The 281,037-nt window shown below is 55.5% G+C and overlaps 2 protein-coding genes and 1 long non-coding RNA gene across 10 annotated transcripts; 2 read left to right on the plus strand and 1 right to left on the minus strand.

Moving 5' to 3' along the window:
- Window positions 1-1,145: 1,145 nt before the first annotated feature.
- On the plus strand, window positions 1,146-241,960 carry ZMIZ1 (zinc finger MIZ-type containing 1). 8 transcript variants are annotated; one of them, XM_069572535.1, is made up of 25 exons: window positions 1,146-1,508; window positions 51,935-52,058; window positions 71,535-71,624; window positions 92,801-92,881; window positions 131,272-131,380; window positions 137,736-137,849; window positions 145,327-145,432; window positions 204,947-205,091; window positions 216,269-216,383; window positions 217,423-217,640; window positions 218,444-218,642; window positions 219,568-219,858; window positions 222,551-222,733; window positions 223,685-223,762; window positions 224,459-224,633; window positions 225,110-225,251; window positions 226,743-226,953; window positions 228,193-228,298; window positions 229,179-229,339; window positions 230,733-230,800; window positions 231,104-231,172; window positions 231,649-231,893; window positions 232,941-233,107; window positions 236,383-236,640; window positions 238,053-241,960. In XM_069572535.1, exons 5-25 carry the CDS (start codon window positions 131,321-131,323, stop codon window positions 238,158-238,160), a joined length of 3,219 nt encoding a protein of 1,072 aa, XP_069428636.1. In that variant the 5' UTR covers window positions 1,146-1,508; window positions 51,935-52,058; window positions 71,535-71,624; window positions 92,801-92,881; window positions 131,272-131,320; the 3' UTR covers window positions 238,161-241,960. The 8 variants fall into 8 exon arrangements, with proteins under 8 accessions (XP_069428636.1, XP_069428638.1, XP_069428639.1 ...); XM_069572537.1 differs by having other exon boundaries at window positions 219,586-219,858; XM_069572538.1 differs by lacking the exon at window positions 236,383-236,640.
- Window positions 241,961-259,431: 17,471 nt separating this feature from the next.
- On the minus strand, window positions 259,432-261,469 carry LOC138430369 (uncharacterized). Its single transcript, XR_011253132.1, has 2 exons — window positions 260,181-261,469; window positions 259,432-259,622 (listed from the first exon to the last, which is right to left on the minus strand). It is a non-coding gene; the product is annotated as an uncharacterized lncRNA (long non-coding RNA).
- Window positions 261,470-264,097: 2,628 nt separating this feature from the next.
- Window positions 264,098-271,161, plus strand: PPIF (peptidylprolyl isomerase F). The gene is made up of 6 exons (XM_069572551.1): window positions 264,098-264,460; window positions 265,696-265,726; window positions 266,172-266,260; window positions 267,991-268,087; window positions 268,622-268,697; window positions 270,239-271,161. Exons 1-6 carry the CDS (start codon window positions 264,263-264,265, stop codon window positions 270,372-270,374), a joined length of 627 nt encoding a protein of 208 aa, XP_069428652.1. The 5' UTR covers window positions 264,098-264,262; the 3' UTR covers window positions 270,375-271,161.
- The last annotated feature ends 9,876 nt before the right edge of the window (window positions 271,162-281,037 follow it).

Genomic DNA, 281,037 nt, shown 5'->3' on the forward strand with positions numbered 1-281,037 from the left:
GTACAGTGGTGTGTGCGCGCTTGCCATGTACACTGGCATATTTGTGAGCGCAAATGTACGTGTGTGTGGGTGCGTGTGCGTGTGGAAGCGTGTTAGTAATACTCAGTGTGGGTGCAAACGTGTGCCGTTTGGGTAGGAGTTTCCGTGTGAGGGGCAGCGGATGTGAGCTGAAGTGGGTGCACACTTAGATGCTCTCAAGGGTGGGTCTGCCTGGGGAACCCCGCGAGCGGCTGTATCCAACTACACCTTGTGAGTGTCATCATTCTCCCCGACTCCTGGGACAGTGCACAGCCCTAAGCCGGAATCCTGCGCCACCGTTCCCTTCTCGCCCGCCCGCTCCCAGCCCCCGCCGCCCACCGCCCGCGCACTTTAGGCCTGGGATGTTCCCCGCGGGGCCTTGGGGAATCCAAGCGCTTTTGGACCGCAGAGAGTGCGGGGACAGACCTTGCGCACCGCTTCTACCCGGCGCTCCAGCCTCCTCCAACATTGCCTTTGGTGGGAGGGGGCTGGCGTCCTCTGCTCCCCCTACCCGCCAGCCCCCGGGCTCTAGCCTTCCAAGAGAAGGCTTTGGCAATCTCTTTAGCAACTCGCTCAGCCCTAGTACTGGTACCTGACAGCTTTCGCAGCCCCGAGCGCACTCCTGTCGGGGGCGTGAGAGCAGAGCGGGGGACACTACGCTGAGACTGGTGATTTCAGCCTCCTTCCCAGTATGAACACATCTTAGGTTCAGCATTTCTCTCCTGCTCCAAACTTGCTGGGGCAGCTGGGGGTGAGGTCGCAGTTAGGGAGGGGGTGGGTGGGAGCTTCCAGAGAGCAGTGGAGGGAAGAGAGAGAAGGAGGTGAGTGGGAGTAGGGGAGTGGGTGACGCACGAAGCCTATCGGAGCCCTAGAGGGGAAAAAGCCTGGACAGCGCCCAGACCGAGACGCTCGGAAAAAAGGGAGAAAAAGAGGGAAAGGAAAGGGAGAGAAAGACAGGCGAAAAGAGACCGCGAGAAAGGCGAGACCGCAGAGAGCGCTAGGGAAGCCGAGCTGAGCGCTGGCGGCGGCGGCGGCGGCGGCGGCGGTGGTGGCGCTGCGCTCCGCTCCTCCCTCCTCCCCGAGTTCCGCACCGGCTTTTGCGGCCGGCCGGCGGCGCGGGGCCCTTTGGAAATAGAATAGCCAATGTAATCTGACACTTCAACTTGCTCGGCTCCGGGCGAGTTGATTCACTTACTCACCCCCTAACGCCGAGTTCCTTTTCACTGTCTGTGGACATTAAAAAAGCGAGCTGCGGCGGGCGCCCGGGAGAGCGATCGGCCAGGCGGCGGGCAGCGACCGGGCGGCAGAGCAAGCGAGCAGCGCCGGCGCAGCGCGGTGACCCCAGCCCCGGTCGGCGCGGAGCAGAAGCCGGCGCGGAGCCCATCTCGGCGCCCTCGCAGCTCCTCCCGGCCGGAGCCGGCCCTGCCGGGCAGCGGTGGCTGTGGCAGCGGCGCGTCCTCCAGCGGTAGCAGCGGCGCTCGCAGCACCGGGTAAGTTTGGGGCCAGACCCTGGCGTCCGCTGGCCCCAGGCCTTCCTCCTGCTCTCTGTGTACTCCTGGGGTGCGATCGTGGAGCGCCGGGTGCTGGAGCTTTTTCCCTTTTAGGGTCCGCCGGGACCTGGCGAGCCGGGCGAGTGCCCGGCGGCCGAGCTCCGCTGCGCTCTTCTTGGCGACCCGGGGCCGAGGCCCAGGCGACCGAGGAATGCCTGGCTGCGCGGAGCCGGCTTGGTCTGCGCGCGGGGTTCGGGGCTCTTCGGGTGTGCGGGGCGTGAGTGCAGTTGTGCGCGCGCGGACCTGGTGCCCGCCTCCTGCCGGCGCGCCTGCAACCCTGGTTCCGTACACCCGGGGGCCGGGCAGGACCAGGATTCGGGAAGAGAGGGAGAGAAGGACCGGGGTAGGATCATCTCGGTCTCCCTCCTTTCCTTTGGAAAGACGCGAAGTTGTGCGCCTGTGTGTAGGAGAGCCGCCCGGGAAGGCGCCGGATTTCGGGGCGGCAAGGGGTGGTGGTGTTAAGTTGTGCATCTGAATTTCCAGGGGAAACACACTTTTGTAAATGGGAGTGGGGGGCGCGGTTAAGTTGTTTGTGTGCGAATTGCCCGGGGAGACGCGGTGCTCCGTACTATCGGGGAACGCCAAGGGGTGTGTGAAGGGTCTTCCGGTAGATCTTTAGAAACCCGGGGAGCCTTCAGGCCAAAGCCTGGATGGGGCTGCCCCGACCAGGAGGGGAGCCCAGGGGGAAGATGAGCGTGTGTGTGCGCGCGCGCGTTGCAAATACGAAAGTAATTTCCCCGTGTTCTTTCTTCCTCTCCGTCTCCGGCGGCGGCGGCCCCGGGGGAGTGGGAGGCCGGCCGGGGCGGAGGTTGGGGGCCCGGGCCGGGGCTGGGACTGGGGCTGGAGCTGGGGTGGGGGGCGGGCTCTGGAAGCTTGATTCACATTCCTGGCGTCTAGGCTGGGGGGAAAACAGTGGGGAGCGCGGCCTCGGCGTCTAGGGCGCGGGCAGCGGGCGCGCGTCGCCCCCTCGCCAGGGACATCTGTCCAGGAAGCCAGCCGGGCGAGGAGAGGGCGCGGTGCGGAGGGCAGGCTCCCCGCCCCGGAGCAGCGGGGGCGCGGGCTAGGGGCAGCCGCCTTCCCGGCCATTGTGCGCCAGCAGATTTTCACGGGAGACTGCCCCGGAGCCGCCGGAGAAGGCCGGGAACCGGCCTCAGCCCCGGGTTTAAAAGACACTCCAGGAATGTAAACAACCCGACCGGAGGGCGGGCGGGCGGGGGCGCGCCAGGGCTGCCGGCCGGGGCCCCCCACCCCTCCCCAGGGGACAGCCGGACAGCAGGGCCGCCCAGCCCGACCCCTCTACCTACCACAAACTTTTCCTCCCTTGCCTTCCCTTCCCACCTCGCTCCTCCGGCAGGGCACTGAGGGAGGGCCTCTCCGCGGGCGAGGACCCAGGGCGCCTGGCACCCGGCGCCTGACCCCGGAGGGCTGGCGGCCGGGCCCCTGCTTGGGTGTCCAGAGCCCCGGCTGGCTGCCTGGGAGCCGCAAGCTTCCTGGGCAGGCAGTGCCGGAGTAACTGGGGCTCTGAAAGCCTGCCCGCCTGCCTCCCTCCCGCTGCTTCTTCCCCCGCTCTCCCCCTTCTCCTCCCCCCTGACTGCTTTTCCAGTGCCCTGACATGAGGGAGGAAGATTTAACTTGGCAGCCCAAACAAATGTTCTCTCAGAGGTCCTCCAAGAAGCTGGCGGCTGGGCTGGCAGGGTGAGGGCACTGCTGGGCCAGCCTTTTTCTTCCTTCTCTGCTATGGCCATTTGGAGCCCCCTGGGTGGACAGCCCAGGGCACGGGAGAGTAGGGCCCAACCTTTACTGATTTAGAAGGGCAGGGGAAAGCTGCTTCTGGAAGCCCCTGGCTTAGCGTTGGGCAGGAGCTGCCTGGAGCTGCTTCCTGGTGCCAAGGGTTTTCTGGAGGATTTTCTTGAGCAACAGTTTGTCTCCTTGCCGCAACCCCGGGAACAGGGCCTGGTAGACCAGAGGGTTAACCAGTGCCGTCTCCTCCTCCCTCGTGGGTGTGAGGACAGGCTGGTTACACAGGGCAGGGCAGGAGGCCAGAGGCTGTTCCCAGAGGTGCCTGGGTTTGCTTATTATTGTTTCTTGAAGGTAGAGATAAAGAGGCAGGCGCTGTAGCTGGAAAATGGGCAGCCTGGCTGGTGATGAATTCTGACTGGCCTTTGCTGCCATTTGTACTATGGTCCCGGGAGTTTAAAAGTTGCTCTCAGGGAAGTTTAGATGAGGGAGTAAGCCGTTAACTTTCTCTGTCCTGGCCGCTTTCTGAGGGAGTCCAGACTGGGGGAAATTCCTGGTTTCTCACTTGCCCCCTGCCTGGCCCTCGTGGCCCGGTTCGAGAATGCCCCGAGCCTTGTGCTGACCTTTCTGTCTTCAGGTTGAAGATACTGAAGCAGCGCATCAAACAAAAGACACATTGAAAGCCGCTGAGCACGTGTGACTTTGGGGCCAAGGGAAAGCATTTGGAGGGTGAGGGTGCTTTCTTCTGAGTTTAATGTTGTCGGTTGGGTTTTGCTTTACCCAACAGGACAGAAGCATCTCCTGGTCCTCAGTCACGAGGTTATGAAATGCTGTTTTCACATGTAAATCTTAGAACTTTACACTTCGGGGTTGGTTGGTGGTAGTGGTGACCGGGGTGGGATGATGCAGGGGGGCGGGGGGCAGTTGGGAGCTTTCTCAAGAGTTTTAAATGGTTTTGGGGTTGGGATTTCAGTCATTTGGGGTATGGCTCACAGAGAAGAGTTGGGAATAAGTAATTGCTGGACTTACGGGAAACTTTGATAACTAGTCCTCTCTCTGCGTAAAAGGATTGCTGGCTTCTTTATGGGGACAAAATGTCCCTTTTTCCTCCTAAGGAAAGGGAGAGGAGAAGGAGCCTCATTCCTTTCTCACCCAGGAGCAAAGAAACGTCCAGAGACTTGGGCTTTTCCTCTATCTGTCTCTCTCTCTGTTCCCCCCCTGCAGCCCCCCCAAACACACTCCCCTAGTGACAGCATTATCTCCATCCCTGGTCCCCAGAGACATGCCCCAGCCTAGGACAGGTGTCTGCCATCGATGGAAAATTGCAAAGACAAGGACCCCACTGAAAGCAGCAGACTTCACTTTTTTCCTGATTGACGGAGATGGGGGTGGGTAAAGAAGGTGGACACTTGGCAGCCTGCTGTGTTCTGAGAGTTTTGTCACAAGAGTCCCCATGTGTGTGAAGTTCTGAGTTCTCTGGCATGGGCCAGCATCCAACAGGCAGCCGTGACTCTCATCTCACGTGAGATGTTGCTATAAGGCATTCAGGCACCAACAAGTTAATTTCCGGAAGCTTCTCTGGGCACTCTGTCACAGAACCAGGAAGCAGGGCCTGCCAGGTTCTGACGGAGTCCCATACGTTTTCATTCATAACTTTGCTCCCCAGGGCTCTAGCCTGGCTCCTATCACCACCTCATCTTTATGAGGCTCCTTAGGTTTTGTGTGGACAACAAAGGCTGGGCTGCTGTAATTACCCTGAACCCTGCTGCAGCCTTGCCTGGTGACTGTTCTGACCTCACAGCAGGACAGAGTGGCCTCTGTCCACGCCCTCTGGGAGGAGGTGGGGGGCGGCTCTTTATCCCTAGAGCTCTACCCTGATGACAGGGAGAGGCAAAGCCTGCCTAGGCTAGAAGCTCCAGGGGTGATCCTGAGGTTGGACCCTGTGGCCCTTAGGGAAGATGAGAGGCTGAGAAAACCAGTGCTAAGCACAGGCTCTGAGGAAAGAGTCCAGAAACCTGTCAGGATTATGCAAACATTTCCTATCACCTGAGGAGATAGGGGAAAGGTGTCAGGAGGCTGTAGCTGGCTGGCTGCCTCAGGCTCATAGCTTTACTCAGCTGGGCCTCAGTTTCCACATCTGTAAAATGGGTCCAAAGGCAAGACCACCCCACCCCCAACTCTGATCCCACATGGTTGCTGTGAGGATGAGGCAGATATGGGTGTGAAATCCCTAGACATGTGTCCCCTGAAGGCCTGGCAGGCTGTGGGTGCAGAATGGATGGAGCACCAAGGGGTTAAATTGGAGGCGCTAGAAGCACTTGCCAGATACCGCTCTCCCATCCATGCCTCCTGGAAGCTTATTGTCCAGCTTTGGCTTGCATGCTCCCCATGACAGGGTGTTCACCACTTCTGGGTAGCTTCTGCCTTTAGTGGATAGCTCTGACTGTTGGCATACTCGGCTGCATACCTTCTGGAAATCAACCCCTCCTGACCCTCGCTGGGCTTAAGGAACTAGGGATTCTCCAGACCACAGACTCGCACTTTGCTGAATGATCCCAGATTTAATACCAGTGCCCAGGCAGGCCACACTTCCCTGGGGCAAGAGGACACCTTTCAGTTGGCTGCCTCAGCCCTTATTGGGAGCGACCTGTGGGGAGCAGAGGGGGGTCTATCTTAGGGGCTCACTGTCACTTGTCTGCGTGCCAGCCCTGCCTCCTGGCACTTGCTTTGGATCAGGTAGAAGAAGAAAGGAGATACGTAGCGGGGAGTGGGGTCAGGTCAGGACCCTAGCACCGCTGCCGAAGATATTTCCTGAGAGTCCCCAGTGTGAGGACCGTGGCCTGTGAGGGACCCTGAAATGTGTAAGACAGTTCCTATTCCTTAGGAGCTTCCAGTCCAGCAAGGGCAGGAAGATCAGTCCAAATAAATAATTAACCACCACCGGCTGGCTGCCTGCCATGGGCGCATGATGACAGTAATAACCACAGCCCCTCGCCTTTGTATGGCGCTTGGTGGATTAAGAAGTGCTGTCCAACTTTGCCTAACTCCAAGAGCTGTGGCGGAAGCTAGCTGCTATTTAGAATCAGCCCCATTAGCAGAGAAGAAAACCGAGGTTCAGGGAGGTGAAATGACCCCTGCTGCAGCCAAGACTCAGTGTCAGGCCTTACAGATGGTGAGTGTTGGTACCTTCCCAGTGTACCAACCAGGCAGGGACAAGGGTGCAGAACGCCATGTGGACCCCCAGAGTGGGGAACTGGGGACTGAGGTTAAGTAGGAGGAGGTGTGCCCAGGGAGGGTTGGGGAGGCTCACTTGCCCCCCACTTTGGCAGCACATGGCCCACGCCCTGAGCAACTGTGCCCTTTTCTTAAGGCACAGTGTCTTACAGCCAGAGCTTGCTCTGAACCCCAGACCCTGCCATGACTGCCCAGGGCACACATGTCTGTGCATGGGGCTTCACCCCCATCCCTGACCCTGGAGCAGGAAGCAGAGATGTTTCTAGGCCCCAGATCCCCATGCAGACCAAGGCTCTTCCCTGGGCTGTGATGGTTTCTATAGATACAGACATTGACTCAGCCTGCCCCTCCTCTGGCTGAGTCAGTCCCCAAGCCGTGTTGGGTAGCCGCCCTGTGGGGGCCTTGGATTCCTTCTGCCCCTTAGCACTGCCCCCCCTGCTGACCAGACCCCTGCACTGAGTTTTCTGGAGACCACCTGAGTGCCATCCCAGGACCAGGCTGCAGGTGGCGGGGGTCCAGAGCAGGGAGCAATCGGGCAGCTGAACTGGCAGCTCCCCAGGAAGCCTGGCCCAGCCTGGCACACCTGCACAGGTAATGACTGTGGCCCAGGAGGGCCCCAGGCCCCGCCTCTCAGGCCCAGCTGCTGGGGTTACTGTGGATCGTGCTGGGGGAGGCCGGGGTGTCTGAGCTAATTAGATTTCTTAGATTTCAATGCTCCCCTAATCCTGTTAGCCCGGCTGTAATTGTAACCACTCGAAGATTTCAGCCGTGGCAGGCTGTTGAGGACAGACGGTGTGGGGACTCCAGTTAGCTCCAGCCTTAGCCAGCCGGCTGGGGACTGGGGACTCCCTTCCCAGGTCTCCAGGGTGGGGGCCTGAATGATGTAGTGATGTGCTTTTCCATAGAATCTTAGCATCGTGGACTGTCAGAGCAGCTGTGGCCTTAGATATCATCTCGCTAAAAGTCTTCACTATGCCAGTAGGGAAACTGAGGCCTACAGAGGGGTAGGGACTGGCCCAGTGCCTGGATGGCTGGTAGTGTCAGAGTGGCAGGGCCTTTTGTTCTGACTGTGTAATCTTTGTACCTGTAGACTTCAGGACAGGTCTGGAATTGTCCAAGGGCTAGTAAACCCTCTGGAGAAGTCTACTTTATTTGGCACTTTTTTGTCTCAAAGCTGACTCCCTAGTTGGCATTCTCTATACACAGACACAGTGTCATTGCCTCCGCTGGCCAGGGTTTCTGCTGAAGACTCAGGCCTGCCTTTCCCAGGCTCCCAGACCACAGGGCCTTGTTCCTTCTTCTCTCATCAGTCTGTTCCAGATTCTTGATCTCTTGGAGGGTCCACCTCAGTGCAGATTATAGCTTTGCCAGAGAGTGGCAGAGTTAATCTGAATGTCAGGGAGGAGGATTATTTAAAATATGCCTCTTTGTACTTTCAATGGCTCTTCTAAAATTATTTTGGAATTATTTTGATATCTGGCTTAGACGGACACTGCACCTACTTTCTGTCCTTTCTCCTACCCTGCCCCCATTTTCCTTGCTCGACAGCTCTAGTCATTCACCCACAGAGGTTGGCACTTGCAGAAGAGGGAGCGGTGGATGGCAGCGATGCTTTCAGAACCCCTGCCCAGGAGGGTCCCCCCCAGCAGTTACACCCTGGTCTCTTCTCTCTGGAGCAGTGGGGAGAGGTGTTTGAAACCTCTTGCTACTCTGCAGTCTCCTTGCCTATGCGTTGCACCCCTCAGTATGTGTTATAGAATCGAAGGGCTGTAAGGATTACTTGGTCTGTCCTTTTTTCTGGCCCAGGAAACCCAACTATGGAAAGAAACAATTGTCTGTATCCAAGGACAACAGCGAATTAATGGCAGATCCAACCCTGGAACCCTGTCTCTCCAGCTCATTAGATCATTAAACATTTATTGAGCACCTATTGTTGGCCTGGTGCAGTCCGGCTAGCCACCCTTTGGTGCTCAGAAATGAGTGATGTTCCATCTTTGAGTTGGGAAGGGCCAGATGAACCCAAGGAGGACACTTTCTGTCTTGACCCTCAGATCCTACGCAGCTAGGGAAGGATATGGCAGTGAGCCCCAACCCAGCAGCATTTTTCTTGAAAGGTAATAATAGGTTGGTTGCATTGGATGTTTGAGAAGAGGAAAACAGAAACTCTTTAGGGAGAGTACAAGATTTCTCGTCTGCCCAGGCCTGTTTAGTCCAAGGAGATGGGTGACTTCTGCCGCCAGTCCCCCAGCCCAACCCGGCCCTCTGCAGGCCGACTTTTGTTCTTTGAAGGACTAGTGGTCTGCTCTACTGTTCCTGCTAACCCTTCCTCTGTGGATGGAGAAGCAGGGAGGGAGCCCGCTTGCTCCGCCCTGAGAGTCACCTGTGTCATCTCGGGGCGAGGAAGCAGACCCAGGTGCCTGGACCTCACAATGTGCACAGGCTCCTGTCCAAACTCCCATCCTGCTCCCTGGTAGACCGTGGCCAAAGCTGGGAAGCAGGGCACCCGGCTCGGCCCAGGCAGCACTCCGACTGAGGGACAGTTAGGGCATAGCAGCCTCTTGGGGAAGGGTCCCGAAACGTTTCGGCATTTGCAGGTGGGGAGGGCCTTCCCAGGGTCCCTGTCCCACCTTTGCGTTTTGCAGTGGGGAAACCCAAAGTCCAGAGAGGTGAGGGGGGCTGGCCGCATTTCTCACAGAGAGATGGATCTCCTGCACCAGGGTGTCTCACTGAGGGGGCTGAGTGTTCTGAGTCCGGAGGGGTGGAATTTCCTTATTGATGTCATTGTTTTGGTGCTTCTGCTGTTTACATCTTTAAAGCAACTAACCCAAGTCTTGCATAAACGTCCTAATACCCAGCATTTCCTGGGCAGCTCATTGGCTTTAGGTTCTTACGCTGCCTGGATCAACTCTCAACTCCAGCCTCTGTGACATCTGTGACTTTGGGCAGCTCCGTGTCTGCAAAGCAGATTCACTAATAGTATAAAAAAAGAACATGTGGCCTTCCCCTTAGGCTGAGAAGACGGAGCACAGGCAGGGTCTGGCACATAGTACGTGCCCAGGACGTGGTAGCCTCGGTCATTGTCTCGGCCGTTGCTCCCATGACCCTGGGCCAGCTGTTAGCAGCGCATCACCCCAGAGTGAACTACGAAGAGACTCAGAGGTGTTGCCCAAGGCCACCTGGCACCTCAGGGCCAACCAAGGCAGGCTTGGGACCCAGGTTTCCTGACACCAGGCCCCTGCTGTGGTCTGCAGTCTCCCCTCTGGAGCAGGCAGGACTGCTGGGGCATCTCAGGGAGGCCCCGGTCCATGGGGCCTCATTCACCCTAGCAGGGAAGCCTGTTCCCCTGGGAGAGGTGTTCCGAAGGTGGAGATTTATATCTGGGTTCCTGCCTCGGAACTTCGTCTTCCTCCCCTATAAATTGAGGTGAGCAATGATCGCATTTCCCCCGCAGACTCTTCCTGGGCAGGGGTGGGGAGAAAAGGAGAGGCAGGTGGGACTGAGTCTCATCTGCCGTCAACTTTGTGCAGAATTGTGCGGGACGGTCACTGACTCTGGGACCCTAGGCCAGTCACGGGCTCTGCTGAGCCTCAGTTTCCTCACCTGGAAATCGTGAGCTGAGACCACATCCAGGTTCCCAAAGTGGGTCCTCAAGGCCACCAGTCCACAAAAGGAAGGACAGATGGCAGAGCACAGCCTCCCCCAGGAAAACACCAGCCCCTTTGCCTCACCCAGGCTTTACTAAGCCATAGGGCACCCCGCTCACTTCCCTTTTTAATGCAGAATAACTTGTGAAGACCCCAGTGGAACCTCCTGGTGAGGCTAGGTAGCCCCAGCTCTGACATCTTGCAGCTCGGGCAGCGGATGGTTTCCCTGTTGAAGTCCTGCCTTCCCCAGGGGGTGTCGGTGATGGGGGGAGCATGAGGTCAGAAGCCCGCCAGTCTTCTCAGCAGTTCCACCCCAAAAAAACCTGCAGGCCTGTCACTTTTGCTGGCCTCCTTTTCTTTTATTGTTACCAGACCACAAATCCGTTTGTGGTTGGGCAGGCCCCAAAGCAAGGCCAGCTTGGCAGAGGGGTGGGACCCCTGCCGTGTCCCTAGAGATAAGCCTTGAAGACATGCTGGCTTTGTGAGAGGAGAGGCCCTTGTACCCAACCTGCAGGGGTGGTGAGCCTGCCTGCACTCCTTGGCAATTAATGTATTTTTCTGCAGAGGTGGTCCCCAGCTTTGTTCCAATCCTCGAATGAGTTTGAACAGCTGAAAGCAGTGTAAGAACCACAGCGTTCATCCGAGGGTCTAAAATTACACTGGCTCTGGACTCTCGAGAGTCCCCTGGACAACAAGGAGATCCAACCAGTCAATCCTAAAGGAAATCAGTCCTGGATATTCCTTGGAAGGACTGATGCTGAATCTGAAATTCCATACTTTGGCCACCTGATGCAAAGAGCTGACTCATTTGAAAAGACCCTGATGTTGGGAAAGATTGAAGGTGGGAGGAGAAGGGGACAATAGAGGATGAGATGGTTGGATGGCATCACCAACTCGATGGACATGAGTTTGAGTAAGCTCCAGGAGTTGGTGATGGACAGGGAAGCCTGCTGTACTGCAGTCCATGGGGTCGCAAAGAGTCGGACACGACTGAGCAACTGAACTGAACTGGACTTAGTGGACTTCCCAGGTGGTGCAGTGGTAAAGAATCCATCCACTTGCCAATGCGGGAGATGCAGGTTCGATCCCTGGGTGGGGAAGATCCCCTGGAGAAGGAAATGGCAACCCACTCCAGTATTCTTGCCTGGAGAATCCCATGGACAGAGGAGCCTGGTGGGCTGTAGTCCCTGCGGTCACTGCAGGAGAGTCTGACGCGACCGAGGGAATGAACACACACTGGAGTGATGTGACTGATGGTTTGTCTTTCCTTTCCTCTTGTGCAGACCCTCTGATTCCCCCTCATTGGTGTCTCACCTCTCTAGTCACAGAGGCATTGTATTTAAACCCCCGCTCCCAAACCAGCTTGACTGGTGAGGAATCCGAGGCCTAGGGAAGAGAATGGACCTGACCAAGATCCCTAAGAACAGTAGGTCCCCTGGGACACAAGGCCTGGCTCGGAGTGGGGCAGTGGGGTGGCCCCAGGGGGTGGCCTCTTGTGCCAGCTGCCCTTGCCGCTAAAACCATTTTGTCTCATCCTCTGTGAACACCGGGATTCAACGTTGACAGAAAGAACTAGGATTAGGGTGAAGGGAGGAAGTTCCCGCCCACTGCCTCTTCTAGGAAGGCTGAGCAGGACTGGTTTAGGGCTTACCTGCTGTGGGTCAGGAGGCCAGTTTCAGCCCTGCTGGCTGCACTGCCTGTTTATCCCGCCCTGGTTAATGTCTCCTCTTCCTGGGCTGAGGGGCCTGGCAATATTTACCTGGAGAGGAGTGCCCGGTGTCTTCTGAACGCTGGGCCGGCATCAGTCAGTTGTGAGCTGTTAGCTGGGGCGTCATGCTGCTGTTAGGGACGGGGGCGGGGGCAGCCTGGGGCCCTGGGGAGAGCCCTGGGCCCCAGCTGGTTTTCCACGCCTGCAAGCCCGCTCTGGGACTGCGTCACTTTCCCTCCCTGGCTCACACCTCTCCTGCCCTTAATTTTGTGGGTCTCTGGGGAGTGGGTGTTGTGGCTGGCAGGGGACAAGTCAGGGGGCTCCTGGGCACTCAGCCCCTCTGCCTGGTTTGCTCAGTGCCCCCGCAACTCTACCCCAAGCTCTCGGACCCCCTTGTGCTTCCGATCCTGGAAAAAGAGAGGAAACCTCAAGTGTGATTTCTTGCTTGGTGTTTGGTGATGGGGCCTGGCTGTGAAAGGAACTTCCCTGAAGCTGTGAGCTCAGCATTGATTTATTTCCTGCAAAAGGATCGCTTTGTGATTCCTCCCACGGCAGTCCAGGTTGACACTTCCATTTCTGTGTGTGCTTTGTATATACGGCTGATTTCTATAGGCAGAGGAGTGGAGCTGCTTTGGGGCTTGGAATCCACATGGGCCCCAGGATTCTCAGAGTTTTCTGCCTTGTGGATGGCTGCCCTCCTAGCCAGCTCCCTAGAGGTGTGGTTGTCCAGCCAGGGGAGATGGTCCTCCAGACCTCCCCCTCTGGGGCCTCCAAACACTACTGTTCTGGGTGTTCATGGGACCTTTGATTCTCAAGACTGCAAGGGAGCTTGGCAGCCACCTCATCTGATGTCTTGTCACACAGATGACTTCCGGTCCTTCCGTCACATCCCCACAGAGCACCGTCTGTTATAGGCTTGCATGCCTCCAGGGACAGGCTGCTCCCTGCCTCCTATCTATGAGCTTCCTCCTAGGAAGTTCCACTTTGTGTGGCGCCTGGAAGAAGGCCTCTCACTATCTCTCAGGACTGTGCAGATAGGGTGAAGTCAGTTCTTGGGAACTCCCTTCTACATCATGGGTGTTTCCCCAGAGACGTCTCCTCTCTAGCTGAGTTCAGGCTGGAGTGGGCAGAATAGGCTTCCTGGATGAGGTGGCCTTCCTCAGTTCTCCTGCTGCTGCTGCTAAGTCGCTTCAGTCGTGTCCGACTCCGTGCGACCCCAGAGACGGCAGCCCACCAGGCTCCCCCATCCCTGGGATTCTCCAGGCAAGAGCACGGGAGTGGGTTGCCATTTCCTTCTCCAGTGCATGAAAGTGAAAAGTGAAAGGGAAGTCGCTCAGTCGTGTCTGACTCCCAGCGACCCCATGGACTGCAGCCTACCAGGCTCTTCCATCCATGGGATTTCCCAGGTGAGAGTGCCGCAGTGGGGTCCCATCACCTTTTCTCCCAATTCTCCAGGCCTTCTTATTATCTCTGCTTTCTGGTAAGAGCCTGGGCAGCTTGGAGACCTCAGGCCTGACCTGAAAATGGTCTAGGACATGGAAGCAGGCTAGGGATGTCCCAACAGTGGCTCATTGGGGTCCAAGGGAGAGAAAGTGGCCTGGCACCTGCTCTTTAAGTGTCAGGCATGCCGGTGTTTTGAGAAGGACACCTTTCTAGCTTCTCCCAGCTTGCTCACCCGCTGCTGGAACTGGGGTCCCTTTCTAGGAGCACAGCCAAGGGGCTGTGAGTACTGCTCCCTCCCTGTCTGTCTCCATCTGCCTCTTCCCAAGCCTCTCTCTGCTCTGCTCTGTCCCCTGTCTCTCTGTTGGAACCTCCTGCCTAAGCGTCCCGAGGCCCCAGAGACCCGGAGAGTCTACAGAGTGCTGGATTTAGTCAGAACTTCTGGCATTGCCTGCCACCGACAGTGCCCCCCTAGGCTGTCAGAGGGGCGGGCCAGCACTCCGCATGCTGCCCAGTGTCACAGCATCGGGGAGGGTAATGTTTTATTACCATGTGCTGTGATGACAGTGTCAGCACAGAAAGGCCTTGGAGATTATCCAGGCCACCCTGTCATTTAGCTGCTGAGTCTGACCTCAGAAGAGACAGAGGCCTCCCCAAGGTCACAGAGCAAGTCCTTGGCTTGGAGAACTGGAGCTAAAACCCAGGCATCCTGACCATCAGCCTGTGCCCATCCTCCGCCTTGTCACTGGGCAGAAACCTTTAGCTGACTGAGCCTCAGAGGGAAACCCCACTGTGGCTGTGGTAGTGACACCTGGTTCACCTGGGACTCACCAGCCTCATCTCACAGAGCTCCTGGGCCTTGGCTCTCTCGCTGTACTCACAAGAACCTCTGGGCCTGGGTGTCTCCGTGACCCAGAGAGCCAGCTGGCTTCCCCAGCAGAGCTGCCCCCCATTCCCCACCCCCACCCCCCTACTGGGGCTGCTGCCCTAGAACAAGGCTCTCGCCTTCACTTCCTGACTCAGACAGGGCTGCCCTGCACTCTGCTAGCTGCCGCCTTGGCTAGAAACAGTGTCTTCAGGAGCTTACCCGAGACCCCTTGCACAGGTGTCCTGCTTAACTGGCTGCAGAATATTACCCTGGCCTGGGGCCATGGGTTGAATTTGTGACCGCTGTTTCAACCTGGTGCAGTCCCTTCCAGGTCTCTGAAGATGCAAAGATGCCCAGACTGTTGGGGCAGCTGGGACCTGGGCAACCAGCCTGTCTTATCCCTGTCTCATCCCCATTTCCCAGATTAGGAGACTGAGGCCCAGAGAGGGAAGGAAGCTGGCTGCAAAGCCAGCAAGGTACTAAATCCTCCATGTGAGCCAGCCTGGCCTCCTTCCATAGCCCGCTGCCTGAGGCTAATTCCTTGGACTGCCCAGGTCGAGTGTGTGTGGAACAGGGACACGTAACGATAGCAGCTGCTGCTTTCCCTTCAGGGCTCGTCCAGACCCTGAGGCCAGGCCCTGCTCCCCTTCCAGGCCTGGGAGCCCGTGCGCTGGGAGGGCAGCACCTGCTTCCTGCTGCCAGCCTGAGAACGAGTTTTCCTGGCCGGTCTGGAGCCTCCAGTCTTCTGTCCCTGAGGGGACAGGCCCTGGGATCTTTCTGTGCCTCCCCCTGCCCCGCTCTTTAAGAACGATGGATTACTCGATGACCTTGTATGTGAGACAGCAAAAGAGACACAGATGTAAAGAACAGACTTTTGGACTGTGTGGGAGAGGGCGAGGGTGGGATGGTTTGAGAGAATGGCATTGAAACATATATATTACCATATGTGAAACAGATCACCAATCCAGGTTCGATGCATGAGACAGGGTGCTCGGGGCTGGTGCACTGGGACGACCCTGAAGGATGGGGCGGGGAGGGAAGTGGGAGGGGGGTTCAGGATGGGGCGGGAACACATGTACACCCATGGCTGATTCATGTCAATGTATGGCAAAACCACTACAATATTGTAAAGTAATTAGCCTTCAATTAAAATAATTTTTTTTAAAAAAAGAAAGAAAAATGGATTACTTATGCAGTCAAGTTTGTTGAGCACCTACTATGTGCTTGGAGGTATAGTGGTGAACTTGACAGAGGCCAGCTACATTCTCGTAGGTGAGACAGTCAACAAGTCTACAGCTTAATGTACAATGTCATGCTGAGTTAGGGTAAGTGTTTTGAAGAAAACAGAGGATGAGGTGATACAAGGAGATGAGAGAATTGGGCTTCTTCAGATAGAGTGATCAGGAAAGACTTCTCTGAAGAGGCCTACCTTTGAGTAGATATCTCAGGGAGATAAGGGAGTGAATCCCATAAACATTTGGGAGAAAAGCAGTCTAGGCAGCAGGAACAGAGTGTGCAAAGACCCTCTGGCATGCTCTGAGAAAGGCAGGGAGGCCAGCGTAACTGGATGGAGTAGGATTAGGAGGAAGATAGGAGAGAAGTGAGCAAGGTGGTCAGGGACCAGGTCACAGAGGGCCTTATGGAGCCCAGGAAGGGCTCCTGAGCTCACACGCCGTAATTTGGAAGTCACTGGAGGATTTTAATTAAAGGACTGAGGCTATCTGGCATATCTTCTGAAAAGATCCCTCTGCCTAGTGAGCTGAGTATAGACTCTAGGAGCCAAGGGTGGAAACAAGGAGAGCAACTGAGCAGCTTTTACAGTGACCCACGTGAGGATGCTGGGGACTTTGGCCAGAGTAGTCAGTGGCCTTAGCGAGGTGGATGTTAGTAAGTGGATGTTAGTGGATGTATTTGAGTGCCTAGAAGCCCAGGGGGAATGCCTGCCTCTCTCTGCAAAGTGGGCTGAGGGGTTGGGACTGCAAAGCTGGCCCAGATCTCCAAGTCCTGTGGGTATGTGCACTTTTTCTTTTGTGCTTGTCTCCTCCCATGTAACTATAAACTGTCATAAAGCGCCCATTGAGCAGCTGGGAAAATAGAGGCATGGGGAGGTGTTTCTCACACCCTGGTCTACACTTGTCACTTACCCTCTGGCTCCCATCTTGGTTTCCTGCATTCGCCTTCTACTTTCATGTCCTCTACTCTGCACTGTCGCTTTCTAACACACCATCACCCTCAAGCCCTGGCACCTCTGCCTATGTCAGTCCTTACCCAGTTCTACCTGGTGAACTCCTCTGCGTCCCTAAGAGCCCAGCTCCAGAGCTGCCACCTCTGACCTCCCTCCCCTGACACTTTCCGACCCTAGGATTTCTTCCTCCACTGAAAATTCTCCTGTTCCTCTCTCTTCTGCCCTGTATTGCCTGTGATCCACCAGAATGGGTACTGGGTCTGTGCCTCCCCCTTTAAGCCCCCTCTTTCCACTCCGTGTCCTCACAGCCTGCCCCAAGACTGGCACAGGGGAGGGAACACAAACACTGCAGTGTATTCCTGAGCAATAGCTGGTCACTATGGAAACAAGGAAGTGTTGCAACTTCCCTGACTTTGGAGGTTGGGGTCACAGCAGGCAGCTCTGTCCGGGCCCCAAGGGGCAACCCATGATGACCGTCCTGGGATTCTTATTGATTCAAAGTCATCTTCAGCAGGTCCTTTCCCATCCCTGGGTCTCAGTTTACCTGTCAGTGGCATGGGGGCACTGGGACTGCTTGGCTCGCTAAGGTCATTTCCACCCTAATATCCCTTATCCCTGCACCTCCGATTCTGCCTTGTAACCACAGGCAGACCCTTCGCCCTCTCTAGGCCTCCATTTCTCTATTCTGTTCCTCTCTCTCCTCCAAGAGGATAACCTGCCTGAGTCAGGCCACTCCAGAATCCCAGGGTGTACATGGCCAGGAGGCCCTTGATAAGTAAACTGGGATTCGTGTGACTTACAGAGGCAGAGGAGGGACGTCCTGCCTCCCAGATGGCAACAGGGGCAGCGAGGGGTGGGTTTCACTCTGGTCTGAACCTGTGCAGGCCCCTGGGTCTCCTTCCCTGGCCTTGAAGGTGGCCTCAGCTGGTGTGTGTCAGGTGGGCCTTTTCTCTGCTGGCTGCCACTCAGCATACTGATGCTAAGCAGGGCTGGTCCTGGGCGGCCCCAGAGACTGCCTGCAGCAGGGTGAGTGGGTGGACAGTGCCTTCTCGCTATGACTCTCTTCTCTCCACTTCATTACTTAGAAGCCAAGAGTTAGCCAAACACAAAACCGCAGCCTGGCTGCTGGCACCCTTCATGGCCTTGCAGCGTCTGAGTGGGGTGGTTCCAGGGCTTGGTGACAATAAGGCAGGGCCCAGACCAGTGAGACCAAGGATCTGAGATGCCCAGTAAGGGCCTGACCCAGAGCCAGGTCCCCACCTGCCATTGGTCTCAGTGGGCAGAGGGCTTGGGCTTCCCAGGTGGCTTAGTGGTGAAAGAACCTGCCTGCCGTTGCAGGAGATGTGGGTCCAGTCTCTGGGTTGGGAAGAGCCCCTGGAGGAGGAAATGGCAACACACTCCAGTATTCTTGCGGGGAAATCCCATGGACAGAGGAGCCTGGTGGTTACAGTCTAGAAGGTCTCAAAGAGTCAGACATGAATGAGCAACTGAGCTTGCCTGCAGGCAGAGGACTCAGCCTGCACCAGTCTACCTCAGCTCCCGCCTGGCACTTAGCAGGGGGTTGGTTTTTCCCATCAGGCCCATAAGGAGGAACCTGGGATGAGAGGGCCTCTGGGCTCTCCAGGTCTGCTGGCTCATCTGTAAAATGGGTGGAGAGCACCCGCCTCCCAGGGCCGCCAGGAGGGGAGGCCGAAGAAGGTAGTTTGTACCCAATAAAAACTCTTACTGGATTGCCAACAGACTTCAGCCGGAGGGATGCCCCTGTAAACATCTTTTTCAGGAAATGAAAGCCGGAAATTTTTTAAGGTTGAGAATCTGGTGCTGTGTGGAAATACCTCCCCCTCTGTGTCTACGTGGTTTCCAGTGGTTGGGAACTCATGTAGCCAACCAGACATGCATTCCCTGCCCAGCACTGCTCTGATGTTGGGCTGACTAGCACCCTCAGGGCAGCAAGGGGCCCAGGAAGTGGCTGTGGTCAGGGTCAGGAGACCCAGGGCCCTGACTCTGCCCTAGGTTTCCCCATGTGTGCATTGAGGCCTTTCCTAGCTGGGACTCTTGAAGAAGCCTGTTTGTACCTCCTGGGTAGGCAAGGCTGTCTGTACAAGCCCTGCTACCCACCACCAAACCTGACTGTGATCGTCTCACCTCTACTCACAGAGTTCTCCCGTTTGTAGAACAGGGATCTGTCCACAGGGCTTTGGACATTGTTGTGAAGAGTGGCATAAGGTCTCTCAGCTTCTCCTTCTAGCATATCTCAGTTTTATCATTGCCTCCTCCCAGGGGTCTCTCAGGTTCCCTCCTTTACTCCCCTAGCCCTCTGCATTCTCCCTGACTGGACTGCCACCTTCGTGAGGGTACCAGCTGGGTCTCATTCCTGTATCCCCAGACAGCCTGGAGCAGCCAAGGTGTTCAGTAAAGCTCTGAAAGAAGGATAAAGAAATAGAAACCATCAGTTATCCAGATAGTTCCAGTTTTCTCAGCATATGGGTTTCACTCAGCTATGTTCAATTGCTGGTGTTTTGCTCAGGATATAGGATCCTTAAAAAAAAAAAAAAATCTGATTTTTAATAAGCTCCAGAATAAGGCCAGAATTGGGCTTTCCTGGTGGCTCAGACAGTAAAGAAACTGCCTGCCATGCAGGAAACCTGGGTTTGATCCTTGGGCTGGGTTTTGGCAAATCCTTGTCTTTCAAAACTGGTGCTTTCTGACTTGTATGCTGCTGCTGCTGCTGCTGCTGCTAAGTCGCTTCAGTTGTGTCCAACTCTGTACAACCCCATAGACGGCAGCCCACCAGGCTCCCCCATCCCTGGGATTCTCCAGGCAAGAACACTGGAGTGGGTTGCCATTTCCTTCTCCAATGCATGAAAGGAAAAGTGAAAGTGAAGATGCTCAGTCATGTTCAACTCTTCGTGACCCCATGGACTGTAGCCCACCAGGCTCCTCCGTCCATGGGATTTTCCAAGCGAGAGTACTAGAGTGGGGTGCCATCACCTTCTCCCTCTGACTTGTATTGTTGCATGTACTTACATTGTTTGAGCAGCTACTCTTTTTTGAGTTACATAGAGTAAATAATCCTATCTCTCATTTCTCATGCCAAAAAAGCAAGGAGGGTTAGTAAACATTCTGCTTTGGTTGTTCTTTGTTATGTTTCTGCCTTCATGGACTAGATTTTAGCTGCCTGTTCCTCCCTTCCGAGCTCCAGGTCTCCGACACACCATCTTTCCAGCGCTTGCTCCGTGCACTGTGTCTGTTGGGACCGTCGTGTTTGATCATACATGTTGTGCGCTACACAGCTTAGGCGCGCTCACAGTGTCGTCCCACAGATCACACATTTATTAAGTTCTGGTGCATAGTGGGGAAGTGTTTTGCAGAAGGGGAGCCTTGTTCTAGTTCTTGTAAAGCCACTGTCAGGACTAGGGACTGTCATTGGCCCATCGCCCCAGCTGAAACTCGGGAGTCATCCTTAGCTCCTCCCTAGGCCTGCTACCTACGACACTGGGTTTCCATGTCCCTGCTTCGCTGCCCAGAACTTGGCCTGTGGGAGTATGTAGGGAACTGACACCTCAGACTCCACCTTCCAAATGTTTCCAAAGCCACCTCTCCTTTCCACTCTTATGAAGCAGCCTTTCCCTCCAGTGTCTGCCTCCAGCTTCCCTTCTGCCCTCCCTCTACTTGGCCACCGGCATGACCTTAATATAAGGCTCCTCTGATGCTGTCACCTCCGCTACTCTACTTAAAACTCCTTTGGAGCTCTCTAGCACCTACAGCCCAGCACTCAGGGCCCTTCTTCGGCCCCAGCTGAACTTCCACTTGTGTGTGCTGTACATATTCTGTCCTCTGCTGTCTGCTTGGTGAACTCCTAGGCATCCTGCAAAGCTCTGCCCAAGGTGGAGCTTGCCCTCATGCACCAGCTAGATCCAGGAGGTGGGCCCCCTGCCTTTGCCCCAGTTTCCCTAGCACTGTTGTATCCCTCATCTGGCAGGATCCCAGCTACCTGCAAGGTGCCCTGTCCACGTACAGGCTCAGACTTCCTGATACTCAGCACCAAGCTTGGCATCTAGCAGACACTCCAAAATGCTTGTTAAAGAGGCAAATAAACAAATGATGGCTATACTTTACAAGGAGTTGGTAGGTTTTGTGGTTTGGAGATAAATATAAATTGTTGTTGCTGTTTTCATCTCTCAGTCATGTCCAACTCTTTGGCGACCGCATGGACTGTAACCCACCATGCTTCTCTGTCCATGGAATTCTCCAGGCAAGAATACTGGAATGGGTTGCCATTTCTTTCTCCAAGGTATCTTCCCGACCCGGGGATTGAACCCATGTCTCCTGCATTGGCAAGAAGATTCTTTGAGCCACCAGGGAAGTCTAAATATAAATGCATAAACACACAAATATATATACATACATATATTTGCATTTTAGGTGGGTACCTTAGAAGAGACTTGCATGCTTTGCTTGAGAAAGAATTGAGTAACTTCAGTCCCAGAGTCCCAGCTGCCCCGTGTACATGGTCTGACCCCTCAGTCACTTCTTCTGGGCCCCCCACTCAGCAACCCACTCCAGTACTCTTGTCTGGAAAATCCCGCGGATGGAGGAGCCTGGTAGGCTATAGTCCATGGGGTTGCAAAGAGTCAGACACAACTGAGCGACTTCACTTCTTCCTTCTTCACTCCCCCAACACTCCACTTAGAGCCAGAGGGGTAGCCAGCCTGAGTGGTTTTGCCCAGGGTTGCTGCCCTCCTCGGCTTGGCTTCCTGGGAGAATTGGCTCAGCAGCTGCCTGGCCAGGCCTCAGGGCCTCTCGGGCAAGACTCCCTGGGCAGGGCCAGGGGCTGGAGCCTCATCCATGCAGCCTACGCACCAGGCCAGTCTGCGGCCGAATGAGCTCCAGCTTGCCACGGAGCTGGGGGCGGGCAGGAGGGAGGGACATCCTCTGTTGGGTAAACACGGGTGTCCGGGCCTGCCGAGGCACATCCCAGTGCTCTATTGGTTAGAGGCACTGAGCTGGGAGTTGCCAGGTGTCAGCCAGAGAGTGACAGGGAGGGAGACTTTCCTGGGACTCAGCCCCTGCCGCAGAGTGGAGGCTGCAGGAGGTTTGGGATCCCCAGACCTGTCTGACTGCTGTCTGTCCCTTCCCTGAGGATCTTCTCACTACCTCAACTCGTGCAGCTCCTGGGGTCCCGGGGAGGCTGGGTGGGCCACGGGCAGGTGATTTCGCTAAGCCAAGACTGAGAGCAAAATTTCTCTTTAGCTATCCCCATTGCAAATATTGAGTTGGCCAAAAAAAATTATTCAGGAGAAGATATTACAGAAAAACCTGAACAAACTTTTTGGCATACCCAGTACGTTTTAATCCGTACTCAGTTGAGGCAAAGCTCATATCCTTGGAAACACCCACTGCACACCAGGCATGGTTATTTGGAACCTCACAGTTGTTACAACAACCCTCCGGAGTGGGTAGTGTTATCCCCATTTTAACCAGGCAGAAGCTGGAGTTCAAAAGGGTGAAGTTGCTTCAGGCCCCACAGCTATTAATACCAAGGCAATGCTGGTCTCTTCTCCCTACATGTGAAAGTGAAAGGGTTACTCTCAGTAGTGTCCAACTCTTTGTGACCCCATGGACTTTAGCCCACAAGGCTCTTCTGTCCGTGGAATGATCCAGACAAGAATACTGGAGTGGATTGCCATTTCCTTCTCCAGGGGATCTTCCAAACCCAGGGATCGAACCCAGGTCTCCTGCATTGCAGGCGGATTCTTTACCAGCTGAGCCACAAGGGAAGCCCAAGAATACTGGAGTGGGTAGCCTATCCCTTCTCCAGCAGATCTTCCTGACCCAGGAATCGAACTGGAGTCTCCTGCATTACAGGCAGATTCTTTGCCATCTGAATCTATTAATACCAAGGGGATGCTGGTCTCTTTCTCCCTACAGATGGCCACTTCTAGAATTTTCTTGTCAAATCCTTCCCTGCTGGGGTGAGTAACCCTGCTGAATAACCCGATGGGCATGGTTACCAGCCTCTAACTGGGGAGCCTGGGAAGGTTCCTAGGCGGGCACCTCTCTAGGGGAAGTGGACAGATGGCCAGAGAGCCTGGAGCCACTGGTAGAGTTCATTTCTAATAAGGAGAGAATCTCTGTGGCCCATGGGTGGAGCACTGGCCTGCTGGATCCTTCCCCACACAGCTGGGTGCCTGTGACCCTGCTGCAGTGGAGGAAAATGGACCCTGTGGTACCTCTGTAAGCACAGACTGAGGACCATAGCATTGTCAGGGAAACCCAGATGCTGTCCGTGAGCCCAGCACTGCAGGCGGGAGCGTCCACTCACTTTCACTCTTGAACTTGTCGAAAGTATTTCTTGATTTCCTCTTGGCTGGTCTCAGCCCAGTGCTGTTGGAGTCCTGCTCATACCAGGGGAAGCAGTGAACTCTTCTCCCTGAGCCCTGAAAACCCAGAGGACTGCAGTGTTGGATCAGATGGGGGTTAGATAGAAATCAGCAGTGCTGGGCCCCATGGGCAGTTGAGGTGCCTGCTGCATGCTCCTGAAGGTGGAACCTGCCTCAGGGCATGTCAGTTGGGTGTGTCTGCACCTGTCAGTGGGGACAACCCCCTGCCTTTGGAGACCTGCCGGGAGCATCACCTCTCTGGACTGTCCTTGGCACAGGGCACCCTCCAGCCCTTCCCAGCACAGGGACCAGAGCAGCCACCTTCTTCATCCCTCTCCCAAGTGCTTGTGTCTGTGAGTGCGCACATAGGACTTCCTGGTTTTCGGAAGGGAAGGGGGACAGGTGGCAGAGAGACAGGATGAGCCCGAGTGTAATTTTATTTCTGTGGTTCGCCTTTCAAGCTGTCACGGTAAATCTATTTTACTTGTCACTTTGTAAATCATTATGCAGGATTAAGCCTTTTACCAGCTTTCAGGGCTTCTGCAGCCATCAACATCCCCCGCCTTCCCCATCCTGCCTTCTGAACACCCCTGGCTGCTCTGGGCACTGGTCCCACCGCTGTTTCTTCAGGCGTGGTTGGTTCGAACGACAGTGGAAGCCTGGGAGACAGCTGGCCCATCGCTGACTTTAGCAGTCCCATTTCACTGACCGGAAAACAAGCTCAGGGGGAAGAGCAGGGACTCCCAGGCCCAGTGTCCAGGGTACTCAAGTGTTTCTGCTGCCCCTGAAGCAGTGGAGAGGGAAGCTGCTTGGGGTTACCTGGGACACTGCAAATGGAGGATTTTCCTCATCATCCCACCCTGGCCATGAGACCCACAGAGGGCACAAGCGCGGAAGAGGTTTTTGAAGGAAGCAGGGTCTGCTTGGAGCCAAAGAAGAAGCTTCTACCCCCTTCTGGGGTGCAGGGACTCAAGCTTGGGTGACAAGGAGCTAGACACGGGGGTGTGGTCTGAGGCCCCCACACTGGCATGTAGCATTCCATTTAGCTCTCTAGAAACCCATGCGCTTCTCCAGAGAAAGCTTCAGGGTGGGAGGACAATGCAGCCGTTCGCTGAGAGGCTCAGAGCTGCGCAGTGGCCAGGGCCCCCTAGGCCAGGAGCCAGCAGCGCGCAGTGGTGCGCTTCCCACCGCCGGCCCGTCTGGAGAGGCCTGCTCAGAAAAACAGAACCCAAAACGGCCCCACCCACAAGGCCGACATGCCTTTCGGGCGCTGAGGTTTCGGGGGCACTGGCTCTGAGCGGTGAGGGATGCGCGTGCCCCAGGAGCCCTGCCAGGTCAGGCTCGGCCCTCTCTCTCCCTGCCATTTCCATCAGGCTGGACTGGCCTCCGCACCACCACCCCCAGACCCAGGCCATGGTGCTTCCTTCCTAGCACTTGCGTCCGGCTCTTCTTCCTGCCTTTGTGCTGGGAGAGGCCCCAGCCTTGTGGGGCAGCAGTCACCCACACTTCTTCCCTCACGCCCCCACCCAGACCTCCTTTGTCTTCCTTGTAATCTGACAGGTGAATCACTCACCTGCAGTTTCGTTCCAGCAGGAGGCCCGCTGGAGCATCTCCTTAGGGTAGGGCCCTGTGCTTGGCATAGTGAGGGCTCCTGATGGGGAACAAGAACCTAAACCGGGCAGTGGGCCCATAGCTTTCTGCTTCCCTGTCACAGCACCCCCCACCCCACCCATGCTAGGTGCCAGCTGCTGGATTACGTTCCCATTTCTAGACATGCACTCCTTCTAGAAAGCCAGAACCCCATTTCCTGTATCCCCTAGCACAGTGGTCGAGGAGATGGCATGGGCAGACGGGCACAGGTGAAGGCAATATTTCTTGAGTGGAAGGATGGCCGAACAAAACTGAGACCCTGACTTCAGTGAGTTTCATGGTCTAATTGTAAACTAAGCCTTGGCTATTTGACAGAATAGGAATGATACCTACTCAAAGTACCAGAGAAATCCAAGAAGTTCCAAAGAGACCTAGGAACAAATGAGCAATGAGAATCGGCTAAAGCAGTCAGGGAGGGGCTCCTGGAGGAGGGGGCATTTAAAGGTGTTGAAAATGCAGAGAGTTTAGCTAGAACAAGGCGAGGACGACAGGGGAGAAAGGGCACTTCTGGGAGGCAGAAAGGTGTGAAGAGAGGGAGACAGGTGTGCATGCCCCAGGGGTCCAGGGTTCTGGGGGAAGCCCAGCCAGTGCCTGTGTCTTCAGGGGAGTTACTGAGGCCAGGTCTCCAGGGATGGCTGGAACCTCAGCGAGAAGGCAGTGTTGGGAGGAGACCTTTACCGCAGAGGCAAGGGAGGTCAGGGAACGGGAGTATTTGAGGAGAGTAATCGGGAGGCAGAGAACTGCTTGGGTTGGAGGGAGAGACTGGACTCTGTTTGTTAACACAGGTGGAGTCCCTCAGCTGCATCTCAGGGCCATTGCCCCTGTGCTGGGTGGGAGGGCTGGTGGGGACGGGGCCCAGGGGACTGGCTCCTCCTTCCGCTGGGCCCTCCTCGCTGAGCGGGAGAGAAGGAGGCGAAAGTAGCCGGTGTTTCTGAAGGTCTGAGTCTAGGCTTGGCCCAGCTCTCCCTTCATGGGGTGACATGGCCCCGAGCCTCTGCCCTCAACCGGCAGAGTGGGGAGATTTAACAACCCCAACCTGTCTGCCCAGCTGCTATGAGGAGCAAATGAGGTGCAGGGAGGGGAAGGTCTTTGGGAGCTGACATCGCCCATCAGGTTTCATCCCATTCGGGAAAATCGGTGGCTGCAGTGGCACGGCCATTTCACGGCTGCTGGTTTCATTACCAACAAGCTGTGTGACCTTGGGCCGGACACGGCCCTTCTCCAGGCCTCAGCTTTCTCCTCCATAAAAGGGTCCGTCCTGGTAACCCCTGTCTCCCCAGGTGCTAAACGTTGCGTTGAATGCATGCCACATGCATGGTTGCTGGTGTTCCCTGCTGGGAGACTGAGGCTTGGGGGTCCCTCTGTGGGCAGGGCCCCACGTTGCCTGCCAAACCCGTTGTCACGACAGCATCATGCCGCCTCCTTGTAACCTCCACCAAGAGCTTCCAGTTCACATCTTGATCTCTGGTGACTTGATCTAGGTGACTTGATATAGGTCCATATTGCGGAGAAGGCAGTGGCACCCCACTCCAGTACTCTTGCCTGGAAAATCCCATGGGCAGAGGAGCCTGGTAGGCTGCAGTCCATGGGGTCGCTAAGAGTCAGACATGGCTGAGCGACTTCACTTTCACTTTTCACTTTCATGCATTGGAGAAGGAAATGGCAACCCACTCCAGTGTTCTTGCCTGGAGAATCCCAGGGATGGGGGAATCTGGTGGGCTGCTGTCTCTGGGGTCGCACAGAGTCGGGCACGACTGAAGTGACTGAGCAGCAGCAGCAGCAGCAGCAGCAGCAGCAGCAGCAGCAGGTCCATAGCGCGTTCACTTGCACTTCCTGTCCAGCCCCTGGAGGCCCCTTATTAGTCTAGCAGGTAACGGGTTCTTATCAGTTCCCTCTTATCTTATCCCTCGGCAAGCCTTGCACAAGGTGTGTGCCTTTAAGTGATGCTCACGACTCTTTGGACATACTGACACAAGCTGGTCACATAGTTCGCTTTTCTATGAAACACGGAGAGGTTATTTTTTAAGAACAGATTGTGTTTTTCTGATAAAAGAGCCCTTGAGAGAGTGAAGAGATAGGGTACTGGAAAGAGCACCCCCAAAGCTGTTTGACTATGATGCAGGCAGTCGAAGGGCTGAGCGGCCACCCAACAGGAGAAAGGCTCCTGGGGCTCACTTTACAGTGGGGGAAACTGAAGATGAGAGGGCAAAAGGGGCCATCCTGAAGTCACCTAGCAAGTGTAACTAGGTGGCACTTGCAAGCTTCAGATAATAGTAATGGTTGTATTCCTCTTCACCACCACCACCACCTCATTCAGAAGATTTACCAGTGTTCAGCACTGTGCCAAGCAGCTTATATACATTATCTCATTTAATTCTCCAAAGAACCCTATAAGGGAAAGACTTTTTATCCCCACTTAACCTACACATGCGGAGAAGGCAATGGCGCCCAACTCCAGTGCTCTTGCCTGGAAAATCCCATGGATGGAGGAGCCTGGTGGGCTGCAGTCCATGGGGTCACTAAGAGTCGGACATGACTGAGCGACTTCACTTTCACTTTTCACTTTCATGCATTGGAGAAGGAAATGGCAACCCACTCCAGTGTTCTTGCCTGGAGAACCCCAGGGACAGCGGAGCCTGATGGGCTGCCGTCTATGGGGTCACACAGAGTCGGACACGACTGAAGCGACTTAGCAGCAGTCGCAACATACACGTGGGCTTCCCTGGTAGATCAGTGGTAAAGCATCTGCCTGCCAATGCAGGAGATGTGGGTTCGATCCCTGGGTCAGGAAGATTCCCCTGGAGAAGAAAAGGGCAACCCACTCCAGTATTCTTGCCTGGGGAATCCTGTGGACAGAGGAGCCTGCTGGGCTACAGTCCGTGGGGTCACAAAAGAGTCAGACACGAGTGAACAGCAACGCTACACAGGTGAGCACACAGAGAGATGGTCAGAGGGATTAAGGCCGCAGAGCTGGGAACGTGTCAGGGGCAGAGTTTGAACACAAGTCTCAGAGCCTGGAACTTTCTCTCCCACTGCTCTCATTGACCACCCCCCCTCCCCGCCCACCCTGAACGCCTCTGCACTGCCTGTCCCCGGGCCAGTCCCCTTGAAGCTGAGAGAAGACATCTTCCTCTTTCTAGGAGCTGTGGGACTTTCTGTATTGAGCAGATAAAAGAGCCCGTTTGGGATGATTTTTATCAGCTTGAGCAAGCCGGTTTGACTTACAGGAAGAAGCCAATTTGCATTTTGGGAAAGAGCTGAGTGTAAAGGCCGCGGTGAGCGCCGGGTGGATTTATAAATAAACAGTCGACGGAGAGCATGGCGTGTCCCCAGTCGCACAATGCTGGGCTCATGTTGACACCACAGACCATTCCACACGTCACAGCTGCCCTTTGGACAGAAAGGGCCTAATTGAGTAAGAGCTCACTGCTGGAAACGCCACAGAGTCCGTCCCCCGACCTGGCTTCCCCAAGCACAGGCCAGCCGGAGGAGGCGGGCTGCAGCCGGGCCTGTTTACCGAGGCTGCTGGCATCACATGCCAGGTGTAGAGCCCGCCGGCGGTGACACCGGGTGGCCCAGAAGGCTGCGAGGGTGCGGCCGGGTGGCCTAGAGGGAGGCGCGAGGGCCAGTTTCCAGGCGTTTGGTGGAGTGGCACAGGGTTACCAGACAGCCTCCCGCCTGGGTCCAGACTCTTGCTCTGCCCAGCGATCCTTTCTCTTTCTGGAGACTTAATTCTTTGGCCGTGAAATTGGTAGTACTCTCCTCCCAGGTTATTTTGAGAATTAAGTGAGGCGAGGTTCGCAGTGGATTTATCTCTTGTCTCTGCCCTACCTGGGATAACTGCATGATCTGGGGCACATCCGAGGCCTTTGGATGGGGCTTGGAGGCTGCTCGGGGGGTGGACCTTTGGTCCAGAGAGGCTGCTCCCTCCACACGGGGCCCAGGAGCTTGACTCTGTGATATACCAGGATTCGTACCCATGTCCTTCCACCGGTGGAACCTCAGGTCCAGTCTGAGCACCTCAGTTTTCCTGGATATGAGGTGGGGAGACTGGGGCTTATTAGGATGGAACATAATCTCTGGTTAGTGCTTAGTGTAGAGCTGGGCACATGGGAAATGCTCATAAATAAATTATACTGAAATATTTATCTCAGTAGAAAATCTATTTTCAAAACAGAACACTACCTGTCAAGTCAAACATTGTGATTTAATCTCAGAAAACACTAAACAACGCCAATAACCATAATACCAGTAGTTGGAAGGCCACCCCTTCAAGGACCATCCGTTGGCCCTGTCAGTGTCTAGAGCCTTCACGGTAACCCTCATTCATGGCTGAACGTAAACCAGTTCTCATCTGGCCTTCCAGCCTTCGGACGTCCAGCTTGCCTGTCTGCTCAGATAAGGATCTCTGTGTCCTTCTTAGCTGACTGCTCTGAGGGCCGCCCTGCTGCTTGCCCTGTCTTCGTATTTCACCTGTCTGTTGCCTCAGGGCTGGACTGCACCTAATAATCCTGACACGTAAACAAGGGCCCTTGGGACCTGTTCTCCAAGAGACACTGCCCAGGAACCCTGCACCCCATGAAGTACCTACTTCTTCTACAGGGTACAGGGGGTCTCTCTCCCTCAGAGTCCAGTCCTCATTGTTCCAAGCCTTTGGGGGATCCACATCTCATGGCCACCTGGGGTTCTTGCACCTCAGTCCTCGTAGTCACTTGGAACCGCTGTCATCTCCTGAGGTCCCAGGGAGGTGACTGGGCAGAACTTTATTCTGTCAGTTACATGCTCTGATTCGAACCTGGCTCCCGGCCGAACCTCCAGCCCTCAGCTTCCTACTGGCCCTGGGGTGGTGACCAGAATAGATAAGATCCCTGTCTGTGGGGAGCCAGAGGGGAAACAGGTCAAGAGGCCGACAGATGTCCCCTTTACACACGATGATAGGTGCTAAGAAGGAAACAAGTAAAGTGCTGGATGAAGACACCGAGGGCGTGGGGTAAGAGGCCTCCAGATGGGAGGGCCTTTCTGGGGAGGGCCCTGCAATGGTGGGGGTGGGGTGGAGGGAACCTGAGGGTAGAGGAGCAGCTTGTGCTAAGCAGACCCTGACTCCAGAAATGGCATGTTCTAGAATGGAGAGGAGCCTCATGTGGCGGGAGGAATCTCTCGGGTGGCCTGAGACGAGGCAGGGACCACCTCCCACCTTCCATCCTATCTTGGGTCTCCCTCCTGCCCCCAGAAAGCCAGCAGAGCAGCCAGGCCTGATGTGGACATGAGCCCGTATCTGTGTGTGGGTTCCATTCAGGGCAGCTCTCTACTCCAGCCAAGGGGCAGGTGGCCAGTAACATCAATGACTTATTTCTGCCTCCTGCCTGTTGCCTCCATCTTTGAATGGGAGACCTGACTTCAGTTCCTGATCTTGTCCCCCAGCTCTCCTCTCCATGAGGAAGCCACGCTTGGCCCTCTCTGTCACCTGTCATTTGAGTGACCCCCTGCTCTCACAGAGGAAGAAGGCAGAGGGGTGGGAGGTCCATCACCAAGCGTCCCAAGATAAGCTGAGTTTTCCCACCTGAGGTCAACCTTGGCCCACAAACCTTTCTTTATTTCCTCTGGTCTTTGCTCCAGAACTCTGGTAGCAAGCTGCCTGGAATGAAATGTGAAGAACTCGAGATAATAATAAAATCAATTGGACTGTTTCCCCAGTAATTCTAGAGGCTGATGCATCATTAATGCTGGTAATACAGTGCCTGTCAGATCACAAACTTCTCAATAAATGTGCAGCTGGCAAGCTCTGATAGAAATTGGAGGCAAGCAGAGAATGAGATTTGGGGCCTTTGATATATGGGGTGTCAGCCGTGTGGTGAAGTTTTTATCAATTTCTGTCACTTTGGGCCTTTGTGCTCACTACATATGTGGTCTTCATGGCACCTCTGTGTGAGCTGCCTGGATGCTAACTGGCCCCCGACCAGGGTGAGGAGGAACAGCTGCTGGAGGGGCCTTGACATCCAGGCCTGGAAATTACTGAGAGCTGCTCAGGTGACAAGCACAGGCTGGATGGGCAAAGCCAGAGCCCTTTGGGCCTGACCCCATGGGTCACTCAGCCACTCCACAAGCATTTATTGCGTCCTGTTGGGTCCATGACACCACTGGGCCCTGCCTTGGGGCGCTGCAGGAGCTGCTATGGAAGTCTACAGCTTGGGGAACGGGGAACGGTCAAGTGGTCATTTCTTCCTGAGATTGAGGGGCAGAAGGCAAGTGGAGGGAAGGCTTCGGTCAGTGGCAGTGTCTGCTAGTAGACAAGTGAGGAGGGGGCATGCTCAGGACCCTGGGGGTGATGAGGGAGTGAGGAGTTTGATGAGGCTGAGCCCCAGCAGCAAGGGAGAGAAGGCTGGAACCTTCCTGGGGACAGCATCGCATGGCGATTAGTGCGTGTTCTCCAGAGTCAGCCTTCTGGGGTTGTATCTTAGCTCCCCTTTACCACGGGGAAACTGCAGAGAAGAGACTCCTCACGGGGTTACAGTGGGCGATATAGTAGCAGAACCACCCAGCTGGAGGGATCTTGGGAGCATAATGAGTTAATCCCAGTACAGAGCCTCGAACAGGGCCTGGTTCCTTGTTTGCACCTGACCAGCACTGGCATTACTTCTGCTCAGTTATCAGTTAACCCTTGGGTGACTGAGAGCCTGACAGCTGAGATTCAGAGGCAGAGCAGGGCATCCCAGCTCACAGAGCTGATGGGAGCAGAGCTGCTGCTGAAGCTGGGAGGGGGTAGCGTGAGGACAGGGCCTGGGAGGTCGCTAGGTAACCACCTGGGGGTTAGCTTGCAGGTGGGCTGTGGGTGGGCTCAGGTCTCGCTTGCTAGTGGCCTCGGGGGCCTGGGGAGATTCTGAGTGGCCTCTGGGACCTGAAGGTGGAGCTTTGGAGTCTGGCTGGGGAAGGGCTGCCGCTTCTGTCAGACGAGCCCCTTTGTTTGCACATCCCAGCAGCGGGTTGGGATCCAGATGCTTCTGGGTGCCCCTTGCCAGGGGTCAGGCCCTGAGAGCCAATGGCCTCCCTGACACCCAGCCCAGAGCCACGGCCTTGGAAACCAGAGTGAGAGCCACTCTGGGAAAAAGCAGTGGGAAGGCTTCGGGGGGCGTTCTGATGCTGCCACAGGCCTGTTAGGGACCCACACTGGAGGCCTGGGAGTTGGGTGTGTCTGTGCTCCCTAGAGGCTAGTGCTCTCCGAGGCCCCCTGGGCTCAGGACCCCTCACTCCACTGAACCGGGGCCCCCCAGTCTGCCTTTGCCATGCTCCTCCCTCGCGGCTTCACGGGCACCCCAGGACTTACTCACTGGTTCTGCATTGTTTGCTTTGAGAGGAAGGCAAGGTGGTGAGGTCTCCTGGGGCCTCAGGAAAGAGGAAGCAGTCTTGTTCGATGGGAGCGTGCAGATGGCCCAGGGGCCTGTACCACACTACAGGCGAGGAGAGGTGGCAGCTGGGCCCAGGCCTGCCCCAGACCCCCTGCCCCTGCCGGAGCCTCCATGACCCCTGTGGGTCGTCCTGTTGCTGAGCCGGGGGTACTGGCGCTTGTCTGGTTGGGGAGGAAGGCTGGCTCTGCATTTAGCAGGTGACTTGCCTAGAAAAATCCTTCTCCATAACTCTCCCCGCCCCCCTGCCTGTGGCTTGGCTTTAGAGGAAGTGTCCCCTTGTGGGAGTGGGAGTGGGAGCTGGGGGTGGGGTGGTTGGGGAAGGCTGAGGGGAAGCTGTAAGGTGCAGTAGCTATAAGTGTTTTAGAAGGAGCAGGTGGCCCTCTTTTCACTACCTGGAGGGCCTAGTCCCAGAAGAGCACGGGTGCTGGCTGGTGCCCCCGGTCGAGTCCCACCACTACTGCTTATACGGCCTTTACAGCCCCTCTGAGCCCCACTCAGCTCCTCTGAGCATCAGTTTCCTTATCACCAAAATGGGGTCCTCCTGCCCACCTGATTGGAGGTGTGGTGGGCATGCATGTGATGCTCAGAACCTCTTCGTTCCTGAGTGCCAACCTTGTCCCAAACTCTGGGTGACCTGGCCTGGCCTGACCCCAGGAGCTCAGAGCCTCACTAGAGAACAAGACAGGCCTGTTCCTACAGGAGGAAGGCCCCGTGGCCACCATGAGGGGCCTGCCGTGGGGAGTGGCTCAGGTCAGGCTGCAGGGGAAGGGCATTCAGTAAGGCTTCCCATAGGAGGTGACCTTTGAGCTGCACCCTAAAGAATGAGCCAGGGAATGTTCAGCAGAAAAGGAGCAGCGGAGACATGGGGCCTTGGTGGGTGGGAAGCAAGGCTAGGTTGCTCACCGGGGATCTGATCACACCCTGGAGGGCTTTAAACGCCCTCCATGCCTTAGAGTTTACCCTTGGAGCAGGGCCAGTGAGAAAAGATTTGGGGGGTGAAGAGTGATGGAGCCAGACCTGACTGATCGAATGATCACCATGGGGGCTGGCTGGAGGGTGTCCTCACAGGGGCCCTGAGGAGGTCTGGCTGCCTAGGGAAGGGGGTGCCTGGTGCTGGCTGGGCCTGGCTACAGCAGTGCTGTATGAAGGCTGGATGGTGGTTGGTGGTGGTATTCAAGGGGAGTGAATTCCAAGCCCCAAGGGACGGGGGAGGGGTGCCCTTGGTCCTTGGGGCTTCTGCACACAGAACCCTCAGGCACTTGCTTAACTGTGCAGCTGCCGGGCCTCACCCTAGCATTTGGAAACCGGGTTGAGAACTGCAGGTCTGATGAGGAGCACAGAGGCAGGGTGTCTGAGGGGGTCCCAATAGGACAGAAGCCTCTGAAGGGAAAGAGTGGAGCTGATTGCAGATTCTTGAAAGGATACAGGGAGGAGCTGCATGGGGTGGAGTGGGCTGGGCAGAGGCAAGAAGAAGAGTCAATTCAGCAAACAGGTACAGAGTGCCCTTCCTATGCCAGCCCTGTAGGTGACAGGGATGGGCAGCCCTCCTGACTTTCCAACCAAGGCAGGCACACAGCACTGGCTACGTACTGAGCTCACACTACTGGAGAAGGAGGCAACTGACTCAGTCGTCCAGGATGAGTGGGAAATTCCCAGGTCAGGAAGTGAGGGAAGAGCATCTAAGGCATAGGGAACAGAACTTGCAAAGACTCAGAGTACCAGAGCAATGCTGTCAGAGGAACACAGCCCTCAAGTTCAGGCTAGTGGGCCTGGACTAAGTTTCCATCTAGAGACAGCAAGTCAGCCAACTCCCTAAGTCAGAGAAGAAAGGCCTGAGTCTATGAGATCTTGGGAGGCCTGAGGTCCTTATCCTGGTGGGTGTTTGAGGGTGAGGGGGAGTCATCAGTGGTTGCTGGGCTCTCCCTGCCTGAGAAGGGTAACAGAACAATGTGCCAGCCCTCTGACAGCCTGTGTGTTTCTTTCTGGCATGACCACATTCATGGGAGCTGGGGAGTCAGAGAAGGGCCTGTTTGTCCAGAGGGAGAGGCTGCCTCTAGGCAGGTGACTGGCACCTGCCCCTCCAGTGCCAAAGTCCATCTGAGTGAACCAGGGCAGGGAGGGAGGGTGGCCAGGTGATAGCCTTCTTGGCAGGCGTGCCCTGTCATCCTGCATGGAAACAAACCAGGGGGCCCCAGGGGCCAGCACTGTCCCCACACTGCCCCCTCCTCCCAAAGACACACATACACATACACACTCTGAAGATGCACCGTCCGCCCTCCCCACTCTGAGGACATGAGGTGAGGAACCAGGAAGGTGTCAATTACTGACTGCCAGTTGCCACAGCATACAGAGGTCACTGAGGACCAGAGAGGGGAGGTGACCCCCTCCAGGTCACACAGCAAGTTAGACCACCAGTCTAACTTGACACCAGTCTCCCCATGACACCATGGCCCCAAAGCTTTGGGAGGAACTGATTGGACCCCCCACATGGCTCAGGATCTGGCCACCTTCTTTTTAGCTCCTGCATTAGCTGTGTCTCCAAGCCCCGGGAAGAGGGATTGTCTGCCAACAGTAAGCACTCTCCTGATGGAATCAGCTTGTGCTCCTTCTTTATTCCCCACAACCTAAAACAACCCAGGGAAATAAACCCAGAAAAGCTCCGATCCTTGTGTGTGCTGGGCCAGAGTTCCCCAGCCCGAGTGTAAGACGTACAATGGGAAACGTGGACCTAGTAGAGTCCTGAACCCCTCCTGACAGGGAGGCAGAAATCCCAGTTCTGGAAGCGTGTAAACAGGGTTATTTTTAGCCTTGGGAGGGCTGTGGGTGCAGCAGCGTGACCTGCATTTGGCTCAGCCCCCTCCTCCTGCCCCACCCAGCAGAAGGGGCCTTCTTTGCCCCTCTTCCCTCCCTCCCACCAGCCTCAGGGCTGGGCCAGTGAATTCTAGGGTCCACCAAGAGACTGAGCTGAATGGGGGAGTCTCAGGGAGGCTGCCCACAGCCAGGAGCTGAGGCCAAGACCAGCTCACAAGGGGGCAGGATGTGGTTTGCAGAGAGGCGACATTTCACGTTACAAGAGAGATACTGGAGCCACACAATTTCATGCTTTTTTCCATGGGTTCTTAGTCCCTAATCCTTGTCCCTTCCCCAGTCTGGGCGTCGGGAGGCTTGGTCCCAAAAGAATGTGCTGGCACTTTCACCACGGTGTGCTCTGATGAGTGTGACAGCTCTCAACATCTCATCCACACCCTCATCCTTGAAGTGGGATCGTTCCCTACCTGGAGCTGAGCGTGAGCTTAACAAGGTCGTGGCTGGTCACTCATTCATTCAGCAAACACTCAGCACTGATTTTGCGCCAGACATTCTTCTGGCCACTGGATATAAAACAAGGAGCCAAGCTGATACGGTACTGACCCTCCTGGAGCTAACATCATCAGGGTCGGGGCCAGAGACAGATAATAAACAAGCAGTTGCATAAACAATAATCTGCTTACAATGTGCAATATAGGAGTAATACAGAGTGATGTGTTAAGGAGTGATTGAGGTGAGGGAGGTGGGCTTCCCGGGTGGCGCTTAGTGGTCAAGAGCCTGCCTGCCAGTGCAGGACATGGGTTCAATCCCTGGGTCAGGAAGATCCCCTGGGGAAGGGCATGGCAACCCAATTCAATATTCTTGCCTGGAGAATCCCATGGACAGAGGAGATTGGCAGGCCATGGGGTCACAAAGAGGCAGACATGACTGAAGTGATTTAGCATGCACACGCACATGGGGTGAGGGAAGGGGGCACATATTTAAACAAAAGCAATTAGAAAGGAACCCCTGAGAAACAAATAAAACAGAGCCAGTCACAGTGGAGAGAGAAGGTGGTTAGAGGGGAAAACAGGTGCAAAGGCTCTGGGGCAGGGAAAAGTGGCTGGAGGGCAACAGTATACTTGGTGAAATGGACAGGGGCCAGATGAACAGGGTCTGTGGTCCATGGGAAAGCCTTGGAGAGGACTAAAAACAGGAAAAGATTTGCTTTACAGCTATAGGGAAAGGAAGGAAGGAAGTGAGAATGGGAAGTCAGCGAGGGGCTGGTGCCCTCGCCCAGGCAAAGGAGCTGGCGAGCGGTGGGCGGATTCGAGCACAGGAAAGGTCAACCACGGAGGGGACAGATGGTTCTGAGAGGGAGCCTCAGAATCAAGGATGGCTCCTTGACTTGGGATCTGATGGCTGGACTGTGGGGAGGCGAGGGCAGTTGGTCAGAAGGGGCTGGTGCCCGGAGAGTGGAGGGAGAGGAGGACCTGGGGGAGGGGAGAGGTCTGCAGACAGTGCCCTGGGGACACCTGTTCAAGCTCGAGTGTGGAGAGGGTCACTTGGGCAAGGGGGCGCCCCAGGCCCCAGGCTGGCACAGCTCTCCTCCCCAGGAGCTCTCTGCCAGCCTCCAGCCAGGCTGTGTGGGCGGGTGCTCCCTTGGGGCCTGGCCTGGGGTTTCATCTCAGTGCCTCATGGACAAAGCCCTTCTAGCTGACTGGTTTGGGTGGGGGTGGGCGGCTCCTGCACTCGGTGCAGAGAGGCCTAAAGGCTCAGCCCCAAAGCCTCGGCTGGACGGACCAGAAGGAGCCCTTCTGGGGCACGTTGGCATACCTTTGCCTTTGGCTGAGCCCTGGGTGTCACTACCACGCCTCGTGCCCAGCTGGACTGGCTTCTTATTGTGAAGTAGCAGTGGCCCCCTATGTATCTGGATCAGGATGTCCCGGACAGTGGAAGTAGCAACATGCTTAGGATTTCTCACAGCAAACTCAGTTCCCCTTCCTTTTGTCACGTCAGCTGTGTGACCCCAAACACGCCCCCTTCCCTCCCCTCTCTGGGCCTCGGAATTCCCATCTGAGACACCAGGATGGAACAGGAGGTCCTCAGGCTCCTATAGCAACAATGCCTCCAGCTTTGATTGCAGAGGTTTGGTATTGAGGGTCGTGGTGTGAGCAAAGGTCTGGTGGCTGCACTGTGGAAACACTTTACAGGGACCTGGGGAGTAGACGAGTGTGGCATAGAGGCCCCCAGAAGCCAGAACCCCCAAGTGCCTGTGGAGGGTCGAAGGGCCCAGCTTACCATACCAGTGGCTGCGCCTGCAGGAAGCTCTCTAGACTTTTTAAAGCCTTGGTTTTGCCATCTGCCAAATGGGAGTGATAAACATCACTGACCTCAGAGGGATGAATAACTGCTGCCGTACCATGAGGAGGCCTCGGCTCAGCCCTTGCTCATGGAAGAGCTTCAGTTTCTGGTGGCTGCCCTCTCCCTGGCCCTCTCCGGTTTGCAGCCAGCATCCACATTTCGGGGGCGGGCACTTTTGCTGTTGGGGCTTCCTGTGAGAGCCACAATCGTGGGCCTGGGAGTCCGGCCAGACCCAACTGTGGAGGCAGGGAAGCTCGCTGTGGCCTTGAGGACCAAGCCGCTGGCCGTGGCTTTCTCAGCGCCAGGAGAGGCATGCTGGGGCTTTAACCCAAGGTGGGGAGAAGTTCTGAAATCACTCCAGTTTTGTGTTTATTTCTCAAAGAAGAGATGGGTTTTGATTTCCTATCAGCATTGATGTGGTTGCTGTTGTTGTGTTGTGTGTGTGTGTGTGTGTGTGTTTTAACTGCTCCGGGTTTTAGAGCTGTGGTAGAAAGTGAGGAAAATAGCAGATGCTGTATCCATTTGCCACCAAACTGTCTTGAAATGCTATAAATATTTTCTAAAAAGACTAGCTTCCCGAGCCCGATGTGTTAGTTATCTCCTCCCCGAAAAACTGATTCCCCGAAAATTAAGACAAATCACCTCTTAAATCACTGTTGTTAACCTCAGGTGTAAAGACCGTTACCAAGCCAGCCGCGGGCCAGGCCGACTCCACGCTGCCTAAGCGACTCCACGTGCACTGAGGCCGCGGTGGCGGCAGAAGGGGAAGACCCTTGTGCTCAGTCGGGAGGCCTGGCTCGGCCACTCACTGCCGGGTGACCTCAGGCTGGTGGGCTCACCTCTCGGAGCCTCTTGTGTCCTTATCTGTGTCACGGAGACATATCACCCACCACCTCTGAGAGCTGGTGCCGCTGCTCCTCAGACGTACCCACTGGTGACCGTCAGGATTCAGCTGTGGCATCCATCACAGCTTGAGAAAACCCCTCAGCGCCCGGCCCCGTCCAGGCCCCTGGCCGTGTGGAGGGCAGCCTCCAAGTCCCAGGCCCCTTGCTGCTCTCTCTCTCTCTCTCCCACAGAGAGAGCTGGTGAGGCTTGCAGCCTCTAGCAGGCAGGCAGCAAAGTCATGCCAGTGTTTCCTCTCTCTGCGTTTGTTTTTCTGTCTAACTTCTGTTTGTGGTGAGTGAGGCTAATTTCATACTTAATCTTACAAAGTTGTTTTTTTTTTAAGAAATGTATTTTTGCAAAAACTGGGAGTGGATTTCAAGACAAATATTAAGCGAATGGCAGGCTAGACGGCAGAAGGAAATGACAGAAGCCAGAGAGACATTAGGAAGTGTGGTGGGGCAGGGGGGCGGGTCTGCACCCAGGGTGTCCCTTTTCTTTCCTGTTCACCTGTGTGAACTTTTTATCTCCGTTACCTTTATGTCTCCTCATAGAGGAGTGGCAGGGTGCTGGGAGAACTTTGGATGAGATCTCTTGGCGACGGCACAGTATTTGGAGGTGACCGCTAACTCCACAACGCAGTCCTCCTCTCCTGGGATCCAGGCCTTAACCTCCACCAGGTGTGGACAAGCCCCAGCAGGTATCGTGGCCCCTCCCCTCACAGAGATGTCAGTTACTCTAGGTCTTGTGTGACTGTTCATCTGATAGTTCATCTGCTTTAAACTATCTCTGTGAGTGGAAGGCAAAATGGCCAGAAAATACGTGTCATGGGTTCAGACTAGGTCTCTGAATTATAGGCTGTGTGACTGCAAGCGAACTCTGGGCCTCGATTTCCTCACCTGTGAAGTGGTGGTAATTGGGACTGCCTCATCTGCTGGCCAGCTCTGAAGGCGATGGTAGAGAGTTCTGAGGCTCATGACAGGACATGACCGTGATGTGTGCCTGGGTGCCTCCCACACTTCCCCCCCATCGTGACCAGCCCAGGGCTGCACACAGGAAGTGCCTTGACCAGACCCAGAGATCCATGTGCTGCCAAGGTTTTGGATCCCTTGTCCATTGTTCTTGGGGTTCCTAACAGAACATGTATACAGGTTTCTGGTTTGGAATCCTGGCTACTGTGTATTCAGCAGAGAGACAGGCTGGAGGGCTGTTTGGAAAAGTCACTCTGGGGTCACATTTGAGCTCTGAAGGGGAGTGTGGGGCTTCGTTGGAAAGGCCGCCCTGGGTGTGAGAATGAGTCTTTGCTGCGCCTGCTTTTCTGTCACTCAGGAGCTCCGACTCCAATCCTGCAACTAGATTCTGCCCGCATCGCACCACCAGCACCAGTCATGGACATCAGCCAGGAGCGGGGCCACAGGCTCTTGCTGGAACCAAGCAGCTACTTCTTAGATGACCCGTGCCCATTCTGCAGGGGGCATCTCCCCACCAAGCCCCAGGTCCTGGAGTGTCTTTCCCCGACCCTGCTCATGGGGCCCGTGTGCCTCCCGCACTCTCATCCCATCACGGCAGCATAGGGCTGCACACAGCGTAGGTGCCCAGGAAGTGCCTTGACCAGACCCAGAGATCCAGGTGCTGCCAAGGTTTCGGGTCCCTTTCTTCTTGGGTTTCCTAACAGAACGTGTATACAGGTTTCTGGTTTGGAATCCTGGCTGCTGTGTATTCAAATATTACAGTCGTGTCCTGTCATGAGCCTCAGAATTCTCACTCTACCATCGCCTTCAGAGCTGGCCAGCAGATGAGGCAGTCCCATTTACCACCACTTCACAGGTGAGGAAATCGAGGCCCAGAGTTAGCAAGTGGCTCGCTTGCAGTCACACAGCCTGTAATTCAGAGACCTAGTCTGAACCCGTGACACGTATTTTCTGGCCATTTTGCCTTCCACTCACAGAGATTGTTCAAAAATCTTTATGTATCCTGCTGTTTAAATTTCATCCATTCATTCATTCATTTGGAATCTTTGCAGCCTGGTAGATAAGACCTCTGAAGCCAAATGGTCTGCTTTGCATTTCAACTGCTTCCTGGCCATATGCCCTTTGGCAGATTCCTCCCTTTGGCTTCCACTGTGGCTCAGATGGTAAAGAATCTGCCTGCAATGTGGGAGACCCGGGTTTGATCCCTGGGTCAGGAAGATCCCCTGGAGAAGGAAATGGCAACTCACTTCAGTATTCTTGCCTGGAGAATTCCATGGACAGAGTAGCCTGGTGGGCTCCAATTCACGGGTCACAGAGTCGGACACAACTGAGTGACTAACACTCATTTTGTTTGTGCCTCAGTTTTGTCCTCTAGGAAATGGACGTAAATGTCACATGGGGCTGTTGTGACAATTAACGGGTTAGCAGTGCCTGGCTCAGGGTGAGTTTCTCGAGGGTGAGCTGACCATGCTCACCCCTTTGGGCAGTGCACGAGCTCCCCTGCTGCGCTGGGCACTGAGGAATCGTCGAGTCCTCTTGGCTCTGCTGCAGGCTGAGCTTAAGGTTGAGGAGAGACGGAAAGACCAAGTGGTCTGTCCTAGCGGTAGGCAGACAGAGTCCTGCCCAGAGCCTTGGCGCAAGGTAATTGTCTACTGTTCATCAGCTGGTGAGCCAACTCCCCACCGTCTGTCTGCCTGCCTGCCTGTATGTCTCTCCTCTTCGTATCCGCCTGTGCAGTGCAGTATAAACAGCCCCTCCCCGACATATAGCCACCAAGGCTCTGCTTGCAGGCCTAGGCGGGACACCCTAGCCCACCTGGAAACCCATGTATTCTGCTGCTGGGGCATGGAGCCCAGGTTTAATCATCCGCACTCCACCACTAGATACAGATGGTTGTATTATTAATAGTCATAATTAATCAGCATCCACGGAGGCTCTTTTCCCTGGGCTTCAGATCCTCAGGGCAGGCAGCCCCAGGAGGTCTCTCCCCAGTCAGTCCTCACTTTACAGATTGGAAAGTGGAGCACGTGAGGCCAGGAAGAAGGAGGTAGCTCTGGGGAATACAGCTGGGAGTGCCCCTGGGCTCACAGCCCAGGTCTGGTGCAGCACCCCAGTGTTCCTGCCCAGAAGTGGGCTTTCCACAGCCCCCAGCCCCAGCCCTCCGAGGTCCTAAAGCATTAGACACTGCGAGAAGCCTTTAGTGCTCGGAGTGGGAGGGCAGCACTCAACCCAGGGGGTGAACTCAGGAGTCAGGGGCCAGGAGCAGAGGAAGAAATGGGAGGAAAGGCCAGGGAGAGGCAGGGATCGAGTGGGAGAGGAGGTCTGACTGCGAGACGAATGAGCCCCTGCCCTTAGGACAAGACGGGCAGACACAGGCCAGGAGGGGGTGGCGGCACAGGGTGGAGGGGGTGCCACATACCATGTCCCCTCCAGCCCCCACCCCAGCGGTGGGCCTGGGCCTGATGCCAGCTGCTTCTCTGTTCTAAGCACCATGTCCTAGAGGTAGTGATTTAGCGCTGGCTGCAGGCTGCTTCCTGATTTATGGGCCTTCTCTGGACAGGCCCAATCCCATGAGCGCAGCGGCCGCCACGGCTTCCTGCGTGGTTCCGCAGATGGCCACCTGCCCACCTGTTCCCCGCCCCCGCTCTCGTGGGCCCCAGAGCTGCAGGGGCCCTGCCTGTGCATCAGAGCTGTCCACGCCCCTGCTCGGGCCCCCCAGATGCCCCGAGCACAGCTGTGTGCTGTCCTGGGTATGAGTCTGTACACTGAGGAACACATGTGCCTGGGTGCCTGCAGACACTAGCAAGGGAAGTGTACATGCACACGTGTGGCTTGTCTCAGGGTGTGATAGGGCATGCCTATGGACTTGCAGCTACCGCCTTATCCTGTTTTCCTCAGATGGATGCCATCCACCCTTAACACCTGTAGATGCTGACCCGTGTGGCTGGCGGAGATGTCTCAGCCTGATCACTAGACTCATCAGTAAGACTCCACCATGGTAAACAAGTCCAGAGTGCCTCCGCCCAGGAGTCCTGCGGGGAAATGGAGGTGGGATCTTCCTCAGAGCAGCTCGTCCTTCTGCCATCCCCGCAGTGTGAGGCTGGGACAGAGGGACACAGCCCGCATCCCCAGGCCCCCACGTCCTGCTCCTCCGTCCCCTCTCTCCACCGTGCTCACAAGCCTACACTTACTCAGGCCCAAGCCCTGGGGACAGCCCTATGTCATGGGTCAAGCAGATCAGGGCACAAGCCCGGGCTCCGACCCCAGCATGTGGGACACGCTCCCTCTGCCTCTCTCATTCTGAGCATTTTCCCATCTGCAAAATGGCTTTAACAGCAGCCACCTAGTGGAGTTGTTGTGAGGATTAAAGGGGTGTAAAAGCTGATAAAGTCAAGGCCTTGCCCCGTGAAGCCTCAGTTTCTCCATCTCTGGTGGCTCAGATGGAAAAGAATCTGCCTGCAGTGCGGGAAGCCTGGGCTCAGTCCCTGGGTCGGGAAGATCCCCTGGAGAAGGGAATGGCTACTCACTCCCAAGGACAGAGGAGCCTGGCAGGCTATAGTCCATGGGGTCACACAGAGTTGGACATGACTGAGCGACTATCACACACACACACACACACACACACACACAATGGCAATAATAACCCTCACTGGCCATCTCATAGGGCTACTTTTAGGATCAGATGAGAAAAGGACTTTATGAAGAGAGTGGGGTGGTGACCACAGGGCACCATGGTGTCTTCCATCTCTGAGCGCAAGACAAGGGGCCCAGGGTCCTTGGGGTTAGGTGCTGTGTGGGGATCCAGGTCAGATGCTCCATCTGAATCCCCAGCTGCCACACTCCAGCCTTGGGACGTGGGCACATCACCCCATCTTCATCCACATCTCTAGGAGCCATGCTTGCTCCTCTTTCAAGCAGTCATATTAATATTAATAGTGGGTGCCTTGTGGTGGGATGGAAGGACTCATGAGAAATGTGTGTCGAGCTCAGCACAGAGCTTAACGCAAAGTAAATGCTCGAGTCAGCAATATCTGTTCCTGTTTTTGCCAGCTTTATGCCACGCAGGTGGACACTATGTTCAGAAACACAGGGGAATGATGTATTGGCATCATATTACAATAGAATCTGTGTTTCGAGACTTTGTCTCCATCAGTCCCTACCCAAGAAGAGTTCGGGCGCCTCTTTAGGGCAGTCTGGAGGGGCTGTGATGGAACTGCACCCTAGCCTGCAGGATGGTGCCCTAAGGTGGAAGGTGGTCAGTGCTGACCTCTGCTGCCTCCTGGGAATCAGGGTGCCAGGGCCCCCCACAACTCCCTGGCTCTCCAGTGGGAGTCCAGCAGACATGTCTAGACCTGCCTGAACTGCACCCTCACTGGCCAGAAGCCCGGAAAAGAGGCCTGCAGCAGGGCTTGATGTTGTCGCTGAGCCGGGTGAGGACTGAAGACCCCACTGCCAGCCAGGTGCTCACCCTGCTGGCTGCAGATTGAGCCCATGGGCAACCCCATCACACATGGGCTCCCTGACCTGTGCTCCGCCTCGTACCGGCTGACGGGGTCCAGGAGAGGGGCCAAGTCCCCATCACACTGAACGAATGAGCCCCTGCTCCCAGGCCAGGGTGGGCAGGCACAGCCAAGGCAACAGGCGCTCAGAGGTGGTGGGCCACAGTGGGCCCAGATAGGCAGGGCGGAGAGGAGGCAGGCCAGACTGGAGCCAGACCTTGAAGGACGAGGAGACTTAGCTCAGTGAAGGGACAGCACTCAGAAGGACAGAAGTGTGTGGCAAAGCTCTGGAGTCATTCCTGGGGAAAGGCGTGCCCTCTCCCATAAGACATCTGGGCCGCTCCGGTCCAGATGGCCTCGCCTGTCAGTGACCAGTGGCCATGGGGTGAAGCAGATGGCCAGCGAGGGGGGGCCACCCTCAGGCCTGAGCCAAGAGAGGCCAAGTGGCCCACACAGGCCAGAGCCCGAGACCTTGGCACCGGCCACTCGGAGCTCTCGACTCGAGAGTTAATGATTCATTTGTGGCCAATTTCTGCTGGCCTTTGCCTGGAAATTCCCAAGCCTGCCCCTTCCCTTGGCTCCGGGAGCTCCAAGAGTACAGTCTCATTTACACTTGGCGGAGGACATCACCCCCACTATCCAGGGAATGGCTTTTACAATTACAGCAGTAGTGATGCTGGCTAGCCCTTAGGAAGAACTGATTCTGACCTACACGCTGGGGCTGGGGTGCTTGTTGAACTGTAGTGATGTTAGGGGCCCCTCTCCGACCCCCTGGGCAAGGTGCTGATGGAAGGAGCCCCGTTTGCGTTCACGGTGCTCCACATTGAGGGCAGAGCCAATGCAAACAGAAGCCAGTCTGGTGTCATGTGAAAAGTGTGACAGCAGCTACAAAGGGAGGCATGGGGCTTGACCTGGGGAGGACTTGGCTGTAGGAGAGAGAGCAGTGACATGTACAAAGGCCCAGGGCGCGAATGGACAGGGGAGACTGAGTCGCTCTTCTCTGGCTGGAGCAAAGAGGCCGTAAGAAACATCTGGAAGTTCAGACACAACTCCCAGGTGAAGGACTCAGCAGACTTGGGGGTTTGGCAGTGGGAGGTGCTGGCAGTGGGGAGTCCGGGCTGCTGCCTGAATAGGGATAGGTGTGCTTGATTGGAATTTGGGGGGTTCACTTGCCCATATGTGTCTTGTTTCTGCCAGTCAGCAAACCTCCCTTGACAGCCTGCTCTGTGCCCACTCAGGCCCAAGCCCTACACAGGTGTGGTGGTAGATGAGAGGGAACAGATCACGTGCAGCACTCCAGGTGGGGTGGCAGGGACCCAGCAGAGCCGCGTGCCGCTGGCAGATGTACGGGTCTGTGCAGAGGCCAGGCGATGACTGCTGTCGTTTTCAGACTCGCTGAGCCCCGTTGTCCCGAGTCTTCAAGTGAGCGTGGTGGCCTGTTCAGGTCGTCTTAAGGAACTGCATGTTCCTGGCAGACTGGAGAGACAGCCTGGAGGTTAACCCTGTCCCCTCAGACCACATGGTCTTCCCGAAGGTCGAATGGGTATCTGTCTCTCTGCACATGCACAGACTGAGGCCCAGAGAGGCCAAGGCCGATGACCGCGCTCAGGGCCCCGGTCTCCCAGTCCTTAGCTGGCTGTATGCATGTCACCCCCCGCATCCTCTTCCACCCCTGCTGCAAATTTAAGAATATTTCCCCAAACCAGGCCAAATATAGAGCAGCCTGGTCCTCCAGGTTGAAAAGTCCCAGGCTTGGGGAGGGGGCTTCCGTTACATGTCTTTGCAACTTTGCACATTTAGTTTCTTCTGATTATTTCTTGACAGTCCCAGGCGTTGGTGGTAAACAGCCACTCTCCCCAGAATGTTTCCCTGCGACAGCAGCTTTCTCTGGAGAGGGTGCTATCAACACTTGGCAGGGCCTCCTCCCAGCTCCCAGCTCGGGCTCCTGAGCAAGGAGAGCTCCTGAAAGCCGTTCAAGAATGCCCTGCTCTCCTGGGGGGCTGGGACTGCAGGGTCCTGGCGGGCGTGGGCCTGGCCTCTTTGTTCCCTGCAGCAGCCAGCAGCCTGGCCTGGCCTCAGAGCCTCAGATGGCCCCTGGTTGTGGATGGTCCCCGAGCGGAGAGGTGGGGAGGTATCGGGTGTCTGCTGGCTCCCACAGCCCTGGTGCCCTGGTCCTTGGCACGGATCAGCGACAGGAGGGAGCCCGAGGACGGCTCTGCCAGGCCTGTCTGTGGCCGGGAGAGCAGTGGTGCTACGGCCCTGCAGCCTCCGTGGTCTGCGTCACGTGCTGGCTTAGGTGTCCTGAGTCAGAGCCAGGAAATGGATCTGCCATGCGGGGGTGGAGGTGCCGCTGCCCCGGGCAGCTGGGGTGAACCCCAACCTCCTGCCTGTCAGCGTTCAGTGGCGGCCTGGCCTCATGCATCACTCCCCTGGCCTGGCCTGGATTTGACCAGGGCCTGGAAGAGAGGCTGAGGTGACGGCCGGCTCCCTGCTCCACACGGTGTGGCCAAGCCCCTAAGCCCACACGGGCAGTACCTGCAGGGCTGTTGACAGGATGGAATGCTCGACTTAGGCTCAGCGAGGCTGCGGACCTCTGCTGGGGCTGTACAGCTTTCCTGGGATGCCCTTCCCAGGCTTGCGCTCTGGGTGAGACTTTACCCAAGAATGACTTCGGTGGCAAAGCCTTCCTTAACAGCCCCGCTGCAGCCAAAGTGGTTCCCTTTTCCTTGGAGCCACCCTCGGAGTTGACCTCCACGGTAGCTCCTATCACAATGCAGTGTAACCACGTTTTCCTTCAAAGGGCTCTCTCCCACCTTTGCCTGCGTGAGTGCTTTGAGGCTGATTTATCTGTGCACCTTGCATGCCTGGTGTATACTAGACGCTCAATAAAAGCAGGCTGGATTTAATAAAGGGGGTTCCTGAAAGCGGTATCAGAGTATCCCTTTGTCAATAAGGTGGTAAAAATGGTGGGGGGCAGTCAATTGGGAGGCTGACCACCCCCCACCCCCCACCAGACCCCCTTCGCAGCCTCTGCCTGCCTGGGTAGTAGCTGGGGGCTGCGGCAGCCCCCTCCCCGCTTCCACGCAGCCAGAGTCTTCCTTGCCAGCAGGAGTCGGCTCCCTGGGCTGCCCGTGTGATCACTCTCCAGAAAACACCCCAGTGGAAACTGCATGAATGATTGATAAGAGCTGAGAGCTGTTTAATTTTTCCCCCTGTTTAATGGCTATCAATAATTTAATACGCTCTCTGTATGTTTTTAAGAAATAGCACCCATTTCACCGTCTCCGGTTTAGCGGGCTAAATGATTTAAGTGTTGGAAATGTGCTCTGAGGATGGAGGTTTGAGAGGCAGAGGAATCTGGGGGCTGGTGGGGCTGGGGGAAGGTGGGTTCAGAGCCAGCCAGCAGCATCTCGGCCTGGGGGTGTGTGTGTCTGTGTGTGTGTGTGCGTGCGTGTGTGTGTGTGTGTGTATGTATGTGTGTGTGTGTGAAGGTGGGAGGGAGGGGGCGGGTAAAAGCCAGCGCCTTTCTGCTAAGAGCAAGATAATTGCTTTTCCGGGTCTCGCTGAGCAGCAGCTGAACAGCTGTCAACTCACCCCCTCCCCAGTGCTGAGCTTTTCTGGATAACTCTGGGGGGCCGAGGGGGCGCTAGGAGGGAGCGGCTGCCGGTACCACCATGGGCTAGAACCGCCCTCCCCCTGACATCTCTGCCCCTCCTAAAGCTGTTAAATCATTTTTATTTTAATGGTGCAGTTAGTCTCCTGGCAGCCGCATCTTCCAGATAGGGTAGGGGAGGTGTGGAGTGCGAGGCTCAGAATCACTCATCTCAAGGCCCAAAGGGACCTGGAAGGTCATCTGCCGGTGTTCCCCTCAAACTTTCCAGATGCGCAGGATCACCTGGGAGGACTTGTTAAAAATTTAAATTTCTGGGCTGCGTTCCAGACCCACAGACTTCCATTCTCAGGGGAGAGGCCTGGGAGGCTGTGGGTTTAACGAGCGGCCCCGGTGATTCTTATCATCAGAGGAGTTTGGGAAATACAGAGCTCAGCGCCAGTTCCGATGCTTCCTGCGCACCCTCAGCACCACTTGGTCACTGCGTCCGCTTGCACGCCTCTGTGGACAAGGCCCTCGCCACTCTGAGACGGCACACCCGCTTGGGGAAGATGTGCCCCGATCCAGAGCTCCTTCTCTCATTAGTCTGGACCTACCCAGCTGCCCTCACAGGCTCCTCACGCCAAGTTACCTCTGCCATAGGACAGACCAAAGCTGCCCAGCAAATAGCCGGGTCTCCTGGAACCTTGTGTCTCTCCATCTCCCATCCTGAATGCTCTGGCTTCTCTGTGCCTCCTTGTTGGGCAAGGAACATCCTTTCTTAGTGAAAAATCTGGGTACCAGGGAAAGCATGAGGGTGGAGATGGACTCTCCCCTCCAGGCCTGAGCACCCCCTTCCCAGGGGCAGGTGGGTGGCAAGGTACTGTGGCCTGCTATCGATGGCCTGCAGTGGCCATACCAGCCTGCTTGTGGCAGGCACCATCGCTGGCACAGTAGGGCCTCTGAGGAGGCAGAAAGATTCCCCGGCCTTTCAGTGGCCAGCCCTCCCACAAGAAAGAAAAATGTGACTCATCAGAGGCAGTTGACTCAGCCGATCTCTGGGATAAGAGCGGAGGGGGCTAAGGCCGGAGGGGGCTACCCGAGGGCCACACATCCATTGAGGACAATGCTGGAATTGCAGAAATGGAATAGGAAGCCCAGAGAAGGGCGTCCAGGACCGAGGCCCTGGTGCTCACCTGAGTCACAGTCATGGAGTCAGTGTATGGAAGGATTTTAGCAGAGCTGATGCCCACGTGTCTGACATTACAACTCTTCCATTGTTTGGGCAGAGATGCGGTGCTGACTGCCAGTCAGCCCTGCTGTGTACTTTATTTCACTAGATAATTAAGAGGGAAGGAGTAGTACCCTTTCACAGGTGTCACCATCTGGCTACAAAATGGGTGGCTGCTTAAGTCCTTTCTCTCTTTGTAAACCCTCTTTGTACCCCTAAATTTAGCCATGCCCTTGGTCTACCTGGGAGAAACCAGATTCCCAGGAGATGGTGACATATGACCCTTCTTATGATCACCAGTTCTCCCTGTTCCCCTTCACCCCCAAAGCCTGGTTGATCATCACAGCTCCACTGCAGAGGTTGTGACCCTAGGGGAATAAATAGGAAAAGGGGTGCCCCCTAACCCTGACAGGGCTCCCACTTGGAGAGTTCCAAGAGCTGGGGAGACTGCAGGGACAGACTTAAATCTGTGCTCAGGAAATTCCAGCTCCAGAGAGAGAGTTGTGTGAATACGGATACTTGGGCAAGGCCAAGGGCAGTCAGGGAAGGCTTCCAGGAGGAGGTGCTTCCTGCCCTCAAGCTTGAAGCTGGGCAGGAAGGGAGGGGCCTCCCCAGCACAGAGGTGTAAGGTGGCACTGTGAATGTGCAGAGGAGAGTGAGGTGAGGCCAGCAGGCCAGGGCGGGGCTGGGTCTTGGCTCCCTGGGCAGAAAGCCATGGAAGGTTGGTTTGTTTTTAGCTTCAGCTGAGGTATTACATCCATGCTGAAAAAGTGTGTGTATGCTGAGCATAGCTCAACAGATTCTCACAAAATGAATACCCTCATGTGACCACCATATAGACCAAGAAACAGAACATTCCAGATCCCCTAGAAGCCCCCCCACATACCCCCTTCCAGTCACTGCTCTCCCTCAGGGATAATGACTACTCTACCCTTACAATATCAACAGCATGCTATCAGTTATCTATTTCTGCCCCAAAACCACCCCGAAACTTAGTGGCTTAAACAACTGCCATTTATTATGTCTCATAATTCTGTGGTTTGCCTGAGCAGTCCCTCTGCCAGTTGCCCTTGGGCCTATGTGACTCCAGTCACCTGAAAGGCCGGCTGGACAGGATGGTCAAAGGTGGCCTCAGTCACATCTGGCAGGTTGTGCTGGCTGTTGGCTGGGCAGCCTCACTTCTCCTCCATCCTCCAATAAGGTAGACTGGCTTCCTTCCCTGGCCAGGCCACATTCCAAGAGGGCCCCAACCAGAAATAGCAGGATTTCTTGAGACCTAGTCTCTGTAAGTTATAAAATACTACTTTCACCAAGTTGTATGGGTCAAAACAAGTCTCGTGGTCAGCCTGGATTCAGGGATAGAGGCTAGGCTCCACCTCTTTTTAAAAATATTTATTTGTATTTATTTATTTGGCTGCACGAGGCCTTTGTTGTGGGACACGGGATCTTCGATTGCCATTGCGGTACACGGGATCTCTTAGTTGCAGCATGTGGGGTCTAGTTTCCTGACCCAGGATTGAACCCAGGCTCCCTGCATCGGGGTTGCAGAATCTTAGCCACCAGACCACCAGGGAAGTCCTTAGACTTCACCTTTTGATAGGAGGAGCTGCAGAGAGTCTGTGGCCATGAGTCTTCAGTCTACCACAAGCTAGAGTAGTTTTGTCTGTTCTTCTTGTTCAGTCACTAAGTCATGTCTGACTCTGCAACCCCATGGACTGCAGCACGCCAGGCTCCTCTGTCCTACACTTGTCCCGGAGTTTGCTCAGATTCTTGCCCATTGCATTGGTGATGTTATCTAACTATCTCATCCTCTGTCGTCCCCTTCTCCTATTGCCTTCAATTTTTCCCAACATCAGCGTCTTTTCCAATGAGTCACCTCTTCGCATCAGGCGATCTTTAAATAAATGGACTCCTTAAGTATATTCTCGGTGCTTGCCTGTTAGTGTAGTGGTAAAGAAATCAGGAGACACGGGAGACACAGGTTCGAGCCCTGGGTCGGGAAGATCTCCTGGAGGAGGGCATGGCAACCCACTCTGATGCTCTCGCCAGGAAGATCCCATGGACAGAGGAGCCTGGAGGACTATATAGTCCACAGGGTTGCAGAGAGTCAGACAAGACTGAGGTGACTGAGTACGCAATATATTACCCATTGTGTCTGGCCCTTTTGGTCAACACTGTGTTCATAATACTCGCCTGTACTGTTGGATATAGTTGGAGATTATTTGTCCTCGTTGCTGTGTTGTATTTCATTGTGTGGAGACACTGATTTATCCATTCTACAGTTGATGACCATTTGGGAAGTTTTCATCCTTGGGCCGTTTTGACTAGCACTGCTGTGAACATTCTAGTATGCATCTCTGGGTGACCACATGCACAGCTTTCTGTGGAGTTGAAAATGCTGGGTTGATGATAGACCACAGGCTAGGGGATGCGTGCAAACTGTTCAAGGTGGTGACCATTACATGCCCCACCAACCCGTGTTTGGGAGGCCCAAAAGACCTCTGTGGAGGAGAGGGAAGTGGTTAGTGGGGGTTTTAGAGAGGCCCCCCAGCTGAATATGGGCTGGAGCGGTGTCTCTAACCCCAGGGTTCCCTGTAAGGTGCCCTCTCTGGCCTGCCCCTGGCTTTAGGCCTCCTGGCTGGGAAAGGAGGACCATCAGACCAGATGGCTCTTTTCTGAATTTGATCTTCATTGCTGCGCTTTTTCCTGTCCCACAGCCCTCCTACTGCCCTCCCTCTTTTACCCTCCTTCTACAGCTAGCCTCATCCCCCGATAATCAGGGAAGCTAGGTGCCTGCGTGAACTGACACACGTGGATGCAGGAGGTGGAAGGGACTGCCGTGGCTGCCTCCAGGCAGTGGACAAGACAAGCAGACTTGGGCTTAATTTCTGGCCTTGCTCTCTCTTGCAATGGGACCTTGGGAACCCTGCAATGGGAACCCTTCCCTTATCGGGACCTCAGTTTCCTCGTATGGGAATTGGCAGAGAAAGGAGTCAACCTCCCCAAGTCTCTGCTCTCTCCAACCTGAACTCTGGGTTCTGGAATCTAACAGGGGCAAGGGTGTGAGGAGGCCCGTGGAAAGCTCGGCAGGCTTCTGGACTTTAGGGCACATGTCAATTGGCCCATTTTGTTCAGCTTATTCACTGACCATCTTCACTGCCCCACTCATCCATCCACCCATCCATCCCTCCCTTTATCCATCCAGCAGTCTCTGTGGCCTTGTGAGCCTCAGAGGACAGACGTAAACAAGACCTCATTCCTGATGACCGGGAGTTCTGCTCACGGGGGAACCCGGCCAATAGGAAGCTGGGGCGGGGGCTGCAGGGAACGTGGTCAGCTGGACCCAAGCCCCTGCAGGATGAACAAAGAAAGGAGAGCAGGCCAGCGAGGGCTCCCTGGGGACTTCTGAGCAGAGCGGGGCTTTGAAAGACAGAGACACACGGAAAAGGGCTCCAGACAGAGTACCCGGCTTATCCAAAGGATGGGGTTCCTGGGGGGCTAGGCCGACTGCCACACAGTGGTGGGTGTCCCAGCATGGCTATGGCTGCAGTACAGGGTACAGAGGAGCTGACCTTGGTGCTGGGGCCAGTTCTGGACCTCTGACCTTTACTTGGAGTGGAGGAGGAGGACAGCATCCGGTTTCTAGGGCGGCTCCACTTCTATGGGCCTGCTCAACTCTCCAGGAGATGGCCAGAGGGGCCTGGGCAGGCAGGACCTAGAGGTGGGTGAAGAGGGTCAGGGCCCTCAGGCTCGGGCTTGGAGCTCACTGCACCCTCCCCTCTCTTCCACAGGACCTGCATCAGCTCTGCTCAGCCAGGTTGGACTGCTGGGGCCACAGCCTCCTTCCCCTGCGACTGCCTTTTCCTGACGCCCTTAGCAGCCTCCAGTCCCAGTGGTCAGCAGAGACCTTGGCAGGTAAGCAGAATGAGCTGGGCCCTGACCCTGGGTATCTGCAGGTGTGGGACTCAGCCCAAGCGGCTGGTGCTGTTTCAGGGCCTAGAGAAGCGGGAGCTGGGCTGTCATCAGTGAGGAAGGGGAAGGGGTTTATTTCTTAATTTTCACTTCTCCTTGGCCTCCTCCTCTCAGAGGGAGCCAGAGAGTGGAGGGTTGCGGGGAGGGATATACCCTAGCCTGGCACTTGAACTTCAGGTTTTATCCAGTTGCCAACTCCCAGTGTAGTGTTGGGTAGCCCTGTCCCTTCGCTCTTGAGAGTCTCAGTTCTCTCATCTAGCTCATAGAAGTAATAATAATATCCTCTAACATTCTGAGCATTTAACTGTATGCCAGGCACTATGCTAAGTATTGTGCAGTTATTAACTCTTTTCATCTTCATCACAGCCCCGTGAGGTGGGGGCTGTCATCCTCCCCATTGTACAGGCGAGAAAACTGAGGTTTGTGGTCTGAAAGGAGTGTGCCCAAGGCCACACGCGTGGCTGAGCCCTCATGGGACTCACTTCCAGGTCTGTGTGGCTCCAATGTGCCAGTTCCTGACATCTGGTTCATTCTGCCCCTGGCCTTGTGCCCTCTCTGCTGGTCTTTTCTTGTGGGTGGGCATCAAGAGATCATGGGTGTCCTCAGTTGGCTGGTGGGAAGTATGAGGTTAGGAAGGCTGCCATGCTGTGGGATGAGAAATAACATTGGCGTTTCATATGAGTATGGGGAGGCCGAAATCTTCTTGGAGGAGGTGGCCCAGGTTATGATCCAGAATGTCTCTGAGAGGACTAAGATTTTCCTGAGGAAGAAGATCCTTTATAGTTACATGTGAACATGAGGTTTTCATTTGGAAGTATAAATACACATGCAAGTCCCAGAGGGTTCTTCTACCCCATAGTCATACCTGTGTCCATGCACACGTGTACACGCATACACTACACAGACAACGTGTGCTTGTAAACCTGTCCTTGCATGCTAAGGGGCTACAGACATGCATACACACACAGCCGTGAATGGTTGTGTTTGCACAGATACATGCAGGATCCTGCAGAGGCACGCTCCCTCTCACGCATATACACACAGACATCACTCGTTTATGCTATAGACATACACGCGCACAATCAGACTTGCTGCACACACACGCTTACACAGATGCACAGACACAGGTTCTCACGACGCATGGTGCCTCCACATACACACAGGGGTGTACTCACATGCACACACAGGGAAGGATGTGTTCCAAGGAGAAGGGACCATGGCGCAGGGGGCATGAGTTCTGACTGGTGTGTTCTCTGGTGAGGGAAGAGCTCTGGGAAGAACCCCCAGGAGGCGACAAGTGAGCTGAGCATTGGAAGGCAGGGAGAAGTTTGCTAGGTTGATATAAAGAAGAAAAGAGAAACCCAAGCGGAAGGTCCAGCTCTTGCAAAGTCCCAGAGAAATGAACGTCTGTGGCTGATTCATGTTGACGTATGGCAGAAACCATCGCTATTCTGTAATTATCCTCTAATTAAAGAAAAAAAGTTCATTTACTGGCCCTCTGCTTCCTCTCCCAACATGTCCACCAAAAAGAATCTCCTAGAATCAAGTCTGGCTACATAATTTTCAGGGCCTGGTTCAGAACAAAATTGTGGAGCCTGTCACTCAAAAATTATTAAGGATTTCACAATGGTGGTCATAGAACATCAAACCAAGAGTGGGTCCTTCTGAGCCTGGGGCCCTGGGCACCTGCCCGTGAAGCCAGCGCTGCCCAGAACAAGTGAAGCACGGACTTCACATGCAGGCTCCACCAGTCGCTGACAGCCCCAGTGACCTTGGGCAGGTCCCGCATCAGCCTATGAGACTCATCGGTCCAAGGGAGAGATGTTGCCCTCTCCACCAGCTGCAGAAGCCCCGGTGGAGCCAGCATCCAGCTCATCTCAAGCATCTGGGGACAGTGGCTTCAGTGAGGGTGGGATGACAGCCCCACCCCCCGGCAGGCAGTGGTGTCCAGGGGGTTCCCGGTGTGCACTCTCTGCCTTTGAGCCCTGTCCCTACCCACTTTGGAAACCCGGTGTTTGTGTGCCTTGCCTAATCCACAGGGGCAGAGGGGGTTGGGGGCTGCTCTGTGTTTTATTTGCAGAATCTTCTGCCTCATTGCCCCTTGCCTGCCCTTCTGTGTTTGGCAAACTCACTTCTGTGGGCCAGATGCTGTGGAGCCTTCTCTGACCCCAGGCCTGCCCTCCTGACCTCTGCCCTGTGACCCCCTCCAGTAGCTACAATGACCTCTTGTTACTGTAGAGTTCTTTACAGTGTGCAAGCTCTTTCACACCCCATCAGGCCATTGAGAAAGCCCTTGAGAGGTCCTATGCCCTTTGCTAGACTGGAAAACAGAGGCCCAGAGTTGCAGTCCCTAGCCTAGCTCCCGGGCTGAGGTCAGGCCCGCCTCAGGAAGGGGTGTAGACAGTGGCCACAGAGGGTGGCACCTAGGCTCTGCTCTGAGGCAGCTTCCCATTTCAGCATTTTGGAAGACAGGCTCTCCCAGCCCCTTACCTAGGAGAGGCCCCGCAGGTGCTACGGCTGTTGGAGAGGACCCAGCGGGCTGGAGGTCTGTTCAGCTGAGCACACAAGCCCCCGGCCCTACCCACCCCTGTGAGTGGCTTGGCCCGCTTCCCTCAGCCTGGCAAACTGGAGCCAGGTCTGGGTCATGACAGACAACCCAGCTGGACACGAAGGATATCTAGTCGGGGCCATGACAGCTGCCCCCCTGGCTGGCACTTCATTAAAGGTACTCAGCACACCTTTGGTGGATGACTGCAGGGGGCATGGATGTGGTGAAGGCTATGGCCTCCGAGCCTCGGCGCTGGAGTGTTCCAGACTCTTCACACTCCTCTCTTTGTAACTTCAGATGAGTGGCTTAATCTCTCTGTGCCTCATTGCTTCATCTGTAAAATAGGGATAATAATAGAACTGACCCCACTGAGTTGTGAGGAATTCAATAAAGTCATCCACATAAGCCCTTGCTGCAGTGCCTGGGATGAGGTTAGCGCTCCAGGGCATTGATGGTAGGCAAGCAGGTGGGGCTGAGTGATGGGGCTGATCCCCAGGGCTGTGGGCACACAGGGAGAGACGTGGCTGGATTGTCATTTCAGAGAGGCTGTAGGGGGACAGCGGGGGTTGGGGTTTCATATGAGGCAGTTCCAAACAGCTGTGGATGAGAGCTCTGTAGGCAGGGACCTGGGTTGACAGCTCCTCTAGCCCTGAGTTTCTGGCTTCACATTGACAGCATGAACACCGTCAGCTGTCAGTCAACAGGTTTCCAGGGCTACACGGCACAAGGCAATTTGGGGCTGCTTCGACGACGTTGAGTGCCAAGCCCAGCTCATGGCGGGCCTGGCCGTGGCCACGCAGAGCTTGGATTCCGGGGTCCCCATGTGGCATGCATGTCAGCCTCCAGCGCCAGCTGGGAATGCACAGACTCCTTTCCCTCCTTGGAATTTACTGCCAGCAGTCCGGGCCTGTCCACTCCCAGCCTCTGCAGCCAGCACTGACCCTGCAACCCCTCACCCAACCTGGGTCTGGAAATACAGTCCACAGCCCACTGGTCATTCCTCCCCGAGGTGGGGGACCCTCTGGGTCAGCAAGGAGGGCCATTGTCCTCACAGGCCCTTCGAGCAAAGTTTTTGTTCAAGCCTCAGTCTTGCTGCAGACCTGCTGTGTGACATCAGACAAGTCACCGTCCCTCTCTGAGCAGCGGTTCATTGGTCTGTAAAACCAGAGACTCTGCTGAGACAGGTCAGGGTTCACAACCTGCAATGTTCTCAAACATCTCAACAACCCAGGGACACTCGAATTATCCCACACTAGATGAAGAAGCTCAAAGCTCAGTCGTGTCCGACTCTTTGCGACCCCGTGGAATTCTCCAGGCCAGAATACTGGAGTGGGTAGCCTATCCCTTCTCCAGCGGATCTTCCCGATCCAGAAATTGAACCGGGGTCTCCTGCATTGCAGGCGGATACTTTACCAACCGAGCTATGACAGAGGCCCCAAAGCACGGAGAGTTTAGAAATATACACAGGGTCACAGTGCTGCCTGCGGGTATTCAGCCCAGTCTTACCTGACACCGTAGTATGTGTTTTCCCCACTACCTCTGCCTCTGGTAGCCACATGTATGTTTGCTGGTGAACCATTCATTCCATCAGCCATAGTGAACACTTACTAGGCTCCGGCACTGGGCTAGGAGCTGGCATCCACAAGTGTCACTTTGAGTGCTAACTTGAGTGGAGGTCAACAGAATCTACAGAGCAGTGTGTGCTAGGTGGAGCCTCTCAGCAGGTGAAGGCAGTAGGAAATGGGAGGGACAGCTCTTCCCTGGTGCGAGAGGAGGCAGGCAGGGGAGACTGCCTGGAGGAGGGGTCTAGATCCCTACACAGAGGAGTGAGGGAACAGGGTCTTCCTGGGATCTCTGCACAAGTTGGTGGAATAGGTGAGGAGTCTAGCTGGGAGAGGACACTTCATTCAGCCACACCTGGGAGCAGGTACTGAGGCAGCTCCCAGGGGCCGTCGAGTTTGACCTTGATCTTGCAGATTGCAGGGAGCCAAAAGGGGCTGTGGAGCAGTGGCAGCTCCTCTGTGAAGGCCAGGAGCGGGGACTGGCCTCGGCCTGGAAGCAGAGGCTCACAGCTCACCCAGAGACAGTGGCAGAGGGGAGGGGCAGAGCTGGGGGATTGTGTACCCCAGCTGGCTGGACTTCCAGCACACCGAGTCCTCTTCAGCAACCCAGGCACCTTGGGACCTCTCCTGGGCCAGCAGCTGGGCCTCTTTCCCAGAGGGATGCTAGTCTGCCCAAATGCTGAAATGGGAAGCTGTCCCGGAGCAGAGCCCAGGGGCCACCTTCTATAGCCACAGTCTGCACCCCTTCCTGATACAGACCTGACGTTAGCCCATAGGTGGGGCTGGAAGGGAGCCATGAACAAATCTGTCCAATGACATGGTAGACACAGAGAGACCCACAGCCCAACCCAGAGTCACACAGCATCATCATGGCGGTTGCAGGAGGCTGACGGCCTAGACAGGAGGTGAAAGGATGGTCCCCTGGTTCTCCCAGAGTCTGGTGGGAGCCTGCTGCTGCCTGTGGTGTGTGGGGCTGCCCTTGTACCCCAGGGACCACTGACCTCGGCCACCAGCAGGGCTCTCTGAGGACAAGCAGGGATTTGGTGAACTACACCAAGAAGGATTCCTTGGGTGTTACTCACAGCGGGTGCTTTTCCCTCCCTGTGGTGTTTGCTCACCACCCCTCTCTGAGCCCTAGAGTTTGTTTTCCTCTGGTCCGGGAGCCACATACTCAGGGTGAGGGCAGCCACACCCATGCCCTGTGTCCCAGGTCCAAGCCTCTGTGACCTTGCGGGCAGGGAGCAGACATTGGGTGGGGCTGTGAGGGTGGCCTCTTTATTTGAATCATAGCATCTCCGCCGCGTGGGGGAGGAATAGCCTTAGGAAATCACCTGGCCCAACCCCTCGTGGTACCGATGGGGAAACTGAGGCTCAGAGAATGGAGGGTACACCCCAAAGTAGCCCAGCATGGCCCTGCAGGCTTTCAGCTGAGCTCACTGCCACCCTAAACTGTGTGGCGGCTGTGGACGCCAGCAGGGCCCAAGTCCTACAGCTAATGTGACCCATCTGTGGGGTGTGGTGCTTGCAGAAAGGCAGGACCCACCCCTGAGCGGCTGGGGCTGCAGAGTGGGGGTCCTGGGAAGTTCTGGAGATGTGGAGAGCAGAGCAGGGCACCCTCAGACCTGGCTCTGTGAAGGCCTTGTTTGTCCTCCGCCTCCTGTCATCACCAGCTCCTGCTAAGGCCTGCGATTCTTAGTTTTCTCCTCCCTTCTGTTTACGCCGAGACCCAGTGGGGTCTGGGGGTTCTAGGCCCGGAGGCCAGGGCAGAGAGAATGCTCCAGAGTCAGGCTCCGATCAGAAAGCTGACAGGATGCAAGGGGGTGAGGAAGGAAAGTGGACTCTGGAAACCTGAGGCCGCCTGTGCCCCCTGTCAGCCCCCTTCGCCGAGCCGCAGCCGGGAGCCCAGAGACCGGTCTGCAGAGGCTGCCGGATCTGCAGTTGTTAGGATGAGTTCTCAGGGTCCCCAAGGAGGGTTCCAAGTCAGGGAGGGCTTCTTGGAGGAGGTGGAGTTCTAGCTGGTTCCTGAAGAATGGACATTATTGTGATCTGAAAGCATTCCAAACACAGGGACCAGCTGGGTCAAGGCTTTGAGGCAGGCACTCTGGGGGCAGATCGGTCGTGCCAAGAGTGGGCAGTGAAGGAAATAAGGTTGGAGATGCCCCCTACAGGCCAGATGGCAGAAGAAGGAGGAAGTTTGTACTTGTTTCTAACTTGCTAAACATCCTTGAGAGATTCCCTGCTCCACTTCTGTGCCTGTTTGCCTCAGATCTCCTATGAGTTCCAGGCGGTCCACACAGCAGGCCAGGGCTGCAGTGGAAGAGCCTACCTTTGGGGAGGTTGTGAGCAAGTGTCAGGGTCCTAGGCTTCCCCTGGGAGCTGGTGGGCAACTGGCCAAGGATTCCAGGGGACCCAGGCTTTGCCAGAAGCCAGGGAGGACGGGGAACTCAGCCTTTAGGGCACTCTCCTGCTTGCTAAGAATCCAACTCCCAGAGTAGACTACGAAGCTGAGAGTCTGATGGGGAGGTGGGCTGAGCAATGGGCTTCCTCTCCTTCCTGTGACCAGTTGCCTCTTTACTTCTTCTCAGGAAGGTGTGTGGGGCAAGGTGGGAGTAGATGACCCTGCCCTAGACATTGGGCTGGCTCGGAGCCTGACGGAGAAGGGGCAGCCCTCTGAGCCACATGTGCCTGTGGCCTGCTGCAGGAGCTGTGGGTGCAGGACGCCCCCTTGGGTGCAACCCCTCCCATAGCCAAGGGCTCAGCCCAGGTTGTGTTCGCGACCCACAGCAGCCTCGCTCTCACCTTGCCTATCAGCAGAGCAGCACCTAGGGGCCCTTGGCCTCTTGGTACCCAGGATTTCACACATCCCCCCAGTACCCTGCACAGTAGCTGCTCAAGCTTCATCAGCCTGGGGCTGGTTCGGGGTCCTGCTCAGGAAGCCTAGAATTCATTTCCTGAAATAATACAACAGCCCTTCCACACCAGGAAGGGCGAGCTGGCCTCATAGCAAAGCTTCCCCAGGAGCCCTGGCTCCTGGACCCTCAGAACATCAGGTGGGATTCTCAGGGGCCCATTTTCCAGGGGAGGATTAGAAGCAGAGAAGAGAAGGCATGAGACTCGGCCAGGGTCATGGGGCCAAGGCAGAACTCACCTTGGATTCCAGGTGGTAGTCAAACTCCTTTTGGGATGGAGCCAGGGTTTTCTGCTCAGGCTTACGGCAGGTGGGCCAGGGCTCGGGAAGAGGGGGTGGAGGAGGAGCGCTTCTGGGGGGCGAGGAGCTCAAGGGAGAGGCCCCGAGTCACTGTCTCTCCTCCTTGGCTCCAGTTACTCTAATTGGTGGATCTGCCAGTGGTGCTGACATTTACCTGGTAGGGAGGCAGGCCTCCTCCCTCTCGAATCAAGATGCTAAAAATAACTGGGTCCAGCTTCCCAGGGCCCCTGCCCAGCTATCGCCTGCTTGCCTGCCTCGGCGACCTTTCTCCTGGGTGCTAGAAGCTAATTGCTTCACGAGACTACAGTTTCTCGTGCTGAGGACTTCCTAGGGGTCTGAGCAGGGATGGCATTGCTCCTGAAACTGAAGAGGGCTCTCTGCAGGGCCTCCCTACCCCCCAGTATTGGGGTGATGGGCCCCTGCCCAGACCCTAGCACCCACCCCGTTTTCTCCCCGGGTGCAGTATCCTGCCAGACTGGCCACTCCAGCCCTGGAAGCTTAAGCCCCTTCCTTGAGCTGCTGGAGTTTATGCCGGTGCCCCTCCTCCTCCGAGTTATCCAGTGCTCACCTTGAGACCTGTGCCATGTCCAACACAGCTGTCCAAAGTGCGGCTTCCTGCCTTCATGCCGCATGTTCACCCTGCAGGCAAGAGGAGCCCAGACTGGAGGGCTGGACATGTTTAAATCCAGCTGTGAAACCTTAGCTCGTTTCTGAGCCTCTGTGCTCTCATCTCTGAAATGGGTATCATGACTGACTTTATAATGTTGTTGCAAGAATGAAATGAGGTAACATGGAGAAGGTCTCAGGTCAAGAGAGCTGCTCCCTTCTGACCCCCGGCCCCACCCCGCCCTGCCTGCCCCAGACCAGGGGGAGGCCTGAGCACTTCTGGGGGTTTTCCTTTCTCTTGCTCTGTAAATCAGCCCTGGAAGCCCCCATACATTTGGTTGATGTATATGGACTGGAAGAGGAAGGTCTTAAAAGACCCAGGCTGAAAACTAGGGACTGGTACCCCTCAAAAGCAGGGGTCTCTTGCCCATTCCTGTGCACGTTCCAAGTGCCCTGCCACACCCGTCCCACCTGTGTATTTTTGTCCAGTTCTTGCCCTTGGTCAGTGTGATCAGATGTGTTGACATTGGCCTACATGTCCCTGGCTGTGGGGTGAGCCCCATAGAAATGGAAGTGGTTTTCTGGGCTCTCTTCTCACCCACTGCGAGAACCTGAACTGGTGGCTTAGCCCCTCCACGCCTCAGTGTCCTCTGAAAATGGGATAATAATGGCTCCTCTGCCATCAACACTGAGATTAAACCAGCAGTGTTGGTATGGTGCTTAGGACAGGGCCTGGCGCGGGGGGAGCCCTTCGTGCTTGTTCTCTTGTCCTCTTAGCGCTCACATTAGTTGTAACCGTCCATGGTAATAATAGCAGCCCCCACCCGTGGTTGAATGATTCGTATCAGAGGCTGTGTCAGAGGCTAAGCACTTAACAGTCATTATTTAACTCAATCTCCGTGACAGCCCTACACAAGGTACTCCTATAATCTCTACATTCCAAAGGCCCAGAGAGGCCACTCACTGTCTGAAAGTGGTAGCACTGAAAACCGGAATTCAGGTTCAGCCCTGCTGGGGGAATCAGCCGTCCGACTTTGCCTGGGACTGTCAGGTCTTAGCACTGAAAGTTTCACATCTCGGAAACCTCTTAGTTTTCAACCCACAGGGACAGTGGATGAGCTAGTCCCTGCTAATCCTCTGCTTCATAACTGTACCCACAGCCTCCCCCGACCCCTTCCTGACTTTGGGGCACAGCCCTGCTCTGCCCCTGCCCCCTTCCCACACCTCACTGGTCCCTCTTCTCACCAGATATCCTTGCCCGTCCCCCGTGCCCTGACCCAGCCTCCCCGCCTCTCCACCCTCCCCACTGCCAGCTGGAGGGCTGGGGGTCACCCCGAGGGGCTCTCTGTGCCCAGGGCTGTGCCTGCAGTTGGTTGCTGGGTCCTGAGCCGCCTCTCTCAGGCCTCAGGCTCCCCATCCGCACTGAGGGCTTAGGCTCCTCTGCACCCAGCCTTCCAGAGAGGCTTCGGAAACCTCTTCCTTAAGAGAGGGAAGACGCAGTGGGCCCCCGCCCCCAGCCCTGGCCCCAGGCAGCCGGGAGAGATTGCACTGGCCCTTCCGGTGCATTGATGGAGAGCACTGCTGACAAAGAAGAAAGGCCAGCCGTGGGACAGAGCGGGCTTGGTGTCGGCCTGCCGGCTAGCAGCACCCTCCCCCAAGTCAGGGCTTCCTGGGGGGAGGGGCCCAGGGCTCCTTGGGGTCCTGGTCAATTCATATTGACTCAGGCGGCCGCTGCTTCAGCAACGCTGGGCATCGAAGCCCCCAGAGGGCTGCAGGAGATGCCTGGGTCGTCCTTGGCACCTCCCTCTTCCTCTCCCCTGTGGTCGATTAAATCCTCTGAGCCATCTCTGGATTTGGGTCCCCCCTCAGCACCCCTAAGCCTCTGCTAGCTCAGATCTTACTGTCTTCCTTGATCTCAATTACTGAGCTCTTCCCAGTTCGCCCCTGCCTGCCCTGGCTTCCCACTGTCACCAGGAATAAAGTCCAAATTCCGAGACTGACATAAAGGTTCTTTTTGAGCTCAGTGAGGCTGCCCAGTGCTGCTGGTCCTTCCCTGAGGACTTGAGATTGCCGTCCCCACCCTCAGATGAGCATCTCCCAGCCCTGGGTCGGGTGGAGGAGGCCATCTTCCTCCCAGACATGCCTTTCAGGAACTCAGTCCATGACTTTCCCTCCCCCAGGACTCCCACCCTCTGGGAGAGGTTGGAAGAGGTGTGCAACGGATCAGGGCACCTGAGTGCCAGGCCAGCTCTGCACCCGGTGCTCCAGCCTCACCCTTCTAGTAGGGTTGAGCCTCAGCAGGGTTTGTGACTAGGGCCCCAGCCCAGTGCATGAGCCCACCCACACCATGCCTCAGACTCCCACCTTGAACTGCTCCGTGCATCGCTTGCCCCAGGTCTTGGAGGCCAGGCGCCACCGGCTCCCCAGCTCATATGAAGGACAAGCCCCTGTGAGGGCAGGAGGTGCAGTGGTTAGGGCACAGGCTCTGGGGTCTGACCCCAGCTCCATCACTTACTAGCTGTGTGACCTCAGGCAGTTACTTCCCTCAGAGCCTCAGTGGTGTCATTTGTGAAATGTGGGCAATAATAGTTCCTTCTCCACAGGATGGTGAGATTCATTGAAATGACACATGTTTGCGGGATCAATAAAGTCACCTTTTATCATCATCAACTCCATCGTCATCAGGCCAGCGGGTACCATATCCATGAGATGAGGGCCCGCTCCTCCTGGTTATTTGAATGCACCTTCCACTTCTGCTCCTCACTGTGCCCCTTTTGACCTTTTTCCCCCAGCACTTCTTTCCCACATTTCCTAAAATTCCAGGAAGCCCAGCCCTCCCTGGTCTTGAGTTGTCATTTGCATAGCTGCCTTATGAACCTTGTCCTTCAGAGCTGAGCCCAGGATTTAATCTCTTATTTACCCCACAACCCCTTACAGGGTCCTCAAATACAGTAGGTGCCCGATAAAAAAGTTTGTTCTGTTAAATAGACATTCAGGGAGCCTAAGTCACCTCCAGGAGCAACGCAGCAGTGACCAGTCAGGTCCCTGGGCGCATCCTCATGCTGATGAAGGGCCCGTCTGAGACCAAGCCTGAGCCACCTCCCACCAGGTCACCGCTTGTGCCCATTCTGGGCTCCTCCGTGCAGGGCTTGGGGGAGACAGGGTGGTGGGTTTGGGCCACTGCATTGGAAGGTTTTTCAGAGCTGGTTCCTCTGTGGTCCTCTGCGCTATCCCTGTGTTTTGTTTGCCTGGGTCCTTTCCCCACCCCCTTGGTTCTCTGTTAAATCGTGTTATTATATTTAAACAAATCAATTCCATTGCAGAGTTTTTCCTGTCCTAATGATGAGTTTGCAGCACAAATGCCATTGATTTCTCACAGCCCTGAAAACCAGTTGATGAATAGCACCGGGCTTGTCTTTGGAGAGGCACTTAGAGCAGCTCTGGGCAGCCCCCCTACTCCTTGCCTGCACTGCCCCCCTTCGCCACCCCACCCCCACCCCCACACTTCTTCACGTTGGGCTGAGGCTGGGTGATAAAGCAGGACCCTCAGCCTCCTCCGCCGGTGCGGGGGTGGGGATGTCATCACAAGGGGCCTGGCCCCTCACGATGGTGAAGCCATCGTAGTGGAGAACTGTATTGATTTTGGCCAAAGGCAGGAGCGCAACTTACAGAGCAGAGAGGCCATGCGGTGTGATCTTTGTCTTCCCTTACAAGTTCAGAGCACAGTCCTGAGTGGCAGCAGATAATGGCTTAGGCAAAGCTCAGGTTTCCAGACCTCCATGGGACTGCTGTGTTTTAAAGGGGAGGTTCAGAGGTGAGGGGGAGAAGGAAATGGCAACCCACTCCAGCATTCTTGCCTGGAGAATCCCATGGACAGTGGAGCCTGGCAGGCTACAGTCCATGGGGTCGCAATGAGTCGGCTGCGACTGAGCGCTCACTCACTCACTCAGAGGTGAGGGAGCTGTCCCCACCGGGGAGCTAGAAACCTCTCTTTGTGAAATCCTCCCCAACCTCCAGCGTCAGGGTCAGACTGCCCCTTCAGATCACTGACTTTTTTAAGTTTAGGAGGGCCGCCAGGGCTTGGGTGGACACGAATGATTCTTCCCACCTCTGAGCTGGGCAGCCTGCTTGATGGGCAGTCCCTGGAGAGGGAGGTTCAGCCGCCACAGGAGCCTGAGTTGGGCGGGGGTAAAACGGGAGGGCGCAGAGGAACTGGGGCACACTGGAGAGCATGCCTCACTGAAACCCCTCACCAACCCCTAGGAGTCATGACTAACTCTTTGCGACCCCCTGGACTGTACAGTCCATGGAACTCTCCAGGCCAGAATACGGGAGTGAGTAGCCTTTTCCTTCTCCAGGGGATCTTCCCAACCCAAGGATCAAACCCAGGTCTCCTGCATTGCAGGCGAAAAACTCTCAAAGTTACCCCTAAAACTATCCTGGATGGGGCTGTGAGCTGGATTGCCCACTGCTTCTCCTGGAGTCTAATTCAAGCCTTTGTTTTAGACAAGAATGCGGCCTGGAGTTGGGAGGGCTGTGTCAAGGTCACAGCACAGGGCAGTGGAGGGGCTGGGGTTTGAGCTCTGGATGGGGGCAAGGCCCCTCTGGCAGTGCTGGTGCACCTCCCCCCAGCTGTCAGGGTTGGGGGCAGGGCAGAGGCTCCGTTGCAGGGAAGACAGACCCCTCACTCAGGAGATCCCCGCCTTCCTTGGCCCTCAGAGCCAGTCACACTCCCCTCCTCCCTCCCTGCAGACAAACCTCCTGTCCCTCCTAATCAGGTTAGCCTCCTGCTCCATGCTCACTCTGCTGAGCTGGGCCAGCTGCCTCTAATGGCCTGTCGACCTGGCCCTCCCCCTGGCTCCGGGGTGGGGGAGGGGAAGCTCAGAAAAGAACTGTGAGTGGGAAGGGGCTGCCCAACTCCCTGGATTCAGACCTTCCCACAGCTTCCAGGCTTAGGTCCAAACCCTTAGCCTGGCATCCAAGACGTGTCAAAATGAGGCCCCACTTCTTTCCCCATCTCCACAGCCCTGATGGACTCTTCACTGCGGTGTGTGCGCACTGAGTCACTCAGTTGTGCCTGACTCTTTGTTAACGCCATGGACTGTAGCCTGCCAGGTTTCTCTGTCCATGGGATTTCCCAGGCAAGAGTGCTGGAGTCAGTTGCCATTTTCTTCTCCAGGGGGATCTTTCTGACCCCAAGATCGAACCCACATCTCCAGCTGGCAAGCCAACAGGGAAACCCCTTTACTGTGACCACAGGAGGCTATTTCTTACCTCCCTGCCTTTGCACATGCAGGTCCTTTTGCTACTTCCAACGTCTCTGGAAACTCCTACACATCCTTCAAAACCCAATTCTGGTCTCTTCCTCTGGGCTGCCTCCTCTCAAGACTCTCCTGCCTCTGTCTCCCACTGGATGCTCCACTGGTACGGAATTCAGTACTACTGTGTTTGGTTGCATTATTCTGAGACCCACTTCCCCTCGAGTTTCTGGAGGAAAGGGAGAACATTGTATTAGAATATGCCTCATGGTGCAGCAATGAAGGAATTGGGCCAGCAAAAAAGAGAGAAGTGGGGGCCGAGGAAAGAGACAGACAGGAGTGCACAGAACAGCTGCTCCCAGCCCCTCCACAACACTCTAGCTTGCTTCCTGCCAGGGAGGCCATTCCCAGTGACACATGTGGGGCCTGAAATAGACGTGTGGGGGCCTTGATGGTGCACTTGGACAGCCCAGTGCTAAGAACCACCACCACCCATTCCTTGGGCACAGAAGCTCCCCGGTCCTCCCGGGGCCGTGTCCCTGCAGCCAAGACCCCTCCCCCAGCAGTACCCAGGCCTTGCCCCTCTGTTCCTGCTAACTTTGTTTTATAAATAAACTATATAAATAGGCTCCTCTGATTCCTCGGAGCAGGCAGCATTTAAGGACTGGGGCACTGCTGCAAGCATAATTGTACTACCGAATCCATCAGCTGCCTAATTACCATTCATTTTGCATTTATTTCTGCTAATTAAAAAGAGAGAAACTCCTAACAACTTTTACGTAAATACTATATTTGTTCTATGTAAAGATGGGATGCTAATTTGCTGGTGATTAGCTGATTATCTAATTTTATAGCTGTCACACAGGCTTGCCCTGTCTCCCCTTTGAACCCCAGATGCCACTCGAGGCCCCTGATCAGGTGTGGGAGGAAAAGGCCCAGGGAGGTCTGCGTGCATGTTTAGAGGGTCTATCTGAGGCCCAGGGGTCCTCTGGATCACCACATGTCACCAGGGCTCAAGGGGGCTGCAGTCTGACCCAGGGACCTGGGAGGAACCATTGACTCATCCACTGTTTTTGCACAGATGGAGACACTGAGGCCCGGACAGGTCCAGCATCCCTAAGTCATTCCCTAACCCAGGACTCTGTTACTGGGTCCAGTAACAGAGATGAACCCAGGCATTTGGGCTCCCCCTCCCATGCTCCCTCTGTGTAGAGGTATTATCTGGAGGAATTTGCAGCCTCTGTTTGCAATTGGAACAATATCTGGACCAAACTCCAGCCCAAGTGGAGGAAAGACATAGTCTGGTCTGAGCCCATGGCCCAAACCAGACCCTCCATATGCCCTTCTGTAAACCCCTGCCTGCTCGCACTTTCCCATCCAGCCAGGGCTCGGATCCTCCTGACATCACTTACTGAGGCTCGTCTTGTCTCCCAGTCTGGGCCTTGCACACCGTGGACTGCTAGAACCTGTGTGAGGGTCTGAATCTCAAATCTCAACATGATGCATTTATTTGTGTGACTTCAGAACAAATATAATTAATACATCAAACTTGTGATTTCACAGACAGTATTGCTTTAGATGAGTTTAAATAAAAAGAATGCATTGGTTCAAAGTGATTTAGAGAACAATATGTAAATGATTTAGGTGAAACCTGACATGGTTTAAAATTTCTAGTAACTAGAGTTGGGAACACACTGGCGGAGGGTCTGGGAACACAGATCAGGGGCCAGGTAGCGAGTCCCGGGTCAGCAGCAAGGACGCGAGGGCAGGCTTGGCCAGTCCCTGGCCTGCAGGCCGCCGCTGCCTCATCCCATGGCTGGGCCGACGGCACCCCTGCATCATGCCCTTCTCCCAGCCCGAAGGCCAATGGAGTTAGCCCCCGGCACAGGAAACCTCTGCCCTCAGAGGCACTTTATCCGGACTCTGTTTCTGTCTCAGAGTGGCCAGGAAGTAGAGCGGGTGACTTCTTGGGCTCCCTGGCCAGCCCGGCTTCCCTGCATTCGTGGGTGAGAGCCTGCCCGACCCTCTACTCTGTCTTCCTCGATCCCGAAAGTCTGAAAATGGCTGGTTCTAGATGGCAAGGGAGAACAGCTTTGACCAGGTCAGGGCCAGGGTCAGCTTGGCCCGTTGGAAATCCCCGAGATGAGGGTTCCGGTCCTGACCGCTGCTTTCTGCAGCCTCATACTCCTCCTCTGTAGATCGTGAGGTCACCGTGCCTTCCTCCCAGGGTTGCCAAAGGGATTCTAAGAGCCACGTGCAAAACTCCTCAGAGGAGCGCTCGTGCAGCTGGTGGTGAGCCCGAGTCCTGGCCTGGGGGCCAGGGGTGGGGGGCCCCTCTGCCTCCTACCCGCCGCCACCATGTCTGTGTGAGGTGACTCGCTGCTGCCAGGGATCTCCCGCTCATCTGCCCTTTTATCGCCCTGTTCACAATCAGGGGAAGCCTGGAAGGCGGCGGGGGCGCAGGCAGATGGAAAACAAAGAGAGAACAAAGGCGCTGCTTCGAAGAGGCCAAAAGGCAGGGGGCCTCCTTCCCCCAGCGGTCCTGGCCAGCCTGTCCCCACCAGCGCCAGGCCTGTGCCACCCCAGGCTGCAGGCCACCTGGCCTGCCCCTCCAGAGACTAGCCCTAGCCTCACAGGGGCTCCCCACTTGCTGGGTGACCCTCAGAAAGTCATTCTGATCCAAGCCACCTTTTTCTTATCTGTAAATGAGGAAGTGGGACGGCTTGCAGAGTGCTCTCCAGCAGACCCCACCCCTCTCACCTCTGCTGGAGTCTCTTTGAGGCCAGTGCGTTTCTTCCCACCTTCCGGTCGCAGAGGGTCAAGTTGGGTGCCCACTTCTACCCATAGAGAGGACCTCAGAGTTCCCTGGGCCAAGTGAGGCAAACAGGAAGCCTGTGTTCACAGCATCTTGGTGCTGGGTGTAAGCATTTGCCTGGAATGAATGAATGACTTAATCAGATGGAGGCTTAACTGTCAGCCCTGTGGTCACTGCTGCTGTTGGAGCCTCTAAGGGAAGGGGAAACCCCTGGACCCTCCAGAGCAGTTACAAAGAGGAATGGTTGAGGGCTCATAAGAGCCCCAACGCCAAGCTGTCTGGATTCATATCCCAGCTGTGTGCCCTTGGGCTGCTTTCTTAAACCTTTCTGTGACTGTGTCCTCATGTGCTAAAATAGGTATAGTACCTACCTCATAAGCTGTGTTGAACTTACAGGACTTAACTCACATAAAGGACTTAGAAGAATACAGACCGAATAAGATCCATTAATGCTGGGTGTTATTATTATCACCAGTCCTAGCACTGTTGTTGTTTAGAGGAAAGCTCGTGCGCCTTCAGCCTCCTGACCCCACCCCTGTACTGCCTGGATGAAGCTGGGGTTTTGCTGGCAGCTGGGGAGGGGCAGCAGGTTGCCATCACGAGCATTTCTGTGTAAGCATTTCTGGTAAATTGTTTAAAGGGGCCTGACTTCCTATGGTTCTAGGAATTTGTTATTTCTTTTCTCATTCCAAATGTGTATGTTTCAGGGATGCCCTGGCAGTCCAGTGGTTGGGACTCGGTGCTTTTACTTCCCCAGGGGCGCAGGTTCAATCCCTGGTCGAGGAACTAACATCCCTTGGCAAAATAAAGAAGGAAAAAAGAAAAAAGTGTAATTGAGCTTGTATTTCTAAAGAGGACCTCCAAAATAGTTTAAGCTTCAGGTCTTGCAAACCTGGACTGTCCCCTGCTTATTCCTGTTACCTTGATTGCATTTCTGGGACCTGGCCACCTCAGGAGGATGGCTGAAGCTTCGGAGCTGGCGGAACCTAACTTTTTACCCTGTGCAGCTGTGTGTGCACCCCAGACTTCAGTCTCTACCCTGCACTGCAGGTCAAGGGAGCCCCAGAAAGGGCAGGCAGGGAGAGTGGGACCCTCTCTTGATGGAGACCCTGGATGTGCAGAGTCTAGGGGACAGGTGGGTCTGAGTGCCCCTGCACTGCAGGCTGATGTCATACCCCCAACCTCCGCCCCCTCCACCCTGGGTGGGCTGGATGGGCAGGCACAAGGGGCGCTCGGGGCCGTGGGAAGCAGGTTGTTGAGCAGGAACCGTTGCCCCAGAGGCTGTCACCGGTGGGGCTGGCTGTGCGCCAGTCCCTGGGTTTTGTGTCAGGTAGGTGGGGACTCAGCATGGCCCTGCCCTGGGAGAGCTCTCAAGGTCGCTGGGGCCACAAGGTTTGCACCTGGAGGGGTAGGGAGTGGGCACAGTTAGGCCCTGTCGCGTGAGGCGTCTCAGGGCGGGAGTTGAGAGAGCCCAGAGGTCAGGAGTGCTGGACACTTGTGGGGAGCGGAGGAGCCTCCTGGGTGATGGGCCCTTGCCTGGGGAGGCCCCCAGAGCAGTGGGTGCCTGGGGCCTTGGCGCCTCCGCCAGCAGCGGGGCCTCTCAGCCCAGGCTCTGACAGGGACATTTATAACTCACAGCTGTGCGGTCCTGGGCCCAACTGACTGTGGTAAACCGATCAGGCTTCAGGAAGTCGAGTCCTGAGGCCACTCCCCACCCCGACCCCACACTCTCCTTCACCTCCTGACACCCACATCCTGTTCTGGGTAGGAGGGGCGGACAGCTGGGGCACTGGGAGGTGGAGGGGGGCAGCCGGGGGTCTCTAACCTGTGGGCAGAGCTGGAGGGGATGGAGAAGTTCAGTGAAACCCCAGAGCTGCACGGCAGGGCCTCTGGGATCACCAGGATCTCCCCCTCAGGACACACACGGGGAAACCCAGGCCCAGGGAGTGCCAGGGGCCGCCCAAGAGCCCACGGGAGCCAAGGAGCAAGAGATCAGGCAGCAGGGCTTGGGGGTGCGTTCTGTGCTTCCATATCTAACTGGAGAGGGGATTAAGTGTCTAGCCCCTACTGACCAACACCAGCCCTGCAGGAGCCCAGTGGAAGAGGGCAGAGGTGAACCAGAGCCTTAGAGGATCCTGGGTAAAGGCACAGAGGATGCTCAGACCCTGGGGCTCTGCGCAGCCTGCAGCCCTCAGTGGGAACATCCCATCCTGAGACCAAGTTCCGCATCAGGCCTTATGTCCACCCAGCTAAATTCTCACAGCAAAATTCACTGGAAGGAACGGTCATGCCTGGTTCTGGGAAGAACAGTACCAAGAGCTTCCAGCATACCGTGATTTTGACCCCTTTACCCCCTTTGGCCCTGTTGGCTAGCCAGTTCTTGGGCTTGCTTGACCAACCACCCCTCCCCCCGACCTCTTTCTCCTCCCTTATAAGAAGAGGGATGATAAACAATAGAGTTTGCCAAAGCTGGGCCACGTAACTCTGTGACACGATTCTAGAATGAGTACCTGAAAGAACATGTATTTTTGTTCGTTACTTATATCCTTATTCAGGTATATAGAAATGTATAACTAGCTTAGCAAACCAATGGTTTCATAGATATGATCCCTTTGGACAAGGCCAGATTCATTAGAGCTAAAAATAATAGTAATAATGAGTGAGTTGAAGTAGAGGCGAATATTAATTAAGTTGTCATACAGATAGCACTCAGCTCGGACTGGGAGAGTCATCAAGTACATAGGAGAAGGCCTAAAGTTTGGGGAGCACCAAGGCTCTTCTCTTCTTTAAACCCTGGTTCTTGACCTCCTCCAGAACTGTACCCCCACAGGCAGGAGGGGACGAGGAGGGAGTAGGCTGGTTTTCCAAGGAGGTGGACACGCAGAATGACTCCCAAGTGTTGGGATCTGGTGAACAATTCATAATGAGGAAAGAATTCAGGCAGGGGTCAAAGAGTGGCTTTGGAAGTGGCTGCCGGCTGGCTAGGCGTATGAGATAATTCCCCGAAGCCAGGCACAGCTCAAAGAGTACACCACGGGCTTAGAGGCCCAGCTAAAAATACCCCCCGACAGCTTCTCCCTGTCACCCTGCCTGGGGCCGCACAGGAAGGCCCTGGCTCTCTGCCTGTCTCACCAGGAAGAAAAAGACAACAACATAAAGCCACCGAGCCCAGAAAAAACAAAACTTACATAGATTTCACATTTTGTTAAGACTCCCACCAGGAGGAGTTGGCTTGCTGGCTGGAGCACCACGGGGCAGGGAAGGTAGCCAGCTCTGATAAACCAGGCATCCCGGGGCTTGCTTACAGGGCCCAAGAGGCCACCAAGATTAGACCACTGGTGGGGACAGAAGTGGGGAGAGTGGGCTGCCACCTGCGTCCCTGGCTGCTCACACGGGTCCTGTCTCTCTCCCCGCGTACTCAGGACGAGAAGGAGGAGGCCCGTTGGACCAATGCTGCGAGGGGTGTGAGGATTAGAGCTGCCGTCCATCATTCCCCCGCCAGAGCGAGAAAGGTAACACCAGATCCCCGACGCCCTGATGCCCAGACTGCACTGCCTCTTTCACCTAAAACCTGGCCTGGGGTGAGGTCGGGCAGTGCGTGGTGATGAGGCCGGAGTTATCAGCCTTTTCACCCAGCTCTTCTTGCCCAGACTTCTGAGCTTCTCTACTAATGCCTTGTGTGTGTTCCATACCAAATGCTTCTGGGCTTCAGTTTGTCCATCTCTAAAATGGGTCCCCTACTGACTCCAGTTCTTAAGGATTCTGTGAATCACTTGCACCTCCTTGTTATTTGGAGTTAAGCCATCTTCTCAGCCTAGTTCAGTTTGAACCCTGGGAGCAGAGCCAAGAGTCCCAGCCCTTGCGGGTGTAGTATTAAAATCATAGGGTCTGCAGGGCCAGACAAGGCTTGAGAAGAAAGGATTTTCTAGGGCAGCCCTGACTGGAGATGTGGCTGTGGTCTCCTTTGTGGCAGGATTTGAAACTCCAAAGTGATCTCCCTGGCAGCTCTGGGCAAGAATTGCCATCTGCATTTTTAGACTGTGGGACCAAGGCACAGGCAAGTTGTTGTGCCTGCTGCGTCACACAGCAAGCTCTGGCCACATTGTAGCAACTCTGCTTTACCCTAATTGCTATATCAGTCTCTGTACGTCTGCTGAACTGCAGGTCTGGCCAGAGAAGTCTGGCTGTTGAGCCCAGTAAACCCCCCGTCTTTTCTGTGTGCCCACGGTGGGGCCCACCCACTCATCTACCCGTCATCCATCCACTCACCTGTCCATTTGTACAGCCTCCTCCTCAACCTCCCTCCTACCCATCCATCCATCCATCCGTCCATCCATCCGTCCGCCCACCATCCTCCCACCCCAGTCATCCTTCCATTCACTCACCGTTCACTCATCTCTTTATCCACCCGTTCTTCCGACCATGTATTTACTCATGAATTCACACATCAAACACACACTGACTCATATCAGGCCAGCCCTGCGCTAAGGGTTGGGTTTTGAAGATAGATCAGCTCCAGCCCTGCCCTGGAGATGGTGTGCTCTGTGATAGAGGCTGATCCATGATCTCAGAGCCCGGCTCTGTTCCATAAGTTCACTGTTTAAGGCCCCTGTGGTGTCTGAGACTCTATGAGGAAGGGAGGAGCAGCCACTTGCTGGTTCTGCAGGCAGGCATTCAGGGAGTGCTTTCCAGGGGAGGTGGCATTGCTCATTTATCAGTGCTCCAGTTGTTTATTGAGAAAGTCTCTGTGCTGAGAACTGCTTGATGTTTTGGAGACCTGGCAAGGAATAAGACTGACAAAACTCCCTTTCCTCGTGGCGTGTACATTCTCATGAGGAGACGTGGACAATAAATACTTAAAATAAGATTATGTCATGTCAGATGATGCTAAGTTTTAGGAAGAGAAATTAGCTGAGTGAAGGAACAGAGCCTACAGGATGGGTAAAGTGTTCTTAGACAAAGGATGATCAAGGAAGGCCTCTGACAAGGTGACATTTGAACATTGACATGAGTGGGGGAGTGAACTGGGGCACACTTGGCATGTTCAAGGAAATGGCAGGGATACATGTGGAAGAAGGGAAGTGAGAGGTAGGAGGGGCAACCAGAGAGGTCCTGGGGGGCCACTCACCTAAGCACACACAACTAGGGCAGGGAGATGGCTGAGAAGCTGTTGCCCACATCCAGGTGGAAGGTGGTGCTAGCTTGGGCTAGGGTTGCAGGGGAAATGGTGGGAAGTGTCAAAGTCTGTATTTCAAAGATCTGCAGACTGGCTTGTGGGTGGCTTAGAAGTGGAAGACGGGGGAAGAGGGGACAGTCCAGGAAGGCTCTTGGGTTTGGGAAAGAAGCCACTGGGAGAACAGAGGTGGCTGTTTTCCTCAGCAGGGGATGATGGCAGGGAGGGCCGAGTGTGGCCAAGAAGCTGTGTTTTAGACTCATTAGGTTTGAGATGCCTTTGAGACATCCAAGGGGAAAGGTTGAGAAGGCAGTTGGATATATGAGTCTGGGAGGCAGAGAGAGTCCCGACTAGAGATATGAATGTGGGAGCTGTCATGTATAGATGGTGTTGCAAGCTGATGAGGTCATCTTGGGAGTGAGTGCAGATAGAGCGCATCGGACGCCTGCATCTGAGTCATGGGGCATCCAGTCCTTAGAGGGAGGGAAGGTGGGGTGGAGGCCGTGAAGGAGACGGAGAAGGTACAGCCAGGGAGGGGGGAGGGGGCAGGCTCTTCATGGGTCAAGAAGGTTTTGCTGGCAAATCAGGGCAAGGACTCTCCAGGTAGAGGGAACAGCATTACAAAGGCTCAGAGACCTCAATAACAGAGCCGTGTCTGGAGAGGAGCAGCGGAGAGGGACAGGGGACCAAAGCTGCTCCCCACTCCACACCTGGCCACACAGAGGCCAGGGCCCATGGGATGTCTGGCTGAGCTGTGAACAAGTTCTTGTTCCAGGGACCCTCCCTGTCAACCTGGTTGGCACTCCCTGGTCTCAGCTGATGTCTTATACTTTGCACTTTCTTTTAAGAACCTTTGCCAACCTCTCCCAACCTCCCACCACCCCTCTGGGTCTCTTGGGCCCCTGAGACCTCCCCCTTGGCTGGAGCACTTGTCTGAAAACACAGGGCTCAAGGTAGCAGCTCAGGAACTGTGTGCAGGGCAAGGACACCCGACAGCTTCCTACTGAATCTCTAAGCACTGCCTGGATCCTGTATCTTAAAGGAAACTGTGGAAACTTCCTGGACTGTGAGCTGCCCGCTCATGCTCAGCCAGCAGAGGTGCTCACTGCCTCTGGTGGGCCAGCGTATGCATGTTTGGGTGGGTAAGGGTCAGCCTTGGTGCACCTGCAGTATTTCATACCCAGCACTCAGCTCATGGTAGAGAGAGGGACCAGGCTTATTCAGGGAAGGCTGCAGAGAGGAAGGCTAGGCAAGGGTTCCACCGGGCGTGAGATGGGTTGGGAGGTGCAGGGAGGGCAAGTGGTGGGGCAGCAGCGCAGGCCAGCTCCTCTGACTCAGCAAACACAGCCTGCTGTGCCTGGGAAGACCCGCTGGAGAAGGGATAGGCTACCCACTCTAGTATTCTTGGGCTCCCTCGTGGCTCAGCTGGTAAAGAATCTGCCTGCAATGCAGGAGACCTGGGTTCAATCCCTGGGTTGGGAAGATCCCCTGGAGAAGAGAATGGCAACCCACTCCAGTATCCTGGCCTGAAGAATTCCATGGACTTTATAATTCCTGGGGTCGCAAAGAGTTGGACACGACTGATGTGCAAAGGCCCAGGAGACTTCTCCATACAGAGGACACGATGGAGCCAGGTGGGGACTTGGTGACCCACCAGGCCCCTAGGGAGGTGTGCCTCTGACTCCAGAATGGGGACCAGGGGATCCGTGGGAAGCCGCCTTGATGCTGCGTGGCTCGGTGGCAGGCTGGTGGCAGGAGGCTGTGGGTAATCTAATTAGCGTGCCAGGCGGATGGGCCAAGTAATCCTGTGCCGTTAGACTCACTTTTCTTTAAGCCTGCCCCCGCCCAATCTCTTGATAAATCCTTCCACTGTCTGGGTGACATCGAGTGGCAGTGGATTTATCTCCATTGAACAGATGGGTAAACCAGGGCCCGAGAGGAAGAGGCTTGCATGATGCCACAGCTCACAGCTGGCAGGATGGAGCTCTGAACCGGTCCATCTGAACCCCAACCCTGCCTTCTACCATCTCCTGGACTCTCCTAGAATATCCAGACTCGTAAGCACCTTCATGAAAACCACCTTTCCAACATTCTCATTTTGTCAATGAGGAAACAAAGGCCCAGAGAAGGCGAGACTCTCACCTAGGACTACACAGCAAGCCCAGGGCAGAACCTGTACCAGAATCTGATCTGGCCCACTGTGCCCACCCGGCTCCACCCCACCATCCACAGGCCAGGGCGCCCCACCCTGGACCCTGCCAGCTTCCTCTTGGAGCATCCACTGCCTTCCTGCTCTCCAGCAGCCTTTGGCATTCCCTCGGGTTGAAGGCACCAAGTTCCTCATCAGAAGGCTCCATTGTGCCTATTGTTTAAATATAGATTACTAATGAAATGCCTTTTCATTGCCTTCCCAGTGAATAGTTTCCGTGTAAAGTTAATTTGCAGTGTTATGTAAATTCTGTTTAACTTCAATCAAGTTTCTAATTATGTTTTTACCGCAGTAATTCCCATTTGATCTGTCATCTCCTGTTAGGTATTTAATGTTCGGGTGGGCGGGTTTGCTTTCCCCTCTGTCTCTCGGTTTTCCAAGGCCTGCTCCCTCCCTGACCCCGTCTGTCTTTCCTCCTTTGTTCCCGCTCCCTCCATCCCCTGCCCCTTCCCTGTGACTCATTCCACCTCCTCTCCTTCTTCGCTTCTTCCTCTTGTAACTGCTCCTCCTTCCTTCCCAGTTCCTCTCTGCTCTTTCTGGCGTCGAGTCTCCCTCCCTCCACGTCCCCTGCTCCCGCCTGTCCTTGCCACCTCCCGCATCTTCCTTCTCTTTCCATTTCTCCATCGTTCTTTCTCGCTCGCGCGCTCTTCCTCCCTCTGCGTTGCTTCTGTATCTTCCTCCACCCTCTCCCACCCCCGACTCTAGCCCCCCTCTCCTGCTCTGCACCCCCTGTTTCCCCTTCCCCAACTTTTCTCCTCCCTCACCCCTCCACCCTCTTCTTCTTCTAACCTGTAGACGCTCACAGAAGCTGTGTGTAGGGGTGGCTTCCGTGTGTGCCTGGGACAGACGGAGGATGAGAGGCGGGCTGGCTGGTGTTCCTCCCTGTTAAGCCCAGGGTCTGGACTCAGAAGCCTTGTGAGGGTCCCTGTAGAGGAAGGACCTCGCCCAGTGCTGGGGGCCCAGCCCTGGTTCGGTGGGAGCTGGCCAAGAGTGTGGAGGCTAAATGTAGTCTCTCTGGGTACAGGTTCTGATCCGCCCCTTATTAACAATGTGACCTTCAGGCTGCTGTCTGTAAAGTGGGGTGACAACGTTACCTATCTTGTAAGGTCATGAGTATTCAGTAAGATAATGTATGAAGAAGGGCTTAGCTCAGCCAGGGAGACTGACCCGAACTGGCTTTCATTTGAGAACTCTCAGCCACACCCCTCGTTTCTCTGCGGCCTTCCTGAGGTGCCTCTGCAATGGGCGTCCATGCTGCTGTGGTGGTGGAGGTCAGCCTTGAGGTCAGGGCAGGCGGGTAGCCAGCCACAGACCCCCACAGCTGGCGGCCGTCCCCCGGGAGCCAGGTCTCAACCCTGCCTGTCAAGAGATGTGACTTCCTTCTCCCTTAGATGGCTGGTCTTGGGGCTGTGAACAGGGGCGGGCTTGCTGCTCTGGGAGAGCTTCTGAGAGGCACAGACCCTCAAAGCCAGAGAGCCTGAAGACCCTGAGTCCCAGACCTTTCCCCAGCAACAGACCAGAGGCAAAGCTGCTCCGCCAGGTTGGATAGATGCCCCCTTTCCCCACTCTCTCATGTCTGTGTGTGACCCCAGATGCCCCTTGGGCTGCGCCACGGCCTCGTGGCTGCAGAATCACTGTGGTGGGTACTGGGCCCCGACAGGCCCGTCACTGACTCACGTGAAGACTTCCCTCTGAGCCCCAGTTTCCCTGCTGCCCCACATCCAGCACTGGGCTTTAGGGTTCTCCCCACCATTCACGGCTAGGTGGCCGCAGTTTCCCAGCAGGCATCTGCCCTCTGGGTGGGGAGGGCGGAAGGAAAACACCAGACACAGCCTCTGCTGGGAGCTGCTCCTCCCCCCTCCCCTTTCCCCCTCCTCCCCACTCCTCCCCCTCCGCTCTCTTCCCATCCAGCACGTCCCTGGTGTGTCCAGGAAGCAGAAAACAAGTGTTTGGAGAAGGCATTCTTCTGGGTGAAGAAAGGCAGGCTCGGTCCCTTGTCCTTCAGACACAGAAACCCCAGTTGGCCCTTCCCTGCCTGCTGGGCTCCGTGACCACCTGACCCGCTGCAAGTGGCTATGTGTGTGTGTGTCTGTGTGTGTCCCTGGTCCAGGAAACCTTAGCTGGTCACGTGGCTGCCTTCCCTGTTTGTCTAAGTAAGCAGTTCAGGCCGGCTGCAGCCAGGAGGCTGAGACAGGCAGCTAGGGGCAGGGGGCCACACTGGGGAGGGTGGGGGAGGTGGTGGTGGATAGAGGGCAGCCCTGAGCCAGGTCCTGGATTTCCTTGGGCTCTCGATTTGGTGTGGGGAGGCCTGGCCTAGGGAATAGCCCTGCTTCTGATCCCCAACCCTTCCTGGACCTCCCCCACCTCCATCTGTTAAGAAAAGATATTGGGCTTGCTCTCTAGAGAACACACCCAGCCCTGAGCCAGAGAGGGAGGGCACCCTCCTTCCAGGAGCAGCTCAGAAAGGCCAGAAAGGGCACGTGGACACGGCCATCCCTATGGTGTCCCTGGAGCGTGCTGCTGAATCCTGGACCCTCAGCAGCAGAGCCCAGGTCAACACGTGGTCACGCATCCAGCATGCCATTGATTAATCCAGCTACTGTGTGCCAGGACCTGAACTGAGCCAAGGGTAGAGCTGTCAGCACACAGGACTTCCAGAAGCTCTGTAGACCCCCACACCTGTGACATGTTTTCTTCCTGTGGGATGAGTAGGATCACCTTTCGCTGGAAAGACCCTGTGCTTCCATCACGAGGCAGCCATGTCCCACCCCACTGCCACTCTGGAAGGATGAAACCTCAGCATTGGGCAGGGGACTCCAGGAGGGGTTAAGAGACATCACTGAATCCCTCATAGACCAAGCAGTGGGGGCGAGGGTCTCCATCCTCCAGAGAGGTTGACATCAGAGCCAGACTTCCAGAGCAGAAGTGGGTTGAGTGCAGAGGCTGAGCTCAGACACCTGGGGTCCTTCTTCGAGCCCACCCGGACAGCAGAGTCCAGGGGAATCCTCTGAGTAGGGCCTTCCTTGGTCTTCTGTGTTACCTGACCTGCACACTATGTCTTAGCTATAGAGGGCACAGTCCCCCCAGGTCCTGGAGGAGGAAGAGAAGCGTTGTGGCGGCCTGGGGAGCTTCACTTCTGAGTGCCTGCCTGGGTTCCAGGGTCTGTTTATCCCCCATCCTCCCTGCTCTTCTTTCTCTCCTTCCTTTGACAAACATTTCCTGGTGACCAAGTCTGTGCCAGGTCTGTGCTCAACCCTAACCCTGGAGTTACTCACTGCCAAGCTGATGTCAGCAACATCTCAGGGTGAGCTGAGGGTCCCGGGAGGGCTGAGGCCCAGGGAGAGGCAGTCACTGGTGGGCATCAGGCTGTGGCTGACCCCCCAGGCTGCCCTGGATTCAGGGGAGACATAGGCATGCTTTCTGGATGGGCCCAGCCCGACTCTACCAGGCTCTCAGGTTGAGGGGCGCAGAGAGCTTGCCTCAGGGTCACACAGAGCATACCTAGGCCTCATATCTGTTGTGACATGATTTGGGGGTGTTCAGCCTTAAGGGTCCCACAAGCTCATGAGCTCAAGGCTGTTCTGATACAGCTGGAAAACATCAATCCAGAAAAGGAATGGAGGTGGGGTGGCCAGTAATTGAGTTGGTGACATGGGCCAGTCATCCTTCCACCCATGATTGAATATGGATTCTGGCCAGGGTAATTCTAAAGTCTGTGTATCTCTAGCCTTGGCTTGCATGCCCCAGGGTCAGGAGGCTCACTACTGCCCCATGGCTATCTGAGTAACTCTCCATGGTAACTTAGGCCTGGCTGCCCACCAGGCTGAAGTCTGGTTCTGTCTTCCACCCTGCCCACCTCAGGCCTATAGACTTGAGGTTTTAGCCCCCCTAACCTAATCTTCCCCAAACGTCAGTGCTTCCAGGAAGATCATCAGGCTGGGCCCCCAGAGAGCCCCATCTGGGCCTGTTTCTTTGGACTAGCGTGGACATGTCACCAGTGTCCCGCCCTGGGCAGCTGAGGTGAAGCCCAAGTGAGCCCCTGGCCAAGTGAGCAAGCCCGTCTTCCCAGCATGGCTCCTTGATCCTAGCTCCATCCCCGTCATCCTTGCCCCCGGGGTGATCTCAGGCAAGGACCAGCCCCATTCAGCCCAAGCCGCCTCCCATTAGCGCTCCTCCCCAACTCTGAGCTACAAGAGGCCTTTGTCCGTGGTGGGCCCCGTGGCAGCCGCTGAAAGAGTCCTCTGCCCTCTTTGGGCTGTTTGCTTTCTGAGTCGCCTGTTTGCCCAGGAGCCCTGAGAGAGACCTGGGGTGCTTCTCCCATAGCCTGTGCCCTAGCCTGAGGGCCTGTGTTCAAACCTCTCCCCCCTCCCACTGGGCCAGTCCACTAACTGCTCCGCTCCCACCACATCTCCACCTGTGGACAGGGGAACCCCCAGCTCCTGAGGCACATGGAATGGGTTTGGCTCACTGGAGATGATGGGTCTAGCCCCTAGGCCGAGTTCCCATCCCACCCAGACAACTGACACTTTTAGGGATTCAGGCATCCCAAACTTGGGGAGAAGGGGCAGTGGGGATGAAGGCATCTCTCTCTGGGTGCTGTTCCCAGGGATTGGCATCACATTGTCCTTGGTGTGGGGGCTTCCCTGCTCAGTGGGGATGCCACACCCACCTTCTGCGGAAGTGTCCCTCATCTTTGCCCCCCTGAGAATCTGTCCTTGAGGCCTGAGATCCATCCTTCTTCAGCATCTCTCCTTGTCCCGGTCCCTTCAGCACGGCTCCTTGGAAGTGACGCTGCCCAGAGTGGGGCAGACAGTGACCGATCGCAGGGAGAGGCCGGTCCCTGCAGTCCCTGCTCAGCTGTGCCTGGAGTCCCAGGAATAAAACCCAGTGGATCTTTTGTCAAAGCCTCTTGCTGGAAAACAGAGAGCTGGAGGTCTGGAGGTCAGAGGCCAAAGGCCACCGAGGAGGCCAGTGCAGCTGCCCCTTCCTGCCCTAGAAAAGTTGATGCTCCTCAGGAAGCCTCCACGGGGCCCTGCTCTCTCCTGGGCGGGGAGGGGCCAGTAGGACAGGAAGCCAGGCCAGGCCTGGAGGATGGGACTCAGGGTGGCCTGGGCCAGAGCCAGGGATGAGGCGAGACCCAGCCCTGGCCTGGCCCCAGGACCACAGGCGCACAGGTCACCCACCCAACAGGAAACCCTGCCCGGCACCCCCTTTGTCCCACCCCGTGTTTCCCGCGGGTGGCGCTTTTACTGTTTCCCGTGGGAGCTGCTGCCAGGAATCGTGCCCTCTTGAGAAAGGAAGCTGGACCTCAGGCTCGCAGGCTGCCCTCTCTCTGACCTGTTCCAGCCCCCTCCCAGGGCTTCCCGTGGGTGGAAGTTCTGGGTCCACACCCGTCCCTCAGCCGCACATGCTGGTGACTTATCTTCTCCTAGACGATCAGTCACCTCTAGGAGCCTGGCGAGAGAAACCTCATAGTGGGGCCAGGCCTGGGAGCCCAGAGACAGGGGTTTTTTTTTCGTTTGGGATCCATCACTAGCTTGCTGGTGCATGTGGGTTAGTCACTCGACCACTCTGTAGAAAGAGGAGAGGAAGAAGCTTTGCCAGCTATGAGCATCTCATGAGATAAAGGGTTTGGAGGTAGGGTGAATCTCTACCCTGTAAGGACAGCCATGTTTGCGGTTAACTGGCCCAGACCTCGCTGCCCTCACGCCACTGCATCTCAGATATCTCTGTATCCAGCTCAGGTGGGGCACAGTGTCTGTGATGGCCCCTAAGCGGGGAGAGAGATGTGGGTGCTGCCAATGTCCTCATGGGGAATGGAAGTAATGACGCTGGCGTTACCCCTCTCTGGGTCATCCCATTGACCACACAGGAGCCAACTGAGCATCACTGCCTGGACAGGAGCCCCCCCGCCTCCCTTCTACCTCTCCCCTCCCGCCCTCCTCCTCCCCATCACCTCCTCCCCTCTTCCCCATCCTCCCTTCTCCTTGCTCCCTGCTCCCTGCTCCCTCCTCCTTCCTCCCTCCTCCCAGAAGCTGAGGTGTAATATGCCAAGCTCTCTCTGCTCTGCTCAGCCCTGCTCAGGCAGATGGGCCGGGGTAGCAGCCTATGGGCCAGAAGCTGGGGAGGGGTCAGTGCTGAGAGCGGATTCTCCTGCCCCTCCCCAGTCCTCTTCCTCCCTCCTGGTTGGTGCTCTGAGGCCTTTGGTTTCCCTTTGGTTGTGATGTTGAGCTTAAGGTGCAGGGAGGAACAGGGCGACAATGTTAAGAACTCCAGACCTCTCTAGAGCAGTCTTCAGAGCTGCTGCTCTGATCTTCATCTATAGAAATTGGTGTTTAGCATCTCTGTGAGCTCACTGCTCTTATCGTCCCCATTGCCAGGTGAGGCCCAGCCAGGTGAATTGACCTGCTCAGGTGGTTACGCTGGGGTTGAACCGGGCAGCTGGTCCCAGAGTCTGTGCTCTTGGCCACAATGCCCCATAGCTTCTCAGACCTACCTCCCCCAGCCGGCTGCCCCAGTCTAAGCCCAGCTCAGTATCCGAGAGTGCAGCCTGTTCCCCACGGTGGGTGGAGGGAGGGTCAGGATCCCAAGGTGAGCAGACACCAGTCGCCACGGCACTGGGTGAACTGATAGACTCGGGGCCACCTGCGCTTGTGGATCAGCTGAGAGCTTGTTAGCAACAGGAAAGACCTTAGGTCCAAGCAGCCCGGGCCCCTGCCCTGTGTGGTGACAGCCCAGCCTCCAGCCTTCTTGGACACATGACCACTCTGAGCCTCAGCCTCTACGTCTGTCAAATGGGCCTTTGAGAACCAGAGATATAGGAAGCTGTAAGAAGTCTTTGAGGTTCTGGGAACATAGCTTCTGACCTCCATGGCTCCTTGGGAGCAGAGGGAGGGTTGTGAATTTCCTTCCCGGTGCGTCAGGCCACAGGGACAGGGACATTCCTGGCAGCGGGATTAATGTGGGCAGGGTACAGAGGTGTGAGCCCAGACACTCCAGGTCAGAGTCCATCTGGGGCCTCATGGACAATGGGGAGCCACTGAGGGTTCTTGGCCAGAGGAGCAATGCCTCCTCCTGGGGAGGTTCTGGCAGCAGGAAAACCTAACTTGCTCGTCCAGGTGTGCGGCCCTGATGCGAAGGGAGTCACGCGGCTGCGGAAGCTGGCCCCGGTGGGCGTCAGTACCAGTGCTCCTCCTGGGTGCGAGGTCCACTGGGCGCTGGCCTGCCCCAGTGGGAGTGTGGGGTGGGAGTGTGGGTGCTGCAGGGCAGGACAGGGCAGTCTCAGGCCTCTTCCTCCGTGTGTCCCGAAGTCCCCGCGGCTTGGGTTGTCTGGGCTCCCCACCCAGCCCTGGGTGGGGCCCCCGCCGCTGCTTCCTCCCTCTGTGGCTTTCTGGTCCTAAATGGGAGGGGACTCCAGAGGCTGCAGCAGGCTGTGGAGTGTGAGCCAGGGTGGGGACACCGGCGGTGGGTGGAGTCACGGGATGGGTGGCTGTGAGTCAGGAATTGCTGGGCCTGTGTGTCATCCAGCTGCCTGCTGCGCGGCCTCCCTGCGTCTGTCTGCCTCATCTCTCCCGCCCGCGGCTGCGCCTGTGGACTGCTCTACTGGGGCCACAGTGCTGTTTCTAAGAGCTCCAAGCCCACGACGGAGAAGTCAGAGGAGCTGGACTCCGGGTCCCAGGCTCTCCCAACACCCAGGGTGACCTTGGACACGTCCTCTCCCTCCCTAAGCCACGGTTTCTCTGATTGGAGAGTGAGGATGGAGTTGGGCAGGGGTTCTCAGCTCCTGCTGTCCATGAGATCCCGGGCAGCTTTGCAAGACAGCGTACCCTAGACCACTTAAATCCCTGGGGCAGGGCCTGGAGCCTGGGCAGTAACCTTTGGTCTGGACAGCCTCGGATGAGCTGCTGTCTCCACCTTCCCCACAGCCCCCAGGCAGCACTGTGGGCCAGCACGTGGATCCTGGAGCCCGGGGCCTACACCAAATGTACTTCTGCCACTTTCTGACACTGTGGGCAAGTGACTTCATTCCCTGAGCCTCAGTTTCCTCATCTGTGAAATGAGGAGGACTCTACCACTTTATAGAATCACTGTGGGGACCAATGGGTTAACCAGCATAGCCAGTGTCTATTGGAGCCAGACTTAGAATGGATATGGTGAGCACCATGAAAGTGTCAGCTGCTGTGTTCTCTGATCTAAATCTGTTTTCACACCACCCCTCCCATCACTGCTCATTCATCCATCCAGCTAACATTCTGGGGGCAAGCCCTGTGCTGCGTGCTATGAGTGAAGGAAGAAGACACCCACTGTGGCGGATGGCCTTGGCCCATCCAGAGATCCAGTCCCAGAGGCTGGGTTCTGTCAGTCCAAAGGATTGGTGGGCAGGTAGGGGCTGGCTCCCCTTAGAATCCCACCGAGGTGCTGAGCTGAAGGAGCCCTTCTTTCTTAAAGAACGAAAAACGGACTTACCTGGTGGCCAGTGGTTAAGACCCTGTACCTCCATTGAGTGCATACAGGTTTGATCCCTGGTCAGGGAACTAAGTAAGATCCCACATGCCACGTGGCACAGCCAAAAAGAGAGTGCAGAGACCCTGGACTGAAAAGAGAAGGAGGGGCATCATAGGCTAGTCCTCAGCTAGGAGGCACCCAAGGGGTCCTCAGTGCCTCCTGGCACACGCTCTGGGTGTGTGATGGCGCAAACAGGCCTGGGCCCTGGGGCTGCCCAGCGAGGCAGGAGCAGCCAAGGTGGGCAGGGTGTGGAACAAAACCTGACCCCATCCTCCATCTCCTAGAGTCCTCTCAGCAACCAAGGGTGTTAGACAAGCCTCATTTCTCCCACTTTCAGGTGGCAGATGGAGACCTACGGGATTGGATTGTCAGGGCTGGAGGCCACCTGTGTGTAAACAAGATCTGATGGGAGGCTTCTCTGGGCTGCTGCATTGGTGGAGCATCTTGGGACAGGCTGGATGACTAACACATCCTACGGTCCTTTGCTTCCCCAGCCTTCCCAGCAGCAAGCTTGCAGACCACCACTGGGCTGCCCTGTCAGGGAAGGCCGTCATCCCTACAAGCAGCCAGAGTTCCCATGGCCGGCCTCCTCTGAGGGCCAGGGGCTGGGCCACACACCTCCCCCAGTTCAGCCTTCTCCCTCCCCACTGCACCGTCGAGTAAGCTGAGGTGGGCAGAGGTGCAGGGACTTGGCTGAGGCCACGTGGCTTGCAAGCAGTAGAACCAGGATTTCATCCAGGCCCAGGTGACGTTCGTGCCCGTGCTCTGACCCGCCACCTCCCGCAAGCAAGAACACTGCTCTCCTTTGTCTGGCATCTGTAAACCTGGGCCTCGGCCATCGCTTCAGACCAGCCTGGCCCACGTGTGACCAGAATCCCAGAGGGACGGCTGTTTGGAGAGTGTGGCTGCCGGGGGCTGGCCCCTGGCCCGGGAAGGGGATCGCTGGGAACACTTAGTCCTAGACGTCTTCCTGTGTGCCATCCAGACCGTGCCCTTCAGCCTCTCGACCTTCCCGCCTGCCCTGGGCCTGGAGTCCAGGCTGCCAGTCCTGTACCAACCACGGGTGTCGTGTCAGCTCGGCTGATCCTCCAGCCAGGAGCCTCCCATGTGAGCCCTCAGCTCCTCCATCTAACCTCCAACCAGAGCTGGCCTGGCTTCTCACCCTGTCCCTGTCCGGACTTCAGTCCCCTGCTCTGCAAGGTGGGAGGCAGAGACCAAGGGCCTCCACTGCCTCTTTTGAGAGCCTCTGCTTAGGCCCCATGTATGCTGTAGGGGACTGGGGGTCAGTGGCATCACTGGGGTGGGGATGAGGCTCCTCCAGGGCTGAGCTCAGATGGGCAGTGCAGAGCCAGACCACCCCAAGCAGAGTGAGCAGGTGCAAGAGACAAGGCCCCTAAGAGGGGCCACTGGCTGAACATTCATTTCAGTCATCAACATTGGGAGTGGCGAGTACCCAGGTGTGTGGCAGGGGCCCTACTGTGGCCAGCCCCAGTCAGATACCTCTCTGGACAAGACCCTAATCCCTGGGAAGCATAAGGTCATGCCCACCCATGGCGTCTGATGACGTGGTGAGTGTGGAAGAGAGCCCCTGGCATGGCGTTTGCATCTAGAGAATGCTCGGCACCTTTGGCCATTCTGTGGGGAGTGACTGGAGGCCCCCGCTCCTGGGTGCAGGCCATCTCTGGGAAGCAGATCCACTGGAGTGACTCTTGAATTGGCCTCAGAGAGGCTCTGAAGCCAGGATTCATCTTCTCAGGATCTTTCTCCATCTTTTTGGTAAGAGACCCAGTGCCTCCATCCCCAGCAAGATCCCAGCTCTGTACTTGACAGCTAACCTGAGCCAGTGAGAACAATGACCATCCCTATTTACCGAGCCCTTCCTGTCAAGTGCAGCGTGGGCGTAATCTAGTTAAATCCTCACAGCCCTGTGAGAGGAGTGACTCAGTATCCCCATTTTACAGATGAGGAAACTGAGGCCCGAAGAAGCCAAGTTTCTTGCCCAGCTTCACAGGTCAGTGAATAGCAGAGCTGTTCTGTACGTGCATTCTGCTGTGTCAAACCTAGAGCCACATTATGCACTCTTAGTCCATGTGAGGACCCCTTGATTAGAGGAGAAATTGTTCATTTGATGGCTTGGGGAAAAGGGAGCCACTCTCCTCTTCCTCTACTGGGAGCAAGCCACGCATCACAGCCAAGCTCTGTCTGGTCTCAGTTGGCCCCTTCGCACAAGCCTGACACCAAAAGGCTAGGTGGTTTGGCCTTGCACCGCGCATCGTGAGCTAGAGTGCCTCTGAGAGTCAGGATGGATGAATGCTGCTCTTTAGGGCCTGCGTGATGCTCAGTGGAGGCAGTGAGGGCTTTCCCTCTGACAGGGCCCTCCCGAGGGGTGCCTCTCTATCCTGGCCTTGAAAACGCAGCAGATCAGGCTTGGGCTCTGGGTGAAGCTTCGGAGGGGCCCTCACGGATGTGTGTGCAAGTGCCCTTGAATGCAGCTGTCCCTGCTCCTGATTTCATCTGTCGTTGTCTCCTCAGTCTGAGGCTTTTCTCCTGACAAGACTGTGGGCCTTTGCCTGGAAGTGGTGTCCTCCTGCCTGAGAGACTCTGCCCAAGACCTTGATGCCCCGACCCCCCATTTTGCTACTCTCCAGCACTCTGTCCTAGCGTTATTCTGTGTCTTGCCCACCTTGATTAGACAGTGTGCAAACACCCTTGGGAAGTATCCAGGCTGGCAATGTTGACCCTGTCCTCCTCTGCCCACCGTCCACCCCTACTCTTTCCTCTTCCTCTTCTTCCTCCAGCACATGGTGGGCAGTGTCATTATTGTCAGGAGAAGGAAATGAATAGATGGAATAAACAAACACGGAGGAACATCCCCTAGAAGTCCGTTTATAGCCCCCATTTTCCAAGTGTTGGGAAATGTCTCAGAGATGTTAAGTGGGTTGGGAGGTTCTGGGAGCCTCTTACTTTCCGCAGCACCCCCTATTTGGGTCCCCACTGTGCCAAGGTGTGGACCCAGGTTGGCACTGGGCATCTCCAGCTCCTCCCACTTAGAGGCATCCCTGAGGGCCCAGCAACAGACTTGCCAGGCCTGCGCTTCCTTCAGCAGAACCTGCCGGTCTGCCCTGCCCCAGTCACTTGCGAAGTTTCCCTGCAGGAACGGGAGGCAGGAAAGCAAGGGGCATGCAGAGAGGCGCGCGCAGTGAGGACCTGCAGGGCAGGGCCAGACCCGACGTGCTGGGTATGGGCAGGCTGTAAGGACAGCTCGAACTATTCTCAGGGAAAGTCAAGACAGACGGGATCATTGAACCAAGTTTGTGAGTCTCAGGCAGACCAGGCCAGGAGTTTGCCCAGATCCCAACCAACCAGCTTCCCAGGTCTGTTTACTTATCTTTTCTTTGAGACCAAATGCAGCTACTGCCCTTTGGGGAAAAGACTCAGGAGTTCAGGCCTCTCCTGAACACTCAGGGCTTGCTGAGTCTCTGAGCTCAACCCCACTGTGCATGGAGTGAGTGCAAGGGTCTCACAACAGGAGATAACCAGACACCCAATTTTAATCATGCCAGGAGAAAGAAAGAAATACTGTCCACATATCTGGAAGTTCAGGGCAGGGAAAGCTCACTTGAGGGGACTTTTAGGGAAGGCAGCATGGTGGAGGCGGTCCTTGGGGCATCAGAGGATGGACAGGGTTCCGATGGGCAGAGCTGGGACTGCAGAACTGTTGAAAGTGTGGTTTGAGGTAAGACAGGGCATATTCTTCCACTTCTCAGCTGCATGACCACTGGTGTCTGCTGCGAAGTTTCTTCATCTGTAAAATGGGCTTACGGTTCCCTGGTGACAGGATTGTGCTGAGGATGGGGTGAGGCACTGAGAGCTTCTGGGGTGTTGAGGAAGGGCTCTGGCAGGCAGCAAACGCGCCAGGTTTCTGGCAGCCTGAGTCCCTCACATCTTGAGCACGATGGGTGTGCACAGGCACGTGTGTTATTGGCAGCAGGTGTGAGGCCCTGAGGCCTAGTGACAGCCCTGAACTGCAGGCCGAGAGCTGGCATTGGTGCAGCCCCCCGCCCACCGTGCCAAACGGGGTGGTCCAGCCCCCTCCCCCCAGGGGCTTATGGGAAGCTCTGTGCTCTGGCCAATGCCCCGCTCTACAAGGCCAGCAGGGGCCTCCCCTAGTGGGTGAGTAGCTGGAGAGACAACCCGAAGCCACCTTTTCCCTCCTGATCAGCAGGCCTTGGCTTCCACGAGGCCCTGGACCCTCGGTCTGTCTCGTCCACGTCTGGATTCCTCCCCCTCCCCCAGCTTGGTGAGGTCAGGGAACATGTATTCCAGGAATGCGGGAGGCGGGGCGGCTGGCCCGGCTTGGATAACCATCGGGGTAAATATTTGCCTTGCTCCGGGAGCCAGCACTGGCCGCCGGGGGAGGACGAGGGGGCCTGCTCCCAGGGTCATGTAAGGGGATGCGTCCCTGGGTGGGTCTTTGAGGTGAAGGAACCCATGTCTCCCCGGCGACCCTGGGAGTTGGGTCTGAGGCCACCTTCCCAAACAGGGCCCCTGGCCCGCAGTAGCAGAAGCTGCTCGGCCCACCGGTAAAGGGAGGGTGGGAAGAGCTGCCTGGCCCGACTGAGACGAGGAGGGTCAGGCCCACGTGGGAACCAGTGCTGGTCAGTCCAGCCAGTGGAACAGCAGGCTGGACCCAGTATGGGTGGGTGCCCACGTGACCGTGTTCTGGCTTGCACTTGGCCACCTGTGACCTTGACAGTCATCATTCACTGACCTGTTCCTGACCCGTCTGTAGGTGCACTTGCGTCTGTGTTCCCGTGTCTTGTGAGGCTCTCACAGCCACCAGAACATGAGGGGCATGTGTGTGTGATTAGCAGCAGTTGACAAGAGTCCAGAACTTCAGCTCAGCACAGTCACTGGTGTGGTCCCACGCCCTAGAGACCACAGCGGGGTAGCCCGAGCCCCTCTCCCAGAAGCCTGTGGGTAGGGCAGTGCTCTGGCCAATGTCAGGCTCTGCAAGGTCAATGTGAAGCTTGTCTTGGCAGGTGAGTAGCTGAAGGAGTGATTAGTCCCTTTTTAGAGAGGAGATGGGGGCTCAGAGATACCAAGTGACTTGCTCGAGGTCACCCAGCATTAAAGGGCAGAATAGGGATTCAAACTCAGCTCCACCCACCCTTGCCCTGGACGTTACCTCTGAGGACAAGGCCAGGCTCCGGTCCAGAATCTGGGCTCCCAACCCTTGGTGGCTTAGAGCACACTGGTCACTTAGCCACGGGCCTCTGGCCACTGTCACAGAGCGGTCACAGAGCCCCACATCCCGGATGCACCATGGCGTGGGCACCTCTGTCCTCCCAGAACCCCAGTCGGCCCTGCATGTCTCTGGCCAGCCCCGGCCCCAGTCCACTTGGCCTGGTGCCTGCACTCAAGCCCACACCCAGGTGGGTCCTTCCTCCCAGGGGATCCCTAGAGGAGGAAGGGATGGGAAGGGGGTGGGGCTGGGAGAATCCATCTGGGTCCTGGGACAGTCCCCACCCCCAAGTGACCTCTGCCAAGTCCCAGACCCAACCTCACCGCTTTCCAGCCATTACACCCCTGGCAACTCTACCCTCCCTCGGAGCTCACTGTCCTGCTCTGCAAAGAGGGAGCTCGTTCTCACCCTGCCCTGCTCTCGGGAGCGCCAGATGTGAGATGACAGTGGAAGTACATTTCAACCTGTGGTCTGCACACCTCCCCTTCTACCCTCTCCTGCCCTTGCAGCCAGACGCAGCCTTGTAGTCGGGGCGTTCCCCTCATCCAATCCAGAGGGAGAGTCCTGAGCTCAGCAGAGCCCTCTCTCTGGGCATTGGGGAACCCATCCCTTGCAGAGCCTGGGTGGGCCCCACCACCCCTCTCAGCCCTGAGTCTCAGGCTGCCCTCCGCTCCGTGGCACTGATGGCCTTTTAAGCAGCGCACACTCACCTGGGTGAATCTGTATCCTTCATGGCTGTGGTCTAGCCAGGCTGGGAGCAGACATGGGATGCCTCCCCCGGTCTCCCCAGGTGGCCAGAGCCCTGCAGGCTGTGAGGCTCACCTACGGGCACCCAGGGGGCCAGGGATGAGGGCGGGTGACTTCATCTGTAATTTCACAGCCCCTCCCGGGCCTGAGTTCCCTCACCTCCACCCCTGAGTGGGGCCCAGTGCACAGACAAGGGAGCCCGGGTGTCCAGTTGGACATCTTGAACAAGGTGAGTCCGTGTGGACAGACCACGCACTCATGCCCGGCCCTGTTCTTATTACTTTTCGCTCTGTATTACCTGCATGACCTTAGGAAGCTGTAGAAGCTCTCTAGACCTCATGTGTAAATTGAGGGTGCTATTTAGGTTCTACTTCATAGCATTTCACTGAGGGCTAAAGAAGCATCATAGGAATAGCCCCCAATGTAGACCCAGTTCAGGCAAGCTTCTGGTCCTTTCTCCTTCCCAGATGAGGGTCCAGTGCAGGCTCATAGGGAAGGGGGTCAGTCCCTAATCAGGGCCTGAGTGCATATCCTGGTGACCCCTCTGTGTGATACCCTTTCTGTGTGACCTTGGACAGGTCTCTTTCCCTCTCTGGTCTATTTGCCTCTTTGCACAAGTCCAACAGCAAAGAACCAAGGATGGTTGGGGCAGAGAGACACGTATGTGTGCGCCGTGAGCCGGAGCACCTCTGCAAGGCAGGATGGGCGGGCGTCATTCCTCGGGGCCGGGACATTGCTCACCGAGTGAGCGAGGACTTTCCGGCTCTGGCTTCTGTCTCAGCTGCCAAAATAATTATTTTCTCTTTGTCAGCGGGTCTGCGGCCAGCTTGCCTTTGGGAAAGGACTGAGCTGTGGCTGGTAGGGAAGCAGGAGGCTGATTCCTGTTCTGCCCCAGCCTCTGACTTGCTGCATGACCCCGGGACGGAGGCAGGTGCTGCCCTCTCCAGGCCTCTGCTGTCCTCCTCCGTGAAATGGGAGAGTTGGAGTCAAGGGCCATTTGTGTCCCCACAGTGAGCAGAGTTTGGGGACTGCCAGAGTCAGAGAGTCAGGCCCCAGAGATATTCTCTCACCCATGTGGAGTGGGGGTGCTGAGCCGGGCTGTGGGAGCCTGAGGTTTAGGGGCCCAGTGCTCCATGGAGCCCAGCACCAGCTCCTGGAAGTAGTTTCATCTTACCTAACACGGCTGGAAAGCGACCTGTGTGTCCGGCACTCAAATGCATTACCTTATACTGTCTGTACCACTTCTTGAGAGTGGACCCCTCCTTATCGCGTTATCACCTCCTACAGATGAGGAAACTAGGGGCCAGAAAAGTTTAAGAAATTGCCTAAAGCCACATGGTAAGGGGATGAACCCAGGACTTGAACCAGATGGTTTTTATTACAGTACTGAGCCCACTTCTTAAATACCAGGCCCTGGTGCCCCTTGCTGAAGCCATAGGCACACACTTGGCTCCCTGGGAACCCTCCGCCAGTCCCCAGCACACGTGGGAACCCAGCCTTCCTGTGGCCTGTGCACACCCACTCCCGTGGTAGCCACGGGCCTCATCCCAAGAGGCACTCAGCCCTGCTGGCAGGTTTCCCATTTCTTAGAGGAGGGCACAATGTGCCCCGAGCATGGCGACCACCCAGAGCCACCCAGCAGGGTGCTTTGGTAGCTGGGATTCCAACTCGGGGCTCTGTGGCTCCCACGCCATAGCCAGGACTCCAGAGAAGCTGCCCTGCCAGGGTCTGGGTCTGGATCTGGCCCCTCTGGATTCCCGAGGGGCCCTGTGGGTGGGGAGGAGAGGGCAGTATGGCTGGCCCACTATGGAGACGGGGCACGTGAACCCACTGCCCTGGGGGGACAGGGTCTGGGGTCCTCATCCGCCCAGTGCCCCAGAGCATCCTTCCACTTCTGCCTTCTGCTCCCTCCACTCTGAACACCACTGTCTCTGGCCCAGACTCTAGGGGCAGCCTCCCCACTGGTTTCCCTGCCTCTTCCTGTCCCTTCTAAGCCCTTCTTCCTGGCATGTTTGGGGGATCTTCTCGAACTAGACCCAGGCTCACGCGGCTCAGCTGCTAAGACCCTCCCACCCACCCTTGCGATGGTCAGCCCTGCCTTCTGGCCCTCTTACCTCCCCACCTCCCTCCTCCACCACACCACCTACTCTCAAGTACTCTGCTGAGCCAGGGTTTTCCCCCTGTTTGGAGCCTTCACATATACTGTTCCCCATGCCTGGAACGCTGTTCCATGCATCTTGGCCTGCCTCTCTCTGGCTCATCCTTCATCTTTACTTCCCCAAAGAGACAGCCCTGAACCTTGAGTCTATGCTGTTCATCCTTGTACTTGTTCTTTCTAGCAGATCCCACTTTTAATTATGTGTTGTTTGATTCTTTGCCTATTATAAGTCCCCACAAGGGCTGATCCATGATCCTGTTTACAGCTCAGGGTGTTCGCCAAATGTTTCTTGAGTGAATGAATGAATGTCAAGTGCTTTTGTCAACACAGGCCCTTAGATCCTCCCAGAAACCCTCGGAGAGATCATTGTGATTCCATTTGACAGGTGAGGAAACTGAAACCTGGGGCGGCCAGGAGCTTACCCACAGTCACGCGGCCAGTAACTGGCAGCTGTGGGGTGTCGGGGGCCTGTTAGGGCCCCTTGGCATTAGGCCCCTTTTCCTCTCCATCCTTCAGATTCCCCATCTGTCCAGTGGGAATGGTTTGATTTAGCCGACAGTGAACTTTCCAGCAGGTGGGCGGGGTCTGTGGCCGCAGGTCAGTTCTGGGGTCCCTGCTGGGAGTGGCCCCTGACCACCCTTCTCATTGCAGGAGAATGGAGCTGGAGTGAGGCGGAGGAACCGCCAGCTGTTGACCGGCACGTGGGACGCTGGTGATTCACGGGTCACTGAGGTAGGTGGGCAGCCGGACTGGTGGGGACGGCTTGGCCTGGATGCTCGGGGAAGGGGCAGGAGGCGTGTCCTGAGTGGAGGAGGTGCTGGCCCCAGCGCCCTGTGCCTTTGACTGCAGCACAGCCCCCACTGAGATCTCATTGGTCCTCTAAAGGACTTCTTGGGGCCTCTTAGGCCTGGCCTGTGTCTACAGTGGCTGCCTGGCAGCGGTGGGAGATGCACGCAGGAAGAGGGACAGTCTGACGTCCCCAGCCTTGGCTCAGCAGCCCTGTCTGTACCACTCAACCTCGTGGCCAGGGGCCTCATGTGCCAAGCAACATGGCAGCCACATGGGAAGAGGTGGGATGGGCAGAGAAGCCTGTTCACCGAGATGGGGGCCATGGCTGCCCCACCCTCTCTCTCCCACAGTCCCCTGAGCACCCACAAGTCTGGGGTCTAAGAGCCTGCATGCAAATCCTGGCCCTGCCTCTCATCCACCATGACCCTGTGTGGTTCCTTTGTGCCTCAGTTTACCTGTCTATCAGTTTAGCAGAGGGCTGGGCACCACACCCCTGACCCCACATGTGCACCAGCACAGCTGGACACAGCAAACGCTCAGGATCTGGCATTTCCCTTGCTTCTTGCACACCTCTGTTCCCACCATCCCTCCTCCCTGGGGCTCAACCATGCCAGGATGGACACCAAGTGATCATTCAGCCTGATGAGGCAGCTTGGGCCCCCAGGGAGCTCACGGAAGCAGCTGGAGCCCGAGGGTCCCAAGCTGAGCCTCCCAGACCTGCCTCAGGCCCCGACACCAGCATGTCTCATCACAGAGTGGCTTTTCAGGGTTGATGACACTTGGCCCTGTGCCAGAGGGCCCCCCGTGTAATCCCTCTTAATTCGGAGATGAGAGGCTGTCCCAGAAATGCTGACTTGGGCCAGGGCCCGTTGTCCCAAGGCTCTGGGACCCAGCCAGGGGAGCCCGAGTCTTCGTCTTGGTGGGAGGCCCCGCCCAGTGGTCTCCCCGCTGCTCTCAGCATCTCTCCTGAGACCCCGGTGCTCCCAGGTACCCACACTCAGGGCCAGGCCAGCCCTGGGGATCCTCTGTGCTTTACTCAGGCGCTGGAACCAGGGAGCAGACTCTGATCTCCCTTCCTGCCATAGGAAATCCTGGCTTCCTCCTATCCTCCTCATGACCTTGGGCGAGTCCTTTCACTTCCGTGAGAGTTCTCATCCGAACGAGGATAATTATACCAACATTGCTGAGAGGGCTGTTAGGAGGATGCTTAGAAACCTGGAATATTCCAAGTGTTACAGCTGGGTGAGGGCCGGCTGTGTACCAGGCACTGCGCTCCGTAAATGCGTATCTCCCCACACAGTAATCCCATGTGCAGGTGTGTTTAACACCTCATTCTCCGGAGGCTCAGAGTGGTTAAGAAACCTGCAGAGCTATAAGTGGTGGAGTGGGGACTGGAACTAGGAGAGACACCTTAGAATTAAGCAGCCCACGATGCCTTAGAGATCAGGAGCAGAGCCCCAGGCAGGCCCAAGGTGGGTGCTCAGAAAACAACCCCCATTTCTGCCGGGTGGCCTTTGTCCAGCCCTCCGAGGCTGGTGGCCCTCAGGAGCCAGTGGGTGGCCCCTGAAGGCTGGTGGCCTGTCCCTCCCCAGAGGACCTCCTGGCAACTCGATCAGGCTAGGGGAACCCATTGCTAATTGTGAGGTAACCTTTGAAATTCTCCTTCACGGTGGGTTCTCTTTTCGGATGTTTTTCAAGGTAATTCATTCCCTTTCCAGAAATTGCTGGTGGAGGAGCATTAGGCAGCTGGTAATTAATCATAGGAGCGGCTTGGAGTTTATTCTTTAAAAAAAAAAAAAAAAGGAGGATAGAAAGCCTTGGTGGGAAAAAAAAAAAAGAAAAGGAAAGAAAACCGCTCCAAGGCGAGGGTGGTAATCAATACCTCGGTGTCCTAGAAACGGCTGGGGATGGGGGTGGCAGACGTGCGGCCTTCTCCCTTCCTTCCTGGGGCTGGCAGATGGTCAGTGCCTGCAGCGTCACCAGTGAGGCTCTGCCTTTGACCATCAGCCCCCAGTGTGACTCTGAGCAAGTCTCTGCTTCTCCCTGGTCTCACCTTTGACCTATAAAATGGGTGAAAGCCAAGTTATCAGACTAGGAAGACATTTTGAACGATCCGGGGCATATCCGAGAGCCCCAGCACATGGTCACTGCCTGGCTGATGGTTTATCAATTGAGTGCGTAAATGAATGAATGGTTTTCTTGGGTCTTTGTTAGCAGTCATCAGGCAAGGAGGGGATCCTGTAGGACACGGATTCTCTGGTTTTGTTATAATGTAGAGTGAAAGCCACGGCGATTGGCTGGCTGTGTTACTTTCCAAGCCAGTGATGAAAGGACAGTCTTGACTGACAGACTCTGGCAACAGAGCTCAGGCCCCTTGGCAGCCACCTCGCTGAGGCGTCCTCAAGTTCAACTTTCCAAGAGTGTGACCTGTCTAGAGACTTTAAAAAAAAAAAAAAAAAAACCTGCTTTCTGGGGAGGTAGTGAGTTCCTCGTCACTAGAGACTATGCAAGCTGTGGCACTCAGGCAGCAGACTGGGGCTCAGAGCTTTCCTGAGTTTGGGGGAGAGCATGAGGCTCCCCAGGATGGATACCGAGGAAGCTGTACTGGCAGAGAGGAAAGCCTCTCCCCTGGAGCTCCTTCCCAGGGCCCCCAGGGGAGACTGAGAAAGGGGCTTGTCCATGCAGGACTCCGATGCTTTGGAGCCTGTCCCCTGGAGGGAAGGAAGGTGTGCGTGCCAGTGTGTGCCCCTGAACAGGTGTGAGGCGATGTGTGTGTGATTAGCTAGGCTATGGATGAGGCTGTGAGTGTGAGTGTGCAAGAAAAGGAGAGCGCCCCCCATGTGTGAGTGCCCCCACGCACGTGTGCAGCTCCCAGCAAGACCTCGGCACCCTAGGCCATCCCCATACATGAGGCCTGGCTTCAGCCGCACATTCAGGCTGGCCAGATGGGCCCTGCTGACCACGGCAATGCCTGAGTCTAGTCCTAAGAGTGGGTGGATGCAGCCAGGCCCCCAGGGGGAGGCAGGGGTCTGCTTGGGTAGTCCTCTGAACAGCCTGATCAACTTGGCCCAGTGTTTTCACTTCCCTCCTTGGCCTGCAAATCCAGCTCATGTATGTGGGTGTCTGTCTCTCTGTTTGCCCGCCCTCCATGTCTCCGTCTCTTTCTATCTGATTCTCTGTGTGGGCTTCTCTCTCCTGCCCAGCTCCCCTCTCTTCTCAGTTGCAGTCCCACAGCCCCAGTCTGCCTCCTTCCCCGTTCTGCGTCATCACCTCCGTCATCCCAGGACTCCGCAGAACCGAGACCTCCCAGGCTCCGAAGCTCCCACCTTTCCCCCTGTTTGCCCAACGCTGGCAACACACAGCTCCCTCCCACCTTTCTCTTCAGGGTATCCAAGGCAGCAGCCCAGAGTCCCGCTGCTTGGAGGCTTTGAGCCGTGTGTGATGAGTCTCCCGTCTCCTACCCTCTGGGGATGACCACCATCCCATCCCCATGGACCCTCACTGTGCCAGCCACTCAGGATGGAGTCTGATCTCCATGCCTGCCCCTCTGTGCCGTCCTGGGCATACATCCTGGCCACAAGCTAGAGCAGGGGGAGAGGGAGGAGGCCTGCGTCCAGTAGCAGAGGCAGCTGGAAACCCAGCATTTCCCTCCAGCACTAATGAAATTCTTGCTATAATTAGAAGTGAGGTGTCCAGGAGCTGGCTGCCTGGCGGGAGCGGGTGTATGCTCATGAATAAATAAATTGTCCTTTTCCGAGGAGAGAAGGAGCCAGGTGGGCTCCTGGAGAACTGCAGGAGGGCATCTGTGACCTGTGAGGTGGGCCATGGGCCCTAGTGGTTTCCACTCATCTGGATGCCCTTGGCATCTTTCTGAGTCCCCATCCCTGGCCAGCCAGTCTTCCTGTAAGTGCCAGCTGTGTGCCAGGCCGACTCAGCCTGGCATCAAGGCTGCCACCGTCTGGCCCCAGCCTCTGTCACGGCCGCACCGCACACTAGCTGCCGGCCGTGTCCTGAGCTGCAGCTCCACTGTGCTGCCCCCGCCCCGTCGTTACCACCTGTTGCCAGCCTGCACCTTTCTTCTGCGCCTGCTCCTGCCTCCAGAGCCCTTGGCCCTGTTGCTGTAGAGCTGGAACCTTTTAGAGCCTTCCTCAAGCTGTGCTTCCCCGCCAGGGATGGACGTGGCCTGATCCCCCAGGGACTCCAAGACCTCCAGTCCTCAGAGGCCCTGGTTGTGTCCACCCTAAGCTCTCCACCCTCTCCTGCTGCTCTGATGCCCTGCAGGGTGCTCAGCAGATCGCCGGGAACATCATCTTTTATTTTGTATTCATTACATGTTGGGATAATAACATATCGGATGTTTTATACTCTTCTCATACTCAGTCTTCAAAGACTGTTGCGTATCTAATGCGGAGAAGACGTTTCGGACGTCGGTGGTCAGTGGCCACGTGTGGTTCTTGGCTGCCATAGTTGACCACGTGCTGCCTTAGCGACCCCGGTTTTCTGGTTCACACGGGGGGAAACTGAAGCAGGGGAAGGAAGTTTTGCAGATGAGAGTTTGCAAAGCCAGTGTTCTCTCTGTAAGACAAGGCTGCTGGCGTCCTGCTGTTCAGAATAAAAACTGGGCACGTCGCGCTGGTCAGAAAGGTGAATCGAATCAGGCAAGACTGTAGCCCATACCCAGGTGACTGAACCTCAACCTCTCCTGATAGAGGAGAAATTATGTGAGGGGTCCATTCCCCCCAAAAGGGGTTCCAGCGATTGTGAGCTTCCCCACCTCATCCCCAAAGAGCCCCAGACTGAGGTGCCTCTCACAGGCTGTGCCGCAATAGGGGCCAGTCCCTGTCCCCGTCACCCCAGCTTCTTTCCAACCCCCCTAGAAAACAGGGTTGGGGGTTGGAGCCCAGGAAAGGAGGACGCCCCTGTCCCCCACCCCCTCCCACATCATCCAGGATGCAGTCTGAGTTGCAGAGGTGCCCAGCGGGTGTACCTGTGAACCCAGAGTTTCCCCACAGGGTCAGGAGATGATGGAGCAGGGCCGGCTCCAGACACAGGAGCTGGGAGAAGGGAATTGTCTCCCTGGAGCCTGGCCCTGCCCCTGCCCACCCGGAGGGGCCCCAGCCCCACCATCTGGAGCTGACTTTCCTCTTTGTCACCCACAGCCCCAGCAGCTGCACTTTGCTGCCCGCTCAGTTGACAGTCACACTCTTGTTTGCCTCCACTCCGGCACTGTGGCAAAAAGTCAGGAGTTTCAGGTGCTGGCTCATCCTCCCTCTGTGGGCCCCCTGCCCCCTCCCTGCTGGAGTGAATGCCCCTTAAAGACTCAGGGAAGCTCTGAACCACGTCCACTTTCAAGGTCCTAGTATGCATGCTAAGTTGCTTCAGTCGAGTCTGACTGTGCAACCCCATGGATTGTAGCCTGCCAGGCTCCTCTGTCCATGGGATTTCCCAGGCAAAATTACTGGAGTGGGTTGCCATGCTCTCCTCCAGGGGATCTTCCCCACCCAGGGATCGAACCCGTGTCCTTTTGTCTCCCATATTAGCGGGCAGGTTCTTTACCACTCTCGCCACCTGGGAAGCTCAAGGTCCTGGTATGCCAGTGCTAAACGGCAGCAGGAAGCCAGCAGGCACCTGGGCTGCGTGCCCTCAGCTTCCTTGGGAGGTGGCAGGGGTTTTTTTTCCGGCATGCCGGTTCTGAATGTGTTGGGCAGGCTGTGTCAAGAAGGACTCTGAGGCTGTGCTCAGGTTGTGAGAGGTAGTATCACGCGCTGCTTGGTGCAATGCGCCCTTTCAGCCCCGGCTCCCTGACCATCGCATCTGTTTGTCAGATGTGCCCATTCTGAGCCATGGCCAGTGGGGGTGTGGGGAGGAGGCGGTCACCTCAGTGTGGTCCCACAGGTGTCGGTCTGCCGTGGCTGCTGTGTGGACTGTGCTCGGGGAAACTTCTAGAGTCCCCAGGTTATGAGGACCACAGAAGGCCCCTGGAGAGCTGACTGCCTGCCACACTCCTCTGGTTACAGGAGAGCAGGGGGGCGTGTGGGAGCCCCTCCCTGTCTCCCCTGTCTCCCCGTCAAGTGCTTCTCGCCCTTCCTCAGTTCCAGTTCGGGAAGTGGCGCATGTTGCCTCACCGCTGTTTGGGGCCCTTCGTTGCCGTCCTGAGGCGTCCTTGGGGGCCTGTTTCAGTTCGTGTGGGAGCATCTCTGCTGCGTAGCCTCCCCGGTGCCTCTCCGTCCGGCCCACCCTTCGGTCAGTGGACAATCTAGCATGGGACAGCCCTCGCCAGGTGGCCCCTGCTGCGCTCCCTTCCCCACCCTAGTCATCCCCCACCCTTGTCACTGTCTGGGTGAGCCAACCCCCTTCACCCCCCTGTTCCCACCCCCAACAAATGCCCTAAGCTGAGGCCCCTAGATGTCCCCTGCCTGGCAGCTCTGATGATTGAGCCCAAAGGACTGTAGTGAACTAGAACCTGGAAATAATCGGGACAATTTTTCTCTGTGTGTGGAAGAAACACAATAAACACTTTTGCACCCTTTATCCAGCTTAGTTTCTCCCCAGTCACAGCTCCAGGAGGGTTGTTCAAGGTCATCCCTGCTTGCCAAGATCCTCTAGCGGCTGCTTGCCCACCTCTGTTGCTGGAGAGCTCTCCACCCGTGGGCCCACTGGTGTTTGTGGGTACTGGACACAGTAGAGCGCGCGCTTAAAGCAGGACAGACACGAGGAAAGTCGCTTCAGTCGTGTCCGGCTGTGCAACCCTGTGGCCTGTAGCCCGCCAGGCTTCTCTGTCCATGGGATTCTCCAGGCTGGAATACTGGAGTGGGTTGCCATTTCCTTTTCCAGGGGCTCTTCCCAACCCAGGGGTGAAACCTGAGTCTCTCTCTGCACTGGCAGACGGGTTCATTACCACTAGCACCACCTGGGACAGACATTTTGGGGCTCAAATGCCTGCTCTACCACCGATCAAGTGGGTGAGTCTGGACAAGTTACTTCGTCACTGGTTCCCTCTGTTTCCTCATCTATAAGTGGGGAGAAACCCACCTGCCCGCAGGGATGCTGCGGGGCTGGAAGGCAGCAATGGCAGGCTTCCCTGTTGACTGTAAATAGATGCCCTGAGAGGGACACCCCCACCCCTCAGCACTGGAGCATCTGCTTGAGGTTGGCGCCTGTTAGATCCAGGACCTAGGTACTTCCCTTCCCCAGCGATGCTGGCCTTCTGAGTCCTCTCTGGAGCTCTGGGGTGGGAACTGTCAGGATGACACTTCAATATGTCTCTTCTCCAAAGCGCCAGCGCACACAGACCGGGGAGGCGGGGGGGCACTTGTTTAAATGCCTGTTCTTAGACCTCTCTCTTGGAGTCTGATTCTGTGAGTTAGAGTTGGGTTTTGGACTCTGAATTTCTAGCCAATAACCCACATAACACCTGCAGTCAGGCCAGTCTGGAACACACGGATGCCGGTCACAGGGAGCTGGCCAAGAGGTAGGGCCGTGGACAGTATCACAGCCTCGCTGGGTGGACTTGGACAAGCTCTGTCCCTGTCTGTGGCTGTTTTCTCATGAATAAACCTGGGCTTTAGATGATCTGTAAAGGCTCTTCCTGCTCTTAAAACCCCGTGATGATCAGAAGGATATTTCATGGTGTCCTGTCTGCCAGGCTCCCTGAGTCACATCTGTGAGTTTCAGCCCCATTCCTTCTGGCCACAGAGTGTTCAGATCAGCAGCCACCCGCCAGCCCCAGAGCCCTAGGGACAGAAAAGCTGTTCCCGGGGTGTGATGGGCCATTTAGTGGCGATTCCCCTGGGCCTTGCAGGAGGCCTTAGATCAAGAGGCATCTGCAGATCTGAACTCTCTTCCCTGAACTGAACTAGCCCCTTAGCCTGGTCCTGGCTGAGGGAGGCAGGGGAATGGGGTTGACTGGCTCCTCTGAGGGGCCTTGGCGCTTTATTAGTTAAAGCACATGAAGCCTGGAGTATCAGTAGTAGAAGAAGGGCCCTGTGGAGCCCTTTCTTTTTTATAGCTGGGGAAACAGGCCCTGGGTGGAACATGCCTGGCCAGGGAGAAGAGGGAGGCAGGTGCAGAACCAAGCCTCTTGGCTTGTAGTCTGGTCTCTGGGCCACACCAAGCCACCCACCACCGCTCTCCTTAGGAAGTCCATCTGAGATGGGTAGGCCTGCCAGGCTTGAGCCCTAAATCAGCCTCTTCAGCTCCCAGGAAGAGATGAGGGCTGTCTTAGGACAGGGACCAGGGAGCCAGCTGCTCCGGAGCCCTGGGCCCTTTTGGAACCACAGTGCTATACTAAAACAACCACCCCCGCTCGCCCCAAGTCTTCCTGCCCCAAGTCTTCCTGCCCCAGCCAAGGACGCCCTGTGGAAGGTTTCCAGGAATATCCACGCTGAGGGCACCGTGCTCCAGAAACGACAAAGCTCTCCCTCCCAGAGTCCCTCCCATTTTCCACTCACTGGCGCTCAGGAGAATTAATAAGGAGAGGTGAAAAACCAGCCCTTGCTCTAATAAGACCTCGTTTGAGTTGGCGGGGCCCTGGCAGGTGGCAGAGGAGGAATTATTCCCCCCTACAAGGCCTTCACTCCCTGTCTGGGATAATGTCAGAACTGGGGCTCAGGGTCTGGGCTACGATCCTTTGACCGCTGGCATCCTTCTCGCATCGCCAGCCCTGGTGTGGGCTGGGGCCGGTGGCTCTGTCCCTCTCTGGGCCCAGAGCCCAGCCGGGTCCTTGGTTCACACCAGTACCTGGCATAGGGCTCTTGCGCAGGCTGGTCCTCCCCGCAACTCTCCATCTGCAGTCAGGAAGGTGGTGGTATTTAGTAACCAACTACTCCTTGTGTGGGTCTGTGCTTAGCTGCTGGGGTGATAAGAAAGCAGAAGACCCCGCGGCAGCCCTCAGGAGGCCCACAGTCTAGGCCAAGACACATATGCAGAGGACAGATGAGTGATGCCCAGTGCCCCTGGCACCAGGAGGGGTTATTGCCGAGTAAGGGTTCTGGAAGACTTCCTGGAGGAGGCTGAATGGAGCCAATAGACAGTCAAAGGCTTTCAAGGATTTCAGGTAGGGCTGGGGTGAGGCAGGAAAAGCCATAGCCTTAGGTTGTGTGTGGTCCAAAGCAGGACCCTAGATAGATAGATGCCTGTGTGTGAATGTGCTTGTGCCTGGAGTGGGGGGAGGTGACGTTTGTACCAGTGCCCAGCAGACAGGCCCACAGACAGTAGACCACACCCAGGCCCTCTCCTGCCTCAGGGGGCAGCAGGGAGGCCCGTTGGATGGATTAGGGCTGCGGCTCTGCTGTGCGCTCGGGCCTGGCACACTGTGGGCTGCGCACCTGGTAAGTGGGTGAGCAGTACAGAGTTGCTGTCCTTGGAGGGTTGTGGAAAGGAACGCATAGTAGGTGCTCAGTAGATGCAGATTGAATAAAGGCTACATGACGCGCACTCGTGCATCAGCCTAGTGACTGAGAACCCAGGTCAGGAGGCAGCAGGGACAGAGAGGTGGGGGCACAGCCGGGGGACGGGGAGCAGAGCCTGGAGTGGCCCAGCAGAATTCCTTAGCATCCTGGGTAGCTGGTGCCCACCAAGGGCTCGCTCTGGGACCTGCCCAAGTGGAGATGTGGTGGGCAAAGACCCTTGGGGCATAGCTACAGGGCAGGGGAGCCTCCCTGGGGTGCCCCTGTACATGGTGTTCAGTGCACGCCCCAGACAGATTCCCCCCACCCTAGAGCTTCTGAGAGAGGAGGAGAATGCCCGCACATCACACCTCTGTTGCTAAAAAGCAAGGAACAGCCAAGCCGTGGGGCCCTGTGACAATAATAACGACAGTGTCACAGGCGAGGCAGCATCTCTGTTGACCCCAACACCATCTTGTGAAGTAGGGACCAGTATCATCTCCATGTTGGGGATGGGGAAACTGAGGCAGGGGGAGGCCAGGAAAACAGTCAAAGTCGCCAAGTGGCAGAGCCAGGGTGGGGCTTGTGTTGTCTGACCCTCCTGAACTCCACCCTGTCCTGCCTGTCCGGGCTCACCCCTCTCAGCCCTTACTGTCCCTGTGGTTGCCAAAGCCCCTGGAGCATCTTTCTGGACACAAAGAAGAAGGAGGATGCAAACTCTTCGAGAGATCATTTGAAGTCTTTCATTATTGATCTTCACACAGGTCCTTCCGGTGCTTTCCCAGCTCCGTGGGAAGATGAACGCCCAGCGGTTAGAGAATGGGCCCTTTCCTGAATCAGTCTTTTGTAACGGAAATAATTTATCTGCCAGCCTTTGGTGCCCGGCAGTTTGATAATTCAGGTGTTGAAATGGTAATGACCACGGGGCCAGCCCAGGGAAGAGGCCAGTGAGTCAGATGGGAGATTCAATAGGAATTAAAGGCATTTAACCTCAATGCAATATAATTTTCCCAAACATGCCACCCCTGCACCAAGAATGAGCTAACTGGAAACACCACGATGTCTCCAGCGGGGGCTGAGGCTGGGCTTTCTGCAGAGCCAGTGACACCGGGCCTGCCTGGCTCCCCCAGCGAGGGCCTGGGCCATGGAGCTTCTGAGAAGTGGCTGGAGCTCGGTGGGCTGTGCGTGTGGAAAAGGACACAAAGAATCAGAGAGTAGTCAGAAAATCCTTTGGGCCCCAAGGACAACTCTGCTGGGTTTTTTAATATTAATATGCATAATTTTATGTATTTATTGTTTGGCTGTGTTGGTTTTCCTTGCTGCACAGGCTTGTCTCAGTTCCGGTGAGGGGGGCTACTCTCTAGTGTGGTGCACGGGTTTCTCATTGGGGTGAAAACAGGCTCTGAGCACATTGCTGCTGAGCACAGGCTCTCGGGCATACAGGCTTCAGTACTTGCTCCACCTGGGCTTGAGAGCACAGGCTCAGTAGCTGTGGCGAACCGGCCTGCTTGCTCCGCGGCATGTGGGATCCGCCTGGACCAGGGACAGAACCCATGTCTCCCATATTGCCAGGCAGATTCTTTACCACTGAAGCCCCAAGACACTGCTTTTTTTAGGGGCTCAGGAGGGGATCTCTTAGAGAGTAATAAGGAGAAATTTTAAGAATAGACTTTGATCAGCAAAAAGAGCTAGTGACTTGCCCAGGGTCACCCAAACAGGATTTAAGTCCTCGTCCTTGCTGATAATCATGATGGTATATTGCTCTGTGTGTGTGTGTGCATACTGGGGGGAGTCTTAATGACAGCTGTGGGAACTTTATATGCCTTATCTAATTTAATATTTATAGAGCCTGCTTTGCAAATGAGTGAACTGTGGGATAGAGAAGTTAAATAGCTCGTGCAGTCCCTGGGAGCTAGGGTCAGAATTTGAACCCGGCTCCACCTGACTTTCAAGCCTGAGTCCTCAGCCAGACAAAAGACACGGAGCACTCACTCTGGGCCTTGCGGGGGAAGAGCCCCCCACCAACCAAGAAGATCAGAGAGGGCTTCATGGAGGTGTGTCAGTTTCATCTCTGACAGTCAAGTATCTTTAAATCTTCAGGTCCTGAGCTATGTAAGGTCAGGTCCCCTGACCCCCCAAAGCTCTTCCTCTTCATCATAAAATGAGGAGAATAGGGCCTCCTCACCAGGGCCTGGAGGATGGGTCACATAGTAGGTGCATTCTCCAGATTCAGCCAGGCTTCTGAAGCTGCCAGCCCAGCCATCAGTCAGGCCTATGTGCATTAGGGCCCAGATCCCTTCCCAGCATCTACTCAGAGAGTTCTCACAGCCAGGATGGGCTGAGCTGCAGGCCACGCCCAGACACATGGAGAGGGCAGGACAAGGCTGAGACAGAGTGGACGGAAGTGGCCCTGGGGGAAGACCATGTGCGCAGCCAGTCCTGGCCACCCAGGCGTTGGCTCCAGGGAGCAGCATAGGAGGAGAAGCGTGATGAGGCCCGCAGGCTGAATCCCACCTCTGTTTGATGGGTGTCAAGGAGCTAGTGAAGCTACGGATCTATAGATGAATACAACTGTGTCGTTTCTCACCAAGCTGTGTCGTTTCTCAATCCGCTGTGTCAGGGAGCCCTGCTCCCCTGGGTTCCGGCAGGGAAGGGGGTCATGTCGACAGCCCCTTTGTAGCTCAGGTGTCCCACAGAACCTCTGGGCTTTAAAATCCGAATGCACTGGGCACTGAGGTTGGAGAGTTAAGAGTTCATCCAGAAATAGGGGCAGAGGGGGAGGACTACACAGAAACCAGGTAGCTCAAAGATGCCCTAAATGTGGAGTTCTGGAGACCCCAGATGTCACAGGCTGGAGGAGCCAGGCAGATCCCACCTGCCCCAGGGGGAAAGTGAGGCCCGGAGACGGGAAGAAGCTTATCCCCGCAGAGCTGGGTGTGGTGACTGCTACTCTGGCCCGCCCTCCCTGGGGTGGTCCCCACCTCCCTCTCTGTCTAACTTTCCTCCCATTGGCTCTCCCTAAGCATGAGCAGGAGGTGAGGGATGAGCCGGGTGTGAGAGGGAGGGTCAGTATGTCTCACCTGGGGCACCTCCCTAGGCCTTGGAGGCACAGAACCAGGGGTCCTTGGGAAGGGGTAGAGAAGGCCAGCTTTGCAGTACACTCTGAGACCCCCAGCTCCACGTCATAGCCCCATGACCACAGAGAGGTTTCTAAACTTCTCCAGGACTCAGTCTCCTTATCTGTAAGATAGGAAGGTCAGACAGCTCACGAGCCGGTTCTGTGGCTGAAAAGTGGTCACGATGCCTGGCTCATAGGTGTGCGGCGGGGCTCAGCTGTCGTCACCATCATGGAGGGATGTGGGATCGGGGGCTGCTGCAGGATAGTCCCATTTTGCCAGGGGACTCAGTTGGGAATCTGCCAATCTGATTTGAGGTGTTCTTTCTTCACCGGTAATCTGATGGCACTGCGAAACCTCTTCTCTCTGTGGACCTCAGTTTCCCCATCTGTCAGCAAGACAGTAGGACTAACTGATGTGGGAGCCAGAAGGCCAGGGGTTGGTGTTTATGGGGTGGAATCATTGCGTGCATCTGCTGCTAAAGCCATAAAAACTGCCAGGGACCTGCAGCCAGAGCTGTCTCGGAGCAGGGCCCCTCAGGGGTCCAGCGAGTTCCCTCTGTGGTCCTGGAGCCCCGCTGACCGGCTGAGGGCTCCCAGCTGCGGCAGGGTCTGCAACCGCTCTCTCCGTACAGCCGATTGGTGGAGCGCGGGCCTGCTTGCAGCGCCTGGCAGGGACCGGTAAATTGAAAACATGATGTTTCCTGCCGGAGGCCAGTGCGGGGCTGGACTCGGTGTGGCCTTGGAAAGCTGGCCTCGCTCTCAGGAAGCCCTGCTCCCCACAGCACCGCCACAAAAACAGTGGAAAAGTGAAGCCTTTTCAAGTCTGTGTTTCCACTGTAAACAGGGGATGAAAGCTGGCCCCTTGCCTCCTGGCGCTGCTGGGCCCGCCTCCTCCTCCCGGCCGCTGGCCTGCCCAGTCTTTGGAGGCACCTCAGCTGCCCCTCTGCCCCCAACAGTGCCCCTCTGATCAGAGAAGCCCCGTGCCGCTAATTCACGAAGCCTTCTGAGTTTAGTTCAAGCATACCAGGACCTAGCAATCCTCAGCATCCATCCAGTGAGGCCAGTAGGGTAAAGACAAAACCCCGGTGCACGGAGAGGCACTGCTGCTGCTGCGTCGCTTCAGTCGTGCCCGACTCTGTGCGACCCCATAGACGGCAGCCCACCAGGCTCCCCCGTCCCTGGGACTCTCCAGGCAAGACCACTGGAGTGGGTTGCCATTGCCTTCTCCAATGCATCAAAGTGAAAAGTGAAAGTGAAGTCGCTCAGTTGTGTCTGACCCTCAGCGACCCCATGGACTGCAGCCTTCCAGGCTCCTCCGTCCATGGGATTTTCCAGGCAAGAGTACCGGAGTGGGGTGCCATTGCCTTCTCCGACAAAGAGGCACAGGACTCACCCAAAGCTACACAGCAAGTAAAGAGCAGCCCCGGTGCCCCGCTTCTCGCCTGAAGTGGCTCCGCGTGGGAGGCTCGCGTGGGTGAGGACGTGTGCCTGCGCTGTGTCATTGTTAGTTGCTCAGTTGTGTCCGACTCTTTACGACCCCACGGAGGGGTGGCTTGCCAGGCTCCTCTGTCCGTGGGATTCTCCAGGCAAGAATACTGGAGTGGGTTGCCATTCCCTTCTCCAGGGGATCTTCCTGACCCAGGGATCAAACCCACCTAAATCCAGCAAGAGTTTCTTTGACGTCCTTCACACAGAGAATGTAGCACCAGTAGCATTTAGTGGAAGTGGCTTATTGATTCTTAAGTCTATAATAGTGTCCTTTTTTTCCTTACTGTTAAAGTAATGCATGCTTGTTGTAGAAAGTCCGGAAGTCACAGAAAAGTTAGAAGAAGAAAAACGAAAACTGCCCATCATCCTTCCAACCAGGAGTTATCCTGGGCAACATCCTGGTATATTACTTTCTGGTAACTGTATAATTTTCTGTCCTTCTCTCTTGGACTTACATCATGAGCAGTTTTCAAGGTCATTCGGTATTCCTAAAAATCATGATTCTTGATGGCCCTGAGGAGGGGCCCGGATGAGGGCCAGGGCTGCAACCCCTTCACAGGTCTGCTCAGCCCCATCCTGGCATACCGCCATCATGGGGACTCTGTGGGGGTCTCCCCCCTCGGTGGGGAGGAGAGGCCCCCCCATGCTGCAGTTCATGGTGAAAGGTGGCCTGGCCTGGACATCCCAGGCTGGAGAACCCAAGGGGCTCGAATCTGTGTGTGACTCTGGGCCTGTCTCCCCATTGCTCAAAAGGGCAGACCAGGCTTCATCTAGCCCTCGCGCCAGTCAGCCTGCTCTGAGGCCTGCTCGCCAGCTGCCCACAGGCACGGGGCTGCGTTCTTCCCGAGGGCCGGCTCGACATCAAGTGCCTACTGTGTGCAGGTGTCAGTCAGCCTGGGCGACAAAAGGCCCCCGTTCCTGCCATGTTCTCCCGACACCTGCGCCTCCCCCACGCCTGCCCGTTTTAACCCGCAAGCCCGTCCAGCCCCCGCCTCCCTGACCCCTCAGCAGTGGGGGGCTGGAACCCAGCTGGGCAGGGGTGGCAGGGATCCCGGAAGGAGCCATCTCCGACCCCCTCCACCCGCCAGCACCCTTGGTGGCCCTAAGACAGCTTTATGGAGGACGGGTCGAGGCTGTCTTCCTCTTGGCAGGTTTATTTCTTCATTTTTCAAGCCCTGCTCTGATTTTTCCATGTCTCCCCGCCCCCTCCCTAGACATGCTTCCCTCCCCTCCCCCTCTAATCTGTCAGCCCAGCCAGGAGAGAGGGCCACTGGCCTCCAGGTGATTGAATTATTGTGCGGGGTGGGGAGACAGGCCAGGGTTTTCTACGTGAGTGCTTTTGGCTTCCTGCCCTTGGAGAGGGGCTGGGGAGGGGGAGGGGGTGTGGTGGCGGAGACTGTGGGCCATGGGTTTCCCAGACACCCTGCACCCCCCCTCTCCCCTGTCTGGACCGCAGATGAGCCCTGCCACCGACAGCGCTGGCCCAGGGCCACTGCTCTGCCACCTTGCTCTCCCCCCACGCCAGCCCTGCTCAGGCCTCAATTTCCCCTCCCGCCAAACGGGCAGGTCTCTGTCCTGATGCCAAGGTGAAGAAGAGGCATCCAGGCAGCTGTGACTGCTGACTCACATGTGAGAAATTCTTAAACATCTGCTATCTGTGTGTTGTGGGCCAGGGACTCAGGATGGAGAAAAGAAAGGAGGTCAGCGCTTGTAAAACACCTACTCTGTACAGCAGGCATGTTCTCGTGCATGACTTCATATTTCGTCCCCTTACCCCCCGCCCCAGTCGTAACTCAAAGATAATAACGAGTAAGAATTACTGGCCTTATTTTTACAGCTTAGAAATGTTCCTAGTACAGACTCCTTCTCCCAGGAACCTTGGGTTCTTGAGGGATGAGGCACTGTCTGGGTCCTCTCTAACTCTCTGGGGGCAGCAGAAGACTCAGAAGGGACCCAGCAAATGCTGCTGGTTCTACTGAAGTGAGACCAGAGAGGTGATATCACCAGCCCAAGGTCACACAGCTAGAAACGGAGCCCCCCTTTGCCTGGCTCCAAGCCACTGCTCCTGGCCTGGGTGTTGACAGGGAGGTCTGCCGTTCCGGCTGGTACTATCTAGTTGCAAGGCTGCTGCAGCGGGTCGAGAGCTTGGTGGCCCCAGGTCTCACCCACTCCTCCCGCTGGTGTCTGTTCTCTGCTGCTCAGGCCCCCCCACACTCCCCAGCCTGCCTTCCCCCGCCCGAGAGGAGGGGCTGGAGGGGGAGCCCCCGCCCCCGCTCCGCTCCACACTCCAGCTCATGGAAATGGAAACCTCACTGGCTTCATTATCCCGGGCTGAATGAGCAGGGTTGCCATGGTGACAGCCGTCTCAGGCCCATGAGGGGGCAGGGAAGGGGCTGGCGAGGCCGTGGCAAGTGGGACCGGGCAGCGGGTGAGCAGGCGCGCCGGGTGGGCAGCCCTCAGGAGCATCGGCCCCTCGTGCTCCCTGCCCTCCTGTCGGGCCCCTGGCTTCAGGTCCCAGTGTTTGGTCAGTGAGAAGCAGGCAGGCCCCATCCTGCAATGACTGGCCCCTCACTCACCTGTCCTGCCGCCTGTCCATCTCTTCCTTTCAGGGGAGGGTTAAAGGTGCCTCACACCATCCTGGAGGTCAAGATCGAGGGCAGATGTGGGAGCTGGGGGCCAGGAGAGGGCAGGGGCTGTCCCCCGAGGAGGTCCGCTGTGGCACTCTGCTGGCCTCTGCTGTGGCATGGCCCGAGGAAGTGGCTGAGGGTTCCAGCCAGCATACACCCCAGCACTCCTGTGTGCCCTGAGTCATCACCCCGGTCCTCAGGCATAACCCTTTTACGGGAGGCTGGGGCTCCAGATGCCCCACAGGACAACAGGTGTGACGGGGGCTGTGAGGACGCCAGCAGGGGATCCGGACCCAGAACAGCCTGTGCCCCGGGAGGCCCCAGGCAGGTGTCCTGACCTCCGGGCCTGAGCTGGGCCTTCCCCACGGCCCTGACCCAGGGACCCTTATGCCCAGATGTGCCCTTGTTTCTGCAAGGCCTGGACACCCCCTTGCCCTGAGGCCTGTCACCCCGGGGCTTGATTTCTAAGCACACCACCATAGGGTAGGCCCTGGCCCTGCCATCGCTATGCTCAGGCTGATCCAAGGGAGGCTGGCTGCGCCCCCATTTCTCTTCCGGGATCCCTGGTGGCCCCCTGGGGTGGCCTTAGGTAACGTCTGCCATTCTCCTCTGGAGCATGCGGCACAGCCAGTCCCATCACATGATCCAGAGCCATCGGGACAGCCACCAAGGGCCCCTGCTAGGGGTTACTAAGTGCCCTCAGGAGACGTCCCCTTCAGACAGTGCCAACCCCAACTCCAGTTTCAACCTTGACCCTAACCCTAAGGCCACATCCAGCCTCAACCCGTCTCCTGGCCCAGCCCACATGGGTGTGTTTCCCACGTGCTCCCGCCCCCGAGCTGCTGTTCAAGCCATTCCGTCCACCCGGAATGCCCTCCCCTCACAGCCTGCATGCTGCCAAGTCCAGCCTCCTCCCATTTCCTATTTCAGATGAGGAAACCCAGGCCCAGAGAGACATGTGACTTGTCCAAGGCGATTGGAGAATCTGGGCAGCATGGCCTGGGGCAGGGTGTCCCAGGAGGCCGGGCCATTCATTCCCTGCTGAGATGGGGCAAGGGTCCACGTGACGCTGGATGAGAGCCCAGCAGCTCAGGGCTGGTGACAGTTCCCTGTCCAGGCAGGTTTGAAGGGGAGGCAGACAGCGCCAGGGTTTCAGCACCCTGACAGCTGTTCTCAGTGGGGAGGGGCCCAGGAGGGGTGCTCAGGGGCTGGCCCCAGCCTTGCTGATCCGTCGGACCATCCTGCAGCCCCGCCCACAAATGGGTCACGTGCTTGTACGCAGACAGGTGGTGAGCAGCAGAGCTCAGCAGACATGGTGTCCATGGCACTGCTGTGACTTTGCCTCCTGCCAAGTGGCGGGGAAGGAGGCACAGACAGGAGAAACCCCAGCACCTCCCTATGACAGGGGACATCCAGAGGTCCCCACACAGCCACCTGCCACTCTGCTGCAACCAGATCCCAGGGGCTCATTCCAGAATGCAGAGTCCCCCACCCTCCAGGGGAGGCTGGGGCAGAGCCCAGGAGTCAGTGTGTTTGCTGCTTCCCAACCTGTGGGCAGGGCTTGCCTTGCGGCCTCCAGGGGCCAGACCAGGCTCAAGGTCTTGGGCCCCAGCCTTCGCATTTATACAGAGGCCCCAACTTGTGCTCCTGGCCCCAGGGTCATGACCCCTTGCTGATCTGCCTGGGCCTTGTCCTGCCCAGGGCCAGCCTCAGACCAGCGCTGCAGTCCTGTGCCCTCCTTCCCCTTCTCCCTTCTCATCCATTGTCCAACCACCCAGAGCCCACAGTCTGCCACCACTGACCTCCCCTGACTCGGCGGCTGTGTGTCCCAGACCCGCCTCCTGGCCACCGCCCGGCTCCCCGCCCAGCGGCCGAGGGCGGCTGCTGGGCAAGGCTGTCATTTTCCCAGCTAGGGATTATAGGTTTGGGGCTGAAGGAGTCTGAGCTGGAGGAGGAGGAGCGGAGACTCTCACCCTGGTGCCAGTCCCCAGAGACACCTCTCTGGTAGGGCAGACTGGAGTGCTCTGCGGGCCGGGATGGGGATTCCTGTAACCCGACATCCTCCCAGCTCTGCGTGTGCACGTGTGTGTGTGGATGTACACGCCTCTCAGAAGGGTCAGGCCCTCGCTCATGCTAATTTTATTTAATCCCCCCAACCATCACGCAGGCACGCCTGACTCATTTCCCAGCTAGAAAAGGCAAAACTCAGAAAGAGCTACACACTGGCCTGGGTCACACAGCAGGTTAGGGCAGAACCGAGATTCGGCCTATCCCTGGCCCTCAACTGCCACGTGCTTGGTAGCCTCTTTGCCCTGCCCTTGCCCATCCTCCCACCTGTGGGGGTGGGGTATCAAGAGAATTGGCTGGGAGATCGCAAAGGGGCCAAGGGCTGGGTACCCCATGGGGTGTGCTACAGTTACCCACCGTAGCCGCTGCTGGGGAGGGTGTTGCCAAGCCAGGTTTGGGAAAAAAGCAGTATCCCTTTTCTGTTCTGTCCTCACAGTGGCCCCCGGGGCCTGGTTTAGAAGTCTGGCCCCCTGTGAGCCAGACTCAAAGAGTGTGGCAGCGCTAGTTCTGGGCATGCAGAAGCTGGAAACACCTCGTAGTTTACAGCTGTGGGAACTGGGATGGGGTTTAATACCAGTGGAGTGATCCCAGCCAGACCCAAGCCTGGACCCTGGAGCCCCCCTTCCATTGTCCCCTCTGGAGGAAGCGCATTGAGCATATGTGTGCCAGGGACACGGGCCTGGGAACCGCAAAGGAGTTTGAGGATTTGAGTCAACACGGTGGAGTGGTTCTGTGAACAGGCTCTGGAATCAGACTACTCCCGTTAGGATCCCACCTCAAGTCACGTCACTTCTCTGAACCTTGTGTGTTGTTCAGTTGCTAAGCCGTGCCAACTCTTTGTGACTCCATGAATCACAGCACACTATCTCCAGGAGCTTGGACTCATGTCCATTGAGTCACAGTGATGCCATCCAACCATCTCATCCTCTGTCATCCCCTTCTCCTCCTGCCTTCAATCTTTCCCAGCATCAGGGTCTTTTCTGATGAGTCGGCTCTTTGCATCCAGTGGCCAAAGTACTGGAGCTTCAGCTTCAGCATCAGCCCTTCCAATGAGTGTTCAGGGTTGATTTCCTTTAAGATTGACTGGCATGATCTCCTTGCTGTCCAAGGGACTCTCAAGAGACTTCTCCAGCCTCTGCATGTGACATGTGCTCAAATGAGACAAACCTTAAAAATTTAGTACAGTACAAAAGCACGTGGTATGAGTCAAGAGACATTCGCTAGTGTCTTCATTTTGTCAGTGCTAAGGGTCCTGATCCCAAACTTCTGAGCAGTGAGGGCCACAGTATAAGGGCTGGCTGTGGGGTGGGACCTGCCAGAGGGTAGAGGATGGGTAACCTGTGTCTGGGGGTGCTTCCTCAGGGGCCGGGTCACTCTGGAGCCAGCATTTCTGATACACAGAAACAGGTCCCCCACCCCAGGTCAGTGACCACTCCCAGGGCTGAGCCGGCTGTCCACTGGCCACCACTGGCCTGGACCTCTGTGGAGCTGACCCACAGGTGGCCAGGTCACCTGGACTCATCTCAGGAGCAGAGGCTGCAGGGAGGCCTGCCTGTTCTTGGGAATTCACTGCATGTCTGCCTGTCACAAGTCCCTCGATAGGGAAGATTTGTGAGTGAGCTTTGCAATTCTGTTTTCTCTGAGGGTTATAAATCAGCTGCATGCACGCCCTGATGCTGCCCAGCCTGAGGTGCACACGTGCACACTCACATCCACACTCGGAAACACAGTCTAGGTCCTGCCTGCCATTTCCCTGAGGTGGGAGGAGGCACTCTCTTGGAAAAACCCTGGCTCCCAATGGCTGCCTGGCCTTCCAGAGTCCCAGAACCATCCAGAATAAAGAGCTCAAGGCTGGGAGGCAGGATGTCCTGGTGGTTGGAGAAACAGGTCGTGGTATGAGTCATTAGCATGAATCACTGGCATGAATTTCAGGAGTCTGCCTGGCCTTATAGATTACTGTGTGCCCCTGGCCATGTTGCTTACAGAGTTCTGTGCCTTGGTCTATAAAATGGAGCTAATTGTAACATGTACTTCATAGGATGGTGAAAAGAATAAAATAAGTAAATATGTGTAGAATGCTTATTGTTGTTCAGTCCCTAAGTCGTGTCCGACTCTTTACGACCCCATGGACTGCAGCACAGCAGGCTTGCCTGTCCTTCACTGTCTCCCAGAATTTGCTCAAACTCACGTCCGTTGAATCAAGATGCCATCCAACCATCTCATCCTCTGTCGTCTCCTTCTTCTCCTGCCTTCAATCTTCCCAGTATCAGGATCTTTTCTAGTGAGTCGGCTCTTTGCATCAGGTGGCCAGAGTATTGGATCTTCAGCATCAGACCTTCCAACGAATATTCAGGGTTGTTTTCCTTTAGGATTGACTAGTTTGATCTCTCGCTGTCCAAGGGACTCTCAAGAGTCTTCACAGAGTGCTTAAAACAGGACAGACACATAATGAGAGCTCAGGGAAGTTTGGCTATCATTATCATCGTCATTAGTTAAGGATATACCTAAATTTTGGCATCAGACCAGGGCTTGAATTCCAGCTCTGCCTCTTGCTAACTAACTTGGACATGTTACTGAGCTCCCATTTCTCATCTATGAAATTGACCCTTACTACCTACTTCATGGGACCATTCTGGCCTTAAAGGAGATAGAGCTTGTGAAGGATGCAATGTCAGGCCCTCGGGAAACACCACCCAGTGCTACATATGCCTCTAGGTGGAGCATGGGGACTGGGCCCTCTGCGTCAGAGCTTCCAGATAACTCTGCTCTGGGGCCTATCTTCCTGGGGAATGTTTAGATAACAGCGGGGACTAGAAGGGGAGAATTTTAGGAACCTCTGTCTCCCTTTCGCCATCAGGGGAGTTAACCGCTAGCCAGAGCGACTCTCCCCTCCCTGCCCCTGTCATTTCATCCACCCCTCTCCTGAGAAGAGGGTCAAGACTGGCAGGTGTGACTCATGGCTCTGCCACTCACTTAGTGGGTGGCCTTGTGCAGGTCACTTGACCCCTTCATTCCCTCCAGCCAGGAATCATTGTGCCTGCTTCCCCTGGCAACTGGAGAGAGAGTTAGAGACAGAGCGTGCAGAGCACTTGGCGCAGCGCACCCGGGGATCAGCGCTCTGCAGATTCCGTCACTGGCCCCTTTCTGCCTCCCCTCCTCTCCTCCTCCCACTCACACCCCACCCCTCCCACACCTGCTGCACGCATAGCATCTTCCCCGGCCAGACGTTTACGTATTTCTCTCTGGGTAACTGGGCTCTAAAAATCCACAAGACGCCTCTGGAGCCACATGAGCGAGCCTGGATAGAGGGAGGTGACTTCAGAAATTCAGACCTTCTGTCTTCCCATGCTGCTCCCCTGTGCCAGCCACACAAGGCTAAAGCATGCTAGACACGAGACCCAGCCTTGCTGGACCATTGGCCGCCCGCCCCAGAGACTTTACTGTTCCTGCAAGGTCCCCAGGTGCTGTCAAACGCAGGCTTGTTTCCAAGCTGTTGCTAGCATTTTTTTTTTCACCTGCTCAGCCATAAAGCCCTGGAAAGCAGTGATCCAGGGATGAGTAGCTGCTTGCATGAGTGCGGTGGGGAGAGGTGGGGACTGGTGCCCACATTTTTCCAGAGCTGACATTTTTGCACCTCTCCCACCCAGCGCCCTGCCTGGGAGAGTGGGATGGTGAGACCTTGGCCGTGGATAATAGTCGGGAGCATCCCAGGCCAAGCCTTGGTCTCTCGGCAGAACTTTGGAGGCCGGACTTCTTGTTGCCAGGGAAACCAGTGTGTTCCCTGGAAAGGAAACCACAGTGCCTTTGGCTGTTAAGATGTACCCCCTCCCTCCCCCACCAAAAAAAAATGAGTTCCCTCCCAAAACTGATTCCCCCAAAACTGTTGAGTCGGCAGCATCTTGCCTCCTCCCTGAGCCTGCTAAAATTATAGAAAATGAAATCTGCCCCGACCTTGTGCTTTTCACCTCTTTTTTAAACATTCCACTGTAGCATGAGGACATGTTTTGTTTTTTCTTATTTATCTTCCTCCCATGCCAGCTGGGGCTCTGAGCCCTTCTCTCCTCTGTTGACTGGAGCCAGAAAGGGAAGGACTTCCACATCTTTCTTTTTTTTTTCATTCAGCTGTCAGCAAAAATAAAACAAGCAGGTTTATATTTGGAAAGCAGAGGGTCTCAGCCACCAGATCACTATGTCCAGGGTAGGTCACAGCCTTGTATCCTCTCATGTGACAAAGGCTTGAAATTTGACCCGCAGATTTGCAGAGAGTGGGGCTTTTGCAGCAGGCCTGTCTTTATTCATATCGACTTTTAAATGCCATTGGAGCATCATGGGGAATTCTCCACTGGCTGGGAAAGGGTAGTTCTAGAAAAGAATCCTCTGGAACATTGCTCAAGTGGTCTCACATGGGCAGATCTCTATGCAAGGATGAAGGGAACTTTCACCCCATTTCAGAAACAACGTTCCTGGGCCTCAGCAGGGTTTTGAGATTGGCTAAAGAGTGGAGTTGGGTTTCACAGCCAAGGCCACCCTGTGGGTCAGTTCATTAGTAAAGCGAAAGTCATTCAGTCGTGTCTGACTCTTTGTGACCCCATGAACTGTAGCCTGCCAGGCTCCTCTGTCCATGGGGATTCTCCAGGCAAGAATACTGGAGCGGGTTGCCATGCCCTTCTCCAGGGGATCTTCCTGACCCAGGGATCAAACCTGGGTCTTTTGCATTGCAGGTGGGTTCTTTACGGACTGAGGCATCTTAGAAGCCCAATTCATGAGGAAACAAAAAAAAAAGAAAAAAACAGGAAAGAAAGGAAAGAGAAAGGTGGCTAGTGTTCCTATCAAGATCCCTGACGCTTCAGGGGAGATGGCAGGGAAGGAAACGGCTGTGAAGAGACCTTGGTCCCAAGCCCAGCATGCCCCCGCCCGCTCTCAGGCTAGGGTCTCCCCATCTGTCTTGGACCTGAAGCTTCTAGAGCCCCTCCCAGTTCTGCCGCACGGTCAGTGTTCCCAGGACCATTTTGTCTTGGTAATCTGAGCAGTTAATTTTTCACCCAGAAGTGACTCTCTGTTCCGTAAGTAATTTTAAACAAATTCTGTTCCAGTCCCTGCACTTCCGTGGGGGAAAAAAACAAGACCCAGCTGGGTTTTCCACCATCCTCAGCAGACAGGGTTTGCAAGCAGTATGTACTCTAGGCTTCGATCCCTCAGAGCCTGGGGCAGCGAGGGTGCTGTACTGTGTTCAGGAGAACAACCACGAGGGGCCCAGTGACCCGGCCTCCAGTCAGCCAGATGTGTCCCAAGGAACCATCCTGAGAGGGCTCAGTCCTTTTCAGCTCCATTCTAGGTCTTCAACAGATCTTTCTTGGTGATTCCTAAACCCCTCTGTCAGATCTTGCTATTAGCGTGAGGCTCTCAGAGTGTAGAGTAAACTAATGAATTACAGCATGATTACACAGCACATAATTAACTTTGTAATTAATATGCAACTGCCACTTAAGCTAAAACACTGCTTATAGAGACGTACGGCAATAGTAAATCACAGGTCAGAAATAGCACTTTGGAATTTTCGAAAGAATGAACGTAAGCAGGGAATCACTTAAGGCAGCGGGGCAAGTTAATTAAAAAGCAGATGAATTGTATGTGTCCTGCTTCATTTCAATACCTTCTCCTTTAAGAAAGACCCTGATGCCATCCTGCCAAGCTGACTGGCCAGGCCTGGACAAAAGGACACTGGGCATGGATGGTTTTATTTCCAAAATAAGTCAGGCCTTCATTGCCCCAACCCAGCCACCCCCATGTCTTGGTCCTGGCCCCAACCACACTGCCCCTCCTAGGGGCCTGGCTCTGCCCCTCCACCTCCAGAAAGCTTATGGGGTTGCCGCCAGACCAACTCTGGGCCTTCCACAGTCTGGCCCCCATGGCGGGCATGGCCATCTGGTCGGTTAGTACAGCCTGGCTGCCTTCCCCTGGATTCCAGGCTTCTGGAAATCCGGGATTCATCTTACTTTTTTTTTTTTTCAACTGTTATTTGATTTTTCCTTCCCCCAGCCTCCTGCCAGAGCGCTGAAGCTAGAAAATGCCTTAGGGATGGTCTCACGCAGGCCGAATTTCACCCAGACTAAGAACTGAGGGGCTGAGTTCTACAGTCACCTAGCAAAGTGGGCTCAGGCCTAGGAGGACTCTCTCTCTGCATCTCTCCTAGTCTCCCATCAGGCTGGGTGGGCCTTTGAGATGAGTTAAACCCAGGTTCCAATCCCAGCAACCCTTCTGGTCCACTGTGTGACCTTAGGCAAGTTGCATAACCTCTATGGACTTCAGTTTCCTCAGCTGTAAAGTCTGAGCAAGGATGCCCACCTCCCTGGGTTGGTGTGAGAGTTAGGGGAGTAATGTGTGTGTGGAAGGGCCTGGTGCAGAGGGAGTGCTCACTGGATCCTGAGTGTCCCCTGCTGTCCTCAGAGGTTTAGGGGGTACAGGGAAAAGTATATGACATCTCAATCAGCCTCATCCTTTAGAAGCTGAGAAAACAGGCCCAGAGAGGCCAACTGTGCATCCACGTACCGTGCATGTAACTGGCATGACTGGAACCCCCCCCCCAAGACCAGGAGCCCCCTGAACACAGATAACTCTTATCCATTTTCTCCAACTCTAGCCTGGGCACAGCAATGCAGAGCTAGCAAAGGGTGGTACCCAGTGGGTGGCTGAACTGAAAGTCCTCTTCTAGAACAGCCTTGAGCTGGGGTGTCTGCAAAGAAGCTTTCTCAGCCCCCAGCCCCTGGATGGTGTGGAGGTGGCTTGGTTTAGGGGAGGGATGCTGGACTTTCAAGTCTGACAGACAGGTTCAAATCCCAGCTGTGCCATTTTCAGATATTGGGCAAGTTCCTTAATCATTTTCATTCTTATTTCTCCCCATCTGTGGATGGCACTAACCATTCTAACGATATCATTTGTCTTAAAGATAAGTCACATGAAACAGCAAATTGCCACCCAATACACAGTAGGTACTAAATGATATTGCTCCTCTTCTTAATCACAATCACAGAGATTTCTGAGTGGCTGTTGAAGGGCCACACAGGCCGGCGGCCTGGGGCAGGGGTCTCTGGCGGCCGCGGCTACCTTGGCCTGTGCCGTCTCTTTAGGTTTCTTGGCTTAGAGGGGGCAGAGAATGTGTCAGCCTCCGCAGACAACCCAGCCTCTGCCTCAAGCAGCTCAGTTGACCTTCCAACTCTGGCCTTTGCCCTTCTAGAAAGTGAACCTGGGCCTCTCTCCTCCTGACCTAGGCCAGCATTGCTAGGGGTAGAGAGTTGCCGGGCCCATAGGCAGGTCCTGGCCGGTTGGGTACATCTAAGCTATTAAAAATCAGAGATATCACTTTGCCAACAAAGGTTTGTAGTGTCAAAGCTATGGTTTTTCCAGTAATCGTGTACGAATATGAGAGTTCGACCATAAAGAAGGCTGAGTGCCAAAGAATTGATGCTTTCAAAATGTGGTATTGGAGAAGACTCTTGAGAGTCCCTTGGACAGCAAGGAGATCAAACCAGTCAATCCTAAAGGAAATCAACCCTGAATATTCATTGAAAGGACTGATGCTGAAACTCCAATATTTTGGCCACCTGGTGTGAAGAGCCAACTCATCAGAAAAGACCCTGATGCTGGGAAAGATTGAGGACAAGAGGAGAAGGGGACGACAGAAGATGAGATGGTTGGATGGCATCCCCAACTCAGTGGACATGAGTTTGAGCAAACTCTGGGAGTTGGTGATGGACAGGGAAGCCTGGCGTGCTGCAGTCCATGCGGTGGCAAAGAGTCAGACAGGACTGAGCGACTGAACAACAGAAGTGACAGTGGCCTCGTGAAGCTGCCTGTAATGCTGGATTCAGCATCCAAGGCCCCAGTGACGGTGGCCTCGTGAGGCTGGACGTAATACTGGATTCAGCATCCAAGGCCCCAGGCCTCCTGGGCAGTGGGTTCCAGATCTTGGTGTGGATGCTCTGTGGCCTCTCTTCCCGCAGACACTTCAGTTTCTGGTCCCCTACCCTGCCAGGCACCGCTGCCCCAGCCTGTCCACCCTTCTCTGCAGTCTCTCTCTCCCTGCTGTCCAGCCTCTTCACCCCGCAGCCACTCAAATTCCCCGCAGGGAATTTGTCAAAGCCAGTTCCAGGGAAAACTAGTCTATGGGATTTTAAAATGTGTTTAGTGGAAAAAGTTGTTTTGCACTCCAGTCACTTTGCGAAAAGCCAGATGCTCTAAGGCCCTTTATGTGCAAATGTGCTTCCTCCTCACCAATGGTGGTTGGAATATGCAGCTTCTCCCCAGCCAGTCTTACCAGAGGATCCTTCGTCAGGAAGGACCCTTTTCCGCGAAACTCACCACAGGCAGCCTGATCTGCAGTGTCCTGGCTGCTCCCCTCCTTTTCCCAGAAGAGGCAGCGTTTCTCCTCTGGTCCCCCGCCTCCTCCTGTGGCACTGCCCACCTGGACACTGCATGGGTGTCCGGTGCCGCTCTGGAGCGGCAGCACTCTGTCCATCTGTCCTGAAGCAGTGACCCTATCCCTCTGTCCTCCTGAGCTTTTCAGGACTGGCCTTTGCCTCAAGGACAAATCCCCCCACCCAGCACTCTGGCCGGTGGGCACAGGCCCCTGCCTCAGCCACCCACGTCCTCAAAGGCACCTGGCTCTGAGACGCAGGGTGGTTCCCAGAGGCGCCTGTGTGAGGGTGCATGGAGGGAGAAAAGTTGACGGTCTTTAACATCTAGAGTGGTGGCTTTTAATTCCCCCCACCCCCCTAGCGGATACCGCCTCCTCTCTCTGGCCCTGCTTTCCTCCTGCTTGTGATGGAGATGATAAGACCCACCTGGTCCTGAGCAGAGCTGGGGCCCACGTGCTTGGGGCTGTGCAGAGTGCTTCCTATTCGCTGACTCATTTAACGAACTCAGCAGCCTATGAAGTTGAGACCATTGTTACTGCATCCATTTTACAGATGCCTGAGGCACTCAGAGGAGAGCATTTTGCCCCAGGTCACAGAAGCTAGCACATGAAAGAGCCAGGATTTGAACCTAAGCAGCCTGGTGACCTGATCCACTAAGCTATATTACCCACATAAATGAGGTGATAACAAGGGTTATGTACTGATGTGAGTTGGATCATAAAGAAGGCTGAGCACCTGAGAATTGATGCTTCCAAATTGTGGTGCTGGAGAAGACTCTTGAGAGTCCCTTGGAAAGCAAGGAGATCAAACCAGTCAATCCTAAAGGAAATCAACCCTGAATATTCATTGGAAGGACTGATGTTGAAACTTTGGCCACCTGATGCAAAGAGCTGACTCATTGGAAAAGACCGAATGCTGGAAAGATTGAAGGCAGGAGGAGAAGGGGATGACGGAGGATAAGGTGGTCTGGATGGCATCACTGACTCAATGGACATGAATTTGAGCAAACTCCAGGAGTTGGTGATGCACAGGGAAGGCTGGAGTGCTGCAGTCCATAGGGTCACAAAGAGTCAGACAGGACTGAGCAACTGAACAAGAAGGGTCGAATGAGGTTATGACACCAGGGTTTTGTAAACTATAGAGTGCTTTGCACAGTCAGAGTGTCAAGTCAGCACTCGGTTTTGGAGCGCTTGGTGTAAATCCTTGTCTCTCAGTAGACACTCAGGAAGCATGTTTTCAGGTTGCTTGTGGGGTACCCAGCTTGTCCCCGAAGGGCCCCAGAGATGAGGCCCCCACTCCCAGCATGAGTTGGGGTGGCTTAGTCCCTGAGTCCCTCACACCCAGAGATTCCCTGAGTGCAGATCTGATGACAAGCAGGGTGATGGACACCAGACCCAGCTGACTCACCCCTTTGCAACCACAGGCTTGGATGTACGGGGTCAGTGTGCCAGCATCAGCCCAGCTGGGATGCCAGAAATCCCCAAGGAGCCATGGGGACTTCACAGGGTTTCTGCAGAAATAAAATCACAGATGCTTCCCACTAGGAGCAGAGCCCTTGCCGCCGTCAGGGTTGGCATGGCTTGCCGCAGTCACCCTGTCCTTCCTTACCCACACCTGGAGACCCCCGAGAGCTCCCTGGGGCAGGTCCCTGTCTGTGCTATCCTGGGCCACAGGTGTGCACTCGGCAGACACCTGCAGGAGGGGCCTGGCTGTGGATGGAGCTGGGAGAGCCGAGACCTCCAGAGCAGCCCAGGCTCCCGAGGGCTGAGTGTGGCCCCAGCCCCACTTCTGACCTGTAGCAGAGGCTCAAGGCTCTGCTGTACCTCCACCCACACCCCTGCCCGGGGCCTCAGTTTCCTCTTCTGTGAACAATGGGTCTGAGCAGATCCCCAGATCCATTCTAGATCTAAGCCATGAGAACTGGTTTTGTGTTGGTTGGTTGGTTGGCTTTTTACCATCTACCACTTTTAAGTCAAATAAATGCCTGCTTTTTGATTCCTCTGTTCCCCACCTCCCTTTTCTTGAGAAATTTTTAAACAAATCTGACAGCTCATAGCAACTCACTAAAAGAGAAGACATACCCAGTTAGTAAAAATAAAAGCCCAGGCTCAGGAGAAACAGCTGCAGCCCTAGACCAGCCCATATTAGTCCTGCATGATAGGGGAGTAACGACCCACCCACGCTGAGCCTTCCTTTTTCTCCTCTGCAAAATAGGCTAATACTGCCCACCAGCTGCTGTGAGGCTGTGACGGATGGAAGGTTGCTTGACATGTGGCTGGTTTGCCTATGTGGTCCGAACGTGGGCTCTCAGCTCGAGAAGAGCCTGGCTCTGACTCCCAGTTTCGGGTAAAGAGGACTAAATCGGGGACTGGGAAATTCGCACGCAGATCTCTGCTCATGTCTTGACTGGCTGGTGCCCCTCGGCTAAGCCTTCCCCACTCTGAGCCTCTGTTCACCCTCCTTTTAAAAATGGAGGTGCCCAGGGGTTTTCTCCTCATATGTTGGCACCAAGTGGTTAAGAATGCCTGGGCAGAAGGGTGTGTGGACGATTGGCTGGGTCGTGTGTGGACCCAGTGGAAGAATGGTGACTGTTTAGCCAGGCCTGTCAGGGGTGCAGGAGGTAGGGGCAGCATCCTTACACCACACACCTTCTGCGTGCCGTGTGCTTCTTAAGGGCTCATCTAGTTATACTGACTCTCCCTTGGACCTGCCATTGCCCCACCCCTGTCTGGAGCTCCTGGAGAATGCCAGGCGGGTGGATTTGGAGGCTCGAGGAGCTAGGGTAGGGAAGAGATGGTGGAGAACACCGTTTTGTCCCTAGAACTGGAGCTGTAGGCATCTTCAGGGCATTTACAGCCTTCTATAGGACACCAGCTGGTAGTCAGGGGACCCTGGCTCCACCTCCAACTTTATCCCACACTATGTCTTCTGAGTTCCCCAGGGAATTGTTTCTGCCTTCCCCCTTCCCCGCTTCATGGCATCTGAGCCTTGGGAATCACAGGTAAGAGCCTTAAAACAAAGCCAAGTCAGGGCTGCTGCTTGAGCACGGCTGTCCTAGGGAAGGCTTGCGGCCCAGACAGCATCAGGCGGGACCGTGACTCCCTGGCTCTTCAGTGACAGTCGCCTTTGTCACAGGCAGAGATGTTGAGGAAGCCTGCCACGTTCGCACGGAGAGCATGATGCAGTGAAACCTCATGGGCTGTGTAACCAGCCTGGGTTCAAGTCCTGGCACTGCCACTGCTTGGTAGTGTGACCCTGGGCAAGTCATTCTACCTCTCTGAGCCTCCGTTTCTTCCTCTGTAGTATGGTAATAATAACTGGAGCATCACAGCGGGATTCTGGGGCTTAGAGCGAGCTGATGCGCGTAGGGAGCCTAGCGTCTGGCAAGGATAAGTCCATTCATTGCTCAGTTGCCGAATGGTGTCATTCTCTTGCCACCCCATGGGCTACAGCCCTTGCTCTGCTTCTCTTTCCATTTGGAGGAAACAAAAAGCAGAGGTGGCATAGCCTTGGGGAGGAGAGGAAACCCAGCAACCTGACCCGGGACGAAAGCTGGCCCTCTTTCACCCTTTGCAGAGAAGCTGTCAGTGAAAGTTCACTGCGAGGCCATGGACCTGGAGTGTGGCCAGAGGGTGGTGGGAGGTTTTGACCCAGAGAGTACGACCTGGGCCGGCTAAGGCGTCATGGGCCCTGGGGAGATGAGCACACCTGGGTGCAGCTGGGACTCCCAGGACGTGCGGGTGGGGACAGTGGGCTGGCACCTTTGTCAGAACGACACTGGCACGTGTCCTCCCAAGTCAGCCATCCTCTCCTCTGGATCAGCTCTCGTGTCCCGGAACAGGTTGTCAGGTGCACCTCCCTGCCCTCTGGAGGGGCCCCTCTGAAGCACCCAGGGTGTACATGGTGTTGTCCCACTAGCCACCATTGACAGTGGGGGTTCCTGTAGGGGAAGGCGGGTGCTGGGAGACTGGGTCATCAAGAGAAGTGGGTCCACCCTTCCAGCAACCATGCCAAGTCAGAGCGTCTGAACTCTGTGGCCACAGGTATGCAGCTTTGTCCAGTCCTGGCACAAGGGGCACTCCCCAAATTAAGGAGGGGTCCTGCGTTTGGAAGAGACTGTTGTCCAAATCAGGATTTCCCTTTTCAGAACAATGTGCCCTGCGTGACTTCACTTACTCAGCTCCTCCGCTCAGTGGGAAGGGAGGGGATACATCTTCCTGTTTGAGAGATGAGGGCTTGGGAAGATAAAGGGCCCTCCCACAGCCTCCCTGCCAAGAAGGTCTGGCTTTCAGGGCCCACCCCTATCCAGGGACCCCACCAAGAGCAAGGCCACAAGCTGGCCCCAGGGTCTGCTCCAGCGGCCTGGCCACGAATGGGAAGCAGCTGGTCGGGGCAGCTGCCTGGAGCTGCCTCTTCCCTCCCCCCACTCGTGCCTGCCCCTCTGCCCTCCTCCCTGACTTCCCTGGGCCAGGGCACAGAGTGACCCCGACTAGTTTGCTTCACCATCGCCTTCTTCCTCTGCCTCCAAGCAGCGTGCCTGGAGACCTGCTACACCTCTCTGAGCGCCTTTACTTTAAGATGAGGAAGGCATCCAACTATATCAGTGCTTTCTTAACCTCCGTCTCTTTCATACCATTTATGTTTAAAATGGTCCTTTAATCGTTCCAGGTGTGCCAACCCTCCCATATTTAACCCCATCCCAAATAATAATATCCACAGACTCGCCAGTGATCACTGTTGTAGCCCAGACACTTCACTGTGGAAATGTGAAGTCTTGGTCCATGGACCACCTAAAATCACCCTTGTTCCACTAGCAGTACATGGATCACTCTCTGGGAGCCCCAGCCTGACTCATCAGAGTCTCCCTGATGAGATCCTCCGATTAGGACCGACTCCTTGCTGAAAACCCATCCATCCATCCATCTGATGAGCATTGCTGGGCACCCACTGAGTACCAGGCCCTAGACTAGGCTAGACTCTGGGAATCCACAACTGGAAGACATCTCAACTGATGGGGTGCCAGATGCAAAGACCTCTCCCTCATCTAGTACCACCAAATCGGGGGTTCGTGATGGGGCACTGAGGACATCGAAGTGAGTGGCTTTGCTGGGGGAAACCAGCCAAGAGGGTGACCCCCGAACCAAGCCTTGATGGATGGAGGGGGCTAGGCATTGTGGGCTGAGGCACAGAGGTAAAGACCTAGAGGTGTGATCTTCAGAACACGGTCCCAGAGGCGGGCAGCAGCCCCACGTGGAGGATATGGGATCAGCAGGGAATAGTGGGAGGTGGGGGCCAGACAGGGGCTGACACTGTCACACAGAGGTCACTGCTAAACCCAGGGCCCACAACATCCACCTGTCTTGGAGTCTGAGAGCTGGTAAACCAGCCGACCAGGATGCATCCCCTGGAACCCCAGGTCTCCCACCACACTGAGCAGCAGGCGCATCCCAAGCTCCTTGGCCATGACAATGTCTTGGAATGCAGCCTCTGCTCTGCAGACTGTAGTTACAGCCCCCCTCTCCCCTGCTGCCAGCCCCGCTCGTCCCAGGGGACCCGAGCTGCAGATGTGCATGGCGATTGAATCGTTTCTGCACACCACTGCTCACACGGCTCCCCTGGGGACCCGCCACTTGCCTGTGCAAGCTGTCAGGAGATGTGTGTACTCCGTGCGTCTGGGTCAGCACTCAAGTGTGTGTGTGTACCTATACTTAAGTGTGCAAATGGGGTACATAAGCATGTGTTTGTGCACACACAGATGCAGAAGCCTCTCGGCTGAGTTCTTGTTTGTTAAGTGTACCAGTTAACTTGTTGACCTCAAAAGGGGAAAATAAAACAGCCTGATGTTAGTACCCCTGATCCTAGCCCTAGGGAGCTGCCTCCAAGGTTCCAGGGCCGCACTTTCCATGGAGCAGATTAGAGCAACTCAGTATTTCTAAGGAGGAGCCTATGAGGGCCATGTGCCTCCTCCAGCATTTTAGACCAGGTGAGAATCTGCCAGGGAGCCAGGAGGTGGCCCAGGTCTCTCCTTAGGCCCCGCAAGGTGGGTTCCAGTCCCACTCATCCTTCTTCCCCTGTGTCCATCCCCTCTCTCCGCCCCTGCCTACCATCCCACCAGGACATGTGGTCCCCAGGCGCCCTTTCCAGTTCTCCACAGTCTACTCTCTGAGCCGCCCTACTTGCCTGAGGGCAGCAAGCTTTCCTTGAGCGCATCTTCTGTGCTGAGCTCCCCTGAGGCCGGACTCACCCGAACTCCCCTACTAGTGGTGAGTCGTGCGAAATGAAAGCTTGGCCCTTTCAAGCACTCCCCTGTGAGTTGGGAAGCTAACCCAGATGTCACCATTGGAAAACCTACCTACACGCATTTAAGTCAAGTCGAGCATTAGCTTCAAGGAAAAGCGTGTCACAGAGAAAGGGGACGCATCTGAGGTCTGAGGTGACCCTGGAGCAGTGACCAGCCCACCCCCAGAGTTTCCTGGGCCAGCAGGCTCCCCGCAGGCCTGCCTTGAGACAGCCTTTGCGATTCTAGAGTCAAGCCATCTTACACTTGTTGAGATGGCGTTTTCCAAACAGCTGGAGCTCCTGACACCAAAATTCTAAGATGTTGAGTTTGAAGAGCCGCCAGCAGCCAGCTAGGCTTTGTTTTACAGATGGGAAAACCAAGGAGGGTGGCAGAGCTGGGCTGCCTCCAAGCTCCCACACTGACTAGCCTTGCATCCCCTGCTGGCTGGGGGCTGCTCAGACCAGGACAGAGGACCCGGCACCACAGGGGTGGACCGCCTGAGCCCACTCTCCATTCGGAGGCAAACAGATGGCAGGAAGGGCCAAGGCATGGGTACACCCAGGACCTGGCCACCAGTGATCTCCAGCTGGGAGGGAGCCTGGCCGCAGTGGGTGCTGGAGTTACAGCCGCCACTGAGGATTTGTAGCGACTCGTAAAGGCTTAGAGGTGTCCAAGCTGGAAGGAGGGAGGCAGCAGCCAAGCCCAGCAGCGCTCCTGTGGTGGAGGGCGACCTCTGCTGGCCGCTGAGCACTCCCACTTTCCCGCACCGGCCAGCATGCAGGGAGCCCAGCGGCACTGGGATGGCCTTGGAAGCAAGTGGATGGGTGTGGACAGGTTCCAGGGGCGCATCTTTCTGGGCTCAGGCACAGTCTTGGGTGGGGACTTCCAGGAGTCTCCGACCTCCAGTCTTGGAGGATTGGAAAGCGGAGGGTTTGAATCAGCCCAACACCGTCCCAGCTGTGTGACCCTGGGAAAGTCACTTCATCTCTCTGAACCTTTTAGGATTAAGTGAATTAGCAGTGCACAGGGCCTGGCCTAGAGCCTGAACACAGCAGGTGCAGAACTAATGGGAAATCTCACACTGCCCCTCAGGGAGCCACCGTTCCCATGCCTCCTTCAGCACCCCTCTTCTCCTCGTGTCTGTGATCTCTAGCCTTCTAGGCCTTGGCCCTCTTCCTTCATGGGCCGGCAGCACCAGCCCATCCATTCCGGGTGTTAACAGCCCCAATTTTCCGCCGATCTTGGCGGCTTACAAGTGTCACCTCGCCTGTGAGTGTCTCCTTAATCAACTGGACATTTTGTTCTTTCATAGATTGAGACATACATGACTTGCAGTTGTCCCTGGGACGTGTGGTGTCTCTCCTGTCAACCCTCTGGGTCTCACAGGTGTCCCAGGCCCAGCCATTCATGTCTTGGTTCCTACAACACGGAGCCCTGGCCTGGGAGTAAAGCCCCCTGGGATCTCGCTCTAGCTCAGAGGTGCTGTGTGGCTTTAGACACGCCCCCTGTGTCTAAAGGCCCCCAAGAATAAAACCAGCTGAACTCGAGGTGGTGGAGGAACTCAAGGCAGCTTTGGTCAGTGACATTCTGAGCATCTTTGAATCCAGGTGGGCCGCAGGCCCCCCAAGAATAAAACCAGCTGAACTCGAGGTGGTGGAGGAACTCAAGGCAGCTTTGGTCAGTGACATCCTGAGCATCTTTGAATCCAGGCGCTGTCTCAGATCAGACAGGCCTCCAGATGGTACAGGGCAAGAGTCAGTGCAGAGACAGACCCAAACTTGGACAGGCTCTCTCCCCTTTATTGTTTGCCTTCCTCAGGGGAAGCCTGTGGCCCCCTGCTTGCGACTCAACAGGGAAGGACAGCCTCTGGCCCCCCAGGTGGCTGTCTTGGTGGGTTTGGTGCCTGCTTGGGGCTGCCGTGGGTGGGCTGGAGCCCCCAGTCATTCTACAGGCGCTTATCAAGACCCCGCTAGGCCTCTGACTCTATAAACAAAATGCTGTGCCCATCCTGGGAAAAGTTCCTACCTAGAGACTGTTGCGAGGCCACCTAGAGTGAAAGTGAAGTCACTCAGTCGTGTCCGACTCTTTGTGAAGAGCCCCACCAGGCTCTTCTGTCCATGGGATTTTGCAGGCAAGAATACTGGAGTGGGTTGCCATTTCCTTCTCCAGGAGATCTTCCCGACCCAGGGATTGAACCCAGGTCTCCCGGATTATAGGCAGACGCTTTTACCATCTGCGATCCCTCACCAAATTTCCACAGTTCCAATTCCTAACCCCCCGGGCAGTTATCTTCATCAACAGCACCCCCTGCTGGCCACATGGGCCGGCGCAGGCCTTTTGTCCTGGTTGGCTGCTGCCTGTGGGCAGGGGGTTGAGGTCTGCACAGGCCTGGGGTTTCCTCTGACTTCCCTTCAGACTCCTCCTTTTTAATGGGGCACTTTGGCTCAGCACCCCTGCCCTGCTAGCTGTGGAAACAGCAGTCTGTAACGGGGACCCTGGCAACCAGTGTTCGCTCGTGCCCTGGGTGGGGGCTGGAAAGGCCCAGCTCTTTGGGTACCATGTGGTGCTTGAGGGAGCACCTTCGAGCCTCAGTTTCCTCATCTGTAAAGTGAGGATATAGTAACCATGTCTTTGCCTAGTGCCCAGACCAGCATGTCCTTGACATAAGAAGAGTTCACCAGTCATATAAAAGGTGACGTGGAGTAGATACAGGCTTGGACCAAGAGTCCCATGAGCTCAAGAAAAGGATTCCATTTTCACCTCACCATGTTCCATAGAGTTAGCACAGTATAAGATGTTGACAAGTATTTGCTGGGTGAGTTGGAAGCATGCAAGGATGGACAAGCGGAGAATAAGGATGGATGGGGTGGGTGGATGGATGGGCGGACGGATGGGCAGACAAGCATCCAGATGGATAAGTGGTGGAGAAGCTGCATATCTGGGTGTGTAAATGTGTGCTAGGAAGGGCGCTGGCAGAGCGAGGGTGCAGGAGATCAATGTGGGGATGCCACCCCCATTTTTACATTTTTGCTGGAGAGCTACAAGATAAGATGAACCCAGCAAGCACTGATCAAAGTACAGATGCCCAAATGACCCAGAAGCCCCACTTCCAGGAGTGTGTCCTCTAGATTAATTCACACATGATGATGTGGCCGACATAAAACTCTGGCACTGTTTGCAGTGAAGAAATCTGGGGATAGTGCAGGCCTCATCTTGGGCTAGAGGGTGAGCCCCTGGAGCAGAAGGGCCTTGGCTAGGGCCTCAGGCCTTAGAACAGCACCTGGCCGGGGTGGATGTTCAGATGGCAGTTGGATAAATAACTCATCAGTGCCTGGGATGCTGTGCAGCCATTAAAAAATGAAAAGGCTCTTTATGTCTTGATGTGGAATACACTTTGAGATATCGTTAAGAGGAAAATAGCAAGGTCCGGAGAGTGTGTGCAGAATGCTATCATTTTATGTGTTTTAAGGGGTGGCAGAGGATAGTACACATAGATATTTGCTTCTCTGAGTCCTTCAGAAGGAGACAGATGACACTGGTTCTCTCCAGAAGGGTCCCTGGGGGCAGGGGACAAGGCCAGCATGACCCTGGACCCCTGTGATTTTTGAACCACGCCAATGAGTCGCCTTTTCAAGCACAAATGGAACAATAAGAAGTGCTTGAGAAGAGCTGTGCAGTGAAGAGCTCCTTGGAAGAGGAACAGGGCCTTCTTCCCAAGGCTGCAGTCAGGCAGACGATCGGCTTCCTGAACCAGGGTCGGGGCAGAGAGACAGGACCTGGGAGCAGACAGGCAGACACACAGTCCAGACAGGCAGACACACAGTCCAAACCGCCACTTGCCACGGGAGATCTCAGACCTCAGTTTCCTCATCTGTAAAATGCAGACAATTCTGATCTTACAGAGCGGGTATGAGGAGTTGAGGAGAGAATGCAAGGGCCCAGTACACAGCAAGTGCTTGGTGGATGGGACGTTTGGTGACATGGCCAGAGAAGAGAGGCCTTCGGGGGGCAGGTTTTGGGATAGCAGCGAAGGCCAGGGGTGGGGGAACCTCTGCTGAGTCCCCTGTGTCTGCAGCCAGAAATGCCCCGGGGTTATGAGGGGACAAACAGCCAGTGAGGAGCAGACTTCTGCTGAGGCCTGGGAACCCGGACTCCTGAGCAGGGGGAGGGCCAGAGCTGAACCTCTCTCCATCTGTCTGCCTCTCCTCCATCTCTGCCTTCGCGCTCATGGCCTCCCTGGAGAAGCCTGGGGGCTCCACGGGCTTTGCAGAACTGAGGGGACCTCGTCACACACACGCTCACCTGCCCCAGCCCCAGCATCATTCAGGAAGAGTGAGCCTGTGCCCCGTCCACTCGGCCAGGAACTGGCAGTCAGAGTCCCAGGGCCCGAGTCGGGCTCCCTGTGCCACCCGGGGTAACTCCCTTCCTCTCTGAACCTCAGTCTTCTTGTTTGGAAAAGGGAAGTGGTGCTGATGGCTGCCTACCCTCTTTCTTTCCTGGGAGAGCAAAGGGGAAACATAAAATGGTGGTTTGTAGACTCCAAGGCATGGGAGACGCGGGGAGGGCACCCACGGCAGGATTGGTGCCTTAAACGACACATGCGCAGTCAGGCTGTCCCACGGGGCGATCTCGGCACACACGTGCACACACAGCCCCGGCAAGCGGCCTAAGTCCCGCAGCAAGAACCCGAAGATGGGGCTGCCGTTGCCGCCATCGCCACCCAACACACGCGTGTGTGTAGACAAGCACGGTGGCCATGCCTGCCCAGTGCTCACACGAGCCACCCACGAGGAACACCCAGGAACGCCTCCTGCCCCGAGCCCAGCGCTGAGCCTGGAGAAAGGTTGCGCAGCCACGGGCGTAGCTCCTCCTCCCGGCCCAGGGCTGCCCCGGGGCAGAGGCCGGCGGGCCTGGCGCAGCCCCGGTGACACCCACTGTCCTCTGTCTTCACAGGCTGGACGCCGTTCATGGCTCTCGGGTAGAGCCCAGCGAAACGGCCAGAATGAATTCTATGGACAGGCACATCCAACAGACCAACGACCGGCTGCAGTGCATCAAGCAGGTGGGTGTGCAGCCGGGCTCCTGCCGCCCGCAAGGGCAGGGCACCGAGGCGGGCAGAGCAGAGGGGGCGCTGGTGGGCACTGTGTGGTAAGCGCCTGGGATGCTGGGTGGAGGTGAGGGTCAGCAAGGGCCGACTGCTTGAGGCTCCCCGACCACCCACCTCGTGAGAACTGGCGTGGACCAGTCTCACATTCGAATCACTCCGCTGAGTTCAAGTGCCAGCTCCGTCTCATCCCTTCCCTGCCCTTCCCAGCTGTGTGACTTTGAAGCAGTGTCATGCCCTCTCTGGGCTCTGCTGTGCTCTCTGGGTTGTTTTGAGGATGCAATAAAGTGCCTAATGTCTCTCCCAGACCCAAGCTCCCCGCCTGTCTGCTCTAGTGGCTCTTTGTAAAGAAATAGAAAAGGAAAGGTCTTGGAAAATCAATCATCTTACAGAAAAAGAAACCGAGGCACAGAATGGGGAAGAGTTGTTGCCTGAAGTCACAGAGTACAGCCCCGCTGGTGCAGGGAGAGCCTCGTCCCCGAGGGTGCAAGTCCCCCCCCCCGCCCCCCGCTGCCTGTGCTCACACCAAGCATTAGGGGTGATGTGCCTGCCAGGGCTTCCCAGGTGACTAGTGGTGAGAACCCACCTCCAGATGCGGAGGCAAAAGAGACGGGTTTGATCCCTGGGTAGGGAAGATCCCCTGAAAGAGGGCATGGCAGCCCACTCTGGTATTCTTGCCTGGAGAATCCCATGGACAGAGGAGCGTGGCGGGATACAATCCATGGGGTCCCACAGAGTCGGACACGACTGAAGCGACTTAGCACGCACACACGCTCTCTGTCTGGATTATTCAGACGTAGGAATCCTTCACAGTGGGCTCAGAAGTCCCCACTTTAAGAAGCCTGGTTGAGCCTGGGCAGGCAGGCGCCCCCCAGTGGTGATCAGGAGTGATGCGCCCTCCCTCTGGGCTCAGCCTCCCGGAAGCCAAAGGCAGCATGTCCGTGCACAGACTCTGGTGATATTTTACTCCAGGAAAGAGGAGATAGAGCGAAGGAGTAGAGACTTTGACATCAAACAGACCCGAGGCCAAATCCTCACTCCTCCGTGTACCCACAGTGTGGTCGCTGAGATCAGGCCTGGCCCTCTGTTTCTCTGAGCCTCAGTTTTCTGTGTCAAGTGGGTCCAGTAAGGCCATCCTCATAGGGTGCTCTGAGGACATTACAAGCGGAGCGTGCAGCCTGGCCTGGTGGCAGATGATCTGCTAATTGTGGTGGGGAGCGTTGTCGTTGGTGTCTCAGTGACAGGGATGTCTTAGGGGAGGGGAGTGCTGGGGAGAGGCCCCTGGCTTAGGTGGGCTTAGCTGGCAGTTTAGGGAGCCAGTGTAGGCCTTCAGCCTCAGGACCCCCCAGGGGAGGCAGGGGCAGAGCTCACAGCCCCACCCCCACCCTGCCTGCCCTCCCCGATCCCCAGGGCCCAGTGGAACTGAGGCTAGTCGGCGGGAATGAGGGATGTGTGTCCTCTCATTAGCATCAAGCAGAGCAATCTCGGAAGCCTGGGCCCTGGGTCTGCGGAGAGGAAATTGAAGACGACTTGTTACAGATTGAACTCAGCCGAACAGCTCTCCCAAACGCCAATTACGCCTCTGTTCACGGTCACAGAATAGAAACCAGACGATGGGCTCCTCCTCCCCTGCCCGTCCCTCCTCCTCCTTCTCCTCCTCCTCTAGGCTCCATGGGGCTCTCTCCCAGCTCTGCCTTTGACCCAGTTTCTCCCGCCCAGGAGGGATCAGCTGTCAGTGGCTCCACCCCCAGTAATACAGTCAAGCCCCTGTGCCCGAGCCCTCTATGTGCTGCTGGGCAAACAGCTCCCCCTACAACCTACTCACAACTTGACTTTTCTCCCTGCATCTGATTCCCTGCAAGAATCAGGGAGCCCTTTACCCCCTGGGCCACCCAGGGGTCCAGCAGGGGCCAGAGCCCACCCAGGAGCAGCCTCTCCAAGCGTGGCACACGGGCTCAGATTCACCAGTCAGTAAGCCTGAGTCTCCCTTCCACCACTCGCTGGTTTCCTGACCTTGATTAAGTTGCCACTTCATCTCCCATCGTCTGTAAATGGGCATCGTGATGCAAGCCCAGCCATTGGGTCCTGGATCTGCTTAAAAGCCAGGGGTTGCCTCCGCTGTCCTCGCCTGACCTACCCCCCCACACACGTCTGCACGTGCGCACACACACAAACCAACGCACTATATAGCTCTGTGCTTGGGCCAGACTGTGGCTCCTCTGTGAGGGTGAGCAGGCTGTCCAGATGCCCTGGGCTGTCCAGAGCTCCCTGCATCCTCCACGCTGCTCCCGCATCTCCAGTCAGACACAGCTCAGCGCTGATGTCTGTCTGCTCCTCAGCTGCCCCAGAGGGCAGCCGTGGTGACTGAAGACTGTTGATTCTCAGACATCCCATAGACTGATCAGAAGAGAAAGGTCTGCATGTTCTGAGGATGATGCATGCTTTGGCTGTGCCTCCCTCTGGCTGGTGGAGCTGCGGCTCCCATCGGGGCCTCAGAGCCTCTGACTCTCCACCCTGCCTGACTTACAGCGCAGCCCTCCCTGTCCACCCGCCCTGGTTCTCACCACTGCTGGCACTTGCCAGCCCCCGAGCACCCAGCCGTCTGTCCGTCCTCTCTCCAGACCTCTGGCTCAGCTGCCTTTCTGCTTTCTCAGCTTCAGGTGCTGGGAGAACGGGTGCCCTCTCTAGGACATGCCCTAAACTGTCCCCACAGGCACATCTGGGCTCCACGTGCAAAGCCATGCCAATCAACTAATTCCTGCACAGCAGCCTCCCCGAACCTCAGGTGCTCTTTTGAGTCTCTGCACTTCCCCTTCCTGAGCCCTGGTGCTCCCTGGGCACCCAGTTACCGCTGCCATCCTGCTCTTTCTCCCTTAAGCTATGAGCCCCGCAGGGTGTGCATCAGGTCTCCCTCCAGCCTGAGTTCCTCAGGGGCAGAGGATGAGCTGTATTCATCGTACGGCAACAGAGTCCAGGCCAGGGTGGGGCCTAAGTAGGTTGGGGAAGAATGAGGTTGGGGTGGGTACTCACAGATCAGTAGCTAAGGGATGGATGGATGGATAGATGGGTGGACACAGGGATAGGCAGTTAGGTGAGTGGATGGTGGGTGGATATAAATGATGGATGGATAAAGAAATGATGAATGAACGGATAAGTGGGTGGTTGGATAAACTCTGGATGGAATGAAAGATAAGCAGGTAGATGAATGGATGGACGAGTGATGGATAAAGTAGGGAATGGATGAATGGGTAGGTGGACACGTGGATGGATGCATGGATGAACTGATTCATTTTGGGATGGATGGATGGGTAGATGGATGGATGGGTCATTTGAGTCACAGATGAATTGATAAGATGCATTCATCACTTCATCTGGGCACTGGTATCCCCAGCTCCTGCTCCAAGAGACTCAGTGGCCAGTGGATATAGCCCAGGAAGGTCTTCTGAGGAATTACAGAGATGACCTGGATTCCTGGTGTGTGTTGGGGGTGGGTATTAGCATCCAGTAACAGCCGCAGCCAGGGAGGACTCTGTGTGTGATTCACATCTGTACTCCCATCCCCAGATCATGAAGGAGTGGCCAAGCTCACCCCACCCAGTCCTGGCCCCTCCAGGTACCACTGGGGACCTAGTCTGAAGCTAACCGATTGCTGGTCTGCTCTGGACACATAGCATGCCTTGGACAGCTAACTGCTCACAAACCATTTCTGCATGGGCCTGGCCTCATGCGAGTTTGGGGGGTTCTGGAGATGAAGGGGGCACTAACTCTTTTCTGGAGGAGTTTGTAGGAGAAACGAGAAGCCATAGAGAGGTCCTAGTGTACCAAGCAATAACAGTCTTGCCTGACACCTGCTCTGTAATGGGAATGCCGTTACGGATGTTGTTTCTACGCCTTGCACAGCCCTGCGTGCTGTCCCCACCCCATTTTGCAGAAGAGAGATCTGAATCTCAAGAATACAGCCAGGGCTGTGAGGCTCAGTGGCTGAGATGGGGTCCTCTTCATTTCACTGCATCCTTTGGCCACCTCAGAGTCTCTAAATGGACGACAGAAGCACAGAGGGGGTGGAGGTTTGGCCAAGGCCACACAGCCGCTGGGCAGTAGCTACCAAATGGGATGCCTGAGGTCTTTTGTACCACTGAGTTGCACCCACGAGTCACCTCCCATAGCCCAAACCAAAGACCTCATGAACTGGCTAGGGCGAGAGTAGAGAAGCTCAGAGGTGGGCTGGCCAGATATGGAAGGCTGGTTGCTTGGGGCCAAAGCAAAACTGGACCCATGAGACTGGTCTTGGAGACCCCTTGCAAGCCTAAAGCCCCAAAAAGGGATGTCAAAGATGGGATGCTGTGGGTGGGCAACTCTGAGAGCACCATGCGGTGGTTGCTGACCCTGTTAATTGGGTGTGACATCACGTAAATAAACGGAATAACTTGGTTAGCAGAGGGAGGCTGCTGGGCAGGGGATTAACCGATTTGCATGGCTTTCCACGCGGAGACCAGATGCTGCCCATGGCCTTGGAGGGGGCAGGTTTTAGAGAGGACACAGGAGTCAGAGGGCCTACTGCTGCCTGCTCAGAGGGTCTGCTTCTAGCCATGGACATCCTCCTATCTTCATGTGCAATGAGCTCTGTCTGCAGAAAGAGCCGTGTGTGTGTGTGTGCGCGAATGCATGCATGTGTGTGTATGTGTAGCCAGGGCAGGAGGTGCCGAGTGCAGCTGCACCTCCAGAGGAGCCTTTGGAAGAGAGTCAGGGCCAAGGGCAGCCCCACGTGCCAGGCGCTCTGCCAGGGGCCGTGTAAGCCTCCTCTTGTTTAATCTTCACCACGGCCCTGTGACAGAGGGCTTGCACACCTGCCCTCTTTCTCCCCTTCACCTCTCCCTGTCCCTTCGCTCCCATGGAGGGAGAATACTCTGATGCGTTTCTCTTTCCTCCATCCGTTTTTAAATCTGGTCTTTCATAAACCACATTGTAATAGCAATCACGGAACTCTAAAGGAAACAAAAATCCCCACCACTAAGCCATGATCTGCCATCCCCATTTTACAGGTAGGGTGACTGAGGCTCCGAGAGGGGAGGGGATGCCCTAGGTCAGTAGGTAGTTGTGGGTGAAGACGGTGTGACTCCAGGGCCCCAGCTCCAGAGGGGCTCCCCCAGCACATCATGCTCGCCATGCAGTTCTGGGACCTGGCAGCTCCTAAGACCCCTCCCGGCCTTGGCTCCAAGGCAGACCTTCACTGCAGGGTGGGAGCGAGTCACTGGTCCGAGGGCAGCTGCTGCTCCCAGTCTCTCCCAGCACCAAGGACGTGGGGATCCCCTTTGCAGCTGGTTTCTACTCCAGCCCCTGTGGACACCTTCTGCCTGTCCTGCTGGAGACCTCACAGGGAGTCACATTCAGCCCTGAAGTTCCAACTCTGCCCCAACATGCTCCGTTACCCTGGACTCCATGCCTAACTCAGCCTGGCCTAGGAAGACTCGGATGAGTGTTAAGGAAGGAAGGAATAGCCTCAGCAGCCCCTCCCCCTCTTCAGCCCCATGGCCTGGCTCTGAAGCAGAGTCTAGAAGCCTTGGCACCAGAATTCAGCCTCTGTCGACTTAGACCCCATAACTGGGTGGGGCCTGAGCTCGGGCAGGGTCCCCTCCCAGCGACGCCAGCATCCCTGAGCCCAGGAATCCCAGGTGTGGGGAACAGGAATGGCCGAGCCACAGGCACCTCATCACGACGTGACAATCACCTGGGCGCGTTGTGCTTGAGTGTGCCTTCCCAGCTGAGTGTGGCCTGGAGGCCTCTTTCTCTGCCCCCTGCTTCTGCTATTTGGCTCCAGCAGGGCTTGCTGGAGCCAGAGCAGGTGGCATGCAGACCTGGGCTGTGGTGATGGTGGTGGTTTGCGAGGCAGGGGGTGGGGGTGGGGGGTGCTCATCAATAAGGAATCTCCAGGGCCAGTCTGTCCTGACTCAGGGAGAACCAGCTCCAAGGATGGGAGCCACACACCACCCTCTTGAACCCTACAGGGCTTCCTAACCCCCGCTGCCAGCATCCAGAAAACATTTTAATATCTAACGTCATTGCCCTTTTCTAGACCTCAGTTTTTCCATCTTTGCAATGGGGCCACAATTCACATCCCATCAGAAAGTAGGCTGGAGTGGAGATTCAGGGGGAAAGTGAATGAGGAGTTTAAGAGAACTCATTAATCCTGGCCTGCCCCATTCTGTGGGTCTCCTCCCCAGGGAAACCTGGGGTCTTTGCTGCCCCGGACTCCCTCCCACTGCACTGGCCTCACTGCTGGAGCCTCACGCTGCCTCCTCTCTCTCTCCCACAGCACTTACAGAACCCCGCCAACTTCCACAATGCTGCCACGGAGTTGCTGGACTGGTGCGGAGACCCGCGAGCCTTCCAGCGGCCCTTTGAGCAGAGCCTGATGGGCTGTTTGACGGTGAGTCTGCATCCTCCGGGCCTGTGCCTGCACCCAGGGAGGATGGCTGGGGACTCATGTGCTGGGCTGCAGCTGGAGGGGAAGACCCGTCTGTATGTACCCCTGACAGGCATACACCTGCAGGGAATCTAGTCTGATGGGGAGACACATTTCTCAGGGTTACGTGCATTCTTTACACTTGATGAGAAAGACACGATCCTACTTTGAAGAGTTCCAAACTTATGAGAGTAAATGTTCCATCATACATAAAGCAGAGAGACTCTTGAAGGTTTTCAACCCTCTTTTTTACCCATTCATTCATTCACTTCGGTAAACATCTGTTGAGCTCTTTTTACAGTCGCCCACTCATCTATTCATTCACATAAGCATTTATTGAGCTTCTATTACATCCATCCATCTATCCAAATAAACACTGATCTCCCACTTATCATGCACAATCCCCTCTGCTAAGTCCTGGGAAACTGAAGATGGGAAACACCTTGCCAAGCCTGATTCCCTCTTCAATGCGGAGATAGCTGTGGGAAGAGACGGCTGAGGAGATCATGATAAGGTGGAGGGAACTCAGAGAAGGGAAGTGTTACCCATCTTGGTGGTGGGGCAGGTTGCAGAAAACAGGAAAAGCGCCACTGATACGTCTGTAGGAGTCTGATAACCTGCACAAGCCCCTGAGGATAGCAAGAATGTCCTAAGCACATGGAGCAGAATGTGCCAGTGCCCAGATGTGCGGCAGAATCCAGGAAACTGAAATTAACTCATCCTGGTAAGGGTCTAGGATCCAAGCTGGGCAGAGGCCAGGCCCAGAGCTAGCAGTTTGATTTGCCAAGCTTAGGAGCCCGCTGGCTGACAGCCACGTGGAAGGAGCTCAAAGCTTTGATTGTCCCCAGCCACGTGGCCTGTATCCATATATGTGAGGGCACCTCTGCGGCCAGTGGGGACAGCTGCTCAGACCGTCCAGAGTCAGCTTTGAAGGGAATGTGGGTAAACAGATTGCCGGGGAGCCCGGCTACCCCAGCGCTTGGGGAGGAAGGGCCAAGATGTACGCCTCGTCAGGCAGGAACAGTGGGTACAACCCAAGGCCACCACGTTTTCTGAAAAAACCTCCAGACAGGAGAGAGGCGAAAGGCCGTCCCTGCAGAGCCCCTCCTCCATGCCCGACACTGAGCTTGGCCCCGGGATGTGCCTTCTCCGCGGGTCCTCAGAGCAGACTGGTCCTGCCTTCATCCTCACTGTATAGAGGAGGGAGCTGAGAAGTGGGGGGTACCTTCCCAGGTTCACACAGCCAGTTAGAAGTGGACCTGGGATTCAGGTCGGGACCCGTCCATCTCTAGAGGGGATATTCCTGGCCTTTAGGGATGCCAAGCAGGGATGCAACCGAGACCTTCCCAAGGTTTCTGCATTTGTCCGAAGCTGACACCATCTGGCTTCCTCAGGGCCACTGGGCCAAACCGCCTGCACTTCCCAGCCTTCCTCATCCTCCATCCCCTGGGCTGCCCCTCCCTCACCCAGCTCCCTTAATCCTCTTTGTGGGATCCTGGCTCAGGCTAAGCCCCAAGGGCAGGGCCAGATGTTACTCCCAGCTGCTGGTAGTCGTGAGGAAGGGAGGGGGTAGGGCTGCCATGCTCCCTGCCCCGAGCTTGACCTTTCGAGAATGCAGGGACCTAAGGCTGAAGCCAGTGATGGCCTCGGTCAGGTGGCTGGACAGGTGGGCATGAAATGACCAGTAACTGGCCCCACCACGGCCCTGTCATTTATCTATTCATTCAGCAAATATTCACAAGTCCACACTCAGCCCTGGAGGGGCGTGCAGTGAGCAGCGTGGGCCTCTCGCAAGCAGCTTAGCTTTCTGTGGGAGAGGCTGACACTAAGGCCCATGAAGGAGTAAGTTAAGGATGTACCCCAGCGCCCTGTAAGAGGGAGCAGGATGGTGATCAGAAAGTGTCTTGAGGCAATGCAACCCAAAGAGCAAAAAGGAGTCTGCCTGGGAAGACGGGAGGGAAGGCTTGTCCAAGCAGAGGGAACTCGGGAGTTCGAAGGCCCTGAGGCTTGATGACAGTCTCAGGTGACAGGATCACAGGCGTGGGAGAGGGGTACAAGAGAGGTCAGAGGGGGGCGGAAACCAGCTGACCCCGAGGCTGCAGACTGAGAAGAGTCTGGATGTGATGGGAAGGGCAGTGGGGAGCCCTTGCGGGTCTTCAGCAGGTGAGTGGTGGGATATAATTTATGTGAGGACAAGAGCTCTGCAGGGGAGCATCCCTGGAGGGTAGGATGGAGGGATTATGGAGGTCTTCGTGGAGGAGGAAGCCCAGGGAAAACTGTAGGATCTGACTGAAGGGGGATGAGGCCATGGCTTCCCAGGCACAGGAAGCTGTGTAGACAAAAGCCCAGGGCCGGCTGTGCCCCCGGATGAAGGCACACACTTGGGTGAATGGCCAGCTCTGAGCCCCACCCCATTCCCAACCTGCCACTCAGCCAGAAAGGGGACTCAGACCACTGGCCACAGCGGTGGAGACCTGAGTGTGACTGTTGCTTGGAGCACTATAAATCCTGCAGCAGGAAAGGCTGGCAGGGGGCGCGGGGAGTGGTTTATAGAAGACACCCTCAGTGCCCACGTATCTCCCTGTTATCATCTCCTTGCACCCTTGTGAAGACCCTGCAAGAGGGCAGGGAAGGGTTTATCACCCCCTGTTTTACAAACAAGGCAACAGAATTTGGGGGAGCAGCTTGCTACAGTCCCAGGGTGGGACCGCTGCCCCCGCAAGAGCCCCGGGCCCTGCCGCCAGCCCTCCTATCCCTTGAGCGTCCTCAACCCAGCTGTGCCCCGGGAGAGAGATGGGATGGGACAGGTGAGCGATTCCAAGGGGTCTAGGCAGGGTCCCCCGCTACACACACACACAGACACACTTGCGCCCCTTCCCATCCCAAGGGCTAGCTGAGCCCTCCAGGTTGCCCTCACCCTCTCAGTGACCTCTGGAAACAATTTCCTCTGGATTCGGCTTACTTGGAGGATATAAATTAAAAACCACTTAGCCTCAGGCAATAACTGGACACATTTTTGCCATACCAGGGCAGGGCCCTGGGTTGAAGAGCCTTGGGCTGCTGGCAGTCCCCTACCCCACCCTCCCTTTCATGCCCTCTGACCCCAGGATGCAGACCTGCAACCTCTCCCAAGGAACGTCAGCCCAGGTACCACTTCCTCTTCTGGACCAGCTCCTTCCCGGGCCCTCCCCTTAGCGGCAGGGCTGACTGTCCTCTCTGGGAGTCCCTCTCAAAGTCAGACCTCTCTGGACCTGCTTCTCCTTCCTCCCCTGTGGGGCAATGTGCTTGATCTGCTCGAGGACAGACAGAAGGCTGAGGCAGTCAGGACACAGGAGAAGGGAGACAGGCATGAGAGGAGATGGGAGAGAGAAACAGAAAACCCATGAGCACAGCAGCAGAGCCCTTGCCATCCCTCCAGGGAGGGAGTCCCCGCAGCCTCAAAGTGTTCACAGTTGAGGTCGTGGGTGCACGTTCACAGACAGCCTTCATTGAGCGTGTGCCTGGTCCTGGCTGTCATCCTTGCAAAGAGGAGATTTTGTACCCATTCCACAGATGAGGAAACTGAGGCCCAGAGAGGTTAAATCACGTGCCTTTGGTTGCTCAGTATAGGATGGAGCAGGACTGGAGCAAGGCCAGTTTCCGTGACTGCCTCATAGGATGACAGAACCCAGCCACCAGCTGGGAGCAGGAACCCCTTCTTTAGCATCCCCTAGACAATCTGTCCTGTTTTACAGCCAGGAGACTTGCTGCTTTCAAAGGCAACGCAGTCCTTTATGGCAGGACTAATGTAACTGCCATATGACTTTGATCATGCCTGTTCTCTTGCCTCTGGGCCTCAATTTTCTTGCTCTGTGGCCTGAGGGACTGGACTGCCTGACCTGTAGCACGCCAAGGTCTAGGTCTCAGCCAGCCAGGTCACACCAGTCAGCCTTGGAAGCACCGCATAGGCTGGGCCAAGCTGACCGGACCGAGGCAGCCAGCAGAGGGCAGCGGTGCCGCGGCCGCGCACCACAGGCTCTTCACGGAGGGGTCTTCACACTCGTGCGGTGGGAGCAGGCATCTCTGAAACACCACAGGAGACCACTCAGCTGAGCCCACTCTCCCTACCACTGACAATCAGACCCTCCTCACGGGACTTCAGGGGGTCCTTAGGCTGGGCCAGGGAAGACGGGCTGCACGAAGTATTCTAGGGTCGCAGGGTCCAGCTTAGCCTGCTCTGCCACACTTGTGCTGTGTGACCTTCAGCCAGGCCCCGCCCTCTCTGTGTCTTGATTAAAGGAAATTGTTGGAGCCAATAACCCTTCTGAATACTGGGCTTGGGGGACTTACTGACAGAGCCTTCCAGGCCTGCAGGGGAGCCCTTAGAACCAATACCAATACCAGGCCCCTCTTGCTCAATCTAGCTAGTTTCTCTTTTTGGAACCAGAGCAACAGGATCAGCCAGTATTGGCCAAACAGAGGGACCTTTGCCTTTCTGCCCTCAACCCAGAGCCTGAAGGTTCTCAATGCAGATGGGGAGTTATGGCCTTAACCCTTTGTGGGTTGAAAAAGAAGTCCTCTCGTGGGAAGAACCCAGGCTTTGCAGCCTGACTGCCTGGCATAGCATCCTAGCTCTCTCACCCTCAGACTCCTCATCTGTAAAACAGAGACAGCCACACCACCCCATAGAACTGTTGTGAGAATTTGGCACCTCACTGCCTACAAAGCATTTACTTAGCCCTCGTTCATGGAGGCCAGCATTATTGCACCAGGGTGTCAGCATAGCCCGCAAGCAGCAGCCTTCCTGAGGCACTAGTCCAAACAAACTGCCCAGGCTCACTCACACCCACCCCAAGGCTGGCCCACCAATGAGGGCTCTGTAGTCATCATCTGAGCTGCAGTGACCCTTCTCCCTACGCTACAGTGTCTGTCTCCAGAACTGGAATACTCAACAGGCCAGAGAGAATTAGTGGTCTTGGGGCCTTCCCTGGCAGTCCAGTAAGACTTCACCTTCCAGGGACTTCCCTGTGGTCCAGTGGTTAAGAATCTGTCTGCCAGTTGCAGAGGACACAGGTTCGATCCCTGGTCCAGAAGGATCCCGCATGCCAGGGCGCCACAACTACCTGACCCCCGTGCTGCAGTTGTTGAACCCCATGAGCCTAGAGCCCGTACTCCGCAACAAGAGAAACCACCGTAATGAGAAGCCTGCGCACCACAGCCAGAGGGGAGCCCCCCGCCCACCACAACTGGAGAAAGCCCATGCGGCATCGAAGACCCAGCACAACCAAGATTCAATTTATTAATTGATTATTTTATAAAAAGGACTTCACCTTCCAGTTCAGGGGTTACAGGATGGTCCATATAAAAATAATAATAATTATATATATATGTTTCAAAAAAAAGGATTAGGGGCCCTATTTTTTCTGCCTGCACAGTGAGACTAACAGTGAGGAATAGCTGGCCCTGAGGTGGCTCGGAGACTCTGGAACGTGGTGTGTGAGTGGCAGATGGGGGTGGGGGGCTGGGCGGAGTTGCATAAGAGCCGCAGTGCAGGGGCAGATAGATCCCGTGGGAAAGAGGCCTGGGGAGGCAGAAGATTCCTGCGCCAGGGGCTCTGTGTGCAGCAGAGAAGCTGAGCAAACATTCGAACCTGAGAAAGTCCTTTTTCCTCCCTGCACAGAGAGCTCCCTGGAGATGGAGGCGGGGAGGCAGGGTCAGGAGATCATGCTGGTCCTGGAAGGAGGGATCCACTGGCTCCTTCCTGGTGCACCAAGGACACTCTCTCTGGGCCTCAAGTGTCCACAGTTTTTAAATGAGAGGGTTGGCAAAGAAAAGTGGTTTTCCCACACTTTGTAGCTCTAGGGTTCTTGCGATGAACCCCTAAAATAGAAAGCCTATGAAATGAAGTGAAAGTCACTCAGTCGTGTCCGACTCTTTGTGACCCCATGGACTGTAGCCCACCAGGCTCCTCTGTCCATGGAATTCTCCAGGCAAGAATACTGGAGTGAGTAGCCATCCCCTTCTCCAGGGGACCTTCCTAACCCAGGAATCAAACCCAGATCTCCCATATTATAGGCAGATTCTTAACCGTCTGAGCCACCAGGGAAACCCAAGAATACTGGAGTGGGTAGCCTATCCCTTCTCCAGAGGACTTCCTGACCCAGGAATCGAACCGGGATCTCCTTCATTGCAGGTAGATTCTTGACCAGCTGAGCTACCGGGAAAGCCCTTAAAGCCTATAATGGGGCTCTCTTCTAATGGCTGCCGGGGCAGGGCCAGACTCCATTGCAGCCTAGACCCTCGGAGGGCCTCGAAATGCCTCTGGAGCAGTGGTCTCTAGGGGCTCAGTGATAGAGCCTTCCCTTTCTCGGCAGAGTGAGCCCCCCATCTGGGAGCCCTCCTTTCCCAGTCAGCCATAGCCACCCCAGCTGCTTCCTAAAACGACTCCATTTTCCAAGGTCCTTCCTTCTTAATAAGGAAACCTAATTCGGCTGCTGTTAATGAGGAAGGCGGGCAGGAGGGAGTTGATCTGGCTGGTGGGCACCTGGGAGTGGGCAGGTGTGAGCCTGCGGAGCCATTCGTGAGCCATCCTAAGCACCCTGTCCCTCACTGCAGGGACCCCCGCCGGGACTGACCGGCCTCCCAGCCCCTTGCCTCTCCCCATTCCAGCACATGCTTCCAAGGTTCATGGGGAGACAGGTGGGACCTCCCTGTCTCACCTGAGATGTGCTTTCGCAGGTGCCTCCCCTGGCGGGGGGCCAGTGCTTGGCGCTGGCGATGGACCCCAGGCTGAGCGTGACGGCCCTGCAGTTTGGGGACTAGGGTCCGAGACGCTGCAGGGTGCTTGGCACGGAGCTGGCGATCACCAGGCGTGACTCTGGGGTATTCTTAGTAGTCCATTTGGGCAGCTCCAAGTTGGAGCTCCAGGGAGGTGGTGAGTCCTACTTCTGTGCCTCTCTCCAGATGTAGGCTGACTCAGGAGAAGATGATGCTGCTGGGTGGGGACTCTTCTTGCAGTAGCGAGAGTGGCGAGTATCCTGTGGTGGATATCCCTTAGTGAGGGATGGGGGAGGGGTGGCGGGCATGGGAGACTTCCTGGGGGTTGGAGATTTGGGGCGATGGAGCCTGGCCGTGGGCCATGCCAATCATGGTGGCACAGCATCGCCTGCCAACTCCCAGAATGAGGCCAAATTTGGGCCCTTGAAAGAGCAGGTCCTGGGCTTCGGGGTCAGGCCCACCTCGAGGGCAAAGCCTGGGATCCCAAGGCCTGGCATGGGAGAGGTGCTTATCAGTGTTTGCTGAGCGACTGAACAAGACACTTTGAGTCCCAGTTCTGCCTAATGTTGAGGACCTGCCTTAGTGTTCCCACCTCACCTGTGAAAGGGTGCATCCATCACTCTGGGTTCAGAGGCCTGGCATGGACAGTGACTCACCCCACCCTTCTTCCCCATCTTGCTGGCAGGTGGTCAGTCGGGTGGCAGCTCAGCAAGGATTCGACCTGGACCTCGGCTACCGACTGCTGGCTGTGTGTGCCGCGAACCGAGACAAGTTCACTCCGAAGTCTGCCGGTAGGTGACAGCTGGGGGCTCCACGGTGTCATCGGGAGGCAGGCTGGGCAGTGGACTCGAACCCAGGGCTGTCACCACCCCTGTCGGCTGGTGCCTCGGTTTGTTCAGGTGTGGTGTGAGCCTCCAAGGAGCAGCAGCTCACCTGGCCCACAGGTAGGGCCTCTCCCTCATCTCAGGGCCAGAAGGGGTCCAGGGCACACCACACCCCCCTACAATGGGCTAAAGGAAGATGCTTATCATCTTATTCCATCACCACAGTGACCCTTTGGTGCTAGCCCTATGGTCATCCCCATTTTACAGTCTAGCAAACTGAGGCTCAGAGAAGCTGGAGAGATTTCCCAGGTCACACAGCTAGGAAGCGGCAGAGCTGAGATTTAAATCCAGGCCTCTACTCCAGAGTCAGCACCCTTGACTCTGAGGCTCTGCTGCATTCATTCAGAATTTTTTATTGACTCAGTACTTTCAGGGCCCTAAAAGTTTGTTCTGAGTAGTATTCTCCGTTAGCACTCCATCATCACGTGGGACCTCTGACCCCTTAGTAAACAGAGGCCACAGAAGGTGCCTGGCAGCATTCTCTCTGCAAGGGCTTTAAGCACACCAAGGATGCAGCTTTACCTGCCCCTCCATCTTCATTACCTCGCTTAAAAGCAGGGGATGCTGCGTAAGCTTTTATTTGAACAGACCTGGACCTCCCAGCCTTATCACTTGCTCAGCATGTGACCTCTGAGCCTCAGTTTATCTCCTCGGGAAGGCAGGAGTGACAACGCGACCTACCGTGCTGGGGTCAGTGCCGAGCAGTGTCTAGATGTGGTTAACACTCTTTATAGAGTCTGAACAATTCACTGAAAAAGAACAAAAGTCAGTTATTTCCTCTGTATAACAATAAAACAGACGTTTTCTCTGAATTCGTCCAACAGTTCTTTGGAGTATTTGTAGAAACAGCGTAATGCAGATGTTTAAAGGACATTTCATGATAGGTTTTCATCAGTCTGCACAGCCCACAGTCCCTTGAACAAGGGTTTGTGCTTTACTCTATGTTTATGATGGTTCATGCACATGTGGTGGTGAAGGTCTCGTTAGCCAATAGCTGCTCTGCGATCCCTGACCCGCCAGCCTGTGTTGGGAATGTCACTAGTGTATTGAACTGTTTGCCAGACAACAGTCTTGGAATCTCATGAGTGACGTCTGTTCCTGATGAAATCTGCAATTTTAATAATAACTTAAGTCAATACAATTTTGACAGGGGAAAAATTGCTACTTATCCAAGAAGCGTATACATCCGTATTGCTCTTGAGCACTGGCTCTTTGCAGGCGCCTGACTGGGGCTGGGTTGTGCCGAGGAGGAAAACAGATGTGGTCTCTGCTAGGGAAACGTACTGTCCAGAGCAGAGATCAGCAAACTTTCTCTGTGAAGGACCAGCTCTTAAATAGTTTAGGCCTTGCAGGCAGAGCACAAAAGCAACTGTAGACAATATGTAAACAAATAAGTGTGGCTAGTTCCAAGAAAATCTTATTTATAAAAGTAGCAGGGTTTCCTGATGCCTGGTCTAGAGGGAGAGAAAATCATGGGATCAGATAATCACGGCTGTTTGCTGTACACTAGAAAGTAACACTGCATTGTAAATCAGCTGTGTGCTGTGCTTAGTTGCTCAGTCATGTCCTATTCTTTGCGACCCCATGGACTGTAGCCCACCAGGCTTCTCTGTCCATGGGGAGTCTCCAGGCAAGAATACTGGAGTGGGTTGCCATGCCCTCCTCCAGAGGATCTCCCCAGCCCAGGGATCGAACCCAGGTCTCCCACATTGCAGGAGGATTCTTTACTGTCTGAGCCACCAGGGAAGCCCAAGAATACTGTAGTGGGTAGCCTATCCCTTCTCCAGGGGATCTTCCCGACCCCCTCTTTACCAACTGAGCTACCAGGGAAGCCCAAAACTTCAATTAAAAAGAAAAAAAGACATGCAAAAAAATCATAGCTCTGTGTGTGTGTGCGCGTGCGTGTAAATTCAAGCTGTGATAAGTGCCATGAAGGAATGTCTCGGGGATGTTATGAGACAATTTGGAAGTAGGGAAGTCCTCCCGGGACCTGAAGGTCAAGTCGGAGTTGAGCAGGTGAAGAAAAGGAGGAAGAGCTACCCAGGCAAAGGGAGCAACCAGGCTTATGCAAAGGCCCTGCAGTAGAAGCCAGCATGACTTTTCGGCAGAACTGAAAGGAGGCCAGTGGTTCCACAGCCCAGAGGCAGAAGTCAGAGGCAGTTAAACACATAGGGCCTGTCTGGGGGTTGTCCTAAGACTAAAGGGAACATGGCTACATTTTCATTTTGCAAAGATGGCTCCAGCTTTTCAAAGAACAGATTGCACAGGGGAGGCTGGTGTGGATGGAAGGAGCCAGATGGCAGATTGCTGGGGTGTCAGGGTGCAGATGATGGTGGCTGGGCCAGGAAGGTCCCACCTCCTGCGGAGTAGAGTGGAGACAAAGGGATGACTCCAGGGGACGTGCAGAAGCAAAACAGAGACAGGGTTTGGGAAGAAGACTAGGAGGATGGGCTGCTCCAGAAACCCCAGCTGCTCCCGAGGCCACCGTGTTGCCCCTCCCTCAAGGGCCTCTCACCACCCTGCCAGTACATTCTGGGGCTTTCCCTGATTTTGCTTCAGTGCCCGCCTCTATGAGATACTGGGTATTGTCTACATTTACAGAGGAGGAATCTGAAGCTCAGCGAGGTCTTGTGACTTGCCGGCTGTTACACAGCTCGTAAGTCATAGGGCGGGGACTTAAAGTCGTGGCCTCCTAACTCAGGCCTAAAGCTCTGCCCCCTGCATCGCAGCTGACTCTGAAGCTGGCTGGGGACGGAAATTTAGGAGGCCTCTGTCCCCCTGGACCAGGATCTGAGAAGCTCCTCCACTTGGGATAGCCCTTTGCTTCCCTCAGGTCTCTCTAGCGAGGCCCTGCCTGTCTCTCAGTGGTATTTCCAACATTCCTGCTGCTCCTGAGACAAGGGCTTTCTCCCTGTGTTGTGATATGTGTGTGTGTGCACGTGTGTGTGTGTGTGGTGGTGGTGAACGTGTGTGTGCGCGCGTGTGTCTCCCCCTCCCCCTCCCCCACCCCTCTCTGCCTCCGCCCCCCCCCTCCAGCTCCCTCCCCCTATCTGTCTCTCTTGTCAGGAGGCCAGGCTGGGGCCAGAGGGCCGGTGGGATGAGCTCATGCAAAGGAGCAGAGCGGTGCTTTGTCAGGAGAGATGGCGGTGCGCTGGGTGTGTGGGCTCTGGAACACGAGCTCGGGCCTGGGGGCAGTGCTGTGCGTGCGTGCATGTCTGTGTGAGTGTGTGAGAGAGAGAGACAGAGACGGAGCGTGAGCGCAGAGCAGACACTGCAGCAAACCGCCAAGTCAGGCGTCTCCACGTGGGCCCCTCTGATACCCAGCCCCCAGCTCTTTGTTCTGGCGCAGCCTTTAGCCTGTGTGCTCGCACACGGAAGCACGCGCACACAGGGCAGCGTCCTCCTCCTTGGGAAGGTCCTTGGGGGCCAGGGGCCCCCCTGCCTCAATCCAGAAGGTCACCTGCCTTGCACCTCCCCTTGTTCCCCCTCCTTGACCACAGCAGGCCCGCCCTGCTCCCCAGGTTGCTGCGTGCCAGCTCTCAGCAATTTGGCAGGCAGTGCTGAAATGTCAACCTCCCTGGCTCCGAGAGGCCCACGTCTGCTGGCTATGTAGGCACCAGGCTCCAGGCAGTCGCCATGTCCAAAGTCCCCAAGAGCCCTCCGTGTGCCTCTGCCATTGTCCTTGAATGATTCAGTCCCCTGAGCTGACCCCTTTGAGCAGCCCAGTGGCATGTGAAAATAATAGAATAGGGAATGTCAGAACCCACGGGATGGGGAGCCCAAGGCCCAGAGAAAGGGGGACCTGCCCCAGGTCACAGCAAGGCGGGGTGGAGCCCAGACAAAAGCCTCAGGTGCCCACTGCCCGTCCTCACACCCCTCCTGCCTCCCTGGGCTTCTGCCTGAGAGGTGAGAGGCACGAGGTTGCTGGCAGAGTGGAAGATGTGAAGAGAGCAGCAGGTCTGGGGGTGCCAGGGTATCCCGGGGGCATCCTGGGAGAGGCAGCCAACAGGCATTTGGAGCAGGGACCAGAGAGCCCTGGAGAGAGGTCAGGGCTGGAGAAGGCAGCCCCCGAAATCCCCCAGGAAGGGGGGCCAGACTTCTTAGGGACAAGCGGAGGGAGTTGTCAGTCACCCGCCTGTGGGCTGGATGTGACCTGCAAACAGCTGAGATCCGACTGTTCGGAGGTTTTTAAAAATGCATATTAGCTGCCAGCATTCACTCTTTGCGAGACTGTACGGTCCAGTCAAATGCCTGGCTTCCTTTGAATGGCAACCTTGTCTCCCAACCTGCCACGGACTGGGTGGAGGCTGACCCCTGGAGAAGGTGCTGAGCTTCCTCCATGTCTCACACCCCAAGCATTTCCTGAATTTGGAAACCTGCTGGGCCCTGTGGACATGTGTGTTTCTTACCTCTGTCCTCTCACACACACCCTCTCATCCCAGCGCTGCAGCCTGAGCCCCAGGCCCAGGGGTGGTGACCCAGGCAGAGTGGATCACTTGCTCTGTGTCGACAAACATCTGCCTGGTCTGGTTTCTCCAGTGCACTGACAGCCCCCAGAGGAGCGGCCAGCAGACCGCGGGAGGGGGCTGAGGCTGGCCCTGGGCCCCCGGCCAGGCTGCGAGGGGAAAAATCAGGAATGCGGTGGGGCCCCGGCCCTGCCCCTACCGGTCTGTGGCCTGTGATCTGCTCAGGAGAGGCTCAGGAGAAGCTTGGGCCTCCCTCGAAACCCTCAGTCCCAGGGGATTTCTGCAGCTCAGAGACAGACCCCAGCCCTGGAGGGGGGCAATGGCAAGTGTCCCACCCCCGTTGGACAGCTGGGATGGGACACAGGCTTCAGAGGCCAGCCAGGTCATTTCACCACGTCCACCCAAGACTCTTTAAGCAGAAAGCTTGTCATAAACCATTTTCCTCTGTCACTGAAGACATTCCTTCTTGCTCCCACCTGACTGAATGGGGTGGGGGTGGGAGGGTGGAACTCTCAGATCCCCACAGTGGTGGTCACATTCCTGGCCTCTCTTGGCATCCCAGCTCCTATCTGTACCTTCACGCCTTCCCCGTGGCCTCTCTCCACCCCCTCTGCCTCTGCCCACCCCAGAGCATGCAGCCGCCTTCCCGTCACCAGCACCAGAGAGGACAAATGGCCCCATTCAGGGACACCCTGCCAGATCTGTCTAAGACAAAGCTGTGCGCAGCTCTGCGTGAAAAACGGCTTGCAGCCGCCCAGCGAGCGGGCGGGATTGGTGGGTGCAAATTGCAGGGGATTTGTGAGCGCTTGCTGGCTGCCCCCGGAGACAGCGGGCAGGCGGGCCCTTGCCCTTGAAATGCCAGGCCGCCAGGCTGGGCGCCTCGTCAAGGCCAGGGACAGACTTCCTCCTGGACACCAGCCCCCACCCCCACATCTGAGCTCAGCAGAGCTGGGCTGTGGGGGAGGGACTTGGCTTCCTTCCTCCTGCTCAGCCGCCTCTGCACTCCAGGTCAGGTCCTGCTCAGGAAAGGGCTCTGGATTTCATCACCCAGCCCCTGGGAACCGACTTGCAGTCAGCTCTGTTTAAAGGACAGAACCTGTTTATCACTCTCGTCTTCCGTTGGGTCACTGCTGTGGGAGAGGCCACGGGGCCCTCTTATCAACACACCCATTTTGTAGAGAAGGAAACTGAGGCTCTAACAGGGAAGAGACAGAGCAGTTATCTGAATTCCAGGGCTGAAGCAGGACCTCCAGATGGAGCAGTGTCCCCCTTCTGAGTAACCCTCCAGGGGAGGGTAGTACCTCCAGGGGATATGTGCCCCTTCTAAGTAACCCGGAATGAGCAGGTGGGATAAGTCGTCCTGGGCTGGTGGCCTTGGGCTCCCCCCCATTCCCCAGCTCCCCGAGGGCTGAGGCCTGGGATCCAGTGGCCTCACTCTGCTCTTGGGGAAAAAGAACCAGGGATGGGGGTGGTGGCAGAGCCCACGTGACCGAGGGTTTGTGGACGCAGCGTTCCCAGGCTGAGAAATTGGGGGAGGGGTGTGTGATGGTCCCTGGGGTGACCGGAGTGAACGAGGAGGAGGGCAGTGCCACAGAAGAATGAGAGAGGGCAGATTTGGAAATAGCTTCAAGGCCCAGGGAAAAGGGAACTATTTCAGTGGCCACTCTGCAGCCTTGAAAAGTGAGGTCCCTTAAGAATGATTACTGTACGTATGGAAATGCTTATGACATAATATTAATTTTTTTAGAAGGTAACAAAATGTCATGCTCAGTAAGACCTCAACTAGGTGCAGAAACAAAATATACATTTGGTTAGGCACAGGAAACAGGAAACAGAAGGGAATATACCAAAATGTCAACTTAGGAATCAGGAATCTATCTGGATGGGGGAAGGTCCTCAACTTTGTTTCCCATATTTTCTGCAGGGAGCATGGATTCTGCTGTTAGCAGAAGCCTCCGGGGTGGTTGTGGGTTTCTCTGGAGTTTGGCTGGAGTTGGCAGGGGTGAGGGGAGGGGAGAGCACCCTGGTCTCTAGGCTGGCTCAGCAGTTTCCCCAGCACGGCCCACTCTGGTTCCCTGAGGGCCCCGGGGGCAGGCCCCTGCTTGTAGGGGAGGCTATTCTTCCTGCCTCCCTCTCTTCTCAGGATTAGCTCATTGCTGGCTCTCCACAGAGCCGGGGTGTGCTAGGATACAGCTGCTGGAAATCTGTTTTCCAGGCCTGTCCGGAGAGGGTCGGGGGATAAGGGCATCAGCTCACCTCAGGGCTGCCTAGGGGCTGGGACCCCAACATGTCAGGCAAAACGCTCTCAAGAGAGGACTGCTTATCTTACCTGGATCCTCTCGGCTCCAGTCCAGAACCCCAGCCGGGACTCCACGCTCAGGATTGGACCACGTGATGGGGACGGGGGTCTGTGACGTGATGGGGGAAGGAAAGGCTGCTGGAGGTGTCTCAGTCCTGTGATGTGTGTCTGAGTCTGGGTTCCCCCAGGTGCAGACCCCGCCATGAAGTTTCCAGTGCAAGCGATTTATTTAGGAAGAGCCCAGAAAACACCAGTAGAGAAGCAGAGAAATGAGATGGGGAAGGGAATGATGTGATTGAAAAAATGTGATGGGAAAAGTGCCATACCTGGTATGGGGAGCTCCTGGAGATGGAGTAGAATGCACCCCTCAGTCAGCCTGAGAAGCCAGAACGAGGATGTTTCTCCAACATCTGGCACCTGTTACTGGCTGGGGTCTCCTTGGGGTCAGGGCGGATGGATGTACCCTCCAGTACATGCCTTGGCGGAGATGCCCGGCAGAGCCGCAGTGCCCGTGGTCACCCGGGGGTGCGCGGTGAGGCGTCCACACCACCAGCAACAAGCCCCTGGCCCCCTTTCCGTCACCTGCGTCTCACCCTCATCTTACCCTGCCGTGTTCCAGTCCCACTCACACTCTGATGGTATGCTTCATGCGGTTGCTTACTTATTTTGACTTCAAGATGGGAATTTGAAAAGAAAACATTCTTCTCTCTATTGCCACCTTATCTGGCAAACCAGCCTCTCTGGCCATATTTAGATGCTAACTGTCCACGTAAAGACAGTAGAGAGTGGACCCTGCGTCTAGGTAGAGCTCCAGGTGCCTACCCCATGGTAGAGTCTGGGCCAGCTCTCTGCCAGTTAAAAATGGAGCCTGGGATTCAGAAAAGTGATGCTCTCCTCCCTGAACTAGCAACATCCCCAAAATGGGAAGGGAGCCGATGTAGCAATGGTTTTCTCATCTGGTCCCGTGATCACCTTAAGCCATCTCGGGGGCTGCCTCCCCAGTCCACACTTCAGGGTCCTCCTGACAAAGAAGACAGCCCCTGAACAAGGCCGTGGGGGTCTGGGGGCCACCTTCCATCTCCGCCTCCCCTGGGCAGGCCATGCTCCCCCACCTTCAGCATCCATTTCTTCCACAGTCTTGTGCATCCAGACCATTTCTCTACCTTCACACTACAGGAACAATGATGAGGTCAAGGGCGTGGGAATGCCTCTCAAAATAAAAAAATACTCAACAGAAATGTTCAGGGCAAGGAACGATAAGCCGTCCTGTGCCAGGCCCACTCCGTGCCAAGCACGGGGGCTACACACACATATAAATGCACCCCACACAGTCCCTGCTCTTGGGGTTTGAAATCAATGCTCCCTTTCTGAGGGTGAGAAATGACAGTTATCCTACACACAGACACAGTCCTTTTCACGGCCTTCCTTGTCCAGCCCTGTGAGGTCCCCGAGACAGGCTCAAAAGTGAAAAGTGAAAGTGTTCATCGCTAAGTCGCGTCCAACTCTTTGCGACCCCATGGACTATAGCCCGCCAGGCTCCTCTGTCCGTGGGATTTTCCAGGCAAGAATACTGGAGTGGGTTGCCATTCCCTTCTCCAGGGAATCTCCCTGACTCAGGGCTTGAACCCAGGTCTCCCACATTGCAGGCACAGATTCTTAACCATCTGAGCCACCAGGGAAGCCCAAGGCAGGCTTATTCCCATTTAAAGAGAAGGAGTCTGAGGCTCTGAGGGGTAGGAAGGTGGTAAGTGGAGCCAGAGCTGTGGCTATCTCTGCTTCTCTGCTGGTGTCCCCAAGGAGGCACATGGTCTCTGGAGAGAGGCAGGACCACAGAGTTATCACCCTTCAGGCACCAAGGTATCACCACCTTCCAGCCACCGCCCAGCCTTCCACCACCCCGACCAAAGGTGCATCTGGGACAGAGGTCCTGCCGAAACAGTCTCCACCACCCCTCCCCAGGGTGCCCTGAGGATGGCATGGCTGCCCTAGAAGTTAATAAAGCCATGGGCAGCAATTAATTCTGCAGAGAAAAGAGCCAGGTAAGAGGATTAAGGAAGCCAGAGCTTTGGTTTTAAGATGGAGCTTAGCTTTCTCACCCCCAGAGGAAGGATTTCAGGGGATTCAAGGGTGTGAGAGTGAAATGGAGCAGGGACTTGGCAGAAAGTGGGCGAGGTGGTTATGGTACTTTTAAGGCATGCATTGCAAGCCATGGCCTTGTAAATACTTTCTGAGTTAGACAGACGGACAGGAATTAACAGCAGTGCAGGTATCATCAGCCTTGCTTCTTTAGACTCACAGAGTCCAGGGCAGGGCAGCTGGCTTAGGAAAAGCATCTGATTTATAGCCCCTTTCAATCATGATGATAGCAACTATCTTCTCAGCATTTTCCCAGTACGAGGCCCTGAATGCAAAATCTACAATGATCCCAGACCCATCTCTGCCCCCATTTTATAGATGAGCAAGCTGGGGTTTAGGAAGATTGAGCAATTTGACCAAGGTCAGAATTGTAATTCAAACAAGAATACCTAGCCCTGAAGTCATCAGCTGCCCTCTCCTCTCTATGTGCAGGTTGAAATGAAATGCTGGGAAGGACAGGGTAATGACTCAAGAGAGCTTGTCAAGATCACCTGAACTATGTGCAGGTGGAAATATTAAGTATTTGACAATGATTTGTCCTTGTTGGTGTGTTAAACACCTTCGCATCTTTGAGCTCACTCAATACTCACGGTCTCGTGAATGGTAAAGAGCAGAGGGCCTCACACTCAGTAAACATGCAGTACATGTCAAATGTTGTTAGCGTGGTTTCCTGGTTGGCCCCAATTCCACACGTCTTTATTTCCAGAAACTATTCAGCTATTACACGAATAGAGTAGTAGTTAAAAGCATGGACTCTGCAATAGCATGTCTGGTTGTGAAAACCACCCGGACCTCCACTCACCAGCTGTGTGACCTTGGAAAAGTCACGTAAGCTCTCTGTGCCAAGCTTGCCTCATTTGATAAAAGGGGATACTAATAATGCCTACATCATAGGTGTTACGTGAATACATGTATAGTATATGTATATGTATAGTGCTGAGAAAGAGGCCTGGCATATACTCAGTGTGTGTGCTCAGGCATGTCTGACTCTTTGCGACCCCATGGACTGTAGCCCGCCAGGCTCCTGTCCATGGGATTTTTCAGGCAAGAATATTAGAGTGGGTTGCCATTTCCTTCTCCAGGATGACTTTCCCAGCCCATGGATCGAACCCACGTCTCCTGCATTGCAGGAAGATTTTTTACCACTCAGCCATCGGGAAAGTTTCAAGTGCTATATACATGTTAGCAATCTTATTCCAACACGTTGGCATTCAGACTTTCTTAGGATGCCTCACATACCTGGAGGTAGCCTAAAGCCCTGTGCCTGACCATGTGTTGTAGTTTCGGGTCTGGAAAATAGGGAACCTCTACTTAGATAGGGCCAAAGTCAATGCCAACTGCACCCACCTCCAAGTTGGTAGATAGAGGGTGTTGTTTAGTCACTAAGTCATGTCCAACTCTTTTGCAACCCTATAGCCTGTACCCCGCCAGGCTCTTCTGTCTGTGAGATTCCCCAGGCAAGCACTTTGGAGTGGGTTGCCATATCCTTCTCCAGGGAATCTTGACCCAGGTGTAGAGCCTGCGTCTCCTCCACTGAAGGCAGATTCTTTATCACTGAGCTACCAGGGAAACCCAGGTAGGTGGTTGGGATCCTATTAACTCAATCCAAGAAATGGCCCCATCCTGAGGCTTCAGGACCAGAAGCCCACAGCTGTCTCCAAGACAGCAGAGGATCACATGGGGTTAAGACGGCATCTTCTTTTCCCCCAGAAGAGGAGGCTGGGCTCTAGTCGGGGAGGGAGACAGCCTGCTGAGTGGAGAGTAGAGAGCTGGCTGAGGCAGCCTAGATAGAGCCAGCAGCACCCTGTCTGTGCCTTGGCCTGGGAGGTTTGAGGGCCTCTGTCTCTCCAAGTCTCCCAGCAACCTTTCTCAAAAGTCTTTCAAGAGAGAAAGTGACATTTAAAGGACCACTTAATGGCCCAATGGTTAGGACTTGGCATTTCCACTGCAGGGAATAAGGGTTTGATCCCTGGTCAGGGAACTAAGATCCTATATGCTGTGCAGCATAGCCCCGCAAAAAAATAAAATTAAAATTAAAAAATAAAATACTGTTTCCCTGGTGGCTCAGATGGTAAAAAACCCACCTGCAATACGGGAGACCTAGGTTTAATCCCTGGCTCAGGAAGATACCTTGGACAAAGGAATGGCTGTCTACCCACTGCAGTATTCTTGCCTGGAGAATTCCACGGACAGAGGAGCCGGATGGGCTACAGTCCATGGAGTCGCAAAGAGTCAGACATGATTGAAGGACTAACATTTTCACTACTACTACTTATAGAGCTCTTGTTTCATGCCAGGCTCTATGCTGGGTATTTTATGAACATCAGCACTGATTCTCATGACGAACCAACCCATTTTATAGATCGGAAAACTAATGAACAGAGAAATCTATTCAGTTGCCCAAATACTTTTATGTAACAAGGCGAGGAATGAGTGGATAGATGGCACTCACCAGATAGATACTTGGACAGTTGAGACTAAAGAAAAGATGGAAAAAAGCAAGAGAATCAGGGTGATGACGTAGACCAGCCTGCCCCAACTCCAAGCCTCACTCCTTCTGTCCCTCCTTGGTTGTACTTTGTCTCTCATGGATCAGGCTCATTGTGAATGTCATGCTCGGCCTGTCCCCGGGACCATCTGGCAAGCAGGGACAGATGGAAAGACCCTGGTCAACAGACCCCCATCCTCTTGCCCCTCATAAGCTGCCCAAGTCACGTGCACAGCAGAGCAAGGGCTTAGGAGGAATCAGGCCTGGAAACTGTAGTCTTAGCCTGCAGGTTCCCAGCCTGGTCTCCACACTTTTAGTGGCCCTTGAGTCAGGTCCAGCCAGCTGCTGGAACATCACTGTCTCAGGACAAGCAGAGAAAAAGATCTAGAAACCACAGGCAGGGCAGTGTGGGACAGGGGTCCAAGCTCAGGTTTAAGGATCAAGCTGACCTGGGCTCAACTCAGCTCCATCACTTCCATGCCACATGTGACCCCAGCCATATCTCTCAGTCTCTCACAAAGCAAAAAGTACAAAGTACTTAACTCAAGCTGGCATCTCAGAAGGGCTTCGTGCATAACCATTTTGGTTATTAAGTCCTGCTTTACAGTACAGTCTCTAAAACCTACTTGCTGTGTGAGTGTATGCAAATCACCTCACTTTTCTAAGCTTGGGGTCCAAAAGATCTAGAATCCGGGTCTCCGGGCTGGAGCGGCAGCAATTCTGTTTCCTTGGCAACCCAGCTGCCTCTCAAGGGACCATCTGGATCACGTCACCCTGGCAAGGTGCTGCCCAGGCAACCAGGTGTTTGTGTTTTGCAGTGGAAGCTCTGCAAGGTGGTAATTCCTCTCACTGGGGACAGGGTGGTGGCCAGGCAGGTGGCTGGAAGGAATCATCGCTGCCTCAGTCCTGGTCCACAGAGAAACAGACTCCAGAGCTTGGGAACCCTAGCCAATGACTTTCCTTGAAGAGCTATTAACAGATGCTTCATTATATTCCTCCACACATTTTTCAGCTTGTTGAGGCTGGCCAGGTGGAAAACGCTGCCTGGGGCTGGACTCCTGTAGGGAATTCCAAAAGACCCAGTCTCACCTGTTTGGGATGAAAAGCCACTATTGTCTCTGGCAGGAAACAGGAATTACTAGTGGGAAAAATTAGGAGCCTGCCTTTGAAACAGGCACATAATTATAATAACAGCAGAAACTTGGGCGCAAAGGATAAACTGATTCACCCCTTCCACAGACGTGCATGGGCAACTATTATAGGCAGACTTCGTGACTGGCACTCAGGTAACGTTAGAGATTGTCTATATCCCTGAGAAGCTCACAGACCCGGACAGCTTAAGAAAAAACGCGATGTCAACAGACCCACATCAGCCAAGGGAGAAGCTGAAGGGGAGGAGGGGTGGTATGCAGAATCCCCTGGGGCCAGCCACTTCCAGCAGCAAGCTCTCCCAACCCAGAGCTGCTAGAAAAACCAGGAACAGTTCAGGGACACCCCAGGCTCTGCCAGCACTTCACACAAGTGAGAGCCTTGACTTTTCCAACAGTCCATGAGGGAGAGCCCTGTCCCCTTTTACAGATGGGGAAAACTGAGGCTCAGGAAAGTGCAGTCCACACCTAGGTTCACACAGCTGGGGAGTAGGGAGCTGAGATCAGAACTGGATATGTGTCCACTGTGCATCCTCTCAGGGTGGTGGGGGAGGGGACCCCACTTTCCTGGTGAGCTGTCAGGAGCAGCTCCGTCACTTGGAAGCATGCAACTGCTCTCTCTGTGCCGAACGCAATAAAATAATCTTCCATCTCTGTCCTTCTGGCTCTTTCTCTTCTTCTCTCTCCCTCTACCCATGTTTCCCCCCACTTCATGCCCCCTCCCTCTCTCCTTCCCTCTTCCCTCCCTCTCTTTTCTTCTCTCTCCGTCACAGTCCTCCCCTCTCCTTTCCTCTCGCCTTCATTTCCTTTGTCTTTCCTTTCCCCTTGGGACCGCAGCTCCATGCACCATTGGTACCGCTGGCTGCAGCTCAGCTCTGCCAGGTGTCACCTGCAGCCTCTTGCTCCATCCTCAGGTTCACTGTCCTCGGGGGCACCACCCAGTCCACCCCCAGACTGCCCAGCCCTGGGACACACCCCCAGAAATAAATGCCTGCTGCTGCCTGGCGCTGTCCCCCTCCTGAGTACCCTCAGCCGAGGAAGTGACATAATTGAATGGTTTCCCATTTCCTCCAGGCTCCGTGTGGTCCCGAGCCCACTCTCAGATGTGCCGCCCAGATGTTTAGAATCACTGCCGCCCAATTAAGCGTCTGCCGGGAGGCCGGGAGGCAAGGGGCCCGCGTGTGTGTGAAGGGCCCACGTCTGTGCAGACGGGGACGGGAAGAGAGAAAATGGGAGCTCACCCTCCCCAGGCACAGACGGCGGGAAATTGGTTGCCATCGAGCTCCGTGGGGAAGCCAAGTGCTGGCGAGGCGCCCGCCCCGTGTGTGACTGTGAGCCGTGCCTCAGCATCTCTGGGGAGAGACCAGCCTACCCCCTGGGACAGGGCTTCTGCGTCTGGTTCTTTCCTCTCACCCCGAATGGAGAGAGAACTGTGAGGGGAGAAAAACAGCAGAGGAGAAGGGCACCGCCCCTCTAGAGAGAGAGGACGGAGAGCGGAGAGGTGGCCCCTTCCATGGGGTCTCTTCCCTCCTAAGCGCTGCTGGTGCCCTAGTCTGACCAAGGCTAGACGTCAGAGTTCAGGTCCCAGACCTCCTCCTGGTGCAGAAGGGGCTTCCTCAGCTTGGAAGATCCACATGTCCACAGAGGCAGGAGGTGATACCAAGAGCGATGGCATCGGGAAATACAGGGTAACTCTGGGGGACCAGAGAGCCCAGCACCACCAGTGGGCAGCCGTGGCACGGGGGGCCACCTGAGGCCGGGTGAGACACATACCCACAACTGCCAGGGGTTCCGATGCCATGACAAATCTCCTGAGGCTTTAACGTTGTCATGCATCTCCTATTTAAGACCCAGTGCTGGCCAGTCTAGCTGTGCCTGAGGGCTGGCTCTCGGGTGGCCAGTGGAGGCTTGGAACTTAGACCATTCAGGACCAAGTGGGGATGGATTGATTGATGGCTGCTAGGAGGAGGGGTCTGTCTGTGGAGTCTATGGCACTGTGTCATCGTCACTGAGTACAGACCTCATACTATGTCCGCAGGGGAGGGCCGACAGTGAGGAGCACCTGAACGGGGTGGAGTTGGGCAACAGGACCTCTGAAGGGTAGAAATCACCCATGTGGCACATCTAGCCATGGAGGCAGGCCACCCTGGGTTTGCATCTTGTTCCCTGCTTTCAAGCTGTGTGACTTTGGGTAACTGACATAACCTCTCTGAGCCTTAGCAGTAGTATCAGGAAAAGGGATGATAGCCATACCTCCCTCCCAGTTGTCTGTGATGTCTGGGGTGTTGAGAATTAAATAGATGATGTGGCAGAAGCTGTGCCTTGCACATAGCGAAGACTCAGTATCCATTTGCCATACATAGCCCAGTAACTGAGGCAAGACAGGTGGGTGGAGAGTACCGTCTCCCAAAAAATGAGCTGTGGGAGGAAGAAGGCTGGGTCGAGGAGGAGGATACTGTGTCCTGGAGAGGAAAGGGGAAGCAGGGGACAGTGCCCTTTTGGAGTACAGTGGGTATATAATAAGGATAAATAGTAAGTATCTCTAGTAGTATCGATTTAATTGCCGCTGATACTGTTGGATGTGATTGTCAGACTGCAGAGGGCCTTCCTGAATCACCTGGCCTATTTTTATCTGAGGGGAGACTGGCACAGAGACAGAGCAATCTCCCCAGCATCCCTGATTGTACCAGGCGCACGACCTGCCTGATAACAGCTGTTGTTGTTTAGTTGGTCAGTTGTGTCTGGCTCTTTTGTGACCCCATGGACTGTAGCCCACCAGGCTCCTCTGTCCATGGGACTGCCCAGGGAAGAATACCGGAATGGGTTGCCATTCCCTTCTCCAGCAGATCTTCCCAGCATAGGAACTGAACCCACGTCTCCTGCATTGTCAGGTGGATTCTTTACCAGTAAGCCGCCAGGGAAGCCCCAGCCCGATACAGTGCTTAACGCTGATCTTCTTCCCATTACTAGCAGCAGCACTGTTACTCCCAGGACAGCTGCTCTTGCGGCTCTTGCTATTACTCGCACTAGCCTATTGCTTCTAGTACTACCATTATTTCACTACTACTATGAATCAATTAAGTGAAGTTTTATTGGGTTCTTACCGTGTTCCAGACGCTAGGCAAAATACTGCACAGACTTCCTCTCCTTTCATCTTTATAAAAACTTGAGAAGAAACTGAGACTCGGGTTAATTACTTGCTCAAGGCCACACAATTAGCAAGTGGCAGGGCTAGAATTAGACCCAGGCAGTCCCGCTCCTGCACACTTGGGTACCAGGTCAGACTGCCTTATAGAAAAAGGAGGGAGGCTTGATACCCCCGAGCCTGCATGAATGGAAGCCTGGATGCACCTGGGGAGTAGGGCTGCACGTGGATTAGCTCACTGGGCAGCTGCCTTTGTGGAGGGATCTAATAATCTCTCTCCTGCCTTGTTTCACAAGACCTGAAATTCCACTTTTCACATGATTTCCTTTGGATTAAATGACAGGTCCCTCTGCCAGTGAGCCTTGTTCAGTCTGTCATTTGATAAGAGCGTGGTGGGGGGTGGTAAGGCCAGGACCCAGACTCGGGCAGTCCGAGCTTCCTGTCCTAGCTGCTTGCAGGCTGGGCGACCCTGGGCCGGTCCCTTCATCTCCCATCTCCCAGTGGTGGGATGTCATATCTGAAGCTGCACCTGGGGCCTTTGCACATGCTGCATTTTGCCAGCTCAGGGCCCATCAGAGTGGCTCCTCTGTGCTTCCCTGTGACCCTGTGGGGCCCTGGTCATAGCCCCAGGCGCAGCACTCCTTGCAGATGAGGCCCCCACCCCCAAGGCCCAGGCCAGTGATGGCGAGAAACCAATAGACTGCATATAGAAAAAACCCCAGAATTTAGAGGCCGTCCATCCATTCATTCAGCAAACAGGCGTGGAGCACCCCTGTGTCCTGGACCTATGCCGAATGCCTAGATCGTGTGAGTAAGCCTTACCTTCTAGGCGCTCAGGGCTTGATAGAGAGGACAAACTTGGGATAAGCGCCCTCCAATGATGATATAATCGTTATGACCGGCTCTATTGGAGCCGGGGGGGCAGGGGGACTGAGCCTCGGAGCTTAGAGAAAGCTTTCTCAAGGAAATGATCCTCGCAGAAAGGCTCCCAGGAGAAAGTCTGCCCAAAGAGGACAGGGAAAGGCATTTCAGGGAGAGGAAACAGCATGTGCAAAGGCCCTGGGTGCCGAAGGAATATGGCTGCAACTGTTCTCTCTGCTTCTTCTGACTTTGTGCAAGATGCTTCTCTCTGAGCCTCAGTTTCCTCACCTGTAGAATGAGAACCGTTGCCCCCTGCTTTCCAGGGTTCCAGGCAACTGAGAGCTTAAAGGATATGAGGGCACAGGTGCTGGCACTGCCCCCCTAAATGCCTAGGGAACCTGCAGGCTGCCTCGTGGCTCCTGGCTTCCAGTCACCCCCGACACTGGAGGCTTCTGTCGGTACTGGTTGTTCCTCCGCACAATTAGGTAATGAGGCCAAATTCAGTTACACACCATGCTCCCAGGTCTGTCTGAAGCCCAAGGTGGGCGTGGGCTCCCTTTGCTGGGGTGGGGGAGGGGACAGCAGAAGTCCTGCTCTTAGAGTTGTGCTTTCCTACCATGCATCCCAAACCACTGCCTGCACCCAGATGTGGAAACTGAGGCAGGCAAGAGGCTCAGCTGCTTAGCCCCAAATCTCAGGGCTGATTTTTTTCCTCCTCAACAGCCCCAACCCAAGCTGAGGGCCCATGGCTTGTCTCACACCTCAGTTCATCACAGGGGTCCTAGCTCCTCTCCCCCTGGACAAGACCCCCCACGTCAATATTCAGATCCCCTGCCACCCTTGGATTGTGGCAGTTTCTCCTCCCAGCTACATACTGGTACCAGCCACTCTTCAACACTTTGATTGGCGTATGAATTCAGAGGGGGAACACACCTCCAGCAAAGCTGGATGAACCAGGGTTTGTAAATGTCTTTGAGGCACCTGCTGGAGGCATCCAGACAGGAGCAACCCTGGTTGAGGCTAGCACACGGGTGCTCTCAGAGACCATGCGTAAGGGCCTTGAGTGCCAATTTAAGGCGTTCGAATTTGAACTTGATCCTGACAGCCCTGGGGAGCCAGGGAAGGTTTTAGACAGAGAGTGATGTGGTCACATTTGCTTTTGAGAAGGCCCAGGGTAGAGAAGGGACCTAGACCAGAGGCAGGAAACCAGGTTGGAGGCTGTTCTCCCAGTCAAGAAACTACAGAGGTGCAATTGTGACGTATGCAGAAAGAAAGGGATGGATGGGGACTTTCCAGATATGCCCGCCCTGGCTGCCTACAGGTTGGCCCTGGGAAGCTCATTTGGTGATACAGTGGCTCAGTGGTTAAAGAATCCGCCTGCCAATGCAGGAGATACCGGTTGGATTCCTGGGTCAGAAAGATCCTTTGGAGGAGGAAATGACAACCCACTCTGGTATTCTTGCCTGGTGAAGCCCACGGACAGAGATGCCCGGTGGGCTGCAGTCTGTGGTGTCGCAAAAGAGTCAGCCACACCTGAGCACGCACGCGCAGTTGCGCCATGGTTGCCTCGCGAGCTCTTGCTTCTGAAGACGCACAGTGCTTTTCAGGGTGGGCAAAGTCTTAACTTCGAATTCATTTAATTCTAAAATGAGAGTGGTTGTATGGGGGTGTTTATCTCTCATAGCAAACTCCTCGCAGAACAATTATGGCATGCAGAAAATTAAAAAGAAATTAAAGAATAGCTGAAATCTAACTTTCATGGGAGAATAACTTGATGATAACCATTATTCAACAAATACTTGTTAAGCACCTACTATGTGCCAAGTATGAGCCACTAGGAATTCAGCAGTGATCAAAACACAAAATTTGTGTCCTCATGGAACTCACAGTTTACCAAAACTGATGTATTTATACTTACTTGGAATCATCTCTAGATTACTTATAAAGCCTAGTACAATGCAAAAGCTAAGTAAATCATTATAAATATAGTGTAAATGCTATGTTAATAGTTGCCAACATGTAGTGAGTTCAAGTTTTGCCTTTTGGAACTTTTTGCAAAGAATTTTTTTCAAAATATTTTTGATGCACAGTTGCTTGAATCCACAGATGCAGGGTCCACAGTTATGGAGGGCAGACTGTATAATCGTAAGCATCTTGCTTGGCCTGCTCCACCCTTTACAGGAAATCAGTGGGGGTCAGATCGATAGTGCCACTGCTTGAGGCTTCCCAGCCAGAACTGGGGAGACAAGTGCCCCCAGCAGAAATGCCCTGCATCTGCACTAGATGTCTTCACTGAGTGGAGAAGCTGTGGCCAGAGAGACATACTGACCTGCCCTTGGTCACACAGCACACCCCCAAGCCTCTCTCCCGGGCAGCATCTGTCTCAGTGTGGGACTTGGCTTCTGGGCTGAGGGGTGTGCTGTTCCCACCCGCTGAGTTCAGCTCTGCGGATCCTGATTTCAACATCAGGCCTCCCACTCCTTGCCTTGCCCTGGCGGCCACTTTGGATTTCCCCCAGACATTCCTGTGTGGCCTGTCTGCTCATGTCCAGAGACCCCGGGGGTGGGGGACACCTGGGACCACACTGCAGGAGTGAGGGAATTCACTGGGTCCCCTGGGCTGCCATGAGCAGGGAGCATGGGGCTGGAGAGGAGCAGGCACCTGGGGGGCTGTTCTCTCCCACGGGACTGTCAGGAGAGGAGGGTGGGCAGAGCACCAGAGGACGCAGGGTTCCTGGTGAGATTTAATGGGCTTAGGAAGTTCATAAAACTGCTGTACTGCTGCCCAAGATGTACTGAGGTGCTTGGGCATGCTTCTCAAGCACCCTCCTCTCTTCTTACCTATCACAGCACCCCAGAACCAAGAGGGCCTCAGAAACCATAAGCCTACCATTGCGGGAATCCCCTCTACAACTGTCCATCCTCAGCTTACACACCTTGGATGACAAGGTGCTCACTGCCACCATGGGCAACCCTGTCAGGAGTTCCCTCCTTCTTTTGAGCCCAAGCCTAGCTTCTTTTGATGCCCCCATCTATCTTCCTGGTGCATGTGACCCCCCCCCCCGCCCCCACTGTGGATGAGAAAAGGACAAAGGTCCAGGGTCTGGCCCCCAACCTCCCTGTGAGGAGGGGGAAGAACAGAGTGGGGCAGGCCATCCCCATCTGAATCCCAGCTCATAGAAAGAGACAGTGAATGGCCAAGAGCCCTTTAGAATGGGAAGTCCTCATGTGTCTAGGACTTTACAATTTGCAGAACACACCCTTGACATTGCTGTTGGTGGAAACACGACACCGGGTGAGGTGGCTTGGGGCTCTGGAATAAGCCAGAAGCCCTGGATTTAGTCTTATCTCTACCACTGACTGGCTGTGTGACTGGAGGAAGCCCTGGTCCCTCTCTGAGCCTCAGTTTCCTCATCTGAAAATTAAGACTAGGCTCTCTTCACTCCAGTGCTAAATGAGTTGGTGGCTCCAAACACGCAAGCAGAGGCTCTGTAGGGAAAGGCGCTGCATGTAACAGGCTGTGCAGGTTGCCGGGCACCCTGGGGTCAAGTGGTTGCTGGGGCAGCCTGATTCAGCCTTGCCGGCCCCCACCCGCCCCAGCCTTGAGTCAGAGTGTCCGGACTTTAATGCTTCCACGATCTGAGCTCCATTTCTTCCTCCACAGAGTGGAGGATAGCACCCTCCTGGTGCTTGTGCAAGCCTTTGTCTAGGGAGCATCAGAAGTGAAGTTGGCCGCCCCAGCCCAGACAGGGAGGTATGTCGCCCAGCTGGGCAGGCAGAGAGACCAAACAGCTACAGCAGGAAGGGAAATTGCCTTTCTAACTGCAGGGAGCTCATGTCAGTCCAACTGGGGGGCTGTCCGGAAGCCCCCCTGTCAAAGCTGTGTCCAGGGAGAAGCAATAAAACCCCAAGAGTGCTGAGGCACGGACATTCGAGCTGCCTTGGCCCTCCCATCCCTTCAAAGGCGACTCCAAAAATCAATGGGAAAAGATTCATTAGGGGCCTGGGTGGCGAGCTCCTCACCACCTCTGGCAGCCCCTTTGCTGACCTGAGCTTCCTGTCTGCACAGGCAGCTTCCACTGAGAACATCCCACGTTCTTGCAGACAGCACGTTGGAGACGCAGTCTCTGAGCAGCATCAGAAAGCAGAAGCAGGGCACCCCAGACCCTACTGTTCATTGCTTCATTCTTTTATTCATTCAGGTAGCTGGTCTGTACTTCATTCACACAGCAGATATCAAGCATCTGCTTGGCAGAGTTTAGATCCTATCGCTAAAACATGTACAAAACAGACAAAAGTCGCTGTTGACAGGGAGCGTGACTTCTAACAAGGGAGACGGGGTACCAAGAGAAATAATTGGAATAATTGATCATCAGCTAAGGAGGACCCTAAGCCAGGGAGGCGTGGTAGCCACTGAGGAGGGCCTGCAGCTTTGAGCAGAGTGGCTGAGCAAGGCTTCCTGAGACTCGGGTGTCCCCTGGGTGGAGGCCTGCGGGAGGTGGGAAGTGAGTCTGGCCACCTGGAAAAGAGTGCTGGGGGCGCCTGCAGTCTGAAGTCAGGGAGACTGGAAGGAAATGAGGTCGGGAGGCAACAGGGACCCGGTCAGTCAGAGTCCTGTGGGGCATCATAAAGACGTGAAATTTTGCAGCTGACTAAGGGGAGCGGTTTAAGAAGAGGGATGACGAGCTGTGAACTCGGGTTTCGGTAGCGTCGCCGTGCACATCAGGCTGTGGAGACGCCCTGAGAAAGTAGCCCAGGAGCAGCCTACACAACAAGGGCTGTCTTGTCTCGCGGCTCTGGAGGCCGGAAGTCTGAGATCCACGTGTTGCGGTGGCAGGGCTGTGTTCCCTCAGAAGGCACGAGGGAAGGACCTCTCCCAGGCTTCTCTCTCTAGGTCTCTGGTACTTTCCTGGCTCCTGAGATCAGAACTCCAGTCCTCACAGGGCACTTTCCCTGGCTGCATGTCTGTCTCTGTGTCCCAGTTTTTACTTTTTATCAAAACACCAGCCACATGGGGTTAGCTGCTGTCAGTCACTAAGGCGTGTCTGACTCCTTGCGACCCCATGGACTGTAGCCCACCAGACTCCTCTGTCCATGGAATTTTCCAGGCAAGCATACTGGAGTGGGTTGCCATTTCCTTCTCTAGGGGATCTTCCCAACCCAGGGATCGAACCCACGTCTCCTTCCTTGGCAGACGGACTCTTTACCACTGAGCCACCTGGGAAGCCCTATGACATTAGGGTCCACCCTAATGAACTCATTTTAACTCCATCATCTGTTGTCCTGTTTCCAGAAAAGGTCATATTCACAGGAACTGGGGGTTAGCACTTCAGCGTCTTTTGGGGATGCGGGGACCCACAGGCCTGGGGCCTCTCAGCCTCTTGAGAATGATCGCTGTTATCTCTTTGGCCCTCCCCGGCACCTGGTATTTGCTGGCCTTGCTCCTATTTTACAAAGGAGGAGGCGGAGGTCCAAGGAAGCCAAAGAGACTTGTCCAAGGCCATCAGCCAGTCAGTGCTTGTTTCTTAAGCCTCGGCCTCCAAATCCAGGCACACTCCTCCCTCCACAACTCCTCAGCTAGCAGAGACATGGTCAGCGCCTTCCGGTCTTTGCTGAAACCCCTCCGAACTCTCTGTGTAGCTGACAGGCTGTGGACATCCCCATGACATGGGCAGACAGCCTGGGTGTGGCTGCCTTCCCAGCTGTGTGGGTGGAGGGGCAGGCAGCAGCTCTTAAAGACAGAAGCCACCTGAGGGCCCCTTTCAGGCCTGGTTTCTGGGTTCCTGCCTCCATCCTCTCTCCTCCAGTCTGGCAGGAGGCTTTCCTGGATCCCCGATAACCTCACGACCATGGGGCTTCTCAGAGGTACCCATCGAGTGTGGGGCAGGGGTTGGTTTTGTTTTCTTAACAAAATGATTGTAAGATTTGGGCTGATGCCAAATACAGACTGCTGGGATGCAGCCTGAGTGGGGGATGAGGGCCCCAGTGTGGAACACACCCAGGAAGGGTGGGGAGCAGTGACAAGAGGTTCAGAGCCAGGGAAGCCTCATCCTCCACTGTTACCCCCACCCCCCTTCAGGTGGAGCCCTGGACAAGCCAGAATGCAGGCTGGATGGTTAAATCGCACAGAGGCTAAACAGGAAAAAAGACATACAAAGAAAGTAGACATTTCCATATATGTAATATGGTGTGCTGGAAAGAATATGAGTCAGGGAGACACAACTCGTATCACAGTTCCAACTCACTGTGTGACTTTGATGATCACTCTCTGGAGTCCCATCTTGGGAATACAATCTGAAGGTTACTGGTGCAGACTTTATAGCCAGATGGCTGGTTAGTTTGAATCCTTCTGCCAGTTGTCTAACCCTCTCTGTGCCTCACTATTCTCCTCTGCAGTGCGGAATTAATCGTACTTCATCAGAGAGGCTTTGGGTGAGGATGGCATGTTGGTACTTGGCAAATGCCTAGAACTGTGCCTGGCACTAGCAGATACTGTGTCTCCAGGAGGTCTGTATGACTGTGGACAGAGGAGAGGCCTGGAGCCAGCTTGGGACTCTCAGCTGGGTGTCCCAGTGGGACTGTGCCCTCCTGGTGTCCCTATGTGTGGGTAGGGGCCCCAGGGCCGGCTGAGACTCCTGCACTGGCTGGCTGGGAGCTGAACCTCAGCTGGGCCTTCCTTCTTTGAGATTGTACGTCCAGAATCAAGAAGGCTGCCCAGGGTGAAGGAGGGAGGGAAAGAGTCAGAGGGAACAGGTTTAGTGAAGGACACGGGAGTTTGTGTCTTGACCCCTCAGAGGTGGGCAGAAGCCCCAGGAGAAGGTCCCTGAAGGCAGAGTCCCTGAATCAACTCACGCCCAGTGCAGCTGCTTGAGTCTTCCTGGGGCAACTGAGCTGGCAGTGAGACAAATCCCCCATGGCCAGCTATCCCCCATATGTGTGTGTGCCTTTTCTGAACCCACTCCATGCCCCGCATGCCCCTCCATGCACCCCGAGAAGGCCCAGTTGTGTGGAGACAGATGGCCAAGCAGCTCCCAAGGCCTGGGCTCATGCCGACCACACTCCCATGGACACCACCCTGGGCCTCCTTGTCTATTTCACTCTCCTTGCTGAGTGCTGGCGGAGAAGGCAATGGCAACCCACGCCAGTACTCTTGCCTGGAAAATGCCATGGACTGAGGAGCCTGGAAGGCTGCAGTCCATGGGGTCGCAAATAGTCAGACATGACTGAAGCGACTTAGCAGCAGCAGCAGCAGCTGAGTGCTGGAGCCTGCATGGATGACATCCTTGAGTCACTGGGATCCTTGTTGAAACCTGCTAAATCAGCAACCCCTTCTTGAGGAACACCTGGCTTGGAGTTACTCTGGGGTTCACTGTTCTGCTTCTCAGTCTCAGTTGGAGGGAACTGGGGCTTTGTATGCCCCTAGCCACCTCCACCTCCCCCCGCAAAGCCTTGCAGAGGAGGTGCCCCTGCCTTGGGCCTGGGAACCACTTTTCCACTCTTGGGGTCCTACATCCAGTGGCTTTGCTCTTTCATACTCATTGGCCTGGGCTGGAACAGGATCCAGGAGCCCATCCCTCTGGAGGTGAGCTGGAGAGGCCTGGAGGAAGCTCCTTCTGCACCCCAGACTCCACCATAGAGTCACCCTGCCTGGCCTGGGTGGTCCTGTGGAGGTGGGTTCCACAAGACAGGCTCCCCGGCTGGGGGAAATGCCCTCCCTCCCGCACCCTCCAGTGCAAGCCACGGCTGCCTTCCCGGCTGCAGTGCTGTGATTTATTGGCAACTCCTCCTCGCCAGGACCCATGGCAGGAGGAGTTCAAACACCCGCAAGAAAAGCCACCAGCTATTGATCCCCGAATCGGGCTTCCCAAGCGCTCCCGGGCATTCATCAAGGAGCCTCGGCGCTGGGGCCGCAGCTCTCCCTTTCTTCTTCTTTTCTTCTGCCTCCCAAGTCATTCCCCCAGGCTGTGCCCCCCTCACCGAGGTTACTCGAAGAGCTCGCCGAGTGGCTGCGTGCAGAGGTGGAGAGCGCCTTTGTCTGCTGCCTCTTTCCTGGAGATCCTTATCAAGGCAGGCGCCCAGGGGGTGGAGCGGGCCACTTTGGACCTTGGGCTTTTAAGAAGATCTTTGGAAGTTAGAGAAGTGGAGTTGGAATGTAGAATAAGTAGGGGGATGCCTTTCTGAACCAGGAACTGGTCGGAGTATCCATGTTTCTCTAGGCTCTGGGCTGTAGTATTAAGAGCTTGCTAACCAAGTGGGGCTGGAATGGGACCAAGCAGGTCTTGAAATTAGCATGTGAAAACCCTAGCTTTGGCCTGGAGGCCTTCTGTTGGGGCTGGTGAACGGATTGTTGAAAACAATTTGTTTTCCTAATTACATAAATCTGCTAGCAGAGAGTATTTACCTTTTTGTTTCTCTCTCTCTCACCTGGGGAAAGTCTGTTGGTCCCAGGCCTGTGAAGTTTAAATAAGCATATCAATACTCTTCTCTCACCCTACCCTGGGGCTCCTTCAAGAATAGGTTCTGGGGAGAGCTGAGATGGGGGAGGGGAAGGGGTGGGACTGTTGCCCAGGCTGGGCCTCCAGGTCTGTATTCCTCAGGTACTCCTCTGCTCAGTTCCAGTCCAAATTCTGGTTCAACCTACAGGTGTGGTTTTTCTGAATTCAGTGCCTAGAGCCACATAGGTACCAATATATACAGAGTATTTCAAGAATGAATCCGGAAGTTCCAAACATTAGGGTCCTTGGTGGCTCTGCAGGCAGTAAGGATCAGGCAAATATTGTGAACTATCATTGCACAGAACTTCTGGGGGGAAAGAATCCAGAAGACGGGTGTTCCGGGTATTTGAGGTCTTGGTGACTTGGGTTCTGTATCATCGAGGTTTGAGCCCTGACATCCTGTTAAAACCAGATTTGTGTTAGAAAACGGGTCTTAGAGACGTCCATTTCAATGTTTTCTTCTGGAAAAATGGACCAAATTGTCGTGCCTCCTCTGCTTCTGGGTGTCACTGGCTGAGCACTGGGCTCTGGATAGGAGTCTGTGCTCTATGGGATCTGTAAAGCGAACTGCACCAACCAAAGAGAAAAATGGGAAGGTTTTCACTGGTCATAAGGCTCTTCCCTCATGGGCTCTCAAACCCCTTTGTGGCTGCTTGGGAAGGCAGGTCCTCCAACGGATGTCTCAGTGAATGAATGACTGTCCCTAAAGAAGCCATTGTAACTCAGGATGAGGGGAGGCTCCTCCGAGGATGGGAGACTGAGCAAAGCCTGCAATTTGGACAGAGCAGGAAAGTCCTTACGCTGGCTTCCCCTCGGGTTGGCCCTGCAGGAAGGTAATGCCAATTAATCTCTCTTGCAGGAAGCTAGTTCTTGTCCAAAGGCAGCAAGTTATGAAGTATGAATTAATCCATTTAACCAGCCCCTCGGAGGGAAAGCCCATGACAACTGCATTTCCAAATGCCATCTCTGAAAGTGATATTTCAAGTGGCAGTGGGTGGGATTAGAGCCTGCTAACGATTTATGTCAAACAGGGAGCAAGAACATAATTTCTAGATAAGTGATTTGTTTCAGGCACTTCCAGGGCTGGCAGTAGGACAGACGGGAAGGTTTCCGGGCCAGGCAGAGCTCAGACTGAAAATCGGGGGCTGGTACTGGGGAATGAAGGAAGGAGAACAGGAGAAGCTAAGTCAACAGCTAGCAGACTTGGTCAATTTCCCATGATCGCAAGGAGAGCAGTGCAGGGAAGTCTCATACAGAGGGGATTTTTCAAGACAATTCTGGCTGCCTTTCATTAGAGTGAAAGATGGGGCCCCACTTACCTTCCTAATTGTTTGGGCAGTTAGGTCGCCATTCAAGAAACTTTCACTGCGAGAGGGCGGGGCTGGGGGAAAGGGGCTTAAAATAAAGTTTGTCCCAAAGAGGATCGTGATGATGGGAAGTGCCCGCGAAAGAAGAAGGAGCGAAGAATCCTTTGGGGTGGCAGGGCGGCAGCTTGGTTTCCAAGGGTGTCTGCTCAGCTCAGCGCCAGGAGCCTTTGCGACAGACAGGCTGGAAGGAAGAGGCCGCGGCCAGCGCAGGATGCAGTGTCAGAAGGCAGCAGCTCCCGGGGCGGGGCAGGGCCGCGCGCAGCCGTCACCCCCGGCTTCCCTGCCGCTGGTTCCAGGGCACAGGGACTCCCCGAAGTCAGCGAGCCGGAGCGTACGTGCGCCCGCTCACCCTGCTTCGGGGAATCCCAGGGGTGTCAGGGGCCTCTGTGCAGGGGAAGATGCCAGACCGCCTGCCTTCTCCGCCCCTTAGCCCGTTCCGAAAATCCTTTAAACCAGGTCACAATCCGGATGCCCCAGTCCCGCCCCGCCCCCTCTCCTCCCCCGGGGCCGAGGCCGCCTCCAGGCCTGCTCCCTCCTCCGCCCCCACCCGGCCTTGGACCCTTATTAGCAAGACCACTTGGGAGGATTCTCCTGGGGGGGCAGGAGACACCCGAAGTCACCCACTGCCTGTGCCTTCCCGGCGGCCCCCTTGGGCGGCAGCGTTCCGGGAGACCCACTTGTACAAGTGTTGCTTCCAATTAATTGCCTGGGCGGGGGAGGGAAGGGGGCCTGTCGCCGCCCCCGCCCGGAGGCTGGAGCGCCGCTCGTCGGGTCGTGCGTTCGCTCAGCGGCGGCGTGCACCAGCACCACCCCTGCGTGCAAGTTTGAAATGTGAGCTGCCTCGGATTCATACTCGCTCGCGCTCCCTCGCAGCAAAGTGGCTGGGCTGACGGTCTGCGCGCGCGAGTGAGTGCGGGCGGCGGGCTGCGGGGCGGGGGTGCGGACGGCGAGACTAGCGGGGCGGGGAGGGCGCGCGCGAGCCAGGGCTCCCTGGAGACGCCGAGGCAGGTCTGCTAGCCTTTCATCTTCCTCCCGCGCTCCTCCTCCTCCCTCCCCTCCCCCAGCCGCGGCGCGCCCGGCCTCCCCGGAGCCCCCAGCCCCACGCGGACGCAAGCAGGGTGGGTGGTCGCGCCGGCGGGGTGCGGGAGCGCCGCGCAGGGCGCGGGGCCGTGGGAAGTTTCGCCGGCGCGCCCTGTGCGCCCCCGCCCCCGCGCGCCCCCGGCCCATCCCCGTCCCCGGAGGGCTGTCGCTTGCGCCCGGGCGCGCGGCTGGCTGCCTCCTCGGCGGCGGCGGCCCCATTAGCAGAGCCTCCGACTGTGATTGGCTTCGCCCGGGAAGCTGGAGACGGGCGATGAATAATTGATGTGTGCGGTGCGGTAGCCGGACGGCGGCGGCGGTGGCGGGCAGCAGCGAGCGGGAGCGCGGGAGCCGGAGCGCCCTCGGAGCGGGCAGCGCGGAGCGAGCGGGCGCCGGAGCCGCCCGGGCCCCCGCGCCGCCGCCGCCGCCCCGGCGCGGAGCGGGGATGCAGGCGGCGCCCGCTGCCTGCACGCAGCCTTTGTTCCACGCCGGCTGAACCCTGCCCAGAGTCGCTCGCTGCGGCCGCCCCCGGCCGGGGCCCAGCCCGCTGCGGGCGCCAGGGCGGGATCGCGGCCGGTGCAACTTCCAGGTAAGTGCGGGACTGGAGGGTCGGCGCCAGGGCGCCCGCGGGTCGGGCCGGGCTCCCTCCGGGAGCGGGGGTGAGTGTGCGTGCCTGTGTGTGACAGAGAAGGGCCGGTGCATTGTGGGTAGCGCCGTGTGCTGCATGGTGTCAGCCCGAGGCTTGGCGGCGAGAGTGGCACCGGCGTGCACCGGGCCGTTTTGTGCGCTCATACAGGCGGCCCTCGTTCTCTCTGGGCCCCGGGGCCAGGTTGCTTCCCCTTCCACCACCGCCACCACTCCCGAAGGTGAAGTGTTGGCTCTCCAGCAGACATTTTACAAGGCTGCGTCCTCAATTGGCTGCTTCTATTGCAAAAATCTGAATGGGCCAGGAAGCCTTCCGCGGAGGCAGCGGCCGAGGGTCCTTAACTTCAAGCTGCTCCTTTGTCAGGATGCAGCTCTGATGCTGACAGCGCCCAGAGACCCCGATGGGCACTGGTGGTGCCACCGTTGCTGCAGGGTGCCCTTCCGAGAGGTGGTGGGTGCAGAACATACTTCTGACAAATGTTTGCTGGGAGGCGGGCTGGAGGAGGAGAGATGGGTTTGCACCAGAGAGCAGGAAGGGGCCTTTCTGTGGTGCCTGACACCAGGCTGTGAAGATCTCATTTAAGACCTTGGAGAGAGGGTTTCTCAGAGGACTGCCTGGGCTGAAGGTCTGTCTCTGTGGTCAGGAGCACGTGGTTTTGGTGTTGGGGAAATCTTACAAACCTTGGCGCCTGGTGCACTAGATAAGCCTCTATTCTTGAGTCCAACTGAAAGCTGGCTTGGGTGGTACTAGGAGAGATCAGGCTGACTTTCCCTGTCTTTCCCTCCCTTTGCACCACAGATGGGCTCCAGGAGACCATCACTTTCAGGATGGAGACCTAGGTTCCCTACTCTTGACCATCAGGCTGGACTGGCAGATGGTTGCTAGGCATGGCTGGAAACTGCTTCCGCAGGAAGGTCTTATGAGACAGCTGGCAAGGAGTTGGCACCAGAGAGCTTCTTAATGGCCCATCCTTGAGAGTGGGCCAGAAATCCAACTGGGGAGGGAGTTGGAGTGGGCAGGGTGATGGCTCCCTGAGATCAGGGTGACCCCAGATGGTGTATAGGGACTCAGCCCCTTCCAGTTCTGAGGCTCTGGGCTGGAAGGTCATCTCCCATCTGCTGCAGAGTAGAAAGCCCTATCCCACGACCAGGGCTGTAGGGAGGTGAGCCTTGAAGTCCACGTGGCTACTAGTAAGCCTGTTCCCCTTTTTTGTGTGTATTAACCAGGCGGTGACTACCCCCACCGCTAGCAGGATTCAAGTCCCCTCCTGAGCTATTTTTACCCTGAACTTCCTTAGTGAGAAACCACGAAACAGTGATGCTTTGGTGAGAATCTGGGTCTTTACCGGAAGCAGCAGCCTGCACAGAGTTTGAGACTTGCTTCACTCTGCCGTCTCTGCTCCCCTGCACAGCCACCTCCTCAGCAAGAGCCCCTTTACCTCTTGCTCTCTGTCTCACCTCCTGGTTCTTACCACAGCCTGTGTGCTCAGGGACTCGGGAGCCCCGTTTCAGATGGAAAAACTGATGTCCCTGAGACCACCCAGTAGGGGACAGAGGAAGCCAGTCTTAACTGTGACCGGAGGGTGGCCTTGACTGTGAGCTCCTTGAAGGCAGGAGCCATATGTTACTCATCATAGTATAGCCTGGTGCCAGCCACCGGGCCTGGCAGGTGGTGAGCACTCAGTGACTCCCGAGGGAGTGCATGAGCAGAAAGCTGGTCGTGTGCTGCTTTCCTCTGTTGGAGTGGGGAGGTGATGGAGAGATTGAAAGTGTGCTTCTGGTTGTAAGTCAGTGTTGGCTGAGCACTGAATCGTCAGGCCAAGCTCAGTCCCCGGAACTCGGAGATGAGTTCCAGATCTGCTGTTAGCCAGTCAGACTGAAAGCTCCCACAGATGTTCAACCAGAACCCTACCTGGGAGCTTTCTGGGTCACACCCCAGGGAATGAGGGTGACAGAGCTCTGTTTAGAACCGCACTGTGGAGTATGGTAGCTACTAACCACATGTGGCTGTTTGTACACTTAACTACAAGCTTAGTTTCTCATCTGTACCAGCCACATTTCAAATGGCCAATAGCCACATGTGGCTAGTGGCTACCAGACTGGACAGGTCAGACCATAGAATATTTCCAACGGGGCCGAAAGTCCCACTGGATATCTCTGTCCTGGAAGGGTGGAGATTTAGGACAGAAGTGAGGTGAGGATGTTAGACAGTATGACAGTGCAGGAGGAGGCCGCAGGATGCAGGGGCCTTCCACTTTCCGACAGCCTCCCAGTAAGGGGAGTATAGACAAGCCAGGTGCTCCCACTTGGCATGGGAGAAGGCCGAGATTCAGTTCTGCCCAAGGTCACCTAGTGAGTGGCATGAGCCCCAGGTCTCCAACTCCTCCGCCAGAGCACTCCCACCCAGCAGAGGTCAGCCAGGGGTCACGGGTGGGCAACGGTCCCCGGAGCAGCCTCAGACCTCCCCAAGGACTGTCTTGGTGCCCGGTAGGCGTCAGTCTTTGTGAAGTCATCCATCGATCGGGCGGGAGAGCCAGCTCAGCCTCACGTCCCCAGGAACAGAGAGTTCTCTTCTGGCAGAGCTGGAAGGAAAGGGAGACAGGCTCTCCAGGCGAGGGAGGTGTTTACCTTGATGGATGCGGCTTTGGTCCCAAGGGAGAGGCGGCTCTTCTCCACAGGGGAGGACCCCATCAGCGGGCCTGTGGCCAGGTTCATTAGCTCCACCCCAGACAGAGATGTGCAGGCCCCAGCCAGGGCTGGAAAGGAGAAGGATTGGGGGCCATCTGGCTGGCACAGGATGCCCTTTGCTCCTATCCTGCAAGGGCCTGCTGCCCCTCATATCATGGGGCATTTGAGGTTCCACCCTTTCCTTCGCTTTCCCTGAAGCCTCAGCTGCAGGAAGAAACTCTCCCAGGGCCCAGCAGAGTGGCAGCAGCCTCACAAGGGAGCCTGCTCTGGGAAAAACAAGGCCCCTACCCTCCAAGCATTTGCAGCCTCTCCAGGATCTCCTGGGCCAGAGGGGTAAAGGGACTTCCTGCCCCCAGGTCACATGGCAGGGCAGGCTAGTGACAGAGCTAATGTCCATTCATGGCCACTGCAAATCCCTGTCTGCCATTTTGAACTTGAAGTTTATCTGAGATTTCATTGTGCCTTGCTTCACTTTCCTCCTCCAGCCCTGTTAGATCTCTGGCCTTGTCCTGAGGTGTCCACCTCCTGTGAACAGCAGGCCTCACTGTAGCCTCTGGCTCCCCTGGGGCCTGAGCTGGCTGAAGGAGGAAGTTTCAGTCCCCTCTGCCAGGGACCCCAGCACACCCAAAAGAGGTTCCTCAAGGCCCATCCAGAGGAGCTTGAGAGATGAGAGGAGCACTGAGGAAAATCCCAGGTTCCCAGTCCCCTTGAGTGAGGTGGGGGTGGTGTTCAAGGCCTCTGCCTTACTGTGCCTTTCCCTGGAGCTGAGGCGGGCCACCTGGGGATGCTCACACGCTCTTGGTCCCCAGTACCTGATGTGCTGTGTGCCCTTCACACCTGACCGGCAGCCAGGCTCTGCCTCGGGCACCCAGAGCATCAGGCTGGGCTGGCCGGTAGCCTCAGACATGACACAGATTCCTGCTTGGAGCCTCGAGATCCTTTTGGGTTTTCCGACTACCCCTTGGGGCAAAGGCAGGCCCTCCAAATTTCTGGACTGGGGCTGTAGTCGGTTCTTCGTGCGTGTTTGGTGAGTGAAGGTCAGGATTTTGGCCAGGACACCCACATTCCCTGAAGTTGTGACTCCCCAGTCACCCTGAAGATTCGGTAGCTCTAGGGTACATCCCAGCCTCTGTGATCTGGCTTTGGTTCAGATAATTCCCATACCATTGGTGGCAGCATGGCTCCAGGGCCTAGCGTTCAAGTGATAACATCTAGGATCTGGTGCCAAATTAGTGTGACCTTTGGCAAGTCACTTCCCCTCTGGGGGCCTGTGTTCTCCTCTTTGTACTGAGAACATTGCCCTGTGTCTCAGCTCTAAATGGTAGACTCCAATCCAAGAGTTAAACTACTGGAGTCTTGAGCTAGAACGGACAGGAGAGTGATGAAGGCTTGGTCCTGCCTCTGGGCACTACCTACCCCCAGCATCTGATGGTGCAGCGGGTGATAGAAAGGGATGCAGGATGAGGAAAACTGAATGAACAGAGTCTTATGTTCCACGCTCTCGGAGCTGGAGAAGGAGGAAGGGAAAGTGGTGGCTTTGGGACTGGGATAGCCTGAAACTTCCCAGGCGGTCCTTGAATTTGGAAATGGGTAGAATTTGGTGTCTTGGGTGAGAAAGGGAATCAATATCAGCTGGGACACCTCGGGAGGTGGTTCCTCCATGTGAAGCAACAGAGACGAGCACAGGAAGTGGAGCCATTGCTGAAACAGGTCTTATCCCAGGAGCACAGGTCTGATCCCTGGGGGAGGGGAGAGCCAGGGAGGATCCAGGGAGACCTGTGGGACTCCAAGGGCTTCCGGGAGCAGGGATGCTGCTGGCTTGAGGCAGGAATCCGTGCAGGGAAGTGGGAGAGCCCTGCGAGGTCGGAGCTCTGCTGCGGGAATGTCCCTGCCTCTGCTGACGCAATGGAAAGCCTGTCGTGTTGCAGGGTTCCTGTTCTGCGGTCGCCCGTTGTGGGGGGCCAGGGCAGCCAGCTCTTCTGAGGAGCTCCGGGAACTTGGTGGAACTTGTCCAGGCCTCCCCTCTGCTCTCTCGTGGAAAAAAAAGAGAGAACCTTGTTTGTGGAATCTGCCCCTAGTCCCTGGGGGGTTACAGCCACGCCCTGGGAGGGTTTAAATCTCTGTGGGCGGTTTCAGGCTGGGACTGGAGGGGACAGGTGACAGGGGACAGCCTCTAAACTGGCTTCACACCCTCTCAGTGCCCCCTCTGGGCAGAGCCTGAGGCAGCTGGTGATTGATGGGCACCCTGCCCACCTCCCAGGAGTGTGATCTGTTGAGCAGATTCATGGCCGTGCACGGAAGCCTTAGCAGCATCTGGTTCAGACCCTATGTGTGGGAGGAAGGCTGTGGAAAATGGGGGGCCACATTTCAGAGGGGAGGGCAGAAAAGCCCAGGGGAGAGCCTTTCTTTCTACCTCTCCACCATGTCGCTTCCAGGCCCACCTGGACAGGACAGGACAGAGCCTGTCTGCTGGTGGTTTATTTCGTGTCTTTGTTCATCTTGGACCCTTGTCCACCAGGTGTCATCCCCCCTGGAAAGCGTGTTTGCTGCTTGGGCATGTCTGACTTTGTGACCCCATGGACTGTAGCCCGCCAGGCTCCTCTGTCCATAGAATTTTCCAGGCAAGAGCACTGGAGCGGGTTGCCGTTTCCTTCTCCAGGGGATCTTCCCAATCCAGAGATCAAACCCAGGTCTCCTGCACTGCAGGTGGATTCTTTACCCATGGAGCCACCCCATCCCCACTAGCTTGTACGTTGTAGACAGGCCATCCATGACTTGTATCAGTGCTGGGTACTCAATATATGTCTCCTAAATGACCAGCCCAGGCTTAGGTGGGTCGCAGCGAAGGCAGTCACCCAGGAAGAAAAGGAGAGTTCCAAGCTCTCAAGCCAGCTCTGGCCTCCCAAGGTGACCCTGTGAGATGCGGGAGCCATCCTCTTTCTCGGGGATCCCGCCTGTAGGAAGAATCACTGGGTTTACTGTGCTGTCTGATAGAAAGGCCACTAGCCACAGGTGGCTATTTAAGTGTATGTTGGATAAAATTAAATGAAATTCAGTGTTCAGGCCCTCAATCACACAAGTCATATTCAAGTTATCAGTAGCCCCATGGGGCTGGTGGCTAACATGTTGGGCAGCAGTGGCTGGACATTTCCATCATCACAGAAGATTCTGTTGGACAGGCTGGAGGGTGTCTAAGGGGCCTTGTAGCTCTGTCATTGTGGATCTATTCGGAGGCTGGGTCCCAGGGCCTCGGCCTGCCTCCTGCTAGGAGCTGCCAGGCCTCCCTCCATGCACAGGGCCCTGGACTTTCCCCGCTGTTCTTTCTGTGAATCACCAGGCCCTGCAGGACTTCCCTGTTTCACCCCACCCCCACCCCGGGCTCTTCAGTGAGGCCTCCCAGCGTCCTTCCCAAGACAGCATCAGGGGAGTAATTATGAAACCCACATCTGTCATTTACTGGGTGACTTTGGGCAAGTCACTTAACTTCTCCAAGTCTCTGTCTCCTAAATTAATAAAATAGAGCTGCCCGTGCCCGCAGGCTTGCGGCAGGAAGTAGATGAGAAGGGGCTTCGGGCGGTTAGTGTCTGGCACATAATAATTGCTCAGTGAGTGGCAACTCTCATTACTATCACATTTTGACTTAATACCCTCGAGGCGTATGATCAGCTTCCAGAGGAACTGGGCTTAGGGTTTCTCTTGAGTTCTCCAGCCCAAGAGCCTGGGTCACACCACACCTCAGGCCTTGTTCCCTTGTCTGAGAGGTGCTCCCTGAACTGTGTGTTGAGACCAGAGACCCAGCCATGCAGGGCGGAGGGTGGGCTGTCCACGGGCTCCTGCCCTCCTCCCGTGTGGCCACTGTAACAGGGGAGCCCTAGGGGTGCCCGTGTGCCAGCCACTCATTCTGTCCTGAGAAGTGCCTGGGCTGCTCTGTAGGGAGCTGTCTGTGTCCTAGCCCTGGAAGAAGGGCAGGGTGGGCGGGGAGAGCCCAACATAGGTGCCCACTTTCATTCTCTCTTGGGAAAGGAGCTGTACGCTACATTTTGGACTCCTGAAGCCCTCTAGGCGGCTTGTCCAAGAATGTCTCCCTTCTGAGGTCTATGGATAGATTGTTGGGGTCCGTGAGCCCCCAGCCTGTGTGGAGTGCATTTGCTAGGCAGAGAGTCTATGAGCTGCATTGTGTGGAGGTGGCTTCAGGGGCCAGCAGCCCGGCAGGAGGTGGACTGGCAGGATAAGGCCCGCGGGTCCAGGCCCAGCTTCCAGCTGTCTCGAGGGCTCCTGGAAGGACACTCAGTGAAAAGAAATCCTCAGAGTTGGGGGAGGTCCCAGGAGCCAGTGAGCTGATTTGTCTCACACCTTAGGGCTTGACAACATCTGGGTGCTGGGTGCTGGACTCGAAGGCTGGATAGCATCCGGCCCAGCCTCGGAGTCTGAGGCAGCCACAGTCTCAGGGATCAGGCTTCATGCACCCGGGGCTGCAGGGCCAGGTCATGTGGCTTCCTAGGGATGTGTCTCCTTGGGGAGAGTTTTTAGAGGAGGTGAGGGCTGGGTATTCCCAGAGAAGTGAGTGTGGAGAGGCGTTCCGGGTGGGGAGGGTATGGTCCTCCCATGGCTCCCCGCTATTAGGGACTGGAGGCCCCACGCCTCGAGGCCACCCCCCGCCCTGACATCCTTGTCCACCTGCATCTCTCCCCCTTCTCTCCTGTTTGTTCCACACAAGGTCCTCTAACCCTCTCTAAGCCTCAGTTTCCTCATCTGTAAAATGGGGAAATAGCCTCCATCTCATCAGGTTGTGGGAAGATTAAAGAGTATATTTTAGCTGCAGCTTGGAACACAGCACTGGGACCTGCTCAGCCCTGAGCAGGCATCAGCTGTCCTTGCTGCTCCGTTGTGGGTTTCCTTGTGCTTTGCTGGGCCCATTCCTCTGGGGACACATCCTCCTGCTCCACTGCCTCATAATCCTCCATCATAGCCCAAGTGTGTCCACATGTTTTCCCATCTCACCTGCACCCGCACAGGGGTGCCTCTCCTCCCACACCAGCCCTGAACTGGCATACATGCAGAATGCCCACCTCCCTACCCCCAGCCTGAGAAATCCTGGCGCCAACAGCCACCCAGCCTTCCCTGCACCCTCTCCTTGGTCCCCGGCATAGGCCTCCCTCACTGTTTGCTGAGAGAAGCTTGCAGCTTCAACCCTCACGTGTGTCCACTTTTCATTTGCCAACATCAGGTCCCCAAAGTTCCTGGGCAGTTCTGGAAGGCCCTGGGTCGGGGGAGGACAGACACTACCGTCCTGAGGGGGCTCAGGGCAGTAGCACCCAAAGCAGAGGAAACCCCCCACCCCCACCTTATTGGACCCAGGGCAGCCTTGCCACTGAGTCTCTAGTGACTTCTGCCCCAGGGAGACAGCGCAGCCCGTGGAGCGGGGCGCTCAGAGGTCAGCAACAGGACAGGAAGGCGAGCAGGGGCCAAGCAGGGGCTTCCTGTTTGGAGCACAGGCCCTGGCTCCTGCCGTCCAGGCCACTACGAGCGTTGAAACAGAAATGGGTCCTCCGCTCTCCGCACGCCCCTGCCCCAAGGCGCCGCTGAGCAGAAGAGGGATCATTGCCACCCATCCTCCCTCCTGACCCCACCCTGCACCCTGGGAACAGTCCCCACAGCCCACCCACCTCCCTGGAATTAAGCCTCCAAGCATCAGTCCTGTCAGGGGCCGATAATCCTCTCAAAGCTTTGGTGGTGTTATACCTTCTCTGAGAAAAAGGTTTGATGACCTGGATAAGATCCTTGTCCTCGGGTTACCGCCCCACCATGGAGGTTTCCTCCCAGGCTGTGGCTTCCTGATGAATGTCGGGGGGCTTCCCGGGATGAGTCTGGCCACCCAGAGGCCGGATTCCCCAGATGCCTCCCTGACCTTAGACACCTGCTGCCTGAAGCCTTGCTGGCACCCTGCCCCGGGGGTCAGGAGCCTGTGACTCCCCTCTGCCGCTGAGCCGCCTCTTCTGTAAAATGGGGGCCCCCTGATGGTGCAGGCGTCCTGGAGCAGGCGTCCTGCCGCGGCACTGCACTCACGCCCGCCACACGTGTGCACCCACTCATGCACACGCCCGTGCCCTCTCTGGGCTCTCTGTGAGGTTTGCACGGGAATGTTTTCTTCCTTCAAGTTCATGAAGTGCACGTGTGCTCAGCCGTGTCTGACTCTGTGTGACCCCATGGACTGTAACCTGCCAGGCTTCTCTGTCCAGGGAATTCTCCAGGCAAGAATGTTAGAGTGGGTTGCAGTGTCCTACTCCGGGGGATCTTCCCTAAACTCAAGGATCGAACCCACCTCCCCTGCGTTGGCAGGCAGGTTCTTTGCCACTGCGCCTCAGGGGAAGCCTGTCCAGCCCATTCAGGTTCGTATGTTGTGCATCCAAGTAGGCAAAAGGTACACATTAGTGTGTTTTGAATGAATGAACGAACAGATGAGGAGCTGGCTCTCGGTTGGGCACGGTGGGGCACGTGAAGAGAGACAGGGGCTTCCTGCCCTCTGGGAGCTTAAAGTCCTCAAATGACGACGGCAGTGCTGGAGGGCACCAGGTGTGCAGGGCCGTACGTGAAGTGGGAGTGTGCCAGCTGCAGAAGAGTGTAAGATGGGATGCCGGAGAATGTCACACGGGTTTCACATCTGCATACATACGTCATGTACCCATGAGGTTGGACAGGCATGTGTCGTGTGGACACACGCGGGACACAAGTTTAATGACTATTGGATGAGTGTATGTGATGTGGGTTTGTGTAGATTCGTGAACTTGGGGGATGTTGAGAGTGTCCATGATGTGGGAGGGGCACCTTGGGAGCTGCATGGCATATGCGTGTAAGAATTAGCAAGTCCTGTTCCCTTTGGGGCAGGCAGGTCCCCGCCATGGTGGGCAGTGGCAGGGAGAGGCTGTGCGGCCAGCCCCTCCACTTAGCAGTTGTGTGAACTCAGGCGAGTTCCTGAAGCTTTGAGATACCTCAGCCTCCACGGAAACATGGTGGTCACAGCAATGACCTCCAGGTGGCTGTGAGCACCACCCCCACATCCGTGTGCCTGGCACAGGGGATGCGTTTCATGAGTATTAGTTGTTATCATTATGCTGGGGTAGGAGGGCCGGTCCCCGATCGGCCTGGGGGCCAGGACAAAGGCAGGCACTGTGTCTGGGCCTGTCCCGCCCCTTCTCCCGTGCAGGCATGCCCTCAGCCCACTCAAACCAGAGGGAAGACACAGTGTTCCGAGAGGGGGCCCGATCCAAGGCTCTAGGATGTTCTTCCTCCCCAGACGTGGCTGAGGGCCTCGGGCTCCACAGCCCTCTCCCTGCTCCACTCGGGGACTGGAGGAGGGGCCTGGGAAGGCCTGGAGCCGACCCCAGAAGTCACTTCCCATCCTCCGGTAGCTGACTGGACCCTCCCGGACCTTCAGGAAAGGCGTCTCATGGTTTCCTGGTGAAATCAGCCCTGGCTATCTATAGCTTCCTTCTGCCTGTCTCAGGGATGGCAGAAGAATTCTCTGTTGTCAGAGGTGCCTGCAGAGAGAGACTTTCAGATGGTCATTGTTTCAGAGCACAGTAGCGTCTGGAGACCATCGGGAAGTCACTCGCCTCTTGGGGGCTCTACTTTCCCATTCTGAAAAATGGGTGGTTGATTCCTGTCCTACTTAGCACCGGGATGAGAGTCCAGGCTGAGTCTCCAAGCCCTCACTGCCCCATCTCTCGGTTGGCCTGGCTCCTTCTCAAGCAGCCCTGGCTTCTGCCCGTCAGCCTCGGCCTCCTGTCAGCGGCTCTGCGAGTTCACCTCAACCACTCTGCCCCTCTGGGGGGTTGTGCGGGGAGCGGGGACACTCTGGCCAGGAGGTCTTACCTTACACTTCCCACCCAGAGTCCTGACTCCAGGGTGCTAAGTAAACAGAGGTCAGACGTTGGCTCTGAGATTACAAGTGGGAGCAGGGAATAAAAACATCTGATGTTTCTAGAGTGCTTCAGGGTCCAGAAGGATGCTTCCACTTGTGTGATACCATCTCTCCCCTGGGAGAGGGGATACAATTGCTGCCAACATTGGGCAGACACGGGGGCTGAGGGTGGGCGGGGGTTGTCGCGTGGTACTGAGGCTCCAGCTCTGGCCTCCCACCTTCAGAGTGTGAGTCTTTGGCCCGCCAAAGACCTTCCTGTCCCTTTCCCTGACAGTGCCTGAAGGGTGGAGGGTCCAGACCATAGGATCCCAGGCTTGGTTAGGGGCTGAGAGGAGACCGTGACCCTAAAAGGTAATCCGCCTGCTAATCACCCAGCCTGCCCTGTGTGGACGTGTGGGTTTGCTCATACGCGCGTGCACGCACATTAACTCATGGCCCTTGGGGGTCCCTCTCCACTTAGACAACTTCATTGTAGCTTAAATTCTCATTTTAGCCAACTTTGTTTTTAATGTTGAACAACTATCACTTGTTTGTATATACTTCAGAAGCAAGGTCCCAGGGGAGAAGCAGTCTGTTTTTTTAAGCTGAATCCTGGAAGTCCAATTAGGAATGATTGTTCCACTTCTAAGGTTTTTCCAGCGGCTGCCTGGTATGCCCTGCCGAGCCCCTAATTAGGCAGCCAGGGCACCCCAGTTCATGGCCCAGCCCGACTGGGAGGTGGCCTGTTTGAGGGCTGGGCCAGGGCAAGTTCAGGGCCTGAACCCGGCTCAGGAGGTCTTACAAGGGACAGGAAGGGTCTTGAACATTCAGGACGGGGAAGGCTTACTGCCCTCCATCCCAGGCCTCTCACTGCCTTTGAGGACAATACACAAGGCTCAACAACAGAGTCGAGGCACCCTGGGTTGGAGAAAGCCACCTCGTCGGGTCAGGGTGGCCTTCTTACCCACACCGTCGAGTGGTATTCTTGCTCTAGGCATCGCGAGGTCAGCTGTGATAGGGCCCAGCCTGCCTGCCCCCCTTTCGCTGTTGATTCACTGAGCTGGTTCGAGCCAGCTGGGGGCCGCTACAATGCTGTGTCACAGTCTGTATGACACTCAGTACCGTGGGGCCCAGGAGAGGAGGGTCCAGCCGGGTGAACCCCAGACAGGCTTTCCTGGAGGGGGGCGGGGGCAGAACCATGAAATACAGACAGTGGTTCAGACAGGTGTAGAGAACCAGGCGCCGCAAGGAGAGCTGGCAGAGGCAAGGGACGTGGAGCCTGGAGGCTTTAGAAACCAAACACCTAATGCTTTTGGCCAGAGTCGTGATTTTCCACACATTGCCTGATGGTCTCTTTTGCTGGGGAAGAGGAGCACGTAGTAGAAAATAAACATGCCCTCAGCCAAGCTCAGCTTGCAGCCTAGGGGTTTGTCGAGCTGCACACACAGCTGGTGCCTGCTCGCTCCCTGTGGGGCGTTGGCCTCCAGCCTGGGCTGGCTGGGCCCTGTGGTGCCATGGAGTGCCCGCAGCCGCCTGGGAGGCACTGCTACTTGCCCATCTCATGCCCGCTCCCTGCAGCCTCTGGAAGGTTCGGATTTCTGCCCACCAGGTGGGTGGCGTCCCCCAACCCTATCCCGTTCTTCACAGCACACAACTCACAACACTGCCCTGGTCCTGCCACCTGAGCCCCCCAGGTGCCATCTGCCACCCTATTTCCAGGTGGCAGGTAGGCGGCCCTGGGGCAGGCGCGAGGAGAACGCAGGCAGATCCCAGATGGGGCAGGTGGTGCCTGGCCTGCTACTTGGCACCTGGGTTGTCCCCACCTCCCTAGGAATGGATGAGAGCAGGGCTGGTGAAGTGTGGGTGTGTGGAAAGGGGTGCCCTCTCTCTTGGCATCTCTGCATACGTGAGCAGTAGGACCTGTCTGGCACCTCTGGAGCACCCGAATATCTGACCATCTCTGTCTCGAGCTTGGCCATTCCCTCGGCGACCCTGCCTGCCTCCCTGTGTCTCTACTCACTTGTGTCTCTCCATCCACACCTTCCATATGTCTCTCACTGTCCCTGCATCTCTGTGTCCCTCTGTGTCTCTTAGTTCTGAGCTGGTGAGGGTGTCTTTGCCGTCAGAGCCGCCTCCCCCTGACAATGAGTTGCTCTGCTTAATTTCATTTTCCCGGGGCTCCAACTCACAGAAATAAACCCTCCCTCCCAACCCCTGCTCTTTTTTGATTTAACAAGCCTGCTGGAAAACAATAGTGATTTCCGCATCGATCATAAACAGAAGTGATTACCATACAATTACAGCCTGAACCGGCAGCCTCCACGCAATCACTGAGCCGCATTGTAAATAGGAAGACAATTGCCTGCAGAATTACCCCCAAATTGGTTTAAGTGGCAACAAAAGAGTGTTGGCATTTTGGCATTTGGGGGAGGGGTGGGGGTAGGGGGAAATGCCAGTGGTCCTGGTGGCAGAGGGTCTCCACTGGTGTCCTCCTTGCCTTTGTGGAGGTTGCCTGGTAGGCAAGTTGCCCCCCCCCCCCACCTTCCCCCCCTCGTTATTTTTCCTTTAATCATTGCTCTTTGCTCATCTTGGCACCGTTTGTTACAAACTCATTTATACTAGTGTGTGAGTGGCTAAGTATACCTTCTACTGGGCCAGCAGAGATAGGTGAGTCTGGTGGGAGAGGGTATTCAGGGGAGGCTTCCTCAAACCCCCTGATTTTCCCTCTCCCGAGCCCCAGCTCGTCTCTGCCTCTTCCAGGTCACTGCATCCCTCCAGGCTCTTCTCCTGGCCTGGCTCCCACCTGGAGCCACATGGCTTCGTCTCCCAGCCCAGTGGTGCTCTCTTGCCAGGAGCCTCCTGCCTTCCATCCAGAGCAGCCTACTCCCTCCTACAGCTGTAGCATGTCCCCTGTATCTTCCCCAGACACCCAGGCCAGCTGGGAGCCCCTGTGCCTGGCCCAGTGAGCCAGGGTAGCCCATTCCTGGGAGCCTGCCAACCACCCCCGTGGCAGGTTCCGGGAGGAGCTCACAAAGCAGGCCTCCGTTGACCTGGGCCTGCCCCTTTCCAGCCTCTGGTTTTATGACGAGTTCTCTGCCAGCAGGCCATCTCTTGAATGTCTGGAGACTGGACTTCTGAGCTCCAGCTGTTTCTGCGGGGCGGAGAGGGGCGGGGGGCTTGTCTTCCCTTAGGGAGGTGATTTCTCTCCAGGGTCAGGCTGCTCTGAAGTTACTGAGAAAGCCTGCCCACTGGCATGCTTAGATTCTATCCTGGATTCTATCTGCAAATATCCAGGTTAGAAGTGTTTTTGCATGTTCTATCTGATCCTTACAAAAGGATTAGGGCGTGCTGGTGATTTTATTCTCATTTTTGATGGAGGTGTGATGTGGCCGGCGCCAGGTAACACAAACTACCAGTGAAGGGCGGGGTGTTCAGGTCCCTACTGGAGTGCTTGTTTCTGAAGGCCATCTCTCCAGCTTTCCCAGACCTACAGGATGCAGGCTGGGGGGCGACTCACCCAGTCTCTGACCCGCTCTGAGAGCTCGGGCAGTACCAGTGATTCGAACAGGTCCCAGTGTGCCTACGCTTGCAGGTGCTGAGTTCTGCTCGCACACCCATGAGGGCCCCTTCATCCCCACTTCAGCCCTGTCAGGGATGGCCAGGCCCCCACTGAGGACGTGTGACTCTCAGGGCTGGTGAAGCTGCTTGAGCCCATGTGTGCCAGCCTTCCAGTCTGTGCAAACTGACATCCTATAAAGCAGAAGGCAGCCCAGGGGCCCCAGGCTCCCCCTGGTCCACGTGTCCTAGAGGCCCCCTGCGTGGTTGTCCTCTTTCAGAGTCTCAGGAGGGGGCCCCATCTACAGTTGGTATATTTAAAAACCTTTTTTTTTTTTTTTGGTCATGCCTCACAACATGCAGGATCTTAGTTCCCCAACCAGGAATCGAACCTGTGCCCCCTGCTTTTAGGCACAGAGTCTTAACCACTGGACCTCCAGGGAAGTCCCTAGGGTTGGTGTATTTAGAACCCAAAGTTCTGTCAGCTGTCCTGGTGCTGCCCTGCACTGGGAGGGGCTGGGGCGACTCTGGGGTGCCCCTGTGTGCCTGGCACCCTCCTTGGCACTGCCATTGAAGGGTCCAGTCCAGAGGGCAAGCTGGGCAGCATGGCGCCTGCACACTGTGGTCCCTGCCTTCCCAGCTGATGTGCTCTCACATGCCCCGTCCCCGGGCCTTTGCTCCTGCTGCACGGCTGCCGGTTACCCACGTGTTCAGTGGGGAGACAGGGAGTTCAAAACCACAACCACCTGGACTCGAGCTGTGTCTGCCACATCACGCTTTGCGTCATCCTAACCTCCGAGTTTTGCTTCTTTTTCTTTAAAACGAGAGCGCCCGCCCTGCTGGACAACTCGCCGGTAGAGGTGACCATGTTATCAGATAGCCACTGCTGTTATCCTTGGCCTCAGAGAAGGAGCGGTCCAGCCTTCAGTGAGCATTTGTCATATTCAGAGCTTAGGGCCGGGCATTTGAAGGCTGCCTGGTTTGACCCTTCACCACAACCCTGAAAAAGCAGCTACTGCTGTATCTGCGATGTCCTACACAGGAGCCAAAGCCCCATGTGGCCGGTCACACTCAAATTCAATGAAGTAACATTAAATACAGTGTAAAACTCCGCTCCTCAGGACAGCAGCCTTGTTCCAAACGCTTAATAGCCATGTGTGGCCCGTGGCCCCTCTCCTGAGATGGAACATTTCCATCCCTGCAGGAGTTGTGTTGGACAGGCTGCCCTGTGTTGCCATTCCCTTTCGTGGGTGTGAAGTTGAGGACTAGATCAGTAGCATGTCACACTCAGGGTCCCAGCTGGTGGAGTGGGAGCTGGGCTGCAAACCTGGGCCCCAGGTGTAGGACGCGTTGGGCTTTCCTCGGTTGCCAGCTCGCATACCTCCCCATGCGCCCTCCATGGGCCCCTCCAGGCCAAGGACTGTGTCTCCTCTGCGCCCCAGCGCCCATCCCACGACCCAGCCTAGACTGGGCATCTGGGGCGGTGCTTGCCGAGAGGACGATGGAATGAATGACCGAGTGAGCACTGCCTGCTGAAACCTGGGGCATGCTTCACTCCCCTCCTGCAGAAGGACATGCAGAGCCAGCTGCTGAGGAGTGATGGATGGCCCCTCTCCCGAGATAAATGTGGCAGTCAGGGTAATCGGATTGTGTGTGACGGTCTCATTTGCAGGCGAGGGTAGGAAGCGCCCAGCCATGCCTCGCCCCAGCCGCCCATATTAGTTTAATCAAATGCCCAGTATCTCAATGACTGGACCCCAGTGATGGATGATGTGAGCTTTGCTAAACGCTGTTGCCCTGTCAAGCCCAGCTTCTCAAGGCCCTGCCAGGCTCCAAGGCTCTCTCGTTTGTTTTTTCTTGCTTGGTTATCTCCTAGTGGGGCAAGGAGGAGGGGGCTAAGGCTCTTCCGTCTGTCTTAATTCTCTGGCTTTTCATGGAGGAGGAGGAAGTGGCTGGAGCTGGGTGATGAGTGAGATGGAGTCTCCTTCTGCCTCTTCTGAGAAGCCTTCCTGGGTGGCTGCAGGCAGTCTTGGGGAGCCTGACTCCCCAGAGCCCTTTAATCTAGGACTCGCCGTGCACTCTGCCTTCTGTCTTGTGCAGACACTCCCCTCCCCTGTGATGGCCTTTTCGCTTGTCTTGAGGGGTATACCAGAAGTTCTTCACTTTAATGTTGAAAAATTCTCCGCTTTCCCTTATAGTTAGTGATTGTTGTATCCTCTTTGAGAGTCTTACTTAGTCCCAGGATCATGGAGATATTTCATCTTCATGAAAGGAGTTTCTTCCATATACCATCTTCCAGACAATGTATTATTTTACTAATTTTTTTTTTTTTTTGGTTTGTGGTGTGAGGTAGGGGTCAAGTTTCCAGTCTAGCCATTCTGGGCTCTATGTGCCCCAGACCAGGCTGAGTCCTCGGTTGAAACAAGGGATAGAGAAAGCACATTCCTGTCTCCTAGGAACAACGATCAGTTTGAGCTGAAACTTGTATTCCGAAAAAGGAGGCTGAGCTCAGCATGTATGACATGCCACCCTCTGGGTCGAGGTGGGGTCTGCTGCTGCAGACCCATGCCCGTGCCCGTGCAGGCGCTCCTGGTGACATTGATTGTCACCCGTGTGGCAGGTATTGTTCTAGGCACCGGGGGTGTGGCAGTGAATACAGCAACAGAAAAAAGGAAGACCTTTTGCTCCAGTGTAAGGAGTGGGGTATCAGATGAGACATGAAATTAAAAAAGTAGAAGGCAGTAGGTGCCACGGAGAGGGATTGAGCAGGGAGGCTAATAGAGTCAGGTGTGGCGTAGGTATTGCCACCTACAAGTTGGAAAGGTCAGGGAAGCCGGTAAGGGCTGAACCATGTGAATATCCAGGGCAGGAAACTTCCAGGCAGATGGTGTAAAGACCACGATACGTGTCAATGACGGAACAGTTCTGGAAGGAAAACCAAAGCCACGAGCACGATTTCCCTGGTGGGAGGAACTGAGCTACAAGACTGGGGAGTTGGGACTGCGTTTTTTAGAACATATCTTGTTTCTACTTCTGTATATTTTTAATCACATGCACACACTACTTCTTCAAAAACTACCATTGAAAAGTAAAGAAGGGAGGGAGAGTAAGTGTTAACAGCGAGGTGGAACCATCAGATGTAATAGCAAAACTGTGGAGTTGAAGGCCGACAGGTGTGGGTCCTAATCCCTCTATCTGAAATGTCAGCTTTCTAAGGGGACTGTGTGTGCATTATTTAGGTAAATAAAAGGCATTTTATTAATTAAAAATAAGTAGATCTCACTTGATTGTTCTGGCCGCTTACTGTTGGGCAGGTTCAACCTCTCTGAGTGCCAGTTTCCTCCTGGAAAATAGGGGTAGTGATACTGCCATCACAGGATTGTTGGGAAAATGGATGGAGAAAAGGAGTGTCAAGTTTCTGCCTGGCCTGGACTTGACCTTCCCGAAGGCATGTCCCTGCACGACCTGGCCCTCTGCAGGGCAGAGGCAGAGACTCCTGTCCTCAGATTCTCCGAAAGCTGCAGGAAGGCCCGGGCTCTGCATTCCGGCTCGCTCAGAGGCAGATGAATGTGCTCTGAACCCCGAGACCAAGGGCCATCCAAGACCCCGTGGAGGGTCCGTCAGAGCCCCCTCAGCTCGCGCAGCAAGAGCCTGCTCTGCTGGGACCAGCTCGTCCTCTCCAGCTGGCCATCTGGCTCCGACACCCCTCCCTGCTCCCTGTCTCCTCTCTGGGTGCTGTGTTCGTTTTTTCATGGCTTCCCTCAGAGGCAGAAGGCGGAGTGTCGTTTCCTGCAGGGAGAGAGCAGGCACTGGAGCAGGGAGGAGGGAGGGAGGCAGCATTGCTGGTGATTAAACACTGCAGAGGCCTAAACAAATGACGAAGCCCTCCCCCAGCTGCTCTGGGAGAGAAGCAGGGAGCCGGCCTGAACTGCAGATGGCCCAGGCTGCCGTCAGCCCCCGCCTGCCTACTTGGAGCTGCCCTGAGGGCTGTTTCCTGGGAGCTGAGCCCTGCAGGAGTCAGCTCAGTCCTGATGACCCCCAGGAGGCAAGCCCCCAGGCAGGGAGGTCTCAGGGCCACACAGAAAACATGCCAGTGAGTGGTGGAGGGGAGGCAGCTGTATCAGTAGTTACCTCTTAAAGTGTCGCCCTGAGTGAGATGGTGTGTGCAAAGTGGCCAGGACAGCGCCCAGTCCGAATCAAGTTCTCGGTCCACAGAAGCCACTGTCGAGGTTGCCTTGTCGGGCTTCCCTGGCAGTCTGATGTTCAAGACTCCGAGCTCCCACTGCAGGGTATGCAGGTTTAATCCCTTGTCAGGGAACTAAGATCCCGCATGCCTTGTGGCCAAGTAGATATGACCTAGCCTGGCCGGTTACACCTTCAGAAGGGCTGGGTGAGACAGGTCGGCATGCAGGTGAGGAGACTGAGGTATGTGCACATCTGCTAGGGTGTTGCCCAGGAGCACACCGCTCACAGAAAACCCAGGCCCACCCACTTCTGACTGCCCAGTTTTCTTTCTCCTGGCCTGATGCCTAGAAGAGAGTCCAGGGTCAAACCTCCAGAGCCTTGAACACGACGATCAGGGGGAATCAGCAGCGTAGTCAGAGGCCACCTGTCAGTCATTGAGTCCTCCCGGCCAGAGAGCTTGTGTGAAAGGGAGCAGGAGGAATGCCCTCCCCTCACCCAGCCCCTGCTCATGCAGAAAATGGTAACCAAGCTTAACCATCAGTCTAGAGCAATGGTTCTCACACTGGGGTCCCCAGCCCAGCAGTCTCAGCATCACCTGAGAACTGGTTAGAAATGCAGATTCTTAAATTCCACCCTGGACCCACTGAATGAGAAACCCCACTGAGAGTGAGACCCAACGCTCTGGGTTTGAACAAGCCTTCCAGATGCTTCTGATGCACAGGCAGGACCAAGAACCACTGGCCTGGAAAGCCCAGTGCTCGAGTCCTGCCAGGGGACCTCACCATCCAGGCCACACTTACCTAGACATTACCAGGTGTGCTACACCCCGAGTGACAGGTGCAGCCAGGAAGTGCTCGATGTAAATGGAATTCTTATAAATGAATCTTATTTTCATTGCGACGAGGCAGCTGGATATTTAAAGAAACCTCACAGAGAATCATTTCATCACATAAAGGAGCTTCTGCAAGGAGAAAACTCCTCTCGTTTCCTGCCCCGCTTCCCCCAAAGTGTTCTATAAATTCTGTCTCTATGTCAGGTTTTCTTCGAATGGTGTGTACCTACACATAAATAAAACAAGCAGACAGCATGCTATAAGAATGGCAGATAGTCTACAAAATACGTCAGGAACCCCTGCCTTTTCGAAGGAGGGCCCCGTGGAACAAATGGAAGCCAGTTCGGTGTTTGGGGGCAGTTGGGTCATCCACTGCCAACCTCTGCTGAGCACCTGGAGGGGGTCGTGATAGCCAGGCATGGGTGGTTTCCAGGGTTCCAGCAAATACCCACACTCAGGGGTTCTCAGAAAAAGAGTGGAGTGGCCAATTAGGAAGCTAAGACATAGACACTTTGAAATGTGCAGGCAGTTGGCTGCCCTTGCTGGATAAGGGGTTAAGAGAAAACCCTGCTACGCAATTCTGGATAGGGAACCCACTGGAAGGTTGTCATCTCCCATAGTGCGGGGTCAGGAAGTAGCATCTGACTGTGCCACCGAATGCCACCTATGGGGCCAGGTCAGGTAGCCTTGAGCTGATTTCCAGAGTAACTACAGCTGGAGCAGCCTGTCCCCCCTCTAAGCCATCTGCCCAGTGCTTGGGCCTCCCCCTCACAAGCCTGGAGCTGGGAGCAGCAGGTAGGGACCACTGTCTGCATTTCTTGCACCAGGAACTTGACATCCTTTGAGGTTAACCAGGTAACTCATTCAGGGGAACAAGGGAGTGGGATGGGGTCCAAATAGTTGGAGGCAGGAGAGCTGGAGGTCTGGTGAGCAGCTTTTTCCAGAATCTGCTCTTTTTGAAAGAGCAGTGAGTGACCTGAACCCAACTCCCAGTGATCAAGGATCACCAGCAAAGTGCTGCCTACCCCCACATCTCTGTCCTGCCCCTGCCACCACACCGTAGGTCCCCTCGGCCACTCTTCAGGGCTGGAGGTTTTCCAGGTGGTTTCTTTATAGAAACCCTGAGGCTCTGAAACAAAGCGGTCGACCCTGGCTTTATGAGCCCAGACTGAGTGCAAGGAAACTGCCATTTGAGGGTCCTTGAGTCTGTCGCTGGCTCCTGGCTCCCACAGGAAGAGCCAAGGGCCCGAGATTAGACAAGGGGGCCGGAGCAGATGGAGAGAGCACTCAGACTCACAGCCTTCTGGCCCTCTGTAAAGATGGGCCAGACTCACGGCCTTCTGGCCCTCTGCAAAGGTGGGCTGTGTGTTTGGTCTCAGGGGTCTGATTGGCCAAGACTTGGCCCCACATCAACCTCTCCTTCTTAAACTGGGAGCAGGAAGATGCAGCCAAATGGAGTACACGGCTGGAAGGCCTCAGGAAAGTGAAGTGCCCAGGGAAGAGGTTGATTCCTGTGTCCTCTCCATACCCTCGGGCTCCTTGAGGGGGGAGCAACAGGCAGCAGTGTTTAACCCCCAGGAGAAACTGCCCATGGAGTAGAGGACAGCTGCCCAGGTGGCCAGCTGGAATGAGGGGCGTGGTCTCTGCCAGTAGGCAGGTGGGCGTGGCTCCCGTCTTGTCTTGCAGATGCCCTGGGAGTGTCACCCTGGGGCTGGGGGCTTGGGCAGACCATCCTCACCACCCTGGGCCTCTGGATCTCCTCCATCCTGCTCTAGGCTACTTCAGAATGAGATGGAGGTGGGGAGACTCTTGGCTCTCAGCTCACACCGCTCCCCAGCCCCCATGGATATTCTGGCCCATGCTTGGGGAGCCAGAGAGGTCTGTCTTGGTGGAACTTAGGTTCTCCTGGAATCTGGGGTCAAGTACACAGAGGCCTCCTGGCCTCGGTCCATTGTGGAGGTGGCTCAGGGCACCTCCCCTCCTCAGAACACTTCCTTTGCTACTAACGCTGCATAATTTTCAACTGAGATGGTCTAGATCTCCACACTCAGCCCACCACCAGCAAATATCCCAGGTAAGATGAGGGAATCCTGCCTTAGTCCTGGCCTGCCCCAAGCTCAGGTGTGTCCAAGCCAGGTTAGCTAGCTTCTCTGTGACCCCTTATCTCTAAGATGGGAGCTGTGACTTCCCCACCATCCGGTGGCTTATGAAAGTCCAAGGGGGGCAAAGGTATGTGGGCAGTGCCCTACCAGCTGTTCTCAGCAAACAGCAATGCTTCTTCGGCTGTTGCCCTGTCCAGGCCCATCCCTCAGCCTGGTAGGTCTGCAGGGCACCCCCGAGAAGAAAGGTGCGTTGTCTTTCTGATGAAACCCCCTACCCCACCTTGAGCTTGTTTCAGGTGTCTTTCCAGTTGAATCTGAGTTATTCACAAGGCCCAGAGGATAGTGTGAGGTGGACAAGGAATTTTCCGGGATGGGATTTTCCTAAAGTTCACAGACAGGCTCGACCTGTCTGACTTCTCTTGGGTCCCAGAACCTCCTCCTCCACGGGGCTGAGGGCCAGCAGAACTGGTTTGGAAATCAGCTGTCTGCAGCTCCAGATCCCTGAGAGTTCCATTCCCAGGGTGAGTTCACAGGCTTGGAGACTCCCTGCTCCTGCCAGCCCAGGCAGCCCATGGGGAGAGGGGGTGGGAACATTGGTGGAGCCTTCCCGAGGGTGGGACAGCCCAGAGGCCCTCTCCTGCCTGCCTGGACCACAAGGACTGCAGGTGGCAGGATCTGCCCGGGGAAGCAGGCTGGGCTGGGTGGGCCAGGCCACAGGCCTCTCTGCAAATCCTGGGACCGGGCACCGCCCCCCTGGTTGATCTCCCTGCATGTGGGGCCCGAGTGTGGGTGGGTAAGAGGCAGCCAGAAAGAGCTGGAGAGGAACGGGGTCACTCACAGCCAAAGGGCCAGTCGTCGAACCTTTCTTGTTTTGACTTTCTTTCCCACAGTGATGGGAGATGACAGAGCTGGCCGTAAAGTGTGGGAATGATCTAGAAATGCCAGAAGCAGTTGAAACTCAGGACAGTGCGGTGCTGCTGGTGCCAGCGTGATGATGCAGCCGTTCTGCAGGAGAGCAGGGCTTTCCCTCAAGGAAAACACCTCTGGTTTTATGTTCTAGGGGCAGCTGTCGGGGTCACCCAGGTTCAACCTGCAAGTTCCCAGGGAATGACATTTCCTGTAACCACAGGGAGCTTCTCACCTGTCAGAAGTCCCAGTTGCTGAGGCTGTCTAGTCCTTCCCGCCCACCTGCCCACACACCCACATCCCCGGGCCCTGTCACACCTGGATCCTGTTGCACACTGGCGTTTGCAGGGCCAAGAGGAGGGGATCAGGAGGGGTCCTCTGGGGACAGGGCTGATTCGTGGGGGACAGATTTCAGAAAGCACAGGCTCTTACCTTTCTTTTACATAAGGCCCAGAGAGGGAAGGAAGTTACCCGAGGTCACACTGGAAGCTGGTAGCAGACCAGGGACAGTGCACTGGGGTGGTGCCGAATCTTGGGAGTGGGAGGTGGGTGGGAGGCCTTTCCCGGGGATGTACCTTCTCTCAGATAGGTGACATCACTGACTTGTGGGGATAAAAGGGAAAGCATCCAAGACTAGCCGTGGAGGCGCTGCTTGGATCACCTCTCGGGCCTCAATTTCTGCTCCATAAAACACGGACAATCTCATCCTTGGCTAGCCCCTCACTGGGCATCATGAGGCTGCAGTGAGGCAGGAGGGCGCCAGTCGGTTGGGAAAGCAAAAGGCCTGTTCGTGTGCCGTTCCGTGATCCCATTACGTCCTCCCCATCCATGGTGCGGTGTTCTCACCCCATTTCACAGATACACACGTGGCCCCTGGCTGCCCGCTGGGTCCGTGGCCACACAGAACAGACGCCTGAGTTCCTGAGGTCAGACAACCACAGCCTCCAGCCCTGAGTTGCGGCCCCTGGCCCTGAGGTTCCGTGATCACATGTATTCTGTGCCGTTTCCTGGGAGGAGATGGTCCAAGAGAACTGGCAGGGAGGGGGCCTTTTCTCTGTTTCTGGGGCACCCAGCAATGGTGGGCCCACAGAGGAGGACAGGCAGATAATTCCGGGGACAGCTTTCTTCTCAGGGGTCATGGATCAGAGCAGGAGTCCTGAACTTGGCTCCCGTCCCGCCTCTTGCTGGACACACAGGGACCTAGGGACTGAGGAGGGGCCGAGGGTCTGCCCGCCGCCCAGGCACTTTGCAGGCAGGAGCCCACCCAGATTAGCCCCCTGCACTGCATGGCCTCAGCTGAGTCAGAGTGAGTAGCTGCTGGGACTTAATTCCACGGGGGCCCTGGTCTGCCGAATTCAGAGTATCTGGCAGAGAAAAACATTGGATGTGGTTCCCACTGGGTGCTAGGGAACAGCACCACCCAGAGCACACCCAGTGTGAAGAAAGTAATGTAAGACTGGGTCCAGGGCACATAAGCCCTCTTTGTGATCCTCCTAGAGATGGGTGACAGAAATTGTATTTTATTTGAGCTACAGTATGTGGATGGGGAGACAGAGAAACCTCTTAATAACAACAGAAACAGTAACAGTTAATCCTTACCGTCCTTCCTATATGCTCAGCATCACGCGCGTATGTGTGTCATAAGTCGCTTCAGCCATGTCCAAATCTTTGTAGCCCGCCAGGCTCCTCTGTCCATGGGATTCTCCAGGCAAGAGGACTGGGATGGGTTGCCACAGCCTCCTCCAGGGGATCTTCCCAACCCAGGGATCGAACCCTCGTCCCCTGTGGCTCCTGCACCACAGGTGGATTCTTTACCACCAAGCCGCTGGGGAAGCGCGCTCAGCATCACGCTAGCATTTTGTGTGTATCGGCTTGTTTAATCTTCATGATGGCTTCGGAGGTAGGTGATATTTATTATCCCCACTTTACCAAAAGGGGAACAAGAGCGCAGAGAGGTTAAGTAACTTGCCCATGGTCGCACAACTGCTAAGTGGCTGAGCTTGCCTGGCTGGAGTCTGTGCTCTTAGCCACTCTGCCGTCTAAAGGCAAGAGAGAGCACTTCACAGCTTCCAGTTTCCAGCTGAGACTTGAGCTTAAGACTTGCCATCTTGCGCATGTGGTTTAAATCTCAGGCCCTTCCTTCATCTTAGGGCCCCTCACACCAGGCCTGTGAGGAGAGCTTCCTCTTATTGACTCCCCAGTTTACAGATGAGATGGAGAGCCCAGCCCAGGCCGCCGTCATCATCTCAGCAGCCCCCTTCACCTATCCCTCTTGGGGTCTCACTGCCCTTCCTTTTTTCTGCCCGAATCTGCAGAGTAGAAGAACCCTGGTCCCCAGGCACAGGCAGGAGTCCTCACTGGTTTTCACCTTCCCAAGCTTCCTTGGGCAGTGGCTCCCGGCAGGACCCCATGTTTTGGGAGGTAAAAGAAGGTCAGAGGGTAGGAGGGTGTGGCCTGGGTCTAGGAAGCAGAAGGAGGAGCAGCAGCCGCATCTCCAGGGAGCCTGGGGTGAGATGCTCTAGGAAGTCCCTTTGTCATCCTGGGTGTGACGGACACATCAGCGTGAACACCAGTGCCCACAGCTGGCTGTTTTGCATTAACGAGAGGCTGTTGTTTCTGTCATCCGCTTACCTTTCACTCCCTAATTTGGAGTGGTCTGCTGATGGGGTGTGCATGTCACAATCAGGTGTCACTTGACTTGGTGGTCCAGCAGCAACCTGGACACATGATGAGTCAGATTGCCTTCAGGCCTGGTGCTCCTGGAGCTGGGTCCCTGACCCTGAGGAGTGGGGAGCTGCTGGCAGGCTGAAAAGCTGTAGGATGCCAGGTCACGTGTATGCGCCTGATCGACTGGGTCTCAGATGCAGTGAGTCCAGTGTGTGTCTGTCTCGCCTGTCTTCTGCCCTCTGGGTAATTAGATGCAATACATTTTAATCTGTTAGTTGTGTGTTGGCTTTATAGCCTGTGCTGGGTGCCAGGGTTGCAGAAGCAAAGCCCTGGAATCCCATCCTGGCCCTCGGGGTTCACACTCTCACTGTAGAACACCCCGCCCCCCAACTTTCCTCGGGGTAGCCTGACTCTCAGTGAAATCAGCATGTCTTCTGGGCCTCTGTCGTCTCCCAGGCCCTGTGCAGCTTCTGGGGACACAGACTGGAAAGAGGTGAACAGCATACATTTGTGGAAAAATTCCTCTGGCCGCCTTGTAGCATGTGGGTTGGCAGGAGGCGGGACTGGAGACTGAGATAAATGATAGAACGCACTTGTCAGCATTCAGGAGAGAAAGGACGGCACTGCAGAAGGTGATTGGAACAGGCAAGAGGCAGAGGCGACAGACTGCAAAGATAATCAGGCTGCCGTGACCCAAGGGTGGGGCGGGGTGGGGTGCCCGTCTTCCCGGGGTGGCTTGAGGTGATCCTGGGGAATTCGAGTGGATCCGGGAACAGGAACTCAGTTGTGGCAGGGAGGAGAGGCGGGGAGGAGCCCAGCATGGAGAACTGGTTCTTCTGCCCTGGCTCACCAGGCACGACCCGTGGCCAGGCTTCCCTGCTGGGAGAGGGCCCACTGAGCTCCCGCTGCCACTTCAGAGGGTCTTGTGTGCATGTGGTAAGCTCATGTATGGAAGTGTTCTGAAAATGTATCATTAGTGTATTTCATTGAACAGTGAACTCCGTCTGCGTGTTCCCAGGGGCCCGTTCTGCCACACTCTGACTCTTCCTCTCTAGCCGCCCCAAAAGCACGATTTGAGGGGCTGCTGCCTGGCAGATAATGCCTTCTGGGCACCCCGAGCCCTGCCTCATCCTTGAGTCTCAGAAGCCCTCCTTCTCACACACTCAAACACTCAGAGTTCCTCTGTTCTCCAGCAGCCTTTTAGCCGCTAAGGTGCTCTTTGATACTTAATACGCCTTTGTTTCATTTTGCGTGTAGCTTCCTTAGGCTGCAGCACATTTGATAATTCTCCTGCTTGGCCCACACACCCAGGTCTCTGCACCCTCCTCCTCAGACGGCCTTTCATCCTCCTGCACCCCCCACAGCTGCTCCCATCCCTTCCCCATTCCCAGACCTCACCAGGACTGAACATCCTGGCCTCTCACTGCCTGAATATCCCTCTGCTTGCCTTCATAGGGAACAAACGCCTTGTGTGTGTGTGTGTGTGTGTGTGTGTGTGTGTGTGTGGACACATGAGTGCCTATGGTTTCTGGCTCCTTTTAAGCCCAAGCCCTGCCTGGCAAGGGGCAGTTTTTTTGCATGTGCCCAGGCGAGCTCATCTGCCCCTTTGATGCTCTGACTCCCAGACCCCAGCCTGTGCCTCCCTTCCACCCACAAGTGACTCATTGTCTGCCGGTCACTCTGCTGGTCTGGAGATTACAGCTCCACCCTCCCTACCTGGAGCCCCGACGGTTCCCAGGCCCAGCCATGCAGCCCCTTCCTTCTGCCTCCTCTCCCAGGTTAGACTGGCAGCCCCACGCTAGTTCATCGGATCAGCCCAGCCTGGGCATCTCTTCTGCTGGGAGCTGCAGGCAGAGGCAAACACAGGGCCTGTCACTGTTTCCAGGCAGGCCACATCTCAGGTAGGCCTGGACTAAGATGCCCTAGAACTTCGCTCCAGACCTCCCCTCATGTCTACATCTGGTTTCCTTTTACTTGTCTCTAAGGGACACCGTGGTGGCCGCCAGCTGCAGGGGCAGAAGCCAGGGAGCTCTTGGGGAGCAGATATCAGGAACTGGGCTCTCCCCCAGTGCCCATCCTCAGATCTGCAACTTGTGTCTTTTGTGGTTCTCAGACCCCATATTCATGCCCACTTCTCTTCCAGGACGTCTGTGCCACCGCACCACCGCACCCTCTGGTGCAGGGGCCCCTAGACACATCTACTGGGTCCCAGGAATGGGAGACAGCCCCCTTTGTCACACACACCGCTGTTTGATGTACCACGGGGAAAGGGAAACACACCACCAGTCACACCGTGCTGCGGCCTCGACTCTAAGACACGTGCTGCCGGCCGATGACTTAGCTGTTTAAGCCCATGGGACCCTGGTGCCCCTTGTGGCTTCCTGGATGAGCTGTAGAGGCACATGCAGGCGCTGGGAGTGTGAAAGGGCAACCTGTCTGTCTTCGCCCTGGCTGGAATCCCCCTGGGGCTGCTGCTGTATGGTCAGAGGTGGACAGAGACACCAACGCCCGTCCTGTTGGTTGCTTGTCTACTACCAAGGTCAATAATACTGATCATCTTTGTAGCAAACATACACAGAGCACCTACTCGGTGCCTGATGCTGTTCCTTCACTGCATGGTGGTGTAACCCAGCACCTGACCAGCATCCTGACAGCTGGTTTGTGAGACAGGGAGTAGAATTACCCCTACCGCCGTTTAGAAATGAGAGAGCTGAGGCACAGGAGCATAGGTGACTTGCTCAAGGTCTCACATGGGTGGTAGAGACCGGGCTGGGATGATTGTGGAGTCCATACCTCGCCAGCTATCCAGGTGCCGTGTGAAGGCAGAGGTAGGGGCGTAATCGAGCGGTTATTTTTTGGGGACTGTTGTGAGTTACAGGGTCACTTGGGCCTCCACCAACCCTCCTTCTCTTTTGGCTTCCGCTTGGATGTTCCTCCGACCCTCTCTCTCTTTTGGTTGACTAACAGCACTGATTTACAGCTTACGTCCACTCTCTGAGGTGGGCAGCTCCTATAAAAATCCATTTCACAGATGGGGAAACTGAGTTCCAAGCAGTGAAGCAGCCAGTGTGAAATCTCCCAGCTAGAGAGCGTCAGGGCACAGTTCAAGCCGGGTCTGTGGAACCCCAGAGCTGGGACACTTAGTCGTCACGTCCATGGCCTGCTCACCATTGTCCCCTCTCCCCCCTCTCCTGGGACTATTGTAGACATTGGTGTCACCTCATCAGAGAGGCATGCTCCACTCAGCCGTGTACAGACAGCCCAGATCCAGGCATACCCACAGACGCACACCCAGACATTCACCCTGCCAGGCTGTCTTTCTGTCCTTGTATAATCCCCTGCCTGCCTCTGTCTGTCCTCCTGAGTCTCTGGTTTTGTGGCTGCAAATCCCCATGTGTTATCACTAACCAGCATTTGCCTCGGAATGGCTTGTGTTGGCTTGCACCATGATGAGAGCCTGCCCTGTGTCTCTCCAGACTGCGTCTGCCCGCGTGGCCTCTGCCAGCTGGCCGCTGAGGCCGAGGGGGTGCCGGGTGGTGCCTCCCTCGCTCCCAGTCCTTTCCCTCTTGGTTGTAGGAATGCGGCTGTCCTGGCATCTGTGTTGAGTCGGGGCCGCCTAATACCCACATCACATCTGCTCACAGTATCCCAGGCCCCTCCATACCACTCCCTTTATTCTCTCTACGGAAAAACCACTCGGCTAGCAATAGGAAGACAAGGGCCGTCCTTGACCACATGGGAGAGTGGCTTGTGACATTGGAGGAAAGCTCCGAATGCCCCCCGAGGTGCCCCCAGCCCCTCCCATGGCTCGGTGGCCCCCCAGGAGGAGCGCGGGCCAGGAGGGGCAGCCATGGGCAGGGCAGGCAGCAGGCGGCACCATCTGCAGCCATCCTTTGTGCTGGCAGCCGAGCGGCCCCTCCATTGCTGTGATCCGCTGGGCCTCGTGCTTGGCGTGCAAATGAGGTTCCAGATGCCCAGTGCCCCCCCGCACAAGAAGCGGTAACTAGGGGCCTGGGAGAAGAATGGAGCAATCTGGAAATTCATTTCTGTTTGTTCCAGCCTCGATGAATAGGCCGCTTCCCACTCCAGCTGTGGCAGATGTTTGCCGGGCACCCGCGTCGGGGGTGTTTTGCCGTGGTTTCTGGGCAGACAAAAGCCAGGGTGGGGGCCTCTCTTCTCTGGCACCCTCCTCCCTGAGCAGGTGGTGGCCTGGTGAGGCCCCCAGAGGGGGCAGGATGCAGCTCTTAGACACAGCTCGGCCACTGATCCCCTCTCCTGGAGGGAGAAACAGGTGCCCAGTTGGGGAGGGCACAGGTTGTATGTCAACCTTGCTTGCCTCTTTGAGCATCTTTGCCTACTGCACAGGCCAGGCAAAAATACTCAGTGATGCTGGTGGGGCCCCTCACCATCCCACCCCCATCCCCACAAGAACCACCACCCTTCGGTCCCCAGCAGGCCCCTGGGAGCGTGAGCACCTCCCTCCAAGCCAGCACTCAGCACGGCTGGATGGACAGTGTTCTGCTGGTCCTAAAAGCTGCCTCCTGGCCCCTGCCCACCCGGTGAGGGGCAGGAAAGAGCCTGCTGCCCCTCGAGATGCCGGGCCCCACTCTCTACACTGCTGATAGAGCCTCCCTGGGCCAGGGGCCCAGCCTGCCTCTCCGGGCCTTGGGCTACCAGGGGAGCCCATCCGAGGTCTGGGTGGTTTGCACTGGCAGCCCTGTGCCATCTCTCCTGGGCCTTGTGTATCTGTGCTTCTTCCCCCATCGCACGCTGAACACAGTAAAGGGTGTGACTCAGAAGAAGCAGGAGGAGTTTCTCATTGAGCCAGGGCACTGGAGACTGTGGCCGCCTGGTTTGGGCACCCCGCCCTTTTTTTTTTTTTTTAATTTATTTGGCTGTGTGGGGTCTTAGTTGCCCTGTGACATGTGGGGTCTTAGTTCCCTGACCAGGGATCAAACCCACATCCTCTGCAGTGGCAGGTGGAGCATTTAACCATTGGACCACCAGGGAAGTCCCAGTTTGGGCCTTTTGAAGAGTTTCATCTTCTCCCCCACACTCTGGTTCAGCCTTGGGCTGCACCCACCAGGTTAGACGGCAGGGACACCATCTGTGTGTCTGCCCCTCCCCGCAGTGGTTGCTATAAGCGGGTGACTTCCTCTGCCTGAGCCTCAGTCCGCTTATCTGTAGAATGGGGAGAACAGCTGATACCATGGATCACAGGGGATGGATTAAAAAAGACACACAAGCCTGTTGCACAGTGCTCAGACAGCAGACCCTGGAGATGAGCTAGTGGGCTCTGCGCCCTGTGCTGCTTCAGAAGGCTCCTGACCCCCTGACAGAGCCAACTCCTCAGAGCAGTAATTAGTCTGACGGCAGGAGTGGGGAGTTGTCTGGGCTGTGATCAACCCACTTTGCTGCCGCAGTCTCCACAATTTCCCCTTCTGCCCCTGACCACAGCCCTGGAGGAAAGACAGGGCGTTTGAGTCATGACTCCTCTTTCCCTGCCAGCAAACCGAGGCCCAGAGAGGGTCTGTGAGTTCCTTGGGATCACACAGCGAGGTGGTGACAACGCAGCCTTCCTGACTTCTGACTCCTTCCTCAAACCTCAGCTTTTGGACTGGCCAGAAACACTGACCTTGAGGGTGCTTCTGGCCTCTAGTGGCCTCACTGGCACAGTTCAGGATGGAGAGTTCTCTCATCCCCCAACACCTAGCTTATTCTGGTAGCGTTTCCTAGTTTCTGAGGCCTCCCCAAGCCTGGATGTGAAGGGTTTTCCTGTGCTCCTGCCTTTGGTGCCCCTGGCAGACTCTGGCTCGGCCCCTGCCCCACCCCTGGGCCATCCTGTGCCCTGGAAACCCTTTGTCCTTTCAAGCGTCTGTGCCCAGTAGCACAGGGACCCATCACAGGTTTGCCCGGAAGGTGGGTGTACCTGTGTTCTTCCGGGCACTTTGGGGGAAGGAGAACTCTGTAAACACTCCTGGGAACAGCAACAGGTTCTAGGAAGGATCCAGATTTTGTTTAAACCTTGTGATTTTGGGGTCCCACTCGTGGGGAGGAAGCCATGTTGAGCTGACTGTCCAGAGTCCGAGGGTGTGGGCCTCACTGAGATGTGTGGCGGCAGCCAGCAGTTCCTAACCTGGGCACGCATTGGTCTGTGCCTGGCCTCCGGCCTCTCCTTGGCCCTGCCTCTGCGGTCCTCTCCGTCTTGACTCTCCCCTCTTTGCCGTTACACTCTGCCCTCCTCTGATCTCCTTCAGCAACAGCAGCTTTTCGGTCCTCTTTCCTTCAGATGTTTATCCCACTATACAGGCAAGAATACTGAGAAGGCTAAAACACCGGTGTCGAGGTGGGGGCAAAGCCTGCGTGGGGAGCGCCCAGCCTGGGTGGGCGAGATGGGCCAGGCGCGGCAAGGCGCAGTGGCCAGTCACGAGCTCGCTGACCATCCTGTCCTTCCTTGCAGCCCTGCTGTCCTCCTGGTGCGAGGAGCTCGGCCGCCTGCTGCTGCTCCGACATCAGAAGAGCCGCCAGAGCGACCCCCCCGGGAAACTCCCCATGCAGCCCCCCCTCAACTCCATGAGCTCCATGAAACCCACTCTGTCGCACAGGTGAGTGGGCATGCGCCACCCGGGGTGGGGCCAGGCGCCGCTTGGCTGGGTGCTGGACAGCCACCCTCGGGCCCCCAGGTCTTGGACATGTCCCCAGGTGAGAGAACTGGGGTGGGACCCCTGAATAGTCAGGAGGGCAGTACATTTTCTAAAATCCGGGTGTCGTATTTTAAATCCTCATGGGTGAGTGCTGTTTGTCCCCCATCAAAACAGAAGTTGAAAATGCCGTCTTATCCAGCCTGACTGCTTGATCCCTTCGGTGGAGAGCTGTCTCTCCTTAAGGTTCTGGACTTTCGGTAGAAAGTTAGCATCCTTAAACCCAGAGCCTTCCCTGTTTCCTGAGCAGAATCATAGGCAGGGCTGGAAGGCATTCAGAAAGGTCACTGGGCTGAAGGTCACAGCCCAGACCACCCAGGCAGGAGTCAAGGGAGGCTGGGCCTTCCACACAGGGCCAGGGCCACGGAAACCCAGCATCACAGGTGATACGGGGCCTGCCAGAGGCGCCAGGCACTGAGGAACTGGGCAGTCTGCCGTCCACCAACCCCAGAGGGAGCTCATGGTCAGGACCGGCCAGCGTCCTGGTTAATTAGCTCGCAGGGCCCTCGCTGAGCAGGGCTGTTCTCTCGGAGCGCTCCGCAGGCTGACCCTGGAACAGCAGGGCCTGCTGCGCTGTCTGCTCTCCCAGTGCGAGTCCTGCTGACCACAGGGAGGGGCGTTCGCAGTCGGCGCTCCACAGTCATTATCCGGCTTGACCACGGCACCTGCAGCCCAGAGTGCGCTGCAGGAGACCTGGGTCACACCACCGGGGCGCTGCCGGGAAGTCGGGTACTGGCCATGCTCATAAATCGAATTAGAGGCAATTGATTCCTGGAGCCAAAAGGGGCGCTTAGAGCTCCTCGGGTCCAGCACCTGCTCGGGCAGGATGGGGGTTGGGTCCCTGCCTCCTTCCGAAGCGCTTTTCCCCACATAGCCCCCCCACCCCTTCTCAGGGTCACTGCCTCATTGCACCCTCTGTCTGACAGCTCAGACGCTTAAAGCAGCCCCCTTCTGTGGCTGTTTCTGGGGGTGGGGAACTGTTGGCCTTTGGGGCCAGGGTAGTTTTTTATGGTGCAGGACTTTGTGGGGCATGTCATGTCTTGGCTCCTGCCCACTCAGTTCCTATAGTGACCCCCTCAGGCATTGCTCGCAGAAGGCAATGGCACCCACTCCAGCACTCGTGCCTGGAAAATCCCATGGACGGAGGAGCCTGGTGGGCTGCAGTCCGTGGGGTCGCTAAGAGTGAGGCACCACTGAGCAACTTCACTTTCACTTTTCACTTTCATGCATTGGAGAAGGAAATGGCAGCCCACTCCAGTGTTCTTGCCTGGAGAATCCCAGGGACAGCGGAGCCTGGTGGGCTGCCATCTATGGGGTCGCACAGAGTCGGACACGACTGAAGCGACTTAGCAGCAGCAGTGGGCATTGCTAAAGGACTCTCACACATCTAAAGGACAGAGATATCACCTGTGGTTGAGAATCACCACTCTTGAGGCCAAACCCTCCTTCATCTACCTTCCCCCGCTTGACCCCGGCCTGGCTAGAAGCCACAGGTCTTCTCCGGCTGAATGCTGCCAGCCACTGAGCACAGGCGTGCAATCCAAGCCACACACTTTGCATTTACCCTTGTTACCTTTTAGCTCCTTAACTCTCTGTCCTGCCAGAATCATCCTGCGTCTCATCATCCCACATCTCACATCCTTCTCAGCCACCCCTCCTCTGAGCCGTTTCAGTAAAGCTGCTGCTGCTGATGGCAGGCCAGCTCCTCTGGAGACCTGCCACAGACCTGCCTGGCCATGACCACAGCCAGCCCTTGGCCAGGTCTTTGCTGAGTTGAGCTGAAACCATGAGACTGCCTGGTCCTGGGATTAAACAGATGAAGGGTGTCTCTGCTCCAGAAGCTGACTCTTGCTGGTTGGGGAAGAAAGACTCGGTGAGGCAAAATTGCGAGCTGGCAGATCAAGGCAAAGCTAGGGTTTGGTGACAGGCAGGTTGGCTTTGGGGTTGTCTAGGAGGAAGGTGGCCAGGCTGAGACAGTCAAGAGGCTGCCCAGAGGAGGTGGACCTTGACCCTGAAGGACTTGGACCTTGACCTTGAAGGACTTGGATGGCATTCCAGAATTTGATGGCTTTTTAAAGAAATGCTGTGACTGAAGAGCCACTGTCTGGCACCCAGGGCACCCGCTTCAGCCTCCTGTGCATGCCCATGGGGTGCTAGAGAGGCCAAAGCGGTGCCCTCTGAGAGAAGGGAGAGCTCTGCCTGCGGGTAGACTTGCTAAGTGTTGGTGAATAGCAGCACAGCAAGGCAATGGGCGTTCTGGGCAATATCCTTCACTCCATTGGCAGAACTGGGAGGGAAACCCCAGTGGGACAGCGACTTCCCCAAGAACACACAGCCAGGAAGGGGCTGGGCAGTGAACCACACACAGCGCTCTGCCCTTCACCCTCCTCCCCACTGGCCATTCAAGACTGGTGACATGGTTTCTACTCATTAACCCGATCCTGATCCACACCTCGCCCCATTTCCCAATTGATAGTGGGGCAGTTGAGACCAGAAAGAAGTGTCATCTGTTGAACAAGGTCCAACCCATGTCCCTTCAGGCCAGAGCTGTTCCGAGGGCACGTTGTGGCCTGTGATTGGAGAGTGGCTGCTCTCTGCCTATAACGTCGTGAATTTCCTCCAGGTGGTGAGTCTCTCATTTTTAGAGAAACTCCACTGGGGTGCCTCACCTTCTAAGTCCCTCCTATAATTTCCCAAACGAGAAGTAAAAGAAGTGGAAGAGAAAGTCAGGTGCTGTCACAGTAGGAAACTCTGTGCCCGCCCTCCTCCACAGCTGTGTCTGGTGACTTAGAGGGAGGAAGCTCCTCTCTGCCTTTCATTAAGGAAACTGGGGGTGGGGGTGAGCTTAGGGACCCTGCGTGTTCATGATTCGGTACTTGGAGGTGTGTGGCTGTTCCAAGATGCAGGGTTCCTTGTCTGAATTCTCTGAAGACAAGCAAACAGGAAAGGGTGAGGGAGCCAAGACGCTCGAAGTCCCAGGCTGTAGGGTGGGGAGGCTGTGACTGTTGTATTTCCGTAGTTCAGGCATCACGGTCACATCCATTACAGGCCATGGAGGTCAGCAATGCAGCATCACTCTGTGAGTCGGAGCCTGTGCCTCTGACCTCTGGAACCAGCCTCTGAGCATGTCGGCAGTTGGGAGGAACCCTGGGTACCCGCATGTCTGGCTGGAGCTCAGTGGTTTGTGGAGCACTGTGGATTCGTCCCTGTCTGGTCCTGACCACTGAGCTGTCAACGGGCCTTCCTTCCACTTTCCAGATGCCCACAGAGTGCTGCATAGAAGGGACCCGGGAAAGGTCAGTCCAGGGCAGCTGGGGCCAGGCAGCAGGATCCCTTAATAGTCCCTGCGGTGACCCAGACTTGATGCCTACAAAGATTTCTGCCTTCTCCCAGATTTTTAACGAGTGACTCAAAAAGCCATTGTGATTAACACATTGTCCTTATGCAAATCAGTGCCACGAAGGTAATTGAAAGCCTAATAAATCTTGTTTACACCCTTAATTTGATAACAATCAAAGTCCACCAGAGCTGGGGAAGCCTCCAAGACCAAGGGGTGCTACCCTTCCTCTTCCAGGTGAGGGGTTTGCAGCTCCCGGAGGGGAGTTTCCTGGGAGGGGCCTTGGGGCTCCTCTTGGGCCCTGGGCAGCCCCAGGGCTGCGGTCTGTGCAGCAGGTGGCGTCCATGCCCTGGAGCCAAGCTGCTGGGCATCTAGTTTCAGCTCTGCTGTCTCCTAGGTGGGTCACTTTGGGCTGTTCTGTAACCTCTCTCTCTGCCTCAGTTTCTTCATATGTAAAAATGGAACAACCGCAGCACAGGACTTAACGACACACTTGTCACCATGCCTGGGCACAGGTCGCTCCACGGACTAGTCGTTATTCCCCGAACTCTCAGCCAGGTGCCACCAGACTCAAATGTCCTCATTCACGGCCAGCTAACAAAGAAGGAATCTAGTAAAGCTGACCCCTGGTGCTTGTCTTTCCTTGGTACCATCACACCGCCTTCACAGCTTTCATTTTTAGCTCTTTTTTTGCACAGCCACACCGAAAGCTGTTTGTTATAGATCCCCCTCTTACCCCCAGGAAAAAAGAAGCAATGAAAGGGAGGTTGGAGGATCTATAAATCCTGCTCCATCAGTTCCAGATTGCCAAGATGCAAGGATCTTTTCCTTTCCTCCTTCCTCTGGAAAAAATTTAAAACCCTCTAATACGCAGTTAGCTGCACAAGTTCCTCTCCGAGTTTCACCGCAGGGAGGGAAGGAAGCGGTCCCCAGTAATTGTGATGATGGAGAGCGCTGGTAATGGTCCCCCTAAATTAAAGAGGGTGGGAGCTTCAGCTCCTCACCGGCTTGGTGTTTCATTAGTGGTAACGCTACAGCCTTGTGCAGAGATGGGACCAATATAGCCAGATCAGGGAAATTAATTAGGGTCTGACAATACCCTTAATAGGAATTTGTTATTTCCCCCAAATAAAGTGGCTGTTAGAAGTGCAAGGGAAGAAATAACTCAGCCCTCCCTTCTTCTTCGCTCCTTGAATGTCTGTGTAGATACTTTCACAGGAGGTGCCCAAGAACTGACAGTCATAGCTCCCTCTTTACTCATTTTCTCAAATTTAGCAAACATCGGTCAGTGCCCATGGGGCTGGCAAACACACAGATAAACTGTTTGCTGTAACTGCAGTGTGAAGAGCTCTTTGTAAAATATATGAAAAAAAAAGTGCTTAAGGAATAGAGGAAAATGCCATTGGTGTTCTGCATTGGAGAGTCACAGAAGGGAACATCCAGGCTGGGCTTCAAAGTATAGATAGGAGTTTGCTAGACAGAGAAACAAGAGGCCCACTGAGGAAAGCCTCGGAGGCTTGGAACACAAGTTCAACAGGCAGGAATGATAAAACACCCCCTCCCATTGATAGCCTATTTGCAAAACTTCTAAGCGCCATCATTGTATCATCAAATAAATATGAGTACTTTCATCCCATTTGAGCTGGAGAAATGGAGGGAAAGGCATAGGCACAGCTGAGCAGCACCTGACTGCGAGGCACTGGGCTAAACTTTACCTGTATTTGTATGTTTCATCCTAAGAGAGTATTAGTCCCACTTTACAGATGAGAACGTTGAGGCTGACTTAAGTAACATTTCTCAGGTCATAGGAATCATCAGTGGCCAGCCATAGTCAAGGTTTGACCTCAAAGAATCTTAAGCTCAGAGCCTAGATAGTTAACCACTGGGCTGAAAGGCCTCCCTCTGCCATTTGAACATTAGCTAAAAAAAGTGTAGTCAGAGCCCTTGAATATCTGCCAATACACTCAGTCCAGGCCAAAGCTAGTGATGTGATGTATTAAAGTGTTTTTTCCTGGGACACTGTTTGGGTTTCGTCTGCAGCCAGTCTTTGAAGCATAACTTTATGTCCCCTGTATGCCCTCACTGGGTGGCTTCTGAAAGACAACTTCCCCAAGAATTTTTGGGAAGCTCTGCCCCTTCTTGGAGTTCTCATGGACTTCTGGATCACCTTTGTAATGAGCACTTGCTTGCATCATTGCCATCTTTGTAAAGGGAAGTGCCATCTTACCGGACTCTAAGCTCCCTGTTCTTGTTCACTTGCTAAGTCGGATCCGACTCTTTGCCACCCGATGGACTGTAGCACCCCAGGCTTCCCTGTCCTTCGCTATCTCCCGGAGTTTGCTCAATCTCACATCCATTGAGTCAGTGATGCCATGCAACCATCTCATCCTCTGTCGTCCCCTTCTCCTCCTGCCTTCAATCTTTCCCAGCATCAGGGTCTTTTGCAAGGAGTCAGTTCATTGCATCAGGTAGCCAAAGTATTGAAGCTTCAGCATCAGTCTTTCCAATGAATATTCAGGGTTGATTTCCTTTAGCATTGGCCAGACCTACTGTCAGCCTTGCCCTCAATTAGCCCTGTGAGACTGGGAGCCTCAGATCCTATGAGAGGCATCTGTTGAGCCCACTTCAAGGGATCACATGAGTTCTTGGGTGAAAGTCCCTTCACACAGTTCCTTGCATGTAAAAGCCTCTCAGTGAATCATAATAACGATACTAGCAGCCAGTAGTTTCAGGCTGCGGGAGGTGTGCTGGGCCTTGCCTTACCCATGTGAGCTCACTAAATCCTCATGACTGCCTCTGAGAGAGAGGCTATTCTTATCCCTGGGCGTGGTGAGCGGTGGCCTCAGTGGACACGGAGGCATCGTGAGCGTGTAGCCACTTCATTAGCTTTCCTCTGTCCCCCTCCCTGGAGGGTAGGGCCTCTCCCTTCCTGAGTGGCAGTGCCCATGGAGTCACAAGCACACTGTAGGTGGTCAGCAGTCAGGCTGAATGAGTGAATGCATTCATTCATCCTCAGACATCGCTCTGGGGGCTGGCACAGAGGAGTGGTGTTTCTCTTTGGCACTTTGAAGACACCATGCCAGGTACAGGTAGCTGGAGAACTCAGGGCTCCTGGGGCAGAAGGAAAAGGGCAGGGAGGTACTCGGGCCCCAAGCATATGAGGAGCAAGTGGAGCTCAGGTCAGTGGGTGTGGTGAGGGCTTCCTGCTAGAGGCGGCCTTTCGGGGAGGAGACTAAAGATGAGTAACATGTTTCAAGGTAAGGATAGAGCATCCCAGGCCTACATCTGGAGGCCCAGGAGTAGGGGAGTGGCTGCCCTGGGTTGGGAGTTGCTCGCCAGGTAGAACGCTGCTGAGGTTGCTAGTGGTTCTGGCATTGGTGCCTCTGCAGGTGGGGCAGGTTTGGCTGGACAGAACTGTGGCTTGTGGCCTGAGACCAGGCCGTGCTGGATTGGAGGTGTGCAGAGCTGGGGGCAGGACTACTCAGAGTGGGTTCTCAGATCCCGGGGGGCTCCCTCTGAACTGAGATCAGCTATGGACAGGAGGAGAGCAGTGGTTCCCGTGGGCGGCCCTGAAGTGCCAGGGACCTCTGACCCGGGCTGAGCATGTATGCTGGTGAAATGGTGCTTGCGGAGGAGGGACACAGCCTCAGGGTACCCCCAGACCCCTTGACCTCCTCTCCATTAGCCTGAGCCCCTCCCACCCTGGTTGGACCCAGGAGCCTGGCTTGATGCTGGGGCCCCGGGAGCCAAGCGGGCCTCCTCCCCTCCCCCGACGGCAGTGTCTGAGTCTGGGCAGAGGCGTCGGCAGGGCTGACTGCCACCATGGGCCTGTGGGGGCGAGCAGCTCCCCCGCGCCAGCGGGCGCCGTCTCCCCAGGAGATGAGTCACAGCCGTGTCGGTGCGCCTGCCACTTCTGCTTCTGCAGCAGGTGCGAGTGGGGGCGAGCAAGTCCCCGAGACCACCCCTGCACGCGGGTGCCCGTCTCCTCCTCCACGCACACACATGCCAGTGGGGCCCCTCTGTGTGACATACATACATGCCCCCCCCACACACACACGGAGTCTGCATCTGAGCTCTGGGGTGAACCTTCCAGCCAGACGGCGGGATGCCCAGTTTGGGAACCCGGGTTAAGTTTGCTTCTCACTAAGCCTGGGGTGGAGGGGACAAAACAGGAAGGAGCCGGTTTCCGCCCACAAGGCCCACCCACAAGCTACCGGGCAGTTGGGAGCTTGTTCACAGGCCTGTATCCCGGTGAGCCGGGGCCTCCCCGCCTGAGGTGGTGAGGCAGCAGCTGGTGGCTCGTGGGGAGCTCCCAGGGGCCCTGCTTCCTGAGTCTGCCGGGTAAGAACCTCAGCCACAAGCAGATTCAGCCTGGGGGGCTGGTGGGAGTTTGTGGGGCAGGAATTCTGGGGAGAGAGGACAGACTTCAGCCTGGGCTCTGCTCAGTTTAGTCTAGTCCCGGGTTTCGTCCAGGAGCACGTAGGACAAGGGCTCTACGGGAGGGAGGGTGTCCAGGGGTCTTCTCTCTGTTATTTAAAACTGTAGCCTGTGCGGCCTCCCTGTGAGGCAGGAATGGCAAGCCTGGGACTGGGTGCTACGCTGGGGTCCCCAGCGACCTCCTGGGAAGGCAGGGCTGCTTCCAGCCCAGCTGTGCTGAGGAGCAGGCTCTGCCTGTTTCCTGCGCTTCTCCATCCTGCCCAGGCTCTCTGGGCTCCCAGGCCCCCCAGCGGCACCCCCAGGTGTAGAGAGTGTGAGCTGTCCGTCACCTTTGGCCTGTGCACCTGGGCCTCACTTCCTTCCTGCTGACCCACATCACATCTGGGCCCCAGAGGGAGAGGGCAAGCAGACGGACGGGTTCCCTGAGGAGGACTCCTCCCCATCCAGTCTAGGCCCGCTGTTTTCCTCCCAGAAATCACGAGCAATGCTGAAGTCGCTCCGTGTCACTTTTTAAGAAAGACTTTGTTTGCAGTCTTCTCTTAGAGCCACATCATCAGACTTAGGCCACGGAGGCCCGTGTTCAGACTTATCTGCCTGAGATCAGCGGGCTTCCCAAATGGTGCTAGTGGTAAAGAACCCACCTACTAATGCAGGAGACGTAAGACGCTGAGTTTGATCCCTGGGTCAGAAAGATTCCCTGGAGGAGGGCATGGCAGCCCCCTCTAGTAATCTTGTCTGGAGAATCCCATGGACAGAGGAGCCTGGAGGGCTATGGCCCATAGGGTCGCAAAGAGTCAGATGTGACTGAAGCAACTTGCCACGCACACCTTAGACTCTCAGCAATGCGCAGATTACCCCATGACCCAGGGTGCGTGTGTGCTCATGTGTAACATCAGGAAGTCAGTTCAAAGGATGATATTCCTCCTTACTCCGTGCTCACAGTTGGTAGCTTTCTATTTTATTCCCTCCGTTTTCCCCCTCGTGTTGGTTCAATGTCACAACACACTTCATGCGTCATGACCTGCAGTTTGAAGACTGAATAGAATGGGAGTAGGGATCAGAGAAGGCGATGGCACCCCACTCCAGTACTCTTGCCTGGAAAATCTCATGGTGGAGGAGCCTGGTAGGCTGCAGTCCATGGGGTCGTTAAGAGTCGGATACAACTGAGCGACTTCACTTTCACTTTTCACTTTCACGCATTGGAGAAGGCAATGGCAACCCACTCCAGTGTTCTTGCCTGGAGAATCCCAGGGACGGGGGAGCCTGGTGGGCTGCCGTCTGTGGGGCCACACAGAGTCGGACACGACTGAAGCGACTTAGTAGCAGCAGCAGCAGCAGGGGTACGTGTTGTTCTTATGCCCATTTCACAGATGAGGAGACTGAGTTCAGACAGGCTCAGAAGTTGGCACTGGGGCCCCGAGCCAGGGAGGGGCAGGACTTGTACCCAGGGTACCAAAAAAAAACAACAGGCGAGAGTGAGAGGAAAAGGGAACAGGGGTGGAGTTGCTGTTCCCCAGGAGGTCAGGGCAGCAGCTCCAGGGCGGTGACTTCTGAACAGAGACAGGAAGAAGCCAGGGGCTGTCCAGGCAGAGAGGGTGCCCGGGCAAGGGAGGAGCAAGCATGGGCAGTCAGTGACACTGTCCTCCCTTCAGTCTGACCTGACTTGACCGTTGTGACCGAGGGCCCTGCCCGTCAAGGAGTGGTACACGAGGCTCAGACCCCCACTCCCTCAAATCTGGGGCCCCTGCCCCTCTGTCCTGCAGGCCTGCGCCTTTTCCTGGAAGTCTGACCTCCAGGGCCTAAGCTGGCTGCTCTGCTGGGATTCAAGTGTCTCCAGGCGTGAGTGAGCGCGTTGGTCTTCTGCTGACTTCCTGTGATGAGGGTGCAAGTCAGAGGCGTGAGGTGCTTTCCTAGCAAGCCGTGCTCCTCCAGAGCCCGCTTCCCCCTCCTGCCCCTGCTGCCTTGCCGACCTCAGCCCGGTCGGAATGCCGTGGGCAGAGGTGGTAGCCCAGACGTGGGTGCTCGGTGCTTCTTCTCTTTCTGGGGCCGCTTCTGGGATTTTCTCCCTGTGAGAGGTGCTAGAAAAGTCAGCGTGGGACAGGCTGCCCCAGCCCGGCACTCCCGGGGACTGGGACCCTGGCGGGTCCTCTGTGCTGTTACCTCGCCAGCTCCTTCTCGAGCTCATGCCCCGGCTGCCCTCCCTGGGGTCTGCTGGACCTCACTCTCCATCTGTGCCGTGGCAACTAGTAGAAAGCTATTACTGAGCACTTCTGATGTGAAGGGCCGGGCATGGGGTCTTGCTTGTGATGACTGGGGGCTCCTGGGGAGATGTCATCGAACAAGGTGGGTACTGCAGGGACTAGAGAGGAGACTGGGGAGGTGGGGGAATGGCTGGGGTGGGGGTCGGCTCCTGGAGAAGTGAGAGCCAAGGGGGTAAGCAGGGTAGGGTGGGATTAGTCAGTGGGGTAAGCTGTTCTGCAGTGTGAGTTGGGACTTTGAACACTGGAAGCCACTGAAGGTCTTTGTGTCTCAGGAGTCTGAGGGAGATGAGTTTGGTGGGATGTGCATGAGAGTTTGAGTGGGAGCGAGGGAGGAAGCACAGCAGGGAGGCCAGTGCCTATCATCTGGGAAGAAAAAGAGACTTGTGGACCCTCCTTCCAAAGGCCAAGTCAGCTGAGCAGGGCGGCCAACTCACCATGAGGGCTTAGGAGGAGGGAAGAGCCGAGACTCAGACGGGGGCCCTGCTGACCTTTTCTGAGAAGTGCAAGTTAGTTGCTCAGTCGTGTCCGACTCTTTGCGACCCCATGGGTTGTAGCCCGCCAGGCTCCTCTGTCCATGGGATTTCCCAGGCAAAAATACTGGAGTGGGTTCCCATTTCCTCCCCTAGAGAATCTTCCCGACCCAGGGATCAAACCTGGGTCTCCTGCGTTGCCGGCAGATTCTTTGTCATCTGAGCCACCAGGGAAGCCCTTTCTGAGAAGGGATGGGTGGTTTTGAGGGGAAGTTGGAGCCAAGGAACCAGGGCTCTCCCTGGAGAACTTCTTAGAGCAGCTTGTGGTCGAAGGCAGAGCTTAGCATGACCCGTGGCCTTGGTCTCACAGGAGACAGACAACCATGGGGGTGGCACCTCCGCAGTGCTGGTGGGAGAGCTGGTCACTGTCACACAACAGGACACCATGCCAGGCTCAGGGGATCCAGAATGGAGAATGGCCAGGAGCCGCAGAGCATGGTGGGGTGATGGGGCATGCCTCCCTCTGAGCCTGCGTCTGCAACACCCCTGAGGACCCTCCTCTGTCTCTCTCTGCAGTGATGGGTCATTCCCCTATGACTCTGTCCCTTGGCAGCAGAACACCAACCAGCCTCCCGGCTCCCTCTCCGTGGTCACCACGGTTTGGGGAGTGACCAACACATCCCAGAGCCAGGTAAGAGCCTGTCATCCCCCCCAGCCACAGCCCCTTCTGGGTGGGGCCATCCATCACGGTCACCTTGCCGTGCTAGCCCTGCTGGCTCTCCCAGGCTCTTCGCCTGCTGGAAAGAGCAGCTGTCAGGGCGCCCCCAGCTGTGGACACGCCTCCACCCAGGATGGGCCCACACCTGCCCCAGGAGGATGGCACCTGGCCCTGTGCACTACCCCAGCCCTAGGGCCTTGCTGGGGCAGTGGCTTTCACCTGACAGAGAGCAAGGGGTTCTTTCCTGGCTCACGTTTATTTAGGCTGGATTAACAGGAGAACTTCCTGGAGGTTATTGAGCTTAGGGTCCCAACACCTGGAGTCTTTGACCCTGGATGGCCTGGGTTAGATTTCAGTGAAAAAACTGAGCCTAAAACTTGTGACAGACTCCACCCCACATCCCTCGTCTACCGTGCCTCCCGCTCTTGGTCCTTCCTCTTTCCTCCATGCCTGCCTTCCTGCCGCCTGGCCACGTGAATGGCTCAGGGCCACTTGCCACCCTGGAGGGAACCAGCGCACTTTATCTGCAGTCTTGGGCCACAGGGAGCCCCTCGCGCTCCACAGAGAGCCACAGGGCCCTGCCACCCTCCAGAGCTAGAGGGCTGGGCTTCCCTTGGCCCTCACAGAGCAGCAGCGCAGGGCCTCCTTGTGGCACGATCCTTGGCATCCAGGCTGCTTTGTAGGACGGGAAGACTGAGACGTCCAGGCCTTTCCCACCGGCAGCCATGTGCAGGACCAGCGTCACCTTGTTCCGCACTGGGCTGAGGTTCTCATCTACAAAGCCCGCTTCCGGGCTGGGTTACCCGCTTCTAATACTGTGTGCTGTGCCAGCAGTTCATGCCCAGAGGACACTGAAAAGCCCCCGGCCCTTTTCCTCCTCCTCCTCCTCATTCTCTGTTGTCCTACCTATGTTTTGATGCTTCCTCCACCCCCACCCCCTGGCATTTCTCCTTTTCCCTCCCTGCGCCACTTGGGTACCCGCATAGGTGACAGCCGCCCTCTCTGCCCACAGGTCCTTGGGAACCCTATGGCCAATGCCAACAACCCCATGAATCCAGGCGGCAACCCCATGGCGTCGGGCATGACCACCAGCAACCCCGGCCTCAACTCCCCACAGTTTGCTGGGCAGCAGCAGCAGTTCTCAGCCAAGGCCGGCCCCACTCAGCCCTACATCCAGCAGAGCATGTACGGCCGGCCCAACTACCCCGGCAGCGGGGGCTTCGGGGCCAGGTGAGCAGGGCCGGCCTGCAGGTCACATGCGGCGCAGCTGGGTGGCGTTCTGAGGGCCGTCAGCCTGTCAAATTGAAGGACAACCTTCTCATTCCTCTGAATGACGCTGCTCTACGTCACACCTTTACTAGCTGGGAGACACTGAGAGAGCGGGGGTGCAGGAGGGTCCACTCTGCCGTGTTGCTCGTGGAGGCGGAAGTGTGCAGGGACTGGAGTCCCGTGGTTCAGGAGTAAGGGAAGGAGACAGCAGGGAACCCCAGGAAGGCACTCCGGGGACGTGGGGTGGGGCAGAGGTGCCCCATCCCTCCCCTCGCTGTCCATCCTGCCCTGTCCAGGACTGCCCTGTGGCCTCACCCCTCCCAGGTCCCCAGGGCTGACTGCAGCCCTGCCAGGTGCAGTGGGGCCTCCTGGTGAAACGTAGCTGCATCCCCATCCTGCCATCCCTGCTGGGGGCCATGGACCAGTGGCTCAGGTTCTCTGACACTCGGGGTCCTCCTCCAGGAAAGCGGCTCACTGTGGTGGCCGAGAGTGCCATGACCTAGGGTGTAGGAGCGAGCACCCACTAGGACCTAGATGGGGCTCCAGGCACACAGCAACTTGGTGGCTGCCAAGTGGCTGAGGGACTGACAACCCACAGGAGGCCCCTGTCCCCACTGGGCTGTGAGTCCAAACCTCCCTGCTCCATGAGCTGTGGGCAGGAGGGCCTGGAACAGCCCGACCTCTCTCTCCCCACCCAAGGCTGGTCGTGGGTTCATCTTTAGGTTCAGGCGGCATCTAACTCACCCTTCTTTCCTCCCTCACAGTTACCCTGGGGGTCCGAATGCCCCTGCAGGCATGGGTGTCCCTCCACACACCAGGCCGCCCGCTGACTTCACTCAGCCAGCAGCTGCGGCTGCAGCAGCTGCAGTGGCGGCAGCAGCCGCCACGGCCACAGCCACAGCTACGGCCACCGTGGCAGCCTTGCAAGAAACACAGAATAAGGATATAAACCAGTATGGACCGGTAAGGGCCACACTAGTCCTGGTCCACTCAGCAGACGGCCCCGGGGATTGGAGTCCGCCTGTCCGTGTCTGTGTGCTGGGAGGAGCGGATGGTGTCGGGGTGCATCTAGGCTTTCCTAGAAGCACAGGGAGGGGTTATGTGTTGAGGTGTGGGTGTGTCAGTGTGAGTGTGACGGGGGGTGTTTGGGAGCTTGTGTTGGTTCTGCGTGTTACCTGTATGTCTCTATATGGGGAAGGATGTTCCATATTGCAGTCTGGCCCCCACTTAACCGAAGAGCAGGCTGTGTCTAAAGCAGCCTCGACACCAGTCTGTCCCCTGGTGTCCTCTGAAGACCGGGGCTCCACTAGTTGTCTCATCTGTGGATTTTGCCCAGGTCCCAGCTCTGACCGTCAGAAGGATGGGATGGGGTGTGAGGAGAGGGGGAGCCCTCGCAGAAATGCAGGATGGGTGTGGAGGTTGGGGATTTAAGTTTGGGAACAACAGGGCAGGTGGGCAGAGATAGGCAGACTTGATGGATAGAGGGTGTGTATCTATTGGCTGAGAAACAAGGGCGGGGCCAGGGCTTCCAGGAAAGGGGCTCTTGCCTCCATCCTCATCCACCTCCATTCTCCCATGCCCCTCCCCACCCCCGCACCCCCTTTCCCGTTCCCTGCCTGCCTCCCTGGAAATGCCGCCTGTGCATTGGAGTGACTGCGCCCCACCCTTTAACACCCCTCGGGCTGCATCTTTCCTGTGCGGCCTGCAGAGGGCAGCCGTGAGCCCAGGCGGCCGGTGGTCCTTTGGAGCCTGGTCACCAGCTGCAGCCACACAGGAAAGTGCCCCAACTCCCAGTCCTGAACCCCCCACTTCCCCCACCCTTCCTTCCCTGCACTTTCAATGCATGTGGCATTTTATTCTTTTTTTTTTTCTTCTTCTCCCGTTGAAGGTCTGTTCCTCTTTCCAGATGGGTCCCACCCAGGCGTATAACAGCCAATTCATGAACCAGCCCGGGCCTCGGGGGCCTGCCTCCATGGGGGGCAGCATGAACCCCGCAAACATGGCGGCTGGCATGACACCCTCGGGGATGAGCGGCCCTCCCATGGGCATGAACCAACCCCGGCCGCCCGGCATCAGCCCCTTTGGCACACACGGGCAGCGGATGCCCCAGCAGACGTACCCGGGCCCCCGGCCCCAGTCCCTTCCCATTCAGAGCATAAAGAGGCCATACCCTGGAGAGGTGAGTGTGGTAGCAGGCAGACGGCGGGCAGGATGGGTAGCGGGGAGGACCTGGGACTTGAAGACACGGGTGCTGTGGGCAATACCTTGAAAAGGGTGTGGATTGACCCTTAGGAAGCCTGAACCAAGAGGCAGAGTCTTAGGAGTCAGGTGCTTCTGAGTTTAAGGTCAGCGCTGGCATGTCCCATCGAGAAGACCTTGAGCAAGTCACGTCTTCTCCTGGAATCTCCGTTTATTTCTTTCATGACCATCCAGCCCACGTCATGGGGCTGCCTGGAGTCTTGAATGAGGGGATGTACCTGGAGCTCCTGGCCCTGGGGCTGGCATGAGCAGGCAGTTAGCAGGCAGTGACCGCCCCTAGGACTCTCTCCTGTCTTAGCACAGACAGTAGCTGAGTGACTCAGGCTAAGGAACTAAGAGCTCCTTGGGTCCACATTCCTCACACCCATGTGAGGGCGTCTCACCCGAGAGAGAGAGGAGACAAAGCCCTGTGACGATCTGAATCCTCTGCACCTCGGAGAAGTGGCTGGAAGGCAGGCAGCATGTTCCTGGGGCCCTGCCAGGGGCGAGGCTGCCTATTAGGCTATCCGGCCGGCTCAGCCACAGGATTGGGGAAGACCAAGGGAACCAAGCCCACACCTCCTGCCCTCCAGGAGCCAGGACTTCAGCCGGAAGGATGAGGTCTAAGCCAGAAGCCACAAAGGAATGATGCACGATGGGGTGTTTGGAACTCAGCGTGAGGTCTGAAGAACTTCCTGGAGGGGGCGTCACAGGGCCTTCAGAGAGCACTCAGAAAATAGGTTGGCAGTGAATGGCCTATGTGGGTGCCTAGGTAAAGGTTTAGTTCACCTGCAGAAGACACCGAGATGCTTCTCGGGAGGCCCGCCTTGATTGCTCACCTGGAGAGAGCCCATCCCAAGCGTCTCCCAGTGTCTGCATGCATACCTCCTCAGGTCGGCTCCTCCCCTTCTCAGAACTGTGCCTTCTGCTTGGGCTTACCGTGCGGTTAGAGCCCAAAGACCTCGGGTTCATCGAAGGTCTGTGTGCTTCCCCTCGGCATCCGCCGCTCCCTTGGGTTAGAAGATGGCTTGGCCGCTGATGGAGGTGCCCTGGATCCAAGACAGGAGAGGTCAGGGTCAAACAAGGTCAAGCCCAGACCTCCTCCAGGTTGGCACCAGCTCAGGGAGAAGCCGGAGAAGGACGGCACCTCCCGAGGCCCTGGCTGTCCTTGGGGGTGGGAGGGGCCCTTGACCTGTGCGCCTCACTCCCATGCAGTCCCCACACGAGTTCAAGGCCTTCTCAGCCCCCTCTGTGCTCAGAATCCCAGCGTCCCCACTGGCGGGGCTGGGAGTGCATCTGTAGGCCCAGCCTCGGGACTGCTGGCACCCAAGGAGGTGACTGCAGAAGAGGCAGCAGAATTCCCAGCATCAGCCTGGTGTCACAGCAGAGGCAGCAGAATTCCCAGCATCAGCCTGGTGTCAGCCCTGCCCCTGTACATTGTTGGCACCCCGCCTCTTGCCTGCCACAGCAGGGCACACCAAAGGCTCTCGGTTATCTTTACTAAGTCATCTCCTGTAAGCTGCTGATGCTACCCAGCTACACAGTACCTGACGCTGGGCTGTGACCCCGGGGGCCACAGCCTGCACAGCTTGAGCCTGTCTGGGAATCTCTAAGTACATACACGCTTGTAGAACCTCTCAGGTTGTTGGAACCCTGGGGCAGGGGCTGGGGTCAGTCACCTGGTCCCGCACAGGACTCTGCTGGTGGACAGTCGCAGCTTCCAGTTCCTGTCCTGCAGTGATGTGACAGAAATCCCGCCATCACACAGAACAGCTGCCGTATGGCAGTAATGTGAACTGCACCAGATTCTTTACTGCTGATGCAAACCTGGCTCTCCGCCGCCGCTTACTCTCTGCCCTTCTTTCTTGTATTGAGCAAGTATTAATTGCTGGCCTGTTCTCTGCCAGACACTGGGACTTAGCCATCTCCTGCACCTCCGAGCCGAGAGGGCAAGAGAGGCAGCGAATAGACAAGGAGTTTCAACAGACAGGGAAGCAGCGCCAACTCTGCAGGATGTAATGACGTGGGGTGCCCCAGGGTCACCTGATCTTATGAATAAGGAGGCAACTAGAGGGTGTGGGGTGGCTCTCCCAGGACAGTGATCCTGCCCCTCCCAGAAACGGTTGCCTTCCCCAAGCGGGCTTGTCTTGTCCCTTCACCCGCCTGGTTCTCCCACCTTCTGCGTGGACGACGCAGAACTCAACATCAGTGTGTTCTGCTCAGTGTGGGGTGGGGGACAGAGCCTCCCAGATTCAGGGGCTCACCTTTACAGATGTGCCTTCTGTTGTCTGTCACAAACCAAGCACCAGGAGAAACCCAAAGGGGGCTTCGGAATCAAGTGCCCTCCTGATGGTGTGAACAAGAGGCTCTGAAAGTGCCCAGGGGCGTGGGGCTTCCAAAAAGACAGCTTCCAGGGGAGGTGGCCCTTGAGAAGACAGGCCAGCTGTTATATCCTTGCATGTCAGGACAGGAAGGGGCCCCAGGCATCATCTGGTTGAGCTGTTCCTCTTTGCAGGCGGGGTGGACGTTTTGTGGGTGGTAGAGGAGAGGAGAGGAGGCGGCCCCAGCATCGGTGGGCAGCTTGGCTTCCAGACACTGATGACCTTTCCCTGCCCCTTTCTCTGCCACCACAGCCTAACTATGGAAACCAGCAATACGGACCAAACAGCCAGTTCCCCACCCAGCCAGGCCAGTACCCTACCCCCAACCCCCCGCGGCCGCTCACGTCTCCCAACTACCCCGGGCAGCGGATGCCCAGCCAGCCGAGCACTGGGCAGTACCCGCCCCCCACGGTCAACATGGGGCAGTATTATAAGGTGAGTGCCGCTGCCCCACGGGCCCCTTCCCTCCTCACCAGCTCAGCTCCCTTCCCTTGCCTGCGTCATCCTGGCCCTGGGCACCCCCTGAGGTCACCAGGGGGCAGGCGGAGATTGCTGGATGTGGCCTTGTATGCTCCGAGCTATGCATGTGATGACCGAAACGACTGGCTTTTCTTGGTTCCTGTTCTCACGGGGCTCAGACGATGGTTTTCTTTCTCCCTTCACTATTTGTAGTGCATGTAAGATAATAACAATGGAGGAAAAATATTTTTTAAGAAAAAGTACCCGCTCGAATATATTTACGCTTGATTATTCTATGCACATGGGCACCAACAACGTTATATGGTTCTTATTACCTTGTAATTTTGAACCTGTTTCTTTCACTCGACACAGCGTGTTACTTATTGCTACAGTCCCAGTGGTTGTCACTTTTAATGGCTGCCTAACATTCTACTGAGAACCGTACGGCATTTTATCCTTTCTGTTGGACATGTGGGATTTTTCCTGTGGTTGCACTTTTGAAATAGTACTATAATATTTTCATGCACGTAACTCTTTCCTTCTTTGGGGTTACTATAAAGTACATTCTCAGGAGCGAGGAAGACTCTGGAAATAATTTACACCTATTTGCTCATGAATCATGCCAACTTACATGGCCACCCACCACTTGGCTTACGTGGGCTTACTATTTTTACCCCAACTTCAGCACATTAGGTGTTGCTATTTCTATAAACTCACTAAATTAGTAGCGATGGGTAGGTAGAGAAAGGCAAAACGCTGACCGCAGCAGTGATCTGCTCTGCCCCTACCCTGCCCCCTACCCCAGCATTGGGTGGGCCTCTCCGCCATCCCCCATCCTTCTGGAAGACTTTCATTTCAGGAGGGAGAGAGGGTTTCTGGTAGACTTTCTGCCTCCCATCCATGGCTTTGTTTATCTTGCTTTACCAGCCAGAGCAGTTTAATGGACAAAATAACACCTTCTCTGGAAGCAGCTACAGCAACTACAGCCAAGGGAACGTCAATAGGGTATGTTCCAGTCTCCGTCTTGGGAATTATAACCCACATGCACTGTGTTAGAGGGGGCCTCGCTGTTTCTGCCCCAGTCTTTCTGGACGTTAGTAGGCCCATCTGCTCCAAGCCACAGAGATGCTTGGAGAATCCACAGTTCAGATGGGTGGGATGGGAATGAGTGTGGACCTGGCCAGCCCTGGAAAAAAACCATGTGGGGACTAAGAGACTAAGGGAAGGGGCTCCTGGAGACCCTTCGTGCCTAACTCCATCTGGGGACCCCAGTGTGGTGGGATGGGGATGAAGGACATGGCCTGCAGTCATGCTGTGGGCCGCGGGAGACCTGGAATTGCTTCTAGCTTTCTTCTTCTCCCCAGACTGTGTTAGGCAAGTCCGCCATCGCCCTGAGCCTGTGTCCTCGCTGGCCAGATGGGCTGGGGACCCTACAATCTTTCGATGTCGTGACCCAAGTGAAGGGTGGTGATGCCCTTCCCAGACCCACCTGTCTTCCTATGGGAGCAGAGGCCTGAGTGCGCCCAGAGTGGAGGAAGGGGTTTCCCTGCGGGGGCCGGGGGGAGGGGGTCTCTTCCCTTGGGGGAGCAAGGGTCGCAGCCCTGGGATGCTAGGGTGGGCAGGGTCTGTGTCCAGAGCCATGGCCCCTCCTTCCTTATTGCTTAAACCAGTAACCTATATGTGGTCTCTCTTTCCTTCCAGCCTCCCAGGCCGGTTCCTGTGGCAAACTACCCCCACTCACCTGTTCCAGGGAACCCCACGCCCCCCATGACCCCCGGAAGCAGCATCCCCCCATACCTGTCCCCCAGCCAAGACGTTAAGCCGCCCTTCCCTCCTGACATCAAGCCAAATATGAGCGCTCTGCCGCCGCCCCCAGGTGAGCTCCCCACTCTCTCCTTCACGTCCTCCCTTCCTCTGTCCAGACACCTCCATATGCCCCCTCCTCCCCTTCCCTCAGACACTGGGAGTCAGGGGACTTGGAAGTCTGACTGCTGGCCTGTGCGGGCTGGGCATGTGAAAAGAGTGGAGGGTGTGAGAGCTGCCTGAGCAGCGGGAGACTGGGAGGCAGAGTGGCTCTCAGCTGTGGAAAAGGACTGGGGGCAGTCTTCAGGGCTTCCAGGGCAGACAGCAGGTGGGGGCAAGAACAGGATGCATGGGGTTTGGGATGCAGGGATGCTCAGGATGGGGTCCAGTGGACCAGAAGATGCCAGGAGCTGTCTGGTGTGCCCTTAATCACACAGCCCGGCTGCTGTGGCCCTGTTCACACACACACGCAGGGCATGCAGCCAAGGGCGCGTGTCGTGTGCCATGGCGGCCAGGGTGATGCGGCTCACCGGCTCCTCCCCTGTGCAGCCAACCACAATGACGAGCTGCGGCTCACGTTCCCCGTGCGGGACGGCGTGGTGCTGGAGCCCTTCCGCCTGGAGCACAACCTGGCCGTCAGCAACCACGTCTTTCACCTGCGGCCCACGGTCCACCAGACGCTGATGTGGAGGTGAGTATAAGCTTGCGGCACAGCCCGTGCCAGGTGGAGGCGGCCTTGAGGCCCTGGCCTTGCCTGTGAGAGGTGGTAACAGCATCCGTTTGACACCGTCACCTGTTCAGCATCACTGACTGGGCCCTGCTGTGTGCAAGGCCTGGGAATGTCATGGAAAACCTGCAGTGCCTGGGAGACAGACAAAGCTGCCTTGGCGTAGGGGCCCGAGGGTAGGGATCAGCTTTGGACTCACCCTGGTCCAAAGCGAGTGCTCAAGGACAAATTCCCAGAGGAAACGGTAGCTAGCTGAGACCTAAAGGCTGAGAAGGAGGATATTCCAGCGGGGACTCTAAGCTGGCCCCTGACTGTGGCTCATGTGGCCAGAGCCAGGAATAGAGAGAGGTGCAAGAGCAGGGTTGGGTCCTTCCTGAACCAGGCAAGCAGCTCGCCACTGGGCAGGGCTGCTGCTCAAACATCCGGCGCCGGAGTGTGGGGTCTGAAGGCCCCCTGCTAGCCCAGGCTCTGTGTTCTAAGCCTGCTATACCTGATCTCCTTTGATCTTATGAGCGGGCATTGCTTGCCCCATTGACAGTGAGGAAACTGAGGCCAGAGAAGTGGTTAGCTTGGGGGAGTCCTCACAGGTAGCAAGAAGCTGAACTGGGAGTTGGGCTCGGACCTCTTAGACACCAGAACCCATTGGTGTCTCCACCCTCGGTCCCTTCTCAGCCAGGACTCAGCTGCCCGCTGAGCACCTTGAGGGCATGAGATGTGTCTGAGCTGAGCGCCTGCCTGTGCACACACACCTGGCCCATTGGCTTGATCAGGCTGATCAGGCTGCAGAGCAGGCCTGCGACAGCCAGGGTGAGCATAAGGGCGTGGGAGCACACTCAGGCAGGAGAGACGCCCGTGCAGGGGCCTTGCTCACCCACCCCTCTTACTCGTGCGTACCCTCACCCGCGAGACCTCCTGTGCCCTGGCTACTGGCCCTGCTCGCCTTTCACGCATGTGTGGTCCCTGCTGGGTTTGTGGGGATTCTTTCAGGGCCGTGTCCTTGGGGCCCACCGTGGAGGGGAATGGGGGGACTGAACCAGACAAGGCCCTGGCCTGGGACGCTTCTTCCTCAGGAGCCTAGGACATAATCAGTCTTCCAGCTGGTCTCATTGAGTTAGTGTCTGTCCTCTCTGTCTCTCTGTCTCTGTCCTTACGTGCAGGGGGCTGGGAGATAGTGGCCAGAGTTGTGGGGCTATGGTTAAACAGTGTGTGGGAGTCCTGGGGGAACTGGGGTTGTTGGAATGGGTTTTGATGGGGTTGGGGAGCCTGGGCAGTGGGAATGTCCAGTGTGAGAGAGGAGAGAGGAGGCGGTCGGGGGAGACTTTATGGCTGAAGACGGAGTCCTGGGCGACTTGACGGGGGCCGTGATGAGGCCGAGGTGTGTGGCCCCACCAGGCAACCTGGAGGCCCGGGGCAGCCCCCTGGCAGCGCCGCCCTGAGCCTCAGCCCCACCCCCAGGTCTGACCTGGAGCTGCAGTTCAAGTGCTACCACCACGAGGACCGGCAGATGAACACCAACTGGCCGGCCTCGGTGCAGGTCAGCGTGAACGCCACGCCCCTCACCATCGAGCGCGGGGACAACAAGACATCCCACAAGCCGTTGCACCTCAAGCACGTGTGCCAGCCAGGCCGCAACACCATCCAGATCACCGTCACCGCCTGCTGCTGCGTGAGTGTGCCGGGGGTGGGGGGTGGGAGACCCTCAGCGCCCCGTGGGGTCAGCCATGGCCCGGGGTCCCCTCCCCACAGCCCTCGGAGTGATCTTTTAGAAGCAGCCCAGAAATGTGCCACTGTCCTCATCCCCCCCGCCCGCCCCCCACCCCCCTCCCGGGACTGTGGGATGAGACTCAGCCCATCGTGCTCTGGCCTCCCCTCTTGCATTACAGCCTTGCACCACTTCCTCCCGGAGCTCTTGGACACCACTTGCCCCCATGCCCACCACCTTCTTCCACTGGGGAAGTTCTGTGTCTCCCTCAAAGCTAGGCTCCATTCATGCCGCATTTGCAAGAAATTTTTATATTCTAATCATCTTTTTCCCCCCAGACCCAATTCCACCAAGTCTGGAGTTAACGCCCTCCCTTGGTCACCCAGCAGTGCTAGCTCAGAGCTGTGTGTGTGTGTGTCTGTGTGTGTCTGTGTGTGTGTCTGCCTGTGTGTGTCTGTATGTCTGTGTGTGTCTGTGTGTGTGTGTGTCTGTGTGTGTGTGTCTCCTGACCTGTGACTCCCTGATCCGGGGCCACATCTGAGCCATGCTTCTCTCCCCCAGGATCAGGGTCTGGCACTCAGGGCTTGCTTGGGAATTTGCAGTTTACCTACCCCCGCCTGCTGGCCTCCCTGGAGGAGAGAGAAGAGCTCTGATCCAGCCCTCATGAGGGTTGGGGCTTCAAGACCACCCAGAGATAGGGGTCACAGGACTAGGGATGCTGTCAGAGTGAGGAGCTTGTGGGGGCTTGTTGGAGAGGGCAGTCCTAGAAGGCCTCCTGGAGGAGTGAAGACAAGACAACATCCTCCGGCAGGAAGGGTGGAGTAGGCATGATGGGGAAACAGCAGGGTGCAAGGGTAGGAAGTGTTTGGCTCCCATCCTGATGCCTTGTGTCCTGTGACCTCCTTCAGGGAGCGGGGAGCAGGGGGTGTTGCTATTTGAGCATCAGACTCAGCTTTGGTGGAGACCCACTGTCCCTGGGGAGTGACCCCTCTCTGGGTCCCCAGCTCACAGGTCCCAAGACACATCCTGGTCCTTTAGGGCTCTCCCAGGTCCCAGGACCCTCTGCTAGCAGGGCCCCAGGACCCTCTCCTAGCAGGGCATCACTGTGGATGTGGGGCCCTTTACTGTGTTTAGCCTCTGGGGCACGGTGAGTGGGTGTGGGGGCCACATGGCAGGGTCCGAGTCTCCGCTTTTTCTTGGCAGTCCCACCTCTTTGTGCTGCAGCTGGTCCACCGGCCCTCTGTGCGCTCCGTGCTGCAAGGCCTCCTCAAGAAGCGACTCCTGCCCGCGGAGCACTGTATCACAAAAAGTGAGTGGGGCTTCAGGGCTGGAACCAGACCCCAGTCTCTCCACAGGCACTGTCCCTCGAGCCTGACAGCACTGGGCCCTGAGGAGGGGCCCTGGCACCAGTCCCTTCCCCTTCCCCTCCAGAGCCCCTCCTCTGGGGCTGTGGGATAGTTGGAGAAGTACACAGTTTTGTTATCACAGGATATGAGGCAGGTTAAACCAAGATACCATGGTGTAGGTGGTCCGGACGGGCTCCCTGAAGGTGATCACCTGGAAGGATGGGAGGAACTGGAGAAGAGGGTTCTTGGTTGCGGGGGAAGCACAGAGGTCAGTTGCAGACTGGACTCCTTACCTCAACAGCCCAGGCCTAACTTGAGAGGGAGGGACTTGGCTCCGAGTCCCAGGTGCAGACACTTGGGCTGGGGGCACCATGCAGGAAGCGGGAAGTGTGCTCCTACACTCCCTTCAAATGTGCCTCTTTGTATGCTGAGCCCTAGAATCCTGCCAGGCCATTTCCACCCTTGCAGAACTAAGTGCGAAAGTGCCTGTGGGGCTCTCCCACTGACCCAGAAAATCAATGAGGTGCCAGACTGTTTTTGCAGGCTTTGCAGAAAGTCCTGCCTTCCTAGTGAAGACACAGGGCATGAACTGCAGAGGCTGGGGGGCTGACGACATGGCCACCTCCAGGGACACTTCACACTTTTCGCCTGAAGAGTGTCATTCCAGAGTATTGGGCATCCCAGGGCCCCCAGCGTGCCGATCTCACTTTCACCCAGGCCTAGGTGCCCTGCACCTATTTATGAGACTTCCCAGTGTTATGGGTGTGCATCAGCCACTTGAGGGAGTAGGGGAAGTGTAGGACAGCCTTGCCCTTCTTATCCACTTCTGCCTCCACCCTGCAGTCAAGCGGAATTTCAGCAGTGTGGCGGCCTCATCGGGCAACACGACCCTCAATGGGGAGGATGGCGTGGAGCAGACAGCCATCAAGGTATCTCTGAAGTGCCCCATCACATTCCGGCGTATCCAGCTGCCTGCTCGAGGCCACGATTGCAAGCACGTCCAGGTGAGCAGTCCTGGGAGGAGCCTTCCGGAATCTGGCTGGGATGGCGACAGGGTAGGCACAGGGCAGCAGGGCTGTCTCCAACCCTGGAAGGATGCCGTGGCCATCAGCAGCTGATTTCACTCACTCATTCCTGACATCATTCATCCTTTAAGCAACTTCTCTGTGTACTCAGAGCTAGGTCCATCTGGTTTAGGCATCGTCAATGAGCTGTTGAAGTGTCAGGACTTAACTTCTCTGGATTTGAGGAAGTCTCATGAGATTTTATTGAGCAGTTAGGATGGATGTAAACCTCACTGGTGGGACCTGCTTCTTCCCTATGAACCAAGAGACATGAACATTTCAGAGGATGGAGTAGTAACAGGGTTAGAAATAAAGAGGATGGAGCCCCCACCCCCAAAATGAGAGTGCTGGGGATTTGGAATTCAGGCTTCATTGGTTATGCACCATTGTAGAAATTCATTCTTCCCCTCTAAGCCTCAGTACCTCCTCTGGGCCGTGGGGACAGTTTCCTTGCCCAACTTATAGAACTCTTTGGATATGACAGTCATCATGATGTCTACAAATGGGTGAGCTAGCCTCTCACTTCTTTTTGTTTCCTCTCTCAGAAGGAGCCAGCAAGAATTATAGAGACCTGTTCTGGAGCCCCAGAGGGCTCCAGAACTGGATTTAGACAGTCCTAGCCCTGGCAGATGTCATAAGCCAGCTGGAAATACTGCCCTTTCGGCCACCATGGCTGATATGAGCCTGAGAGCAGGGGCATCTCTGCCCGGCTCGTCTTGAGGCCTTGCCCTGAGCACGCGCTCAGGAAGTGGCTGTGGGCTGAGTGCCTGGTCACAGTTTGAGTGGCTAAACACAGGCAGCCCTAGTGGGTGAGATGCATTGGGTGGGGGCTACCCTGGGGCCAGGCCAGCCACACCCTCAGCCCCCACCCTCTCACAACAGGCCCCAAGGGCTTCAGAATGGGTCAGGAGCCCCCTCCATCAAAAGCTCCTTCCCTGGGAAAACGGGGGCAAGGGGGTGTCTGGTTGCCTAATTTGTCTCATACATGCTGATGAACCAGATGGAGCGTGTCCTCCACGCATGGTCTCGGCCAGTGAGAGTGGCAGGATTGGTGAGGGGCGGCTGCAGGGGAACTGGAAGGCTGCTCGGAGGCCGAGGGTCATCTGGTGCATAGAGCTGGTATGAGGAGGGCTGGGCACAGCGTTGCAGGGCGTGGCCCATAGGCTGTATGCACAACAGAAAATAGGCAACATCACTCCACCCAGCGCCCCAGCCCTGGGTCTCTCCATCACCTGTCTCCTTCCCTGGTGGGACATCTTCATGAGGGTCCCAGAGGCAGTTCGGGTTTCTGAGGGCCCTGGGCTCATCGGTCTTTGTCTTTCGGCCTCTACAGTGCTTTGACTTGGAGTCATACCTGCAGCTGAACTGCGAGAGAGGGACCTGGAGGTGTCCTGTGTGCAAGTAAGTGACACCTGCCTCAGTATAAGCACACTCACCTGGCTGTGGGAGGAGCTTGGGGCCTGTTCTATGGGGTCCAGCCACCTCCCACCTGCCCTAAATGCATAGCAGAGGGGCTCAGATCACAGGGGCAGCGCATAGTCCCCTTGTACCAAGCTGTCGCAAGGCTGCCCCCTCCTGTTGGTGCCCCAGTAGTAACCAGTGGCAGGGGCTGAGTCTCTTGGACACAGTGAGGAGGAGCGAGCTGTGTCTCCACCCCTTAGGGTCCAGGAGCCAAGGCCAAGCCCTGCCTCTCTTCTTTTCCAGTAAAACCGCTCTGCTGGAGGGCCTGGAGGTGGATCAGTATATGTGGGGCATCCTGAATGCCATCCAACAGTAAGTAGGCCTCTCCACGCGGGGAAGGGGTCGGGGGGCAGCAAGAATGCAGGCCCTGATGGCATGAGGTGAGCATACATGGTTGCCCCTGATAATTTATCTCCCACTGGGCTGGCAGACCATTTTCCCACATCCCTCACCTCTCTGCAAATTTAAGGACTGGTCTACCTGGGGGCAGATGAACTTTCCAGAAAGGACCATGCTCAGAGCAGGAAGCTGACGGGGCCTGCGGTGGCGGCCGTGCCGTGAGTGCAGGCTTTGGGGCCAGCCACATAGCCACTTGCTTTTCCTAGCCTCAGTCTCCCCTTCTCTCCAAAGATGTAAAAGTCTCCCATACCTCTGATGTAGGCCGAGTGTGATGGGAATGGGGGCAGGGCAAGCCTGGATGAGAGCATCACAACGTCTCTTCAAGCTGAAGGCTCTTGTGTCTACAACCTGGTACCCAGGACCCCAGCTCTGCCCCTTTGTTCCCCCAGCTCCGAGTTTGAAGAGGTCACCATTGACCCCACATGCAGCTGGCGGCCAGTGCCCATCAAGTCGGACCTACACATTAAAGATGACCCTGATGGCATCCCCTCCAAGAGGTTCAAGACCATGAGCCCCAGCCAGATGATCATGCCCAATGTCATGGAGATGATCGCCGCCCTGGGCCCTGGCCCATCCCCCTATCCACTCCCGCCTCCACCCGGGAGCGCCAACTCCAACGACTACAGCAGCCAAGGTGGGCGACGGCCGATGAAAAGGGAGGGAGAAGCTGTGGCAGGGGCCCAGGGTTTCTGGGGTGATGGCGGCAGGTGCAGGGAAGCTGTGGTGTGAAGAGGCAGAGATAACTCACCCCTCAAAAAACAACACCCCACTGCTGGCCTTGGGGTGCAGTGCCATCCTTCCTTTTCCTTCCCGCTGCTTGGTTCCGTCCAGCCCTGCAGGTTGGTACCCAGTTGGGAAGGCATGCGGGAGACACTGAGCCGTGAGCCAGCCTCCTGCCCCTCCCACCCCACCCTGCTCAGCCTCCTCTCCTGACTCCTGGAGCTCCCGGGCCAGCAGCTGCCGATCTCAGGGGCTTCCGAGCCCCTTTGCTTGAGACGCTGCCACCACCTGCCCCTGGAGTTCTGGCCCTTCCCCAGGCCCCCTGTGTTTCCTTCCGATGGTCTGCGCATTGGCCCTGTCCCTGCAACTCTCCCACCCTCTGAGAGACAAGAGTCCAGGGGCCTGGAGCACCAGCCTTCAGCCGCCTGTCCCTCACTCTCTGCCACCCAGACCCAGCTGCACTGCACTGCTCTCGGTTCCCAGAGAGCACCATCCCTGCCCCCCAGAAGTCTGGGGATGGCAGCACTCCACAGAATCCCTGCCCTTAGGTCCCTGGGGCTCCAGAATGATCAGATTTCCAGAGAGGTTAGCCTACCTAGCCAGAGTCCCACAGCGTACTGAGGGGCCCAGCTTTCCAGCATGCTGATCCTCTGAGCTCTCGCCACCACCACATGGTGAAGGGAGCAGCGGCTTGGGGGCCAGACGGCTGACTTCTCAGGGTGGACTCTCGAATCTAAACAGCTTCCTTTGTTTACGGGGCAGATTCTGGCCACCTGCTCTGGGCCTGGGTCGTCCCGGTGATGAAGGGCAGGCATGGAGGTCTGAGCTGCCAGAGCTGACCGTAGCCTTGCAGGGGGTTAAGCCTGAGTTCTTCGTTTCCACACTCTGATTCCCTGGGCAGGGGGTTGGGGGGGGCATTTTCCTTCTGATGACACCCCTCCCCATCTGGTTCCATCCCCAGGAAACAACTATCAAGGCCATGGCAACTTTGACTTCCCCCACGGGAACCCCGGTGGGACATCCATGAATGACTTCATGCACGGGCCCCCCCAGCTCTCCCACCCCCCAGACATGCCCAACAACATGGCCACCCTCGAGAAGCCCCTCAGTCACCCCATGCAGGAGACTGTGAGTACCTGTTCCTCGCCCATGACCCTCCACCTCCCCGGTGCCCCTAGCCCCAGTGTGGGGCTGTTTGGGACAGAGGGCTCCCCTGGACCTTTCTGATGTTTGCCTGGTTCCCTCCCAGGCAAAGAGGAGGGCGGAGAGTTAAGTCTGGGGACTCAGGAGGGACTGGGGGGCCTAACCGAGGCTGGGTCATGGCTCAACAGCACCCCTGGATTTGGCTGTTTCACCCAGGACATCAGGTTCTCAGATGGGGGAAGCTTCAGGCTCTTACCTGCACATACATACTGCATACACGTGCACACGTGCGGAGGCCTGCACACACCCCGCACGCAGGTCCACACACTGCCACACACGGCACACATCCTACACAGGCGCGCGCACACACACGCCGTCCCCTCTTACACACACTCTTACACTGACTTATCATAGCTCCATCCAGCCATCTAGAATTTTGTCCCAAACCCAAGCACTTTACCCCCTGAGAGTCTGATCACCTCCTTCTGCAAAAAGAAACGTGAGGACATCTACTTATCCCAAGAAGATTCACTTCTCATCCTGTTTCACATATTAACACACACTCTGTCGCTGAGAAAGCCCCTTGGGCGAGGTGCCCTGTGCCGTCCCTTCTCTTCCTGTGGCCCCAACAGCAATGGTGGTAGGTCTGACCAGCCCCAGGTCCTCATCTAGGCAGCGCTGGATGATCCCACTTGGTCTAGTGGGCATTTTCTGAGTTTGACCTCCCGCCTGTGCCTTGTATCAGTTGCAAGCAAGACACGCAGGCCTCGTGCTCAAGGAGCAGAAGTTCTGGTGGTGCCTGGATGGAGGAAACACAGTTGGTGTTTTGGGAAAGCTGAGGCCCAGGGGCTGAAGACTGAGGACTCAATTATTCTTTGTGTCTCTCATCTTAGCCAAGGGGCAGTCACAGAGGGCCTGGCAGTAGGTCCTGGGTCACAGCTGCCAGTGAGAAGGGGCCAGGGGGTCTCGTCAACGCCCAGTGGTAGGGTTGGGCCTGCACCCGAAGGCACCTCTCCAAGCTCTCCATTCTCACGGTGTGGCCTCGAAGGAAGGGGCTTCTGGATTGCACTGTGTTCCCCACACTCGACATGGAATTGGCTCTGCCTGGATGGGCCAGGAGATTGTCCTGTACACCAGAGCCACTAATTCTCAGCAGGATCGACTATTAACCAGAAGGACTCTGAGTAAGGGGCACTGTAGCAACTTGCCCACAGGAACCCAGAATGCCACATCAGAAATAACTGCTTTCACAGGCCTTTGGCCGTGTTTTTGTAAGTTACTTTTTGCTCTGTGGGGCTTCTGATTTCTGGGAGCCTTTCTCCTGGCCCCCTTCCCTGGCCCTGCTCCCCAGGATCTCAGCATTCCATTACCAGGAGTCGCCCAGATCATCCCCTGACCCCATATTCACATGGCACCTTCTGAGTCCTCACAATTCCCAACACTCGAACATGGCAGTGGAGGCAGTGTTTCCTTCCCCTGTCCAACAAGTCTCTCTACCACCTTGTCAGTTCTGCTGCCTGGGGTCTTTGCAGAGGGACCTAACCCTGTGAGTTGACTTCACAGCCCCCCAGGATGCTTCTCAAATATGCACCGTCCTCGCCCATTTCTGGGCTTATGTTAGATGGTGACTAGACCCAGAAGTACAGATGTACAAGGTAGTGGGGTGCAGTTGCGACCAACCCCCGACATTTTGGCCAACCAGAGCAGCTTCACCCTGCTGAGCTCGAGGCCAGAAGGATTCACAGTGTACAGTGGGAGGGCCACAAGCAGGCGCTCATTCACCCAAGGGCTCTCCTGTGCCAAGTGGGATGTTGACGGGTGTGTCAGCAGCCCCAGAGAGCACCCGCCCCTCTAGGCTCCGAGATAATTCCAGCAAGATGTCAGGGCCAAGGAGGGCAGCTGTGTCAGCAGATCCGGGGGGGGGGGGGGCTGTCTGGGGCTGGGCTCCAGGTGTGTGGAGCCCCCTCCTGCCCCCTGCTTCCCAGAGCAGGCACCGTGGAGCACTGCAGGCGTGGGGAGGAGTCACAGGCTGGCCTCACACTGACAGCCGTGGTGGCCGTCCCTCCAGCCCCTCCTGGTCCTTCTTTCTTCATTTGCATCCCACACATGTTCCCCCAGGGTCACCATCCTTAAGGTCATGTGGACATCTCCTGTTCTCAGGGCTCCAGGCTGTAGGGGCGGTGCTTGCAGGGGGCCACCTGAACTGTGGGCAGAGGCTGGCCCACAGCAAGGCCCAGGAAACGACTTTTAGGAGAAACAGGAAGAGGAACTGGGTTCTCTGGAGATCGGGACGGTGTGGCTGCAGTTTGCAAACCCACGAAGGAAGTGTCAGTGTTTCTGTGTGGCCCAGAAGACGGGGCGGGGAGGAGGGTAACGAAAGACCACAGAGACAAGTGGCCGCCTGGCTGCCCATTCCAAGTGAGCAGCCTGGCCCATCAGGGAGCTCCCTGCACTATCAGAGTGTGAGGGCCGGGGCCGGGGCCGGGGCTGGGCTGGGGGCCGCTTGGGGAATGCTGGAAATGGGGCCAGGACCTGGACCTTTCTCTCTGAGATCTGAGCTCTGAAGGCAGGACTGCTTGAAGCCGACAGGGGAAGTGTAACTCTCACTCACTCACTCCTGTGTCCCCTGCCCACCCACAGCCCCTGTGCACATGGGGCGGGGTGTGGGCCCTTAGGTTGTCTATGAGAGAAGCATGCCGTGGAGGCCCCGGTGCTCCTTTGCCTGGCTGCCAGCCCCGGCCCAGGGCCCATGTGGGGTGCAGAGGCCCGCCCCGAGCTGCACGCCCGCCCATGCTGTCGTCCATGTCCGCTCTCCGCCAGCCCAGCTCGGGCCTGCAGCACGCCGCCAGCAGCGCTCCTGCCCGCCTCCCTGTGCCCTGGAAACATGCCCATTTCGCTTCTCCATCCTGCCCTTGCTGTTGTTCATTGTGCTGGTGTCCAGGCCAGGGAGGCAGAGGGGCTCCCAGGGGCCTGCCTGGACCCCGAGATCTCAGTGTCCGCTCATCTCAGAGCCCTTGGCCGCTTCCCTCCCGGCCCCACGTGGCCTCAGCCTCCCTGACGGGCGGTTTCAGGGGGAGGATTTTTGTTTGTTTGTTTCTCTGCAGAGGCAAAAAAAAAAAGCATTCAGCTTTGTAGAGGGGTGGCTTTGTTTTGGGGGTTTGTTATTTTCCTGGTTTGGTTTGGTTTTCATTTCTCCAGGCGTCTCGTCGCCGTACCTCGTCACCTCACCTCTCTTTTTCCTGCTCTCTCCTCCTCCACAGATGCCACACGCTGGCAGTTCTGACCAGCCCCATCCCTCCATACAACAAGGTTTGCACGTCCCACACCCCAGCAGCCAGTCAGGGCCTCCATTACATCACAGTGGGGCTCCTCCTCCTCCTTCCCAGCCTCCCCGGCAACCGCCACAGGCCGCTCCCGGCAACCATCCACACAGCGACCTGACCTTTAATCCCTCCTCAGCCTTAGAGGGTCAGGCCGGAGCGCAGGGAGCATCTGACATGCCGGAGCCTTCGCTGGATGTAAGTTGGGATCACCACATGCCTTGGCCTGGGGCTAGGCCTGGCGCTGGGACCTGTCCGAGAGCAGGGGCGGGTGTTGAGGGCCTGATGCCCAGGGTGGAGGCATAGCTGTGAGGAGGGGTGGGCGGCCGGAGGGTGGGCCCCGCCAACCCGCCTCCCCTGGCTCCAGGACCAGGGAACCCCACAGCGGGCCAGCCCCCTCCGAGGGTCCCGCGTCCCCGCCCCCTCGCTGCTGGCCCCGCCCCCCCAGCCCCTTGGCCACAGTCCCGCAGGCCAGCCCTGCCCCGCCTCGCCCAGGCCCCCGTAGTAGAGTCCCTCTGGGCTGGTCCTGGAGGCAGCCCAGGAGGGTCCCCACCCATCCCCGCCCTTCCCCTTCCCCCACATCGGCTTGCCATCTCCGCTTTCTGGCCCCGCGGCAGGGGAGGGGCTGGAGGGACAGGGTCCGTCCATCTGCGTCGCTGGTGTATGTCTGTCTCCAGTTTCTAGTCTGTGTGTCGTCCATGCCCTGTGCTTCTGCTCGCTCCATCGCTCACTGTGAGAGGCCCCGGGTCGCACTGGGGGTGGTGGTGACTGAGGCGGAAGTGGGACACTGAGACTTAGGGATCACCACCCCCCCCACCCCCTCATGTTGAGAACTGAATGACCTGGAAGGTGGGGCAGGGGACACTGGTGATGGGTGCTGGGTAGCTGGGCAGGGCTGCTGGGGAGAGAGAGACAGCACTTACCCCTCCCACCCCTCATCCCTAGACTCTAGATTCCCAGGCAGGAGGCCCGCCCTTTCCTCCATCACTCCTTTCCCTCATGCCCCAGCCCCAGCAGGAGTCACCCTTGATCTCTGTAGTGAATGGGGCTCACTCGGCTTTTTGGCCATCTTGAGTTCTTGTCTGACTCTTCTCCCCAGACCAGGCCAGGGCGGGTGCTTGTAGATTGATGAGGGTTCCCCCGTGAGATCAGAAGATTCCAAGGACTTCACAGGAGAGGGTAGGGTTGGTCTGCCAGCCAGCCACGGGCTCAGCAAGGAGCCAGGAGTTCTTGGGTGAGGTGTGGGGTGGTGGTATACAGAGAGATCACCCAGCCTTACGTGCAAAGCCACTTGGTTTTGCTGGGAGGCCCAAGTGACCCCCAGTTGCTTGTGGCAAGTGTAAGGATCACTCTGTTCATTGAGGAGCCTTCCCAGCTGATGGGCTGAGGGCCCCACTGTCCAGACTTGAAGTGAGCACGGTGTGCCCCAGACCAGCATGGTGGCCTGGGTGTATCTGGGGACCACGAGCACTTAGTTTCCCCTGTTTGGGCCAGGACCCCAGGAGGCAGGTTGAGGGCAAGTGAACAGGCCTGGGGGTGCCCTGCCTTCCTCGCCTTGGGCTGGCGCCCTCAGCTGACACCTCAACTGGGCTTTTGTACTTCTCTTCCAGCTCCTCCCAGAACTCACAAACCCCGACGAGCTCCTCTCATACCTGGATCCCCCCGACCTGCCGAGCAATAGTAATGATGACCTCCTGTCTCTCTTTGAGAACAACTGAAGCCCACCCCTGCATCGCGGCCACCCCTCCCCACTCGGCCTCCTTCCCCGCCTGCCCCCACACTTCCCCGCTGGGAGCCCGAGCCCTCGGACCGCCCCTTCTGCGGCCTTCAGAGCCAAGGGGCAGGAAGGTGCGCTGTGAAGGCAGTGCGGGTCTGGAGCCCACGCCCAGAGCAGGCCCTGAAGATGACCCTCGAGACGGGGCAACAGCCCAGGGAGGGGGCACACGCTGATGGTGGCTTCCAGACGACCCTCCAGTGCCCCCCAGATTCTTCCAGTTTCTAAACTGTAGCCCAGCTTCCCTGCTTCCTGGCCCAGAGCCATCTCCAAGTGACTGTGACCCTGAGAGAAAGCCCCCCAGACCCCGGCGGCCCCAAGCCTTGGAGGAGCAGCGGCAGCTGGCAGCATTGAGAACAGCCTGCCCACCACCACCACCACCACCCACCACAGAAAAGCACAAACCTCTGGGCAAGAGAACTCTCAGGGGCCAAGGCTATCGCTTTGACCCCAGACCTCTTAAGCCAGGATACCCTTTGAACAGTCTCAGAAAGCAGAGAAAAAAGACAAGATTCTGTGTTTGGGAGAGGGAGAGCCACTCACCCTCTTGCTCGGGGACGGGTGGAAAAAGGGAGTCAGGGCCTCTCAAAGCCAGGATGGCCCTAGAACCACTGACTCAGGCCAGGGCCCAGCCTCGGGGGGACGGGGGTGCAGAGAAAGACCCCAGCTGAAATTATTGTGCCCTTAGTTGGAGCGGGGAGGGCCACCAGTCAAAGTTGGAGTCCAATAGAATCAGCAACTTACAGTTTTGCTCCAAGCCTCTCCTGGTTTTTAAACGACTGCAACAAAGCTACGAAGTTACTTGGAGAAGAGGAACATTGGACTTGGACAGCAAGCGAACCATTTCTCCCCGTGTGTTCTGCTTCCTTCCTCTGCTCCCCTCCCCCACCCCTCTGAGACTGTAACGCCCACGTCCCTCTGCCCCAGTGCCCGTGTCCGCCCGGACGGCAGGGTGGGCGGTGGAAAGGCAGGGGATGCAAGGGCTCAGCAGCAGGAACCCCGGGCATCGCTCGCTCTCCGGCTCCTCTGTCTGTCTGGTCTGTGCTCCAGGCTGACCTGGGCTCCAGCGCAGCCCATCACCGTGTGTGCATCTGGTCTGTGCTCCAGGCTGCCCCGGGCTCCAGCGCAGCCCATCACCGTGTGTGAGTCTGGTCTGGGCTCCAGGCTGCCCGGGCTCCAGCACAGCCCATTGCCATGTGTGCCAGAATCAAGCATCGCATGGTGTTTCTGTGGCTGTCTCAGCCCCAGCTCTTGGCCGCCAGCCTCTCCCTCGCTTCGTGTCCCTCTGCTCTTGCAAGCTCACCCCACACTCCTGCTCCAGCAGAAGCAGCCTCTGGTTTACCCTCCGTGCTTTGCTCCATCCTGCCAACCGCTCGCTCACTCTCAGAGTGCCCCGGGTAGTTTTCTGTGCGTCCGTTTTGTTCCAGGCTCCCCTGTGCTCCCCGAGCCACGTGGCCTGTGATGCTGGGCGGTTGGGTCGCTTGGATCTCCTCTGTAAATTTGTCGTGCCCCTACCCTGCTGCTGCCCGGGACCTTCGCTCGCTCCCCCGTTCACTGTCTGTTTTCAGTCTCTGCCTCCCCCTCTGTTGGCCGGGGGACACCCAGCACTCCTCTGGATCTGACCGGAACGCTGGCCCCAGCAGTTGACTTCCGGTCACGGAACCAGCCGGCCCGGCACAGAGTTTTCTGTAGGAAAGCTGCCATCGTCCCTCCCCCACCCCTTTCCTTTGTCCCGTTGTTGAGGTTTTTTCAAACAGAGTGGTGTTCCGTATGCAAATCAATTATTTTAAGAATTGCTTTTGTAAATATCTTTGTGAATATTTTAGTATTGTCTTTGATAATATTCAACATTTTCATGACCTGGTTATAGCCTTTGCTGGTGTTTTTAAAATACCTTGACTCAATGACAAAGACCGAGTCCCTTTTTTTAAAAAAAAAAAACAACAAACAAAAACAAAAAAGCAACCAGGGCCATTTGTACAGATGAAGGGACGAAAAGCATGGGTGGCTGTACCGTGAGTTAGACGAAGACCAGGCTACCCGCTGTTGGGAGCCATCCCCAGTTGGCTGGTGGGGACACATGTGGCCGTCTCCGACCAGTGACCCTTAGCCCCAGCTGTGTCAGGCCATCTGGGGTTGCCCCGCCCCAGACAGACCTATAGATGCCTTCCTTAGAATTTCCCGCTTCCTGCCTTGCAAGACTGTCTCAAAAAGGCCTGGGTGTGTTCTTGTTGTTATCAGGGTGTCCCCACTCTGCTCACCAACTTACCCACAGCTTTCTAGCACAGAGGGTCTATCTACTGCCCACAACCCAGGCTCCGGGCACCTCCCTCATCCGTCTCTGAGTAAGCCGTGGGCTCAGCACCCTGAGGTGGATTTCCTGGGTCCCCTCTCAAGCAAGCCTCCACCAGCAAGTTCAGCAAAGAGCTTTCCAGACCTGTGGTGCCTGCATCCTACGCTCTGGGCACATCCTCTTCCAGAGTGATTTTGGAGCCGGGTTGGTGGGGTGGGGGTAGGGGGGTGGGCATCAAGGTGTCTGGGGCTGGAACGAGCCCTAGTTGGTGACACAGTCAGGTGACGACGGCTTCCCCAAGCAAGGGCGGTTCTGAACTCTGGGGAGATGCTTCCCTGACCCTTTCAGATGACTACTTGGAGCCATACGTAACCTCAGCAAAAACGATGCCTCAGCAAGCCACTTCTCCATGACAAGCATCCACCCAGGCCATAGGCACACTGCTGCCTCCACTCCACGGAATGGACAGGGCGCCAGCAGGCAGGCGGGAAGGCCCAAGTACAAGCAATCACCCCATCTTCTTGGTTTGAAGCTTTACCCATGGATCATATTCCTGTAGCCATTTTTATTTTTTAAGGAACTAATACTTTCTCCCTAATGGAAGCCCTGAACCCCCAGAGAGCTCCATGTCTGCTCCCTCGGCCTCACCCAACCAGACAGGGCGACGCGGGCAGCAGCCACTCAAGGGACATGTGTACATATGTAAATGCGAAATAGAGACATGTTAACAGATGCATTCATTTCCCTCGGAATGTGTATTGTTTTTATTTTACGGAACAAAACAAAAAGGCTTGGAACTCCATCTTAACGTGGAAAAAAACTAGATCCTGTCTGTTAGCGTCTGTGAGGTCCCTCTCCGCATCTGTCTCACCGTGTAATATACTCTGACTCTGTGTGGAAAGGAATTTTTTGTTCCGTTCTTGTTTTTATTTTACCTACATGTACTATTTAGCTTCAGTGTACTCGTCCCGCCACCTGTGTATTTTTAGGGTGCTATGGAAATAATGAAAAGAAACGGGGATTTCAGAAGAAACTTGTAACCAAATTCATACTTTGTATAATTTTTGATATCATGATCGCAGATGATTGACACAGACACGCGTGAACACACACCCACCGTGCAGCCTGAAGTAACCCCCACAGCCACCGTCATCGTCTTTGTACATCTCTGTACAATGCAATCATTTCATACTTTAAACTGGTCAGAAAACTAATTGTGATTTCTAGTCTTGCAAACCTGTATGTAGTTAGATGATGTGACAGCCTCTAATATTTATCTAATAAATATGTATTCAGATGAAACCTGTATATTAGGTGTTCATGTGGTTATTTTGTATTTAAAGATCAAATTATTTGACTATTGCTAGACATTTCTATGCTCTGTTGTCACGCTGAGGTATCTCATTTGCCCATGTTAATTTCTTTTTTCTAAATAAATGGACAAAAACAAAGGCTTGGCGAACTAGCGATTTTGTGAATGGTAAGGAGTGGTTTGGGTGTTTGCTGGTTTTGCTTTATCAACCGCCACCCCTGCCCGATCACCCTGCAAAACAAACAGAAACTGTGCAGTCAGGTACTAAGTTGGAGGAGCCCCTGATGCAGGGGTCCCTGCAGAGAACCTGGAACCTAGCCCATATGAATGTGCAGTGCCCAGCGGTCTCACCTCCGGGTCTCCAGCGGTCCCTGGTCCTGGTGAAGGGATGGCCTGGCTGGCACGAAACGGACCCTGAATGGTGCCAGGCCCTGTAGGGGGTTCTGGGACTCAGACCCAGTGTGACTCAAAGGCTATGCAGTGCTGTCTGGGCTCTGATAGCAAGCCCCTGGTGGATTCTCTGGTCTTAGGAACAGGAATCTCATCATGTTAAGACAGCTGCTGTCCCTCTGACCACCTCTCTCTGGCCACCCCACTTCTCAGCACCCTCGCCCCCTTCCCCTTTAAGAGGGACCTTGAGTCTTCTCTTGCCCATGATTGCAACTTACATAAGCTTCTTTGCTACAGACACTGCCCAGGTCCTGTTTCTATTAACTGTCCTTACAGCCTCAGACACACAACTGGCTTCCCTTCCTATGTCTCCTCCTGAACTTCGGGGAAGTGAATCTGATTCTCAGAGCCCAGCATCAGAAGAGCTCCCCTCTTCTCTCAGCTCTGGCCTCAGAAAATAGGACAGACTAGAATTTGGCTGTTGTGGCTTTCCCTCCACAGAGACAGTGTGAGGCTGAGTCCAAAGAAGGAAGGCACCCCAGAGTATATCCCCCGGAGTGTATGTGTCCACGTTGGGGGATGGTGGCTGGGGCGGGGGGGGGGGGAATGTGTGTCAGGAGAGAGCACAGATCTGCATGTGAGCAGGTGTGTGTGTGCCAGAGTGAGCCAGGAGGACGTGTGCAGGGTGTCATCAGGCACAGAACTGCCCGTGGAGAACTGGGGGCCAGGAAGTCGCCTGCTTCCAGGACTTCTCCAGGCTGGCCAGCTTTTCTTCTTGGAGGGAGATGGAAGGGGAGGGGAGGAGGAGAGCTTACATTAAACCTGGAATCCCGCGGCCACTGCCTTCTGCGGGCAAGAGGCGTTTTCTCTGAGAACCGACACTCCTGGAAGAGGGATGAGTGGCATCGACAACAGCTTCCCAAAGGGCCCCCCAGTTCCCCACTGCCCTGGAGCAGAGCTTTCCCACGGCCCTGTCAGTGGCTCATGAAATCATTTTGGTGGGTTGTGACAAGCACTTTTTTAAAGAAATATATGAGACTGAAATAGAAAATACAAAGAGCACCCTTACAAAGTAAGGGTGCTGATTGTATCATGAAACTTTTGTTGCAATTGTGTGTCTGTGTCTGCTGAATCATGCTGTAAAATTAATTCTTACTTGTGGGTTGTGGTTAAAAACAAAAAGTTTAAATGCCATTGCCTTAAAGGCAGGAAGTGGGCAGGGGGTGGGGAGGGAGAGGCAGGGAAGTATGCTCCCCTAACTTTAAGATAAAAAGCAAACCTTCCTGCTGTTCTAGCTTCAGAGCCTGAAGCCAGGGATACAGCTTAATATAGTCAGGTGACCGCCTAGCAAGGCTGCATGGAGACCCACCCACCCCACCCCTCTAACTCCTCCTGAGACCGACTGCTTCCTTCCGTGGGCCTAGAGTGAGAGAAGCCAATGGGAAAATCCCAGGAAGGGCCTCACTTAGAGCAGCTTGGAACTCAGCCTCCTGCCATACTGCTCTCTACCCTCTGCTTCCTCTGTCCCCTCACACATCTTCAGCATATCCTTCAGCCCATGGGTCATCTTGGGTTTCCATTCTTCCCAACCCACCCTGCAGAGCCCCCACCTGCTAAATGACTGTCCCTCCACATAAGGCCATAGCGTGCTGGTAGGGAAAGTTATTCAGCCCCACATGCAGCTTCAAGGACAAATTAGGATCTCCTGCTTCACTGAGACCTCAGGGCAGGAACTCCTACCTGCCCACCAATGTCTCTCTCCTTCAGCTCCAGCCTCCTGATACACCATGCCCACCTTGCTTAGCAGGCTACCCCACCCTCACATAGACCCCCACTAACTTTCCCCCACCCACTAACCTGTGTTCCTCCTCCCCCAGACTTATCTTTTTCCGCCCAGGCCCAGAGGATGTGGTGTTCCTTCCCCAGTCAGGACCAGTCCCTCCTCAGCCTCTGAAACTGTCACCTCCATCTCTTCTGGGAAGGACTTCAGCCCCTTCCCGGACCCTCCCCCACTCCCTTCCGCAGGCCTGGAGCTTAAGCCTGTGGGTCTAACAGCCTCACCCCCACCCTTGGCTGTCCAGCCTCTCTGCTCATTCTCATGCAGACTTCTCAATCTTTCCTTGATCGCTCATCATCCTTGACACCATGCAGCCAACGTCTCTGACATTCTCCGAAACTTCTCTCACAAGCTCACCTATGACCCCTTGTTTTCTCAAATCTGCCCCCCTTTTGGAGACTGGACCTCAGGGCTGCCTTTGACAGTTGTCGCTTCTGCCGTGCAGCCCCTTTCCCTTGGATTCCATGACAATCCCCTCTTCTGGGTCTTTGGTACTCCTTAAGTCCCCTGACTCGGCGGTCTTCATTGTCTTCACAGGTTCCATCGTCACTAAGAGCAGCGGAAGTCTGTCAAGCTCCCCTTCTCTGGCTGGTGGCACCAATCCCTAAGGGTCTGGAGGATGTTGGCTGCCAGCAACTCACTTCTCTTCACAGGACAGTTGTCCTCAGCAGACAGGGACCTCCTTGCCTGGGAGGTCACCACCCCCCCCAGCCACACACACACACACACACACGTGCACCCCTGCCAAGGCTTCCACACTCAAAGATGATTACTAAAAGCCACCAAATGACAGCCTTTACTGCAGTGTGGTTAGCATCCTCTGTGGATCCAGTCGGGGCTGGACTTCACCTGAGGCCAGATATTTCTTCTGCTCTTTCTCCTGCTTTTTGCCCTCACTCTCTCCTTTGTAGGTTTCTCCTGAGAACACTCCCTCAGTTAACCACGGGAATCTGAAGGCCTGTCTCAGGCTCTGCTCCTAGGGAACCAGACTAAGACAGTGGGTGCAGGAGGGGGCCTGGGAGGCGGCCTTCGGGAATAGGATGCTGGAGGCGGTCACTGACTAGATGTGAATGAGGTCCCACCCCTGGTGCCAGTTGTGGGCATGGGGCAGCTGTGTATCTGCTACTCCCATCTTCACCTGTGGCGCACTGGGATGGCACACGGGTGGGGGGTTGTGCCAGCTGTTGCAATGTCTCTCGCATTTGAAGGGTAGGTGGAAGGAATAACTATTAAGACTATGGAATTGTGTGGCTATTGCAAAGTGTCACTGATTCATTGAAAAAAGGGAAGAATAGTCTCAGATCTCTCCGTCAGCCATTCAAAACAAAGAGTCCACAGAAACTGTTGGCGAGAAGCACCAAAATTATTCTCTGCGGCTGGGAGCCAGACAGAGTGAGATGAGGCAAGGGCTTCATCGTTAGAGCAGCAGAACCTCAGAAAGGCCATCTAGGCCATTCTCCTACACCAAAGTCAGGTCCCTGATAGGGAAGCAGTGAGACCCCTCAAGACGCGAAATCAGGATGGTGTGCCAATGCTTCCCCCTCAGCAGTTACTTATTGCTACCTGGAGGGTGTATTATAACCAGCTGGCAGACAAGGAAGATTCCTAAGCATGGTTCACAGATGAGGCCACTTGATATGTGGGTGCAAATCCCGTGTGGGCAGAGCCTGCCCTGCAGCCCCTCTTAAGGGGCCGAAAGACTGACAGTGAGAGAGTGTTCTTCCAATGGGCAGAGGTTCAGACTGTATGCCTGGTCCTCTATTCTGCATGGAGAGGTCACTAAGCAAAAGATGTACAGGTGCTCACAGGCAGGGGCAGATGGCTTAGCTCACTGGTCTGGAGACTGGACCTCACGGCTACCTTTGATAATTGCCGCTTCTGCTTTGAAGCTCCCTTGTCTTGGATTCCATGACAGTCCCCTCTTCTGGGTCTTCAGTGCTCCTGAAGTGTCCTGACCATGCACTGGAAAGAGCAAGAATGGCCTACCTGAGATGGGAGGACTGGTAAAGAGGTATGTGGTTAGACCTATGAGCCTGGGGAAAATGTGAGGACCCACAGAGCACATTTTATCAGATGCCAGGGAGTGTCCAGTACAGAAGAGGCACGAAACAACCAAGGAGGCAGGGCGGCTCGACCAGCTGATCGGCCAGAATCTGTCCCCGTCCCTTGCTCTCTGTCTAGTGTTTTGCATAACATGGGCTTCCAGCAAGTGTCATGGAGAATGGAGTGACAGCGAGATAGAGATCAAGTTGCATGAGCCCAGCAGCAGAGGCTCCCTGTCATCAGGGCTGATCTAGCTACTGCCACTGCTGAAAGTCCAACCTGTCAGCCATGAAGACCAAAGCTGAGCCCCTGATACAATAACATTCCACAAGCAGATCAACAAGCCACTCGGTGCAAGTTTACTACATAGGGCCCCTTCTGTCAGGGAAACAGGGGTGATTCACCTTGACTCAAACTGATACACCTTCTGGGTAAGGGGTTGCCTCTCTGTCCTGTAGGGCCTGAGGCCAGCACCCTTATCTGAGGACTCGTGCTTAATCGCTCAGCCGTGTCCCTCTCTTTGTGACCCCATGGACTGTAGCCCGCCAGGCTCCTCTGTCCATTGGATTCTCCAGGCAGAACACTGGAGTGGGCTGCTATTCCCTTCTCTAGGGGAATCTTCCCAATCTAGGGATCGAACCCAGGTCTTCTGCACTGCAAGCAGATTCTTTAATGTCTGAACCACCAGGGAAGCCCTATCTGAGGGCTCAGAGAGTGTCTAATTCACTGATGTGGGTTCTCATACAAGATCATTGCAGACTAGAGGTCTGAGTTACAGAAAAAATGGTGTGGCCATGACTCCATGATCCTAGGTTCTACACCACACAGAGGCTGCAGACCTGAGAGATGGTAGAACGGCCTCGTCAAGACGCAGCTGAGGTATCAGATTGGAGATGACATCCTGTGAGGGTGGATGCTATCCTTTGGTTACAACCCAAACCAATGACGACTCTGGTCTGTCAATAGGCAGACAAGGTCAGCTTAATGTGAGAAGCAGGTGGATCTGAGCAGTGCAAGGACTATAGGAAACACTTCTGTTTTCTGCCCACGTCCCTCTGCAGGGCCAAAGCCCAGAGCTACCGTGAGTGTGGGCTCTTAGCCCACAGCTCCCTTTTCTCTAGAGAATGGCCCTGAGGTGTCAAGAACTGTCTTATCTGGGAACTTATACCCCATAGGGCCAGCCCACAAGCAATGGCTAGTACAGAGTCTAAAATTCTGGCCCTCTGCCTTAAGAAAGATGTCATGTAGTATAGTTTATGCTCCAAAGCCCTTGCTCTGTGATCAGGCCAACGCTAGCCTCTCCCTGCTCCACCCCTCCCAGTTGTACAGGTTGCTCTGAATAGCAGTCCCTCAATAAATCGCTATCACATGGATCTCGATCTCAGGCTCTGCCTCTGGAGAACTCCACCTAACGCAGCACGCCTCGGTCCTCTGGGTGTTGCTCCTGTGCCCTTTGGCCTAGTCTGCAATTTCCCCATCCCTCTCACGACCTTAACAACCAAGTTTTGATGACTTGACTTCCTAAATCTCTCTCTCTCAAGTTTCGGCTGCACTGTCTTTGCTGCTGCGTGTGGGCTTTCCCTAGCTGCAGCAAGTAGGGGCTGCTCTCTAGTTGCCATGCAGGACTTCTCACTGCAGCGGTTCCTCTTGTTGCCGAGCACGGCCTCTAGGGCACTCGGGCTTCAGTAGCTGCGGCACACAGGTAATCACAGTGTGCAAGTAATCGTGACATGTGGGATCCCTGTTCCCTGACCAGGGCTCGAAGCCATGTCCTCTGCACCAGCAGGCAGTTTCCCAGCCTCTGGACCGCCAGGGAAGCCCCTTAAATAGTATTTAATCTGATGTCTTCCCTGCATCCTTCATGTTTTACCATAATTCAGGTCATATATAAGTACTTATATCATAGTCTCAATTGTGCCTCTTGGCCCACAAAACATAAAGAATATATTATCTGTCGCTTTAGGAAAAAGTTTGCAGACTTCTGGTTTACACTGTAGGGCTCAGGCACCTGGATAGGTTGATTTATAAACTCAGAAGATGTAGAGGGAAAAAGATTGCTTCCAAAGGATGTGAAAGTGTTGTTAAGAAGGGGAAAAACCTTGGGACAAAGGGGTGTGTGTGTATGTCTGTCTTCAAATGGAGATGTCTCCCCATCAGTTCTGTGATCTAGGAGGAAACCCAGGAGTTAAAGTGAAGGGATTTGGACCGGATGCCCTTCATTGCCAAGTTAACAGAAGACGTGTTGCTATGCAGTTCATAGCAGGACGGAGTGGGAACTCTCTAAACATTCAAGAACATTAAGGTTACTGTCAGGAAAAAAAAGTCAAGTTATATAAGATGGAGAAACATGGATATTTCTTATAGATCTGGGGGTCCTCAGCCACCTTAAAGAAGTCCATCTCTCTGAAGCCACAGTCTGGAAGGACCACAGGGAGGAACCACACAGAAAGTGAGGGATGCCCCTGGAGCCCCAGCTGTGTCCAGTCCTGCCTGTCCGAGTGTTTCAGCCTGAGCACCAGACATGAAAGTGAGGAAGACTTGAAGATAACCCCAGCCTAGCCAGTATCTGGCCCAGAACACCCCAAGGGAGGACTGTCAGCAACAGCTGGGTCCAGTCAGCTTCCAGGTCCGTGAGCCGAATCAGCGTTTGTCATTGACTGAAGCTGCTGCTTCAGGCTAGTTTGTCATGCAACCATAGGTCACCAAACCATCAGCGTGAAGCAAATTCCCATATGCCATGCAGGACGCCCTGGATTGGTGGTTATATTAGAAAAGCCCAAGCTCAAGGCGTGGAGGGATGGAGAGAAACCCTTGCCATCCTCCCCTTGTGTCATTCCCAAGGCCAGTCCTCCCAGGACTGCTGGGCTCCATCATGTCCTGAGGACTAGGGCCCAGGTGTTGTCATGGCTTTGGGGAAAGATGGGCTGTCACAAGAGAAAGGGAAAGAGAGAGAGAGAGGATATGGAGAAAGATGCAGGGTGCATATGGGCAGCTTTTCAGAGGCCTGCGGGGTTACCGCTCTGCTACATGAGGACACCACTAATGCCAGGAGGGGCGCAGAGCCTGATCCCTACCCTCAACATCCTGAGACTTTGAAACGACCACTCAACCCCTTTAGCACCTTCACAGCTGCTCCACACTAGGGGAAAGGTGAGGGGCTGCAGCTAGGGGCCAAGGGTGCGGAGGAGGCAGCTTCGCCTCTGAGCTGCCCCCTAGTGGTGTGCAGCGGAGAAACAGGAGCATGTCCTGTGAGCCTCTTCCTCTAGGTGCCAGAGGCTGCTGGAAAGAGACCTCCAGTCCCACAGCTTGGTGCCCAAAGAGGGATGAGTCCCAGGAAGCACTGGGTGAAGGATGTAATGGGAGTTCCCCCGCCTCGTGGTGCAGCAGGAGAAAGAGGAACAGGGACACAACCCCAGGCAGGTGATCCCCCAGCCCTCGGGGCCCTGACCCCGGCGAGCAAAGAGAAATGAGCTAAAAAGACCCAAGGATGAGGATTCCGGGGAGGCCTCAGATACCCTGAACTGCCTGCTGAAGACCCAGCTCCGCCCCTGCTGCCACGAGAGCAGACCTAAAGGAACAAGGAGGAACCACGTGTCTCTGAGGCCTCAGAAGCAATGTCATCATGAAAAGGACACCTGAGTATTAACCAGTCATTGAGGAGGTATGCTCGCAGCCCTGCTCCCGTGGCTGCCCTTGTAAACTGCACTCCCTGGGGAGAGGCTGCCCAGAGGACAGCTGCATGCTCAGGGGTGTGTGACTCACCTGAGCCAGGCCAAGGGCAAAGGAGGCTCAGGAGACACATGGCTGCCTTATGGTAGTCCTGCCACGTGCTGCTTCAGCCTGAGACATGCCCACCACACCAGCCTCGGGGGCAATGGTCCTGGCTGGGCCTGGAATCACTTCCTGGTTTGGGGGACATCCATCCTCAGCCTTTAGAGCTGGCCAGGACACAAGGAACCTGCCCAGAGCAGAGGAGAGAGAGAACCCAGCTTCCTATCAGTCCCACAGCTGTGTGACCTCAAACGTTCACTCATTCTCCTCTCAGGGCCTCAGTGACCCATCTGGGCAGTGGGCATCCTACCCTCTCATCTCATCACAAATCCTGCCTTGCTCAAGAAGGGTAGTGATCAGGTAGGTGGGAGCAGGGCTAAGCAAGGGCTCTATAAGATGTGGAGGGAGGCACCCGTGGAAGCAGCAGCCTTGCTCTGATGCCCAGGATTGCCAGGCCCGTGTCTTGACCCCCACGGAGTCCTCAGTTTTGTGGGGGTGGCAGTCCTACCATCAACTTGTGAAAGTCCGGAGGGGTTAGTGTCCCAATAGAAACCAGCAGAGGCTGGCAGGGTGGGGGCTGGGGTTTGAGGCTTCACATTCACTAAGGGCTCAGTCAATACTGTTCGTGAGACAGTCACACAGTCTCTGTGAGGGATGTTGTCTGATTTGTTTGCTGGTGTATCCACAGTGCCTAGACTACAGCCTGGTATACAGTGGGAGCCTAATAATCACTTGATGAATAAATGAATGAATGAATGAACAAATGAGCAATCAGAAGAAAGGTGAGAGAAGGCTGTCAGGTGAGCTGGACCATAAAGAATGAGTCAGAGTGAGGTGGAACAAGGATTAGGGAGAAGACAAGTATGTCCACAGGCTCAGAGGCATGACGGGAGACGGGGCATCTAGAAATGGCAGAATTTCCACTGCTCCTGGGGAAGAGCCAGAGGATGTGGGTGACTCTGGGCCTGAGAATCTGGGTCTTTACCTTGAGGACACTGGGGCGCTGTAGGGGGTAGCCAGCTAATTAAATGTGGTGGGTTTTGTAAACAGCTTTATGGAGATACAATTCACAGACCACACAATTCACCCATTTAAAGTGTGCAATTCAGTGGCTTTTAGTGTATCCACAGAGTTGTGAATCACCATAATCGATTTTAGAACATTTTCATTACCCCCGAAAGATAACCCATGCCCATCAGTTATCATCCCTCCGCCCTCCCAGCCCCTCAGCCCTAGGTAAGCTTTAATTCACTTTCTGTCTCCATAGATCTGCCAGTTCTGGACATTTCATATAACTAGAATACAATCTGTGGTCATTTGTGACTGGCCCCTTTCAGTTAATATAATGTTTCCAAGGCTCATTTGTGTTGCAGCATGTATTTCTGCTTGATTTTTGTTGTTGTTGACAAGTAATATTCCATTGTATGGATTTACCACTTTTTTATCCATTCATTAGTTGATGTATATTCGGGTTGTTAAGATGTGGCTTTTAAAAAGATCTTCTGATGGCTAAAATTAACAAGACTAACCACATCAAATGCTGAAATGGTTATAACTTGACCAGAATACTCATATATTACTGGTGGGAGCTTGTAATGATAAAACCACTTTGGAAAAGCAATTTCTCACAAAGATATGTGTGTGTCTGTGTGTGTGTGTGTGTGTATATATATATATATATATATATATATGTATATATATATATATATATACATACATACACTCTGTATATCCCAGCAATTCAACTTGTAGGCTACGCTATTTCCAGTTGTTTTTTTTTTTTTTTTTTTACTATTATGAAGAATTCTACAAGTTTTGGTGTGGACAAAAACTGGAAACAGCCTAGCCTATATCAACAGGAGAATGGATAACCAAATTGAGTTATGTTCAAAAATGGAAACGTTTCCAACTAGTCCAAAAGATGGATGAGGGTAGGGACTCTGCTGGTGGTCCAGTGGTTAAGAATCTGCCTTCCAATGCAGGGATGCAGGTTCAGTCCCTGGTCAGGGAACTGAGATCCCCCAAGACACAGGGCAACTAGGCCCCAGGCAAGGCAATGTAGGATCCACACACCACAACGAAGACCCCCACATGCTGCAGCTAAGACCAGATGCAGTCAAATAAATAGATCAATAAGATGGATGCAGGTAAAGCGTTATGTTGTATAAAAGAAGCCAGATGTAAAGGAATATGTTATGTATAATTAATTACTACGAAATTCCATTGCATGTGAAATTCAAGAACTTGCAAAACTCACCAGAACACAGATTGTTTTGGGTGCGGGGTGGCCGACTGAAAGGGAGTACAAGGGAATGTCCCAGGATGATGGAAATATTCTATACCTTGATTGCAGTGTTGGTTGCATAAAGATAAACATTTGTCAAAACAGTGTATCTTATTGAAGGTAAATTACACTCGAATAAAGCTGGAAGTGGGGTGGGAAGCACCTCCTGGAAGCATTGGGGAAGTCTGACAGAGGGGCTCAGGCTGGAGCACAGGCAAAGGCATCCTCCACCCTCTAAGCTGAGGCAGGAGCAGCAGAATGGGCACAAGGGATGCTAGGAGGATGGAGAGGGCACTCCTGATTGACAGGAGGCGAACAGTGGGGAGGGGCGAGCGTGGCTCCTGGGTCCCTTTCCCTGCACCTCTGGTGCTTTAGTCATCAGTCTGTTCCCACTCCATCCCTTGGGCTTCCAGCTGTCACCCGCGTCACCATCTTGTGATGCTCCATGACTTACGGGAGAAGAAGCCAAGATAACCTGGGCCCCATGAGATCAGCGGAGTGGCGCCCTGGGGCTTTCCAGATGTGCTTGCTATGCTGTAGGGAGGAGACTACAGGCTGGGTGGGCCACCTCGACTCATGGGTGGTTTGGGGCACCCAGGGAACCAACTTCCAGCAAAAGCCACCTGGGAGGGGTAGCCCAACCTCCCCGTGTAACCAGGGAGACAACCAAGGTCTGGGAGGGCAGAGGAGGAGCCCAAGGCCTGCTCTTCTCCCGCCTCCTCCCGCATGCCTCTGATCTCAGCTGGGTGGGCAGTTGCTGGTCCAGCGGCCAACACAGACGCTTCCCTCCCAGAGAGGGTGGATGGGAAGCTGCTGAGGGGTTACCCTTCCCCTCAGAACATGGCACAGGAGGGCAGGGAAGCATAAAAGCTCAGCCAGCTCCCTCTGTGGGCCTCAGCAGATGAAGCACACAGTGGCCTGGGGAGGAGCTGGCAGGACAGTCCCTGTCGTGCGTCACTCCGTCATCATATACCCCGCCCTGGAACTCGCCTTAGGCGTCTTCTCTCCCTGTCATCGGCCTCAGCAAGGACTCAATCACTGGTCCAAAGTTCCTCTGAGATGTTTCCACTGAGCCTCAAGAACTGAGCATCTCTGAAGGGCCATGATGGGGTTTCCTCTTGGTTTCTCCCTTTCCCCACGTCCACTGAATTATTGGTGCACTGAATTATTCCTGAAAAAGGAAACTTGGATACATTTTTTAAACTTGGATACATGTTTTATTGAGATATAGAAAGTGTGTTAGTTGCTCAGTCATGTCCAACTCTTGCCAACCCCATGGACTGTAGCCTGCCAGGCTCCTCTGTCCATGGAATTCTCCAGGAAAGAATACTGGAGTAGACAGCCATTCCCTTCTCCAGGGTATCTTCCCAACCCGAGGATCGAAGCCGGATCTCCTGCATTGCAGGCAGGTTCTTTACCATCGGAGTTACCAGGGAAGCCCATTATTGAGGTATACCATAATAATACATTGACTGCATATGTCATCAGTGTAGAGTTCGAGGAATTGTACGCACATAGCTACCACCCAGGTCAAGATATAGAACATTTCCAGAATTCCAGAAAGCTCCTTGTACCACCTTCCCTCTCACCTGACCCCAAACGTAACTGCTGATTTCTCTGACTTTAGATGAGTTTTACCTTCTCTTGTACTTCCTAAAGATGGAATCATCCAGTAGATGCTCTGGCTTTTTTTTCTCTTTTTTGCTCAATATGTCTGTGAGCTTCACCCATGAAGCGGTATGCATCAGTGGTTGGCTCTTTTTTATTGCTGGGTGGGACCTCCCTGGTGGCTCAGATGGTAAAGCATCTGCCTACAATGCAGGAGACCCGGGCTCAATCCCTGGGTTGGGAAGATCTCCTGGAGAAGGAAATGGCAACCCACTCCAGTATTCTTGCCTGGAAAATTCCATGGACAGAGAAGCCTGGTGGGCTACAGTCCATGGGGTTGCAAAGGGTCGGACACAACTGAGCAAATTCACTTCGCTCCATTGTATGGATGAACCACAATGTGGGTATCTATCTCACTGTTAATGGGCATTGGGGTTATTTCGAGTTTGGGGCTCTTATGAATGTTCAAATAAAGTATTTGTACAGATGGACATTCTCATTTATCTTGAATATATGCCTAGAAGTGGAATTTCTCTTGAGTCATAGGTTAGCATATTTTTAGCTTTAGTAGGTAATTGCCAAACAGGTTCCTGAAATGATTGTACCCATTCACATTCCCGCTAACAACACATGAAAGTTCCAGCTATGCCACATCCTCAACCTGCTAATTCTAGCCATCCAAATGGCGATATAATGCTATCTCACTAGGGCTTTAAAACATTTCAGTTCAGTTCAGTTCAGTCACTCAGTCGTGTCTGACTCTCCGCAGCCCCGTGGACTGCAGCACACCAGGCTTTCCTGTCCATCACCAACTCCCAAAGTTTACTCAAATTCACGTCCATTGAGTCGGTGATGCCATCCAACCATCTCATCCTCTGTCGTCCCCTTCTCTTCCTGCCCTCAATCTTGCCCAGCATCAGGGTCTTTTCAAATGAGCCAGTTCTTCACATCAGGTGGCCAAAGTATTGGAGTTTCAGCTTCAGTATCAGTCCTTCCAATGAATATTCAGGACTGATTTCCTTTATGATGGACTGGTTAAAACATTTGCTTTCCCTTAATGACTTATGATAATAACTTATAATAAGCTTTTCATATGCTTATGGGTTATGTGGATATGCTTTTGTTGTGTGAAATCCCTATTCAAGTCTTTTGACCACTGTTTATTGGCCTGCTTGCCTTTTTGCATTGATTTGTAGGAGTTATTAATGTTACTGGATATGAACTTTTGTCAAATGTATGCACTGTGAATGTCTTCTCCCAGTTCATGGCTTCACTTCTTTACCTCTTATTGAATTCCGTTTTTTTTCCTTCCAGTTTTATTGAGGTGTAAGAGACATAGAGTACTGTGTAAGTTCAAGGTGTACGGCATAATGATGTGACTTACCTACATCATGAAATGATGACCACGGTAAGTTTAGTGAATGTCCACCATCTCATATAGATATGGCTTCACGTCTTTACTGAATTTTCTTACTGATGTCTTTTGTTGAACAGAAGTTACTAATGTTAGTGAAGTCTAAGCTATCCATCTTTTCTCTTACATTTAGTGCTTTTCACATCCTCTAAGAAATCGCTGAGAAGCCCAGGTTTTGTGCTGGCAAGGGTCACGCAACTTCCATCCTGGCCTCCTCCCAGGGCAGGATTCAGACAGTTATTACTCCCTCAACGCTGTCTGTGAAGTCAGCTGTTTATTAGTTTGTCCCCCACCTATGCATCCAACCACCCACTCACTCCCCTGTCCATCCATCTATCCATCCATTGATCTTGCCCATATTTATTGCCATTGCCATGAGGGAGTGATGACACGTAGTTATAGGATGGGATGGTGATGGAGTTAGAGATGAACAAGACCCCCAAGGAGCTTATGATCTGGTGGGATCCTTGACAGGTCCTTGACAGGTTTCTGTCGATCCTCCTACCGTCCTAAAATCTGTAGCTTTCATTCATTCCTCTCTGAAACTCCCATTGATTTGTCTTTGTTCTGTGACCTCTTCTAATATCTGTATCCTGTTCCTACAAATACGAGCTACAAATAGCAAAGGTGATTCTCACCTCTCACATTTTAGGTACTTGGCCTTTATTGATAAGGCGTGAGATGGTCAACAGCCCTGACCCACCGTTGGCTTAAATCCTGCTTGTGATCAGCTTGTACTCAGAAAAATGTCCCTCCGTTGGGGGGCGGGGGTGGTCAGAAGGAGACACCTTCACCAGGGCTGACTAGCCAGCATGGATATTTGAAGGCTGGCCCTGTGGGACCAGTAGGTGGCCCAACCTGCAGCAGAGAGGTAGGCAGTGGACACAAGCAGGAGTTGAACCATCTGCTGGAGCTGACCAAGAAGGAAATGGGGATTGGGGCTGGGGGTACAAGCTGTCATGTTGAAGAATGGGCTCCTTCCTGCTGAAAGGAGTGGATTCCAGCTCTCTGCTGCTGGTCTCAAGTTGCACTGGGGCTTTGGGCCAGTAGTGAGGAGGGTGGAGAAACTGTACCCCTCTTGGGGGCCTTCATCTAACCTCTAACCACTGACTTGGCAAATATATCGCATCTCCCCAGGCCAAGCATCTGACTGGCTCCCTCCCCAACCTCTTTCTGGGGAAGTGGCTCAAAACCAACAAAAACAAAGAAGAGCCTGTTGGCCTTGGGCCCAGCCAGCCCGGCCTCGGCCACTCCTCTGTGATCTGACCGCCCAGCAGCCATGTGGGCCTGGCTGCCATCCTGACTGCATAGCACCCGCCCTCCCAACGACACTGGCCCTTTGTCGAAGGAGATGGCTTGTGGGGACAGCCCTGGGGAGAGGAACAGCTGAGCAGACCAGGCTGGTGCCAGGCAGGACAGGGGGGCTTTGGCAAACAAGGTGTCCTAGAGAGCGGCCTGTGGGGCTGGGGAAGCACCAGGCAGTAAGCGGCAGTCCAGCCACAGTGCCTGATAACACTGAAACAAGAATCAAGGATGGGAGGGTGAGCAACCCCTGAGCCTTGGCCATAGGACCCTCCCCAGACACACACCCGCCGCCACGCAGACTCCTCTCTCTCCCTCCACCACCTCTCTGCTGAGCCCAGCCCTCATGGTGACTCTGCCAGGTCTGGCTCAGGGGTGACTGGACCAGCCTCTCTGAACCTTCAATAGGCAGAGAGAGCCCAAGGGTTGGCCCTTCTGTTCATTGTTTGCTCAGAGCTTAGGGGTGACAGATACCCTCTGAAGTCAGCCCCTTGTGGGCTCTATGGCGGGGATGATTGAGAGGCAGATCCGGGTTGAAAAGAAAGTCATTTCCACCCTCTCTTCGTGCCAGGCACGGTGCCACGGGCTTGACCTGCAGCATCTCATCAGACCTCACAACAACCTTCAGAGGGTCAGACTCAACTTGTAATAGGGTTACATCCCCATAAACACATCTTAGGTTGAAAATCCTAAGTCGAAAATGCATTTAATACACATAACCTACCAAGCATCATAGCTTAACCTAGCCTACCTTAAACACAAGCAGATCACTTACACTGGACTACAGTTGAGGAGAATCATCTAACACTAAACCTATTTTATAATAAACTGTTGAATTGCTCATGTACTTTCTTTCTTTCTTTCTCTTTTGGCCATGCCACATGACTTGTGGGATCTTAGTTCCCCAGCCAGGGATTGAACCTAGGCCAGGGAGAGCCCTGTGATACCGACATGCAGTCTAAGGAGCACAGCCTGAGAGTCAATCAATTTTCCAAGCTCATCAAATGTCTGAAATCTTTGTTATATAAGTTGAGGCCTCTTCCAGTCTGACTAGTATCTTCTGACCTTTTGTACTAAAATTCACGAACGATGGAGATTAATTCTGGGATTAGGCCAAGTCAGGTCAAATACAGGCTTAGCCACTTAATGCAAGGAAGACTTTGTAAGGTCAGACAGCTTATATAACCTCTGTTAGTTTTGGAGACCTCCAAAGAGGAGCTCTTTATAACTGCTTTATAAAGATCAGTTAACGCTAGTACCTGTTCTTAAGGGCCGTGGAGGATTAAGAAGTAATATAGGGCATTCCTTGGCAGTCCAGCGGTTAGGGCTTCATGCTCTCCCTGTCAAAGGCCCAGGTTCAATCCCTGGTCAAGGAGCTAAGATCCCACAAGCCGCGTGGCACAGCCAAAATAGGAAGAAAGAATGTAAATTCTTACCATGTGCAATTATATCGAGTGTGCAGTAAACGATAAATATTCTTACAGTCGTCAAGCATTCAAGACTATAGCGCTTATTTTAATTGGAAGAAAAAACAACACTTGCCATCACTGATAGGCAATCTTGATTATGTAGAGGGTAGGCAATGTTAATTCTAAGGCAATTTATTCAACTGGAAGAGGAAGAGATATAAATGTTAGTAAGTAGAGACTGAGGGTAAAGCCAATAGATTCAAGAAAATCACACAGGTCAACGGGAGAAACAAACAAACCAAAAGAGGGGCTGGGGATACAGAATTGCAGGCTCTTGCCTCCTGGCAGCCACAGAGTAGAGCCCAGAGCTCAGATGAGGTTGGCCCAAGCAGCCCCTTAGTCTTGGCAGAGGCTCAAGTCCCACTTTTAGGGAATGTGGCAATGAGGCCCTGTCCTTAGGATAACAATACCAACCAGGGCTGGTCAACACAGGTGGGAGTGGGTGTGCACGATGGCTGACCTGAGCTCCCTTGGGAGGCTCTTGAGTCCTGCTGAGGGCTCCTTTTCCTATTGACTCTGTGTGAATAACTGTGTGTTTATACATCGCTCACCTGTGCAAGTAGACGCCATCTCCAGCAGGGCTGAAAACCAATGGTAGATTCTCTAGGGCAAGAAGACCCAGCCAAAGCGGGGGCAAATGCAAACTTTGGAGCCAGCCAGACCTGGGCAAGTCCTGCTCAGCCACCTGGTATCTGTGTGGCCTTGGGTAAGTCACTGGCTTGGAGCTGTCCTCACCACGTGCAGACAGGAGCCTCTCCCTTGTGGAGTTATCACAAGGATAGATGGAACTGCACATCAAAACCACCAAGCACGGTGTCAGGCTAGCCAGAAGAAAGGCTGCATGAAAGGGATGATATCTGGTCTGATCCGGCTAAGTGGTGCCACTTGGAATCCACCAGTTCCTGAAGGAAGACACATAGCCAAGGGGAGTGGGGAAGAATGCCAGTCTCCACTTGACACTAGAGAGACCTTGGAGAAATTGCTTACCCTCTCTGGACACCTGTTCCTTCATCTGTAAACAGAGTGAATCCCCCAGTTAGCAGGTTCCTGCTGAGGATGGGGTGATGTCTAGAAAGTGCTTAGTGCAAAGCCCTGCACCAAATTATTAAGCAGTACTGTCCTTTCCCTGAGGCCACTGCAATGCCATAGCTAATCCCTAGTTCAGGCCCTCTTGCCAATGGCTTCCTCACACCTTCCCCTCTCTCTCAGGCTCCACGTATTCTCCTTCAGAGGAATGAGATAACAATAGCAGCCCAGCCCACCTGGTCACCAAGACCCATCAGGCCATCTCTCAGGGCCGGTTGTCGCCAGCTGGGCCCTGAGGTCTCTGCCAAGAGTAGCTGAAGACACAAGCCTGCTGAAATGGCAGGTCAGCATGGAGCTGTGTGTGGAGCGATGGGATAGGAGCTGGGTTTTAAAGGGCCTTAGCTACGGATATCATCTATCCATTAGTTTTCCATGCTGCATAACACGTGACCCAACACTGAGGAGCTTAAAGGAACAAGCGTTTTATTGTCTCAGGGTTCCTGTGGGTCAGATGTCCGGGCATGGTTTAGCTGAGTCTCCTGGCTCAAGGTCTCTCAGGAGGTGGTAGTCAAGGCGCCAGCTGGGCGGCAGTCACCCCAAGGCTCTACGGGGCCTGCAGGGTCCACGTCCAGGCTGGCTCACATGGCTGCTGGCTGCCTGCGAAGATGCATGTCCAAGTCTCTCCTTTAGTGGCCAGTTTGGGTTCCTCACCACCGGGGCCTCCACAGGCTGCCCGAGTGTGTTAACAGGGCAGCTGCTGAGGAGAGACAGAGAGAGCGAGCCCAAGGCAGAAAGCACAGTCTCCTTGTTGCCTGATCTTGGAAGAGGCACCCCATCACTTTTGCCCTATTCTGTTCACTAGGAGGAAGTTGTTATGTCCAGCCCACATCCAAGATGGGGGCAATGCCAGGCTGTGACTACTGGGGCATCACTGGGGACCGTCTTAGAGACCGCCTGATCCACTGGAGGTAGGATCAGGGAAAGATGCCATCATAACTTGGTATCTGTTTGTTTACTTGGCCACCCTGGTCTTACCTACAGCATGTGAGGTCTAGTTCCCTAACCAGTGATTGAACCCAGGCCCCCTGCATTGGAAGCATGGAGTCTTGGCCCCATAACTGTTTCATAGAGTCGAAAGAGCCCAAACTCAGTGACCCTGGCTCAAGGGCTGGCTCCTCGGTATAGCCTTAGGCTGTCTGCCACTTTGCTACTTACAGCTCCAGTTTCCTCCTCCTCTGCTGCTGCTGCTGCTGCTAAGTCGCTTCAGTACCAGGTGAGATAACATTCCAGGCCAGCTGACCTCACAAGTTGTGTTGTGGATCAAAAGACACACAGTCTTATGAATATACTTAAGCAAGCCTCCAGATATTACACACCAGTTGGTGTGATGATGGTGTTCTTACATTATTAGAGGGAGTCTTGGGTCAGCAGTAGTAAAAATCTACCCATAAAAAAACCCCATCTATCAGGGACTTCGCCGGTGGTCCAGTGGCTAAGACTCCACACTCCCAATGTAGGGGCCCAGGTTGGATCCCTGGTTGAAGAACTAGATCCCACATACTCTGACTAAGGCCCAGCAAAGCCAAATAAAAATAATAAATATATATGTTTTTAAATCCACCCAGAAAAAAATCCACTCACAGGAGTGCACCTTAGGGTACATATCCATAGGGCACCATATCATTCAGTCGAAGCCATCCTTCCCACCTTGACTGAGTCCTCAGCTGGCCTAGGTTAGGCAGTGAGCATTTATTAATTCATTCATTCACAGAGGCCCTCATGTTCAGTGCCCCTCACCAGCTCCCTAGTATGAACAATTCTGTGACACAGACATTAGTAACCCCACAGACCACCTAGAAGAAACAGGAGCTATTCTGTATCTTGAGGGCAAAGCTCAGACCCCACATTTAGTAGGAGCCCTGAAAACATGTCTGCTGAGTGAATCTTGCAGAAAGAGCCCCAGTAAGTGTGAAGAGAGGGGTTTGACCAGTCCCAGTACTTCGAAGCTGTGTGACCAGAAGCAAGTTCCTGTCCCTCTCTGAACTTCAGGTCTCTCATCTACACAGTAGAGATCAGAGCTTGCAAACTACAGGGCCAGAGGCTCCAGCCAGGGTGTGAATATGCTGTTTAGGGCTTATTCAGGGTTTAATTTTATTTTAAAATGAGTTGCCAATATGTGAGAGTTGGGAGATTTCCATAAAACCCAAAGTTTTCAGTTTTTATTGAAAAATGAGAAGACTGACTACACTGGACCTATTGTATACGTACAGTAATTGACTGGCTGGGGCAGAAGCTGCCCTTGAACTGTGCTGTTTGGACACAGTGCCGCCTCCACTTTCTCCCTATAGCCATGCCCAGCATGTTTCACCCTGAGGTGTCACTGCCTGGCCCCGACAGGTGTCTGAGCTTGCAACCCCAGATGTCAGCATAATCTGACTTCTCTTTGGCTCTGTGAGGCCTAAAGATGGCTTTACAGGATCCCTGAGTGATGAAAACCATTAACACCCTGGATAAGAAGCCACTTGGGCTGAGCAGAGAGAAACTGCTGTTTCTGAGGATGACACAGAGCCTATAAATAGCCTCAGAGCCAGGGGGGTGGTGACACCTGCCCCATCTCACCTGGGTGGGGACTGGGCATGCTTCAGTCCCTGGCTCAGTCCAGGGACAGTCCCTGCTCCTGATGCCGACTGAGGTCAGCACAGGAAGAAATGATTTCACAGCCGAGCCTGTGGAGCAGGTGGAATTTTCTCTGGCTCAGGCAAGAGGCAGTGATGATGTTTGATTTTCCAAAGAGGATAGAAGCTGTAACACAGTGGGATGAAGTATACCATCCATGGTTTCCCAGTGCTATTCAACAATGTGAGACCTCAAGCTGGCCTTCAGGATTCTCTGTGACCGCCACGCCTCATCCCCTGCCAGGCTTTCAGCTCATGATTAACATTGGAGCCTTTCCTTGAAGGTGGCCTGACCTCTCCCAGTTCTGGGCTGGCCTTGGCTCATTCCCCCTCTGGAATCTCCTCTGCATCTTTTTCTCTCTGTCCCTCAAATGTCTCAGTTGTCTCCAGGCTGACCCCCCAGACAGAAACCATCTTCCTTGTCCCCTAAGTTCCACAGCCCCCTGGCTAACTCCTTAGTTTCTCTCTTGCTGTGTCATCTGTCCAAGGCTGGTCTCTCTTGCCCTCCCCACTCTGTCCCAACTACCAGCTCCTTGATAATCACAAATGCAAACCCTGATTTTGGAGTCAGACTCCTTCCAGCTCTGTCCTTGGGCAACTCCCCGCCTAACACTTTGGGCCTTGCTTCCCCATCTATGCAATGGAACTGCTTCTCAGGCTGTGGTGAGGGCTAGGCAAGGGCTTTGGAAATTAAAGCCGTTACACAAGTGAAGGCAGCTCTTCCCTGGCGCCGGGCTCTCATACTCCATTGAGACAGAGTCCCTCCAGGAGCTGGCTTGCGAGACAATAGGGGACTGAGAATATACTTGGTTAGCTGAGAGCTATATGAGCCCAGGGCCTGGAACTGACATGTAAGGTGATTCTTCTCTTCCTCTTTGGAATCTGCAGTATGCGCAGATACAGGGGAGGATGTGGGGGATGTGCTGGGGGCCCACATAGGGCAGGGAGCAAGCCAGCTTCCTAAGCAAGCCTATTCCACTTCAAGGTACAATCACAAAAAGGAGAAGCTATTCCTCAGGACAGAGTGAGGCCCTGTCCTGGACTGGGACCTGGGGAGCATCTGGGCTCCAGGAGGCAGCTGGGGTATCAATGAGTGACCAGGCTCCTCCTGGGCCAGAAATAGAGAAGGTGACTGTGGACTTCCAGAAAAGGGCCAAGCCAGCATTCCCATGCGGCTAGGACCCTCTGCTCTGCCCTCATGAATTGCCTCAGGTCAGCATTTTGCTGCCTGACTTCTTCCCAGAGTCATTTCAGGGTCTGGGGCAGGTCAATTTAGAGTTTAAGTTCATCTAACTTCAAGGCCCAAATCCCACCCTCTTCTCTGCCCACTCAGAACTCTGAGTCCCTGCAGCTGAGGCCCACCACTGTCTGAGCAAAACCCATCCACGCTCTGCCCAGCACTGACGCTCATGGCACAGCACTTAATAGCTGACCAACCCCCTACTCTTGTTCCTTTTATTCTTGGAACAGACCTGGAAAACAAGAAGGGGAGAGATTAGAATCACACACTATTCTGCAGTGGTCTGGGAGGACTCGCCCTGGCTGGCGGTGGGGGACTTCCCGGTTCGCTGACCTCTGGGCAGCGCCTTCCTCTCTCCCAGCCTCAGTCATACATCTTGGGAACTGCAGATGTTGGCTCAGATGCTCTCTCAAGTCCCCTGCCGGTCATTCATTTCCCGTGGGCCTCCCATGCCCGCAGGCTTCTGTGAAGCCCACCTCAGCGTGTGGGGTAGACTCCCCCTCACTGTGGTTCCTCGCTCTCAGTTCCCCTTCTCGTCCCATCTTGCCTTCTCGCTTTTCCTTGGACTGGGCCCTGTTACCCGCAGAAGCAGTTTTGGGCGCAGGATTAGGGGCAGGAGGGGAGCTAGCAGCCATCTGTCCTGGTTGCTGGCATTCAGGACTATCAGTCTGGGGGTCAGGGAGGGGGAGTCAGACCCAGTCCTGGCGGAGGGCTGGGGGTCTGGTAAGAGCATGACAGGCCCAGGCTGAGAATGGAAGAGGGACTGGTTTCTAGAAGCAACTGGAGACAAGCCCAGGCTTGGACAAGGAGCCCTGTGTTCACAATGGGAGGTGTCTGCCTGTCTCCTCCTCTCATTCTAATCCTGCCTCTCGTCTCCAACTTTCTTTGACTGACTCTCAGTTGCCACAGTCTCTCGGTCCGTCTGTCCATTTGCAGGGCCTATGGGGCAAGGGACAGTGAACACAAAAGCCTCAAAGGCAGACTTCTGTTATATTCAAAGAAAAACATACGGCGGCTCCTATTTTGGAGTTAACCACGTTTTAGCATTTACCCCTCTTTTCATCTATTGGGACCCTCACAAAATAGAACCGGCCTCCCTTGGCGAAGTCGCATCTGTCCCTCAGGTCTCCAGCCCTGGTTGGGGTGTGTTCAGACTTCACGCCCCACCGCCCCACCAGCCGGGGTGCGCTGCCAGCTGGGACCAGCAGGGGGAGCCCGCGAACAGGTTGGAGGAGGCGGGATGGAGGCGGGGCCGCGAGGCCGGCTGGGCCAATAAAGGCGGCGGTGCGCGGCAGCCGCTGACTCTGCCCTCTGGGCACCAGTGACCCTGCCTTCCGTCCTCTCCGTTCGCCGGTTGATCTCTAGCTCGGACCCGCGCGCCCATGATGCTGGCGCTCCGCTGCGGCCCCCGCCTGCTCGGCCTGCTGTCCAGCCCGCGCTCAGCGCACCTGCGCCTCCCCGCGGTCCGCGCTTGCAGCAGCGGCAGCGGCTCCCGCGGCCCCTCCTCTTCCTCCGGGAACCCGCTCGTGTACCTGGACGTGGGCGCTGACGGGCAGCCCCTCGGCCGCGTGGTGCTGGAGGTGAGACCACCGGACCGGACCGCGCTGGACTGGGCGTGGGGGATGGTCCCGGAAGAGCCTTGGACTCCAGGCCGGCGCTGTGCCTGGTTCACTGGGTGACCTTGCTTCCTGCCCCGGGCTCTGGGCCTCAGTTTCCCCATCTCTTAAGAAGGGCCATCGGACTGGTCTCTCCAGGCCTCCCCTTCGGATCTTTGGACTAGTGGAGGCGGGAGGGAAGGCGCGTGTGGAGGAGAAAGCTCAAGGTCAGATCGTAGGCTAGGAGGGTCCGCCCCGCTGGCCGGCCGCGGAGGGGCTCCGAGACTTAACCGGGTGGGCGCCTAGGCCCAAGCTTCGAGGTGGGTGTCAGGGGGCTCGGGGGTCGGGGCGGCGGGCGGGAGGGAAGCTCACGTGGTGGCCCTTGCAGAAGGCGGAGCCGGCCCCAGGCCCGCCCCCTGCTATCGGGCTGTCGGGAGAGCTAAGGTGGTTTTGGGCCGCCTCCTCCCCCAGCAGTTCGGGCTGGCGTGGCTGCAAGCTCCAGCCACCAGACAGACGTGGCATAGACCTCTTGGGGTCAGGGCGCTGTGCTCAGAGCTCTTCGCCCCAACTCCAACCCCAGCCACCCTCCCAAGGTGACACAGTGCCTGCCCTAGCTCTGTGGGCCTTTTTGAAAGACAAAGCAAGAAACCTACACAGTCCAGAAAGTAACAGAGGGGAAGCTTGGGTGTAGCCTTCAAGCCCATTTTAAACAAAGGTGTCTCAGTTAAACCTCGGTTTCCTTTTCTGGAAAATGGAGAGCACCCATTTATTTTAAAGGTTCGGCACCAGAGTGTCTCTTACAACTGGGAAGCAAGAGGCAGGCTTGGATGGGGCTCCAGCCTTCCCTTTCCCCGATCCTCCTGCCTCAGTTTCCCACCTGCCCACTGGGGAGCTTGGACTGGCTCCCCCCGGGGCCACCCTCTCCAGGCCCTGGGTCTCTGATGCTTTGAGCCCAGCTGAAGCCGCTCTGCCAGTTCTGCCCCCAGAAGAAGGCCAGGGTGGTGTTGTCATCTCTTCTGACAGATTGGGAAATCGAGGCTGCCCCTCCCAACCTGCAGTTCAGGAAGCAGCTGGCAGAAATGATTGCTTAGGTGGCCTCCCACGGAGGATTGAGAATGACAGGAATGGTGCTTTCCCTGGCTCCTGGACCGTGTAGGGGGTTGGGTCCTTCCTTCTCCTGCCTCTGGACTGAGCCTGTCTTCCCTCTCCTTTGCCCGCAGCTGAAGGCAGATGTCGTCCCAAAGACAGCAGGTAAGACGGGGACCGGGGCCTTCTGAGTCTGGGCCACATGGAAGAGAGAGGGGCATGGCGAGGTGGGTGGGATGGTGAGAGGAGTCAGGACGGAGACCTATGGCCAGATGGGAGTACACCACCACATGTGCTCAGCTGCTGGGGACCTTGGGAGCAGCCTCTGACCCTCTCTGAGCCTCCTGGTGGAGGGTGGACTTACTTGGACTCCTTGCCCCACTGACCCGGTGCTACTCCTGCCGCAGTGCTCAGATCCTGAGGTCAGGGCACAGGATGATTTGTCCCAGGTCACACAGTCAGCAGAGACCCCAGGGCAGGGCTCTTTCCATGTCCGGGGGGTGGGTGGGTAGAGAGGGCGCCGGCTGGAACCAGCTGTGGCCCCTGCACTGAGGCCTGGCCCTGCTGACCTGCTTTTTTCCTTCACCTCCTGCTCCCCCCGCCACCCCAGAGAACTTCAGAGCCCTGTGCACCGGGGAGAAGGGCTTTGGATACAAAGGGTCCACATTCCACAGAGTGATTCCGTCCTTCATGTGCCAGGTATGGTGGGCCTCTTCCTGCCTCGACTTCTTCTGTAAGTGGCATAGTGACAGGGCCACGTTGGAGAATGTCACGGGGATTAGCCAGTGTGTTTGTGCCTGGAGAGTACTGGATGGAGGGCAACCGCGGCCATTCGCTCAGCCTGTCCTCTCCTGAGAGTCTGGAGCTTGTCCTGGCAGCCATAATGCCTTCCCTGCCCCAGGAGCTAAGCAACAGGACAAGCGGCAGGTCGGCCCTGCTTGGCAGGGCTGGGAGAGTGGAGCAGTGGAGGGAGAATGGCATCGGGGTGTGGATGTGCTGGAGGCTTTGGAGTAACAGCGTATTCAGTCTCTGCCCACAGCCCCCAGTGTGTCCCACTGAGCACTCGGCATAGGAGATGAGGAGGAAGGGGAGGAGGAGGGAGGCCAGGCACAGACAGGAACACGCAGGTCCAGACTTGGAGCCTCTCTCCAGCGTAGGGCATCTTTCTCGGTTAAATGCATTTGCTCTTTAGTCGTATGTTCGGCCTCTTTTCAGGAGCATTAGCTTTGCTGTGTTAGAAGTTTTGTGGGTAGGTGTGGCAGCCGAGAATTTCCGCCGGTGCCAGGGCCTGAGCCGTGCTGAGGGTTGTCCTGTGTTAGGTCAGACCCTGCTAAGACAGGGACTCATGTCTGAGGCCAGCAGGCCTGGAGGCAGGAGCATGGCTGCCATGACCTCTTTGAAGTCCTTTCAGCTGGGATTTCTGGCCCCCAGTTCCCTCTACCGTGACCTGGTGGCTGTCGTCACATCATGGTGAGTGGCATGGGTTGGGGCTGGGCGTGCTGACGTGTTGAACATGAGGAATGCAGCGACTGGAGGGGGTTGTGGCTGTGGGACAGGCCTGGCCACAGCCCGTGGCTCTCAGCTGCAGAGGCCCCCAGCTCTGCCTGAGGCTGTAGATTGAGCAGGAGCCGAAGCGGAGGTCCAAGCTGGGCTAGGATCTTACTCTCACCACAGTAGGCAAGGGCAGGGACTCCAAAGCTGGTGGGCTCTTGGAGGCATGGGATGGTGGGACCAGGCATGGGGAGGCCCGGTCCTCTCTTGGGACACCTTATTGGCATTTGTGGATGCTTCAAAAGCAGGGCTAGTCAGGTCATCCCTGTTACCCGAGGAGGTCATCTCAGGAAAAGAGCAATATGATGGGGGCTGGGGCCTGGGGCTGGCAGACCCTGGGCTCTTCTGTCTGTGGCTCCTTGTGGAAGCCTTGGGCAAGCCGTGAGGAAGACCACCAGCCCTGGGTGGACTTTGTCCTAGGCCGGGTGAAAGGGAGATGCTGGGACAGGAACTGGGGCTCAGCAGAGGGACCTGCCTCTGTGCCAGCTACCCGCAGACCACACTGGGGAGCAGGGACTCCTGGCCTCCTCCTTGTTTACCCTCCAAGAGTTGTGGGTAGAAAATTCTAGGTCTCTTAAGAAGCAGCTCGAAATGGCTGAGAATTTTTAAGGATCATTTAAAATCTCACTCAGACAAAAATGAATCATTCGGAAACCAGGGTAGTTATTGGGGCAGAAAGTATTAAACCTTTATTTTGTTGTTGCTTACGTTCCTTAGCATTATATTAGCCCTTCTATCATTGGGTGTTTTCTGACCCCTTTGGCTGAGGGCTCCCAGCTGGGTGGGCCCTGGGGGGCTGGGCGCTGTGTCCCAGCATGGGAATAGCACCCCTCTGCCAGCTCTAGTGGCGACACTCAGCTAGTGCTCCGTGTTCGCAGGCTGGTGACTTCACCAACCACAACGGCACGGGGGGAAAGTCCATCTATGGAAGCCGCTTTCCTGACGAGAACTTCAAGCTGAAGCACGAGGGGCCGGGTGAGTAAGGCTGTCAGTCCCCACCTGGGCATGTGCCCTGAGCTGTGAGCCTGGCGCTGCCACCCCAGCAGGCCTGCAGGCTGCAACCGGATGGCTCCACATCTAGGGACACATCCTCCCTCCTTCAGGGTGATGGGTGGGCTTACTGGATTGTCCCAGAGGCTTTTTCATCCTGAGCTCTCAGTTTCAAAAACAAATCTTTCTTTGACCACCATTCTCTGAGAGCCGTTAAGCAAAGCCCTAGCTTTATGTTACCTTTAGGACCCAACGTGCAATGTGGAAAAAGCTAGAGTTCAGGGCTGGAGGTCCTGCCCCTGCTCTACCACTGAGAGCCTCCAGGAGGCCCTTCCCTCCTGTGTCATCAAGGTGGACAGGCCCTGGGTGGCTGTGTGCTCTGGGCTTGGCTCTCCTTTTCTGAGTCCCAAGTATCTTCAGCCGCAAGCATCCTTCCTGTGGTGTGCATCATCTGCTCTTGAACAGTTCCCAGGTGAGATGCCTCCTGGGGCAGCCTGCTCATCCTGCTTGTTTTCGCAGGTGTTCTGTCCATGGCCAATGCGGGCCCCAACACCAACGGCTCCCAGTTCTTCATTTGCACCATAAAGACAGACTGGTGAGTTGCCAGCTCCTGGTCCAGGCCCTCAGGGTAGCAGGGGTGGCCTTGAGCTGGAGCGGGAGGATAGTTTGAGGCCAAACTCTCTGCTCTGGTGCAGTAGCCCTCACCCGGCTGAGTGTGTAAGAGGAGAAAGGCCCCGAAAGGATTGAGGAAGAATTTGGGTTATTTTGCAACTCTTGTCTTTTATCAGGCTTCCCATTGTTGCTGTAGCTGGAATTTCTCAGTGTTCTGAGCATGCACACGTACACACAGGAAAGAATTCTCTTACCAAATACATTGGGGAGATGCTGCAGAACTTATCAGGCCTCGGGATGGCTTGTGGCAGAAGCTTGCTCACTCAGTTTAACCTGCCGTTTCCCAGCTTATTTAACTTTGGGCTGCACCTTGGAAAATGCTGCAGTAGACAACATTTGGATATCATACCGGATTTCTCATCAGGCATTAGCACCAGCCTGTGGCAGCCACCAGCCCTGCTGGAACCCTCTTTCCCATTGCCCTTGTATTTTAGGGATGTCTTCCCGGGTCAGTTTCCCACTACCTAATCAGTTTTCGCTTCCCAGAGTCCCCTGTGTCCTCACCCTGAGGCATCTCAGCGGGGTGAGGGGACAACAGCTGGCCTGGAGCTAAAACTTAATAAAGCCCGTTTCCAAGGACTTTAGGGAGACCCAGGTGGTGGCGGATACTAGTGGTCTGTAGCCTCTGAGCCAGAAGGGACACGGATGTTGGAGTGGGCAGGTTGTTGCTGGCCCTGCCTGCCCTCCTTCTGTGAAAACCCCTGGTGGAACCCAAAGTGTAACCAGTCTTGGTTGGTGGCCCTGAACTGAGCTGCCTTCTAGATTCTCGGGACTCTCTCAGGCTGAGAGCTGCTTGGGACTCGAGTGGGTTCACCATGCATATCGCCTTGGCTCTCACCTCGGAGCTCCTGACAGTTAAGGCGGTTCCATGAGGCCTTTCCTGGTGCTCCAGTGGCTAACAGTGCACGTTCTGATGCAGGGGGTACGGGTTTGATCCCTGGTCAGGGAGTTCATATCCCGCATGCCTCGTGTCCAAAAAACAAAAAAAAAAAACCCTTAAATAAACCCTAGAAACAATATTGTAACAAATTCAATAAAGACTTCAAAAATGGTCCACATCAAAAAAAAAAAAACAACAACAACAACAAAAACCCACTTAAAATGACTCCATTTACACAGACTTATTTCTTCAGAGTAGTTCAATATCCCATCATCTCCCTGAGCAGAGTTAGGACAAGTCACTCTTTGTAGGTGAGGTTCCCAGGATTCAGGTTGAGTGGCCTGGGCCGAGGTCACACAGCAGGTGAGGCAGAACACAGCCTGGGAGGGAGCCGTCCTCTGGTGTGTGCTGGGGGACTCCGCAAGGCTCCATACGGGACCTGTGAGAGGTTGGGCCAGCTTTTCGGTCTGAGTTCCTTTCAGAACTGCTGTTTTCAGTAAATAGTTCCATGACCAAGGGACTGTGACCCCGGGTGACATTGCAGCACTCTCGTTTCTGCTTACCTGGCTCACCTCTCCTCCCAGGCTGGACGGCAAACATGTTGTGTTTGGCCATGTGAAAGAGGGCATGGACGTCGTGAAGAAAATAGAATCTTTCGGCTCCAAGAGTGGGAAGACATCCAAGAAGATCGTCATCACAGACTGCGGCCAGTTGAGCTGACCCTGTGTGCTTCCAGGTGACCCTGTGTGCTTCCAGGAGGCCTCTCAGGAATGTCAGACCCCACAGGACCCACCGGGCAGCTTCCCCAGTGCCCTCCCTTCCCCAGCACCCCGTTTCTGGACACCCATCGTGGATACAGTGTCGCCGCTCCTTGTAGTCATCGCCTGTGACCGCCCGGCTCAAGTTCACCCGTGCCTCGGGCACAGATGATGAGTTAGCTTTGAAGGCGGTTTCTGCCTTTTCTCTGACCACAGGGGAAAGCCAGTTGCTGTAAAGGGCTGTCATATCTGTTTAATACTGTCTTTCTGATCGGAATAATTTCACTAGACTCCCTGGAGCTGAAGCTGTGACACTAACTACTCCAGGCTGTGGTGTGACCTGAGTTGGAGGCACAGGCCACAGACCTACAGAGCTTGGCCTTCGGAGCGCACTCCAGGCCTTTGTGACGGTCCCATAGCCGAGGCCTTTAATCCCAGCCACTGTGAATCCCCTTGGTTTGCTGCTCTTGTATTTGGGGAGAGCCCGTGGGGGTGGAAGCAGCTGAACCAGGGGACAGACCCACTGCAAGCTGTGCCTTGTCAATGTGAATTCCCAGGTTGAAAATACAAATAACCTGTAAGTGCTATGTGCTCTGGAAGGAAGTCAAGGTGTGTTTTCCTGGTGGGCTTTGATTTGTTTTTCCTGTGTGTTTAATAAATTAAATCTATTGATTATGTACACAATATACTTTTGGAAAATTTCTTTATGTTCACCTTAGATGTGAAAATAAATCCTATTTTCTATAAAAGACTGTCTGGTGTCCATGCCTTTAGCAAGCACTGTCTATAACACAACTGTTTGTGTCTATAACACAAGTGTTTATTGTTAACTGCTGTCACTCCGTGCTCTGAGCAGGGCCTTTTCGTGGACTTGCAGTCCACCAGCAACCTCTGAGGGTATTCTTGTCATCCTATTCAACAGGAGAGGAAACAGGCTCAAACAAACTGTCTCAGCACCCACAACCCACCCGAGCGCCCTGGTGTGCCTCTGGGTAACTGAGCCTCAGTTCTGCTCAGCAGAGTAATGGGATAACAGTGCCCAGCGCACAGGGTGGTGAAGGCTGGACATGATCTGTGGAGAGTACACAGCCCAGGCCCTGGCACATGGTCTGGAGGGGCAAGGGCACCATTTCTGGTGTGTCTGGATCTTAGAAAAGAAGGAGCTCTGATTATGTCGGGCTAGATGTGGGCTTTACTTCCCTCTGTGCCATTTAAATTTGGAGTTAAATTTGGAGTTACAAGGGGTTTCTAAATTGGCATGGGGGCCAGATTGAGGGGTGGGAGGAGAGTAAGAACTTCCTTAAACAGCCAAGGGAGGACTGTCTGAATAATAGAAGAATCACAAGATGATTAGCATGGCCTCCCCTTGGAGTTCCCTGAGTGTGATGGTGTGTGGTCCCAGGTCCTTGTAGTCATTCTCAGCTCACTGTGGCTGGACTTTCTGTAGTGGCTCAGCGGCAAATAATCCACCTGGCAATGCAGGAGACTTGGGTTTAATTCCTGGTCTGGGAAGATCCTCTGCAGAAGGAAATGGCAACCCATTCCAGTATTCTTGCTAGGATAATCGCATGGACAGAGGAGCCTGGTGGGCATGACTTAGCAACTAAAAGCAAAAATAAGTAGAGGGTTTGGGTCATTAGAGTCATGGAGAGTTTCTATGAAGTCAGTTCAGCTACATGGGTTGGGAACTCAGCTTATCTAATAGCTCTCAAACAGCTCTCAAAGAGCCTTGAAGCGTCCTCTGACATGAGCACGGCCCCTGAACCTCCCTTCAATCGTTCAGTTGCTAGGTCGTGTCCGACTCTGCACCCCCATGGACTGCAGCATGCCAAGCTTCCCTGTCCTTCACTTTCTCCTGGAGTTTACTCACACTCATGTCCATTGAGTTGGTGATACCATCCAACCATTTCATCTTCTGTCAACCCCTTCTCCTCCTGCCCTCAATCTTTCCCAGCATCAGGGTCTTATCCAGTGAGTGGGCTCTTCACGTCAGGTGGTCTTTCAACCATAGATACCCTCTTATGTTTTCTAACAGGGATCTCATTTGAAGAGTGGGATCTTGAGCCAAGTGTCAATAACAGTTATTGGTCAGTCCATCCAGCATTTTACAGATGGGTAAACTGAGGCTGCCAGAGGGGTCACGGCTGCTAAGGTGACTTCCTGAGTCAGTTGGTAGAGCAGAGGCTCGAATCCTGGACCTGACAGACCAGAGGGCTTTCCATGGGAGGCGTTTCCACAGACTCCTTTGTCTTCAGATCACACACATTCAGAGCTCTTTGAATTTCTTAGGTCAAAGCCATGATTTCTGTCCCTGTGGTTTCCTCTTGACCTCTGGGGATTCTGGGAGGCAGTGGTACTGTTGGCAAGGGTGAGGGCCAGCCCCTTGAGGTGTGACCACTGGACCCCTGGTAACTTCTGAGGGTCGCAGGGTCACAGAGCCTGTGGGGCATGTGTTCAGTTCACAGGGCATTTCCTTTTTGACAAGGAGGAAGCATATGTGTGCGTGCCTGTCCCTCCCATGCAGAGGAGTCTAGTGTGCTGTAGGGGAAGAAAGTATTCAGGAACTTCCTAAAAACAGAATTTCCCAAAGGTGGGACTGTTCCCTATATTTCTTTTCCTAGAACTCTTGCACAAGGGCCCGAATTGGTCTTACTATACAAAGCAGAGCCTGCGCAACAGACAAATTAAGATGCTGACTTGTTGCTGACGCACAGTGCCTAATGCATGAAGGGAACAGTGAGTCATACACGTGCTCTCACAGATGGAATCATACGTGGACGTCATGTAAACACAATGTGTTTAAATATCTGAAATAGCAGTTTTCTGAGACAACACAGGAGAGCTTTTCACACTGACTTCATTGAACCTTTAAACCATGAAATTTTTGTGCCTTGTTTTACATCCCTGGATATGTTCCAGTGCCTCCTGGCTTATAGTCTATGGGAACTTGAATAGAATTAGTATTCGGCTGTTGTGTGAAAATTGTATAAATCTTACTTAGGTTGGATTGGTTCATAGTGCTTTTCAGGTCTACTATATCCTCCTACTTTTCTATTTATTCTTTAATTTTTGAGAGTTTGATATTGAAACTCCAACTAAAAAATAATCTTGATTTATCTACTTAAAAATATTGTAATATATAGTGGAACTATATGTAACTTTGTATTCTCCAAGTGTCTTGTAAATATGTTATAATGCTTTCATAATTTAAAAACTAAAAAATTATCAAAGCTAAAAAAATTGACTTCATTGGAGTATAATTTACCTGCAATAAAATTCATACATTTTAAATGTACGGATCAATGACTTGACAAATTCATACACTGAGTAATCGCCACCAAATTAAATTAAAGAACATATCTCCATGAAGAGATGGAAAGCTTCCATCTTTCCAGAAAGCTACCTCTGTGCCTGCTCCCAGGAACCCAGTGATTCTGTCTCTGTGGTTACCTTTTACCTGCTCTAGAACTTGGCAGAAACGGAATCCTACAAGATTTACTTTTTGTGTCTGACTTCTTTCATGTAGCAAGTATGAGGATGTAGAATTTAACACACTGCTGGGCTTTATAGAATGTTGCTCCGTGAAATGGAATGTCGGTCAGTGCTCCCAAGGTCTGGTAAGGTCTAAAGCAATGCTTCTCCTAGGAATCATGAGGTGCTGAGAAAACATGCAGATTCCCAGGCCATGGCTGAGACCTGTGGAATAACAGTCTCTGAGGGTGGAATCTAGGTCTCTGAATTTTCAGATAACAATTCAACTAAAGTTTGAGAATTTGAGTGTAGGCGAGAGGGGGCAAGGCTGAAAAGGGAGGCCACCAGACCACTGGAGTCATGGTTAACTTGCGAAACACTATTCACTGTGTCTCTGGGAAGCTGGAGTAAGACCCTCCGCCTGTAAAAGATGCTTCACTTGAGTTTCTAGGTGGACACTCTTGGGTGATGGGTAGGTCAACCTGTTCAGCCAAGTTTTGTGGGGACTGGTGGTTTGGGTGGGCCCAGACAGGAGAAAATTTCTCAGTGAACAGCTTCTGGAGGCCATGAGTCAGATCTGTGTCTGAAGTCCACTGGAATAGGGTGATTAGAGAAAGTCTTGGTTCCATGCTGAGTGTTCCAATGGCTCCATATATCTGCGAATATACTGGAAAAACACTGAATTATATACTTTAGGTGGATGAATTGTATGACACATGAACAATATCACAATAAATCTGCTTAAAAATGTGTGATATAAAGTCTCAGAATTCTTTGGGTGTGCAAGCTGTTTCTCTGAAGTCCTGTCCTTCTGGAAAATGCTGAGATTTGACCTGGTGATGGAAGTCTTGGTTGGTCTTGGGTATTACCTTTCAAAGCACCCATCCGTGGTGAAGTCTGGTCTCAGACACAGAAGGGCGGGCTACTTGCACAGGCAAGGGAGGAATGGAGTGACTGGAGGGTTCAAGTTGTTAGTTTCATTTGGGCCCAAACAGATGTCCCTATCACGGACTTCAGGATCCAGTTCCTTTCCACTGATGCCCTTCATGTGAAAGCCTTAGCGAGACAGTGAATTCAGACGATACTGTAATTCAGCTGATTACACAATTAAATTTTTGTTAGATTTTAAGTGATGTCAGTCCACTTCTATGAGAAATGAAAGATGTTTTCGAGTTGTGATGGAAGCTTTCTGGTCCTCAGACCTTAACATAAGCCGAGAATTAAAGGACCTGTTTGTCATTTTCTTTTGGTAAACAATCGAGCGTGCTCAGAATAATTCTCTGCACAGTGTGGTCCTTATGGTCATGGATACTGCTATAACCATCGTGTGTGCAGCCACCTGGCTCCCCAAGGCACGTGCCTCTCTCGTCACTCAACTGCAGGTGACAGCTCTGTGGTGTCACTGCATGCCATACGCCACCATCATTCCACTTCCTATTGTTCAGCCATGCCTTCAAGCCCAGGGGCACAGCCAAGCACATCTCTAACTACCATCTTTGTAGGGTTATCTCCTAGGATCACCGCCAGTGTCAACGCGTTGGTCAGGGCCCAGACAGAATACAGGAACAACACAGTGATTCTAACACGGAAAGTTTAATACAAAAAGGTGTTAACCACACATGGGTTTACCTAACAAAGTGTCTCTCTAGTGCCCTCTACTGATTGTGTGTGTGTGTGTGTGTGTGTGTGTGTGTGTGTGTGTTGCTCAGTCATGTTCTACTCTTTCCCACCCAGTGGACTGTAGCCCGCCAGGCTCCTCATTCCCGTGAGATTCTCCAGGCAAGAATACTGGAATGAGTTGCCATTTCCTTCTCCAGGGTATCTTCCCGACCCAGGATAGAACCCGGGTCTCCTGCATTGAAGGCAGATTCTTTAATGTCTAACCCACCAGGGGAGCCCCTCGGCTAATAAAGGTTAATATAACTTCAGGTGGCAAGAAACAATGGTTACAGTGTCACAAACAGGGTAATGGAGGGAAGAGTTAAAAGACAAGGAACTTGTAAGTGGTGGCATTGCTCTCTTATCTAATCTGACAAACTCTGCCATTCAATTAAAAGTTTAGGCCACTTATATTCAGCTTGATTATTGATATAGTTAGATTTACATTGACCTCCTTTCTATTTGTTTCACCTTCGTCCCCTCCTCACCTCCTTTTGGATTGAGTTTTTCCTCCCAAATGATTTCACTCTACCTCCACTATGGACGGATTAGACTTAATTCTTCACTGCATTTTCAGTGGTTTCTCTAGGATTTACAATATGTAGCTTAATTTATCACAGATTACCTGTAAATAATATTGTACTACTTTATATATGTGTCAGAATTGCTAGCCTTAATGGCAACTTCATGTTTAAGATTTTGAGGAACATCAAACTGTTTTCCAGAGTGGCTAGAAAATTTTATATTCTCACAAGCAATGCATAAGCATTTTGATTTCTCCATGGCCTCACCAGCATTTTTATTATTCATCTTTCTGAGTCTTGACGTCAAAGTAGTATTTCATTGAGGTTTTGATTTGCATACTCCCAATGACTAATATTTTGGGGCTCCAAAATCACTGCAGATGGTGATTGCAGCCATGAAATTAAAAGATGCTTACTCCTTGGAAGGAAAGCTATGACCAACCTAGATAGCATATTCAAAAGCAGAGACGTTACTTTGCCAAAAAGGTCCGTCTAATCAAGGCTATGGTTTTTCCAGTGGTCATGTATGGATGTGAGAGTTGGACCGTGAAGAAAGCTGAGTGCCAAAAAATTGATGCTTTTGAACTGTGGTTTTGGAGAAGACTCTTGAGAGTCCCTTGGACTGCAAGGAGATCCAACCAGTCCATTCTGAAGGAGATCAGTCCTGGGTGATCATTGGAAGGACTGATGCTAAAGCTGAAACTCCAATACTTTGGCCACCTCATGCGAAGAGTTGACTCATTGGAAAAGACTCTGATGCCAGGAGGGATTAGGGGCAGGAGGAGAAGGGGACGACAGAGGATGAGATGGCTGGATGGCATCACCGACTCGATGGACATGGGTTTGGGTGAACTCTGGGAGTTGGTGATGGACAGGGAGGCCTGGCATGCTGTGATTCATGTGGTCACAGAGAGTCAGACACGGCTGAGCGACTGAACTGAACTGAATGACTAATGATGTTGAGCATCTTCTCATGTGTTTATGGACCCTTTGGACATCTTCTTTGAAGAAATGTCTAGTCAGATATTTGTTGATTTTTAAGTTGGATTATTTGTCTTTTTACCATTGAGTTGTAAGAGCTCTTTATTTATTTTAGATAAAAGTCCTGACCCTAGATCCTCCTACTGTACCAAACAGAAAGGTAATTAAGAAAAAAAATTGACTTTTAAAAACAAGAATGCCCATGCTGTTCAATAGGGAATAGATAAACACATCACCTAACAAAAGAGTGCAATCAGCTGTCAGTCAAACAAAGCAGATTTCTGTGCTAGCAGGGAAAGGTGATGGTGAGAACAAGGCAGGTTATGGGACAGCATATCAAATATAACCCAGTGTGTGTGTGTGTGTGTGTGTGTGTGTACATTACAGATACAAATATTTTTACAAGCAAAAAGTCTGGGGAAGGTTAGGGCCAAACTCGACAGTGGTGTCTCTGGAGGAAATTAGGCTGCTAAGAATTTCACATCCTCCTATTTTTGTGTTCTTTCCACTTCACATTGTGTATCTATTATTTTTATAATCAAGAAGGAAAACTCAGATATTACCACCTGACAGTTTTACTGAAGCAAAGTTGCATGAGGCCTGGGTAGAACTGTGCTGTAGTGGTCAGGACTCATCTCGGATTTGAGAGCAAAATGATAAATCCCCTTTTGACCCCTGTGCAGGCTTGCCGCCTGCAGGAAGTCGCAGTTCTCAGACGTAACCACCAGGAGGCAGCAGGGGACCAGCCGATTCCTGCAAGAGGAAAGGGGCCAATTTTGAGCTGCCAAGGATATTGAGGGAAAGAGATCTGGGCCAAGCTGTTTGAAGCAGTGTCCACTGTGCAGTCGGGATGGGTCGGGTTTCCAGAGAGAGGAAGACCAGTTCTGTGCTAGGCAAAGTCACTTGCTGCAGCACAAGGGGGAAACTCAGGCAGAAGCCCAGTCAGAGCTGAACAGGGTGTGGGTGTCTGGGGAGGGTGCGGGAAGGGGCCGCAGTCCAAGGACCAGACAGACTCACATCCTGTCCTGGGGCAAAGCCTCATCTGCCGCCTGGTTGGTATAAAATTTTCAGAAGGCCTGGCTCAAGGTGCTGAGAGGTATAATAGGAGGCAAAAGACAGAGAGGGAATCATGAGGGGGGGGGGGAGGATGGCATTTCAAGGGCAGCACAGACCGAGGGAACTGTCACCCCCGCAGTAGCTTAAAAATGCTTAAGCACATCCCAGGTGTTTAATCATGACAATGACCCTCAGCTAGGGGACAGGCAGTATCAGTTCCATTTTACAAGAGAGGAACCTGGGGTTTGGGGTGGGGGAGGCAACTCGCTCAGCTCCGGACGACAGCTGATGAATAGTGAAGCCGCAGTTCTGCGTCTGGTCATCTGACCCCAGAGTCCTTGCCAGGATGAACTGAGGGGTGCTGAAATGGAGGCCACAGCAGGTACCACAGTCCCGGACATACAAGGCAGGATCTGGATCCCAAATTGCCCCACAGGCTGCAGTAGCTGGGTGCAGAGTGGCGGCGGTGGCTGGGCCCTGACCTCTGGGGGTGACCAGAGGAAGGGGGCTGTTGAGCAGGTGGGCGAGGAGGATGCTACTCAGCTCCCAGCATGGAGGGCTTGGCGTGGACCTTCACTTCCAGGACTAAGAGGGAGCTTGTGGGAGGGGAATGGGCATGAAGACAGGGCTCCAGCGGGGGGAGGGTTGAGGTGGGGGCAGGGGAGGGCTGAGAAGGGGGTGCAGGGGAGGGCCAGATGGATGATCGTGCAAGGAGAGAAGGGACAGGTTGCCGGCCTGGCTCTCCTGGAGGTAGTGGAGGTAGCAGCAGGGCTCCCCTTGCAACTGGGAAAGAGGCCCCCAGGGAGGTTTTCAAGAGGGTTGGAAGGGGGTAGAGACCTCTTGGGGGTTGTGTTCTGTGTTGCGTGGCTTGGCTTGAGTTCCAGCTTCTGCCCAGGTGTGCGGTAACCACCGCAGCAGCTGCACCAGCTGGTTATTGGCTCCAGACTACCCCAGAAAAGCTGACGGGCTCATGTGAGGTGTGAGGGGCCCAGAGACCTGGGGGCTGAGGCAGGTCGGCCCCACGCCTGGCTGTCTTGGGTGGTGGCACAGCTGCCAGAGGCAGGGACTAAACCCTGGACCTGACATAGCCCTGGGCTGAGAGATGGGAGGAGGGCCTGGGAAGGGGCACAGGCAGAGGCTCTGCTGTCATCAGCCATATGATCTTGGACAAGTCTGTCAACCTGTCTGGACCTTGGCTTCCTCTTCTGTGAACTGGGGCTCATGCTAGCACTGAGCTCACGGAGCCGTGGGAAAGACCAAGACTGACGATGCATGTGCTGATCACGCAGCCCAGCAGCTGGCACGTGGATGTTGGGCAGACCTCACTCATTCCTTCCACACTTAACCCTGTGGTGAGCCAGGCCACACCAGCGCTGCAGCTGCACAGACTGTGGGGGGATGGTGCTGCATGAGGGCAGGGACAGGTCTGGAGGCCCTGCCCCCACGAGGCCCACGCACCTCCTTGGTCCAGCTGCCTTGAGCTCATCTCCTGCCCAGGAGTGGAACACAAAGTAGAGCGTGTAGGGCAGTGAATCCCCAGGGTCCCGGACCCCCACTTCAGACGTGGTCACCATTTTGTCGGTCTCGCTTCAGCAGCCCCCATCTATATTCTGGATTATTTGAGAACAAAGCCAAAGCCTGGGCTCTGTCTCGCTTCACCTTCAACACGCGTGTCTAACAGATGAGGTCACTTTTTGCACAACCCTCATCACAGGCCACTTTTCACAGGGCCCTCGTCACACCTGACAAGACATGACTTCGCTCCACTGTTCGCAATACGAGGACAGGCTACGGTCAGTGTGTTGGACCTGTATTTGGAGCTTGACTTCTCTCACCCACGGGGTGGTTCCAGAGACCCTCTGGCTCATGGCAGGGAGGTACAGCCTGTGGGGAAGGTGGCAGAGTCACATGAAGTCCATGGCCCTCTGGCCGGGAGTTTCCTCCGCTCTAAAAGTGACCCTTGGCTAACAGGAGTCAGGGAGAGGGGCTGCCCTCGGGGCTCCCTACCCCCTCAGTACTCCCAATGGGCTGCAGCCGTGCATGTTTGTGGTATGTGTGTGTAAGTGTGTCTGAGAGTGTGTGAGTGCACATGTGTCAGTGTGTGGATATGTGTTAGTGCAAGCAAGTACAAAGAGGTATGTGAACGTGTGTGTGTGACAGAGAGATGGGAAACCACGAGCCCAAGCCTCTAACCGTTCTGCAGAAATGTGGAGAGGTGTGAGGAGGGGCCTTTGTGCCCGAGGACAGGCTGTTCCTGGCTCCAGCCAGAGTTCCAGGAACAACCAAACGCCTGCCTCTGGCTGCGGGAGCCCTTCCCCAGTCGTCACCGCCTCCATGTCAGCTTCTCTTGCCCCGTCTCCCCTCCAAACACTAGGCGGGAGGCGGGCCAGGGAGCAGCTGGGGTGGCCTCTGGATGCCCGACCTTAGGTTGTGGGGAGCTGGGGTCCAGTTGTCTGGGAGCAGGCAGGACCTGACTCCCCACCCAGGTCATCACGGGGCCCAGCCCTGGCTCACCCCTAGTCGTTTGCTGAAGGCCTGAGCACGCTGGGGGAAAGGCACCTGGAGTCTCTGGCTGGAATCAGAAAAAGCACACGGCATGGAGATGGAAGGACCCGTCTGCCAGTCTAGGGCATCGCGGCCTTCCCCAGGCCTATTTCCCCATCTGCTGTACTGTTCTCTGCCCTGGCTCCTGCCTTGACCGTTAGGAGCACATATGAGCCCCAAGGGACAGGAGAGGCGTGTGCCTAAGGCCAGGGCCCAGGGCAGCGGGAGCCAGCGAGGGGAGGGGCCCTCGGCACAGAGCGCCCTCTGAAGCCTGCGGTCGGTCCCACGTGCCCCAGCTCGTAGATGAAGACACGGGGGCTCCACGCATGTGTTTCAAGAAGAGGGTGGTGCTAGGAGCCTTGTCTGGGCCCCACGAGGGTCCCCTGAGCC

The sequence above is a fragment of the Ovis canadensis genome, chromosome 25 (assembly GCF_042477335.2).
Source record: "Ovis canadensis isolate MfBH-ARS-UI-01 breed Bighorn chromosome 25, ARS-UI_OviCan_v2, whole genome shotgun sequence".
Taxonomy (NCBI): domain Eukaryota; kingdom Metazoa; phylum Chordata; class Mammalia; order Artiodactyla; family Bovidae; genus Ovis; species Ovis canadensis.

Bases quoted from the DNA above. Each gene is read 5' to 3' on its own strand.
- PPIF (XM_069572551.1), top strand. From the start codon at position 264,263: ATGATGCTGGCGCTCCGCTGCGGCCCCCGCCTGCTCGGCCTGCTGTCC. The intron at 265,727-266,171 runs GTAAGACGGGGA...CCGCCACCCCAG, and splicing joins TGTCGTCCCAAAGACAGCAG to AGAACTTCAGAGCCCTGTGC. The intron at 268,698-270,238 runs GTGAGTTGCCAG...CTCTCCTCCCAG, and splicing joins TGCACCATAAAGACAGACTG to GCTGGACGGCAAACATGTTG.
- ZMIZ1 (XM_069572535.1), top strand. From the start codon at position 131,321: ATGAATTCTATGGACAGGCACATCCAACAGACCAACGACCGGCTGCAG. The intron at 226,954-228,192 runs GTGAGTGTGCCG...TTTTCTTGGCAG, and splicing joins CCGTCACCGCCTGCTGCTGC to TCCCACCTCTTTGTGCTGCA. The intron at 229,340-230,732 runs GTGAGCAGTCCT...CGGCCTCTACAG, and splicing joins ACGATTGCAAGCACGTCCAG to TGCTTTGACTTGGAGTCATA.